Raw genomic sequence first — 253,960 nt, forward strand, 5'->3', positions numbered from 1 at the left:
TGAAACCTGATGGATCCGGCTGGATCCGGTTGGAGGTGGAGGGATCCGGTTGGAACCGGTTGGAACCGGTTGGAACCAGCTGGAACCAGTGGAAACTTGATTGATCTGGCTGGATCCGGATGGGACCGGTGGGAAGCAGATAGTTCCGGAATGAACCGGTTGGAACCAGATGGATCCAGTTGGAACCGGTTGGATCCAGCTGGAACCAGTTGAAACTTGATTGATCTGGCTGGATCCGGATGGGACCGGTTTGAACTGGATAGTTCCAGGAGGAACCGGTTGGAACCGGATGGATCCATTTGGAACCGGCTGGAACGGGTTGGATCCAGCTGGAACCAGTTGAAACCTGATTGATATGGCTGGATCTCGATGGATCCGGTTGGAAGTGGATGGATCTGGATGGAACCGGTTGGAACCGGATAGTCCCGGAAGGAACAGATTGGAGCCGGATGGATCCAGTTGGAACCGACTGGAACCGGTTGGATCCAGCTGGAACCAGTTGAAACCTGATTGCTCTGGCTGGATCTGGATGGATCCGGTTGGAAGCTGATTGATGCGGATGGAACAGGTTGGAACCAGATCGATCCAGATGGGACTGGTTGGAACCGGATAGTTCCGTAAGGATACGGATGGATTCAGTTCGAACAGGTTGGAACCGGTTGGATTCTGCTAGAACCAGTTGAAACCTGATGGATCCGGCTGGGTCCACAGGGAACCAGTTGGAACCGGACGGATCCGGTTCCAATCCGTTGGATCCGGTTGGAACCAGATGGGAAAGACTGGAACCGGATGGATCCGGTTGGAAGTGGTTGGGACTGGTTGGATCCAGGTGTATCTGTTTAGAACTGGTTGAATCCATTCGGATCTGACTGGATCCTTTTATGTCTGGCTGGATCCGGTTGTACTCGGCTGGATCTGCTTCTATCCACCTGCATTCGATTGGATCCACTTGGATCCATTAGGCCCGGTTGGATCTGGCTTGATCCGGTTGGGTCTAGTTCGACCTGGTTTGATCTGGTTATGCCCGGCTGGATCTGGTCATATCCAGCTTGGTCTGACTGGGTCCCGTTTGATCCTTGCCTTGCTTTGCTCCATTCAGGTCCTTTCGGCTCCATTCGGCTCGAATCGTGTGGATTCGGCTTGATTAGGCTCGATTCGGCTGGATTCGGCTCCATTCAGCTTGATTCGGCTCAGTTAGGCTCGATTCGACTCACGTTGGCTCTATTTGGCCTTATTCAGCCCTATTCCGCTCTATTTGGCTCTATTCGACTCTTCTACTCTGTTCGTATCTATTCCACTCCATTTCACTCCATTCCAAACAATTCCACTCTATTCTACACTATCCTACTCTATTCCTTTCTACCCTACCCTAACAAACTCTAATCGGTTCGATTCTATTTGACGCGGTTTGTCTTATTTCCTATGCATTTGGATTGATTCGGCTCGATTCGGCTCTATCGGACTCTATTCTACTCTACACTACTCTATTCTACCCTGCTCTACTCTCCTTACCCTATTCTGTTTTATTCTGTTCCGTTGTATTCTCTTCTCTTCTACCCTAATCGACCCTACTCTATTCAATTCGATTTGTCGCATTGCAACACTCTTTGACGCGATTCGATGTGACTAGGCTCGAATCGGCTCCAACGGGGTCCATTCGGTTCACATCGGTTTGATTTGGCTCAGTTCAGCTCCATTTGGCTCGATTTGGCTCTAATCAGCTCTATTCGACTCAACTTCTGTATTCGATGCCATTCGACTCCATTCAAAAACATTCAGCTCCACTCCAGCATTCTACTCCATTCTAATCTCTTCTACTCTATCCTATTGGAATCTGCTGTACCCTATCCTACTCTACTATAATCCATTCTAATAGATTTGATTCGATGCAACACGATTCAACACGAATTGCAGGGACTCGACGCCATTCAAAGTGATTCGACACCATACGATGAGATTGGGCACGATTTGTCTCCATTTGGTTCTATTCGTCTCTACTCGACTCGACTCTATTCTTTCTCTTTTGTTCTGTCCTCTTCTATTCTAGTCTACTCTACCCTACCTTAACCTACCCTACTCTAATCTATACAATTCGATTTGAGAGATTTTGACGCGATTCGGCACCATTCGGTTCAAATCAGCTCAATTGGGTCAGTTCAGCTCGATTCGGCTCGATTTGCTGGAATTTGGCTCGATTCGGCCCTATTCTGCCCTATTTGGCTCTAGTCAACTCTTTCCTACTCTATTCATCATTATTCGACTCCATTCGATTCCATTCTACTCCATTCTGGTCTACTCTATTCTTCCCTACCCTGCTCTAGTTCACTCGAATTGATTCTATTCGACGCCATTCAAAGCAATTTGTCTCGTTTCATCTCCATTTGGCTCTATTCGCCTCTATTCAACTCTATTCTGCTTTACTCTATTCTACTCGACTCTCTTCTATTGTATTCTTTCTGTTCAGTTCTATTTTACTCTATTCTATTTTTCTACCCTACTCTATTCCATTGGATTCGACTTGACACATTTCGACACGATTCGACGCGATTCAGCTCAAATACAATTCGATTTGATTCGATGCAATTCGACACGATTTGACGGGATGCGACACGATTCTCCGTGATACAATGCGATTAGGCGCAATTCGGCTCGATTTGTCTCCATTCATCTCGTTTCATCTTGATTCAGCTCAGTTCGGCTCCATTCGGCTCTAATCAGCTCTATTTGGCTCTTTTCGACTCTATTCAACTCCACTCTTCCCTATTCTACTCTCTGCTATGCTTTCTTTTGTGTTCTGTTCTATGCTATTCTATTCTACCCTCCCCTCCCCTACTCTGTCCAACTCTAATCTATTCGACTCTTTTCAATTGTATTCTCTTCTCTTCTATTCCTCTACTCTCTATTCCACCCTATGCTACCCTACCCTACCCTAATCTATTCTATTCCATTCTATTTGGCTCTACAGTACCCTACTCAATTCTACCCTGCCCTACCCTGTTCTGTTCCTTTCAGTTGTGTTCTATGCCGTTCTGGTCTATTCTGTTCCTTTCCAGTCTATCCTTCCCTACCCTACTCTAATCTATTCTATTCCATGTGATTTCATGCGATTCCACGAAATTTGATACAATTCGACTCTATTCTCTTTTATTCTATTCTATTCTCCCCATCCTAACCTACTGTACGCTAATCTATCCTTTTCTATTCTGCTCTGTTCTGTTCTATTCTAGTCTTCTATTCTCTCTATTCCAACCTACCCTACCCTAATCGATTCTATTCTATTCTGTTCTGTTCTACTCGATTCTACTCTGCACGACCCTACGCTACCGTAATCTAGACTATTCTATTCTGTTCTGTTGTATTGTATTCTATTCTACTCTTTCCTGTCCTAGTCTATTCTATCCTACACTACCCTGCTCTAATAGACTCTATTCAATGCGATTCGATATGATTTGACGATATTCGATGCAACTCGAGGCAATTCAACACAATTCAACTCTCTTCTCTTCTCTTCTTCTACTGTCTCTATTCCACCCTTCGCTCCCCTACCCTACGCTATCCCACATTACCCTACTCTTGTCTACTCATCTAGGCTACTAGCCTAGGGTAATAGTCTAGACTACTAGTCTAGTTTGCTCTAGTCTACTATAGTCCACCCTAGTCTACCCTACTCAAACTTACTCTACCTTATTCCGTTCAAATCTATTCCATTGGTTCCGATTCAAAGCCATTCAATGTGATTGGACGGCATTTCATGGGAATCGACGGGATTCGACAGGTATCGAAGCGATTCAACACGATTTGACACGATTAGAGGCAATCCGACAGGATTCAACGTCATTCGACAAGATTCGACGGGATTCCATGCCATTCGACTTGATTCGACCCAATTCGACGGCACTCGACTTTCTTTGAAGGGATTCAGTGCAACATGACACAGATTGACACGATTCAACAAATTGAATGAGATGCGATGGGATGTGACAGGAATCGACCCGACCAGACGCCAATCGAAGCCATTTGATGCGATTCAATGGAATTCAACGGGTTTGGAACCGACTTGAAGCGATTCGATGCCATTGATGCAATTTGACAGGAATCGAAGCATTTCGACGTGTTGTGATGGAACTCAATACGATTTGACACGATTCAACAGGATTCGACAAGAATCGACAGGGCTCAACGGGGTTTGAAGAGATTCGTCGTGATCTGACGGAATTCAATGCGATTCAAAGGGGTGTGACGGGATTCGACGCGATTGGATGGAATTCGATGGGATTCGATGCGATTTGTTGGAATTTGTTGGGATTCGATGGCATTCGACGAGATTCGTTCGAGCTGATTCGATCCGGTTGGAATCGGATGGAACCGGTTGGATTCGCTTGGAATAGGAGGGATCAGGTTGGATCTGGTTGGATCCAGATGGAACCGATAGCAACCGGTTGGAACTGGATGGAACGGGATGGATCCAGTTGGAACCGGATGGACCCAATTGGAACCTGTTGGATCTGGATGGAAGTGTTTGGAGACAGATGGAGAGGGTTGGAGCTGGATGGATCCGGTTGGAAGCGTATGGATCCGGATGGAACCGGTGGGAAGCAGATAGCTCCGGAATGAACCGGTTGGAACCAGATGGATCCAGTTGGAACCGGTTGGATCCAGCTGGAAGCAGTTGAAACCTGATGGATCCGGCTGGATCCGGTTGGAGGTGGAGGGATCCGGTTGGAACCGGTTGGAACCGGTTGGAACCAGCTGGAACCAGTGGAAACTTGATTGATCTGGCTGGATCCGGATGGGACCGGTGGGAAGCAGATAGTTCCGGAATGAACCGGTTGGAACCAGATGGATCCAGTTGGAACCGGTTGGATCCAGCTGGAACCAGTTGAAACTTGATTGATCTGGCTGGATCCGGATGGGACCGGTTTGAACTGGATAGTTCCAGGAGGAACCGGTTGGAACCGGATGGATCCATTTGGAACCGGCTGGAACGGGTTGGATCCAGCTGGAACCAGTTGAAACCTGATTGATATGGCTGGATCTCGATGGATCCGGTTGGAAGTGGATGGATCTGGATGGAACCGGTTGGAACCGGATAGTCCCGGAAGGAACAGATTGGAGCCGGATGGATCCAGTTGGAACCGACTGGAACCGGTTGGATCCAGCTGGAACCAGTTGAAACCTGATTGCTCTGGCTGGATCTGGATGGATCCGGTTGGAAGCTGATTGATGCGGATGGAACAGGTTGGAACCAGATCGATCCAGATGGGACTGGTTGGAACCGGATAGTTCCGTAAGGATACGGATGGATTCAGTTCGAACAGGTTGGAACCGGTTGGATTCTGCTAGAACCAGTTGAAACCTGATGGATCCGGCTGGGTCCACAGGGAACCAGTTGGAACCGGACGGATCCGGTTCCAATCCGTTGGATCCGGTTGGAACCAGATGGGAAAGACTGGAACCGGATGGATCCGGTTGGAAGTGGTTGGGACTGGTTGGATCCAGGTGTATCTGTTTAGAACTGGTTGAATCCATTCGGATCTGACTGGATCCTTTTATGTCTGGCTGGATCCGGTTGTACTCGGCTGGATCTGCTTCTATCCACCTGCATTCGATTGGATCCACTTGGATCCATTAGGCCCGGTTGGATCTGGCTTGATCCGGTTGGGTCTAGTTCGACCTGGTTTGATCTGGTTATGCCCGGCTGGATCTGGTCATATCCAGCTTGGTCTGACTGGGTCCCGTTTGATCCTTGCCTTGCTTTGCTCCATTCAGGTCCTTTCGGCTCCATTCGGCTCGAATCGTGTGGATTCGGCTTGATTAGGCTCGATTCGGCTGGATTCGGCTCCATTCAGCTTGATTCGGCTCAGTTAGGCTCGATTCGACTCACGTTGGCTCTATCTGGCCTTATTCAGCCCTATTCCGCTCTATTTGGCTCTATTCGACTCTTTTCTACTCTGTTCGTATCTATTCCACTCCATTTGACTCCATTCCAAACAATTCCACTCTATTCTACACTATCCTACTCTATTCCTTTCTACCCTACCCTAACAAACTCTAATCGGTTCGATTCTATTTGACGCGGTTTGTCTTATTTCCTATGCATTTGGATTGATTCGGCTCGATTCGGCTCTATCGGACTCTATTCTACTCTACACTACTCTATTCTACCCTGCTCTGCTCTCCTTACCCTATTCTGTTTTATTCTGTTCCGTTGTATTCTCTTCTCTTCTACCCTAATCGACCCTACTCTATTCAATTCGATTTGTCGCATTGCAACACTCTTCGACGCGATTCGATGTGACTAGGCTCGAATCGGCTCCAACGGGGTCCATTCGGGTCACATCGGTTTGATTTGGCTCAGTTCAGCTCCATTTGGCTCGATTTGGCTCTAATCAGCTCTATTCGACTCAACTTCTGTATTCGATGCCATTCGACTCCATTCAAAAACATTCAGCTCCACTCCAGCATTCTACTCCATTCTAATCTCTTCTACTCTATCCTATTGGAATCTGCTGTACCCTATCCTACTCTACTATAATCCATTCTAATAGATTTGATTCGATGCAACACGATTCAACACGAATTGCAGGGACTCGACGCCATTCAAAGTGATTCGACACCATACGATGAGATTGGGCACGATTTGTCTCCATTTGGTTCTATTCGTCTCTACTCGACTCGACTCTATTCTTTCTCTTTTGTTCTGTCCTCTTCTATTCTAGTCTACTCTACCCTACCTTAACCTACCCTACTCTAATCTATACAATTCGATTTGAGAGATTTTGACGCGATTCGGCACCATTCGGTTCAAATCAGCTCAATTGGGTCAGTTCAGCTCGATTCGGCTCGATTTGCTGGAATTTGGCTCGATTCGGCCCTATTCTGCCCTATTTGGCTCTAGTCAACTCTTTCCTACTCTATTCATCATTATTCGACTCCATTCGATTCCATTCTACTCCATTCTGGTCTACTCTATTCTTCCCTACCCTGCTCTAGTTCACTCGAATTGATTCTATTCGACGCCATTCAAAGCAATTTGTCTCGTTTCATCTCCATTTGGCTCTATTCGCCTCTATTCAACTCTATTCTGCTTTACTCTATTCTACTCGACTCTCTTCTATTGTATTCTTTCTGTTCAGTTCTATTTTACTCTATTCTATTTTTCTACCCTACTCTATTCCATTGGATTCGACTTGACACATTTCGACACGATTCGACGCGATTCAGCTCAAATACAATTCGATTTGATTCGATGCAATTCGACACGATTTGACGGGATGCGACACGATTCTCCGTGATACAATGCCATTAGGCGCAATTCGGCTCGATTTGTCTCCATTCATCTCGTTTCATCTTGATTCAGCTCAGTTCGGCTCCATTCGGCTCTAATCAGCTCTATTTGGCTCTTTTCGACTCTATTCAACTCCACTCTTCCCTATTCTACTCTCTGCTATGCTTTCTTTTGTGTTCTGTTCTATGCTATTCTATTCTACCCTCCCCTCCCCTACTCTGTCCAACTCTAATCTATTCGACTCTTTTCAATTGTATTCTCTTCTCTTCTATTCCTCTACTCTCTATTCCACCCTATGCTACCCTACCCTACCCTAATCTATTCTATTCCATTCTATTTGGCTCTACAGTACCCTACTCAATTCTACCCTGCCCTACCCTGTTCTGTTCCTTTCAGTTGTGTTCTATGCCGTTCTGGTCTATTCTGTTCCTTTCCAGTCTATCCTTCCCTACCCTACTCTAATCTATTCTATTCCATGTGATTTCATGCGATTCCACGAAATTTGATACAATTCGACTCTATTCTCTTTTATTCTATTCTATTCTCCCCATCCTAACCTACTGTACGCTAATCTATCCTTTTCTATTCTGCTCTGTTCTGTTCTATTCTAGTCTTCTATTCTCTCTATTCCAACCTACCCTACCCTAATCGATTCTATTCTATTCTGTTCTGTTCTACTCGATTCTACTCTGCACGACCCTACGCTACCGTAATCTAGACTATTCTATTCTGTTCTGTTGTATTGTATTCTATTCTACTCTTTCCTGTCCTAGTCTATTCTATCCTACACTACCCTGCTCTAATAGACTCTATTCAATGCGATTCGATATGATTTGACGATATTCGATGCAACTCGAGGCAATTCAACACAATTCAACTCTCTTCTCTTCTCTTCTTCTACTGTCTCTATTCCACCCTTCGCTCCCCTACCCTACGCTATCCCACATTACCCTACTCTTGTCTACTCATCTAGGCTACTAGCCTAGGGTAATAGTCTAGACTACTAGTCTAGTTTGCTCTAGTCTACTATAGTCCACCCTAGTCTACCCTACTCAAACTTACTCTACCTTATTCCGTTCAAATCTATTCCATTGGTTCCGATTCAAAGCCATTCAATGTGATTGGACGGCATTTCATGGGAATCGACGGGATTCGACAGGTATCGAAGCGATTCAACACGATTTGACACGATTAGAGGCAATCCGACAGGATTCAACGTCATTCGACAAGATTCGACGGGATTCCATGCCATTCGACTTGATTCGACCCAATTCGACGGCACTCGACTTTCTTTGAAGGGATTCAGTGCAACATGACACAGATTGACACGATTCAACAAATTGAATGAGATGCGATGGGATGTGACAGGAATCGACCCGACCAGACGCCAATCGAAGCCATTTGATGCGATTCAATGGAATTCAACGGGTTTGGAACCGACTTGAAGCGATTCGATGCCATTGATGCAATTTGACAGGAATCGAAGCATTTCGACGTGTTGTGATGGAACTCAATACGATTTGACACGATTCAACAGGATTCGACAAGAATCGACAGGGCTCAACGGGGTTTGAAGAGATTCGTCGTGATCTGACGGAATTCAATGCGATTCAAAGGGGTGTGACGGGATTCGACGCGATTGGATGGAATTCGATGGGATTCGATGCGATTTGTTGGAATTTGTTGGGATTCGATGGCATTCGACGAGATTCGTTCGAGCTGATTCGATCCGGTTGGAATCGGATGGAACCGGTTGGATTCGCTTGGAATAGGAGGGATCAGGTTGGATCTGGTTGGATCCAGATGGAACCGATAGCAACCGGTTGGAACTGGATGGAACGGGATGGATCCAGTTGGAACCGGATGGACCCAATTGGAACCTGTTGGATCTGGATGGAAGTGTTTGGAGACAGATGGATAGGGTTGGAGCTGGATGGATCCGGTTGGAAGCGTATGGATCCGGATGGAACCGGTGGGAAGCAGATAGCTCCGGAATGAACCGGTTGGAACCAGATGGATCCAGTTGGAACCGGTTGGATCCAGCTGGAAGCAGTTGAAACCTGATGGATCCGGCTGGATCCGGTTGGAGGTGGAGGGATCCGGTTGGAACCGGTTGGAACCGGTTGGAACCAGCTGGAACCAGTGGAAACTTGATTGATCTGGCTGGATCCGGATGGGACCGTGGGAAGCAGATAGTTCCGGAATGAACCGGTTGGAACCAGATGGATCCAGTTGGAACCGGTTGGATCCAGCTGGAAGCAGTTGAAACTTGATTGATCTGGCTGGATCCGGATGGGACCGGTTTGAACTGGATAGTTCCAGGAGGAACCGGTTGGAACCGGATGGATCCATTTGGAACCGGCTGGAACGGGTTGGATCCAGCTGGAACCAGTTGAAACCTGATTGATATGGCTGGATCTCGATGGATCCGGTTGGAAGTGGATGGATCTGGATGGAACCGGTTGGAACCGGATAGTCCCGGAAGGAACAGATTGGAGCCGGATGGATCCAGTTGGAACCGACTGGAACCGGTTGGATCCAGCTGGAACCAGTTGAAACCTGATTGCTCTGGCTGGATCTGGATGGATCCGGTTGGAAGCTGATTGATGCGGATGGAACAGGTTGGAACCAGATCGATCCAGATGGGACTGGTTGGAACCGGATAGTTCCGTAAGGATACGGATGGATTCAGTTCGAACAGGTTGGAACCGGTTGGATTCTGCTAGAACCAGTTGAAACCTGATGGATCCGGCTGGGTCCACAGGGAACCAGTTGGAACCGGACGGATCCGGTTCCAATCCGTTGGATCCGGTTGGAACCAGATGGGAAAGACTGGAACCGGATGGATCCGGTTGGAAGTGGTTGGGACTGGTTGGATCCAGGTGTATCTGTTTAGAACTGGTTGAATCCATTCGGATCTGACTGGATCCTTTTATGTCTGGCTGGATCCGGTTGTACTCGGCTGGATCTGCTTCTATCCACCTGCATTCGATTGGATCCACTTGGATCCATTAGGCCCGGTTGGATCTGGCTTGATCCGGTTGGGTCTAGTTCGACCTGGTTTGATCTGGTTATGCCCGGCTGGATCTGGTCATATCCAGCTTGGTCTGACTGGGTCCCGTTTGATCCTTGCCTTGCTTTGCTCCATTCAGGTCCTTTCGGCTCCATTCGGCTCGAATCGTGTGGATTCAGCTTGATTAGGCTCGATTCGGCTGGATTCGGCTCCATTCAGCTTGATTCGGCTCAGTTAGGCTCGATTCGACTCACGTTGGCTCTATCTGGCCTTATTCAGCCCTATTCCGCTCTATTTGGCTCTATTCGACTCTTTTCTACTCTGTTCGTATCTATTCCACTCCATTTGACTCCATTCCAAACAATTCCACTCTATTCTACACTATCCTACTCTATTCCTTTCTACCCTACCCTAACAAACTCTAATCGGTTCGATTCTATTTGACGCGGTTTGTCTTATTTCCTATGCATTTGGATTGATTCGGCTCGATTCGGCTCTATCGGACTCTATTCTACTCTACACTACTCTATTCTACCCTGCTCTACTCTCCTTACCCTATTCTGTTTTATTCTGTTCCGTTGTATTCTCTTCTCTTCTACCCTAATCGACCCTACTCTATTCAATTCGATTTGTCGCATTGCAACACTCTTCGACGCGATTCGATGTGACTAGGCTCGAATCGGCTCCAACGGGGTCCATTCGGGTCACATCGGTTTGATTTGGCTCAGTTCAGCTCCATTTGGCTCGATTTGGCTCTAATCAGCTCTATTCGACTCAACTTCTGTATTCGATGCCATTCGACTCCATTCAAAAACATTCAGCTCCACTCCAGCATTCTACTCCATTCTAATCTCTTCTACTCTATCCTATTGGAATCTGCTGTACCCTATCCTACTCTACTATAATCCATTCTAATAGATTTGATTCGATGCAACACGATTCAACACGAATTGCAGGGACTCGACGCCATTCAAAGTGATTCGACACCATACGATGAGATTGGGCACGATTTGTCTCCATTTGGTTCTATTCGTCTCTACTCACTCGACTCTATTCTTTCTCTTTTGTTCTGTCCTCTTCTATTCTAGTCTACTCTACCCTACCTTAACCTACCCTACTCTAATCTATACAATTCGATTTGAGAGATTTTGACGCGATTCGGCACCATTCGGTTCAAATCAGCTCAATTGGGTCAGTTCAGCTCGATTCGGCTCGATTTGCTGGAATTTGGCTCGATTCGGCCCTATTCTGCCCTATTTGGCTCTAGTCAACTCTTTCCTACTCTATTCATCATTATTCGACTCCATTCGATTCCATTCTACTCCATTCTGGTCTACTCTATTCTTCCCTACCCTGCTCTAGTTCACTCGAATTGATTCTATTCGACGCCATTCAAAGCAATTTGTCTCGTTTCATCTCCATTTGGCTCTATTCGCCTCTATTCAACTCTATTCTGCTTTACTCTATTCTACTCGACTCTCTTCTATTGTATTCTTTCTGTTCAGTTCTATTTTACTCTATTCTATTTTTCTACCCTACTCTATTCCATTGGATTCGACTTGACACATTTCGACACGATTCGACGCGATTCAGCTCAAATACAATTCGATTTGATTCGATGCAATTCGACACGATTTGACGGGATGCGACACGATTCTCCGTGATACAATGCCATTAGGCGCAATTCGGCTCGATTTGTCTCCATTCATCTCGTTTCATCTTGATTCAGCTCAGTTCGGCTCCATTCGGCTCTAATCAGCTCTATTTGGCTCTTTTCGACTCTATTCAACTCCACTCTTCCCTATTCTACTCTCTGCTATGCTTTCTTTTGTGTTCTGTTCTATGCTATTCTATTCTACCCTCCCCTCCCCTACTCTGTCCAACTCTAATCTATTCGACTCTTTTCAATTGTATTCTCTTCTCTTCTATTCCTCTACTCTCTATTCCACCCTATGCTACCCTACCCTACCCTAATCTATTCTATTCCATTCTATTTGGCTCTACAGTACCCTACTCAATTCTACCCTGCCCTACCCTGTTCTGTTCCTTTCAGTTGTGTTCTATGCCGTTCTGGTCCATTCTGTTCCTTTCCAGTCTATCCTTCCCTACCCTACTCTAATCTATTCTATTCCATGTGATTTCATGCGATTCCACGAAATTTGATACAATTCGACTCTATTCTCTTTTATTCTATTCTATTCTCCCCATCCTAACCTACTGTACGCTAATCTATCCTTTTCTATTCTGCTCTGTTCTGTTCTATTCTAGTCTTCTATTCTCTCTATTCCAACCTACCCTACCCTAATCGATTCTATTCTATTCTGTTCTGTTCTACTCGATTCTACTCTGCACGACCCTACGCTACCGTAATCTAGACTATTCTATTCTGTTCTGTTGTATTGTATTCTATTCTACTCTTTCCTGTCCTAGTCTATTCTATCCTACACTACCCTGCTCTAATAGACTCTATTCAATGCGATTCGATATGATTTGACGATATTCGATGCAACTCGAGGCAATTCAACACAATTCAACTCTCTTCTCTTCTCTTCTTCTACTGTCTCTATTCCACCCTTCGCTCCCCTACCCTACGCTATCCCACATTACCCTACTCTTGTCTACTCATCTAGGCTACTAGCCTAGGGTAATAGTCTAGACTACTAGTCTAGTTTGCTCTAGTCTACTATAGTCCACCCTAGTCTACCCTACTCAAACTTACTCTACCTTATTCCGTTCAAATCTATTCCATTGGTTCCGATTCAAAGCCATTCAATGTGATTGGACGGCATTTCATGGGAATCGACGGGATTCGACAGGTATCGAAGCGATTCAACACGATTTGACACGATTAGAGGCAATCCGACAGGATTCAACGTCATTCGACAAGATTCGACGGGATTCCATGCCATTCGACTTGATTCGACCCAATTCGACGGCACTCGACTTTCTTTGAAGGGATTCAGTGCAACATGACACAGATTGACACGATTCAACAAATTGAATGAGATGCGATGGGATGTGACAGGAATCGACCCGACCAGACGCCAATCGAAGCCATTTGATGCGATTCAATGGAATTCAACGGGTTTGGAACCGACTTGAAGCGATTCGATGCCATTGATGCAATTTGACAGGAATCGAAGCATTTCGACGTGTTGTGATGGAACTCAATACGATTTGACACGATTCAACAGGATTCGACAAGAATCGACAGGGCTCAACGGGGTTTGAAGAGATTCGTCGTGATCTGACGGAATTCAATGCGATTCAAAGGGGTGTGACGGGATTCGACGCGATTGGATGGAATTCGATGGGATTCGATGCGATTTGTTGGAATTTGTTGGGATTCGATGGCATTCGACGAGATTCGTTCGAGCTGATTCGATCCGGTTGGAATCGGATGGAACCGGTTGGATTCGCTTGGAATAGGAGGGATCAGGTTGGATCTGGTTGGATCCAGATGGAACCGATAGCAACCGGTTGGAACTGGATGGAACGGGATGGATCCAGTTGGAACCGGATGGACCCAATTGGAACCTGTTGGATCTGGATGGAAGTGTTTGGAGACAGATGGATAGGGTTGGAGCTGGATGGATCCGGTTGGAAGCGTATGGATCCGGATGGAACCGGTGGGAAGCAGATAGCTCCGGAATGAACCGGTTGGAACCAGATGGATCCAGTTGGAACCGATTGGATCCAGCTGGAACCAGTTGAAACTTGATTGATCTGGCTGGATCCGGATGGGACCGGTTTGAACTGGATAGTTCCAGGAGGAACCGGTTGGAACCGGATGGATCCATTTGGAACCGGCTGGAACGGGTTGGATCCAGCTGGAAGCAGTTGAAACCTGATTGATATGGCTGGATCTCGATGGATCCGGTTGGAAGCGGATGGATCTGGATGGAACCGGTTGGAACCGGATAGTCCCGGAAGGAACAGATTGGAGCCGGATGGATCCAGTTGGAACCGACTGGAACCGGTTGGATCCAGCTGGAACCAGTTGAAACCTGATTGCTCTGGCTGGATCTGGATGGATCCGGTTGGAAGCTGATTGATGCGGATGGAACAGGTTGGAACCAGATCGATCCAGATGGGACTGGTTGGAACCGGATAGTTCCGTAAGGATACGGATGGATTCAGTTCGAACAGGTTGGAACCGGTTGGATTCTGCTAGAACCAGTTGAAACCTGATGGATCCGGCTGGGTCCACAGGGAACCAGTTGGAACCGGACGGATCCGGTTCCAATCCGTTGGATCCGGTTGGAACCAGATGGGAAAGACTGGAACCGGATGGATCCGGTTGGAAGTGGTTGGGACTGGTTGGATCCAGGTGTATCTGTTTAGAACTGGTTGAATCCATTCGGATCTGACTGGATCCTTTTATGTCTGGCTGGATCCGGTTGTACTCGGCTGGATCTGCTTCTATCCACCTGCATTCGATTGGATCCACTTGGATCCATTAGGCCCGGTTGGATCTGGCTTGATCCGGTTGGGTCTAGTTCGACCTGGTTTGATCTGGTTATGCCCGGCTGGATCTGGTCATATCCAGCTTGGTCTGACTGGGTCCCGTTTGATCCTTGCCTTGCTTTGCTCCATTCAGGTCCTTTCGGCTCCATTCGGCTCGAATCGTGTGGATTCAGCTTGATTAGGCTCGATTCGGCTGGATTCGGCTCCATTCAGCTTGATTCGGCTCAGTTAGGCTCGATTCGACTCACGTTGGCTCTATTTGGCCTTATTCAGCCCTATTCCGCTCTATTTGGCTCTATTCGACTCTTTTCTACTCTGTTCGTATCTATTCCACTCCATTTGACTCCATTCCAAACAATTCCACTCTATTCTACACTATCCTACTCTATTCCTTTCTACCCTACCCTAACAAACTCTAATCGGTTCGATTCTATTTGACGCGGTTTGTCTTATTTCCTATGCATTTGGATTGATTCGGCTCGATTCGGCTCTATCGGACTCTATTCTACTCTACACTACTCTATTCTACCCTGCTCTACTCTCCTTACCCTATTCTGTTTTATTCTGTTCCGTTGTATTCTCTTCTCTTCTACCCTAATCGACCCTACTCTATTCAATTCGATTTGTCGCATTGCAACACTCTTCGACGCGATTCGATGTGACTAGGCTCGAATCGGCTCCAACGGGGTCCATTCGGGTCACATCGGTTTGATTTGGCTCAGTTCAGCTCCATTTGGCTCGATTTGGCTCTAATCAGCTCTATTCGACTCAACTTCTGTATTCGATGCCATTCGACTCCATTCAAAAACATTCAGCTCCACTCCAGCATTCTACTCCATTCTAATCTCTTCTACTCTATCCTATTGGAATCTGCTGTACCCTATCCTACTCTACTATAATCCATTCTAATAGATTTGATTCGATGCAACACGATTCAACACGAATTGCAGGGACTCGACGCCATTCAAAGTGATTCGACACCATACGATGAGATTGGGCACGATTTGTCTCCATTTGGTTCTATTCGTCTCTACTCGACTCGACTCTATTCTTTCTCTTTTGTTCTGTCCTCTTCTATTCTAGTCTACTCTACCCTACCTTAACCTACCCTACTCTAATCTATACAATTCGATTTGAGAGATTTTGACGCGATTCGGCACCATTCGGTTCAAATCAGCTCAATTGGGTCAGTTCAGCTCGATTCGGCTCGATTTGCTGGAATTTGGCTCGATTCGGCCCTATTCTGCCCTATTTGGCTCTAGTCAACTCTTTCCTACTCTATTCATCATTATTCGACTCCATTCGATTCCATTCTACTCCATTCTGGTCTACTCTATTCTACCCTACCCTACCCTGCTCTAGTTCACTCGAATTGATTCTATTCGACGCCATTCAAAGCAATTTGTCTCGTTTCATCTCCATTTGGCTCTATTCGCCTCTATTCAACTCTATTCTGCTTTACTCTATTCTACTCGACTCTCTTCTATTGTATTCTTTCTGTTCAGTTCTATTTTACTCTATTCTATTTTTCTACCCTACTCTATTCCATTGGATTCGACTTGACACATTTCGACACGATTCGACGCGATTCAGCTCAAATACAATTCGATTTGATTCGATGCAATTCGACACGATTTGACGGGATGCGACACGATTCTCCGTGATACAATGCCATTAGGTGCAATTCGGCTCGATTTGTCTCCATTCATCTCGTTTCGTCTTGATTTAGCTCAGTTCGGCTCCATTCGGCTCTAATCAGCTCTATTTGGCTCTTTTCGACTCTATTCAACTCCACTCTTCCCTATTCTACTCTCTGCTATGCTTTCTTTTGTGTTCTGTTCTATGCCATTCTATTCTACCCTCCCTTCCTCTACTCTGTCCAACTCTAATCTATTTGATTTGACTCTTTTCAATTGTATTCTCTTCTCTTCTTCTACTCTCTATTCCACCCTATGCTGCCCTACCCTACCCTAATCTATTCTATTCCATTCTATTTGACTCTACAGTACCCTACTCAATTCTACCCTGCCCTACCCTGTTCTGTTCCTTTCAGTTGTGTTCTATGCCGTTCTGGTCTATTCTGTTCCTTTCCAGTCTATCCTTCCCTACCCTACTCTAACCTATTCTATTCCATGTGATTTCATGCGATTCCACGAAATTTGATACAATTCGACTCTATTCTCTTTTATTCTATTCTATTCTCCCCATCCTAACCTAGTGTACGCTAATCTATCCTTTTCTATTCTGCTCTGTTCTGTTCTATTCTAGTCTTCTATTCTCTCTATTCCAACCTACCCTACCCTAATCGATTCTATTCTATTCTGTTCTGTTCTACTCGATTCTACTCTGCACGACCCTACGCTACCATAATCTATACTATTCTATTCTGTTCTGTTGTATTGTATTCTATTCTACTCTTTCCTCTCCTAGTCTATTCTATCCTACACTACCCTGCTCTAACTCTATTCAATGCGATTCGACATGATTTGATGATATTCGATGCAACTCGAGGCAATTCAACACAATTCAACTCTCTTCTCTTCTATTCTCTTCTTCTACTGTCTCTATTCCACCCTTCGCTCCCCTACCCTACGCTACCCCACATTTCCCTACTCTTGTCTACTCATCTAGGCTACTAGCCTAGGGTAATAGTCTAGACTACTAGTCTAGTTTGCTCTAGTCTACTATAGTCCACCCTAGTCTACCCTACTCAAACTTACTCTACCTTACTCCTTCAAATCTATTCCATTGGTTCCTATTCAAAGCCATTCAATGTGATTGGACGGCATTTCATGGGAATCGACGGGATTCGACAGGTATCGAAGCGATTCAACACGATTAGAGGCAATCCGACAGGATTCAACGTGATTCGACAAGATTCGATGGGATTCCATGCCATTCGACTTCATTCGACGCAATTCGACGGCACTCGACTTTCTTTGAAGGGATTCAGTGCAACATGACACAGATTGACACGATTCAACAAATTGAATGAGATGCGATGGGATGTGACAGGAATCGACCCGACCAGACGCCAATCGAAGCCATTTGATGCGATTCAATGGAATTCAACGGGTTTGGAACCGACTTGAAGCGATTCGATGCCATTGATGCAATTTGACAGGAATCGAAGCATTTCGACGTGTTGTGATGGAACTCAATACGATTTGACACGATTTAACAGGATTCGACAAGAATCGACAGGGTTCAACGGGGTTTGAAGAGATTCGTCGTGATTTGACGGAATTCAATGCGATTCAAAGGGGTGTGACGGCATTCGACGTGATTGAATGGAACTTGTTGGGATTCAATGGCATTCAACGAGATTCGTTCGAGCTGATTCGATCCGTCAAGTTATAAAAACTAAGAAACTCATTGCATCAGGTTATAGTCACCCCTAATACGGTTGCTATGAGTTGGAATCTACTTGATGGCAATGGGTTTTCTTTTGGATCATACTAAATGCAACATTTCAATTCGCATCTAACTTGACGCAGTTATTCTTTAACTGGATATACGGCAGTGAACAAAACAGATCCTCCCCCCCAAAAAATCCCTTCCTTGCGGAGTTTACATTCTATTCTGGGGTGTGGGGAGGAGAAACAGTAATAAATCATTACGAAGCATTTATGAACAAAATTATACTATGTCTTGAATTTGCTTCAAAATAATAGAGGGGATTGGTAGGAATATAGAACTAAAATTAGCTTTTGTTGTTAATCATTGAAGGTAGGCGACTGGTACATGGAAGTCCATTAAACTGTTCTCTACCTTGGTATGTGTTTGAAATTTATCACAATAAAAACTTTTTTAAAAAGGACACCATATCAGGTATGATTTGGTATAAAGGAGATGGAGTGCTGGGGGTGGCAGTGTGACAATTTTAAAGAATGGTCTGGGAAGACCTTCATGAGTTGACATTTCAACAATGACTTAGAGGGGGTGAGCCGTGCAGGTAATGAGCAAAGAGCGTTCCAGGCAGAGGAAACAATTGTAAAGGCCCTGGCTTAAATGCATGCCTGGAGCATCCTAGAAACAGCAAGGTGAGTGTGACGAAGCCAGGTCCAAGGGTTGAGCAGAAGGGGTCAGGTTACATTGTGCCTTGGAGATTATCTCAAGGACTTTGGCTTTTACTGAGTGATCAAGTAAGCCACTTGGAGATTTTGAGCATAAAAGAGACATGATCTGAATTAGATTTTAAGTAAGTTTACTCTGGCCAAAACGAAACCCCTCATTACCACCTCATCCCAAACCTCCTCCTGCTGCCATCTTCTCCATACCAGCCCATGACAACTCCATCCCTATCACTGCTCAGGCCAAGTACTTTGGAATCATGCTTGACTCTTCTTTCCTTCAGAATATATCAAGAACCCTAACATTTCTTATCACTCTGGTCCAAGCTACTAGCACCACCAGGATTATTAAACCTACTGCTGTCCAGTCGATTCCGACTCATAGGAACCCTGTACAACAGTTTAGAACTGTCCCATAGGGTTTCCAAGGCTGTAATCTTTTTTTTTAATTTTTATTGTGCTTTAAGCAAAAGTTTACAAATCAAGTCAGTCTCTCATACAAAAATGTATATACACCTTGCTATATACCCCTAGTTGCTCTCCCCCTAGACAGCACACACCTCCTCTCCACCCTGTAGTTCCGTGTCCATCCAGCCAGCTTCTGTCCCCCTCTGCCTTCTCATCTACCCTCCAGACAGGAGCTGCCCACATAGTCTCATGTGTCTACTTGAGCCAAGAAGCTTACTCCTCCTCATCAGTATCATTTTCTATACTATAGTCCAGTCCAATCCCTGTCTGAAGAGTTGGCTTTGGGGATGGTTCCTGTCTTAGGCTAACAAAAGGTCTGGGCACCATGACCTCCAGGGTCCTTCTAGTCTCAGACCATTAAGTCTGATCTTTTTGCGAAAACTTGAGGTCTACATCCCACTGCTCTCCTGCTCCTTCAGGGATTCTCTGTTGTGTTCCCTGTCAGGGCAGTCATTGGTTGTAGCTGGGCACCATCTAGTTCTGGTCTCAGGCTGATGCAGTCTCTGATTTATGTGGCCCTTTCTGTCTCTTGGGCTCATAATTACCTTGTGTCTTTGGTGTTCTTCATTCTCCTTTGCTCCAGGTGGGTTGAGACCAATTGATGCATCTTAGATGGCTACTTGCTAGCATTTAAGACCTCAGACGCCACTCACCAAAGTGGGATGCAGAATGTTTTCTTAATAGATTTTATTATGGCAATCGACCTAGATGTCTCCTGAGACCATGGTCCCCAAATCCCTGCCCCCGCCACGCTGGCCTTCGAGGCATTTGGTTTATTCAGGAAACTTCTTTGCTTTTGGTTTAGTCCAGTTGTGCTGACCTCTCCTGTATTGTGTGTTGTTTTTTAGGCTGTAATCTTTATGGAAGCAGACTGCTACGTTTTCCTCCGGCAGAGCCGCTAAGTGGGTTTTAACTGTCGACCTCCCGGTTAGCAGTAGGGTGCTTTAACCACTGCACCACCAGGGCTCCTTAGGATTATTATGCTTCCTAAATGATCTTCCTGCTTATGCCCTTACCCCCCACCCATCCTCGTATAGCCCTTCTCATGACAACCGGTCATCTATGGGAACAAATGGTGTGGGTTATCCACAACAGAGAAAACACATAATTGTCTTAGGAGTTTTAATAATTTCAGTTGCAGATATAATAAAACAGTCCATGAATGGTACTTAAAAGAATGCTATGAAAATTAGTCCAATTATAAAATATTTGTTTGTTCTTAAGACATATGAAATACTATATCCTTTTAACTAGTAGAACTGAAGTTTCTCTCAAATCTGACCCAATCCCCAAAAAGTGAAAAGTAATGCGCTCTAAAACACTGAGGTTATTTTTTTCTTTATTCTTCAAATTTTCTATACTTAGTATAAATTACTTTTAATGGAAAAAAGTATACTAATAGTTCTTTGAAACGACAGTCCCTAATCAAATGTGGACAGAAATTAAATGACATTTTCATTGCTTTACTACATACAGGTGTTTCATAAAGTTACTGTGTTCGTTTTTAAAATAACTTGGCTTATTTTTTTTATACTTATAGAAATGGTATTTTAAAGTTTTTTTTAGATTTTTAGGGACAAGCATCAATAGGGGAAGTTAAATTATAGATCAATGCTAAAATATTCCGAGGTTTATAAAAATATATAATATGTATATACAGTCATGCACCACATAAAATCCGTCCAGGCAACGTCTAACCGTGTGTATGTCCATGGTCCCATAAGGTTATAACAGAGTTCAGACAACCTGACTGGAGAACAGGATGTAGTGGACAAAACATCAAAAACAAAGATGAAATTCTCCAAGGTGTTATAGGATGGGCTCCACTGAAAGCTGCAAGGTTAATGAAAATGTGAGAGGGACCTATACCAGATATGGAGAAATTGCTAATGATGTGGGTTGAGGACCAAACACAAAAACGAATCCCTCACAGCACATTGACGATCACTGCTAAGGCACGAAGCTTGTTCAAAATTGTCATGGACTGAATTGTGTCCCCCAAAAGTATGTCAACTTGGCTAGGCTATGATGCCCAATATTGTGTGACTGTCCACCATTTTGTCATCTGATGTGGTTTTCTTGTGTGTCATAAATCCTACCTCTTTGACATTAATGAAGCAGGATTAGAGGCAGTTATGTTAATGAGGCAGGACTCAATCTATGAGATTGAAAAAGCCTTTCCCAGGAGCTAAGGCCCTGAATTTGGACTTCTAACCTATTAGACTGTGAGGGAATAAACTTCTGTTTGTTGAAGCCCTCCACTTGTGGTTATTTCTGTTATACAGCATTAGATAGCTAAGACAGAATTTGGTACGGAGAAAGTGGGGTGCTACTCTAACAGACACCTAAAATGTGGAAGCAGTTTTGAAACTGAATGGATAGTGGATTCAGAAGGAGGTGAGGAGCGCTATTACACTGGAGATGGTGCAGACAGAAACAGCAGCAGCAGAATTAGGAGACCAGCTCAAGATGGTGCTAGACTCGACTCATGGAGCCAGAGAGATGAGTGCCTTTGCACAGGAAGCTTCCTGGTGCAGTGGGGTGCCTCCGAGCACTTATTGCTAGAGCTACGCTTGCTGACCCATGGAGCAAGAAAGCTGGAACAAGAGAGCTGAGTGCCTTCCTGCCAAAGTTTACTGGTTGAGTGGGGTACCTCCAGACACATAATGGTGGAGCTAAAGAGCTTTCAGAAACCCTGGTGGCATAGTGGCTAAGTGCTATGGCTGCTAACCAAAGGGTCAGCAGTTCGAATCCTCCAGGTGCTCCTTGGAAACTCTATGGGGCAGTTCTACTCTGTCCTATAGGGTCACTATGGGTCGCAATCGACTCAATGGCAACGAGTTTGGTTTTTGGTTTGGTAAAGACCTTTGGAACACTTGCCCCAGAAGGGGAGATGTGGATGGTGAGGCTCGAGGGGCCAAGGAACCAGGAAGCAGAAGAGACAAAGAACACAGGAAGCAGAGCTGCCACGACCTCTGGGGTCTCAAAGGGTGGAGTCACCACTCAGATGAACTAGGAGAATGGGGCTGCCCAAAGCCAAGGGAGAAGAGTTGCCATTCCAGTGGGCCTAGAAGGTGGAGCTGAAGCCCAGAGTCTGGAGGTCAGGGCCAGTGTGTAAATGGTCTCGGAGAACAGAGGGTTATTTTCAAGCCTTGAGGGCTAAGGTAATGTATTCTCTGCTGACTTGCTTGGCGCCTGTCATGCTGTCTTTCCCTCCAATTTTTCCCGTTTGTAAATGGAAATGTCTAGCTTGTGCCTGTTCCACTATTGTACTTTGGAAGCAGATAACTTGTATTTTCGATTTTATAGAGAAATTTTTGGATTTTGGACTTGGAGTTGACTTATTAGTTCTGGTATGATATTGACGGGGTGAATGTGTTTTATATGTGGCAAGGACACGAATTTTGGGGGGCCAAAGGGTGGAATGTCATGGATTGAATTGTGCCCCTCAAAAATATGTGTCAACTTGCTAGCCCATGATTCCCAGTATTGTGCGATTGTCCAGCATTTTGTCATCTGATGTGATTTTCCTATGTGTCGTAAGTCCAACTCTACGATATTAATGAAGCAGGATTAGAGGCAGTTATGTTAATGAGGCAGGACTATGATTAGGTTGTGTCTTAAGTCAATTCCTTTTGAGATATAAAAAAGTGAAGCAAGTGGAGAGACAAGGGGACCTCATATCACCAAGGGAGTAGTGCCGGGAACAGAGTGTATCCTTTGGACCTGGAGTCCCTGCACAGAGAAGCTCCTAGATCAGAAGATTGATGATAAGGACCTTCTCTCACAGCCGATAGAGAGCCTTCCCCTGGAAATGGCACCCTGAATATAGACTTCTAGTCTCCTGAACTGTGACAGAATAAATTTCTCTTCATTAAAGCCATCGGCTGGTGGTATTTCTGTTATAGCAGGATACATAACTAAGACAGAGATGCTTAAAGAAAAAACAGGACCAGACTACAGTATCAAGCTCAGTGCTAACTCTGGGTGGTTCAAGAGCTTCAAACAATGTTTTGCACTGCATAACGTGAAAGTGAGTGGTGAGCCTGCAAGTGCTGATGCAAAGGCAGCAAAAGAATTTGTGGAAACCTTAGATAAACTACGTGTTTACACAACACCCGAATTGCATAACATCCTATTTCACAGAACATATTGTGGGTGTTAAACAATGCATGACTGTATATGTATTTACAGACTTTGAAAACTATCTACAATATATTATTAGTTATAAAAATCAAGCTGAGCGACAGCATATATAGTACGATCCCACTTGTATTACCAAAACAAACACAACAGAAAAATATTTGAAAAGATAGACCTTGTACTGTTAAGGAGTTATCTTGGGGGACTAGATAGTAGAGTTGTTGTAACGGGTACATATTCTTATTCAATAGAAGTATTAAACTGAAGTATAACATAAAATAAAAAGATTTATAAGTTGTAGTAGTAAAATGAATGCTCACAAAGTGAACCCATCAGTGAAACCACCACCCAAGTTAAGGGACAGAACTAACCAGAGTCCTGGATGATGCTGTTATGTCTCCTCCCAATCACGATCTCCTCCCTCCAGAAGGAACCACTATCCTAACTTCTGATAACAACTTCTGTTTTAGGAAAAAAAGTATTTAGGCATTAAAAAAAAAAAGTTTTCAGAGAATGAGGGGGATCTAAGACAGGGCGGTCCCGAGGTAAAAACCAAGCCATCATCTTTAAGACTGTGCTTCCCATACTGGCTCATGATACCCCTGGGTGCACTTTCCAGTACAGAGCTACAGGAGAAACATGGTCGTTCCTGTACCTGATAAGTAGTATATCACAAACACAGAAAGATTATGGAGTAGAATATGAAGCTTGCATGACTTTTTTTTTAAACAGGAGACTTCAGAGAAAGATGAGGATGGTAGCAGGAGTCTTAACTCTGAAGAGGTAGGTCTATCTGTTTTAAGGGATCAATAACTAGAAAAATCTGGCCAGTGAGAAGGATGGCTGGAGCCTGGAAGAAGTATTCATGCATCTATCTATTCAGCAAATATTCCCTGAACATCTGCCATGGTCTCAGCTTAGTCCCTCCATCTGCCTTTCAGGAACCCCCAGAACAGAAGCTGAGGAGTAATTCCACTCTCAAGAAAACCCCTCAATATTAAAGAATATGTTGAGTTCAGAGCTGTGGGATGAGGGTAAGGGTGACTGGAGAGAAATAACTAAGTACCCACTGCCTAGCACTTGCTAGGTGCTTTACCTAATGCATTTCATCAAACCCCGAAAAAACTAAGTATTTGGCTCATTTTATATGGGGAAATCAGGCTCAAAGAGATTAAGTATTTAAAGAATAGAGAAAGGGCAAGAATGAGAGCTACGATTCAGCCTTGGGTCTGCCTGGTTTCAAAACCCAAGCTCTGCCCACTACTTTACCAGCCTCCCAAGTATCCAGAATTCATCTGTACTATCCTTCCTCAGGAGTCCTGGTGGCAGAGTGGTTAAGAGCTCAGCTGCTAACCAAAAGGTCAGCAGTTCAAATCCACCAGATGTTCCTTGGAAACCCTACGGGGCAGTTCTACTCTGTCCTATACGGTCGCTGTGAGTAGGAATCAACTCGAAGGCGAAAAGGAGTTTGGGTGTTTTTTGATTCTTCCTTGATCTGGGGATGGTCTGATTTTCTAGTTTTTTAACTCCTCCTCTTACCCTTCAGCACTGCTAATGGAATTTAACACTGTAGCATACTGGCTCCTAACGAAACAAGGTCCCCCCAAAGAAGGAAGAAAAGAAGGAGCCTTGGAAACCAGGTATAGGTGTGGAAGACCTTATCTTAGGACACAAGTCTAGACTACAGCATAACCACCCAACCCTTGGGGAAAAAATTCCAGGCAGCAGAGTGTCAGTCCAAATCCCTCTCTGATTTCTTCTATATTCTCCTTCCTTAAGGGAGGAATGTGGGAAATAGAGAAAAGAAAGCAACATGAAAGCCAAGGCACCTTCCTTTGGGAAGAGGTGGTCCACGAATATGATTTTAGGGGATAAGAAGCTGAAAAAGGAAAACGGTTGGTAACCAGAGATTTAAATAACTTGAGGACTTAATCTGTTAACACAACACAAATTGGGTTGGCTCCCTGAGTAACAAGAATTTCTTTCTGGATACTATGTCTGCACACACACACAGATATATCACCACACACACGACTCAACGGCAGTGGGTGGGCACACTCACATACATATATTCTACATACCACACACATGCACAACACATATAGTTTTTGTGGAAACAGACACTATCTCTCAGACCACAGGAGTGAACGGATGACCCAAGCTGTTCCCTGCCCCGTGGAGCAAGCCAGACCGCACAGGAGAAGCAGGGGGCAGGGAGAGATAAAGCCTGGGGGAAAGGGACTGACTGCAATCCAGAGAGAAGCAGAGACCTGAAGAAATAAGGAACGATGTTGACAGAGGAAAGGAAAGAAAGGAGAAGTAGATGTGACTTAAACTTGAAGCCCTGGATCTAGGTGTTCATGAGACCTGTTACATGTTCCACAGCATGGTTTTAGTAATAATGCACTCTACCTTTTTGCAGGTTCATCATTTACAGTTTCAAAGATTCTATCATTTACAGTTCAGAGAGCTGTATGTAAAGAAACTTTAAAAAAGTCTATAAATTCACCCTCAAAAGCACATTAATATCTGAGCAACTAAGAAAACCAAATTTCCAAATTAACTCAAAGAATGGGTCTTTCTCAAAGAGGCTATTCAAATGAAAAGTATTTATTTATTTCTGGCCAGTTTATCTCTATTTGCACTTAAGAAATAGCAAAAACCTATAGTTTATCTGTGCCATGCTCAAAGAATAACCAGTAATTTCCATCTCTTTTTTAGGCTATTGTTGTTGTGTGCTGTCAAGTTGATTTTCAACTCACAGTACCCCACATAACACGGCAAAACTGCCCCAGAGGGTTTTCTAGGCCATAATCTTTACGGGAGCAGGTTGCCAGGTCTCTCTCAGAGCTTCTGGGTGGGTTCGAACCACCAACCTTTTGGTTAGCAGCCGTGCACTTAACTGCTGTACCACCAGGGCTCCTTTTTTAGGCTGTTGTTACCATTAAATAATATTCTTGGTATAAAAATTAAAAAAAAAAAAATCTGAAACTAACACAATCAATCACCACATTCTTAAAACATTAACACAAACATGGCCGATATACACAGTCAACAGCCACGGTGTCTCTCTGTGGCTTAACCATGACTGGCGGTAGGCACTGCAGCAAGAAAAGTTCTTAGCACACGATAAATCTTCCTTTTCAGTACAGGATAAACCTTTCAATTCACTGTACACATTTCCCAATATTAAAAAACAGTAATAACCTGGTTTCCTCGATTAAAACGAGGGAAAAAGAGGCAGTGTATACAAGGGAGCAAGAACTACGCAGTAACCATTTGGTGTGAGCCCAGTCTTCGAAGATCAATCCACAAGGCATAGAGACAAGTTATAAAGTCTTTACCTCTGTGAATGTATCAAGAAGATACATGGAACTTAAAAAAGGTATGTCCCTTTGTCTGTGTTTAATATAACCTAGTGATAATCAATACGGCAGTGACGTGCTCCTTCCAAATCACACTTAGCGATCACCGGCGTTCTGTGGGGACATTTTCAAATTCAATGAAATGGCCATCCTCGTTTGTGTCTTGACTTCAGGTGACTGGCTGAACGGCGAAGCTTTTTCCTCTCTTGTCGATGCAGTTTCTCAGCTTCCTGTTGCTTCTTCTGCTGTTCAGACTAAAGGAGAAAGTGAAATGAGGAGAAAGACAGAGAATGAAAATTCCAGTACTCCTTTCTTCTGTAGCCATCAGAGCGGCCACAGCACCACCCCCAGCCACAGCCTCGCCGCAGGGAGAGATGCTCCCAGGGGCAGGCGGTCTGGCCGATGGGACTGTCCACTGACAAATGCTGCCCTGGCAGCAACTGCAGGACAAAAGTCCATTTTCATCCTCTCTCAAACCAGACGTTCACTGTGCATGAAGGTGCCCCTGGATAAGAGAAGTGCCCTGGTGTGTAGTCAGAACTAGAAGTCTGAGACTGGTTTTTCAACCAACATACAAACACTACTGGGATATTTTAAAGGGGAATGGTTCCCTACAAAAGAGCCACCTTAAGAAGATGCTATTGCTTATGAATTGCCCAGAACTTCTCTTACAGAACTGTCTTTAGTTCATAAGCCAGAACCATGCATTTATTCATATCATCTAAAAAAACACAACAAAAAACACTTAGGTGTACTAAAAGTCTATTATCCAAGCTTGGTTATGCATTCACCAGAACTGGCTCCAAAGGATTTTTGACTGTTTCCAAAAAAATCAAATTCCCCTCAAAGGTCAGAAATGTGCTACCAGTAAACACTGAGCGACAAGGGATTGGCAGACAACTGAAAAAGTTCACAGACGGAAGCAGACTCAGGCTGACTGTGGTACACCCCTAACCCCATCAAGTAGTTTTATTAACATATTTTATGGTTTAAATAACTCAAACTCCAGAATGTAAAGCTCAAAAAATATTCTTAGCTGGCAGAGTTCCACAGAAAGTAGACTGAGAAAACACTGTCAGGGGTCTAAGTTCAAAAAGTTGAAGCACACGCCTTTCAGACACCTATGAAACCTGACTATAATCAGTATTTTCCACATACCTAACAACACTCATTTGTATTTTAGTCTTGAATAAAGTCTCTATCTTCACTTCTAGTTGGTTATTACTTAATATTTTAAAATTCAAGAGTTGGGAGGTGGGCAAGTAGTGAGATAGAAAAGCTATTTTTAATACCACAAAAGGATGAATTTCCCCTATTCTAGGAAACTCTTAATGAGCCCTGGTGGTGCAACAGTTAAGCGATCAGCTGAAAAGTGAAACGTCTGTGGTTCGAACCTAACAGCAGCTCTGCAGAAGAAAAGGCCCGGTGTTCTGTTCCCGTAATGATTTCAGCCTAGGAAAGCCTATGAAGCAGTTCTACTCTGTCCTATAGGGACACTATGAGGTGGAATTGACTCAACGGCACAGAACAACAACACAACAGGAAACTCTTAAACTAAGTTTCTGAATACTGAGGTTCCTTTCTAATTATTACCATTTCTTCCAGTGCCTTTTCAAAGCAGTCCTGCCCTGGATATTCTTCCAAAGTACACTCCAAATTCCCCTACCTCGCTCTATGTCTGAGGCTTCTACCCTAATCCAAGTTACTCTCCCTCCTCTGCTGGACCACTACAAGTGCTGCCTTCCTTCCTAATGGTCTCCTCACCTCCTCTCTTATCTTCCCTAAGTCCATTCTCCATACAATAGCCAGAATGATTTTTTTAAATAAAAATGTTACGATAGTCCTCTGCTTATCAAAACATTTCAGTAACTTCTCACTGTTCTTAGGATTAAGGCTACAAATTTTAACATGCCCTTCCGACAAGGTCCTACATGATTTAGCCCCTAACTTGCCTTTTCTGTCATATTTGACACCACTCTTACCCTTGCTCACTGTGTTTTAAACACACAGGCTCCTTTTCAGACCCTCAAACATGCCAGGCCTCCTCCCTCCTCAAGCAAGGACTCAGCCTATACAGTACTTTATACCTGGGACCCTCCCTGCCCCTTCACAGGGCTCTTACTCATCTTTAAGACCCAACCTATGTATCTCTTATCCTTTTCTAACTCCTCTGTCTAGAATAGGTCCCCTTGTCAAGCACTCTCACAGCCCTCTGTCCTCCTTTGGAACAATTACCTCAGTTATAATTATATACTTATATGTGTATAACTTTTATTCATGGACTCTCTCAATAGGCTGAGAATTATGGTGGCAACGACCATACTTTCCTTGTTCTGTGTAGTACCAGCATCTGGTACAGAGGCAGGCATTCAATACATATTTATTAATGGAAAACTTGAAGGAGACTGTACACACCCTAGCAGATCAAATATTGATATCAAGACCCCTGTAAAATTAACAAACACTGGCTTTTTAACATGTTAATAAGTATCCCTTAAGGAAGTATTTCTTGTTCATATAATTTTGGAAAATGACATGCTAAATAAAGACCAACAGGGTATGTCAGAGCTTTTGATTTAAGGTGCTTTATACATCTTCAACACAGGTATCAGCTCAAGGTGGTCTCCATATCTGTTTGATTGCAAAAGCATTTTCCCCAGAGGATCTATGTACCTCTCCTGGAACACTGCTTGGGAAGCTCTGCCAGGCCTTCTCAACAAAAGCAGGAGCTTAGAGAGGACACTGGTGAGAAGAAGCCATTGTTCTGCAGACCCCCATCCACAAAAAGGACTATCATTAGCCTTTCTCTAAATGGCTATATGCCATCATGTGACTGACTCATCATGGTTTATGGGCCAATTTAACTCATTTCCAAGTTTTCCTTTCCTCCTTCTTCATAATCCTGTGCCTGGCTACTTTACTACATTACTCAGCAATCCTGTCACAGAGAAGGGTGGAGGATAAACGTAAACCAGCACAATTTTAATCAGGGACCGTATTTAATGAAATTTCCAAATTAGATTTAGGTTTTGCCACTACTCAATTTTAAATAATATTAAAGCAGAGATATTTTCCCTCTTGAATTCTACTGACATTGTAGGGGAAAAAAAAAACATTGCCGTCAAGGCAATTCCAATTCATAGTGACCCTACAGGACAGAGTAAAACTGCCCCATAGGGTTTCTAAGAAGTGGCTGGTAGATTCGAACTGCCAAACTTTTGGTTAGGAGCTGAGCTCTTAACCACTGTGCCACCAGGGCTCCAGTGCTGGTATAAGGACAGACATACAGACCGATGGAATAGAATTGAGAACACACGAAAATCCTGGAAAAACTTATGATTTTACTCAAGTAGATCACACACCTAATATGAAAAGAGATTTCTGTAAACAACTACAGAAACAAGTCCCTAAAGAGTCTTAAATAAAGCTGAGATTTAATAATTAAGATTTTGTTAGTCAGGCGATAAAACACAAATCTAACTGATGCAGTCCCAAAAAGTTTCGACGCTGCTGCTTGAATCAGCTACTATGCCATTTTAAGCGTTTCTTTTTCTTTATATAGTTTATTTTTGTTGCTGCTTATACTTTAAGCATTTCTTAGTGTTTCTTTTGTTTTTAGCAAAAAATATAATTTCTGAGCCATCTTATTTTCATTTTACCATGAACTATAAACTGATTTTCAACTCGGGATCTTCAATTAAAAAAAAAAAAAGTGGGAAAAGTATTGTACTTTCTTAACCCTACAGCAAAGTAGACTCCTCATTCAAACGAGCAGAAAGAGGTCTCTTATCATTTAAGGCACTTGCTAAGTGGTGGCCTAGTGGTTAAGAGCTCCGGCTGCTAACCAAAGGGTCGGCAGTTTGAATCCACCAGGCGCTCCTTGGAAACTCTATGGGGCAGTTCTACTCTGTCCTATAGGGTCGCTATGAGTCGGAATCGACTCGACGGCACTGGGGTTAAGCTACTAAATCTATGATCCTTCCCGCGGCTGTGCTGGTTCCTGTCTCACACTCAGCATTTCCTGAGTTGCAGAGGGAATTGAGAAATGTTTTAATAACACAGGGAATTTATAAGAAAGTAGGGACGGATACATGAGTTACTCTGAATGCATATCTAGTTATTTAAATGATAAGTATAAGAGTGTAAATTTGTGCTAAACAGAGGCTGATTTAACAGAAAAGCTTCTAAGCACTTGGAATAAAAAAATTCTTATCATTTTGCAAGCTCCTTGATACAGTTAGGGAGAACTTTAGAAGAATCACAGGTGGATGGCCAAGGACTTGAAAAGACATTTCGCCAAAGAAGATATACAAATGGTCAATCCAAACCCCACCCACTGCTTTTGAGTTGATTCCGACTCATAGTGACCCTACAGAACAGAGCAGAACTGCCAGGGTTTCCAATGAGAGGCTGGTAGATTCGAACTGCTGAATTTTTGGTGAGCAGCCAAGCTCTAAACCAGTGTGCCACCAGGGCTCCAAAAATGGTCAATAAGCATATGAAACGATGCTCAACTTCACTGGTTATTAGAGAAATAAATGCATATCAAAACCACAATGAGACACCACTTCACATTCACTAGGATGCTGTCAAAAAGACAGACAATAACAGGTGTTGGAGAGGATGCGAAGAAACTGACATCCTTGCACGCTGTTGGTGGGAATGTAAGATGGTACAGCCACTTCAGAAAACATTCTGGCAGCTCTTCAAAAGGTTAAACAGTGTCGCCATACGACCCAGCAATTCCACTACTAGACATGTGTCCAAAAGACATGAAAATGTATGTCCATGCAAACACTTCCACACAAATTTTATAGCACCATTATTCATAAAAGCCATTTAAAAAAAAGGGAAACAACCCCCATGTTCGCCAACTGATGACTGATGAATGGATAAATAAATGGGATATCATTTGGCAACAAAAATGGATGAAGTACTGATACAACTACGTACGAGCCTGGAAATATGATAATTGAAAGAAGCCAGCCGCAAAAGACCAATACTACATTTATACGAAACGTCCAGAAGAGGCAAATCTATAAAGACAGAAAGTAGACTCGTGGTTGCCTGCAGCTGGGAGGGATGAAAGTACACTTTAACGGTGACCTAGACACCACGGATGGTGGCTCATCACCAACTTAAGGCACAGTGCCAACTCCTCGGTCACTAATGCCCTGCTTTTTTCAGGACACTGGTAACACTCCTGGCTCTGTGTCTGTCAAGCAACGTGCACTTCTCCACTCCGGAGGGGCTCTGCTTGCAGGGAAAATGCCAGGAGAGGGAGCAGCAGCTTCCTTCACAGGAGAGAAGCTTGGGAAGGCGGTTCCAAGGTGGAGGCACACAAAACACTACTGGAAGCTGATTTTTCTTTTGCGAAGAATAACATTTAAAAAAAAAAATCTTACCCTCTTTAATGTGAACGTCAATTGTTTGCTGCCAACAGTGGTGTCTGATATATTCAATGTCCCATTTTTTGCTTCAATTTTCAAACGGTCTTCAAGGGTTTTGCTGTAGAGAATTTAAGAGAATAATTTATTAGCATTATGCTTTGATTTACCGTATGAAACAAATTTTAATTAAGATGATCACATGAAGAAAAATCCTCTACACATATGGCCAACAGAAAATTTCACTCAATTAACACAATCAATGGAAAGAATCAGGGGCGCTCCAAAAGTCATTTTTCATACACAATATAACGATAAAGAACAATGACTGGTAAAAACTCACTCTTTTGATAATTTAAGTGGCAGTATCAAATATTTTAATGGTTGCTACCTATCTTACTAAAATCATATTTCTGAATTCAAAATGCAAGCAGCAGTATTTCTGATGTCTGTAATTTATTGTGATGGTCAGCGGCACTTATGTTTCTAAAGCTCTTTATATTTAAGCCACACACAGGTTAGGTATATGGGTACCTTAATGACCCACCCACTTCTCTAAGGAGCCCTGGTGGCACAATCGTTAAACGTTGAGGTTGGTGGCTTGAGCCCACCCACTGACTCCGTGGGAGAAAAGACCTGGCCATCTGCTCCTGTAAATATTACAGCCTAGAATACCCTGCGGGGCAGTTCTACTTTGTCACATTGGGTCGCTATGAGTCAGAATCGACTCGATGGCACCTAGTAATGACAATAATTTGCTTTCTACAAAGGGATGGATATAGATTAAATTTTCTGGGTCAAGTCACAAAGAAGAGCTCTGAGAACTTGTTCTTTCACTCAGTCTTAACTCACCAGGCTACAAGTCATCATCCCATAGCATGAACAACCTGAAAAATGAATCTGACTGACCACCCTGAGAGAAAACAAGAGCAGCGATACTGAGAGGAATCCTACCTGATTCCGCCCTATTCACTGCTATTTCTCCTCACAGTTCCACTTCTTTCTTCAATTGCTCTTTCTGACAAATGTTTTCCCAAGTTTAAATCTCATTTCATTTCTTGACCATCTTTTCCAAACTTTTCTAAGGTCTCTTTACACATAATCTGTGTCTGGTTTGCTGTGCTCTGCAATTCATTATCATCTGCATAATTAACACAACCTCCCCCTTCTAATAAAGTTGGTAAATTTGAACCCAGTACTAGTTATATAATACTTCACTGAACATTGCTGTGATATTTCATTATAAAATCTGGAAACTGGTCCTTTTTTGTTAACTTGGTTTAGAGAAAAAAACTGAAGTAAGCCTACAGGTATATACTTTCAATAAGTTTTAGCCGTTAGCTTCAACCCTTCTAGAAATGGCTAAAGCAACACACTCATATCACAATGATGAAACTGGGAAGGGAGAGGAGAGAGAACAAAAAGAGAAAGAATATAGTTCTCTCTCGTATTTTGTTACCTCCTGAAAAACCAGTAAATGCACTTCCCTCTGCTAGCTTTCTGGTACCAACTTAAACTGAACGGGCCTTTTTAAAGTTAATACTAAAAAACTTGACTGAATAAAAAGATAGATAAAGGCTGAGTTTGTGAAAGGGTCTTCTCTTTCCTGATATGATCTTTGTAAATAATTACGGGGAGAACATAGCTCTGAAGGGATCCATGAGACTAAGTGACGCTCCTTTGAAATTCTTAAGCTAATGTTTGACGTTCACACCATGAGAGATTTATCTCTAGTTTATAACTAGCAGTAATGTACTAAACATACCTTCTTTATATAATTTGAGGCATAAAGTGGTTAGCATAAAAGTGGTGCTCTTTTCTAAGCAATAATGTTATTAAGAAGCACTTTTAAAGTACTTTTCATCTTCAAAGTTTTTTACAGACTAACTAATTAATCCTTTCAACATCCCTGAGACAGAAGTATTTATCCTCTACAGATGGCAGAAAGGGAGGCAAGAAGTTAAATGACTTGCCCCAGGCTACAAAAGGATTCAAGCTTCAGACCAGAATTCCATTTTAAGAATTTCTGGTTTCCAGGCGTGTGTCAGACCAGACCTGATTTATCAAGTTTTGTTCAGGAAACGTTTCCAGTAAGTATTCTAAATGACAAGCTTCCACACGACCAACTGAATGAAATTAAAATTCAAGTTTTTTTTTTTTAAAAACTAGAATTCAGAGTAAAGCGTAAACTGACTCTACCAGGCATGTGAATTACGTTAGCATAAGCAAAATCTTCAACCTGTTCAGTTTTGTTCTTCGCTTTCGTAACTATAAACTCTGAGGTTCCAAAGTTAACAAGAATGCTGAATCAGTATGGAGCCACTGAGAGAAGGTGGTACCCAGAAAATACTAATTTGGGAAGAAAAAGGCTTTTCAAGTAAATTGGGGGAAATTACTACTCTTTTAAGAATGCCCTTATTTCCTCCATGATCAGGTATATAAATTCTGGTTTTCTCTCAACGGGGTGCACTTGTAAAAACTTGTTCTGTCTGGGCGGCCTGGAAGGACAAGCTGGGTTTAAGAATGAACCATGGCAGAAGATCAGACACAGACAAGGACTGTGTGTGGAGATTTCTGCATTAAAGCAAGTTCCACTTCCCTCCCTTTGAAAGTCAGTTCACACTCAATGTAGCTGCGAACCAGCAATTCTGAAGCCTGCTTCTTGAGTGTGATTTGGTCCGAGATGACTTAGAGAGTAGGCAAGCACAGCTGCGGTAACACCTGAAAATTCTCTATTGTAACACAAAGCAAAATCCAGAAAATCAAAGTACAAGTGCATTTAATACACGACTGTTCAGCTGCAGCAACCCAGCACTGTGAAACCCAGCACCTGCACCCTCCTTCCCCATTCCGCTTCTGCTCTTTCCCCATCCAGGCTGCAGGGCTGTAGCGACACATCTTTGGGTACTTTGTAATTGATTTTAAAGTTAAGAAATTTAGGACTCCCTGGGTGGTGCAAACTTAAGGCTAACACACTTGGCTGCTAACTCAAAGGTTGAAGGTTTGGGTCCACCTAGATCTAATTGGGTCAAGATGAACCAAAAAAACCCTTGAAAATGTGGAGTGATTGCTAACAAGAGAGATACAGACTTCAAAAGTTTAAAGTGAGTGAAATTAGTACAAAGAGGAGAAGGCTATTAGGGAAGAATGTAAATTATTAGTAGGGCGATTAAAAAAAAAACTGCAAGGGGAAAAATCAAGTCAGATATTTATTATATGCTGCAGGGAAGCTGAATGCTTTACTTCTTTGAGGTTTTAAAACACACACACACACACACACACGTTAAAAATTTAATTAAAAAATAATGCCCCTCAACTGAGGGTTTTTTTTTAACTGCTTTGTGTGGAAGGGGAAGCAGGAGAATGGAAGATGATACACACAGAGCCGTGTGCTTTACCACAGCATTTAGGAGTATTAGATGCTAAATTAAACTAAAAGTCACCTTCTCCAGGTCTACACCAAAAGGAGTAAGAAGAGAATGAAGAAACGGAATTCCAGATACATGAGAAGTTTTAGGTATTTAAAAAATTTAAGTACTTCATTTTAAATAACTAATTTTGCCCAATATTTACATATGCTGTAAATGTTACTAGAAATTCCACTTTGATGCTTTCGGTTCGCATATGCTGCTTCAAAGCCCCTCTCTCAGGAGAGGTAAATTCAAGCAACCACGAACTCTAATGCCTCATCAATCAGCTCCGCTAAGATTTAAAAAGATTCCTAACATCCATCGTTGCTGCAGCTGTGAGGAAGCAGGTACGCTGGTGAGAGTGCAAACTGCTAACGTCTTTTCCGAGGGCAACTGGGCAGTATCTATCGTCACCCTTCTGATCAAAGTTCATTACCAGGAATATATTCTAAAAAAAATACCGAGTACATATTTGTAATTGTGAAAAAGGTAAGAGAGAAACAAGAAACCACCTAAGCCTCCACAGTTAAGGGGACAGTTATGTAAATGGCACATCCATCTTATGCAACACTTACGCATTCATAAAGCGATCTGTTCCCGCCCAAAAAGGTTACAGCCTAGGAAACCCTACAGGCAGTTCTACTCTGTCCTATAGGGTCGCTGAAAGTTGGAATCAACTAGATGCCACACGACAACACCAAGAAAGATCCACAGGTACTCACAAAGAAAATTTCTAACACATACAGTTAAATGAAAAGGACAAGAAAAATAACAACGCGATTAAAATGATACACTCATGTTAAAGAAAGAAAGGCTAAAACTATGCATATGTGAGTGTGTACACATATGAGTGAATGAATTTTAAAAAGCTAGCAGGATGGCATACAAAATTACCTCAGGGAGGAAGTATGAGGGATAGGAGAGATTTTCACCTTTTATTCTATATCCTTGAGTATTACAATGATTATACACTTATGCATTACTTCAGTACATATTGAGTAATGAAATATTAAAATGGAATTTTAAATGGAATTAAATTGTTTTCAAAACTAGATTTTTTTAAATGCCTATATTTATATTAAAACAAGATTGCATTCCTTCAGTTTCTACTATCAGTGAGGAAAATTAGCTGACGAGCAAACATTCGCCATCATTAATTCACAAAGTGGACAATGTGGTAAAAAAAACTCACAGGGAGAGCTACTAAACTACCTGGTGAGGAAGATGAGCTCCTCAACGGCAGGGACTGTCTTCACAATCTTCGAATTTCCAGGGCCTATCACAGAAACCCTGGTGGCGTCGTGGTTAAGAGTCTGGCTGTTAACCAAAAGGTCAGCAGTTCAAGTCTACCAGGAGCTCCTTGGAAACCCAGTGGGGCAGTTCTACACTGTCCCATAGGGTCACTATGAGTCAGAGTCAACTTGACGGCAACGGGTTTGTTTTTTTGTTTTGTTTTGTTTGGTATCACAGGGTAGGCAGGCACTTCAAAGAATGTTTTGATCAACGGAACTGAAAAGGGCCACACAGCAGCTGGCATTTATTACCCAAGATGTAGAGACATCCTCATTTACTGAAATTTAAAAAGTATTCACTTGAAAGACTCTCTTCCTCCACCATTTACTTTCTGGCTCACAATCCACAGCTGTTTCAGACGACAGAAAGGCTGCTGTGCCGACTCCTACCTGAGACCATCAAGTACTACCTTCCTAGTCCTCCCACCTATAAAGTAACTATTTCCACCCATCCTGACTTGGGTCTGAAGATATATCTCTTGTCCTTTCTGAGGCTATCCCTTAACTTGTGCTCCTAGACACATTTGCTCCTGATTTCTTTCCAAATTTTGCTATGTCAGTTTACTTCACTTTCCCATTTCTTTACTATCCCCATTTATTTCCATAGTTAACTCCTCTCTGCCTGCTAACAAATTATATCTCTCAAGCCCAAAAAACCTTTTCCCATCAAATTACTGTCTTTGACTCCTTCCTCTCACTCTGTTCTTGAAGAATAATCTATACTTATTCTTCACAGTATTTTGTAATCTCCATTTATTCATCAATCCAGTGCAATCAAACATTTGGTCTGACTTCCAGAGAACTAGTCCCAATAAGACTATCTTCCTCATGGCATTTTTTCAACCTTCGTTCCATGGTCCTTTTGGCTCCATCTGACCTTCGTAACCATTCCCTTCTCTGTGAAACTCTCTCCAGGCTTTGGTCTCTCCCATTTTTCCTCCTTCCTCTTTGACAACTCCTTAGTATTTTTCCCTACCCATCTTTGCATTTGCCTCTCCTCTAAATCAGAATCCCTAGCCCTCAGAAATCAGTGTATTTGTGACCTCTCTAAAATTATATGTATTACTTTGTATGCATTTGTATTTTTCTTAAAGAGAGGTTTGTTCCTCAGGGTTCCATCTGTAATCCTCATATCATTCTACACATTTATGGGAAATCATTTTTATTCCAAGGTTTTAATTACACAATAAAGGCTGGTATCTCTCACACCAATGTCGCTGGCCGTACCCCCTCAAGAGTGTCAGAGCTACATTTCCATTTGTCTACTAAAGATTGTTACCCAGACATTTGGGCACTGCAAACTGAACGTGCTGAAAACCCAGCTCATGACTTTTAGCCTTAAACCTGTATTCTTTACCTCAGTGACAATGTTACTAGAAATTTCAACATCATCCTTGACTATTCCTTTCTCTTTTGACATGAAATTAGTAACCAAGCAATGTTGTAGTCTATGCCCATTTTTCTTACTCTTATGTAGTCTTCTGAATAATTTGGTTTTAAATATGTCTGCTCCTCTCTACCTCAGGCTTTCATCATTTCTGACTGGGACTATTGTAATAGTTTAGCTGATTTCTGGGTGTTAATTTCTCTCTGCATTCTCTCTCTAAAACTGAGATATTCCTTTGTTCATGCTGCTGCCTCTGCCTAGAATCCCATCTCTCCCCTGTGCTTTCAGTGCTCATATTTTCATCTTTCAAAAGATCAATTTCAATATGATCTTTTATAAATTCTTCCTTAAATCTCCAAAAAATAAATCCCTTCTTTCTCTGGCACTTTCACATAGCTCTTTAGAATTCATAGAGTATCAGCTAGAATGCGAACTCTAAAAGGATGTGAGCTGTGCCTTGCCTTTCCATCTCCGGCATCTAGAGCAGTATTCTGCTCACACTAGGCACGTGGTCACTGTGTGATGACTGGATAGATGAACAACTCACAAATAAAGTCAGCACCCTACAAGGCACTTACATACGTGCCAACAAACACAGGTATTTTTCTGGTCATATCACTATGCCAAGCAAAGAGGAGAACTCACTCAAGTATTGGGCTCCATTTTGCTTTTCTCTTTTCCCTTTATATACAGTGGGACCTGTCAGAATCAGAACTCAACAGGACTGCCTCGTTTTTCTGGGTCTCGCAAGATTTCCGCCTTTGACAGGGTGTAGTCACCACTTTAATATTGCTCATTTCAGTGGAAAATATTTTAGTTTTCCTTCTCTGACAAGTTTTTGCCTTACAAAGGTTCTGGATTTTGCAGGTTTTACTGTAGATAGTTTTAAAGCTGAGCAGGTCCAAGTGAACATTTAAACACAATATACTCAATTCTGATGCCATCCTTTTTTGATTGTCCTTTATTGATTGCCTATTGATTAACTAGCAGAATAAACAGTAGGAGTCACTTTAGGTCTCTGAAGGATAATGGTTCTATGCTTCATTGAATAATATTAAGCTACTGCAAGTTCAGGATTTGCCAAAATAACCCAGTCAAGACTGGAATTCAATAAGCATTTCGAGCCAAAATGCCAGCACATGGCAGAGGCTGTTCATACCAAAGGGTTATTACTTTAAGCAACAGGATTTTTCTTTTAAACTCGTAATAAGTATTATCACTTATACAATTCTTCTTCTTAAAATGCATGTTTACCTTAATTATTTTTAGCTTAGTAAAAATGTTTAACTAAAGGTTAACTTAGCTTTTGTTTATTCATGAAACAGTATATTTTTATCCTTTTGTTTTTTACATTAATTCTGCTACAGCCCACTGGCAGAAGGAAGAATGTGAGATTTGTTATGGCTCCCACCTCCTATTACCATGGTTACACTAAAGACAACTTCTCCCAGATTCTCCTGACCAATGTAGTCCTGAGGCAGAAAAGCTCTTTTTCAGCTGACCTTAAAGGATTACTTTCTGAGTTACCAGCTGTGTAGCCAAGGCATAGAAAATTCACACTTGCAACAAGAATTTACTAAGCACCTACTCTGTTCTACATACTAATCTAGGTGCTAAGGATAAAATCGTAACTAAAACAAGACAAAAACAGCAGATAGTCTAACAAATAAATTCACTTCACAGAATGCTAGAAACAAGAGGTCTTCCCTCTTAGAGTTCTGAGCACGACTCTAAATAAAACATTCATGAATAGTGGCTGTATAAAAAGTGAGACTGCACACACTGCTGGTGGGATTGTAAAATGGTGCAGCAGCTGCTTTGGAAAAAAGGTCGGCAGCTACTCAAAAGTTTAAATACAGTTACCATATAATCCAGCAATTTCACTCCTAGGTATATACCCAAAAGAAATAAAAACATATTTCCACACAAAAATGTATCCATGAATGTTCATAGCAACATTATACATAATGGCTACAAACCAGAAACAATCGAAATGCCCATCAACTGATGGATAAATAGAATGTGGTACATCCATAAGATGGGATATTGTCCAGCCATAAAAATGAACGAAGTACTAACACATGCTGCAACATGGATAAACCTTAACAACTTTACACTAACTGCAAGAAGCCAGTCGCAAAAGATCACATATTATGATTCCATTTATATGGAAGGTCCAGAATAGGCAATTCTACAGAGACAAAGCAGATCGGTGGTTGCGTAGGTCTGGGAGATGGGATAAATGAGGAGTGACTGCTAAACGGCTTCTTTTTGGGGTGATGAAATGTTCTCAAGTTGATTATTGTGATGGTTACACAATGACATAAATATACTAAAAACCACTGAATTGTACACTTTAAGCTGGTGAAGTATATGCTATGTAAATTACATCTCACTAAAGCTGTTATAAATAATGAGGTTGGTAGGTAATGAAAAGATCTTCAAAAGATATCAAGAACATTACTGGCTTCTTTATTCACCAACTTAAATTTTGTTAATCAGAACCAGAATTTTGAGATGCCTCTGGATTCTAAATTGAAGAAATCGTTCAACATTTGGTACTCCGCATGTTTGCTAGAAACTGGAAGAACAAAGTTAAGATGTACGTACATTCCAGAAACGTCCTGTTTATTAATTTCCTCCCCACTTTCTGTCCCCCTTCACTTCCAAATGGGCCTCTCCCTCTTGCCCTCATACACATGCATACACTTTGGTGGGAGATGCTGCTGGGGCATCTTTTTCTCAGCAAAGAAAACTCACCTTTAACACTGAAGGTGCAGCTATAAAGAGAGATGGGAGCATGAAGCCAAACACAAGCTGGGAGCCTGAGAAGAGCATGGTAGAGAAATGGTATTTTCCACGACCTAACACCTTAAAAAAAAAAAAAAATTTTTTTTAACACCTTATCTAGGAGCCCGAGTGGTGCAATGTTAAAGTGCTCGGCTGCTAACCGAAAGGTCAGTGGTTCAAGCCCACAAGTGGCTCCGCAGGAGAAAAGACCCAGATCTGCTCCTATAAAGATTACAGCCTAGGAAACACTATATGGCAGGTTCTACTCTGTCCTATAGGGTAGCTGTGACTTGGGATCGACCTAACGGCACACAATAACACCTTATGTGGAATTCCTGGTTGGTGCAGACAGTTAACATGCTCAGCTGCTTACAGAAAGGCCTAGCAGTTCGAGTCCATCCAGGGATGCCTCAGAAGAAAAGCCTGGAGATATATTTCTGAAAAATCAGTCACTGAAAACCCCATGGAGCACAGTTCCTCTTTGACACACATGGAGTTGCCCTGAGTTGGACTGACTCGATAGCAACTAGTCCTGGTCTTAACATTTTATCTACCCTGCCCAGGTCTCCCTTTCTTCAACCTGACTGCTCTCCTTGGCTCCCAAATCTTCAGGCTCTTCTTTCAAGACATCTAAGTCTTGTGACTATCTATTGTATTTCAAATCTTTTACATCAATACTTTGCCTAGAAATTCTTAAAGCAGAGACTTACATGATTTATAGTTTATACACAATTTGGACTTGAGTACCTAGACACATGACAACCAGAACTGTTTAAAAACACCACTCTTTTTGATCTCGCAATTTTCCTACAAAGGGCTTAAAATTTCGGACAAATTTTCCAAGTGAACGTTGCAATAATCAGGTAAATTGAGATGGGAATAATCAAAATTGACATCCTAACTTTTAAAAATCACTTTTGTTAAGAGGCAAAGAATTTTTTACCTTTTAATTACCACTGTCCAAAAGGGTTTCAAACCACTGATCTGTGGGGCACAGTATAAGATAAATATTGTCCGAGGTTAGGAAACCCAACGGGAAAATCCAAGGACAACAAAAAAAGAGTGTGGCTTTTGCAGTTTAAAAGCGTTCTAGTGTATATTTACCAAAGTTCCAAAAAGTTGTTTAAAAAAAAAAAATTCTAAAGACCAGTGTATTTCAATAGTGACACTGTCCCCTCTGGCCTTACTGGGATGCTTCCCTCAGGGTATCTCTGCACTGCTGCCCTCCCTACTCCTTCACTCCCTCCACCCAGGCCCCGCCACTCAAAGAAGTTAAAAATGTCATCTTTGGGGCAATGTGCCAAGTAGGAAGCTCAAGGTCTCTGACAACACGTCAACTCTTCACTGAAAGTAGTGTTACTTACTTCATCAGCTTCTGTTTTGTAGCAGAGTCTTTGAAGCTTCGGAATTCTTCTCCTGCTTTGATCTCATAAAACTGGGGCTTTAGTACTGTCTGCTGGTCCTCTTTGACGCGTTCCTGCCGCTTCATTTTTTCCTCCTGATGGAGAAGTCTGTGCTGTTTCCTGACCTCTTCAACCCAGTCCTTTTCATCATCTGAACTCTCAGAACTTTCTGCATCACTCGGTTTTCCCTCCGGTTCTTCCTCTTCCTGAAAATAAAAATAGTAAGCAGCAACCTTTCCCCCAACCCGATACTGGCTGATTATTTTCTTTCAAATAGCATTAGCCCACTGGAGTACATGATAGCTGCTAATTAGCACACATCTGACGAAATGCCTGGAATTAAATCAGGTATGTTCCTAAGCTAAACGGTAAACATTACACCACAAGCATATTCAAAAATTCTTCTAACTTACACAGAAACTTTATATTAAAGAAACAGTACTAATTCTAAATGATAAAGGGTATATTACTTGTTCATGAAGTTCTTGCTGCTTTAAAAGCCTTAGTTTCTTCTTCCTTTTTTCACTAATTTTTGAAACAAGTGGATTCAAAAGCCTGAATTCTTCACTCTCTTCGTCTACTTGGAAATCAGGGTTCTCGAACATAACTTTAAATCGATCATCAGTGAGAATATTAGGAAGGTTCTATAAGAAAAAGAAAAAATCATGTAAAATTTTAAGTTAACATCTCATGGATTGATAAGTTGTATAAGGAACACATGAAATTTCTTTAGAATAGACTCTAGAACTTTCTAGTGGCCCCTGGGATTTGTCTCCCATCAAAAACAAATTTTATTAATCCATTTTACACATGATCTATATTACTTGTTCATTATACATAATGGACTAAAAACAAGCCTTTTTTTTTTTTTTGGCTAACTTCACCTTTAATATGTAGAATTTTCTAACATTTTTAATGCAAAACACTTTTTAAAGAAAGAAATAATTTTTTGAAACACAACTTTTTAAGCATAGCTACTAAAATGAATTAGAATTAGTGAGTCTTTCAACTTCATATTGCAAATCCAGGAGAGAAGTATACATCCACAACACATCAACGATTAACGTGGTGGGGGTGGCGGTGGGGCAGGTGGTGTGAGTTCTTCAGAAGTACGGGGGATATTTCACGCCTTATAGTGCAGCCTCATCAGTTTTTCCCCCCTAGGCCATTTAATTGCTCTCAAACGATAGAGTCTAAGACTTTGCCGTTTTGACATAAAATAAAACTCTGACCATAAAGGCTCATTTGGGTAGCTAAGGACTGGTAATTAAATTCTTTTTTGTGTCATTTTGAAGAGGAAGTTTTCTAATTGTAAACTCGTATATTCACTTGTAATCTTTATGGAAGCAGACTGCCACATCTTTTTCCTGCAGAGCAGCCGGTGACTCTGAAATGCCAACCCTCTGGCTGGCAGCTGAGCACTTTAGCCATGGTGCCACAGGGCTCCTAGCTCTACTGAATGGACTGTATTCTGCTGCTGCTCCGCTATGGAGAGTAAATAAGGCTGTAGAAGCTGAGCTCTACACAGATGGGGAACTTAGGTGGCGTCTAATAAAAATCTGGTAAATCGTGTGATATTAAGGAACTTGGCTGCTGATTATTTTTATGAACCTAAAAACTGATCAATCTTTACCTAAAATTCTACGATACACTGAATTCGACAAATCTCTGATTAAATACAGCTTCCAAGATAGAGTGAAATCAAGGAAGAAACAAACATAGACAAGATCTAGAGTTCCTGATCCCAAGGGGTCAGCTCACAATCTTGTGAGAAAGGAAAAAAAAAAAAAAAACTGTAAGCAGGTATGCTACAAGGTGCCTTATGAAGAACACTAAAAAGACACAGAAGCAGTGCTACATATATAGAGAGAGCGAGAGAGAGAAAGAGACATAGGAAGCAATGCTGTATATAAAGCTATAGGAGCAGTACTATATATTGGGTTATGTGTATATATATGTAAAGACCTAGGAGCAGTACTACAGGGTATAAAGTAAAATATAATTCCAACAAGAAACATTTTAGGAGGGTTCATAATGGACATGGCGCCTGGGAGAAGGCTTGCAAGATGAAGAGGCTTCGATAGGTAGAAATATGAAAGAAACGAGCATTTCCAGCAGACTGAAAAGTAGTGGCCAGTCTGATGAAGTAAGAATAACGGTGTATTTGAAACCGTATGTTTTGACGAGGCCAAATAATAAAGGATTTTAAATACTCTGACCTTTATTCTGAAGGTAAGAAAGAATCACTAGTGAAGAAGAGGAAGAGGGGGACAAGGACAAGGACTGGATGATAAATACAAGTGTGCTGTAAGAATCTCAGATGAGAATAAAACTGTACTTTAAGAGCCCCCAACAGCATGGTGTATGACGGACTGCTGAGGGTGAGACAAGAGTCGCAAGAAAGAATGAAAAGGTGACTTTAGGAAACCGGGAAGAGAGAGGGCCTGAATTAGGGCAATGGGAAAGTAAGAGAGGGAGCAAATCCTTTTTAGGAAAGGATTATTGGGATAGGTTACGATCAATAGATCCAGTGATAGGGTGAGGTGGGAGGATTAAGAGTTAAAAACAGGGTTAGAAATTTCTCTAATGTTTCTATCTTAAGTGAGTAGAAAACTGGTGATGCTGGGAGTTAGGATTCATCATTGGAGGTCATCGGAGAAAGAGGTTTAAGGTAAAGGGCAAGAAATTATGCTCTAGTTACGACTGGTGAAGTTTGCGGTACGAGGAGAGCGTCTGTCTGGATTCTGGTGGATAATTAAGTAGGCATCTGGGAATAAGCTGCCAGATCTCAGGAGACAAGGTGGGCTACAATGTAAAGTTTGGAAATAGCTGTAAATATGGGATAGGTGATACTGTCAAAGATCAATGAACAGCTGTTTGCCTATTACACATTTCCAGATTATAAAAATAATAGAACTCAAAGGAAACTTTTTCCTTTTCATCTTACTATATTTATTAAAGCAATGATTACACTGAATAAACAACAGAGAAATATAAAAAGAATATGTCGCCAGTATTAAGGTTGGATTTTTTTTTTTTTAATTTAAAACTCAGCTGTAAATATATATCCCCCCAGGGATTTTTCCTAGTCTAACTGCTTATTTTCACAGCTGTCTTTAAAAAAAAGGCAAGATAAGATATCTTTAGTAATGTTCTAAAGTAGTTTACAAGCGTCTGGCTAGTGGTCTGCCCTATAAACATACACACACACAGATGCTAAACACTTATTAGGATTTGGAAGAAGTCTGTAGTGTTCTTACCCCTAGCCCTATCTCAAAGAAGCATCCTGAGTAGGGTGCTTCTTACTAGTATTTTGTCCTAACAGTAATATATAGAAGGAGTGCGTGGCACTTAGAACAATTCTTCCAACACTGTGATATCTATGAAACAAAGTTGGTGCAGACTTCTGAGTAAAGCATCTCCTAATCTCTCCTGAAACAACAAAAAGAGGATTTAGGGAAAAAAGACATCAACTCGTAAGGATGAGGAGGATGTGAAGGGAAACAAGAGTAATAAAATATTGAAAACAAAAAAAAAAGGGCACAAAGTCTATTGAAAATCTCATCCCCAACTCTGCAAAGCTGTGTCTTCTCTAGAGAAGGCAGAAGTTATGCCTGGATGGGGGGACACCAGCAAAGTGAGAACTAGGAGAAGAAATGAATACTTGCACATTCAATACTGAGATACCATCCAGCCCCACCCATACTCTTGACCCACAGTTCTCAATTCTCAGAATGCTGGCAGCAGCGCCTTTGTCCTCCTTGCAGGAGAATCAGACCAACCAAGAGAAGGACCTAAGAGATACTGATACTTGAAACTTCACCAAATAGAGTCCACCCAGATCACCACACAGTGATTTAAGAACGCTGCCCATATCTCAGAGCTTCCACTCAGCTTTTTAAATCCCTCATCCTCAAACATGAACGAATAACCAGGGCAGCAGGGAAATACTATTTAAAACTTTTTTTTCCTCCAAGAAAATGTCCCAGCACTGAAGAACCTGAGTTTCTAGATTGAAAGGGCCCAGCAAGTAGCCAGCATTGCCGGCCAGATTTCTAGATTGAAAATGGACCTACAACACTACAAAGACAAGACACCTGGTCAGCATCCTAAGTTATACAAGGAGAAGAGGGCAAGCATTGTTGAAACTACTCTTAATTTCTTACAAAGAAATAAAATATTCTGTTAATTTTGTTTGTTTCTAACGTTTTGAATTACAGTGTACTACAGAGATGTTAGTTTCCCTATTTTTTCATTCCCTAATACATTCATAATGAGGGTTTTAATGCTTTGGCAAACATTTTTAAAGGTACAGAACAACTGTAATTTTTCCTAATGGACAACTGAGACTGCTTTGCACGGTTTCAGCTTGCACAGACACTTTTATTGTACTGCACTGCCAAGCAAAGGAGGCCTGCCTATATTCTGAATCTTTTCTGGCTGCCCCAACTCCCAAAAAAACGATACCAAAGAAAAGGGGGAGGGGCTTTTCACATTTTTATAATCATAAGGACCTTATAAAAAAGGCATATACCACGCTGCACAAAATATCAAAATTAAATTTTAACTTAAGTGTCCTCCCCTCTATAATATTAAATCAAAGGATAAGAACTCATAAGCATAAAACATAGACAGGAATGCATACAACTGCAGCCTAAATTAGTTCTACTCTTCTACTGAAGTGTTAGCACATATAAATCCAAAAATCACTTCAATTTAGCTTGTAGTGTTTTGAAGCTGCAAAGTCACCTTCCCAATCATCCTTAGCATTGGCTAACAAGATCAATGTAAAAACTCCAATGGGAAAGTCAATGTAGCAGGAAGCACTTATATTTTGAACAATTTAATATATACATATGCATTATATACATTAATGTAAATTAAGCAGATGCAAAGCTGTAACATAGACATAAATTTAAATAATAAGTTTAAACACTGGTATATTATTCATATAATAAAAATGGAAATATAAAAGCCATCTATTTGTTTACTAAGGAAGGCTTCCAAAAGTTAAGATTTCCAGTGGTCTTTAAATAACATAATAAAAGAATGTAACAGACCAGGATGAGGGAATGAAGTGAGGATAAGGAAGCAGAGAGTAACACAAAGGAATAGTGAGTTTGAATGCACTTAGCAATCACAGTACAAAAAAATGCCCTTTGAGGGCTATCTGGCCCTATCTTTGCATTTTATAGATGGAAAAACTCTTGACTCAGTGAAGCAGAAGGAATCACTCAAGATGATACAACTAGCTATCAAAGATCATGACGATGGCACAGGATCAGGCTACATTTCATTCTGTTATACAGAAGGTTGCCAGGAGTCGGTGCTGACTTGACAGCAACTATACTCAGAGTCCTCAGGCTCTTGCCAAGAGATCTGATCTTTACAACTCGTTCTACTAAACAACTATGCTTGGTTATCTCCCCTCCTGATGCAAGCAAATGAAAAAGTAGGATTGGGGATGATAGAGGAAATCTCCATATACCTGGAAAGGTTAGAAAAATCTCTTTGTATCTTGACAATATCAGCTCAATGAACCACTAACCCTTATTTATTTTATGACTTATCTTCGGCTGCTTATACATTAGTTAAAAAAAAAAAAAAAAAGGTAAGTAGCATTTATATGTAAGCATGCATACTCCCAATAATGTCAAGTCTGAATAAAAATCAATCACTTCTGGAACTGTAAGCAAAAGGACAAAGAAAAACATTCTAGATATTTAACAATAAAAGATTAAATTTGAGTACATTCATAAGGTAGAATGTTGTGGCCATTAAAAATATTTACAAAGAATTTTTAACGAAATGGGAAACTAACGTTAATTTTTAGAACTCAGAAAAGTATTTTATGTATATAACATGAATTGTAATTTTCAGAGAAATAAGGCAGGAAGGAAATTCATTAAAATATTAATGGTGCTTTTCTCTGGATAGAAGAAATTATGGGTGTTTCCAAAGGTGCCATACTGAGCATATCTTTTTAAAATTTTTACTGTGCTTTAAGTGAAAGTTTACAAATCAAGTCAGTCTCTCACACAAAACCTTATATACACCTTGCTACATACTCCCAATTGCTCTCCCCCTAATGAGACAGCCTGCTCCCTCCCTCCACTCTCTCTTTTTGTATCCATTTCTCCAGCTTCTAACCCCCTCTACCCTCTCACTTCCCGTCCAGGGAGGAGATGCCAACATAGTCTCAAGTGTCCACCTGATCCAAGAAGCTCACTCCTCATTAGCATCCCTCTCCATTCCATTGTCCGGTCCAATCCATGTTGAAGAGTTGGCTTTAGGAATGGTTCCTGTCATGGGCCAACAGAAGGTCTGGGGGCCATGACCACTGGGGTCCTTCTAGTCTCATCTTTTTATGAGAATTTGGGGTCTGCATCCCACTGCTCTCCTGCTCCCTCAGGGGTTCTCTCTCTCTGTTGCGTTCCCTGAGAGAGCAGTCATTGGTTGTAGCCAGGCACCATCTACCTCTTCTGGTCTCAGGCTGATGTAGTCTCTGGTTTATGCAGCCCTTTCTGTCTCTTGGGCTCGTAATTACCTTGTGTCCTTGGTGTTCTTCATTCTCCTTTGATCCAGGTGGGCTAACACCAATTGATGCATCTTAGGTGGCCGCTTGCTAATGTTTAAGACCCCAAATGCCTCTCTCCAAGGTGGGATACAGAACGTTTTCTTAATAGATTTTATTATGCCAACTGACTTAGATGTCCCCTGAAACCATGGTCCCCAAACCCCTGCCCCTGCTACACTGGCCTTTGAAGCATTCAGTTTATTCTGGAAACTTCTTTGCTTTTCGTTTAGTCCAGGGCATATGATATCTTATAAGCAGGGGGAAAAGTTTAAAGTAGAAAGAAACTTAATAAAAAAGATTTGTTGCTTGTTATTGTTAGCTGCCTCTGAGTTGGCTCCTGACTCATGGTGATCCCTGACTCATGGCAACCCCGTGCATAAGAGAACAAGATGCTGCCCAATTCTGAGCTATCCCCATGATCAGTTGTGGATTGGAGCGTTGTGATCCATTGGGTTTACACTGGCTGATTTTTGGAAGCAAACCTTGCCAGGCCTTTCTTCCTAGTCTTAGTCTAGAAGCTCTGCTGCAACTTGGAACAGGTTTTAGCATCCCCACAGCACACAAAGCATCCATGGACGGACAGATGGTGGCTGTGCATGTGGTGCACTGGCTAGAAATCAAACCCAGGTTTCCACATGGAAGGTGAGAATTCTACCACTGAGCCACTATGGTCCTTCCCACATGGAAGGTGAGAATTCTACCACTGAGCCACTATGGTCCTTCCCACATGGAAGGTGTGAATTCTACCACTGAGCCACTATGGTCCTTCCCACATGGAAGGTGAGAATTCTACCACTGAGCCACTATGGTCCTTCAGGAAAAAGAGATTCAAGTTATTATTGAGAAAATGTAGAAACTATTTATCAACAGTTTCTTTTTTATAAAATCTTACCTTAACTTTCTTTTTCCATGTAGATTTCTGCTTCTCCTCCTCTTCCTCAATTAACTTTAGTGCCAGCTCTTTGTTAACTTTTGGCAATTTCTAGTACAGAGGGGAAAAAAAAGTGTACTAAGATATCTACGTCATAGTTTTAAAGATTAATAGTTCTGTAAGAAGTGTAACTGTACAACTAGAAGACATTGAACTCTTATTTTCAAATTTCACCACCCCAGAGTAGGCAATCCTGGGGATATAAGTCATGTTTTCAGGTGGGCCCGATGGTACAGAAACATCAGCTTGCTGTTGAAACACCTGCCCTCATCTCCATCTTCTTCCAGCACAGTGAGAAGCAAACTGGGAGAAGCTGTATCTGGCAGCTTACAGATGAGCAATGAAGGGCCTATGACCCACAACTGATTAGCAAGAGGCCAGCAGGCTGGTATGGTAGCCATGGCTAGAGTTGCGGGGAACGGCTAAAATGCTACCTGAGAATCAGCTGTACTACTTCCTGTTCCCCAGGTGGCAAATTTCCAAAGGGAATTCCAGATCTGAGTCTGACAATTTTGACAACACGGTAAACAGCTGGGGCAAAAATACTCTATCTTGTCTCCCCCTTCCAATACACACACACTCATCACTTTTTAAAAATGTTAGCAAACAAAGTAGAAAAAGGGTAAAAGATTAAGGCAACTTCAGGAACAGTCACTAATTTTTTGTGCTGAAATAGTGTATCTATAATAAAAAAATTTTCTTTACCAATTATAAATATTTCTATCATTTGGTGATTAAATATAGTCAATAGGGAGTACCAGAGAGAAAACTGGAAGGCAGGAAGAGGAAGTCAGGGCTTGCTCTCTCCTGTCTGATTCTTGCTTGTGTGGCTTTGTGACAGCACAGTTTTTCGCCCTGGCAGCTACAGGGAGCTCCAGCAGCAGCGGCTGGTTCTAGTTTGCAGCTGTGCAACCTTCCCAGGTATCGCCTCCTGAAGCCTCAAGGGCCCCAGCATCAGCTCCTCGGGGCCTTCCTCCTTCCTGTTCCCCAGGCCTGGAGTGCTATCTGCTTCTTGCAGTTATTACCTCACTTACTGATGCCTTAGTGTCTCTGCCTTTTCAGTTCTCCAGTACCTGGTTAACTTTACATTAAATTCTATTAAAATGACTTGTGTGGCTTCTGTTGCTTGACAGCTAATGACCTCTTCCCACGATTCAGATAGCCTAAGATACTGCCAAATGTCAGGAAGAAATGGGTATTAACGAAGCCTCAACTCTCGAAAAACTTTTTTGGAAACAACCAGATTTTCTTAGCAGAGCTGACAATATCATTCTACCTGGCATTATTTTCCACAACGGCATAGAGTTCATAATGATAATGAGTCAGAATCGACTCCACGGCAGTGGTTGGTTTTTTAGTGAAAGATGTAAATTAAGGACGGAAAACTAAGAAAAAGACGGCTGATTTCTTTGGTACAATACACAAAATAACAACTAAGTACTTTTCTCTGGGGAATTCAAAGACGGGTCCAGTATTTACCTTTAATTGAACTCTCTGTGCCCGTGTTTCTTCTATCTTCTGTCCAATTTTATCTTTCCTATATTCTTCATAAGCAAATGGATTCACCATCATTTTCACCTTTTCAAAAGGAAAATAAATAAAAGAACCCTATTCAGCAGCATGTTTCATCTACACCATGACTATTATGCCAAAGAACAGACAGAGCCCTTAAAAATCTTAAGTACTTATTATGAAAATGCAAGTAAGCGACCAAGAAACAGCTATCGATTGCTCAATAATCACCTATAATAACTGCAGTTCTGTATTTACCTTGTGATAGAGCCTTATATCCATGAAAAATCCATGCATATATGCCCGGAGAAAAGGTGATCCGATGAGATGTGTGAGCCCTACGAAAAGTTAATCAGAAGAAGGCAGGTTCTTACGAAATTTTTATTAAAATGTAACAGTTTTTCTTGAATAACAATTTGGTTATAGTAAGATTTCACTTCTGAGTAAAAGTTAAAAGATTAGAATTACCGATCTTCTTCATTAACTACAGGGAAAATTTTAAATCTACTTCAACCATCTCATCCTTACTTATTTTAAATGTAATATGAAGCATAAAAATTATTTTAAAAAGTCTCTATGAACTATCACAGACTAGTAAAGGAAGGCTCCTTATACTAACGGTTTTCAGATTTCTAGGTTTAACAAACCAGTTCAATTATAAAAATAATTTTTGGGATCAACAACAGGTTGCTAACTTTTCCGCTGTCAAGTAGGGACAGTGGTGGTCACATAAGGAGGCTCTCCTACCTCACAGCAATTACTTTATTAATTGCAGATATTTACAGAGGAAAATGTTATGAGAATATTCACCGTAAAGAGCGACCACAAAGTGGTTGCACAACACAATGAATGTAATCAATGTTAAAAAATTATCAAACTGCTGAACTGGCAAATTTTTGTTTTATATATATATATATATATATATAAATAAATAAAGTCACATATGATATACCCACATGAAAAAGAGCTCTAGTTGGTATAATACAAAGTGATTATAAGGAAAACATTACCCCGATTTCCAAATTTTAGAAACAGATATCCGCACAGACATGAAAACTAGATACCAGCCAAAATAACATGGTAGTACAAAATAGTATCCATTACAGAAGAAAATGAAAAGGCAAAATTAAATTTAGGATAATCTCATAAAATAAAATTCTTGGTGAGAAAAATACTTTCCCAGAATCTGTTAGCTTAATAAAGCTACAGGGTTTGGACTTCCACAGTGGAGCCCTAAGACAGAGATCTGAACCTTAATGAAATGCATCACTGAACAGCCACCTAAATTTATGTACCTGCATATGTGTGCTTATTATCTAATCTGTCCTCAGAGTATCTGGTCTGATTAACTACCAAATTATAAAATACACATATCAATGACAGCAACAATAATTTCTGCTTCCTCTTTTAAGCCTATAAAATTTATATTTATGTCAAAGAACTATTCCCATCCCAATTCATAAATGAAAGCCAAGCAGGAGGCTTTTCATATGAAGCCAATTTAATTCGAAACAATCTGACGGCAGCAGCATTTCTCAGTTAGCTCCACAGAACACTAGTCCCAAGAGATCTTCTAAGGGAAAAAAAAGGTTCTATGGTCAAGGAGATTTGGGAAATGTTTCATACTTCCCTCCCCCTCCTGAAGATTCACAATGTACGATGATATTAAAGGGTCTAAGAAGACCAAGAGTAGAGAAACTGATTTAACTTTGCTTAACCCAGCATTTGCCACTCTTAAAAAAAAAAAAAAAAAAAAAAATTTATCCTGTATTTGCCACTCTTAGGTGCTACAAATCTACTAAAAATAATAGTCAACATCCACACAGTAAGTTTAGACCCTGTGCTGAGTACTTTTCAAGCATTATCTGCTTAATTTCTAAAAACACTATGGGTAAGTACTATTATTGTTCCCATTTTACAGATGAGGAAATTGAGGCTTCATGAAGTAAATTGGCCAGATATTAAGTGGTAGAGGTGAGATATGAACCAATGTCAGATTACCTCCAGTGTCCATGATATTAGCCACTGCACTAACCATGCAGACGTAATTTTCCACAGAACACATTTTGTAAAATACCAAACTAGAAGGTCTGCTGAAGGCCATGGCTGGGAAGAGTATGAACTTGTAAGTATTCAATATCACTAATGCATCGGTATAAATAATCTTAGGAAATAAAGGAAGTTAATATTATATAGCCTTGCTTCTAATTTTAAGATAAATTATTTAAAAGGTTTTCTATATGATGTGGAAATCTGTTGAAAAATGATAATCAGTGGCTCATTTAATATCAAAATACACTAATAATGTATGGAAACACTTTCTAGCACAGATGTTATTGTGCTGAATATTTATTTCCATTGCTTTAAAAACGGGCAGTATGATGACATTTTAACAAAATACACCTCAATCTTTTTAACTGTCTTCCCCACCCAAAATAAACATATTAAAGAGACTGGAATAGTGCCCAAAATGAACTAAATACAACAGCTGAAAAAAGTCTATAAAATAACAATGACCTTTTTCCTCCAATTTAAGAATGTAGGTGAGTGTGACAGTCATACTGTAAAAACCAGACTGGAATTTTTTAAGTAGTCACTTCAGTAGAAAGATTCTATTTCATTCATAAATCATTTTTAAAAAGGCCAAATACAATTCTCTTTGTTTTAAGACATTAAAATTTAAAGAACTATTTGGTAGTAACTGGTGGAAAATAATTCTGGCCTGGATTAAGTAGGCTATAAGATACATTTAAAAATAAAATTGAAAGCCTATTAATCTATTTGTTACATGATTCTACAATCTTCTAACATTTAGCTGCTGTTTGTTGCAAAGACAACTAAGTTGCCTAGACTTGTGTAGAGTAAATCCTCTAACTTTCCCACTGTCGATAATTAGCTATACAGTCCTTTCCCAACAATAAAACGAGATTATCAAAATCACTCTCTTTATCATACAAGCTAGCGTTGTTGTTGTTGTTGTTAGGTGCCATCGAGTCGGTTCCGACTCATAGCAATCCTACGCACAACAGAACGAAACACTGCCCGGTCCTGCGCCATCCTTACAATCGTTGTCATGCTTGAGCTCATTGTTGCAGAAGATGCAGTCTTGCCATCCTTGCTTCCAAGGAGCATTCTGGTTGTACTCCTTCCTTCCAACCTGGGGGGCTCATCTTCCAGCACTATACCAGACAGTGTTCCGCTGCTATTCATAAGGTTTTCACTGGCTAATGCTCTTCCAAAGTAGACTGCCGGGTCCTTCTTTCTAGTCTGTCTTAGTCTGGAAGCTCAGCTGAAACCTGTCTTCCACGGGTGACTCTGCTGGTATCTGAACACTGGTGGCATAGCTTCCAGCATCACAGCAACACGCAAGCCCCCACAGTATGACAAACTGACAGACACATGGGGGAGAAGCTAGTATTAGGCAACTGAAATAAATGTGCTCTTCTGAGGGGTTAAGGAGCCCTCAATCTTTATAACTGTCTTCCTCACCCAAAATAAACATATTAAACTGTCTACCTCAACAAAATAAACATATTAACCAAGTGACACAGTGGTTAAGTATTGGCTGCTAAATAAAAGGTTGGTGGCTCAAACCCACCAGCCACTCTGTGGAAGAAAAATATGGCAGTTCTCTTCCATAAAGATTACAGCCTTAGAAACTCTACAGAGCAGTTCTACTCTGTCCTATAGGGTCACTATGAGTAGGAATCAACTCGACAGGGATGGATTTTTGGTTCTGGGTCTGAGGGATTAGCATGGCTGAGGTAAAATGCATGGCATCTGAGTTTAAGCCCCAATCCTCACTATCAATGAAACCCTTGGCAGGTACTTTCATCTTTCTCTGACTTAGTTTCCTTATACATGAAATGAAATCATAATAGTATGTACTTCATAGGGTTGTGAGGATTGAATGAGTTATGTGTAAAGCACTTAAAATATTGTCAGGCACACTGTAAGCACTACACATAAGCCTCTGCTATTCTAATAAAAGGCATTTCTTGGTTTATGACCTTTAAACCTAAAGTTACTATTAAGGTTCTATTACATTTGAGGATTCAATCTATGGGTTCTAAATTCTGGATTGGGTCTACTATAAAAAACCTAAAAGGGAGTCAGAAGGGACATGCTTGTGGTCTCTGAGATATCTTGAAAAAACACTGCTTTTTTGAAAAATATTTTTTCTACACCTAGCTCGTGTGCTAAAAAAATTACTCTTCATTTAAAATTCAAAAAAAGCTTTAGCAGACTGAATTTATCTGAACCTTTAAACAGAGATTATAAATTTGATGATACATTGTACGTATAATATCTGATTTAGCAAAAGAGAAGATGTGGAAAATCAGATAAACAGGGATAAACCACTTTTAATATTCAAAACCCCCAAAATAAAAAAAAAGAGTAGAAATACGTTACTTTTATTAACATTTTTATCATAATTTCTCTACCTAAATTTTCAAGGTCTTTCTTGGTGACAAATTTATAATCATCATAAACTGTGCTTTCTGGATTCTCTTCTAATTCTTCTGTCAAGTTGTCTAAGAAGGAACACCACCTGGGAGCAGGACCCAAAACCTGTTGGCATTTATTAGAAGACAGAAAATGTACATTCTCACCATGTCAGTTAAGAGTTAGCTATTTTACGACGACAGATTTCTTTAATATCATTTTTTAAATCTTTGTTTCTAGCAAAAGTATTGAAAAACTACAATATGCATAAGGAGTAAGTATATAAAGAAAGACAATAAACAACATAGGAAGCATTTAGTTTTATAAAGGAAAAACATCTCAGTCTGGGAAACAAAGATATTAATGAATGTTCTTACATTGGAACAATCAAAATACAAATAAACACATCAGGTAGCTAGGAGCTGGAACAGACTCGACGGCAACAGGTTTCGTTTTTGGATAATAATTAGCATCCATCCGTTCATCCATCATCTCTCCCATTCAAAAAAGTATGAAATGCTACAAAAGCACCTTTGGTACATAAGATTTTTTAAGTTTGCTACCATGACAAGCAAAAGTCTAAAATGAGAATTATTTTAAAGTTTTCCAACTACTTGATAATTACATTAAACTCTGCATGGCCCACTTCATTTAATTCATTAAAAATTAAAGTTCTAAAAAAAAAAAAATTAAAGTTCTATATATATAATTCTTCAGACCTAAACCTAAAATGGGTCACCAGGAACCACAAGTTACTCCCACTGAAAGGTTTGAGGAAGAAGACCGAATATTTTTAAGTCGCTAATAAAATATGGGAAACCTGGTGACGTAGTGGTTAAGAGCTACAGCTGCTAATCAATGGTAGGCAGTTCGAATCCGCCAGGCGCTCCTTGGAAACTCTACGGGGCGGTTGTACTCTGTCCTATACGGTCGCTATGAGTCGGAATCGACTCGACGGCAGTGGGTAATAAAATATGAATACCTAAGTTTGAAATCTACTTCTACAAAATATTGTGATTGCTTTTTACTTTTTGGTCATTGATATAAATTGTTTCCAACATGGTGTCACACTCATTGAGGTCAATGCTTATTCCAAAGCAAATAACACTCATTCAATGGAAAAGATATGCTATTGAAATTCTCCCTTTCAGAAGACAGAACGCTGGCTTCAGACAAAATGGAACTTCTAATGACCACCTTCCTGTTTCTTTTTGTAGTAGTTAATAGGAAAAAAAAAATTATAATGGAAATTATTAAATCTAGCTTAAACCTTTTGGAGAAGAAAAGGTAGAAGAAAGAATTCTAACAAAGAAAAGCGGTCCCTGTTAAGGCCCTATTCAGTGGTACATTTTAATACAGTGAAACAGATTAATCAGGAAAAAAAAAGATGATGTTAGGTATGGCCACACTAATTTAGCTATGTGGTTCTGCCTGACTGGAAAGGGTGATTTTCCCCCTCAACAAAGCTATAGTTGATGAAGATGAAAAACAACTCTTCTTGAACACAAGTCCAATAAAGTTTTACATCAGCATAATCTATGCAAATTTTCTTAACAAAAGAAAAGGTTTAATTTTAACCATAAACGAGTTTAAAACTACAGCAAACCTTCAAGAAATGCAAGGCTTTAAAAAAAAAAAAATTCAATGTAGAATATATTTTAAAGAAATTGCTACGGATTTAAGCCACCTTAGGACAGTAGCTTGAGATCAATATTTGCACTAAATGCTAGTATATATAAAGCACCATGCTAAACCAAAGATACCCATACCCAGAAAAAAAGGAAACTCCCTGAAGGGATTTAAAATCTAGCTAGAGCAGAAAGGTCGATGGACAGAGACGCACAAACACATGTGCACACACACATGTAAAGCAATGGAGTAAAGATACATGAGGGGTGGAAAGAGCAGGGGAAGTTGGGACACTGAATATATTTTAATACAGTAAGATGAGGGAAACACTTCCATTTGAAACGAACATTGAGCAAGCTTAAAAAAAACCACAGGGCATTTTCTGAGTGTGAGTGTTCAGACACTTGCAACGACAGGGATATGCATGTTTTCAATCTGTCATTAATCTGCAAGCAAAAAGCTCTATCATATAATAGTACACAACCTAAGACAGCAATCTTGTCTCTCTTTTTTGAGATAGGAAGAAAGTACATTATTATCGCTTTGCTAGCATATAAGAAGATTTGAGATACTGTCCTCTTCATTTGTTTGAAGACACATCAGTTGTTTTGTTAGCTGCTGGATTTCTGGTACCTGAAACACCTTCTGTCAAGTAGTAGCTGCTCGATAAGTATTTGATAACTATATCTGTTCATACATAAAGCACATATGAATACATCCATGAAGTTTATGTGCACAAGGTACTAAGGCTTTAAAGGATCCTGTTCGGAAAGAATTTTTCAAATTGTCTAATTTACCTTATTCAGATAAAAGCTCTCAAGTACTTCAGCATAAAATTATTAGATATAAGAACATTTTTTTTCGGTGAAAGTCAGATCTATTTTGCTTCCTAAGCAACAGGGCATTGGTTATCCGAAAGACCTCATGATAAAGTAGTTTCACATTCAATTCAATTAAAAGCACAGGCTTTAAAGCCTATAAAAAGATTATACTGTTTTTACTGGCTTTTTTGGGGAGGGGAAGGTAAGAGTACCAAAATAACAGACCAGCCCTGAATTTACTTTTCACATAGTCCTCTTCTACAATGTTCCATAACATTCCTCCTGATTAGCCATCTGGATTCTAATGGAATTGTTTTATACCGCCTCTCTGGTGGAAGGTTTGGCTGTGGTAAATAATCTCTGCAATCAGATTCATGGCCATTAAATTTTATGAGGAAATACTTCCATCAAAAACAAAATTCTATCTAGCGGGTTGACTTTATTAATCATGCTTCCCCAGTTCCTTTTCAGAGGAAAAAAAACAACCACCAGAACAACCATAACAAAGTTGAAATTACTGATTTACATTGGTATTTACTGCAGGTTTTACTCACATTAGAGCTTTCCTCAAAGGCCTACTATTACTATTACACTGCAAAATTAGTGGTTAACTGTACCAATAAGGAGGGATTAATCACGTGTGGAAATCACAGGTGGCACAAATGTTTAAGTGCTCAAATACTAGACTAAAGATTGGCAGTTCGAACCTCCCCAGCGATGCCTTCAAGGTAAAACCTGGCGATTGGCTTCTGAAACGTCATCACTTTGAAAACCCTGTGATGGTTAATGCTAGGTGTCAACTTGGCTAGGCTATGACTCTCAGTGGTTTGGCTAACACTATGTAACCATCTTCCATTTTGTGATCTGATGTGAGCAGCCGATCAGTTGAAAGGGGAGTTTCCTTGTGGATGGTGCCTGTCTCCACTACATAAAGAGATGTTCTGCCAAAGCTCTTTTTCAATTCTGTACTCTTCTCATTGCTTGACTCCCAGTTCCTGGGATGCTAGAAGCCTTCAACCTGCTGCCTGACCTGCAGGTTTTGGATCTGCTGGCCCCTGTAACTACGTGAACGAGCAGAAGCCTTCAGCTTGCCACCTGACCCATGGATTTGGGACTTGCCAGGCCCCACAACTGTGTAAGCCACGGCCTCATGATTGCGTGAGCCATTTCCTTGAACTAAATTTCTCTATATATCTATATATGCTTCCCTGGTTCTGCTCCTCTGGAGAATCCAAACCTGTGGAACAGTTCTACCCTGTTACATGGGGTTACCATGAGTCAGAATCGACTGGATGGTAACTAACAGTGACAACCATGTGCCACTCTTCTCTGATGTACCTGCAATGATTATAATATTTATTAATGTATAAAAAATCCTTGCTGTCTTCATCGCCGTAACATGTTAAACTTGATCCTTAAAAATACATTAAATCATTGCCTAAATACCAGGCTTTACAACTTGAGGAAAACATCCTCTTTAACCATTGCTGAATATTATCACTACACTAAAACCTTCCAAAGTTTCTGTATTGTTACCATATTGCTATATTCTGCACCTCAGTCAAAACTGATTATTGCTTGTTAATCTACATTTTTATGCACCTTAATAATTTTGTTTGTTTCAGAAATTGGTGGTTGTTTTGTTTTAAATTTCTATTAATAACCTTCGACTTTTAATTTATAAGAATTTCTTAAAGTCACAGGTAAGTAAAAGTAGAGATGTGAAACTGATTCGGCAAATTACTAGAAAGGATGCTGGGGTCTCTTAGCAACCTTAATAATAACCCTATCAACTAATCTAAACTGAAATACTTGGCCCCCCACAACACGGAAGAATTTGTATCAACATGCAATGAAAACACCCTCAACACCAATGCAGTCAAATACCTCCTTGTTCTAATCCATTCAGACAAAAGAACCAATTTTTAAGTACATAAAAATATATGCCATGTGCCCAAGATGATCACGTGTTCCTATGATTACAATCTGCCTGTAAGATGATAATTTTTATATGCTTAATTTTAAAACTCAAAATTCTCATATATTCTGGTGATGTACAAAAATGATTAGGGATAGAAGGGGGGGCGAATATTAAAATTCATAGGGAGTTGAACAAGAAGTGAATTCCATCCTCCACTGCACTTTTGAAAAGTCACTATGCCACATCCCACAGATGTGGTGAGGCCCCAAGCCTGAGGATGAGCAGGTGATCAAGGGTAACTTAACAGATCAAGGATGATTAAAACAACAACAAACTACTATTAATATTATTAGAAAGAACTAAAATGTATTAATTCAGTATAAAGTCATCATTTGTTTTCCATTTACTTACAATGAAACTGAGTATGACAAAAATAATTTCATTATTTTTCCTACTACTAACAGGAAGGATAAGAAAATGATAACATAGAACAGCAACTGAATTTGAAATTATCACCTTAGGTTTTCAACTAATGATTTAAAGATAATTTAAAAATATCTAGCAACTGAAAAAATTCTTAATTACTCCATTTGTTAGAACTTTATCAATAGAGAACAAATAACTTTGAACCAGGACTTCCATTAGCACAAATAGAAGTATGTATCCGTCATGGATTGAATTTTGTCCCCCCAAAAGATCTGTCAACTTGGCTACATCATGATTCCCTTGTATGACTGCCTACCATTTTGTCATCTGATGTGATTTCCCTATGTGTTGTAAATCCTATTACTATGATGTAGTAAAATGGATTAGTGGCAGTTATGCTGATGAGGTCTACAAGATTAGACAGCATCTTAAGCTAATCTCTTTTGAGATATAAAAGAGAGAAATGAGCAGACACATGGGAACCTTATACCACCAAGAAAGCAGGGCTGGGAGCAGAGCACGCCCTTTGGACCTGAAGTTCCTGTGCTGAGATGCTCCCAGATCAAGAGAATACATACAACAAGGACCCTCCTCCAGAGCCAGCAAAAAGAGAAAGCCTGCCCCTGGAGCTGGTACTCTGAAATCAGACTTTTAGCATCCTCGACTGTGAGACGCTAAACTTCTCTTTGTTAAAGCCATCCACTTGTGGTATTTCTAGCAGCACTAGATGCCTAAGACAATATCCAAACACATGCAGTTGATTTGTTAACGTATTCTTTTACAAAATCTTCAGAATAGTAAATAGTATAAAGTAGGATATACTTTTTGAAGGATAGCTGGAATGGAAAAGGGATTTAAGTACATCCTTTTTAAGTTCAGAGAATCAAACTAGAGCTATTAAATGTAAGGAGGTAAAGTTCAACTCAAATTTCATTCATCAAATATTTACTGAATGCCTATTATTTTCCAGGCACCGTACACTCTGTAAAAACAGGTAACAGAATAAAACTTAAACTGAAAAGGGTTGTTTCAAGTATAGTGATACTTGTGTGGAAGAACTAGATGATTCTTAATTTCTTCAACTTCATTTGGTCCTTCAAAAATTTAATTGAGCATTTATTAAAAGCTCGGTATTAAATATCAAATATAAGCCAAAAAAGTGTGGGAAACAATCAATACAATATAGTGTAGTTAGTGCCACAGCAGAGAAATTTTAAAATAATCCTGGGGGAGCCCTTTCTCTGCTAAGGCAGATCAAGATAGCTTTGAAGGAGGCATTTCAGCTAGCCTTTAAAAATCTCTACGAGGTTACGCTTTTATAATTATTAACAATTAATTATGGAGTCTGGGTGGCACAAATGATAAGTGCTCGACCACCAGCTGAGAGCTAGGCAGTTTGAACCCACGCCGAGGTACCTTAGAAGACAGGCCCGGCAATCTGCTTCCGAAAGGTCACACAGCCTTGAAAATCCTATGGAGCAGTTCTACCCTGCACACATGGGATCGCTATGAGTCGGAAACAACTCAATAGCAACTAATAACATAAATTAATTACCATACTAACAGTTAGAATTTAATGTGACGTTAAAAAATTTATTTCATTCATTATTAATTATGTGGAAGATCCTTGGTTAGTTTTTCCTTTTTGTGATCTTATATTATTACATATTACAATCCTAGAAACTCGGTTTAAGCATTACGTCACAGTGACACCATTCAACAATAAGAACTACATTTCCTGGCTGGCAACAATGGGATGCTTGAATATAAGATAATTTTACCACCTAACACCAACATGTTACCTAATTATTTTGTTAAAAAGGTAGATACAAATATCAATTTGGAACTAAAACAGTAATAAAAACAATAGCAAAAATAATAGCAGCAACCCACAGAAGAGGTAGAGGGCTTTATTCCTCATTAGGATTTAAACTCACATCTAACAAAAAATCTGTTATTCTTACTACAAAGCTAGAATTCTTTATTAGACACTTTGGGGCCAGAAATAGTTTGGAATTCAGAACGTTCTGTATTTTTAAAAAGGTAAACGTGTGTATATTGTGTATTTCGGGAAACCTTTGGTAGGATCTAGGTCAGTGGCCCATAATCAAACACGTTAATATGCCTGAAGCAAAATCCATACATAGTCACACCATTTGGGATAAGTAAAGACTAAAAAATAACCTCATGATTACACATCAGTTTTGAGTTCAAATGAATCACGTCAAGTCTTGCCACCAAAGAGTTATAAAAATTTTTCAGTTTTTTTTAATTTCAGGTTTGTAGAGCTGTAGTAAGTATTACTGAGCCCTGGTGGCAGAGTGGTTAAAACGTTCGGCTGCCAACCAAAAGGTCAGCAGTTAGAGCCCACCAGCTGCTCTGCAGGAGAAAGATGTAGCAGTCTGTGTCTGTAAAGATTATAGCCTCGGAAACCCTACGGGACAGTTCTACTCTGTCCTACAGGGTCGCTGTGAGTCAGAATTGACTCAAGGGCAGTGGATTATTATTAATGGCAATTTTTTCTAATTGCAAAGCCTGCATCTCCAGTGGGAGAATGGGGCTTTGCCAATTAAGATCAACTCTGCAATTCCTACATTCAAAAGAAAATTTCCTTTTCAAACTTTTCCTCCATTATTGGTTGAAAGGCACCACTAGCACCAGCATGTATTTTCAAACTCTGACAGCTGGAGCTGAATAATAAACGATCCTAAGCCTAAGACAGCAGAAACAACAGGGTGAGTCAGAGGGAGTGGTCGTGTATTTAAGCATGTAATTGCATTTTCAACATAATTAGCTGCCTAACTGCATACCGAAGTTTACATGCATTTGCGTGAGTAATTATGATTCATTTAAAAGTACTCTACATGTAATGTTTTGTTCTCTCGTTCCTAAAAATCAGATTAGCAAAACAGCAACTTGATGTCAACGTTTTAAAATATTTATTTTTAAAAAGGTTAAAACTGATTACCTGTCATGATTTCCCTTTTGATTTAGCTTTGGCAAAAGCAGTTTAAGCACTGAAATGAAATAATAAGGAAAGAATGTTAAGATTCCTTAGGTGGGGTCCAATACAGGAGATATAAATTTGGGGATCATCAACATGTTTGTTGTTGTTGTGTATGTGTCGGGTCAATTCCGACTCACACCGACCCTATAGGACAGAGTAGAATTGCCCCATATGGTTTCCAAGGAGTGGCTGGTGGATTCGAACTGCCAGCCTTTTTGGTTAGCAGTTGAGCTCTCAATCACTATGCCACCAGGGCTCCATCAACAAATACCCAAAACCCGTTGCCGTCGAGTCGATTCTGCCTCATAGGGACCCTATAGATAGATGGTATTTAAAGCCAGGACACCAGATAAAATAACCTAGGGAGTGACTGTAGATAGTAAAGAGAAGAGTACTGAGCTCTGGACATTCCAATGCTTAGGAACTAGAGAGAAGAGGAGAAACCAATAAAGGAGACAGGACCATAATGTTACCCAATGTTTATGTTTTGAATACCCCCAAACCTTTGTTGATATGTTGTTATGGATTCAATCATGTCCTCCAAAACTCTGTGTCTAGGCTACGATTTCCAATATTGTGTGATTGTCCACCATTCTGTCATCTGATGTGTTTTTCCTATGTGTTGTAAATCCTACCACTGTGATGTTACTGAGGCAGGATTAGAGGCAGTTATGTCAATGAGGGAGGACTCAATCTACAAGATAAGGTTTTGTTAAGTCAATCTCTTTTAAGATATAAAAGAGAGAGGCAAGCAGAGAGACAAAAGGGCCTCATACCACCAATAAAGAAGCACCAGGAGTACAGTGTGTCTTTTGGACCCAGAGCCCCTGGTCAGAGAAGCTCCTAGACCAGGGAAAGCCTGATGACAAGGATCTTCTCCCAGAACGAACAGAAAGAGAAAAACTTCCCCTAGAGCTGGTGTCCTGAATTTGGACTGCTGGTCTCCTGAACTGTGAGAGAATAAACTTCTCTTTGTTAAAGCTATTCACTTGTGGTATTTCTGTTATAGCAGCACTAAATGACTAATACAGATGTCAAAACAAGATTACGTGTTTGAAGGAGAAAAGTCTGCTAGTCAGATCACCTAAAATGGTACTGAAAGATACTACTCAAAAGTGACAGAAATCATTCATACAGCCTCCTGCCCTATAAGGAAGGCTCAAAATCCAGAGTCCTCCTAAATTACACTTATGAGAACCATTATTTCATAACAAATAACTTCTGCAGTTAGGTAATATTTCAGAGTCTCTAATGAAGAACATCCCTCATCTAATCTAGTAATTTTTTATTCATATGTAAAAATAAGACAAATGAAACTAGGTGCCATCTGAACATTTGTGGAACCTCTGGGCCAGTGGTTTCTAAACTGATTTTGCAACAGAATCACCTGGGGAGCTCTGTAAAAATATAAATTCCTAGACTCCTAAGCTCTACCTCATCTACCCTGGTGGTACAATGGTTAAGAGTTCTGGCTGCTAGCCAAAAGGTCAGGAGTTCAAATCCACCAAAATGCTCCTTGAAGACCCTACGGGGCAGTTCTATTCTGTCCTATAGGGTCGCTATGAGTTGGAACAGACTCGATGGCAATGGGTTTACCTCATCTTACTAAATCAGAATCTGTAGAACTGGGACTCAGGCATCAAAATAATCCTTAAATAATTATGTGGCCAATATGGCACCAAGAAGCAGTGCTACTATACAGCTACTGCCACATCACCATCACCATCAGTGATATCAGTACCACTAAAAAAAAAACCAAACCCATCGCCATCAAGTTGATTCCGACTCATAGCTACCCTATAGGACAGAGTAGGACTGCCCCACAGAGTTTCCAAGGAGCGCCTGATGGATTCCAACCGCCAACCTTGTGGTTTGCAGCCGTAGCTCTTAACCATTATTCCACCAAGGTTTCCTCAATATCACTAGGCATATCCAAATAAGAAGTTGCTTGAAAGGCCAAACTCAAGTTCACTCTGCCTACCTTCAATCCACAGCTTGTTTATTCATACTGACTCTCCAGTGTCACTAACCCACAGCCCTAATCCTACGAATCTCACTGCCCATGCTATCTTGTAATGTTATTTATCTTTCATATTCTACAAAGCATACAATAATGTTTTGATGACAGGAGTTGGGCTTTTTTTTTTTTTTGTCTTAAGGAGAAACACAACCTCCAACATTTGGCAAATGCTCAATATAGTAACGGAAATCTGTAATTTTAACAGTTTGATCTGACACTCTTTGCTTTTATGACTTTTATTATAATAAGTACTATATTTTTACACAAATAATGTGAGCCGCCTTCTTTTGCTGGCAAACAAATGCAGAAGGCGTGTGTTATTTGTATAATAATACGGTAAGACCTTCAAAGTAATGGTAAAACTTTATATTCATGACCGTTTAGCTACCAACAGTATGTGGAGATAAGAATGGGTAGATTCAGGAAATGGAAAAACTTTTGATTATGTGAAATGATGTTCAAAGACAGCCGATCCTGATATCTATGAAATAAGGAATAATTTTGTCAGAGATAGTCTCTCTTTTTGAAATGCTTAAGAAGATACAGGAAGACATTTTCATTAATGGAAAAGGATGATTTGATCATTTTAAGAACAGAACTCTTTAAAGTAACACCAAAAGTTCAACGTGTGGAGGCTAAAAAATTTTCCAGGAAAGTTAACTGAAATCATAGGATAAGAAGGTTATTTGTTTACAACTGGTGTTTTATGACAAGAAAAACAGAAATGGAATTGTTAAATAAGTTACCATGAAAATTCTCTGTAAAGACTTTCATAACCATTCTAGCACATAAAAACACCTCAATTTTTAAAGAGGTAAGTATAATTTTGAACATACCTATGCCTGCTTCAGAGCAACTAAGAAAAAGAACGTGATTTTAATACTGCAGGCTTGACCCAGTTTAATTTAGGCTGCAACCACCCCCAACTAGTTATTTTGAAAATTTTTAATTTATGAGAACATTTCAAAGGTAACATGTTGAATACCTATACACCTTTTACCAGTTGTTAACATTTTACCAAATTTGCATTACATCTCATTCTACGCTTTCACACATATATTTTTTTTCTGAATAATTCAAAAGTAAGTTGCTGACATCATGCATTTTACACCTATTTACTTCAACATGCATCTCTTAAGAAGAAGCACATTTTCCTACATTAACTACAATATCAAGGCATTTAACACTGATAACATATTACCTAATATACGAATATCCCTGATTGTTCTAAAAAGCTTCTATTTTTCTGATCCAGAATCCAGTCAAGGAGGTGGTACATTTCTGGAATGACAATAAGTACCTCTGAAAATGCATTCCTCTATAACAGCAATGACAACCCTGGAAAAAACTGTCACAATGAACTGTTTTTAGGACTCTGGATATTAACAAAAGGCTTGCAACACTCTGTGGCGTTAAAGCTTGCCCTAATACTGTGCCCTCTCCCCAGCTCTGCAGTAGTCTTGAAAATCAAGAGCCTTGCAACTACATTAGTTGTGAAAATCAGCAACTCAGCATACAGTGGAGGAAGATAAGGGGTTGGGGACTCTCCAAAAGCCCCAGTCTAAATAATTATCAGTATCTGATCTGTTTGGAAGCTTGCTTAAAAAAGAAAAAAAAACACCATTATCAGAGCTCATCTTTATTTGACCTCAGACCTCACACTGTACAAACAGCCCTATTCCCAGGGTATCTGTCCAAAACAATCAGTGGCAATTGTTTAAAATTATAGCTGGGTTACCAGTTGGGGCTAACAAGAAACTGACCAAAAAAACTTAAAAAGGAAAAGCTACCTATTATACAGCCACAGTAGTCAAAACAGCCTGGTATTGGTACAACAACAGACACATAGACCAATGGAACAGAATTGAGAACCCAGACATAGATCCATCCACGTATGAGCAGCTGATATTTGACAAAGGACCAGTGTCAATTAATTGGGGAAAAGAAAGCCTTTTTAACAAATGGTGCTGGCATAACTGGATATCCATTTGCAAAAAAATGAAACAGGACCCATACCTTACACCATGCACAAAAACTAACTCCAAGTGGATCAAAGACCTAAACATAAAGACTAAAACGATAAAGATCATGGAAGAAAAAATTGGGACAATCCTAGGAGCCCTAATACAAGGCATAAACAGAATACAAAAAATTACCAAAAATGATGAAGAGAAACCCGATAACTGGGAGCTCCTAAAAATCAAACACCTATGCTCATCTAAAGACTTCTCCAAAAGAGTAAAAAGACCACCTACAGACTGGGAAAGAATTTTCAGCTATGACATCTCCGACCAGCACCTGATCTCTAAAATCTACATGATTCTGTCAAAACTCAACCACAAAAAGACAAACAACCCAATCAAGAAGTGGGCAAAGGATATGAACACACATTTCACTAAAGAAGATATTCAGGCAGCCAACAGATACATGAGAAAATGCTCACGATCATTAGCCATTAGAGAAATGCAAATTAAAACTACAATGAGATTCCATCTCACACCAGCAAGGCTGGCATTAATCCAAAAAACACAAAATAATAAATGTTGGAGAGGCTGCGGAGAGATTGGAACTCTCATACACTGCTGGTGGGAATGTAAAATGGTACAACCACTTTGGAAATCTATCTGGCGTTATCTTAAACAGTTAGAAATAGAAGTACCATACAACCCAGAAATCCCACTCCTGGGAATATACCCTAGAGATACAAGAGCCTTCATACAAACAGATATATGCACACCCATGTTTATTGCAGCTCTGTTTACAATAGCAAAAAGTTGGAAGCAACCAAGGTGTCCATCAACGGATGAATGGGTAAATAAATTGTGGTATATTCACACAATGGAATACTACGCATCGATAAAGAACAGTGACGAATCTGTGAAACATTTCATAACATGGAGGAACCTGGAAGGCATTATGCTGAGTGAAATTAGTCAGAGGCAAAAGGACAAATATTGTATAAGACCACTGTTATAAGATATCGAGTAATAGTAAACCTGAGAAGAACACATACTTTTGTGGTTACGAGGGGGGGAGGGAGGGAGGGTGGGAGAGGGTTTTTTATTGATTAATCAGTAGATAAGAAATGCTTTAGGTGAAGGGAAAGACAACACTCAATACATGGAAGGTCAGCTCAATTGGACTGGACCAAAAGCAAAGAAGTTGCCGGGATAAAATGAATGCTTCAAAGGTCAGGGGAGCAAGGGCGGGGGTCTGGGGAACATGGTTTGAGGGGACTTCTAAGTCAATTGGCAAAATAATTCTATTATGAAATCATTCTGCATCCCACTTTGAAATGTGGCGTCTGGGGTCTTAAATGCTAACAAGCGGCCATCTAAGATGCAGCAATTGGTCTCAACCCACCTGGAGCAAAGGAAAATGAAGAACACCAAGGCCACACGACAACTAAGAGCCCAACAGACAGAAAGGGCCACATGAACCAGAGACCTACATCATCCTGAGACCAGAAGAACTAGTTGGTGCCTGGCCACAATCGATGACTGCCCTGACAGGGAGCACAGCAGAGGACCCCTGAGGGAGCAGGAGATCAGTGGGATACAGACCCCAAATTCTCATAAAAAGACCAAACTTAATGGTCTGACTGAGACTAGAGGAATCCCGGCAGCCATGGTCCCCAGACCTTCTGTTGGCACAGGACAGGAACCATCCCCGAAGACAACTCATCAGACATGAAAGGGACTGGTCAGCGGGTGGGAGAGAGACGGTGATGAAGAGTGAGCTAATTATATCAGGTGGACACTTGAGATTGTGTTGGTAACTCTTGTCTGGAGGGGGGATGGGAGGATAGAGAGAGAGAGAAGCCGGCAAAATTGTCACGAAAGGAGAGACTGAAAGGGCTGACTCAAGAAGGGGAGAGCAAGCGGGAATAGGGAGTGAGATGTATGTAAACTTATATGTGACAGACTGATTGGATTTGTAAACGTTCACTTGAAGCTTAATAAAAGTTAATAATAAAAAAAAAAAAGACCAGAAGTACTGGTCTGACAGAGATTAGAGAAACCCCGAGAGTATGGCCTCTGGATACCCTTTTACCTCAGTATTGAAGTCACTCCTGAGATTCACCCTCTAGCCAAAGATTAGAGAGCCCCATAAAACAAAACAAGACTACATAGGCACACCAGCCAAGGGGTAAGGAGGAGAAGACAGGAGGGGACAGGAAAGCTGGTAATAGGGAATCCAAGGTCGAGAAGGGGAGAGTGTTGCCGTGTTGTGGGGTTGGCAACCAATGTCACAAAACAATAAGTGTGTTAACTGTTTTATGAGAAACTAATTTGCTCTGTAAATCTTCATCTAAAGTACAATTTAAAAAAAGAGAGTGGTTATTTCCAATAAGCAGGCAACAAGTTTACTGATTATCATTATTAATGTTTTTTCAATAAACCAACAATTTAAAAAAAAAAAAAAAGGAAAAGCTAGAGAATGACATGTCCACAGGGGTCTTAGAAAAGCTCTCACATAGTTCTGAAAATTTAGAAGACCACACACAGAACCAGGACTGAGTGCATCCCCAGGAAATACCTGAGGAAACCCTAAGCTCTCACTTCTGGCTGACCTTGAGGCTCTACTCAGGCAAGACATGAAGGCTATGGAAGAGTTGCAAATTGCCTGCACTGAAAGCATGAACCAACACACACAACAGAGACACTAGGCAAAGGGTATGAGGGCAGTGATTCTAGACATTTAAGGAAATCTCTTTAATTATTAACACTTAGTGAACCAAGCAGAGACTTCAGTGGCCATATGTGACAAAGAAATCTGACTTTAAAGAATTAATCCAGAAGAGTCGCTAAGCAAATAAACAGCAACAACAACAAACCATGGGGTAGGGAAGGGAATCTGATTTTTTGAATTGCCACATTATTTAAAATATCCAGTTTTCAACAAAAAAAAACATGAGACATGCAAAGAAGCAGGGAAGTATGGCCCAGACACAGGGGGAAAAAGTAGTCAATCTGTCCCTAAAGAAGCCTAGACAATGAACTTGCTAAGCAAAGATTTTTAAATCAGCTATTATAAATATGTTTAAAGAATTAAAAAGAAACCATGTCCAAAGAACTAAAGGAGCATGTTGTCACATTATGGGAACTGCAAGCAATGTCACAAAACATCACGTATATAAATTTTTGAATAAGAAATTAACTTGAGCTGTAATCTTTTACCTAAAGCACAACAAAAAAATAAGTAAAAAGAACTAAAGGAAAGTATAAGAACAGTGTCTCATGAAATGCAGGATTTCAACAAAGACATAGAAATTATTTTTTAAAAGACCCAAATAGAAATCCTGGAGTTGAAAAGAGCAATAACTGACATGAAGAATTCACTAGAAGGGTTTAACAGTAGATTTCCACTGGCAGAAGAAGGGATCAGTGAACCTGAAGATGAATCAGTAACTATCATTAGATCGAGGAACCAAAAATGGAAAGAGCTTCACAGACCTGTGGGGTACCACACATAACAACACACACACAATGGGAGCTCCAAGAGAAAGGAAAGTGACAAAAGGGTAGAGAGACTATCTGGGGAAATAACGGTCAAAATTTCCCCAAATTTGGTGAAATACATTAACTGTGCATCCAGAAAAGCTCAATCGGACCTACACCTAGGCTCATCCTGTCAAACTGTCAAAACAGAGAGAGTATCTTGGAAACATCAAGAGAAAAGTGACTCATCAAATTCAAGGGATACTCAGTAAGATCATCCACTGACACCCCATCAGAAACCATGAGGGTCAGAGGTCAAGAGAATCACATAGTTAAAAGCGCTGAAAGAAAAAAAAAAAACTGTCTACCAAGAATTTTACATCCAGCAAAATGATCCTTCAAAAAATGAAAGAGAAACTCAAGACATTCCCAGATTAACAAAACCTGAGGAACTTCAACACTAGTAAATCTGCCCTACAAGAAATAGTAAAAGGAGTTCTTATGGCTGAAATGACCAGACACTAGACAGTATCTCGAATCCATATGAAGAAATACAAAGCACAAGTAAAGGTAACTACACAGGTAAATATAAAAGACAGTATGATTGTAATTTTTGCTTTTAACTCTTTCCTTTGCCTGTCTGATTTAAAAGACAACTGCATAATACAATAATTATAAATCTAAGTTAATCGGCATACAAGGTATAACGATATAATTTGAGACAATAACAACACAAAGGAGTTGGCTGGGTGCTAAGTTTTTGTATACTACTGAAATTAAGTTGATATTAATCTGAACTAAATTGTGAGAAGTTAAGATTCTAATGGCAATCCCCAGTGCAACCCCTAAGAAAATAACTCAAAAGCATACAGTAAATGAAACTGGGAGAACAAAAAAAGCTATCGGAGCTAATAAAAGAGTTCAACAAGGTTGCAGGATACAAGATCAATATACAAAAATGAGTTAGATTTCTATACACCAGCAAATAATCTGAAAATGAAATTAGGAAAACACTTCCAACAGCATCAAAAATAATAAAATACTTAGAAATAAATTTAACCAAAGAAATGTAAGATTTGTACACTGAAACCTATGAAACATTGTTGAAAGAAATTAAAGAAGACTTAAGTGAATAGAAAGACATTCCAGGTTCATGGATTGGAAGACTTAATATCACCAAAATGGCACTATTCCCCAAATTAATCTATAAATTCAATAAAATCTCTATTGAAATTCTAGCTGCCCTTTTATTTTCTTGTTAGAAAATTACAAGCTGAACCTAAAATTCATATGGAAATCCAAGGGACTCAGAATAAACAAAATCTAGAAGAAGAACAAAATTGGAGGACTCAGACCAATTGCAAAGAGCTACAAAGCTACAGTAATCAGGAGAGTATGGTACTGTCATAATGATAGACATAAATCAATAGAAAAGAGTTCAAAGTCCTGAAATAAGCTTTTACAATTATGATCAACTGATTTTCAACCAGGTGCCAAAACAATTCAGCGGGGAATGGACAGTCTTTAGAACACCTCGTGCTGGGGCAAGTGAATACCCACATGCAAAAGAATGAAGTTGTATCTCTCTACCTCACACCATATAAAAAATTAACTCAAAATGGATCTTATCAAAATTAAAAACTTTTGTGCTTCAAAGGACACCAACAAAAAAGTAAAAAGACAACCCACAGAACGAAAAAAAAATTTTTTCAAATCAAATATCTGATAAGAGTCTAATGGTCAAAATATATAAAGAACTCTTACAACTCAACAATAAAAAGATAAACTTATTTTTAAAATAGGCAAAGAATTTGAATAGACATTTCTCCAAAGAAGACAGAAAATACATAAATGGCCAATAAGCATATCCAAAGATACTCAACATCATTAGTCATTCCAAACAAACTCACTGTTGTTGATGTGGTTTCGACTCACAGCAAACCTACAGGACAGAGTAGAACTGCCCAATAGGGTTTCCAAGGCTGTAATCTTTATGGGAGTAGATTGCCACCTCTTTTTTATGCAGAGCAGCTGGTAGGTTTGAACCACCGACCTTTTGGTTAGCAGCAGTGCACTTAACAACTGCATGGCCAGTGCTCCTACAGTGCTGGAAGGAATGTAAAATACTGTGGAAAAGTTTCCTCAAAAGGTTAAACACAGAGTAATTGTATGACCCAGCAATGCCACTTCTAAATATACAACACCTAGAGAAACGAAAACATATGTCCACGCAAAAACTTATTCACAAATGTTCACAGCACCTGTGAGACAATAAATTTCTGTTCTTTAAAGCCAAAAAAAAGTTCATAGCAGCATTTAATAGCCAAAAGGTGGAAACAACCCAAATGAACATCAACTGATGAACAGATAAACAAGCTGCGACATACCCAAACAATGGAATATTATTTAGCAATAAAAAGGAACTAAGTAGTGATACATAATACATTATAAACCTTGAAAACATTACACTAAGTGAAATAAATCAGACACAATAAACCACCTATTGTTTGACTCTCCCCAAAATAAACCACCTATTGTTTGACTCTCCCAAAAGAGGCATTCCACAGAGACAGAAAGCAGATTAGTGGCTACCAGGGGCTCAGAGGATGGGGAATGGCTGGATTGCTAATGGGTACGGGGCTTCTTTTTGGTGTGATGAAATGTGGAATTTCATAGTGGCAATGATTATACAACTCTGTGAATATACTAAAAGCCCCTGAAGTATACACTTAAAAAGGGTGAACTTTATGATATGTGTGTTATATTTAATAAAGCTGTTATTTGAAGAAAAAAAAAAAACCCAATTAAGGATCACACATTACATGAGGTTATTATATCTCTTTGGTTTCCTTTAATCCAGAAGAGTCACCTTTTGCTACCTCTCAAGAAGGTGACATTTTCTAAGAGTTGAGGCCAGCTGATTCGTAGAATGCCCCACAATCTACGTCAGCTGATTGTTCTTCATAATTAGATTCAGTTAAAGCATTTCTGACAAGAAGAGCACAGGTGATGCTGTGCCAAGAGCACACTTAAAACTGTTTTCAAGAGAACCCCTAAGGGAGCGCTGTGGGATGCAGACCCCAAATTCTCGTAAAAAGACCAGACTTAAAGTCTGACTGAGACTAGAAGGACTCCGGTGGTCATGGCCCCCAGACCTTCTGCTGGTCCAGGACAGGAACCATTCCCAAAGCCAACTCTTCAGACAGGGATTGGACTGGACAATGGGTTGGAGAGGGATGCTGGTGAGGAGTCAGCTTCTTGGATCAGGTGGACATTCGAGACTATGTTGGCTTCCCCTCCCTGGAGGGGAGATGAGAGGGTAGAGGGGGTTAGAAGCTGACGAAATGGACACGAAAAGAGAGAGTGGAGGGAGGTAGTGGGTTTTCTCATTAGGGGGAGAGCAATTGGGAGTATGTAGCAAGGTGTAGGTAAGTTTTTGTGTGAGAGACTGATTCGATTTGTAAACTTTCACTTAAAGCACAATTAAAAAAAAAAAACTTCACATTAAGCTTTTGACTTTGCATGATTAATGTCTGTGAAGCCATGTGCTTATATTATTTTATTTTCATGTATTTTTATACTTTTATATTTTTTCAATATTATTTGGATTTTCTGGAAAAATGAGTTTCCAGGAAAGGAAGCCCAATATGAGTTTGTATGGGGACTGTCTCTCAGGAACCAATTAGGCTATCGATTCCTGACAAAGTTACCCTGGGCTATAGAAAAGGCCAGAGAAATGCAAGAAATACCTATCACACACATAAATAAATTAGAAAGATGGGCAGAATGGAAGATAGAGGAACACTTCAGTTCTCTTCAAAAGGAGCTGATAGGAAATTACCTTTTAGCAAACTCATCTCAAAGGACTACGCCTATATATATACTATCCTGCTTCCTTCACCAGATGAAAAGATACACAAAAGTCATACTACTCTTTCTCTTCTTTTTGATAATTTTTAACGTTATTTGAGGTGTCAGCAAGCACGTCTTTGAAGCTTCTGGGAAACCAAAGTAAAAATTTATTGAAAACCAAACTCGTATGTCCACTGGAGATTTATGAACCTTGAACTTAGCAACATGCAGAACATGCAAGCATCGTGAAAACCAGATACGTCTGCTAAATTTAGAATGGGGGAATAGAATTACTACTCTCCAGTGAACAACTGCAGTTTAAGTAAGCAAAAATTTTATTCAAAGCCATGAAATTCCTTCATTAAACAAATCTCTCAAAGTTCTTTAAGTATTCAAAATTGGTTTATATTTAACCCAAGTAATTCTAATTTGAAGTGAATGAAAAGCTTTATATTTCTGTCTGCTTTTCATGAAAAACTACCATTAAAGCATTAAATAGGATAAAAAAAAAAATCTATCTTAACACAGTCCTAAACCTTTTTTTCAAAGTTCACTGTTTAAAAAAAAAAAAGATGTTTCTTTAAGACCTCCCATTCATTCTTTCCTGAAGGGTCGGGCCTCGCACCTCTGCTACAGATCACCATTCGCTGTTTGTCATCATCTTACACCTAAAAATTCTAGCGCAGTTTCAGAGTTCATGTCCAGAGTTTACAGTAACAATGGCTCCAAGCAGTTAAAGTCCCCTACTTCCAATCTTTTCCTCTCCCAATTTCCTAACTGCACTAAAATGCTACCTACAACCTTGAGGACTATGTATGCACACACACGTACCCCATGGGTACTAACGGCACAAGGCCAATGTGTTTCGTATGAAAATATTTATCTTTTGATCACACACCTGGTAATGAGCACTCCCCAAGATCTCATTTTGTCATTTCATTCCTGCCAAGAGTCACACAGATGGTTCGGGCATGTTATCCTTGGTTACCACATCAGTAGTTTCCTGGTTCTAGCCTACTTCCTTGCAGGCAAAGGTCTTAATTAATAATTTTCAGCATATTCTTACTGCCTCCAGTTTCTAATGCTGAAGTCTGTGTAAAAAACCAAGAGTATCCAAATACTTAAAAATACCAAGGGATGGAAACTTGGCAGAAACAAAGGAAGAGCAAAACAGTTTTTTAATTACATACACACTTTTTCTCAGAGTTATACGCCTTAACAGTGTGCTATCCTAGGAAGGCCAAAGCTATTTTGCCCCCATTTAGCAGTTACTGATTATCTACAAGGTACCACAGACGGAACTAGGAAATCCTGAAGGACACATCTGAAATTCAAGCAAAGTAAGTTTTCCCACATGTGCCCCATATAAAGCCAACGGAGAGCATTACACCGGCACAGCAAAAGAAAAAGGTAAGAGACTCAAATCTGGATCCATAAATGGAAAAAAATAAGGCCAACCATAAAAAGTACTTAGAACTAACGTTCTATCATCCTAGGTAGAACGCCTACTTCAGAGTTTTAAGTATGCATACTTCCCTCTGAAATGGTAAATAGAATTTCCACAAACATGACAATATTAAGGATTTTACTGAAATACATGGTATCAGCCTGTGTGGGACTGTTGAAAGAAAGACATGTATATTAATACATAAATACAATTATGTGTATTAATCTTTTGTTAGTTAAGTCTTAGGGCAGATCCCAAAGACTTTATTTAAAATTTAACTGTTTTCAAGAAGAATTTGAAGAGCTTTACCGTAAAAACTGTACTCATAATGAAATCTTTAAACTTAGAATTAAAGGAAAGCCGTGCAATCTGGGTGGCAGTAGTGATGAGAAGTAAAAAAGCCAATTACTATTATTGCACCAAAGCTGTACCTTTGGGCTCCCTGGTAACCAAGGCGGAAGGAGATGCACAATAAGGTAGAAAGATATTATTGACTTGATAAAAGGAACTACACTGGTAAGTCTGGAAAGAGAAGCTCTCCTGGAATTAAACTCAAGAAACACGTCCTGGATCTTTCCTTAATGGACTCCAATGCTGAAAAATATTTCTTTAAAAGAGGTTCACAAAAGAACCCCATATGACAGTTAACACAAAAGAAACACCATGAAATTTTGTGAGGGCAAAAGTAACGTGGTTCAAGCAAGTAGCTTAATGACCTAATCTGATTCTGGAACAGTACAGAGCTACACCGTCCACTTTAGTAGCCACTAGCCCCATGTGGCTACTTAAATTTAAATTAAATTAAATTAAAAACTCAGTCCCTTAGGCCCACTAACCTCATTTTAAGTGCCCAAAAGCCACTTGGGGCTAGTGGTTACTGCATCCAGTGGGGCAGATACAGAACGCTTCATCATCACACAAAGTCCCGTGGACAACATAGGTTCAGAGAATAGAAATGGGTGGTAAATACCCACACACAGGAAAACTAGATAAATTATAATACAGCTATAAATGAAACACTACGCAGCTATAAAAACCAGTTTGACTTTTATGTGCTGACCAGAATGATAAATTGTTAAGCGACAACAAACCTTTCAGAACGGTAGGTATAATGAGATCCCAATTCTGTTAACATAAATGTGCGCGTATGTATGTATGTTGGGGACTGACTTGGTCTGCAAGGAATGTACAGTAACTTGCTAATAACGGTAACAGCAGAGGTGGCTATGGAGGGCTTTTCCCTTCTAGGTTATATATAGTTTACAATGTTTACTTTTTTTTTTTTAATTAGAGCATTTTTCTAAAGCAAAACAAATGACACCCTCAAAAGGATACAGGCATAAATACAGATACCAAGCAGCTAACAAGCCCCTCACGCTATTAGAATGAAACACCAATTGTTTCAAATAATCTTTATAAAAGAGGTGGAAACCCAGTCAATAATTCCTGATTGAGATCCTGCACTGGTAGCTGCGATGCTGACCGAGAAGAGATGCACGTATTTCAGACGCTTAAAGTGCAGATACAAAAGATGAGTTTTTTCCTCTAGAAAATTCAAGACCCTAACTCACAACCTTTGATCCTTTCCATGGAGATGAGTCAAAAAAAATAATAAAATAAAAGCGCCTTCCAAGGAAGCAGTTTAGCACAGTATTATCTGAAGTCCCAGAGTTTTACCTATACGAAGACAGTTCACTATTTCTGAAACTGAGCTTGGCATCGACTCTACCTTCTGTAGCTATTATTTCTGTGACTGAAGCTACTATTCATTCAGTTGCACGGCCCCCCTGTTAGTCACCTCTTCCAATGAATCACCAAGCTCTATGGAATACCTCTTAGATCTGTTTCCTCCCTCATCATGCCCACTGCCTTAGACAGTTGTTGTTGAGTGCTGTTGAACTGACTCCTACATGACAGAGCAGAACTGCCCCACAGGGTTTCCAAGGCTGTAATCTTTATGGCAGCAGATCACCAGGTCATTTCTCCTGTGGAGCCGCTGGTGGGTTCAAATCACCAATCTTTCAGTTAGTAAGCCAAGCACTTAACCATTACACCAGGAGCCCTCCATATTTTTCCTGGGTTATTACAATATGTCCTGTTCCCTCCTTCCAAAGCTACCTTACAGGCAGAATAACTGGACACACATATCTGAGCTCATTCCTCTGAAGAAAACTCTTCAAGGGTACACGGTTTTGTTTAAAATCAAATTCAAAACTTTTAACATCACATAAAAAGTTCAGATCTAGGTCCTGATACTGCTCCAATCTTATTTATTGCCCCTCCCTGCCCGTGTAAAACCTAAACTCCTCCCAAACAGACTGAACTAATTGATGGTCCGGTGTCTGCTTTCATTTACCTGAGTGTTGAATGAGTTCCTGATCCTACCACCCTTTTCCCACCTCTTCACTGACTAATTCATATGTGAGCTTCAAAGTTTGATTCAGACATCATTACCCTCTCTGACCCTCCCACCAACGGGAAGGTGACCTTTCTCTGTGCTTCTTTAATATTTTGTATACACAGTATCACCACCCCAGCCCCTTATCAACTGTACTATCTGTTCCTCGAACAGACTATAATAAGCTCCTAGGCAGCAAGGCCCATGTCTCTTAGAATACCTTTGACACCCGAGGCCTTATTTAGTACAGGCACAGGAAAGATGCCAACTAAGCGTTTGTGTAATGAATGACCCAAAATACTCGAGCTAAAAACTAAGGAATGTTTTTATATCACACATCAATGTTTTCTGTATCTCTGCTATTCCTGTGACCCAATAAATTGTGATGGGAAATAACAACTACGTGGTCAAGCGTATAATGACAAAGAATTAGGGTGGTATTTTCTTTAGTGACAAATACAAAAAATAACAATACAACCATTTGCAGATATGCAAGAAATAAAGATGGTCAGATCTAATCTTTCTTTCAATATAAGTCTCACTACAACTATTTAGACATTTTTTGTTTTCCCACCAAGAACGAGAGTCTATTCCTTAAGAGGGTAAATATATAATCTAAAGATCTGTGCCATATGAAGATGAAGTATTTGTTCCCATTTAACAATTTCTAACAACTACCTTGCAGAGCAATCTAAAGTGCCAGTAATACAAACCACCCACATTTACTCCCCCACCAAAAAAGCATGGGCCAGAAAGTTGATAATGTTGAAGCAAAGAGATGGGTATGAGGGGATTCATTATATTTCTAATTTTATATATATTTCCAAAATAAGTTTAAAAAAACAAAGCGTCAGTAATATTCATTCATTCTAAACAGTGGGTATTTATTGAGAGCCTACTAAGTGCCAGATACTGTTCTAGGCACCAGGGACACAGCGAAAAATAACGCAGACAAAATTCCTGCCCTGATGGAGCCTACACCCTAATAAATGGGCATCAGAAAATAAACAACTGGGATGTGGAACACTGAATCAGAGTTAAGTTGGTGCAAGTTCCTTATTATTTTTTGCACGGGCTGATGCTTTTAAAAAAATATAGCCCAAATTTCTTGCCTATTTGTATAATCTGTTTTCTATTTTTAAAGGAAAAAAAAAAAAAGTAATTTACATCATATTGATCAAAGAAACTCTCATGTGACTCAAGCCGTCAAGCACATTCAGAAACAAAAACCAATCCTTGGTTGTGGACACTAATATTCTATCATTGCCATACATGTAACCAAACCAACAGGACACTGAAATACTGGATTTACTTCTAACTCGATCTTGTCCAAGATGAAGATAGTAAAGAAATGAACTTGGTTTAGCAAGCACCAAGATGGAGATGATAGCCAGAAACAAGGCTTTTGGTCAATATTTGATTCAAGGTGAATAACCAGCATCTGAATGGGAAGCTGTCATTTATTTTCAGAAAAATGGGCATGCCAGAAAATAAATGACAGCTTCAGTTTAAGTAAAAACAAGTATCTGATACATTGTTACTATTAAAAAAATGTCATATGTGCATCAAATACTTTCATATGGAAATGATATGGATTTTTATCCAGTCAGAACTGAAATTGACTTTTGGAAATGTGCAGGATGCTCAGATAACTGCTTCCTGAGTGTCACAGATGAATGTTTTCTGTATCTCCGCCACTCTTGTGACCCAATAAACTGTGACGGGAAATGGAGAGGATTTCCTTTGAGAATATCACAGATACAACGTTACTGCCTTAAAGTGTTACGATTAAAATAGGAAGAGCACACTTCCGCTTTGTAAAGACACAAACAACTTGTCTGTATTAAAACAGAATATTATCCACCTGACATTTGTGCCTTACTTCCTAGTTCATATTCATGAATAAATAACTGAAAAAATTACAAGGAGAATGCCTTATTATGTGTAAGATAAAACTCAATTCGGACAGATCTGCTCAAAGTTTCACTTAGAAAGGAAACTTACTACGAAGAAACACGTCTGCATTGTACCCCCCTCCCTTTTTCCATTAGCAAAAGATAATGAAAATACCTGGAGTTTGGAATCTAACTCTTCCACTAACCTGCTGCGTTGTGCCTATTAAGTGCCTCGTTTATTTTTTTTTTTTCTCTATAAAAATTAGCTGTTTCCAAAGGAGAATGAAGAAAACCAAAGGCACGAGGAAAACGTCAGTCCAAAGGACTAGTGGACCACATGAACACAGCCTCTACCAGCCTGACCCCAGAAGAACTAGATGGTACCCATTTACCACCACCAGCTGCTCTGAAAGGAATCACAATAGAGGGTCTCCAACACAGCAGGAGAAAAATGTAGAACAAAATTCAAATTCACACAAAAAAGACCAGACTTACTAGTCTGACAGAGACTGGAAGAACCCCTGAGACTATGGCCCCCTAACACCCCGCTAACTCAAAGTGAAGCCACTCCCAAAGTCCACTTTTCAGCCAAAGGTTAGACAGGCTTATAAAACAAACAATAACCCAGGTGAGGAACGTGCTTCTTAGTTCAATCAAGTTTAAGAGACCAAATGAGCAACATTTGCACAAAAGCAAAGATGAGAAGACAGGAAAACAGGATGAGTGGACATGGGCAACCCGGGGTGGAAAGGAAAAAGGGGCAAGTGCTCACACAATGTGGGAATTGCAACTAATGTCACAAAAAAAATCTGTATATAAGTTTTTGAATGACAAACTAATTTGCACTGTAAACTGACACCTAAAGCACAATAAAAAATGATTTAAAAAATTAGCTCTTTCATCTTCTATAGGACATCTTATCCTTCTAGATCTTTCTTATATGCTTGGTTTTATCTTTAAGATGCCTTTTTTGGAGAATAAAATTAAGCACATGTCCCATCAGCATTATTATGTTTGGATCAAGACATCTAAAAAGTCTGCACCTTTTCCTGTCACTGCTTTCAAGTCTCTTGGATCACAGTGGGATCGCTGGCTCAAATGGCAGCTCTATTTTTAGCTTTTTGAGGAACTGCCAAATCATTTTTTACAGCAGCTGTACCATTTAGCATTCCCACTGGCAATGGATGAGGGTTCCAATCTCTCTGCATCCTCACCAACATTTGTTATTTTCCTTTTTTTAAATCTTAAAACCAAAAAACCAAACCCCTTGCCGTCGAGTTGATTCCGACTCATAGCGACCCTACAGGACAGAGTAGAACTGCCCCACAGGGTTTCCAAGGAGCGCCTGGTAGATTCGAACTGCCAGCCTTTTGGTTAGCAGCCATAGCACTTAACCACTACGCCACCAGGGTTTCCGTTTTTTTATCTTAGCCATCCTAAAAGAAGTGAAAGGGTATCTCGTTGTGGTTTCGGTTTGCATATCCCTAATGGCTAATACTGTCCTATAGGGTCGCTATGAGTCAGAATCGACCCGACAGCACTGGGTCTGGTTAATGGCTAATAGGAGTCCCTGGGCGGCACAGATGGTTAAGTGCTGGAATACTAACCTAAATAAAGGCTGGCAGTTCAAACTCACCCAGAGGAGCCTCGAAAGACAGGCCTGATAATCTGCTTTCGAAAGGCCACAGCCTTAAAAGCCCTATGAAGCAGTTCTACTCCATCTGCATACATGGGATCTCCATGGGTCGGAACTGATTCAACAGCAGCTAACGACGACGACGGCTAATGACGGTGGGTATCTTTTCATGAGCTTGTTGGCCATCTGTATGTCCTCTTTGGACTTGAAAGCAGCACCATGAACATACACACATGTGTACCAGTGTTGGCTGCAGCGCTAGTCACGATAGCCAAAAGGCAGAAACAACCCAAATGTCCATCTACAGATGAATGGACAAACAAAATGTGGTACATTCATACAGTGGAGTACTACTCTTCCATAAAGAAAAAAGAGGTCCTGATACATGCAACCACATGGATGAACCTTGAAAACATTATGCTGAGTGAAACAAGCCAATCACAAAAGGACAAATACAGTATGAGCTCACTAATATAAAACACTTAAAACAGGCAAATGTATACAGATCAGAGTTTAACAGTGATTATCAGGAGCGGTTGGCAAGGGGAAAAAGGGAAGTATCTGTCTACCTAGCATTAAGTTTTTGTTTATGGGGATGGAAAATACGGCAATGGATACTGGTGATAGTTATACAGCACGACTGATGTAATTGGTTTCACTGAATTGTACAAGTGACAAATAAGGAGCTCGCAAATGTTAACTACGTTTCCTACAACAATAAAGGAAAAAAGTATGCATCTTTGGAATTCAATTAAAACTGAACTTAAATAAAAATGAAATGTGGTTTTCATTCAATTCTGTCTTTTTCTTCTTTTCAGAAGCTCTGGCAGTTTGGTCCTTCACTCCCTCCCATATTCTGATAGCTCTTCGCACACTCTCAGTAAGGGAACACTTCTTCCTTACCCCAACATGCCACCATTTTCCTTACTGCACCCAAGGTGCCTTTCTTTCATGATCTTACTCTTTCCTTACATCCTAAAAACACGCCTTCTCTAGACGGTACATAACAAAATTCCTCAATTATTTTCTTAGCTTCCTCTTACCCTCCACTACTGTAAACTATTTCTCAACGAACACAGGTACCTTCACCACATTAAGAGCCCCAAGGGGAAGCCCCTCACTGCACCACCTCGTCCTCACCGCACCACCTCGTCCTCACTCACCCGGTTCACACATGGAACCACCACCAACACTCTGCTCAGCATTTCTTCCTTTGACTTACTGTTGAATAAACTCTCCAAATCTTTTTTAAAGCAGGTGGCATTGTTGCTAAGCCTTATCTCCCCTTATTCTGAACAACTGTTCTTAAAGAACTTCTACCTTATTCTCTGACCTGACTCAGTAGAGCACAGTGTAACCACAAAGGAATTGACCCTTATTCTACCTCATACAAATTACATTCTGGCATTTATGAACCATGCTCGCTGCTTTTTTGTTAAAATACTGGTAGCTGAAAAAGCCAAATGTAAAATTTAGAATCTGGTATGACAACAGATATAATTTAGTATTTCTGAAGTTTATATTTCATTGGTTTTAACCTCTTAAACAGAGATCAGGTTTTAAGGTCCAACAGATAAAAGTAAAGAGAGTATAATAAAAATTAACCTTGAAAATCCCTTAGGAATGTCCTTCAGTAAGTCCAAGCAGCACATTTTTCCTCTGGCATTGGAGCAGAACCAGACACAGTGGATAACCTGCATCTAGGGGCCATATCACATACACACAAAAAACCCCTTATCTGAAACTATTAGAACCGTGCTCAGCATGGCAACACTATGAGGGGGGCTGGGGATGAAGAACTTTTGAGGAAACAATAGATTCGAGCGGCCTGCCTCAAACACAATTCCTCATCTGAACCACAGAATACAAAAAATATATAACTGAGTGACTGTTCTCTCAATTCTTCCAAGGGTGATTCATAACCAGCACCATTCTAAATGTGCTGGAGAGAAGGTAATTCATTACATATAATGGATACACACACCCATCAGCGTTAAAGTCCATTCCAACTCATAGCCGCCCTAGATGATAGAGTAGAACTGTCCCACAAATTTTCTGAGGCTGTAATCTTTCTGGGAGCAGACTGCCACATCTTACTCTTTCCGAGTAGACCACCAACCTTTCGGTTAGTAGGCAAACGCTTAACCACTGCACCACCAGGACTCTTTACACATAATGGGGGATTTAGGGAATTAGTGCTGAATTCTCTCAAGTGAGAAAGGCTCTCTCATCTCAACCATCTCAATCTGGTTGAGGGCATATGACCACTGGTTAAAATTGTCCATTCGCTCTGTCTCTCAATAAAAATGTCGGCAGGAATGTCTCTAACTAGTGAGGTTATAGTTGCTTTTTCTGATATTTCTAAATTAAAAAAAAAAACAAAAAACTATGTATTACTTTCATAATCACACACAAAACCAAGTTTTCAATGAACTCCAAAAGTTTACAATAACATGAGAAAATATTTATTAAGTAGAAAAAAGCAAGATGTGGAACCATACCAATAATATTTCAGATTAAAATACTGAAAAAATGTAACAAAATGTTAATGTGTTTGTCTTTGGGCAGTGAAAGGGTATTTGAGTTTTCCTCTACTCTTCCTTATTTGCTAACTCTCCTATAAAGAGTGTGTTTTGCCGATATAATGGAGGAAAACGGACTTCACTTTTAAAAATCACATTTCTTATTTTAGCAACCAGATCTTATCAGTTTTGTTTCAATAATTAACAGGGAAAATGAATGGCATTCAACAGTTCTCTCTCAACCTGTATTTTATATGATCTCTAACAGTCTGAATAGTCCCCAATCATATTTTTAAAATCGTTTTCCTTACCCACACTTAGGACTTTGTCACCACCTTTTTAGTACATTTTTTCAACATCACATTCCTTCTAAAAGCCACAAAAAAGCCCACGGCCACATAATGCCACAATTTTTGCCCATGTATTATCTGCCACTGAACCCCTGGATTCTGCTCACTTTAAGGAAGTATAATAGTAAGAATCAGCTGAGCACCATCATGTGTCAGACGCTATGACAGGTGATTGAGCAAGTGCGTTTATTCCTCACAGCTGTCTCACACATCATTCCTCTGCTGTAGTTCAAGTAACTCATTCAAGGTCACAAAATTTCAAGTGGCAACGCTTGCATTCAAACTCAATTCCAAAATCTGAGTTCTCTCCAACAGGTAATATAAAAAGAAGAAATTACTTCTAGATCCTGTTCTGCCACCAACTTGTCAATTAACCTTGCACAAATAACTTGATTCCTCAGCTATAAATTAAGGGCATACTAGGTGACTTCAAAATTCACTTCCAGGTCTTAAATGCTAGCAAGTAGCCATCTTAGATGCATCAATTGGTCTCAACCCACCTGGACCAAACGAGAATGAAGAACACCAAGGACACAAGGTAATTACGAGCCCAAGAGACAGAAAGGGTCACATAAACCAGACACTACCTCGGCCTGAGACCAGAAGAACTAGATGGTACCCAGCTACAACCGATGACTGCCCTAACAGGGAACACAACAGAGAACCCCTGAGGGAGCAGGAGAGCAACGGGATGCAGACCCCAAGTTCTCATAAAAAGACCAGACTTAATGGTCTGACTGAGACGAGAAAGACCCTGGTGGTCATGGCCCCCAGACCTTCTGTTAGCCCAGGACAGGAACCATGCCCAAAGCCAACTCTTCAGACAGGGATTGGATTGGACAATGGAATAGAAAAAGATGCTGGTAAAGAATGAGCTTCTCAGATCAAGTAGGCACTTGAGACAATGTTGGCATCTCCAATCTGGAAGGGAGATGAGAGGGCAGAGGGGGTTAGAAGCTGGCAGAATGCACATGAAAAGAGAGCATGGAGGGAAGGAGCGGGCTATCTCATTAGGGGGAGAGCAATTAGGAGTATATAGCAAGGTGTATATAAGGTTTTGTGTGAGAGACTGACTTGATTTGTAAACTTTCACTTAAAGCACAATTAAAAAAAAAAAAATCCTTTCCAACCAATGACTGCCCTGACAAGGAACACAACAGTGAACCCCTGCGGGAGCAGGAGAACAGTGGGATGCAGACCCCAAATTCTCATAAAAAGACCAGACTTAATGGTCTGACTGAGATTAGAAGGACCCCAGAGGTCATGATCCCCAGATCTTCTGTTAGCTCAAGACAGGAACCATTCCCAAAGTCAACTCTTCAGACAGGGATTGGACTGAGCTATGGAATAGAAAATGATACTGGTGAAGACTGATCTTGGATCAAGTAGACAAATGAGACTATGTGGGCAGCTCCTGTCTGGAGGGGAGATGAGAGGGCAGAGTCAGTCAAAAACTGGCCAAATGGACACAAAAAGAGAGAGTGGAGGGAAGGAGTGTGCTATCTCATTAGGGGGAGAGCAACTAGAAGTATATAGCAAGGTGTATATAAATTTTGGTATGAGAGACTGACTTGATTTGTAAACTTTCTTTTAAAACATAACAAAAAAAATTTTTTTTTTAATTTCCTTCCAATAACACTCCATGCCTCAAAAGCTTCCCTCTCCTTTAACACACACTGAAAAATCCTTTAGTATGGGAAATATTTCAGCCACTACTTGTCCAGTTTATGTTCTATCTTGTACATTCCTTGTATGCTGGCAAATTCCCCAGAGGACAGTATTCTTTGCATCTGGCTCTATTTCCCCAAACCAAGAGAGAATATGTTGCTTCTAGTACTACAGAATAAGAATTTCTAACAAAATTATTTCTGTCACTGTATCTAATAGCCCTTTGCTTAAATAAATATTTTAGAGGAAAATGTGATCTATCACTTTTAGGATTCCACATGGAAACTAATATCGACAGGGCCATTTTAACACATGCTAGTGAGCCAGAGAGATCGCCTCATTTTTCTTTTTTCGTTTTCTTTATATTCATTTAAATAACATTTTATTGTGTTTTTCTTGAAAATTTACACAACAAATCAGGTTCCCATTTTACAATTTCTACATAAATTGTTCAGTGACGTTAGTTGCATTTTTCACAAGGTGTCAAACATTCTCTTTAACTGCTTTCTGGTTGTTCCATTTTTCATACTCTAGTTTCCCTGCTCCATTATCGTCTCAGCTTTAGAGTAATTGCTGACCTTTAGGTCTCATACAGACGGTTCTTTAGTGATCTCCAATTCTCTTGGACATCCAATTCGTAAGCAAAAACGAGCCTTCAGTGTTGGCTTTGACTCAAAATGGGTCAATGGGACTAATCGTGGTCCAAATTCAAACCCAAATCTTAGGAAAGAATATGCACAGCACTTCCAGCAACTCCAGCTGAAAAGCACAAGTACACACAGGAAGAGAAACAGAAGGCATTACTTTCAACCTTTAGAACAGGTAAGTCCATCCTACCATAGATGGAAAGCCAACTATTACACAGATTTTAAAAATGCTACAGCAAAAGCTAAATGCCCTTACTTTCACATTCTACCTTTGTATTTTTCTAGGAAAAAGTTTCTCTCTTAACAGAATCACTACTAAATCTTTTGGACAAGTCATTACTTTCAGAAATTCGTAGGCACTCCAGAACATAATCACTGCAACACACCAATATTCTCTAATGTAGCTGATTAGAATGTACTGTCAGAGCAAAGGAACTGACCCTTATCCTGCTGTATAAAAATTCTATTCTGGCACTTATCAACCTTGTTCTCTGCTCTTCTGTTACAATGCTGAAAAAGGCAAATGCAAAATTTAGAATCTGGTATAACAACAGCTGTAAAGCACTACAAACTAGCCGTTGTCAAAATATACAAGATTCCCTTAACTACAGTAATCATATTACTCCCATGTATTTGCTTATTCATCTTATTAACTGAGTGCTTACAGTGTGGTAGGCATTGTTTTAGGTGCAGGGAATTTAATAGTGGAAAAGACAATGCCCCTTCGTCCATGTTTTATATTACAGTGGGGAAAGATACACATGCATAAGTAGGAAAATAAATGCAGGGAAATCTTCATGCTTCAACGGAAAACATGGTCTAGTCTAGAGTAAAACCCGCTGAGTCAATTCCAACTCACTGCAACCCTATAGGACAGAGTGGAACTGCACCATAGGGTTTCCAAGGAATGGCTAGCAGATTCAAACTGCCAACCTTTTGGTTGGCAGCCACACTCTTAAGTACTGGGCAACCAGGGCTCCAGTAGTCTAGGGTAGAGATCAGCAAAATTTTTAAGGGCCAGATTACTATTTTAGGCTGTGGATCAGATGGTCTTTATCAAAACCACTCCACTCTGCCATTGTAGTGAGAATGCAGTTGTTGTTGTTAGTTGCCATCTCACTGATTCCAACTAAGTGACCCCACGTGTTACCGGGTAGTACTGCTTCGTAGGGTTCTCAAGGCTGTGACCTTTCAGTAGTAGTTTGCCAGGCCTGTCTTCTGAGGCACCTATGGGTGAGTTTGAACCACTAACCTTTTGGCTAGTAGGTAAGTGCTTAACCATTTGTGCCAGCTAGGGACTCCTAATGCAGTCATAGACAACACAGAAAGAAATGGGCCCAGCTATGTTCCAATAAACCTTTATTTATAAAAATAGATATTTAGTTAAGGTCTCACAAGTAATTTACCCTCAACTATTAACCTAAGCTATTAACCTAAAGGTTGGCGGTCTAAACTCATCCAGTGGCTCTGAGCAAGAAAGACGTGGCAATCTGCTTCCGTAAAGATTTCTGTTGTTGGGTGCCATCAAGTCAATTCCGACTCAGAGTAGAACTGCCCACTAGGGTTTTCTTGGCTGTAACCTTTATATAAGCAGATCGCCAGGTCTTTCTCCTGCGGAGAATGATTAGTCCAGTTGACCCATTTGGAGACTGGATGAGGAGGTACAATGTGGAGTGCTCTGGCCTAGATAACTGGGTGGACGATGGTGTCCTTATGAGATGGGAAAGCCTGGCAGGTTTGGGGTAGGGGTGAGGACCTAGGATCAAGAGTCCTGTTTAAATATGCCTATCAGAGAGCCCAGTGGAGAAGGGCAAGTACACTGGTAGATACATAATTCTGTCACTCAGAAATGGGGGGAAGACTGACAATACAAATGTGGAAGTCATCAGCATACAGGTATCACATAAAGCCATGGGACAGCTAGGATCCCTAGAGAGAAAAAAAAAAAATTTTTTTTTTTTTTTTAATAGAGAAGAGACAAGGACTAAACCCTAGAGTTCACTAACATTTAGAGGCCATGGGAAGAGAGCTGAGGGCCAAGCCTAAATGAAGGGGGCAGCAAAGAAGGCTGAGAAGGGCCAACTAGACAACAGGAGGAAATTCAGGAGAATGTGGTTCTAGAAGCTAGGCACAGTGCTTAAATGAGGCCTCTCAACTGTGTCAAATGCTGCTTAGAGATAACGTTAAGGTGATCTGTATATGAGACGCATATTAAAGGAAAAAGAAAGCCTGACTCTTCATATAACTAACTCCACAGGGGAAAGCAGTACCTTCTCTATAGGTCAATATTCTCTCTGCTGTTCATTTTGTTTCTAGAGATTGTAGGAAACCATTATCATTCACCATTTTGCCCCAGGTGGGTACTGGGATCACAAAATAAAGACCAAGTCTTTAAAATTAAAATGGGGAAGATGAGACAATACATAAAAAAGAGACTGATAAAAAGCTGCCTGATCCCTCGACTACCCTAAGCAGATTCTTCTGCTACTTCATCTCATTCCTTCCCTTCACAGCATTTACAGCAATTTCCAATTATATACTGGTTTATTTGTTATCACTGCCCCCCAAGATTCTAAGCCCACAAGGGCAGGTGTAAGATCTGTTTTACTCACGATATTCTTGGTACCTGGCACAGTGTCCTACTGAATATCTCGCTGGATAAATAAAAACACTTATTAGGTCTCCTACATTCACTTTTATAACACAGAGAGAGGCAAAATAACCGGCAAAAGAGCCAAGGAGTCATGCACTTTAAGAATTTTAGACACTGATTTTCCAGCTACTGGCAATCCTAATGGTAAACTAAAACAACATATTTACAAGCTGAATAGCTGATAAAATGTATTGTCTTCTTGAGAGGTGAAGGTAAGAGGTGGTTGTTGGGAAAGCATTATATAGTCATCTGTGTTCTTCAGCCCTCTGGAGAATTATGCCAAAACACAATCAGAGCAGTACAGTAATATTTGGAATAACCCAGAAAACCAAACCCATTGCCATTGAGTCTATTTTGCCTCATAGCGACCCTACAGGACAGAACAGAACTGGCCCCCAGGGTTTCCAAGGAGCAACTAACCAAAAAAACTAGTGCATTTGAAATGCCGACCTTTTGATTAGCAGTCGAACTCCTAACCACTATACCACCAGGATCTGGTTAAATATAAACCTTTATGTCTCACATTGGCATGTACTTTGGCCCTAAATGTACTTTCCAAATTTAAGATATGATTTTAAATTAAACAGTAAATCTGAAAATATTTAATTTACGTTTTTTGGTGATTTAGTGAAAATATTTAATACATTTTTATTTTAAAATGTAGTTTTTTTTTCCTCTAAGAAAATTTTCTAAAATAAAATAGCTAACTGCCAAGGTTCAAAATTGGATTCAGTGATATTGCATCTAATTTTCACAGCTGCTTAAATTTACTTACGTTTCCAAAAAAGCCCTGGTGGCGCAGGGATTAAGAGCTACGGCAAGCCATGGCTAACCAAAAAGGTCGGCAGTTTGAACCTACCAGTCGCTCCTTGGAAATTGGTTCCACTCTGTCCTACAGGGTCACTATGAGTCAGAACCAATATGACGGCACCTAACAACATGTTTCCAAAAACAAAAACCAAAATAATCACACGCCTTTAATTGAGATACCTTTATTCTTCTAAACCAAATGGCTTGCTAAACAAACACTGAATATATTTTTTCTCAAATTTACATACCCATACCATCAGGCACACCAGCAATCAACTATAAAGTAATGAGTTGTTTCAAGAGCTTACTGATACACAGGGGGCTTGAACCTCAGGAATATTTCCAACGGAAACAGTATTAAACACACTGGGTTTCGGGCTGGGTGCAACTGGTGACTTGGATTCTCTCTGGAGTCTACACAGTTGCCAAAGGTGTTAATTACAAGGAACTAACCTAAGATTAAATTACATTTCTAAAGAAAACCAAACTCAAAAAACTATCCCTGGCATCAGCCTCTGGAGCTGCAGTTTTATTAAACCCTAAAATTAAAAAACAAACTAAACAACAGAACTTTGAGAGGGAAGAAAAGAGAATATTAAGAAAATAGGGCAAGGTCTAGAGAAATCCTGTTACCAAGAGCCATTTGTTTATAAGGGACTTAGTTAGCTACAGGGATATACAGGGCAAAGAAGAGTGTAAAACAGGAATTCCATTTATCTATAAAGATTTCAAGTATTTAAGAAAGATGGCATCAGGTAAAAAGGGGCAAATTTTAATAAGCTAAAAGAACATTAAGCTGTCTTCATTTTTAGCACAGCCTCAAAGTGGGGGAACAAAAGAAGCATTCATACCTGATTTATGTTATTAAAAATCACCATCCAGACCTCCTAATTTTGGCAGAATTATGCATTAAACACACACTTCTATGACTCTACAGTGCCTCAAATGAGCCTTCAAGCCAAATGTTAGCTCCTTAAGTTTGATAAAATCTTATGGAAAATGGCAGACTTTCAGACCCCTGGGCTCTCTTTTTGCTTTGAAGGAGTATTACAAAGAAGCAGGTTCCAAGTAAAGACAAGTGGCGCTATAAAACATCACTCGCTGAAACACCAGCAGAGCAAAAAGGTAGGTCAGGAAGGAACACTTAAGTACAAGTTTCAGCACAATGCTTAGCTCAGCAAGAACAGCTTCTGTTCTCACTGTCCCCACATGCACAGCCATCTGGGAGCGGTCTCTGCAGATTTTCTTCCTCCGCTTTCTGTTAAATCTGAGTTACAAAGTTGAAACTAAAAAGGCATTACAAGCTAAGCTAAAATTTGTCAAAAAATAGTTTCTCACCACCTTGTCACCTGGCCCCTCTCATTCATGCTAATTAAAGTCCCCGCTGCTTGGAACAAAAAGCTCACCCTGAGAAACAGATTCAGAGAATGAGAAGTGAATAATGAAGTCTCTTACAGTTCTAAGATTATACAAATGTCACAAGCCAGGTGATGAAATATAATGGAGATAAATACAAATGTTTCAAGGTAATTTGAATTGGAGTCAATACTTCTAAGTGTTATGGGCTGAAATGCATCCCCAAAAAGCCACACTGAAGTCTTAATCCTCGTATCTGTGGATATAACCCTCCTTGGGGGCAGGGCTTTCTCTGTTACGTTAACGAGCCACATCTTCCTGGACTTCAGGAGTGCCATCTGGGTCTGCAGATCTGCCCCAGGAGACACTGGGATGTCATCCTAGAGTCTTTCCTCTTCCTTCCTTACTCCCTACGTTCAATTAATTACAAAGTCTACCATACAAACTTAAAAATCCTTCCAATTTTATCTGTTCTACCACCATCTTAGTATAGGCTGGTAAGACGGCTTCACTGGAGAAGTATGCAGAACCGCCCCCTCCCCACCTCAGCAATGAAGCTCTGCAGCCTGTATTCCCTCATCTACTGAGATGAGCTCCTGACGCAGCCTTCCACTCTTGGTATCTTGGAGTACTTTTCACCTTTCCATTAGTTAATTCTATATACTTTGTTTTCCCCTTTGAACAAGGAAGACTGTATTTGTTTATTATTAAATTTTCAAGTCAATCTGAAAGTCTGCTGTATACTCAGTGGTATCTGAGGTTGTACTTCAAAGCTAAGCACCTAGATGTGTTTTCGTGAATATTATTCATGTCATTTGGGGTAGGACACATTGAACATGGGGAAGGGATCCAAAATCCAAAGTACTGGCATCTTACAGACAGTTGTGGAAGATCAAAAGATAGTACTCGCTCCTACAAGGAAGAGGAAAAGAGACTCCTCCCACAACAGCAGGTAAAGGCACAGGGGCAAGGTGATTCATCCGGCCTCTTGGCAGTGTTTTCAAACCAGGCTGAAACTGGGGGAAGAAAGACTGTGATCCGGAACTAAGACAGGGCACCTCTTGCAGTCTTTTCAAGTCTTAGCTAAATCAACGAACACCTCTGAGACAAACCTTTTGACAATTCGAGGATAACAAACCTTCTGAAATTACTGCCGGCCAGATGACACTTCTGTCAAATTACCCCAGAACCTAAGAGAGCCACCACAACTAAAAAAGGAGGCCTGACACAGGAAACACAAACCACTGTCACTGCTCATGTAGACTGCTACACCGCTAGCTCTTGTTGCTTCCTGATTAGATTCTATCTACTCCTTTCTCCTTGTGGCCACCAAAGAAATCTTTCCAAAATACATATCTGATTATATCACTCCCCTGCTTAAAACTTTTCCAAGACTCTCCGCCCTGCATTCCCACACCTGGCTTACAAGGTCCCTTCACTTCAGCCTTATATCTTAACCCTCCATCTCTCTCCCTCTCCAATGCTCAGCCATACGGAATTACCTTCTCCCTGATCTTTGCACATACTATTCCCTCTACTTCCAAGGCCCTTCTCCCCCTTCATCTAGTACACATAATCATTCTTCAGGCCTCATCTCAGAAGTCACTTCCTCTGCGAAGTTTCCTCTAAGACTACCCTCCACACTTCCCACCATCGCGTTAAATGTCTCTCTTCCTCGTATCCTGTCAAAGTACCCCTCCTTACCTCCATTGTAGCCTTCATTACATCAAATTGAAATTGCCTAGCTTCTTGTTTTGGTCCCTAACTACAAACTCCTTGAGGACAGTGCAGTACCCTGTACACTGTTACACTGCCAGCACACAGCATTGTGCCTGACACACAGTTGATACAGTCAATGAATATTTATTAAACAAATGAATACAGAGAAAGATGGATAGATAAATTGATATGAATACAGAAGCAGCTATCTGTGAGAATCAGGGACAAATGACAACTTAGGAAAACTGAAAAGCTTGCTGTCACTACTAACCAGAGGAAATATTCTCAGAGTGCTTTCCGCAACATATCAGTGTGCTGGAAGCAGAAAAAGTCAACATCAACCAAAACACTATTTTGGAAACATACATACAGTTGAACTATGTCAGAGAGAACCACCATAAATATGAAGAAATTTCATAACTGGAGGTTTATAGTGGCTAAGGAGAGTATACTTCCCTAAAATCCTGATCCTCAACACTCCTTGCCTCCCGCTCTCTTCCCCCAAAACTCTCAGCTAAGGGAGCTGTTTGCTGAATTATAATCTAATGCAACTTTGAACTAAGTGCTTTCCTGATTAGGAGATCACATTTCCCTGTATTTCCTTCCTATTAAACTAACCAGACCCACTGCCATCAAGTCGATACCAACTCAATCCAATCCCATGGAGTTTCCTAGGCTGTAAATCTCTATGGAAGCAGACTGTCACATCTTTCTCCTGAGGAGCTGCTGGTGGTTTCGAACCACCATCCTTTCAGTTAGCAGTAGATCACTTTAACCACTGTGCCACAGGGCTCCTTATTATAAACTAAGAGGGGAAACTTTTGGCACTCAAAGAATTCTCAAAGGAAAAATAAAAAGGACAGCATTGTAAAATACATGCCATCACTGATCATGTCAGCCTAAGATTGTTTCTTTTATATGTAACTTGTTTTCAAAAGAAACAGTAAACAACTACAATGAGATGACTTGAATAGTATTAGCTTTTTATCTGAGACAGGTCTCTTGTGATCAATAATATCTGAAAGTTTACGACTGAAATTCCTGGAAACAAAACAAATGTAAATCTGAAGAATAAAGACTGATTTCTAATGACTATTTTAACGTTATTAAATAGTTTCCCATAAAGTGATGTTTACACGTAACTCTTAAGCATGATTTTACTGGTTCCAGGAAGCAAACCCAACCTATGAGTGAGTCCTCTGTGTTGAATTTACAAAGCCACATGCAGACACAAAGTCCCTCGAAATCATCTTTGCTTGTCCTATTTTAATCATGACTCCTATCTGTATTACTTACCGGAATGTAATAAATGCCCATCTTGGGGGTTTCATTGGCAGTAAAAAGCATTCCTGAAAATAAACACAATGAAAAAGGTAAACACACGGGGAAAAGAAAAGTGCCCTTTTCTGTACGTCTTACATTTTCAAATGGATGAGGTAAAAAGGGCTCAGTAAGAGAGTGCAGACTGGAAGGGCCCCAGGAGTCAGGTCCTGGGCTTCAGACCCTGGCTCTCCTAGATGAGTGGGATCTTAAGCACATCATCAAGCCATTAGAAATGCCAGCTTCCCTACCTGCAGAATGCTCAGGTTGCACTAGTTAAAATAAAGGACTAGGCTCCTACCATAAAATTCTCAGATCTCCATAAAGTTTGCCATTATTTCTAAGATGGAAAGTTTTAAGTTCACGTATGCAGATAAAATGTCGTTTCAGTGCCAAAGCATCCCAAGAATCTTGAGTTATTTACTTATTTATTATAATAAGGACGTTAAGAAGAAAAGCTTCCCTCTGTTAATCAGGCATCAAAAAACCAAGAAAAGCATTTTCTACAAAATGTCACAGCAAAGTAGCTCCTAGTTTGCTGTTTGAATGCCTTTTGTTTCACTATCAACAAAAAGCATCTCCAAGTGCTTTCAACGATGTATCACTGACCTGAAACCACAGAAAGTCAACATCACGATAATTTTTTTTTTTTTAAAAATACACACATAGTTAAACTGCTTCACAGAGTACCATCATAAATATGAAGAATTTTCATACCTGGAGACCTACAGTAGTTAAGGAGAGTCCACCTCCCTAAAATTCAACTTCACACTTGAATTGAAAATACAGTGACGTAAGGACAATGCTATGTATAGCTACACCAGAAAAGACCTAGATGGAATCCAACAGTCTTTACTACAGGAAAGTAATTCACTCACAAGGGAACTTTAACAGGCTGAACCGACCGGGAGGTTAATAATTCAGTATCCCGGGGATCAGCATAAGAAAGCAAAACTGAATTAAGGGCCAATTTTCTGGCGTTCAGTAAAGGTTCTCCATATAACCCATGTGGCAACTGTAGCCTATGAACCCATCATTCTTTCGTTACTAAACCACTTAGTACCAAGGTATTTACATGGGTCAGGTTTCCTGTCACATAACCTACTCTCCCCCAAAGTCTCTTGAAACAGACGACATGGCGATCGGCAACTGCCAAGACTAATTATAGTCTCTCCTCCAGACTGACACATTTTACATTAAATCAAAATCAGTAAACATTTGGGCAAGCCTTTATGATTCACTGAGCACTTTCACAGGTATTAACTTAGTAAACATTCAGTAGCCCTCTAAGCAAGAAATATCATCATACCTATTTCACAGATGAGAAAAATAAGAGTTCAAAGACAGTGTCACTGTCATAGAGCTAGTGAATCTTAAAGCTAAAATTCAAACTCGAGCTCGTTTTGAAATACTTTTACAGATCAAATTACATTATTTAAAAAATGTATTTGTAAAATGTAATATAGGCTAATCCTTAGAGGAAAGACATTAAGATTATCAGATCACATAATCATAATTAAACACAATCCAACGTTAAGGACAATGATTTCATCCTGCATTTTCAAAAATATTTTTTGCTGCCCTTCCTCTGTAATACAAAAGATTTTAAAACTGAATATTTTTAACTCCATTATAGAAATGAAACGCTGAGACTAACTGAGACAATTAACACCCAATCAGAAAGCAAGAATTCAATTGTATCTCAGCAGAAACCATCTTGCACATATCTCAAAGGTGTGAGATAGCCCTGAACAGGGAACCAATAGTTCACCAAAAACAAACACCATAAAAACATTTAAAAGCACTTAGTCAAGTCTAGAAAAGTAAGAATTTATCTCCAACAGGATTTCGAACCTGTTCCTTCTGGTTGGAACCCCTGCTTAGAATCTGCATTTCTTCCAAGTTCCTAGATGGAGACGCTAATGCTCCTGGTTAAGGACCAATTCTGAGAACCACTAGCGGAGCAGTGGCTCTCAAAATTCATTATACAGAAGAATCACCTTGGGATCTTATTAAAATGTGGATTCTGATTCAGTATATCTGGGGTGGAAAAGCAAAGTTTCAGCAGGGGTTCCAAACGAGCAGGAGAATGAGCCACTGTGGAGCCAGATCTCTAAGTTAGAGCAAAACAAAAATCACAGCTTGTAACCCAGTGCCAAACCATATCAATACTAGAGGACATAACAGAATTGCCCCATAGGGTTTCCAGGGAGTGGCTGGTGGATTTGAACTGCTGACCTTTTGGTTAGCAGCTGTATCACTTAATCACTGCACCACCAGGGCTCTATAAAAATCTTTTAACTTCAGCACTTTTTCTGGTCCCAGAAACAACATATTCCCTGAGGCCACGATGGAAGGAAGCTATTTCCTACTGATTATGCCTCATCCTAAATTTTTACTAATAATAGTACTGCCAAAGTGTCCCAGATGTCTTTAGACTTAACCAAAGAAAAAGTTTAGGGGACAGAAGACACATATTTTAACCAAAATTATGGTCCCGGACAAAGACATCTTGTAAGCCGATCTTCACTGGCTCATCTAAATGAACATTCCACAAGGAAATACAACTACACCTATCAAATAAACCACAGAAAAGGCCCTAATCTGATTACATGAAAGAATTCAAAATGGACTCTGCTAGATTGTTTTATACAGTGGGGTAGGATCTAACTTGGCCATATGTTACCTCATGATACAAGCTGATCTACTACCAAAGTATTCAGTCATGAATAAGAAAAATACACAACCTCACAAAGCCAAGAATATTAGGAATCTCTAACAAGTAGAAACAGAAAATGAAATAACTGAAAGACTTAGTTCAGAAAATTAAGATGACCATAGGCAAGAGAAGAAAGCACACATTTATGGTGTGTGAAGAAGCGCCAGGCACTTTACAATTACTGATAAGAAAGCAGTCTCAGAAAGTTAGACAATTTGCTCAAGGTCGCTATATAGCTAAGAAAATGGAATAGTTGATATTCTACTGATCTAGCCAACTCCAAAGCCCAGCGTGGGACTCTAAAGCTCCAATAACAACTAAGGTAAAATTAAAGTACTTCTTACATGGCCAAATAGTAAACTACTAAAAAGGGTCAATACAAACAAGATATAGCAGCATGAAAGGAGCCCTGGTGGCGCGGTGGGTAAGTGCTTGGCTGTTAACCAACAGGTTGGCGGTTCGAACCCACCAGCCGCTCTGCAGGAGAAAGATGTGACGGTTTGCTTCCATAAAGATTACAGCCTTAGAGGAATCCCAGAGACAATGCTCCCCAGAACTTCTGATGCCACAGGACAGGAACCATCCCCGAAGACAACTCATCAGGCATGAAAAGGACTGCTCAGTGGGGAGGGGGAGAGATGCTGATGAAGAGTGAGCTAATTAAATCAGGTGGACACTGGAGAGTGTGTTGACAACTCTTGACTGGAGGGGGGATGGGAAGATTGGGAGAGAGGGAAGATGGCAAAATTGGCACGAAACGAGAGACTGAAAGGGCTGACTCAATAGGGGGAGAGCAAGTGGGAGAAGGGAGTAAGATGTATGTAAACCTACATGTGACAGACTGATTGGAATGGTAAATATTCACTTGAAGCTTAATAAAAATTAATTTAAAAAAGAAAAAAAAAGGACATTAGAAAACTAGTGAAATCTAAAAAAAAAAAAAGATTACAGCCTTGAAAACCCTATGATGCAGTTCTATTCTGTCCTATAGGGTCACTATGAGTTGGACTCAACGGTCGGCAGTGGGTTTTTTTGGTTTGTAAGTCTTAATCAATGAACACCTCTGAGACAACGGGTCTGGTTTTGGGGTTACCCAAAAAACCCAGTGCCGTCGAGTTGATTCCGACTCATAGCGACCCAATAGGACAGAGCAGAACTGCCCCCATAGAGTTTCCAAGGAGCACATGGCGGATTCGAACTGCTGACCTTTTGGTTAGCAGCCGTAGCACTTAACCACGCCACCAGGGTTTCCTTTGGGGTTACAGCAACATGAAAAATATTTTCAATATGATGCCAAACGGAAAAGAAAAAGATAATTATATACATAGTATGAGTACTGAGTACTACAATTTAAAACAAATGAACACAGAATACAGAGAAATGAATATGATCATAGTACTTGTGAAAAGGTTATGGAAATACATATGTTTTTTTCCTTTAAACGTCCTTTAATGTTCTTGTTTATTATTTCAACAATAAAAATGTCATTTTAAAAGAGAAGGAAAAGATAATCAGCACCTAAAGTCAAAAAAACATACTTCAAATATGAACTAGCACTGTACAATCAAACCAGTGAAAGAGAATTTGATAAAACAACAGTACCCTCCCCAAAACATGCACATATATTCACCTGTATCTGCTCAGGGAGCTAAAGCACTCACGAAACACAGGCTAAAATCGGAAACACTGCTCTAAAGCAGTACTACTCCAAGTGTGGCCCCAGGGCCAGTATTTAGACTATTACCTGTCCATAAGATAAGTACAGAAATGCAAAGTAAGTGCTATGGATTGAACCGTAACCCCCAAATACATGTGTTGTAAATCCTAGCCTCTATGCCTATGATTATAACCTCATTGGGAATGGGTTATCTTTGTTATGTTAATGAGGCAAGATTAGTGCAGGGTGTATCCTGAGTCAATCTCTTGAGATTTAAAAGAGACTAAACAAGCAAGCTAAGAAGCAGAGAAGGGGGAAGAGAGATGCCAAGCCACAGGAAGGCTGCCCAGGATCCAACAGAGAAGGCCTTCCCCTAGGGCCGGCACCCTGAATTCAGACTTCTAGCCTCCTAAACTGTGAGAAAATAAATTTCTGTTCGTGAAAGCCACCCACCTGTGGTATTTCTGTTACAGCAGCACTAGATAACTAAGATAGTAAGTACCTAGAAACTTGGATAGCAACGAAACCACCAATCCTAATTCCACAAGTCTGAGATGGGGCGCACTCAGACATATGCATGCTTAAATCCTTTTCAAGACCCTATTTTTTATTATTTTCTGCTTGGGATTTTTTTTTTTTTATATACCATTTGTTTCCATTAACGGAAGCATGCTGAGTCATGGAGTGTGTTTTTAAATGTTTAGTTGGTAATATGGATTTTGAGAAATATTATTTGGGAATACATGTTCCCATAAAACCCCAGGGGGGTCCTCAGGTGCCAGGATTAGTGGGTGCCCATCTGTTCCACCAGTCATGGGTGGCAGGATGTACTGTCACATACACACACAAAATATCCACTGGGGCTCCCTAACTACCACAAGGAAACCATAAATATACTTACAAGGCTTATCTATCTGTACAAAGGCCGAAAGAGACAAAATTTCTACCCAATAACACTTCCTGGATGCACTAACTCCCATTTAAGGCTGATATCCCGGCTATTTTGCTTTCAATGAACATTTCTTTCACAAGTCCCTACTGGAGGACAGCAAATACTTTTAGCAGGAAAAGTAGAGTCCCCAGAAACCTGAGATATGGGATACCATATGCCCCGTAGGTCATGAAAGGGTTAACAAGCTCCCCACATGAATTCAATGGACACCGAAGTCTTATAACCATGTTATTTCTGTAAGTGCCATACCCTACAAGGAGCAGTTGCTCAATGTATGTATGCTGAGTAAATGACTGAATGAACAAGAGGAAGACCATAAAATGAGCCAGAAAGATAGAACCACTTCTCAATAATCTGAGCAGTCTTAGTATCAGAAAAACATCACAAAACAATAATCATGATTAGGCTTTAACTACTCCAAAATGAGTAACTGAGAAGATTCAAAAGAGGAGAATGTTTTAACTTTTCTCAAATATGATTAACCTCATAATGATTAAGCAGAAAATACAAAGAGTGGCATTAAAGGAAAAGGTGTGGTATAGCAAGGGAAAGACAGTAAAGCATATGAATCAACTATGCTCAGATCCAAACCACAAAGAAGCTGGCTTGTCTTACTGTTATTGCTATCTTAGGAAATAATTTATTTTAGCTAGGTTTTGTATGTTTAATACCCTCTTATGAGTTTTTTTGACAATAACAATCACTCCTCTTTCCAAAACATCATTGTTAAAAATTTTACTTTCCAGAAAAACATCCTTTATAATGAAGAGATATGGGGGTCACCATCTTAACAAAAGTGATCTAACTTATCATCACTGATACTGGAATGACTGATGTGTTGGGATCTGACATGAAGGACCCAGTATTCCTATGAATCATTCTTGCCCAAAATGCATAGCCTAACTTTAATCAAGCCTTTTCGATTTCACTTCTATTTTAGAAAAACTACTGGGGCTGGAGGAGCAAGTTCAATAGCACTATAAGAAACAATCACTTGAATCCAGAATGAGGCACATTATTCAAGACTATTGGCCTGATCTTAAAAAAGCTGATGTCATGGAGAAAGGAAAAAAAAAAAAGTAGGGGGAGTACTCTAGGTTAAAAGAAACTAAAAAGGTATTAACGATTAAATGCAACAAATAACCTTGATAATATTCTGGTTCCAAAGAGAAGACTTTAAAAAGGCATTATAGGGACAATTGAAAAAATTTAAAAAATTGACTGGATATGAGATAATTTTACTAGCAAATTATTACTAATTTTATTAGGTGCAATAATAGTACCAATTAAGAGTTGTCATCAAGTCAGTTCTGACTCATGGCAATCTCATGTGTGTCAGAGTAGAACTGTGCCCCATAATATTTTCAATGGCTAATTTTTCGGAAGCAAATCACCAGGCCTTTCTTCCAAGGATCCTCCAACCTTTCAGTTAGCAGCTGAGTGTGTTAACCACTTGCGCCAACCAGGGACTCCATGATAATGGTACTTTATAAAAAGAATGTCTTTATTCTTGTGAGACAAATGCTGAATTAGATAGAGGTGAGGTTTCTGTGGCTCATTTTCAAGTAATTCCACTAAACCTCCCCTCCCCCCTCACAAAACCAAACCCCTTGCCGTCAATTCTGACTCACAGCAACCCTATAGGACAGAGTAGAACTGCCCCATAGGGTTTCCAAGGAGCAGCTGGTAGATTCAAACTGCTGACCTTTCTAGTTAGCAGCCAAGCACATATCCACTGCACCACCAGGACCCCCATATATATACTGGAGTCTTTGTGATATGCAGTGGTAAACAAAGAGCTTGGCTGCTAACCAAAAGGTCCGCAGTTTGAATCTACCAGACACTCCCTGGAAATCCTATGGGGCATCTACTCTGTCCTATGGGTTGCTATGAGTCGGAATTGACTATACGGCAATGAGTTTGGGTTTTTGGTTTGGTGTACATATACATAAAATATTAACAAATGTTGACTCTAGGTAGAGAATTTAAAAAATCACACTACTATTCTTTCAACATTCCTGCATGTTTGAAATTTTTCTTAATAAAATTTTGGGGGTTATAACATTAACACACAAAAATCACTTGTATTTCTATACATCAGCAGTGAACAAGCCGAAAAGGCAATTAAGAAAACAATTACATTTACAATAACATCTAAAAGAGTAAAACACCTAGGAGTAAATTTAACCAGGGAAGTGAACGACTTGTACAATGAAAAGTATAAAACATCGCTGAATGAAATTAAAGGAGACCCAAATAAATGGAAAGAAATAGTGTTCATTGATTGGAAGGCTTAATATTGCTAAGATGTCAATACTACCCAAAAAAAAAAAAAAACTATTATAAGATCTTGAGAAATAGTAAACCTGAGAAGAACACATACTTTTGTGGTTACGAGGGGGGGAGGGAGGGAGAGTGGGAGAGGGTTTTTTATTGATTAATCAGTAGATAAGAACTGCTTTAGGTGAAGAGAAAGACAACACTCAATACATGGAAGGTCAGCTCAATTGGACTGGACCAAAAGCAAAGAAGTTTCCGGGATAAAATGAATGCTTCAAAGCTCAGCGGAGCAAGCGCGGGTGTCTGGGGAACATGGTTTGAGGGGACTTCTAAATCAATTGGCAAAATAATTCTATTATGAAATCATTCTGCATCCCACTTTGAAATGTGGCGTCTGCGGTCTTAAATGCTAACAAGCGGCCATCTAAGATGCAGCAATTGGTCTCAACCCACCTGGAGCAAAGGAAAATGAAGAACACCAAGGCCACACGACAACTAAGAGCCCAAGAGACAGAAAGGGCCACATGAACCAGAGACCTACATCATCCTGAGACCAGAAGAACTAGTTGGTGCCCGGCCACAATCGATGACTGCCCTGACAGGGAGCACAGCAGAGGACCCCTGAGGGAGCAGGAGATCAGTGGGATGCAGACCCCAAATTCTCATAAAAGGACCAAACTTAATGGTCTGACTGAGACTGGAGGAATCCCGGCGGCCATGCTTCCCAGACCTTCTGTTGACACAGGACAGGAACCATCCCCGAAGACAACTCATCAGAAATGAAAGGGACTGGTCAGTGGGTGGGAGAGAGACACTGATGAAGAGTGAGCTAATTATATCAGGTGGACACTTGAGATTGTGTTGGCAACTCTTGTCTGGAGGGGGCATGGGAGGATAGAGAGAGAGGGAAGCAGGCAAAATTGTCAAGAAAGGAGAGACTGAAAGGGCTGACTCAAGAGGGGGAGAGTAAGCGGGTGTAGGGAGTGAGATGTATGTAAACTTATATGTGACAGACTGATTGGATTTGTAAACGTTCACTTGAAGCTTAATAAAAGTTATTAAAAAAAAAAAGGCAGTCTACAAATTCAATGCAATCCCTATCAAAATTTCAACAGCGTTTTTTTTTTTTTTTCCCAGAAATGGAAAAGCCAATCCTCATAATTTATATGGAATTGCAAGGGGCCCTAAATAGTCAAAATAATCTTGAAGAAGAACAAAACTGGAGGACTCACACTTCCCAATTTCAAAACATACTATAAAGCCACAATAATCAAAACAGTACAGTACTGGTATAAGGACAAACATATAGACCAATGGAATACAACTGAGGGTTCAGAAATAAACCCATACATCTATGGTCAACTCATTTTTGACAAAGGTGCTAAGTCCATTCAAGGAGGAAAGAATAGTCTCTTCAACAAATGGTGCTGTAACAGCTGGAGAGTCATATGCAAAAGAATGAAGTTGGAGCCCTATCTAACACCATATACAAAAAGTAACTCAAAATGAATCAACAACCTAAATATAAGAACTAAAACCATAAACCTTTTAGACAAAAACAAAAGGGTAAAGCTTTCAGACCAAGAGCACAAGCAGCAAAAGAAAAATGAGATAATTTGAATTTATATCAAAATTAAACACTAAAGCATCACAGGACTTTATCAAGAAAGTAAAGAGACAACCTATAGAATGGGAGAAAATATTTGGTAATCGTATATCCAGTAAGGGTTTAATGTACAGAATATATAAAGAATGACTACATCTCAACAACAAATAGACAAACAATCCAATTAAACACTAGGCAGAGGACTTAAACAGACATTTCTCCAAAAAAGATATACAAATGGCCAACAAGCTCATGAAATGATGCTCAACATCACTAGTTATTACGGAAATGCAAATCAAAACCACAAGAGGATACTACTTCATACCCAACAGGGTGGGTATTATTAACAAAAAGGAAAATAATAGGTGTTGCTGAGGATGTGGAGAAACTGCAAGCCTCGTGCACTGGTGGTGGGAATGTAAAATGATACAGGTGCTGTGGAAAACAGCGTGGCAGTTCCTAAGAAAATTACACACAGAATTGCCATATGACTCAGCAATTCCACTCCGGGTATATACCCAAAAGACCAGAAAGCAAGAATACAGATATTTTTACACCAACTTTCACTGCAGCACTATTCACAACAGCCAAAAGGTGGGAACAGACTAAAGATGCATCAACAGATGAATGGATAAACAAAATGTGGGACATACGTACAATGGAATATTACGCAGCCATGAAGAGAAATGAAGTCCTAATACATGCTGCAACATGAAAGAACCTTGAAAACATTATGCTAACTGCAATAAGTCAGTCACAAGCAGACAAATGTATGATCCCACTTACATGAAATATCTAGAATAGGTAAGTATATATAGACCAAAGTCTACACCAGGGGTAGAAGGGAGGAAAACAAGAGCTCAGTGCTTAGGGAACTCTGATCTCCTGTCAAGATTGATGAAAAAATTTAGAAATGGATAAGAGTGATGGTTGGACAACATGATGAATATAATTAACATGACTAAACTGCATGTGTGAAGAATGCTGAAATAGCAAATGTTTTGTTACATATTAAAAAAGTGAAGTTCTGATACCTGCTGTGACATGAAGAACCTTGAAAATATGCTAAATGGAAGAATTCAGGCAAAAAAGATCCAATATTAAATAATCCCACTTATAGGAAATATTAATAAAAGGCAAATGCATAAAGACAAAAATCAGTGGCTACCAGGGGCTGGGGAAGAGGGAATGGGGAGTTGTTGCTTAACAGGTACTGAGTTTCTGTTTGGGGTAAGGAACCAGTTTTGGGCACAGTGGTGATAAGTACACAACATGGTGAATCTAATGAATGTCACTTAATTGTGCACTCAGAAGTGGTTAAAATGGCCCAGAACAACTAAATGGTGCTCGGCTACCACCACCGATCACTCTGACAGGGATCAAAACAGAGGGTCCCTGACAGAGCGGGACAAAAATGGAGAACAAAATTCAAATTCACAAAGAAAGATCAGACTTATTGGTCTTACACAGGCTGGAAGAACCCCCAAAACTATGGCCCCAAACACCCTGCTAACTCAGAACTGAAGCCACTCCCGAAGTCTACCTTTCAGCCAAAGATTAGACAGGCCTATAAAACCAATGGAGCCCCGGGGGCGCAGTGGTTAAGAGCCTGACTGCTAACCAAAAGGTTGGCAGTTCGAATTCAACAGTCACTCTTGGAAACCCTGTGGGGCAGTTCGACTCTGCCCTATAGGGTCGCTATGAGTCGGAGCTGACTTGATGGCACCTAACAACAACAACAACAACAAAAGAAATAATAATACACATAAGGAATGTGCTTCTTAGTTCAATCAAGTATATAAGACCAAATGGGCAACGCGTGCCCAAAAACAAAGACAGGAGGGTAGGAAAGGAGAGGAAACCTGGAAGAATGGACACAGGAACGTGGGGTGCAAAAGGAAAGGGGAAGAGTGCTGGCACACTGTGGGGACGGCAACCAAAGTCAAAAAACAGTTTGTGTATAAATTTAATGAGAAACCAATTCGCGCTGTAAACTTTCACCTAAAACACAATAAAAAATTTTTTAAACAGGTAAAATGACAAAATTTTTGTTACACGTATTTTACCACAAAAAAATTTTCTTACTTTTAAAAAACTCAAAGCACTCTCAAAATTCAACAATAAGAAAATAAGCAACTTAATAACAACGGGTAAAGGATTTGAACAAACACTTTGATAAAGAAGAAATATAGATAGTAAGTACTAAAAAAGATACTCAACATCATTAGTCATTAGAGAAAGGCAAATTAAAACTACAAATTAAAAAAAAAAATACGAGAAACTTCTACCCATATTTTAGAATGGCTAAATTTTAAAAAATAAACTGACAATACCAAGTGAGGGAGAAGGCGTGGAGCAACTGGGACTCTGAGATATCGCTGGTGCGAAAGCAAAATGGAATAGCTACTTTTGAAAACATTTTCAGAGTTTCTTACGATGTTAAACATATACTTACCATAAGACCATATTACTAGAGTAATTAAAAACTTAGGTTCACACCAAAATATGTACGGAAATGTTTATGGCAGCTTTATTCTTTAACTCCAAAAATCAGAAACAACCTAAAGGTCACTTATCTAGCGAATGGATGAACAAACTGAAGTGCAAGTCAAACAGCAGACTACTGCTCAGCAATAAAAAGAAATGAGCTATTTATATATACAACAACCGGCATGAATCTCAAATGCATTCTGCTTAGCGTAAGAAGGCCGACTCAAAATTACGTACAAGTACTGATGCATGCAACAACATGGATGAAATTTGAAAACATTATGCTAAGTAAAAGAACCCTGTCACAAAATGCCACATATTGTATGAGTCCATTTATGTGAAATGTCCAGAATAGGCAAATCCTACAGACAGAAAGTAGATTACTGGTTGCATAGGGTTGGGAAGGTTGGTGGAAAATGGAGAATGAATTCTAATGTGCATGGGGTTTCTTTTTGGGGTGATGAAAATGCTCTAAAATTAGACAGTGGTGATGTTGTACAACTCTGTGAATATACTACAAGCTATTGAAGTGTACACTTAAAACAGACGAATTTTATGGTATGTCAAACATATCTCAATAAAACTGTCAAAACTGGAGGGGGGAAGGGAGGAGACTGGGGATAAAGTGACCTTTCCTTTCTACGAAATTAGTTAACAGACCAGAAGTCATCCATCTTTTTCTATAAATAGCCAAGTAGTAAATATTTTAGGCTTTGTGGGCCAAATGGTTACTGTGGCAACTGCTCAACTCTGCTGCAGTCTGGCAGAAGCAGCCACAGGCATGGCATAAATGAATGAGTGTGACTGTGTTTGCACAAAACGTTCTTTATGATGAAAGACATTAAAATTTGGATTTTGTATTATTTCCACATGTAATAAAACAGTATTCTTCTTTGGATTTTTTTTTCAAGCGTTTAAAAATTTAAAACTTTCTTAGCTCACAGGCCAAACAAAAACAGGTGGTGGGCTGGATTTGGTCCACAGATTGCAGTTTGCCAACCCCTGGTATAGACGATTTTATAAATGCTATCGTTAAGAAGGTCTTTTTTCCAAATTGTTAAACGCTTTTTCTTAAAATTAACTTATTATCAAAATTGGAATACTATAAATGCTCACACAATTAAAATATTATAAACATAATGATCTTTATTAAATAAATGTCCTGGATATTTTCCCCAGAAATAAAGACTTTGAATTTTCATTATGAAGCTTGCATTATTTTTATCATGAGAAAATAAAATCATTTTCGGTCTTAAGACTGAAGAGAAAAAAACATAGTTGGGTTTCCAGAGATCCTAAATGAATGATCAGCACCCTTTCAACTCCATTTTATGCCTCAGACTCAGCAGTGACCTAGGACAAGAGCCCTTCCCCTCTAATATATATGTAAGCCTCACTCTCCTCAGTCCTTGTAATTCCAACAACCTTCATCACTGATGGAATTTTAAGAATGGGTTTCTTTACAGCTTGAGAAAGCTTAAGCATTTTCAGAAAGAGGATCCCTTGCCAAGCAGTCTCACACTTCGTGGATTTAACAGATGTTTACGTCCACTAAAGATGGGAGGCAGAGGATCCACAAGAGTTGACCTTGAAAGGTCAGAAATGTAAAGCTGACCACAAATAGAGTTCAACGTTTAGCCCTGCTCAGGGAATGGAGAACGAGTGCACAGGCACAGCAGCCTGGAATACACGCAGCCAGGCGAGTTAACAGACTGGCACTTGCTTCAGCAGGTGCCTCGTTGGGCCTCTGCATTCTTGGTTACAGTGGAAAAATCCAGGCAGCTTACTAGGCTCAATAATCCCCACTCCACTTGAGCCAAGCACAAGCACTAGTAATACCTTGTACCTCACCACTGTCCAAAACTCTTTAAAGATCTCAAAGTCTAGCCAATACCAACCAAAAGAAATATCTTTTGAGAGCCACATAAGTGAGTTTAAACGTTTAGTAGCTACATTAAAAGGAGTGAAAAAGGTAAAATATTAATATATTTTACTTCACCCAATACGTCCAAATATTATCATTTCAACGTGTAATCAGTATAAAAAATTATTAATGAACTATTTTACTTTTTTTTGGTACAATGTCTTTGAAATCTGGCGTACATTTTATACTTGCAGCATATCTTAATTCAAACTAGTCACATTTCAGGTTCTTAATGGCCACATGTGGCTAGTGGCTACTAAACTAGAGAGTACGCTCTAGAATTTCTCTCACCACTATCTGCCATCCTCCAAACTCATTCCTTCAATCCGGCTAAATCTGCTTTTCCTCCTTGTTCTAACCTCAAATCCACCTGGTTTTACTCACCTTATCATTTAACTCAGACCCCATTTTAGACCATTCCAATGCCTTCTACTAGGAGCCTAGCATCCTTGTTGGCAATTTATTCCTCAACTCACCATAATTTGACTTCACCTCCAGCATTATAATAAAATCCTCTCAACTACCACCAATGAAATGCTAATTACAAAGGCCCACGGATTCTCATCTTTTTCAGGAAAACCAAAAACCCACCACTGTCAAGTCAATTTCGACTCCTTGCGACCCTATAGGACAGAGCAGCACTGCCCCATAGGGTTTCCAAGGAGCAGCTAGTGCATCTGGACTGCCTACCTTTTCGTTAGCAGTCAAGCTCTTAACCGCTATGCCACCAGGGCTGTGCCACTGACAACACAGGGCTATAAAAAAATTAAATGAAAAATGTATATAATGGCACCCATCACCTAGACTGGCAACACAGTAGCATCCAATAACATCTCGGTTCTATCCTTCCTGCCTCAGCTTCTGTAATACTTAATATTTGCTGATCGATGGCGACTGAACCTCTCCTCTCTTAGCTTGTTACACTTCAAAAACTATTGGCTCTTTCCCTGTCATCATGTCACTGTTAAATTTCTCAGGTGGCTCCTCATTCTCCCTCTAAACAAACTCTCATGTCCTGCCCTTTCTTGTCTCACTCCACACGTCCTCCATCGGTAATCTCACTCATTTCCACTTCTGAGATAACCTCTATTTGCATGTCTCAAAAATTTACACTGTAGATCTGCTTATCTTGAGCTCATATTTTCTACCATACTGGACTGTGGATTAGTGCAGGGCTTACTACATAAGAATCACTTGGGAAGTCTGTTAAAAATAGCAATTTCTGGGCCCTACCCCTAATAGTCTGAGTCAGTACCTCTGGGACTAGGCTAAAGGATTTATACTTTTTTAAAATTTCCCCAGGTAATTCTGATGGACTGCCAGGTTTGAGATCCTCTGCCAGGTCCTGCTACATCACTGTCCCATCACCCCCTAACATGCAAAACGTTCAAAAAAACAAAACGATCTTTCTTTCCACACTTGCTGTCTTATACTGCCTATTTTAGGCCATAGTATTATTCTATTCCTAATCATTTTGGTTCAAAACCAATCTACCCTTTACATTATGGCTGAATTACCTTTCTAAAGCACAGCCCGAGAAGGTCCTCTCTGATTATAAATAAAGCTGAACCAATTCAGCAGGTCATTCAAGTGCCCCCACAACCTATTTACCCTCACACTTAATTTCCACTTCAGCTCTCCCACAGCCACCAGAGAGAGTTCCAGTCACATGAGGGTCCTCACCTTTTCCAAACAAGCCCTATGCAGCCTATCCTTTTAGCTCTTCCTTTTATACTGTTCTCTCCTATAGATCACCTCATCCTTCAACTCCATCTAACCAAGTCTCATTCACCATTCAAAACGTGATGCAGATAAAAACCTTCTCTATAATCTTTTTAGTTGCTCTGGTTGAAATCACTCTAACATGTTGACAAAGTGCGTCTGTACCTACACAACGGAACCATCCATGCTGTGCCTTGTCTCCCTCTATCAAGGTTATCTGGGTACCGCAGTCCCCAGAGTACTTCCTTGACAGTGGGAACTGCTCTCATTTTTCTCATATACCCCAAAATCTTCATAGATTTGCTTTGAAGGTACTGTTAAATCTCAGAATCTGTCACATAATTTGCTGAACAGTGTACAACAGAGAACACACCAAAGCCCATGGCTTCATAAGCCATTGTATATTATTAGACAACTTCAGCCTTCTCCAATCCCTGACCTCAATTTCTGCAATTAGCACACACTATTACTAATCATATAAAAGAGCTAAAAACTAAAATAGCATTTCACCTGCCACCTACCAATACGTTGTTAATAGTTTCTACTAATAGCTAGGCTGGCTGAGATCTGAGTCATGAAGAGTGCCATTTACTGAGTCATCCATACCACTTCCTGCTCTTGATTTTTCCCAGTAAATACAATATTCAGTAAGTGTCCTGACCAAGCCAAACCCTGTCTTAAAAAATAAAATGAGTTTAAAATCCAATGAAGTATAGCCTATCATTGAAGACCATTTACTACATAACGCATACCTGAGTTGGGATAGAGGCAGACATCACTAATGTCATGTTCTGGCTCCAAGGAAGTAAATATTTTCCCCTACAGAGTAAGCAAAAAAAGGAATCACTGAAATAAATTAAAGGAAGACAACTTTTGGCACTGTCACACAGAGAAAATAAACTGAATGCATAACCTAATCACTACCACTATGTAAAAAAATAAAATCACACAACTGAAATAACAGGATTGAAGTTTAAAAGGATCTTAGAGAATTCATCTTATCAATGTATCAAATGCTCTTATTGTAGAGGTGGGGAAACTGAGGCCCAGAGAGGAGAGGGGACTTGTCCAAATACATAAACACAAAGATTTAACAAAATGCCTTCACAGTGGAAATGGATAAAACTTAAAGTTGTGCATCAACTTTTTAAAAGAAAAATCCTCATAATCTAGAAAACAGACCCTACTTAAACTGTACTCAAAACCACCAAAGAAGGAGACATGGCCAATATGGTAAAGTGAGGACAGTATCTGCTGTTCCAGTATTACAAGGTTTTGAGGAAAATCAAGTAAGATAATGGATATAAATAACTTACACAGCAAAATCCTATGAATATAGTAGGTTTTAATATTATTTAGTTAAAGCTAAAAATCTTTATCTTCAGTGTGGGGGAAATATACTAAGTTTAAAAAAATTAAGAGAGGGAAAGCAAAAGAAAAAAAGACAGAAGAAGATGGGTGTGGGGAAAGGTAAAGGAAAAGATAAACAAGGAAAGCAAGGCAAGCCAAACCAAGTAATGTGGGTGTTGGCAAGAGGAAGTTATTTAGTCATAAGAAACAAAATGCCAAAATAAAATTTACTGTAGCAATTATAGCACGATGATTTCAAGAGCTGATAATGAAAATTACTACTCCCTTCTGCATTTATAAGTCATTATTAGAAGACTGGCACCAGGCTGTGACTCTTGTTCTGTTGTTGTTAGTTGCCACTGAAATCAATTCAGGCTCATGGGGACTCCATGGGTACAGAGTAGAACTGCTCCACAGAGTCTCTGAGGCTGTGGCCTTTCACCTAAGTCAAGCATTTAATTGTCTGCACCACTCAAGGACCCAGGCTGTGGTCACCTGTGGCAAAAGGAGAAGTGTAAAGCATGGTGAAGATGGTTATTTCAGGCTCAATTAAAAACAGCAGTAACATCCTAATTCAAGACAAATGGTGAAATTCACACATCTAGCTCTTTCCTCCCAAATCTCCAACGAAATACGGAGAAAAGAAGGGGGAAAAAAATGGAGAGAAAAGGAGGTATAATAACATGGAACAAAAGCAAAAAGGTGCCACAGTTAAATAATATAGCGACATCATGAAAAACTATACAACAGTTAAAAGAGCCTCAGTGGCGCAATGGTTAAGCACTCAGCTGCTAACCGAAGGGTTGGTAGTTCAAAACCACCAGCCGCTCCGCAGAAGAAAAAACCTGGCCATCTGCTCCCATAAAGATTACAGCCTAAGAAACCCTATGCAGCAGTCCTACTGTCATATAAGATCGCTATGAATCGGAACTGGTTCCACGGCATACAATAACAACAACGTGCAACAGTTAAAGGGTCTGGAAGAAACATCTAATGTAACAGCCATTATTACATTTAGGGAGTCACTATTACCTAAGAAGGACAGAAGTACGGTCGAGTATAATTTCTACTTTATCAGTATTTTATGAATTTTTAAACAACAAAAATTTATGGTATTAACAATAAATACTGTTTTAAAGTAAATTAGTTTGGATTGCAGAGAAAATTCTGGTCCAAAACAGCACAGAAGGAGAATAAATTTTCCTAGAAAATTTTCAAATCCAAAGCCAACAGATGCAAACAGCAAAGGAGGTTCTGGGAAATCATCAGGGTAATTTTTCCAAGGATTTAGAAAAGCTGGAAACACATTCTTTTCTCCTTAATATAAATTAGAGTCACAAGGCACTATGAGAGAGACCAAACATACCTTGAGGGTAGCTCTGAATCTCTGCCAACAGACTCAGAGGGACAAAGAGAGTAAGCTCAGGAGGTCAATACTCTGGGAGTAAACAAAATGAAATAAAAGGAAAGTAATGGTACAAGAAGCCAGGGATTCTGACAGGTTGGATTGTAATGGGATTCTCTATAGCACCTGTTAACGCCCACAGAAAAGACAGACACTTGCCCTCTGGCAACTAATGCTAAAGCTGGTGGGTCTTCCATTCCCTGTATCTCAAAAACAAACAGAAAAACCAGTGATACATTGTTCAGACTAAGATGCTAAATTCCAATTAACTAAATGCAAAGAACTCTTAAAAGCAACTGCTACACAGAATGTATTTTTCCCATTTATTTGATGAAGTAACCTCTTACTATTCTCTCAAATACTTAAGTTTTAAAATGTAAAATGAAAAGAAGGTAGGTTAAAACCAGCAAGACAGATTTATAGTTACTCTTCAATGCTTGGAGTTGAGGGAAGAGAGTATTAGATATTCTTAAGAAAATACTTTCAAGAAATTATTGTAAAGGTGTGATCTCTTTAAAATTCACTTGTTTGAAATAGAGAAAGGGGATGAAATTAGCAGGCATCATGATACTGATATGACAAGATAATCTGTAACTCATAAAAACGTTCCTAAAATTGTGAAAGAGCCTCAAGATCTAGGGGGATTTCTCATAGATCGACTTTTTAAAACAGTTTATTCTCTACCTGAGTATCTACATAAACATGCAAGTTCTTGCAAAACAGAAAAATTTAATAGAAAGAGAGCAATCATGACTGCTTTATCTGAGTATAGATGTTACCTATCCTGCAGTAACTGATTTCCCACTAAATTCCCAAATGGATACTCAGTATCTTCATCTCAAGAACCCACATAACTAAAATAAGGCAATGGAAAGAAAATATTAGGAAAACAAGCAAATAAGAAAGTATTTTCAACAAAAAGTACTTACTGAGTTCTTATTCCACATTTTGATAATTCGAGAATCTGCAGATAAAATTAAATCTAATGACTCCTGGAAATGAACTGACTTAATGGGCAGACCATACTGGTGATCCTTAACTAGCAATGGCTTATCAGATCGAAGATCATATAATAAAACCTAAAAGATAAAAAAAGAAAAAGTTGTTTCTGCTTAAACAAACTAAATATTTTATCTCAAAAAGAAACATTTAAAACTTCTAATGACTGCTATTTATTTGTTTCACTATCTGTTTATGAACACAATGAACGCCCTTACTCAGGGTGCTAAGATTCTAAAGTCAGTCATAATTTGTTTCATTCATTAATTCAACAAACATACACTGAGGACATACTACGTACCAGCACTGTCCTAGTAACACAAACAGAAGTGAAAGGCATAATGAAGATACCCGTTGCTGTCGAGTTGAATGAAGACAGTTTTGGTATATTCAAGAAGAATGGTGTGGTTGAGGCTTTGCCTATTGTGGAGGGCGTCTCTTCCGACCCTGTCATTAGAGGCAACAGGGTCTGAGGAAGCAAGGTCTTAGTCCCAGGTGACAGATCCCCTCTTGACTCAGGATGATGGGGGAAATAAATCTACTGGAGGCAGTCTTAGACCCCCCTCTGGAGGTAGGAAAAACTTACAAGTGTGTAACCTCTTCCTTGATACCTGTTAACGAAGATGGGACTTAGGGGGAGCCAAAAACCCATAAACCCATTGCTACTGAGTCAATTTTGACTCATAGCAACCCTATAGGACTGAGTAGAACTGCCCCACAGAGTTTCCACGGAGGGGCTGGTGGATTCAAATAGCAGACCTTTTGGTTAGCAGCCAAACTCTTAACCACTGCACCTCCAGGCCTTCCATTACTCATAGAAACAGACATTCAAATCAGCCTTCCTTCAGACAACTATCATTTCTTAAATACGTCTAGGAGTTAGAGAATTCTAAGTTTTCTGCTTGCTATCAATACTAAGTTCATTCCATTCTGTTACACTAGTGTGCAGAAGGATAGATGACAGATGCATGCGAGCGTGGATGCGTGCGTGGGTGGATGACTGATTTGCTGTTAAAATAATTAAATAGAATAATATATGTGACAACAGCATAAGACAAAGCACACAGTCAATATCCAGTAGGCATGGGATTTTAACATAAATCTTATTCAATCATACTCAAATATATATTACTCTTTGAAAAGTTGTAAAGAAGAACTTAGCCACTTGTTTTCAATCTTTCCAAATTGGTATTTCCAATTATGGCCCAACTCTTATGAGTCTTTACATATGTAATGCAATTTCTACCGGGTAAGTCGCTTAAAGTCAGCATGAAGTTAAATGCTTAGGAGATAGAATTACACAGAATTTTTCACTTAATCCAAAAGAATCAACAAGTTCTTTTCCATAAAATAAAAATAAACTTTTTATTTCATCAATATTCATGCTTTTTAAATGCTGGAATTTTTTTTTTTTTACTGCCATTGGAAGCTTTGTCGCTTTGTTGAAGACTGTGAACCTTGAGTAGAAAGGAAGACCTGTGGGCCGCAGGAACTAATCTATCTCAATCACACACAGAGATATTTGCCTGTTCTGGCCACAGTCCTCCCATAGGTAGGCGGGGATTAGAAAGAAACGGTAAACTTCAAGACAGCAAGTGCCTTCTTACACTCTCTTTTCTCAAGGGGTTTGCCTGCTGGGCAGGGTCTCCTGCTGGCCTGTATTAGACCATCTTTTCAGAGATTTACAGAAAAAAAGAAAAAATAATCAAAATTAATAAACAATTAAATGTAGACAAAGAAAAATGAGAAAAAGAATGAACCATATTAATTCTCTGCAACTATTCCATTCCTACTCCTCAGACGAGCATTTTCTAAGGTGGATTCTACTAACAAGGTGCCCTGATTGATGGCACAATGGTTAAAGCACTCTGCGCTAACCAAAAGGTCGGCAGTTCAAATCCACCAGCCTCTCCGTGGGTGAAAGATGTGGCAGTCTGCTTCCATAAAGATTAATAGCTTTGGAAACCCTATAGGCAGTTCTACTCTGTCCTACGGGGTCGCTATGAGTTGGAATTGACTCGCCCACGGTGGGTTTGGTTTTGGTTTTTGGTTTATTCTGCCATTCACTGCATGGCATGTAGTTACTGGTGCTATATGAAAAAAGGTTCCTTGGGCAAGTAAATCCTGGAAATACATTTTAAACAAATTTCTTGACTACAGGAATTCTCAGAGCCTTCAATACGTATTTCAGTGCACTGTGAATCTCTAAGAGAGATTCACAAACTTTTTTGACCAAAGAACTCTGTTCCACATACACTCAAAGATGTTGTTCCTAACCACTGCCAAGGGAACTGAGGCCTACCTGACTGCAGCTACAGCTCTACAGCCTCTCTGACCAACCACCAAGGCCAGAATCCAAACTTCTCAAGGTGCTAGAAGAAGCTGACGTACTGGCATGCCCCCCAACTCCGGCCTAAACAATAATACTTCATTTTTCAGCTTGCCTGGTTCATAGACGTATGGATGTTTCCCACCTTACATAGAATCCTAATTTCCAACTCAAGGAAGCTTACCTGCCCTGTGGATGTTCCAACTGCCATGGTCAAGGCGCCATTGAATTTCAAAGCTGAGATTGTTGGTAATCTGTTTATCCTGAAAGGCAGAATACTTGTGTTCTATGTATACAAGACCAAAACTCCCTCTGAGTAACAAGCTCATTATTAATTTTCATTTCAAGTCTCACAAAGAAAATCACATTTCCAGCCTTCTATTTATAAGGTAACTGCCCCCAAACTTTCATAATAAAAAATAAGCTTAACATACAAGCGTGATCTACCTTTTAAAATCTGTAAATTATCTTCTTGAAAAAATATAAGAAATAGTCTTAAGTAGCAACAGACAAACGAACAAAAAAAAGTTACTGGGAAACATAAAACCAATTGAAGAGTATGACAATATCCTCCTACTCAGCCAGAATAAGGTATTCACAGAAATTTTTTTTTTTTTTTTTTTACAAAGAAGAAACAATTTTACATTTGGGCATGATCACATCCATTTCCACTTTAAAGTTAGTCATGTCAAGCTTAACTAAACGACTAGGCCCCAGTGGAGACCCTAGAGCCTCCATAAGGATCAAAGACAGAATGAATAGTTATGGCTACAACTCTGGAATATGTTTCTCATTCCCAGTCAGGACTATCAGTGCTGAGAGCAACGATCTGTGGTGGAAAGAGTGGTAGATGAAAAGTCAGAAGAGACAACAGCTCTGATTTCAACATGTACTGTCTACAGGTCCTTGGACCAGAACTTCCAGTCCAGGTTGTTGACTATTAGTATCATCAAGTCTCTTATGCCACCTAAAGTCTCAGCCAGTAACTACACTGATACATCTGTTCGGAATCCTGTGGCTCATGTCCACATCATTTTTGCTCATGTACTCTTCAAAATGAACTTTAGAATTGTATTTCAATATAGGTTATTTTTCTCTACTTATTCAAACTTTGGTTTTTAACAAAATGTTGTCACTTTCTTCAGATAGGTACTTATTAAGTTTATCCTTCAGCTATTTTATAATTTTTATTGTTAGAAATGAAAGCTTTTTTTCATTATAATTTTTCTAACTGGATATTGCTGATAAATGCCAAGGTCACTGATTTGTATACATTTATTTTGTAACCAAACTCCCACACTAGTTCTTAGAATTTTTCAGTTGATTCTACTGGGCTTCTCTGGCACAAAATCATATCATCTGCAAATAATGATAACCTGTCCTTCCCTTTCCAGTATTAACACTTGTTTCTTCTCTTTTTATATTGGCCCCATCTTCCAGAACTTCGTTAAATAACAGAGGTGACAGCTTATGTTTGTGCAGAGAAAAAAAGTAAGCATAATAAATAAATAAAGTCAGCTGAGACTAAAGCAGCAAGAAAAACTATTGCTAACATTTTGGTGCACTTCCAGATTTTTTTCCTGTGATTATAGATATGTGTTCAGTTTTTTCCTTATAAAAATTTGATAAAACTCTACAGGCAACTGTATAATTTGCTTGCCACTTCATAGTGTATTATGAACATCCCTCCCTGGTAATAAACACGCTTGTGACCATAATTCTTCAAGACCATACAGTATATATGCAACTGCTATGCACCTTATCTATACTTAGTGCCATGATTAGTTTCCAAGGACCAGGTCATTATGCGAACTCAGTGTTATGTGAAAATGGAGGAGGACCGCATCGGATCACGAAACGGAGGACTACTACATCGTTACATAACTGCCAGGTTACATCATTACATAACTGCCAAACAACTGAGAATCATGGCCCAGCCAAGTTGACACACAGCCTTAACCATCAAAGCCAGCATTACTCTCATCTCGTACCCCAGTGTTCATTACTGTCCAGCATACATTGTTAATGTGCAAAACAGCTGCATAGCAGGTTTTTTACTACTGTTGTAAATGTGAAATGTTGGGTAACAAGACAATCAATACGTGAGGAGAAAGAGTAGTACATCTGCCATCAATGGATATTTTCTCATCTATGATATAGATAGTATATGCACCAAAGGTTTGCTGTGAGAATTAAATAAATTAACATCTGTAAAGAACTTAGAAAAGTACCTGGCAAATAAAAAGTGCTATCTGTTAACTTGGAAACCCTGGTGGCGTAGTGGTTAAGTGCTACGGCTGCTAGCCGAAAGGCTGGCAGTTCAAATGCACCAGGCGCTCCTTGGAAACTCTATGGGGCAGTTCTACTCTGTCCTATAGGGTCGCTATGAGTCGGACCTGACTCGACGGCAACGGGTTTGGTCTTTGGTTTTTTTCGTCTGTTAACTATTATTTCTACCAAGTTTTATTTAACCAATATCCTCTTGCTAAATATCTAGATTCCTTCTATCACTTTAGTATTACTAATAACACAATGTTGGATGCCTTGGGCTAAGGAGAGTGGGAGGATATGAACTCTATCTATGCTAGTAGAAGTTTAAAATGATGTAAATTTTCCATGAACAATTCAGCAGTGTGTATCACAAACCTTAAAAACATGAACTCTTTAACCCAGGAGTTCAATTTCTATAAATTTTCTCTCAGGAAATAATCATAGACCCGTAAACAGGCACACAGTAATAAAAAACTGTAAATGTTCTTCATAAACAAAAGCAGTCTGGTTACTCATAGTTATAGCTACCTGTGTGTATGTAGTGATTTTTTTACTTCCCTTTTTGCATTTTTGAAACTACTTAGCATTTTTAAATAATAAATATAAATCCTTTTTATAAAATAACACAATTATTTTTAAAAATAAATCAAAAGGGCCAATATTTAACTGACATCAGAAAATGTCACCACCAAGGAACAAAGAGGCCACTAAAATGTTTGTGAATCAACCTTCCATTTTTAAAATATACATACAAAATAAATACCCCCATGGTTCTAAAGATCACAGTCAAAATTATTTTCTGACATCTCTTCCTTACATTTTCTACAATTTTACTGCTATCATGGTCATTAAATTTATGGTAGAAATAGTCTTAGACATACTAAAAATAACTCCTGGTGGCATGTTTTCTCAAATGACTTTCAAGATGACACAATTAATGACAGAACCTGTGCTAGAACCCAAGTCTCTTTATTTCAATTCAAAGACAAGTAAATGTTTAAGAATGAGAAAACAACAACTTCTCTGCTTCCTAAATATCTTTCACTTGATTATCTACTTCCTAAAAATAAGCAGGTACCTGATTCGTTTTCTTTTCATGCCCATATGAAATAACTGATGTGCACTTTCCATTGGTTTATTCCATTAACAAATGCAGAATAAGTAAATTTTCCAATTTAAATGATTAGTAAAGTTTGTTCATTAACATTATTTTAATAACACTCAATATCAATAGTCAGAAAGAAAATAACTTCCTGTGCTCACTTTCATCATTACAATTAAAAATGAAAAAAAAAATTCATTCATTCATTATTCACCACATAATGAAAAATGTACACAGGCACAGAACCATCTAATTTGGTGATTCTTAACTTTTTTCTACGTCAAGGATACTTGACATACGCTGATTTTTTAAAAGAAAGAACTACAGACCCTGTCCCCCAGAAAAATGCAAATCACTGAAATTTTTCGATAATTGAGAAGGTTCACAGTCTTTCTGTAGCTACCCACCAAACACCCAGTATCCCATACGGTAACATAAATATCTCATCCACTGAAATGATTATATGCTAGTAAAATCACATGACTATGCCTATTAATATCCCAGAGACAAGGCATCCTTGAGTTGATCACAGCAAATAATCCCACATCAGGACTTTGACCAAGCAAATGATGTACCTGTATACGCGTTAATATGAACATACAAAAATATACGAAAGACTATACACCAAGCTGTGAGAAAACAACCATCTCCGGTGAGGAGGGAAAGGTCAGGGAACTGGTATTGTTTACTTAATTCAATCTTATACTTTGTTTTACAGTTTTTCCCCCAGGTGTGCATTACTTGTCTAATCATTTTAAATCCAGGAATTAGGAAAATAGGAACAAGAAAATATTGAAAACGTTTGCTTCTTGTCACCTGTAATTTAAAGCACATCTTCTTTTTGCTAGTTGGGGTGGAGGTGGATTCCTGGTTCTATCACCAGATTCGATAGAATTGGAAATATAAATTCCAGCAGCGTGTTTGTTTTAACAAAATTCCACTGCAGCTACAGAGATGTTCTGTGTAGTAATTTACAAAGTGATTTCAGCTGGCTTATCTACTTAAAAATCCAGGAAAGGATTAAGTAAAACAATTCCCAAAATATAACTTCGGATACAGAACTTAAGGTCTTTGTCCTTCAGCAATTTATTTTATTGCATACATTATTTAGTATATTGATAACTTTTGCTTAACTGGGAAGCTGATGAACATTTACACGGCATTTTATTAAATAAACATTTAACTTCCACTTACTCTGAATCTGCTGTGACGCTACTCAATGCACAGTCTAGGAGGCCAACTCTATTTCGAGCTCTTGGGTCCCAGCACTCCACTCGACCCTAAACAAACAAAAATCAATCATTTTAACAGCACCTATTTTTTTTTTTTTTAATTAGAAAAGCTGTAGAGAAATACAAATTTAAAAACACTTGTTAACAGTGATCATCTCAAGGGGAATAAAAATTTAACTTTTTACCTTATACCCCCCTCCCCCCATGGCCATCGAGTCAATTCCAATTCACAGGGATGCTACAGGACAGAGTAGAGGGTTTCCAAGCAGCAGTTGATGGATTCTAACTGCTGACCTTTTTGGTTACCAGCCGAGCTCTTAGCCACTGTGCCACCAGGGCTCCTCCTATACCCTTTTATCTCAAAACCCATTGCCGTCAAGTCGATTCAACTCATAGTGACCCTGACCCTTTTAGTACTGTTTAAATGTTTTACCATGAGCTGAACTACTTCATAATAATTTTTTAAAACTCTATTTAAAGAAAAAGATCCAAAAGGTATATCTGATCCTTGATTATATCCTGGATTGAGTGGAAAACAGCTATGAAGGACATTTTTGGTATAACCAGGAAAATTGAAATATGGTAAATATTATAGTATCAATATTAAATATTTAATATATAAAATCATATCGATACTGTCTCAAGGACGATAATGGTATCATGACTGTATAGGAGAAATATATTCTGAAGCACAGTAGCTCCCTCTATTTGCGGTTTCACTTTGCGCTGTCTCAGTCACCCATGGTCAACCATGGTTTGAAAATGTTAAATGAGTACGTAACATGATGAAATCTCACACCATCCCACTCCATCATTCACATAGCTTTTACTAAAATAAATTGTTATAATTGGTCTTTGTTATTATTTTTGTTAATCTCTTACTGTGCCTAATTTATAAACTGAACTTTATCATAGGTATGTAGGTACAGGACAAATCATAATATATACAGGGTTTGGTACTACCCACGATTTCAGGCATCCACGGGACGTCTGGAAACGTATCTCCTGCGGGTAAGGGCGTAAGGGGTGGACTACTGTATTTAAGGCTAAAATGTCATAACGTTTGTAATTTATTTTCTGATGGTTCATATATATATGAGACAAATATATATATATTTGTTTTCTAGAGAAAGCAAAAGTGTAAAAGGTATGTAAGTGATTACTAAACTACCTTTTCAACTTCTCTGGAAGTATGAATAAAAAAAACTAAGGAAAATTAACTTTAAAAGGATGGAAAAAAAAGAACTGTAAACTACAGAGAAAGGAAGCAACTGCATGCAATACATCCATTTAACGGAACAATACACAGCTATTAAAAAGAATCATGTAGATACACATATACACTAGAAATACACCCGCAACCTGTAAAGGTAAAAAAATACACATATATATTAAAAAAGTATGATCCCATTTGTTTTAAAAAAAAAAATTGTACAAGCAGAAAAACTTCTGAAAGGCCAGAGAGCAAACTCCTAACAGCATTTATCGAAGGACACTGTTCGGGAGTAGGGGAGGACTGAACTACTCTTCTCACTTTGCACTCTCCTGTATTTTTGGATTTTGTGATGATAAAATAAGCACACACAAAGGAAAAAATTAGACAATATATTAGCTGTCTTAAAAGTAAGACCTCAAATATACTTAGAAGTTTGATACCATTAATATTTCAATAGTATTACAAACGTGCCTGTCACAAAGACGAATAGAGGAAGAGAAATAAATCATGCAACAGGTAACTCCAAATGTTCCAGTGTAAATCTCTCTTCTCAAAGTAATTTAATTGACTTTATCGCTGTAAAAAAAAGTCACATTTCAATAACAAAATGGTATACCGATAAATTCCAGAATAAATACAAAATATTCTATCTGAACCATACTGGCTTTCTATGACCAAAATTTTAATATTTTTATTGCTAAAGCCTCCACTCTGATGTACTTCAAAAAGCACAAAACGCAAGCACTTACTATTTGATTTTGACAATAACATCAGCTGTCAAAAAAGACACCAAAATCCAACATTATCGTTGTTGTTAGATGCCGTGCAGTCAGTTCTGACTCACAGCTACCTTATGTACAAAAGAATGGAATACTGCCGGGTCCTACAGCATCCTCATATCATAATTAATGTAAAAATTAATTCTTTTTAAGTCTAGTCTGACTACACATATCAATTTTCAAGGTTCCAATATCAAGACATTTCAGAAACCCCAGCCTAAGGGCAGCACTATCTAAACATTTGTACAAACACAGTGCTAGTCTTAGAACAGTTGATGGAAGAGTTCTAATATTTAACTTCTAACACCTAAGTTCTCTTACAGAGCATGTTTCTTGATATCTAGCCTAGATTACTCTGAAAGGGCTCTTTTTAAAAACTGTTTTCTCAAGGCGGGGCTCTGGTGCCACAGTGGTTCAGAGCTTAGCTTAAAAGCTGGGCTGCTAACCAAAAGGTCGGCAGTTCAAATCCACCAGCCAGCCTCTCCTTGGAAACCCTATGGGGCAGTTCTACTCTGTCCTATAGGGTTGCTAGGAGTTGGAGCTGACTCAGCGCCAATGGATTCTTTTTGGTTTTTTCCTGATGAAAACTATTTTAAAACTTTTCCGTGGTAATCTCAATGAGTTACCAAGAGAATGCTTCATTGGCCTGATTTAGGCATAACAGTATTATAACACACTCGACATACTGTTACATGCTTTGTGTGTCCCATTTCACATCATAATCTCTAATATCTCTAAAATAATTTGAGTAAAGGAACCTAAATTATGTCCATATGAGAATGTTTTAATAACCTACAAAAAATAAGTTCAGCATTATATATACCAAAGCACTGGGATGCTCATTACGCGCTATTATGTTAAAAATAAAGATGGCAAACCACCGTACGATATAATTTCATTTCGCAAAAACCTTTTAAATATATAATACGTACACATATATATAAGAAGCCCTGGTGGCAAAATGGTTAAGCCCTTGGGGCTAACCAAAAGGTCAGCAGTTTGAATCCACCCGTGGTGCCTCAGGAGGAAGATGTAGCAGTCTGCTTCTGTAAAGACTGTTGTTGTTGTTAGGTTCCATTGAGTAGGTTCTGACTCATAACGACCCCATGTACAACAGAACAAAAAACGGTCATCAAAATCATTGCTATACTTTAGTCCATTGTTACAGCCACTGTGTCAATCCACCTCACTGACAGTCTCTACTGACCCTCCACTTTATCAAGCATGATGTCCTTCTCCAGGGACTGGTCTCTCCTGATGACATGTCCAAAGTACATGAGACAAAGTCTCGTCATCCTCGCTTCCAAGGAGCATTCTGGTTGTACTTCCTTCAAGACAGATTTGTTCTTTATCCTGGTGGGCCGTGGTATAGTCAATGTTCTTCACCAACACCATAATTCAAAGGCATCAATTCTTCTTCAGTCTTCCTCATTCACTGTCCAGCTTTCACATGCATATGAGGTAACTGAAAATACCAAGGCTTGGGTCAGGCACACCTTAGTCCTCAAAGTGACACCTTTGTTTTTTTAACATTTTAAAGAGGTCTTTTGCAACAGATTTGCCTAATGCAATAATACATCATTTGAATTTTTGACTGCTGCTTACAAGGGCATTGATTATGGATCCAAGTAAAATGAAATCCTTGACAACTTCAACAGTTTCTGTTTATCATGATGGTGCTTACTGGTCCAGTTGTGTGGATTTTTTTTTTTTTTTATGTTGAGGTGTAATCCATATTGAAGGCTGTGGTCTTTAATCTTCATCCGTAAATGTTTCAAGTCCTCCTCATTCCAACAAGCAAGGTTTTATCACCTGCATTATCGCAGGTTGTTAATGAGTCTTTCTCCAACCCCTATGCCCCGTTCTTCTTCACAGTCTGGCTTCTCAGACTATTTGCCCGGCATACAAACTAAGTAAGTATGGTGAAAGGATACAACCCTGACACACACCTTTCCTGATATTAAACCATACAGTACCCCCTTGTTCTGTTCAAACCACTACCTCTTGGTCTATGCACAGGTTCTGCATGAGCACAATTAAGTGTTCTGGAATGCCCATTCTTCACGATGTTATCCATAATTTGTTATGATCCACATAGTCAAATGCCTTAGCAGAGTCAATAAATCACAGGTAAATATCTTTCTGGTATTCTCTGCTTTCAGCCAAGATCATGTGACATCAGCAATGACATCCCTTGTTTCTCTTCTGAATCCGGCTTGAACTGCTGGCAGTTCACTGTCAATGTACTGCTCCAACCGTTTTTGAATTATTGTCAGCAAAATTTTACTTGTGTGTAATGTTAATGATATTGTTCGATAATTTCTGCATGCTGCTGGAACACTTGCTGGAACAAATATGAATCCCTTCCTGTTGGTTAGCCAGGATAGATAAGTGAGCACTTCCACCATTGCATCTGTTCACTGAAATATCTCTATTGGTATTCCATCAATTCCTGGAGCCTTGTTTTTCACCAATGTCTTCAGTGAAGCTTGGACTTCTTCCTTCAGTACCATCAGTTCTTGATCATATGCTACCTCCTGAAATGGCTGAACACTGACCAGCTCTTTTTGGTACAATGACTCTGTGTATTCCTTCCATCTTCGTCTGATGCTTCCTGTGCTGTTCAATATTTTGCCCATAGAATCCTTCAATATAGCCAAGTAGAGGCTTGAATTTTTACTTCAATTCTTTTAGCCTGAGAAATGATTAGCATCTTCTTCCCCCATAAAAATTAAAAAAAAAAAAATTACAGCCTAGGAAACCCTGTGGGGCAGCTCTACTCCGTCCTATAGGGTTGCTGAGTCAGAATCGACTCCATGGCACACCACTACCACCACCACAACATGTACATATGTACTGCGCATATTTGCATATACATAGAAGAAAACCCCAAAAGGACACAGTCCAAACCATAAGTTACCTCTGGGATACAGGCTTTGGTGACTAGAAGGTATGAGATAACATTTCTTTATTATACACTTTTGACATATTTGCTTTTTTAAAATCAGGAGTATTTATCAGGAAAAATTTTTGACAAGTATGAAGGACTCTGCTTCAAAGGTATTATGGTATAATTCAGTATTTATTGAATGCTACTGCATAAGTCCTATATACATCCTATATAGTAACATTCAATAAATACTAAATTATACCATAGGATGTAGGCGCTCTGGTGGCACAGTGGTTAAGAGCTCGGCTGTTAACCAAAAAGTCAGCAGTTCGAATCCACCAGCCACTCCTTGGAAACCCTATGAGGCACTTCTACTCTGTCCTATAGAGTTGCTGTGAGTCAGAATCGACTCGACAGCAACGGATTCAGGGTTTGGTTTTGTTTTTTTTTGTATATAGGATGTAAAATATCAATATCCTATACACCTTTATAGTGTATTAAGTTTTCATATAGGTTGGTTTCCTGTGATTCTCACCAACACCTCTTAAGTTGGTGAGGTAAGTATTATCATCTCCGTTTCATGGGTGGGGAAACTAATTCTCGGGGACAGTACTTAATTCACAGTCATAAAACTATCTAATAAGTAGCAGAGAGTTTGGTCTCCATGGTATATCGCCTTCTATTAAAAACAAGAGTGACTATCCACAGCACTCCCCTGGAGTTGGCGACGCAGCAGTGATGGCAGGCTGTGCTCAGCTACTTATTCCTTTTCACCTAGTGTGTGGTGATCAGTGTAAATGCATGCCAAATCAGACGCCCAATGGAGCACAGTCTACATTGGTGGAAGAGCTGTGTATCTGCAGGAAAAGATGAATGTTCAAATACAAAAAGCAAACCAATGGCTGTTGTCTCATCAGTGCCCTACTCTGAGGAACCAAGCAACTATGACTAAAAGCCCCATTCATTATCAAACGCAAAACAAATATTTTAAAAACTAAAATCAACATATGCTTACCTCCACCGTACCAGTGGCAAACAAGCCATGTACAGAATTTATGTCGCAAACATTATTCTCCCTAAAACAGTAAAGCAATGATAGAAAGTAGTTAACATTCACTTTAGAGGAGAGATTAATAAGCGTTCTAAGTGACCAGCCAATTCAAATTCTGTGCAGAAGGAAGATGTGTAGATTCTCTCACTCATTTGCAAACGAAAAATGCCAAGGCATCAAAGGGTTAAGTGTTTGGCTCACAGTCACCAGAGTTTCTGGTCCTCAGGGTTATACTCTATACTTATTACTTGATGGAACAAGGAATGACTTCCCTGTGAAGCACTACTAATGAGAATAAAGCCTGATTTCATTTTCTCAATTTGTTTTCTTCCAAGACAAGGTAGCATTCTTGAAAGAACATGGACTATAACCATGAGAATCCTAAGACCTGACAAGCTTGAGGTGCGTATGTTGGTCTAAGGTCAATTACTTAGTTGCGTATACTGATTCCTCTCTTATAAAATGGTTATTTCACCTACTTCATTGGGTTGTTGTGAGAATTAAATATAAAGAACTGTCAAATACTCAGCACAGTGCCCAGGGAACAGAGGACACTTGAAAAACAGTAGCTATTATTATGAACAGGAGACTATGTAGCTAAAGAACAGATAACTTTTTATTATTCCATAACGGATCCTGAAATTACTATACTTTTCTTTAACGAAAACAGCATTTCAAGTCAATGTGAAAAAAAAATCCTCAAAAGCTTACTTGGAAACTTTTAAAAAGTCATAAAACTAATAAGTAACTTAATGGTGCTACTTCTATGTCGCCCAGAATTCTGCTTACACAGACTGTTCCAGGTTATCTGATAACAAGGTGAGATCTAGCTCCATCTCCTGGTCAAAAACATGGCAACGTTATTAAAAACACTCACGCAGCATCAGTTTGTAGAGGATTCAGGTACCGTCCTTGCTCTAGATTTAGTCTATAAACTTCCGAGCTATGAAGTAATAAAGAAAGTTAAAAATCTGGCAAACTACAATGCACTTTTCTTAAAGTAAATATAAATAAAGCACCAATTCATTCATAAAGCATTAATTCTCTTTGCAAAAGTGATACAAATATAGATTCTAAACCTAACAAAAAGAATCCTTATTCATGAATTTATGAATGCATTCATAGATAAAAGTGACTTAAACCAACCACATGCCAAGGAAATACGAAGTCATGAAGTAGAATATTACAAGTAACATGGAGAATATGCACTATAACAGCAAGTAGAAAAAAAAAAAAACATACATGATCCAAAAGTACATATAATAAATCTACGGCAACTTTTTATGTATGTATATAAGACTAGAAATACAGGAAAATACTAATAAAGGTATTATTAGTATAATATTTCTCTGGGTGGTATAAATATGGTTTTTTTCTTCTCTATGCTTTTTTGTGTTTTCTCAATTTTCTAAAATGAGCACGTTATTTCTAGAATCAAAAAGGAGAACAATTAAGAATAGAAAGTTTTAAAATACCATGCAATAGGGAAATGAAACTGGCTTCATCAACAATACTGCCCCCAATTAAGTTACCTAGGAGTCCTGGTGATGCAGTGGTTAAGCACTCGGCTGCTAATCAAACAGTCAGCAGTTCAAATCCACCAGCTACTCAATGGGAGAAAGATGTGGCAGTCTGCTTCTGTAAAGATTTATAGCTTTGGAAACCCTATGGGGCAGTTCTACTCCATCCTGTACAGTCACTAAGAGTTGGAATCAACTCGACAACAACGGGGTTGGTTATCTATGCCTCTATCCCCAGATTCAGCACACCAGGCTAACAGAAGTCAAGGACTTAACTCCTAAACAAGCCAGTCACTTCAGAACTATACTCTTTCAGCAAGCTAAAGGCAGGGATCATAGCTTATTGTTCTTCAGACCCCTCCCCCCATTTTTTTTTTTTAACCAGAGTCCATAAGCTCATAAGGCATTAATCACAAACTGATTCAGATATAAACACATCACTGATGTTAAAACAAATTTAAAGCAGGCACTACTAGCATTTGGAGATAAACAGAAAACTGGGGGAAAAAATTAAAACAATACTGTGTCTAAAAACTTGGGGCAACTGGGCTATATTAAACAGGCTTGCATATTTCCCACCAGTATTTCCTGCTTTAAGTACTGGGACATGAACTACCATAGATAACATTAAAAGAAAATCTTTTATTAAGTGAAACATCAGGTATTAAACAGTACATTATAATAAAAAAAAACCCACTATCAAGTCAATTTCGACCAGAGCAACCCCATAGGGTTTCTGAGGCTATAAACCTCTACAGAAGCAGACTGTCACATCTTTCTTCTACAGGGCCGCTGGTGGTTTCGAACCCCTGACCTTTTGGTTAGCCGTCGATTGCTTTAACCACTGCACCACCCAGGATCCTTACATTATAAGAATACCACTTATAAATAATACATATCAATATGAAAGCAGTAAGTTTGTTCTCTGTGTTTGTTTTTTTTTGTTTGTTTGCCCCTGATTTCTAAGGTTTTTTTTTTTTACAATAGTGTATATCATTTTTGAATTTTTTTTCAAAAAGCAAGTTATTTAAATAGATAAAATACAGAAGAAATTTTAGAAACAGAAATTGTTTTCGGAGGTAGAAAGAAGAAAACAATGAGTGATTAAATCCAATACCTTGCACCAACGAAGTACAAGTCACAGGATGGATAGTGGTAAGAGAAATCTCTCCCGAACTTTGGTATTCTGGTTTTGTAGTAAAAACCTTGTTGTGAGTGAAATTCAATGTATCTATCATTATGTAAGAAGACAATCTGAAAAAGAAAGAAGAGAATCGGTTTGCTTAGGTTTCCAGGTAAAGTGTTTACCTTAACATTACCATTAAATCTGAACAAACCAAAAAAAAAAAAAAATCTTGATCTCTCTCTCTCCCCCCCTAAACACATACACACACACACTATCTACCTTCCCATTGGATTCTTAGTGCCATCTTGCATCGTGGACAGGTTTTCTGCAAGCCTAAATTTCGAAATGAAAATCTTAAAATACATGTCCTTCATTTATCTGGCACCAGCATTTTGTAAAGTGGAGCACTGCATAATAACTTCAATGAGTAATTTCTAATTCACTTAGGTACATTTTACTAACCCCACAATGACCACATAGGGTTTGATAAGTTCCTTGTATAAACTTAACTCCAATGTATTACAAAGGCATCTTAAAAATCTCCAGATGGTATTTAAAAGCAAATTTAACAAAATTTTGAGGAAATGTACTATAAAATCACATGGTCCAAAACAAATGAAAAAAGGCTACCAGACACAAAAAGATAAACTGTACCCCATAGTTTCCAGAACTGAAAACAACATATAAAGCCGTAACAATACATATTTAGCCAACTAGGAAAATTCAATTTGTTTTTAAGATGACATTTAACATTAATAAAAAATTTTACTTTAAAATTGAGTAAGGACTTTAATGAGAATCTTGTACCTACTGAAAATGACCATAAAATCTGAAAGTAATAGTACCAAGAAAAGAGAGATCTATTTAGCTGTGTCTTGAACGGTTTTAGAATATGCCATCATCATTTACAGAGTTAAGAAAATTAAACATATAACATTACGATTTTACTTTACACATTTTAATAAGAATATGAAAGCAACCTGGCAGGTAAGTCTATTTTTAATGTAATAATCAGAACCACAAATCTAGAATACAAAATGGTTTAAAAAAAATGGCTGCTACCGACTCTTAAAACTACAGATAAGGCTTCACATACAACATGAAAACCTAATACCAATATCAGGCTATCTAAAGGGTATCTCGATGCTGTTGTTTTAGAGAATACTGAGTATCATACATGGAACCAACTAAAAATATATTAGCAGAAAATGTTTGGTTATATTTTACTATACCACCATCTTTAATTTAACAATGGGAGCATTACAAAAATACAATCCCGTTTATTCATTTCTTGACTACTGCAGAAACAAATCAATGCTATCAAATGTACCTTGGAATAGTCATCAGATAAAATTTCAAAGGTGACAACTGAAAAACAAGAAATAGTGAGAAAAATGCAATTATCGACAAAAAGTTTTTAATGAAAATGCAAACTTCATACTAAGGATTCTAATTCAACACATAAATTATTCACAAATACTGCTTTTTTCTCTTTTGTCCCTAAATAACAAGAATTCAATTTCCATATTATACTGTCCCCAAAACACCAGGTCAAAAATTAAAGGCTTTACTATTTCTCGGTACAGATCAACTAGCTTCTCTGCAGAACAAAAGCCAATTACAAAACAGGTAAATTCACAAAATGTAATGACTTTTAAATTCTTCTGTCTTCCTAAGGTATTTAAAATAAAATAATTTTTAAGACTTTCAAATATAAATTAAAAAACTATTTAAAAAAGAGGTAACGGTAATTTTTAATCCAATTATACTATACCTGCTAAAAAAGACAAAGAGCTAAAACAGTTGTCATTAGCAGTCCACAGGGTTTCCATTGTTTTCAAAAAGCAAAGGGTAAAACAGGAGATGTTTATTATCTTACAGAACTCATATTCTACTAGCTTCTTTTCCCTCAATCCCAAACACTAGACCAAATGATAAAAATAATTTAAATTTCCCATTGTAGCTTGCCATCGGTGTTTGAGAGGATCCTAAAAATGACCCTTAATGACCTTCACCCTTCTATAATCACCTCCTCTGAGAATGTGAGTAAAACCTACGGACATGATGAGATACCACTCCCATGATTATATTACATTATGACAAAAGAGAGATTAGCAGAGTAGGCTTAACCTAGTCACATGAACCCTTTAAAGGCAGGGTTTTCTAGGGCTGGCTGCAAAAGGGGAAGTCAGAGAGATTTGAAGCAGAAGGACCCAATCAGCTATTAGCTGCTGGCTGGAAGATGGAGGGAGCCATGTGACAAAGAATGCTGGGGGCCTCTAGAAGCTGAGAGTGACCATCAGCAGACAGCCAGCAAGGAAACAGGGACTCCAATTCTATAGCCAAAAGGAACCGAATTCTGCCCAACAACCTGAACAAATCTGGAAGCAGATTCTTTTCCAGAGCCTTCAGGTAAGGATCCAGCCCACGTGACACCCTGAGCATAGGGCCCATGTGGAATTATGACCTATAGGGTTGTGAACTAATAAATGATATTTCTCTAAGCCACAAAGTTTGTGGTAATTTTTTACACAGCAATAGGCAACTAATACACCATCCATTCCCATTTTAAATGCAGAAAAGCAGCCAAATTAAAAAAGCTATTTTCATGATGGAAAAATTTAGAAACAGTGGTGATGGCTGAACAACATGATGAACGTAACTGATGTCATTGAATTGGACATGGAAAAAATGTTGAAACAGCAAATGTTTTGTTACATATATATTTACCATAATTTTTAAGCAAAAAGCTATTTTCATGAACTCAAATCTAACCTCTTACTCACCTTCTGAATCTAAACACCTTTCAAACTTCAAGGATAACTGGTAGGTGTCGTAACATCGAACCCGAGGTTTATATGTTCCTATAAAAAAAATAATTTGCTGTAAAAACATAAAAAACACGCTTTTCATTGACAATATCCTGCATATATGTGGAATACACTTTTTCTTCAGAGCTAGGCAGGATTGATTATAGCTGTATCAAAAGAAAAAGATTTAAAAGCAGTGCCTTCCAAATACCCCACAGAGAAAACGAACAGTGGATATAAGCAAGCAAGTCATAGAAAATGAAATGTAAATACTTACTCGCTAGTAATCTAACAAAAGAATATTAAAACAAATTTTTTGTCTATCTAAATGATGAAGATTAAAGCGATGCTTAAAATTTGCTGTTGGTAAACCCACTGCTGTCAAGTGGATTCCAACTCATAGCAACCGTATAGGACAACGTAGAACTGCCCCACAGGGTTTTTCCAAGGAGTGGCTGGTAAATTCAAACTGCCGACCTTTTGGTTAGCAGCCAAACGCTTAACCACTGTGCCACCTGGGCCCAGGTGTTGGAAGGGTGCTGAAAAATGGGCATTCTCATACACCGTTGGTTAGTATAAATTGATACAGTGTCTTTGGAGAACAATCTGGCAATATTTATAAGATATATAACGTTTATACATCTTGACTCTGTATTTTAACTAATAACAAATTTATCTCAAGGAAATACACCCACCAATTATACTAGACATGACTGTTTGCTACAGCACTGTTTATAAATGGTCGAAAAACTGAATGCAAATAAAATGTCCAGTAATAGGGAAATGATTAAAATAAACAACGGAAAACCCACACAATGGAACATTACATGGTCCACAAAGAGGATGAGGCAGACTTACTACCGACATGAAAAGCTGCCCAAAATGTATTACAAAGTAACAGAGAATACAGAGAGAGCATGAGTGAGCAAGAGAATACCGCAAAATGGTGCAGATATTATCCTACTTTTGTAAAACTAAACAATAATGTTAGTATTTTGTCTGGAAAAGAGTTTGAGGAGTAGTGTTTGGGGTCTTAAAAGCTTGTGAGAGGCCATCTAAGATATGACTATTGGTCTCTACACATCTGGAGCAAAAGACAAAGAAGGAATCCAAAGGCTCAAAGAAGAAACTAGTCTACAGGACTAACGGTCTACACAAACCACAGCCTCACCGACCTTGAGACCAGAACAACTAGATGCCCTGATACCACCACTGGCCATTCCGACCAGGGACACAATAGGTGGTCCCAGGCAGAATGGAGGAAAAATGTAGAACAAAATTCAAATTCCTAAAAAAGGGCAGACTTACTGGACTGGGAGAGACCAGACGAACTCCCCAGACTACTGCCCTAGGATACACTCTAATGTTGGAACTCAAACCATTCCCGGAGGTCACCTATAGCCAAAAGACGGAGTGGCTCGTAAAATAAAAGATATCACCAGTAAGTACCGTGCCCCTCTAAACAATCATCTAAATGAGACCTAAGGGTCAACAGTTACCCTAGACCAAAGATGAGAAGGTAAGGGGGACAAAGAAGCTAGATTGATGGAAACACAGCAACCAGAACAGGAACAGTAAGAATGCTGACACACTGTGAAAAGTGCAGCCAATGTTGCTGAATAATAAATACGTACAGAAATTGTTAAATGAGAACCTAATATGCTATGTAAATTTTCTCCAAAACCACAATAAAATATTAAGAAAAAGAAAAGAGTTGGTGGGAAAAGCACTAACTTCACCATGATTGTTTCTCTCTGTGAAGTGTAATTTCATGGACATTCCGATTCCATGCCGTGTATTTCTTAATATTTGTTTTTTATTTAAGTTTCTCATGTTTGCAATCAGGAAAAGAAATAGGTTAATTTTTAAAACCAATAAAGATATTAAAAAACAGAAAAGAATCCTGTTTACTGGGACGAATCAAAGCCCAAGAGCTCATTCAAAAAGGGAAGTTAAAAAATAAAATAAAACAAAAAATGGTAAATATACTAAGAGCCCTCTGTTGTATGATGTTAATTTTAGTATATTTACACATGCATCTGTGTTTCTCTTTGTGTATGCTATATAAAGATTTGAAAAGCTGTCAATAATACACAGAACCTTCACTTCCTTTTTTTATGTTTGTTTTTGGGTCTTTTTTCTGCATTTCTGTAATGTTAAAAAGGCTGACATGTATTACTCTGACCATCAGAAAAAAAATTTTTTGACAAAAAACATAAATAGAAAAAAAAGTAGCCCTTCCATTTTGTTTGCTCTTTTACCCACAAGTACCAATAAAGACTAACAACGCCCTAAGAACAGATTTGAATCTGGCAAGATCATAATCCTAATGCTTCCAAAGCCAGGGTTCAGTAACACCTCAATACTTAGCACATCCCCTTGGCTCACTTCCCTGGATAGTCCATTTCGCCAACTAGACTAAAATTCCTTCCGGGGCTGGCTCATATCTAATTCAACTTTTATTTTAGCTACAGGGCCTAAAAAACACTGAAGGTAACAGAGGTAGGGACAGAGATCAAAAAAGAAGAACCTCTATTGAATTAAACAAACAGGTGACACGTTCAAGTCCACATCTCTTACCAATACCAGAAAAAGGACTCTCTAGAAAAGGTGACTCTGTGTATTCCTTCCATCTTCTTTTGATGCCTCCTGCGTCGTCTAATATTTTTTCCATAGAATCCTTCACTATTGCAACTCCAGGCTTGGATTTTTTCTTCAGTTCTTTCAGCTTGAGGAATGCCAAGCGTGTTCTTCCCTTTTGCTTTTCCACTTCCAGCTCTTTGCACGTGTCATTATAATACTGTCTTCTTGAGCCGCCCTCTGCAATCTTCTGTTCAGTTCTTTTACTTCATCAATTCTTCCTTTTGCTTTAGCTGCTCAACATTTGACAGCAAATTTCAGAGTCTCCTCTGACATCCATCTTGGTCTCTTCTTTCTTTCCTGTCTTTTCAATGACCTCTTGCTTTCTTCATGTATGATGTCCTTGATGTCATTCCACAACTCGTCGATGTTCAACCATTTCAAGAGGTGGCACATGATCAGAAATCGATGGTACTGAAGGAAGAAGTCCAAGCTGCTCTGAAGGCACTGGTGAAAAATAAGGCTCCAGGAATTGATGGAATATCAGTTGAGGACGTTTCAACAAACAGATGCAGCACTGGAGGTGCTCGCTCATCTATGCCAAGAAATATGGAAGACAGCTTCCTGGCCAACTGACTGGAAGAGATCCATATTTATGCCTATTTCCAAGAAAAGTGATCCAACCGAATGTGGAAATTATGGAACAACATCATTAATATCACACACAAGCAAAATTTTGCTGAAGATCATTCAAAAACGGCTGCAGCAGTATATCGACAGGGAACTGCCAGAAATTCAGGCCAGTTTCAGAAGAGAATGTGGAAACCAGGGATATCATTGCTCATGTCAGATGGATCCTGGCTGAAAGCAGAGAATACCAAGGATGTTTACCTGAGTTTTACTGACTATGCAAAGGCATTCGACTGTGTGGATCATAACAAACTACGGATAATATTGCGAAGAATGGGAATTCCAGAACACTTAACTGTGCTCATGAGGAACCTTTACATTGATCAAGAGGCAGTTGTTCAGACAGAACAAGGGGTTACTGATTGGTTTAAAGTCAGGAAAGGTGTGCGTCAGGGTCGTATTCTTTCACCATACCTATTTAATCTGTATGCTGAACAACTACTAGGAGATGCTGGACTATATGAAGAAGAACAGGGCATCAGGATTGGAGAAAGACTCATTAACAACCTGCATTACGCAGATGACACAACCTTGCTTGCTGAAAGTGAAGAGGACTTGAAGCACTTACTAATGAAGATCAAAGATCACAGTCTTCAGTATGGATCACACCTCAACAAAAAGAAAACAAAAACCCTCACAACTGGACCAATGAGCAACATCATGATAAATGGAGAAAAGATTGAAGTTGTCAAGGATTTCATTTTACTTGGATCCAGAATCAACAGCCATGGAAGCAGCAGTCAAGAAATCAAAAGACACACTGCATTGGGCAAATCTGCTGCAAAGGACCTCTTCAAAGTGTTGAAGAGCAAAGATGTCACCCTGAAGACTAAGGTGTGCCTGACCCAAGCCACGGTATTTTCAATCACATCATATGCATGTGAAAGCTGGACAATGAATAAGGAAGGCTGAAGAGTTGACGCCTTTGAATTGTGGTGTTGGTGAAGAATATTGACTATACCATGGACTGCCAAAAGAACAAACAAATCTGTCTTGGAAGACGTACATCCAGAACACTCCTTAAAGGCAAGGATGGTGAGACTGCGTCTTACATACTTTGGACATGTTGTCAGGAGAGATCAGTCCCTCAAGAAGCACATCATGCTTGGCAAAGTGCAGGGTCAGTGGAAAAGAGGAAGACCCTTAACAAGGTGGGCTGACACAGTGGCTACAACAATGAGCTCAAGCATAACAACAACTGTGAGGATGGCTCAGGACCGGGCAGCATTTCGTTCTATTGTGCATACAGTCTCTGAGTTGGAACCAACTCGAAGGCACCTAACAACAACAACAACAACAGAAAAGGTGAACCAGAGGGACTCTGGGCTTGAGCACTGTGTTGTCCAATACAGCAGCCACAAGTCATGTGTGCTCTTTAAGTTAAAACAAGAAATTTAGTTCCTCATACTAGCCACATTTCATGTATTATTTAATATTCTTTTAAAGAGAAAAATAAAAAAGGTTCTGATTGAGATGGAAAGCAATTAATTTTGCCTGGGAGTAGAGGATGATGTCATAATTAAAAGTGCAATTTTAGCAGACATTTACCTTCTTATTTAATCTGTACTTTTGTTCTATTAAGTACTAGATCTGGGAGCTTAGCAAACCACTTAATATCTCTGGATCAATAAGGTGAAGAAAACAAATTAAATTCCTAAGTTCCGTCCAGTCCTCAAGAGGTCTTTACTGCATTTGCATATCTTCGATTTCCTCAATTCTTTCTACCAGTTTCTGAATATAAAACTGCAGGCTAAGAGATATGGACAGCATTAATACTGAGACATCCTAATACAGAACAAAAGGGAGTGGCTTGAGTATGTAGACAACATTCTATCTAATATGAAAGGGGCTGGAAAAGAGGTGGAGATGGGGGCTATTAAACCAGAGAAAACATGTATGGATAGCACACAGGACATGCACAGCGAAATCACAGACAAAAAGGTTGGATGATATTGTTCTAAATTTTAACACATAAAAAGTTTCTGTATTTCATGGCTTTTTGATAGTGATAATGAAAATAATGTAAAATCCTAGTGACAGAAAAAATATTAGCACATGATATTTAAAATCATTACGTTAAAAGTGATCTTTCCTGCAACTTTAATTCGTTGCTGAGGGGAGCATAAAATGGTACGATCACTTTGAGAAAAGGTCTGGCAGTTGCTTATAAAACTAAACACACACCTACCCTGTGGCCCAGCAATTCCACTCGTAGTATTTACCAAAGACAAATGAAAGCATGTGTGCATAAAACATGAAAGCAGATGTCCACCAAAAAAAGACTTGTACAAGACTGTTCACGATACTTTATTAATAACAACCAAAAAATAAAACTAGCCCACCTATCCATCAGCTGGAGAATGAATAAGCAACCTGTGGTATAGTCATAGAATACTATTTGGTAACAAAAAAGAACAAACTACTGATACCTGGAACAACATAAATGAGTTTCAAAAACAAAGAAGTCTTACACAAAGACAATACATAGTACATGACTGTATTGATATAAAGTTGTAAAACAGGCTCAACTTGTCTGGGGTGGAAAAAAATCAGAGCACTGGTGGCTTCTGTATGGGTGTGAGCGGGGACTGATTGAGCAAGCAGCATGAGGGGATTTTCTAGGGTAACGGGGACGTTCTGTATCTTGATAGAAGTTTGGGTTACAGGTGTATACATTTGTCAATACTCATCAAATAGTACGTTTAATATCTATGCATTTCATGATAAGTAAACTTTAATTAAAAAACCAAAGGCCGTAAATAAACATTAAACTCTAGTAAATGATATACATGCTGAGATATTTACAGAAGTATACTGATACCTACAACTAGCTTTGACATGCATCAAAAAACGAAATTGAATGATGGGTAGATAGAGAGATGGACAGGCAAATACATGATAAAGCAAATACAGCAAAATATTTATTGTGGAATCCAGGCAGTAGATAGATGGGTGTTTACTATATAACTTTTCAGTATTTCTCTACGTTCGAAATATTTTATAATAAAATGTTAGGGTAAAAAAAAAAAAAGTGCCCTTTCCCACCATAGCATGTCCTGCTATAAAATGTATATATATAATACCAAAAAGATTACTTACCAGTTGCTAAAATATACTGCCCATCTTTTGACACCTTAATAGTGGTACAAACAGTAGGCATCTCAAAATCCTGAATAAGTTCAATTCTCCTACGAACATCTACAAAGAAATATAACAAACAAAACATGTGTCTAGTCTGTATCATATGAGATCAAAGTGTGCAAAGCAGTCACAGCAACTACAAACAGGTAAAACAAAAATTCCCAATGCTTCCAAGTTTGGGAAAAGGACATCAATACAGGCTGACCCATTAAAGAGCAGTTTCTTCCTTAGCTCATACATTATTTCTATAAGCTACATACTTTATTTTCACTTTTCAAAAAAAAAAAGTATCATCATTAATTGAAAAGAAAACTGTCCACAGTAGTATATCGAGTATCCAGTTTGAAGACATGAATAAAGGGGGAGCTGAAATAAACATTAAACCGCTATCGTCACCCAATTATGGCTAGGAAAAAGCTTATAATTTTTTTCTCCTAAATACTAACAGGTTTAAACGGCCAAAATTTTAAGATTATATAAGAAACTGCTACCAAGTTGACTTTTGCCTTTACTGGCACCACTATGTGTACCATACTGGAGGAAGACTTAGTGGAATCTCTATAATCAAAAAACTAATCTTCACAAAAACCAGTTCCTTCCTCCAACAGATCGTCACCATGTGGATTCTTTCAAGTTAATACCATAACAACATACCTCCTGCAAAGACAGTTTGTCACCCCAGGGCACATTCACCACCTCGTTTATTAAACCCAGTTATGAGATGTGACCCACTCAATTCGCGAGACACATATGAGTTTTGAGCTGGGTTAGAAGAAATATTAATTGAACATTTTTTTTCCCCTTAAATAATCTGAATTAGTGTGCCTGGTTACACACTAGGATGCTGGGACTGTTAGATCAAATCAGAATCAGTAAACATTAGTAAATCAGCAACTTTTGCTTTCCCTCAATTTAAAATTTTAATTTTCCAAATTTAGTATTATATAAAGCCTACTTTTCCAACATGCTTGACCTGGGGAATTCTTCATATCCAGAAACCCCTTCAATATCTTAGGTACATAACTTTTAGAAAATAAATAAATAAAACGCATGGGAAAATACAACATCTTTCATATATGACAAGCTATAATGGAGAAAATTAATGGAAATTTGTCTACTAAGATGATTTGTTAAAAATTTTTATTTTCTATTCCTACTTTCCCTGCTGCCATAACTTAAAAAACCAAAACCTTCTGCAATGATCTTTTATTCATGTTCACATTCCTGTACATAAAACCACTATGTCCAAAAAGAAAATGCTCATCGTCTCTCGACAGCAGTGGGTAGTGGGTGGGCATTGTCTCTATATCTCAAAAACTGACAAATGGGTTTAACTAATGGAATAAGATTTTACACTAAACAACAGAGCAATTATGGAACTGTTAAGAGACACGGTCCCTCTTGTGACCCTTGTTTCTACACATCTTGCTGGGTATGGCAAGGCTGCAGGGCCCTTGGCACTCTTTAATCTGAGTCATTCCTCAGGGTTATCTATGCAGCTGGTAACCTCAAAAAATGAGGACGCATTCCCCCTACGGATAAAGAGCACTGGCTTACTGCTTGCAATCAAAGCAGTGCACCTCCCAAGCTAAATGCTTCTCCACTACAATGCTAATCCACTGCATGGGCAGCGTCCATCTGGGCCATACTACGTTGCCTCTCTGGGACTTAAGAACAAGGCAAACTCACACAAATATGCTGATGTTCATGCTATTTGCCGTGTTGCGAGTAATAAAGTCCCTTGTCCTGGCCCATGAGCCTGTATCTTCCGCTATCATCCATGAAACAGTATCAGAATAATTCAAACCCCACACCCACCAGGAACATATCATCAACAACAAAAGGTTTCTTAAGAAGGAAAAAGGCAAAATAAAAGTTTATTTTTCACTACATTAATCCAATGCATTTTCATAAGCCTTCACTTAATCTGATAACAATAAATGAGGGAAAGTATTATATAACAGATCACTGATGCAGCTACAGTGAGAAAAAATAATGTATACTCACCAACATCTTTCTTCTGCAGTGCTCTCTTCTTCCTGTCAGAAAGCCACTGAAAGAAAATGGAGACTTTCTTTGAAAACAAATTTACCTAAATTGCTCTTCTGCTTGCAAAAATAATACATGCTTGTATTAAAAACATCAAACCTTACAGGGAAGTTTAACAAAGAAAGCAGAAATATTCTGTAACCCTAATCCTAAACCAAAACCAAACCCAGTGCCGTCAAGTTGATTCCGACTCATACAGGACAGAGTAGAACTGCCCCATAGAGTTTCCAAGGAGTGCCTGGCGGATTTGAACTGCCGACCCTTTGGCTAGCAGCCATAGCACTTAACCACTACGCCACCTACTGTTAATAAATCCTGGGTTTTTGTGGGGTTTTTCTGGTATATACTTATATATATTAGATAATAAGTTTTTAGAATTACTGTGTTTTACACAACAGAAAACTTAATTCATCTAATTAACCTAAGGGAAAGCTGCTATCCTCAAATGTTATGGATTCTAACTAATACAAGGACTAGTTTCATCATTTTAAGCGAAATTTTAAAAAGCAAAATATTAAGCAGAGACCATTTCTTATAGAAATATGTTTTTAAAAAGAACACAACTAAATAAATAACTGACCAAATAACTGATACATGATAATAAAGAAATGATACTTTTTAGGTCATTCACTGATACCAGATTTTGTTCTGTAATTAGTCTTTTTAGCTAGCTGCATAATTCTACTGCATGAACAGGTGCCAATTACGAAGCACTGAACAATTATGATCACCCTAAAGCTGTGGTTCTCAACCAGGGGTGATTTTGCCCCCCAGAAAACATTTAGCAATTTCTGAAGACATATTTAGTTGTCACAACTGGGAGAGTAGGCTACTGGCATCTAGTGGGTGCCAAACAAAAACCAAACCTGTTGCCATCGAGTCAACTCAGACTCACAGCAACCCTATAGGTCAGCGTAGAATTGCCCTGTTGGGCTTCCAAGGACCTTTTGCTTAGCAGCCATAGCTCTTAATCACTATGTTTCCCACCTAGTGGGTAGAGGTCAGGAATACTAACAAACATCCCACAATACACAAGACAGCCCCCAAACAAAGAATTTTCCAGCCCCAAATGTCGATAGTGCTAAAGTTAACAAACCCTGCTCTAAAGGAATTGAAAAAAATGTAAGAAAATTACAAGACGTCATTTCTAAAAGCACAAACCCAATTTATAGCTCTAATGACATATATGAAGGAGCCCTATTAACTGAAAGTCAGCTGTTCAAAACCACTGACCACTCCAAGGGAGAAAGATGTGGCAGTCTGCTTCCATAGAGATTTACAACCTTGGAAACTCTGTGGGGTTGATTATGAGTCAGAATCAACTCGACGGCAGTGGGTTTTGGTTGGTCACACCATTCGAGACCCTGAGTATGATGCCTGTGACAGAGTCTACATTTGAAGAGGTTTCTCATTTTTTGCAGATTCCATATTTACAAATTCGCCTGTTTGGTAAAATGTATTTGTAATCCCAAAATCATACACTTGCAGCACTTTTGTGGTCATTCGTGGATATACACAGAAAGACAAAAATTTGAATTACTTATCATATGTGTTCCTGGCTGAGGTCTTGTTTCAGCTCCTATACTGTAAACACGTATCCTTTTCATTGTCTATTTAGTGCTATGTTTTTTCACATTTTCTGTACCTTTGTTAATTTCATGCTTTAAAGTGGCCCCCAAGCATAGTGCTATATTTATGTTTTCCAAGGGCAGGATTCAGATGAACAGTAAACCAGAAAACCAAAGCAGTTGCCATCCAGTCATTTTTGACTCATGATGACCCTCTGGATTGCAGAGTAAAACCATACTCCACAGGGTTTTCATGGCTGTGACCATTCATAAGCAGATTATAGGCCTTTCTTCCAAGGACTCTCTGGATGGATTCCAACTATCAACTTTCAGCTAGTAGCTCAGCATTCAACCATTTGAGCCACCATACCAAAAAGTGGCATATTTTAAAACAACATTCTAACATGTACCAAAACAAACAAACAAACCCGTTGTGGTAGAGTCAATTCCAACTCATAGTCACCCTATAGGACAGAGTAGAACTGCCCCCATAGAGTTTCCCAGGAGAGTCTGGTGGATTCGAACTGCCGACCTTTTGGTTAGCAGCCCTGACACTTAACCACTACGCCACCAGGGTTTCCCTAACATGTACAGAGACTCAAAATGGACATGCCCTCCCTCAAAAAAGTAGTTTCCTTTTACTGGAAGTGCTGGGGCAGAGGTTTGATGACTATTTGTAAGAAATAAAAAACAAGCTTCAGATCCTAGATGTGTGACCCTGGTTAAGTCACCCTTTCCTTCTCTGGATCTCAACAAGGATTAGTACTTACTGATTTTCCAAGCCCTTTCCAGTTCTACTTGATTCTATGGAATCAAGTTGGGTTCAGCAAGTCCCACCGTAAATTCTCTACACCATAAATTCTACAGGTGCATTTCTCTTGTTCACTGTTGTATCCCTACTATCTGGCATATAGTAGGAATTCAACAAATATCTGATAAGCGGGCATTAAAATGGTGAGGATGCTGACAGAAATGTCCGTCAACCAAACTATCCACGTTTTTCTTCTCGATGTGACAGCGGCTGTTAACATGCAGAGAAGCCCAACGGGACGCATCCTTTGTTTTACAGAACTTTGTAAGAGTCCAAGCAAAGCCGATCGACCCTGACCACCTCTCAGTCCAGTTTCTGGCGCGGTGACCGTAAGGTCCTCGTTTTCCCCTGCAGATCAGCACACCCGGGTAACATCACTCGCCTCTGGGCTTCCCCGAATCAGCGGCCGGTCAGGGCCCAGATAAAACAGAGGCGAGAGACCCGGCTGAGGAGAGAAGCGACTGCCCTGCGGGTAGAACCCCGGAAGAGTTCGACTGGGCCGGGGGGCCTGATGTGACTCACCTCAGGAAGGGACTTGCCGCAGCTGAGACTGTAAATCTTCACTTCGTTCAGGCTAGAGACCTGCATTGCGGCGCCGAGATGCGGCCACCCCTGGCCGTGTTCGGGCCGCTCTTCCCTAGGTGGACTCAGAGAAAACCACAGAGCCTCCACGGTACGGCCCCGCAGCGTGCGGCAGCTGGCGTTGTCTGATGACGCACTTCCGGGCGCCAGAAAGCGCACGTGTTCCGGGAAGAGAGTTGAATTGGTGAAGGGAAGTAACCCGGAGGAGACTGAGGTTTGGGAGAGGCGGCAGGGTCTGGTGGCTGCAGTGACACAGAAAGTGACAAAATCCTGAGCGGCAGAAATCGATCTTAAGGTCGCTGCCGAGTCTGAAATGGTGGACGGACGTGTGGCTGTGCTGCCAGGAGTAACGAGAGGCTTTGTGATCTCGGTCACTGAACCGAGCCGGCGAAGGTGGCCGGCGTGCGGGCAGATTCAGAGTAGCAGTGTATTATTTTCTCCTGCACTGATTATTAGAAATAAATGCCCTTTTAAAAATGGTGTATTAGACGAGTTATTTTCTTCTGGCCCTGTTCGACATTGATCCACTAATGAGGGAAATAAAATAGAAAGCAAACTAAAATTTTGGTTAATAAAAAGGAGGGGATGAATATCAGGAAAGAAGTGGATTTGAACCTGACGTTCTTGCGGATGAGTATGTGACAGTAAGGACAGACACAGCCCCTCAGCATCGTTTTCAGAAAGTCATCATAGCCTTTCGTTGTAGAATTCCAGTATGTGGAGAACCTTGCCTGCGTCTGAGGACTTGAGAATTCTGTGCAGCAATACCTGTCTTGTTGAAATTGGATACCAACTTACCTATTAAGCGATGTTTTATTCTTCCAAATCACAGATTGGAGAAAACAGCCAAATAAGAAGCTAGTGTCCCAACATGTACTGGTGGTCCTACTATCATATGTTGCCTGGTTAATTCAGCTCTCACTTTAGGCCACAGTGGGATTGCTTCAAATAACTTCATATGTAAAGCCTCAAATCAAAAGGAATTTCTAGGGTCATTTTATTTAAAAAAGAAAGAAAGACTTCCCTGGCCTCCAAATCCCAGTTTCTTATTGCCTATTCAATTATCACCACATGGTGTTTTGTCAGCCCTCAGACTTAGCATGTTCACAACTGAAGTCCTTAACTGAGCTGCTCTCAATATTCACCTGTGTTCTTTATCTTGGTTAATAGCATCACTGTCTTCACAGTCATCCAGGCTAGGAGCCTCAGAAGGAGCTTCAAACCATTTGTATTTCTGGCCCCCACATTCAGTCTCTAAACCTCCTCATTTCTAATTACTAAATATTTCTTACTAACTCTTGCTGTTCCTCTTGTCTAAATTCAGATGTTCATTCATTTTTAGGTTATCACATTTTTAGATTATCTCCCTACTTTCCTTCTTTGCTTTAATATATACATCCTTTTACTGCCATGGAAGTCATCTTTCTAAAACAGAAGTATGATCGTTTCACTCCCTTTCCCAGAAAATTTTAGAGACTTTCAAATCCTGGTTAACAAATACCAATACCATGTTTTATCTAAATTGGGCTGAGAGTTCTTCATGGACTGTGTTATTTGTGTTTATATTCGCTACCCTTCCCATGGAGTTCCTGGGTGGCACAAATGTTTAAGTTCTTGCCTATTGGCTGAAAGGCTGGCAGTTCGAACCCACCAGAGGTGCCTGGGAAAACATGCCTAGCGATCTGCTTCCTAAAGATCACAGCCTTGAAAACCCTATAGAGCAATTCACTCAGGACACAAGGGGTCTCCATAAGTCAAAATTGACAGCAACTAACAACAAGAAAAATAAACCCTTCTTCCCATTCACCCCAACCCCAGTACCCAGAACACTGCCTGGCCTATGTTAAGCATTGCAAAATATTTACATTTAGCAATGTAAATAAATACAATTCATGAACTCTGTTTTCAGATTCAAAGTTCTCCCTGAACTAATTTTCAAATTTTCTGCATTGGGTATCTTAAAATTATAGTTGAGAAAAACAAATAAGAAATATCATAGGGAAAGCAGCATAATATAGTGCTGAAAATCACAGAGTTTGGACCCAGGCTGTCAGGGTTCAAATCCTACCACTTTTTAAAAAATATAATTATAATCTTTTTTTATTGTAAATACATAGGTAACAAAACCTTTGTTATTTCTACAATCTTCACATTTACAGTTCAGTGACATTAATTATGTTCATCAATTGTTCAACCACCACCATTAAATGTTCTGGTGGGACCATTTTTTTTTTAATTGTACTTTAGATGAAGGTTTACAGAGCAAATTAGCTTCTCATTAAACACTTCATATACATATTGTTTTGTGACATTGGTTGGCAACCCCATGACGTGTCAACGCTCTCCCCTTCTCAACCTTAGGTTCCCCATTACCAGCTCTCCTGTCCCCTCCTGCCTTCTTGTCCTTGTCCCTGGGCTGGTGTGCCCATTCAGTCTTGTTTTGTTTTATGGACCTGTCTAATCTTTGGCTGAAGGGTGAACATCAGGAATGACTTCATTACTGCTGACTGCCATTTTTAACTGAATGAACTTAGGTAAGTTATTTAACCTTTCTGTGCCTCAGTTTCTTCATCTCTAAAATGGGGATGACAATAGTATCCACTTCATAAAATTATTACAAGCATTAAATACATTCACATTTGTGAAGTGTTTGGAACTCAGTCCAGGGAACAAAGTACCATATAAGTGTTTGTAAATTAAAACAAAATAAATGCTATATAGTAAATAAATATATATTTTTTATATTTATATTTAGTGTTTCCTTTTTTAACAGATTTATTGAGATATGGAAACCCTGGTGGCGTAGTGGTTAAGTGGTATGGCTGCTAACCAAAGCGTCAGCAGTTTGAATCTGCCAGGCGCTCCTTGGAAACTCTATGGGGCAGTTCTACTCTGTCCTATAGGGTCGCTATGGGTTGGAATTGACTCGACAGCAGTGGGTTTGGGTTTGGGTTTTATTGAGACATAATTTATTATCATAAAGTTACCCATCTAAAGTGTACAATTCAATGGTTTTTAGTATCTTCACAGAATTGTGCAACCATTGCTACAATCAGTTTTAAAACATATGTATCGCCTCAAAAAGAAATCCAGACCCCATTAGCAGTCACTTCACCCCCTGCCCCCAGGCCTAGACAACCATTAACTTCTGTTAAGGGTTTCTTATACTTTTTAGCTCTATTTTCACAACTGCTTGCTTTATGTATAGTGTTGTCATTGTTGCTGAGTGCCAGTATTAAACATCATTGTCTTAGGCTGGGTTCTCTAGAGGAGCACACCCAATGAAGCATATATATATAAATACATATACCAAACCCACTGCCATCAAGTCAATTCCGACTCATAGTGACCCTATGGGACGGTGGAGAACAGCCCCATAGGGTTTCCAAGGCTGTACATCTTTATGAAAGCAGACTGCCAAATCTTTCTCCCAGAGAGTAGCTGGTATGTTCAAAGCGCCCACCTTTCGGTTAGCCCCTGAGTGCTTTAACCACTGCACTACCAGGGATCCTTATAAATATATAGAGATTTATTTCACGCAGTTGTGGAGGCTGGCAAGCCAAGTCACAAATCAGTGCGTTTGGCGCCAAGCTGGAAGCTTCTCCTGACTCACGTGGTCACAGGGGCTGATGACTCAAAATCTGCAGGTCAGACCACAGGCTGCTGGCGCATGTCCAAAGAACCAGAGATCAGAGGATGACAAGTTGAATGCAGGACCCAGAAAAGGCGAGCTTTCCCAGAACATCCATATATATTTGATGCAGGCCACATCCCTAAGGAAACTCCCCTGTCAACTGATTAGCTGCTCACATCAGATCATAAAATGGAGGATGATTACATAACATCTGCCAAACCAATAAGAAATATGGCCTAGCCACGTTGACATGTAACCTTAACCATCAACAATTTTCGAGAGTAATCTAGAGTACCCAGATCTGTATACAAGTAACTAAGACGGATTGTTCTGAGCAACAGTCTATATTAGGTCATGGTGGGGGCAAAGACTGCTGAGCTTAGCAATTTTGTTTTTATTACAACTATCCTTAAAGTCTTAGTCTAAATCTGCCTTCTTCCTGAGACTTCCTTTGAGGAAATATGCAGTACCGCCATCTTCCTTGGGGAGGCAATGTGCCACAGTAGAAAGATCATGGGCTTCATGATGGTAATAAAACAGGCCTTTTAAAGAAGTCATAAGAATAGAAAATGCTTATTTCCCAAAATACACAGGATTAGTTTAAAGAAATCTTGAATAATTTTATACATTACTTTCATTACTCTCTTGCTTGCAAGAATACATCATAAAAGTTTATTAATTGTAAAACACTTAGAAAGAATTCTGAGTATCGGTCACTTATTAAGGGCCATGTAAGTGTTTTTTTTATGTAAGTGTTAGATATACAGATATATCCTATTCCTGACTTTAAGGGTGCTAGACTATTTTTGCTTTATTTCAGTCAATCCTGTTTCCCACTATCTCTAGATTTGCTTTCTGTTTAATTAGAATGGATTTCACTATTATATTGATCTTGACTCTAGAATGCCCTCTCAATCTCACTATATCCAAATACCACCAGCTCCTCAAAATTCACCTTTTGACTATTTTACTCATTCTCCTGTGCTTCCACTGTACTATACAAATACCTTTATGGTATTACATAGTTCGTTTTTTTTTTTCTAACCAATAGATTTTTATCATCAAATTACACAGTAATTTAAAACATCCTCTGAGCACAATAGTAATGAACTTGAGTGTAGTGGTCTTTTCTGACCCAAGCCATGGTATTTTCAATCACCTCATACGCTTGTGAAAATTGAATAATGAAAAAGAAAGACAGAAAAACTAACGCGTTCAAACTGTAGCATTGGCAAAGAATATTGACTATGCTGTGGACTGCCAAAAGAACAAACACATCAGTCTTAGAAGAAATATAACCAGACATGTTCCTTGGCAGTAACTGTGGAGAGACTGAGTCACTTACTTTGGACAGGTCATCAGGAAAGACCAATTGCTAGAAAAGGACATTATGTTTGGTAAAGTAGAGGCTCAGTGAAAATGAGGGAAACCCCCAATGAGATGAATTGACACGCTGTATTCACAATGGACTCAAACATACCAACGATTATGAAGATGGCACAGGACCTGGCAACGCTTCATTCTTTTATACGTAAGGTCACCATGACTCTAAGCTGACTCAATGGCCACTAACAAAGGCACAAGCGGCAGTTTATTCAGACACTATAATGTCCTTTAGTCACCACACCACCTCAAGGCCAATTAAAATAGCCTTTTTTTAGAACCCATAAAACTTCCTTTGTTAAACTTGGAATGAGCTCCATTTAACATGTTCTTCACTTCGTTATTTTCTTTATCCCTTTATTTCTTTATTAATTTTGAGGCAAATCTATGGCAACTATCTTTGCGGATTGTAATTTACTTGTCTGACACTCTCCCCCTTCCCCCAGAGAGGACTAGGCCTTATTCATGATCTATGTTCCCTGGACCTGACCCAGTGCCTACTATATAGTACCAAAAACCAAACCAAATCTATTGGTGTCCAGTTGATTCTGACTCATAGCGACCCTGTAGGACAGAGTAGAACTGCCCCATAGGGTTTTTACAAGGCCGTAAATCTTTACGGAGGCAGGCTGCCACATCTTTACCCTCAGAGCAGCTGCCGGATTCAAACTGTCAACCTTTCAGTTAGCAGTTGAGTGCTTAACCACTGTGCCACCAGGGCTCCTTGTATATAGTACACTGTCAGTTAATATTTCCTGATAAAGATGAATCAATGAGTTAATCATTCCTCATCGTGGTCCAAAATCATAATTCTTTGTTCTGTACATTTTGGCCATAGGTAATATTTGAAACAATGTAGCTCTGTACCTAACGATTCCTTACTGTTTCAAATATGTCCATTTATACATCCATCTCTCCAACAAAAATGTGGCAGTCTTAGAGTCAGGAACCATGTGCAAGGGAACAAGATGTTTTCCGTGAGATAGAACCAGGCATTCTTGTTCCTCAGTCCCAGGATAGCTCCCTCCTCAGTCACTGGCCTAAGGGCTCCACCCACTTTGCTCTAGGTGGTTGAGCACCAAGCTACAAAGCAGGTACAATTTCTTCAGTGTTTCTGATATCATAGCTAACACAAGCATTCAGTCCATAGGCGGTATAACATAGGAGCTAATTAGCTGTTCGAACCCACCAGCTGCTCTGCAGTAGAAAGACGTAGCAGTCTGCTTCCGTAAAGATTTACAACCTTGGAAAACCTGTGGGGCAGTTCTACTCTGTCCTGTACGGTCCCTGTGAGTCAGAATTGACTTGACAACAGTGGGTTATTGGTTTAAGAACATAGACTCCAGAGCCACACTCATTGAGTCAATTCCATCTCATAGCAACCCTATAGGAGAGAGTAGATCTGCCCCATAGGGTTTCCGAGGCTGTAATCTTTATGGAAGCAGACTGCAACATCTTTCTCCCTCGGAGTAAATGGTAGGTTCTAACAGCCAACCTTTCAGCCAGCAGCCTAGTGCTCAACCATTATGCCACCAGCCTGCGTCCAAATCCTGGCTCGTCCACTTGCTACCTGCATATAGCCTTAAGCAAGTTAACCTAACCTCTGACTGCCTCAGTTTCTCATCTATAAAGTGAGGGTGATAATATAACCTACCTCAGAGGGTTGCTGTGAAGATAAAATAAGTCAATACCATAACCGTAACACCCTGAAATCAGGATGCATTTTATACATCATAGCTTAATTGACGGTGTTTTTCTCTCTAGTGGTACATGAAGTAATGGTGTATCTTACGGTTAGTGGGCTTTTATATTCAATAAAATGCAGTAGATATAAAGCACTTAGAATGTTACTGTTGCTGTTAGGTGCCATGGAGTTGGTTCTGACTCACAGAGACCCTACATACAACAGAGTGAAACACTGCCTGGTCGTGCACCATCCTCACAATCATTGCTGTGTTGGAGTCTATTTTTTGCAGCCACTGTGTCAATCCATTTCGCTGACAGTCTTCCTCTTTTTTTGCTGACCCTCTACTTTATCAAGTGAGATGTCCTTCTCTAGCAACTAATTGGTCCCTTCTGATAAAGTGTTTCCAAAGCACATGAGACAAAGTCTTGCCATCCTCTCTCCTAAGGAGCATTCTGGCTATACTTCTGGCAGTCCACAGCATATTCAATCTTCTTTGCAACGCCATAATTAAAAAACATCAACTCTTCTTCGGTCTTCTTTATTCAGTGTCCATCTTTCACATGCATATGAGGCGATTGAAAATACCATGGCTTGAGTTAGGCACACCTTAGTCCTCAAAGTGACATCTTGACTTTTGAACACTTTAAAGAAGTCTTTTGCAGCAGATTTGCCCAAAGCACTATGTCATTTGATTTCTTGACTGCTGCTTCCATGGGTGTTGAACGAGGATCCAAGTAAAATGAAATCCTCGACAACTTCAATCTTTTCTCCATTTATCATGATGTTACTTATTGGTCCAGTTGTGAGGATTTTTCTTTTTATGTTGAGGTGTAATCCATACTGAAGACTGTAGTCTTTGATCTTCCTCAGTAAGTGCTTCAAGTCCTCTTCACTTTCAGCAAGCAAGGTTGTGTCATTTGCATAATGCACGTTGTTAACGAGTCTTCCACCAATCCTGATGCCATGTTCATCTTCATATAGTCCATCTTCTCAGATTGTTTGCTCAGCATACAGATTGAATAAGTACCGTGAAAAGATACAAGGCTGATGCGCACGTTTCCTATTTTAACCACTCAGTATCTCCTTATTCTGTTCGAACGACTGCCTCTTGGTCTATGCACCGGTTCCACATGAGCACAATTAAGTGTTCTGGAATTCCCATTCTTCGCAATGTTATCTATAATTTGTTATGATCCACAGAGTCGAATACCTTTGTACAGTCGATAAAACACAATTAAACATCTTTCTGGTATTCTCTGCTTTCAGCCAAGATCCATCTGACATCTGCAGTGATATTCCTCATTTTCTGTCCTCTTGAATTTCTGGCAGCTCCCTGTCAATGTACTGCTGCAAATGTTTTTGAATTATCTTCAGCAAAATTTTAATTGAATATGATACTAGTGATAAAAAAATACTGGTGATATTGTTCGATAATTCCTGCATTCTGTTGGATCACCTCTTTTTGGAATGGACACAAATACAGGTCTCTCCCAGTCAGTTGGCCAAGTAGTTGTCTTCCAAATTTTTTGGCATAGACAAATGAGTACTTCCAGCATTGCACCCATTTATTGAAATATCTCAGTTGGTATTCTTTCAATTCCTGAATCAATAAAATGCAGTACCTATAATCACTTGGAAACCCTGATGGCTAGTGGTTAAGAGCTACGCCTGCTAACCAAAAGTTCGGCAGTTTGAATCCACCAGGTACTCCTTGGAAACTCTATGGGGCAATTCTACTCTGTCCTATAGGGTTGCTGTAAGTTGGAATTGACTCGATGGCAATGGGTTTGGTGTCTTTTTTTTTTTTTTTTTATAAAGCACTTACAATAGTGCCTTACATAGCAAGCATTATGTAAATATTAGTTATTATTATTTACTTCCAGGAACCAAAACATTAAAAACTATTTAAGGAAAAAAAAATAGTTCTGATAGGTCTCAAATAGCCTTAAATGTTCTGGTAATTGTTGCCATCCCAGAAACCTTCAAGTAACATTCAAAATTTCTCTCCCTATTCTTTACCTCCTCAGCCAATCAATCTTCAAATTATTTTGATTCCATCTCTCAAGTGTCTTATTAGTTCTCTGTCCCCACGGCCACAAGGAGTTCCAACACTCATCCTTTCCCACCTGGCCCATTGCACTCCTTTTTACTGGCCTCCCTGCCTCAAATCTGTCTTTCCCAAAACACAAGGTGATCTTCTAAGAGGCGTGTATGATTATGTCACATTTCAACCCAAAACCGTTCAACTCTCCCAAAGCTGAAGAGAAAGGAAACTGAACGCCTTTGCTGGCTCTAGGCCCTTCAGCACCTGGCCCCTTCATGCTTTCCTAGCCTCAGTACCTGAAGCTGCCGTCTCTTTCCCCACCCCCCAGCCTCCTGCCGCTCATTCCCTACACTCTCCAAAAATACTGAAGTTCTTGTAGCTTGGGGACATAAGAGAGCCTCTCTCACCTCCTTCATGCTTTTGCACCTGCTCTTCTGGGTGCTTACTACACCCTCCCTCTGCCTACCTTGTAGTGACCTCTTGTGTGCAGAGTAGAACTGATCCAGAGGGTTTTCAAGGCTATGACCTTTCAGAAGTAGACCTCCAGGCCTTTATTCCTAGGTTCCTTTGGCTGGCTTCTAACCACCAAACTTTCGGGTTAGTAGTAGAGCGCTTAACCAATAGCACCATCGAGGGACTTCATGAGTTGGACTCAGCTAGATGGCAACTGTATTTTTGTTCTGTTTTGTTTTCTGCCTACATCAGTAACTCCCATCCATTCTTCTTCACTTCCAGGAGGATGTGGGTATCATTTATGTTCTCCTGGCACACTGTACATAAACTCACTGCAGTGTTTTTAAACTGGGGCTCATAGATACATTCACAAAATAACTTCTTTTTTAATTTTAATAATAATCCTTTGAAACACTGATATTAGCATATCTAGATTATCTGGTTGGCTCTCTTCTGAGAAGTACTACCACTTGACTTCAGGGTCAAGTTTACATGAAAGTTTACAGTTCACAGGTGCTGAGTGCCATTACTTGTATTATCTCAGCTTTTATTATTAAGAAGGAGAGAGGAATGGTTTGAAGTAATATGATGGTAACAAGTGTAAGCTACGTGAAAGTCAAATGATGTCATGGCCCTCCATGTGAACAAAGGTTTTGGGGTTGATCAAAACAGGAAAGTGACAGGAGGAATTAAATCAGCACAGGTAAGTTGATAACATAGGAATGTTATTGTTGGGTGCTGCCAGGTCTATTCGATTCATAGCAACCCCACTAACAGAATGGAAATGCCCCATTGGGTTTTCTTGGCTGTAATCTTAATGGAAGCAGATCGCCAGGCCTTTCTCCCATGGAGCCACCGGGTGGGTTTGAACTACCAACCTTTTGGTTAGCAGCCAAGGGCTAAACCATTATGCCACCAGGGCTCCTTAATGTAGAGAAAGAGGATACAAAAGGACTATATATTCAGCTAGCAAAGCAGCAACTGATTTTCAGCAAAACAATATCAATCATCATATTAAATTAATCTGAATTATATTGGTTTTAAAGCTTTTCTTGAAAATAACGTATTAATTTGTTTTGGTTTCACGTAATAATTGCGTGTACCTACGCTTCTGTATTATTGTTTCATCTTTTATAAAATGTATAATAGATAAAAGCATGAGAAATTTATAGGTAGATTTGTATTTGTACATATTTATGTAACACACTAAAAAGACTTATGTCCTAGATGCAATGTGGTATCCTGGGTTGGATCCTGGAACAGAAAAATGACATTAGTGGAAAAACTCGTGAAATCTGAATAAAATCAGTAGTTTAGTTAATAGTACTGTGCCAGTGGCAATAACTAAGTTTTGATAAGTATGCCATGGTTATACAAGATGTTAGCAATAAGGGAAGCTGAGTGAACTGTATATGGTAACTGTCCATACTGTACTTAGCACTTTTTCGGTACACATAAAACTATTTCAAAAAAGAAGTTAAAAAATTATTAAGGTGACATTGAGAGCCTGCAATTTCTCATCCCCTTAGAAGGGGTTGAAGATTACTCAGGGTTGAAGAACACCATTTTATATCGTAACTTTTTAAAATACTTATCCACATCTCCGGAAACCCTGGTGGCGTAGTGGTTAAGAGCTATAGCTGCTAACCAAAAGGTCAGCAGTTCGAATCCACCAGGCACTCCTTGGAAACTCTGTGGGGCAGTTCTACTCTTCCCTCTAGGGTGACTATGACTTGGAATCGACTGGACAGCAGCGGGTTTTGTTTTAATTCGTATCCCCATAATTTCAAGACTACAAGGTTTACCATCAGATCCCAGATGCCTCAAAAGTATCTCACCTCTTGTAGAGGCTCAGTAAGTATTGGTTGCAAGAATTAATAATAACCAAAGTTTATTGCGTGCACAGTAGGTATTCTAAGTGAAATGTTTTACCTGAGTTATAACATTTAATCTTTACCAAAACCTTATGAGGGAGGTAGTGGTCATTTTCCAATTTTTAGATAAGAAGATAAGGGGGCAGGGAAACTATAGAGTACTGGAACTAGAACAACCAGAACGCAATTAAAGAGACTGTTCACACATTGTGAAAAATGTAACTAATGTCACTGAACAATTTGTGTGGAAATTGACAAATGGGAACCTAATTTGCTGTATAAATTTTCACCAAAAACAGGGTAAGATATTATTAAAAAAAAAAAAAAAAAAAAGGTTATATCTGCTTTATCTAAATATAGATCCTAAACCTGCCTAGATTTTAACATTGCCTCTGCTCCCTTGTGGTCCCAGCCACCATAGTTTCCTGCCTGACAAGAGTGAAAACAAAGATGAGAAGATAAGGGCTCAGGGAAACTATTGAGTACTGGAACTAGAACAACCAGAACGCAATTAAAGAGAATGTTGACACATTGTGAAAACTGTAACTAATGTCACTGAACAATTTGTGTGGAAATTGACATATGGAAACCTAATTTGCTGTATAAACTTTCACCAAAAACACAGTAAATATTATAAAAAAAAGAGAAAAAGTCCTATCTGCTTTATCTAAATACAGACCCTAAACCTGCCTAGGTTTTAATGTTGCCTCTGCTCCTTTCTGGTCCCAGCCACCACAGTTTCGTACCTGACAAGAGCTTCCTAATGGATCTCCAATTTTCACTCCTACCCTGCTGGAGTTAGTTCACCCCTGAGCAGTCAGAACAATCTTTTCAAAATAGTGCCTCAGATGATATCACTCCCTTGCTTGAAATTCATCGCACTCGCTTTTAAATTTAAATCTCTCATGGTTACCAACAAAACCCTACACAACCTGGCTTCAGTTGCTTGAGCCACAGTTTTCTTTCTTTCCCTAGCCTCAGGGCCTTAGCACTTGCTGTTCTCTATGCCTGAAATGTTCTGAACCCAGATTTTCCATGGCTGCATCACCCAGATCTCAGCTGAAATCTCATCTCCTCAGAGATGCCTTCTCTGACCCACAGCAGCCACTCCCCTAACCCAGCAGCCTCTATCACATCGAAGTGTTTTATTGTCTATTTGTCTTCATTGCGCTTCTTATGTGAAATCACTTTGCTCATTGACGCTCCTATGTTTTTGTACTCTGATTCTTCCATGCTGCACGATAAAGTAAACTTCTTGAGAACTGGGACCTCATTCCACTTACTGCTTTATTCGCAACACTGAGAATAGACCAAATATAAATAATTGTTGGATGAATGAGGAAGGTGCTATTCTAAGTGGTCACCAAATACTATGATTCTGTCCTTCTGACTCCTGTTGATCTTTGGTCTCCTTCTTGCCTCTCAGATTCCTACATGGTCCATATGCTGTATCTGAGTTTACCTGGAGCACTGAAATACCCAGTGACTACCCAAGCCCTTCCCAAACAAGGATACCAAGCCTATCTATCTCCCTCTGGCTCTGAATCATCACTTGGGTTTGTCCATAGCCTGTGGAGGAATGTTCCATGCCTTATAAATTATCACACACAAAGAGCCTATTTTCAAACAAGGTCATGTTCACAGGTATCAGGAGTTAAGACATCAGCATATCTTTCTGGGAAACACAATTCAATCCATGACAGGGGCCATTTTAGAATTCTGCCTACCACAACTTTTGTAGTCATTGTTCCTTCTTCCCCCTTCCCCCTTCTCTTCATCGGCCATGAGTTATTTTTTCCACCAAAAGAAAATCCTTCCTTGTAATAGATTTCTGGTATGTAGCAAGGATGTGAGAAATTAAATTCAGTTGAACACACATTTATTCAGCTGCTACTATGTGTAAAAAAAACAAAAATTAAAAAAACCACTGCCATCAAATCGGTTCCAACTCATAGCGACCCCATGTGCAATAGAATGAAACACTGTCTGGTCCTGTGCCATCCTCACAATCATTGCTAGGTTTGAGCCCATTGTTTCAGCCACTGTGTCAATCCACCTTCTTGAGCATCTTCTTCTTTTTCACTGAACCTCCATTTTACCAAGCATGATGTCCTTCTCCAGGGACTGATTCCTCCTGATAATATGTCCAAAGTATATGAGACGCAGTCTCGCCATCCTTGCTTCTAAGAGCATTCTGACCCTAAAGCAGAGTAGAACTGCCCCATAGGGCAGCTCTGCAGTGAGACAAAGCAGAGAGGTCTTAGACTAGTGCCTTGAACTTGAAGAACCTCACTAGGACCTGGGCCCCAAATACACCACAGTAAACACCCCACACATAACCTAAGACGGGGGATGCCACCTCATTGCACACTTCCTCCTTCAACCATGTACCTACAGCTCATACAGCAACACCACCAAATATGAATGTGCATGTCTTTTCAGTCTACTTGGGGGATGCATTTTGGAGTGTTTCATCTATAAACCAAAAACAAACTGAATCCGTTACCATCTAATCAATTCTGAATCATAGCAACCCTATATGACAGAGTTGTACTGCCCCATAGGGTTTGCAAGGAGCAGCTGGTGGATTTGAACTACTGCTGACCTTTTTAGCAGCCGAGCTCTTAACCACTGTGCCTCCAGGGCTCCGTTTCATCTATACAATTCTTTAAATAAGAACACTGTCAGCTATTTACTGAGCATAAGCACAGGTAAATTAGAATATAAATTGACTGCAGTGCCACTCCTGTGCTTGAATGCTTACCACAGCCTCAACCTTTGTGATGGAATCGCTGAACAACATTGTAACCACAAGCAAATTTATTCGATCAGTGCTTAGCAATGTCCCGTCACCATGGGTCTCACACATAGTAATCTGTGTATATCATATTTCAGAACTGGGTAGCTGGACTAGTGAATGTTCCGCCTTCTAAGAGCATTCAAAACATTGTCGTAACAAAAGACAAAAGCTGTACTTTGGAAGAAAGAAACTCACTTCATGGATGACTTGGCTGGGGCCTCCAGAGCTCCAGGGCTGCCTTCTCCATAGAAACTGAGACAATAGCAAGTGTGGGATGTCACTAAGTGCAAAAGGCGTGTGCAGTAGCCGAGGATGTGTACTGTAGCACAGGACCCCATGCTCAGAAAGTTCCCACACTTGGTTTAATGCTCTGCTGTCATCATCTTGAAAGTCTTGATTATTTTTGAACAAAGGACACCTCATTTTGATTTTGCACTGGATCCCACAAATTCTGTAGTGGGTCCTGTGTACAGGGCATTATGGGCACACTAAGGAGGGACCCATACCTCATTTGGGGGGTGGGGTGGGGAAGGCTTTTTGAAGAGGGAGGTACACAGAATATCAGGAAATGCAGCTGAAGAGGTAGGAGAGGACTTCATCCTGGAGATAATGGGCTTGGATTGGAGCCAGAGCACCAGGTCAGATCTGCAACAGCAGTCTCTTTGAGGTTATGCAGGAGTTAGATTTGGGGGGTCCAGCCTAGGGCAGAAAAACTAATTAAGCAGTGATTGCAATTATCTAAGCGAGTAATGAGGAAGGCTTGGATTAGCAGAGTAGTCCTAGGGCTAAGGAGTTCCTGGTGGTACAAACGGCTGATGTGCTTGACTGCTAATCAAAAGTTTGAGTCCACCCAGAGGCACCTTGGCAGAAAGGCGTGGTGATATATTTCTGAAGAAAGACAGCCACTGAAAACTCCACGGAGTGCAGTTCTCCTATGACACACATGGGGTCACCATGAGTTGAAGCTGATTCTACAGCAACTGGTATTTTTGGGTTTTCGGTAGGGATGAAAAGTTGAGGGAGTCACGAGGTGGTACAAACAGTTAGCGTGCTTGACTGCCAAACAAAAAGTTGGAGGTTCAAGTGCACCCAGAGGCACTTTGGAAGAAAAGTCTGGCAATCTACTACAGAAAAAAATCAGCCATTGAAAACCCTGTGGAGCATAGTTCTACTCTGACACACAAGGGGTCACCATGAGTCAGAGTTGACTGGATGGCAATTGGTTTTTTAAAGAGGTCAGATGGAGCCATTAGATATTTAGAAAGAAATATCAGCAGGGCTTAATGGTTTGTAATTGAAGCTAAGGAACAGTTGAGAGCGTCTCCCACTTTTCATGCTCACACCCGACAGTACGAGACGGTATACAACTGAGATAGAAATCCATCAGCAAGAGCAAGTTTTGGTGGAGGATGGGGAAATGGGAAAGATAAATAAATAATTCCAGATGAGACTTATTGTTAAAGTGTCCATTCTTAACCAAATTAGTCTATAGATTCAACATAATCCCAATCAAGATCCCAGCAGGTTTTTTTTGTTTTGTTTTGGCAAGTATAGAAATTCACAAGCTGATTCTAAAATGTGTATTGTTGTTAGGTGCCATCGTGTCAGTTACAAGTCATAGCCACCCCGCATACAACAGAACAAAACACTGCCTGGTCACTCAAAAAGAAAGAAGACCAGACTTGCTGGCCTGACAGAGACTGGAGAAACCCTGAGAGTATGGCTTCTGGACACCCTTTCAGCTCAGTAATGAGGTCACTCCTGAAGTTCACCCTTCAGCCAAAGATTGAATGGGCCCATGGAAAAAACAAGACTAAAGGGGCACACCAATCCTGAGCCAGGGACTGGAAGGCAGGAGGGAACAGGAAAGCTGGTAATAGGGAGGCCAGGTTTGAGAAGGGAGAGTGTTGACATGTCTTGGGGTTGTTAACCAATATCATAGAACACTGTGTGTACTAACCATTTAATGAGAAACTAGCTTATTCTATAAACCTCCATCTAAAGTACAAATAAAAAAACAAAATACACTGTCTGGTCCTGCACCATCCTCACAATCATTGCTATGTTTGAGCCCATTGTTGCAGCCACTGTGTCAATCCATCTTGTTGAAGGTCTTCCGCTTTTTCTCTGACCTTCTACTTTACCACCTTCTCCATGGACTGGTCCCTCCTGATAACGTGTCCAAAGTATGTGAGTCAAAGTCTTGCTATCCTCACTCCTAAGGAACATTCTGGCTGTACTTCTTCCAAGACACATTTGTCCATGATATATTCAATATTCTTCACCAACACCATAATTCAAAGGCATCAATTCTTCTTCAGTCTTCTTTATTCATTGTCCAGCTTTCACATGTGTACGAGGCAATTAAAAATCATGGCTTGGCCAATGAAAACCTTATGGATAGCAGTGCAACATTGTCTCATATGGTGCCAGAAGATGAGCCCCTTAGGTTGGAAGGCACTCAAAATATGACTGGGAAAGAACTGCCTCCTCAAGCTAGAGGTGACCTTAATGATGTGGATGGAGTAAAGCCTGTGGGCCCTTCATCTGCTGATGTGGCATGAATCAAAATGATAAATAGCTGCAAATATCCATTAATAATTGGAACTTGGAATATTTGAAGTATAAATCTAGGGAAATTGGAAGCCATCAAAAATGAAACAGAATGCATAAATATTGATATTCTAGGCATTAGTGAGCTGGAATGGACTGTTATTGGCCATCTAAAATATGTATAGAAATGCAAAAAACAAAAAACATTGCTATGGAGTCGATTCCAATCACAGCAACCCTATAGGACAGAGTAGAACTCCCCATATGGTTTCCAAGGAGTGGTTGGTAGATCTGAACTGCCAGCCTTTTGGTTTGCTGCTGAGTTCTTAACCAATGTGCTACCACAGCTCCATAGAAATGCAGAAGACTTAAAATAACTGTATTGGTTTCTTAGGGTTGCTGTAACAAAATGCCACAAATTGGGTAGCATGTACCAAATCCCAAATCCATTCCATCGAGTCAATTTCCACTCATTGCGACCCTATAAGACAGAGTAGAACTGCCCCATAGCATTCCCAAGGATCTGCTGGTGAATTTGAACTGCCGACCTCTTGGTTAGCAGCCATAGCTTTATCTCAGAGTTCTGGAGGTTAGCTATCCAAATCAGGGTATCAACTGTGTCGATTCTTTCTGAGGCTCTGAGAGAAACTGTTTTCAGGCCTTTCTCCTAGCTTCTTGTAGCTCCAGGCTTGTAGCTGCACTGTCTGTCACATAGAGTCCTTCCTTTGTCTCCCTGCCTCTGTGTCTCTTCTCCTCTTTATAAGGACATAGGTCATACAAAATTAAAACCTACCCTACTTTAGTATGACCTCATGTTGCTACCTGATTTCAAAATGTCGTATAAAGCTACAGTAATCCAAACAGTGTGCTTTTGGCGTAGGCAACAAACAGAACATGGACGAGGACAGAGAGCCCAGTAATAGGCCCCCATTTATGTAAAATTTATGTAGTCACCTTATTTTCATCAAAGGCACCAAACAACCCAGTGAAGAAAGGAAATTCTTTTCAACAGGTGGTTCTGGGATAACTGAATATCCACATGAGAAAATATTGACCATGAATCCTACCTGACGCCAATAAAACAATGTTAATTCACAACGGATCATAGGCCTAACATCAAAGTTAAGATTATATAGCTTTTAGAAGAAAATATAGGAGACGGTTTGTGATTTAAGAGATAGACAAAGATTTTTTAGACAGATCAGCAACAGTAATAATCATTTAAAAAACTGATAAATTAGGCTTCATCAAAATTAAAAACTTATCATCAAAAGGCACAGGCAAGAAAACAAATAGGCAAGATACAGACTAGGAGACAATACTCACAAAGCATACATCTGACAAAGGACTGGTATTCAGGATATATAAAGAACTCCTACAACTCAATAATGAAAAAACAAATGACCTAATTAAAATACATATATTAATATACTAATAACTGATAAGCCCATGATAATGTGCTTTACATCATTAGTCATCAAAGAAATGCAAATTATAACCACAATGGGCTATCACTATGGATATACCTGAACAGCCTAACTCAAAAATTTCTGACAATAGTAAATCTTGGCAAGGATGTGGAGCAATAGGAACTCTCATGCATTGCTGGCAGGTGTGTGAATTAGCACAATCACTTTGGAAAAGTATTTGGAGTTACATAAGTTGAACATATGTACACCCTATGATTCAGCAATTCCACTCCTGGATACATACTCATCAGAATGTGTAAAACATGAATTTTCACAGCAGCCTTATTCATAACAGTCGAAAACTTGACACAGAAACCCATCAAAGCTCACGTGGCGCATCAGACAATGGAATACTGCACACCAATAAGTAAACTATCATTACACCCAAGAACATGGACTCTCACAGCAGAATGTCGAGTGAAAGAGTAGATACTGTGTGTGATTCTATCTGTAACAGGCAAAGCAAGTGGATGGTGTTAGAGGATAGTAGCGACTCTATAGGACAGCGTAGAACTACCCCATGGAGTTTCCAAGGAGCACCTAGTGGATTTGAACTGCCGACTTTTTGGTTAGCAGCTGTAGCACTTAACCACTACTCCACCAGGGTTTCCCTTAGAAGGGGATGGAGAGAATAATGATCACTAGAGGGCAAAGCGGGCTCTGGTGCATCATTAATGCCCCCTTTCTTGACCTGGTTGATGGCTCCGTGGGAGTTCACACTTGTGAGTCCTCAAGCTGTATACCTGTAATTTGTTCTCTTTCCTGTGCACATGGTGTACTTCAATTATTTAACGTTATAACAAAAAGTTAAAGTCTTCAGATAATGCAGTGAGAGTAGATAAATTTTCCTGAGAAAGTGTATGTCTACCTCATCTGAGGCTTCTTAATTTGGAGTTCGTGACACTAGGGGAGCCCACAAACCCCTTAATAGTTGTATGAAAAAAATCATATGCATGTATAATGTCCTTTTTTTTTTTTTTTTGGAAAAAGAGATCATAAGAGAATCAAACGGATCAGTGACTCTAAAAGAAAGGTTCTGAGCCTCTCTGCTGTAAAGTAAGAGAGCAGCCAGCAAAGAATGGAGTCTTGGGGACAACAAAATGTAAAGGGAGGCCTGACAAAGAACAGTCCAGAAAGGAGCCAGAGACGGAACGATCTCAGAGACAGAGAACAAGGAGAGTACGGAGTCATGGAGTCACAAGGAGTGGTTCTAGAGGAGGGTGTTAAACAAGGTTGAATGCGCAAGAAGGACTAATGTAAATGAGCACTGAACCTGTTCGTTGGGCTTAAAAATTGAGTATTGTTTTTGGTGCAATGGCAGAGGTGGAAGCCAGATTGCAGTGGATTGAGGAGTGAATGGCTTCTGCCTGCACCCACTTCCCCTAAGTCAAGCAGTTTCCTACCATCAGGACTTTGCATTTTCTGTTCCCATGGTCCCAAATGCTTTCCCTCCACTCCTCACACATCTGGCACATTCTAAACCTTCAGGCCTTGTTACGCCTTCAGAGAGAACCATCCTGTCTACCTTTCTTAAAGTGGGTTTTCCCAGTGGTTCTCTTATCTTCTTCCTGGGATTTTTTTTCCACGATCTGTAATTTTCTTGTTTTTAGTTGCCTGTTCACTCGCGTAGTACCTGCCTTCCACACCAGAACGAAAGCTTCACTGGCGACAGCCTTGTCCGTCTGCCATGCTCAACATTGTTACCCCTGACAATAAGCAGAGTGGCAAGCACACATAGATCCTCCACTGTTGGCTCAATGAATGTGGGCATGGCTGTATGGAAGGGAAGGCAGTGCCTGAAGGCCTCACTCCAGAGAGAAGTTTAGGAGAGAAGGGAAGGTGAACGATTGGAAGGTTGCTCCAGGGAACTCAGGGCCCAAGGTGGATTGTTTAAGGATGTGTTATGGATTAAATTATGTACCCTAAAAATATGTGTTGGAATCCTAACCCCTCAGCCTGTGGGTGTAATCCTGTTTGGAAATAAGTTTTTATTTGTTACGTTAGATCATAGTAAGGAGGGTGGGCTCTAAATCTAATCACTTCTGAATTATAAGAAGAGCAGATTAGAGACATAAACTCACACATAGAGGAAGGCAGATAACATGTGGGAATCATCTAGAAGCCAAAGAACCAAGGAATGTCTACGGCTACCTACCTACAGGGAAGGAATCAGCATGACGGAGATCCTGATTTGGATTTTTAGCCTCCAGAACTGTGAGAAAATAAATTTCTGTTCTTTAAAGCCATCCACTTGCGGTATTTGTGTTATAGCAGCACCAGGTAACCAAGACAGGATATAAGACCATCAAACTTGCTGCAAGCTGAGAGGAAGGATTAGTAGGGTGACGGCTTGAAGATAAGTGAAAGAAAGAGTGGATGGGAGAAGTTGGGGAGGATTCTGTCCCAAGCACAGGTGGTAGTGTTGGCCTTTAATAGGTGCAACCTGTCAACATCCCCAGAGACAAGAGGAAAGAGGTTAAAAGTAGGGGTCAAGGGTATACTGAGTGATAAATTCGTAGATCAGCAGAATTAGAAGGGATATGGTACCTGAGAGTATCAGTTTTCTTGAAGTAGGAGGCAAGATCATCTACAGAATGAAAACTGCAAAGCCTAGGAAAGGAACTGCAGAAGAACAATGACATAAACCAGCTAAATCATTTTGGCAATTCATGTGTTTTCTACAAGGCGTTGGTGGTTCAGTGGTAGAATTCTCACCTTCCATGCAGGAGACCCAGCTGTGATTTCCGGCCAGTGTACCTCATGCACGGTGACCGCCTGTCTGTCAATGGAGGCTTGTGTGCTGCTGTGATGCTAACTTGGTTTTAGGGGAGTTTCTAGACTATGATGGAGTAGGAAGAAAGACCTGGTGATCTACTTCTGAAAATCAGCCAGTAAAAATTCTGTGGATCACAATGATCTGCGGCCGATCACGGGATGGTGCAGGACTGGGAAGTGTTCTGTTCACTTGTGCTAGGGGTTGCCATGCACCAGGGGCCGACTTGATGGCAGCTAACAACCATAACAACTATTTATTTACCTATTTACTGTCTCTTCCACTAGCATGTATGTTCACTGAGAGCGGGGACCTGGCTTGTCCCACAAATGACTGAGTCCCCAGAGCCTTGAATGGTCCTGGCACAGGGTAGGTTTTCAATCTGTACTTGTTTAATGCATGAATGGCCCAGTGACTGAAGGAGAGAGACAACTGGGGAAAGGTCTGCCAGGCCAAGGTCGGCCGAGGTTGGAGGTCACATATCAAGGGCAGTACTGGTCAGTGCTGTTGTGTGGCCCTTTCCAGTACTACTTAGCTGCCCGGATGTAGATGGGGAACACACATGATAAGTTTGATGTAAAAAAAAAAAAAAATAGGTTTGATGAAACAAAGTGGGCAGGAATGAGTGATCAGTGGACAGGAAAGAACATGGAGGAATCAAAGATGCTGAGGAGAGGGACATTCGGACTGTCAGCTTTGGGTTCAGACCTGGTGGGAAAGGAAAGGAGAGCAGGAGATGACAGAGCAGGAGAAAGCAGACGCATGAGTTCGAGTTACAGGACAGGTGTTGTGGAGTTGGGCACAAGGGAGTGGGCAGGACAGCAGGTTTTGGTAAAAGAGTGGGATATTGTTATTTAAGATTTCAGAGGTGGAGCATTTTCAGCTGATGGCAAGGAGCAGGGTGTGGCCACAAGAGTGGGCAGCTGAAAGGCAAAAAACAGGAAGGTCATAGGAGCGGAGGAGGTCAAGGAGCTCCATTTTATCCCAGGAGGTGGGATGTTGTCCATATGGACACTGAAATCATCCCAGATGACAGCAGGTCTTGGGGTGGAGAAAAATATTGTACCAACACCAGACACCTAAGTCTTCACTAAGCAAGGGGGGAGTGACCAGACGGTAACATTTCATTTATTTGTTGTTCATTCAATTAGGAAATACTCATTGTTTATTGGGTCCACCAGGGTGCATCAAACAGACAAGTCTCTTTCCCTGATGGACCTTATCAACTCCCCAGGACCTATCAACTCATACGCATGTCTCTGCAGAGGGTGGTTGGCTGGATGCAGGAGCAGAAGACAGCAGCGGCTTCTACACCCCCATGAGGCACTGTGGTCTGGCAGCAGCACTAGAGAGCACGGGGAATAGTGGCTTCTCGCTGGTGTCCGCAGGGAAGGTCATCACAAGAGACAGGAAGGCTGAAGATGTAGAAGAGGTGGTTTACCCTGGAAGATGGCCCAGACAGCCCCGAGCAGAGGCGGATTCACCAGTAAGCAAGGTATGAGATGGCTTACATTAAACAAGCTACGCACGGGCTTACTCGTGTTTATTTACCAATCGATGGTGAAAAATTTCACATGGGTTTCACCACATCTTTGAGGAGACGGGTGATGGGAAAGTGAAGTAGGGTGGGATGGACTGATTTAAAAAATGAGGATCCCCTAGGGCTTCTCTCAACTACGGACACAATTGACCCAGAGTGAATTCCTACCAGAACCCACAAGTAGCCTTTAATCTCATTGACTGTTTTCTACTAACATCTCAAACATACAAAAATTCCATTTAATACATTGGTATATGTGAACTGCTTCACTCTGACAAAAGAGTCATAAACTGCTTCCATAAAGTGGTAGAGTTACAGAACACTGGTGCAATTATTCCAAGGTTTTTATGTATGTTGAGAACCGTCATTCCTTTATAGCATTCTTATTCAAAGTTCTTTCTTATCGTAATACTAGTTTCCCAATAGGATACACCTTAAGAATAATAGCGTGCTAAAAAAAAAAATGTTGTGCAAGTTCATTACATTATATTGCTTCTGTCTATCATATCAGTGTGTCATTTCTCAAATAAATCCACAGGGAGAAAGAGGTCATCACATTAGCATAAATTTTCATAGGTGACTGTAGCAGTTTTAAAAGGAATCTTTAAAGCCTCTTTAAGAAAATTATGGGGCAGGAGCCTGACTTGGCACCCTACGGAACCACCTACACTGTTCTCCCAAGGTGCTGGGGCAAAGGGGGTGTGGACTCTCCCAGCTGGCAGGTGGCGCTCAGTGGAGTGAAATGACAAGGACCAGCCACAACTTCCACCACTTGTCCAGGAGCTCTGGGAATGAGAATGTGTACACCTACCTTCGCCCACGACCTCCTCCCACTGGCTGCTGGCTAAGGGCAGGTCTCCTTCAATCAGGCTGATGACCATAGTTTTCTGGGAACCCACTCTGTGAGACATGTGCCAACACAAGTGACAGAGATGATTCAGAAGCATGAACAAGATACCTTCGGTCATCATCAAAGCTGGGCTACAATCTGAGGGCACAGGGATGGCTGGGAAAGTCCGGCAGGGTGACAGAAAGCTGAGTGGATGGGCTCAAGTCACATGCACAGTACAGACCTTCCTCTCTAAAAATGTTGCTACCCAGTGAATGAAGTGGAGGTTAAATATTTGGAGAGTTTGGTTATGCTCTCGGCTGCTAACTGAAAGATTGTTTGTTCGAACCTACCAGCTGCTCCATGGGAGAAAGATGTGGCGGTCAGCTTCCGTAAAGATTTCAGCCTTGGAAACCCTATGGGGAAGCTCTACCCTGTCCTATGAGTCAGAATCGACTTGATGGCAATGGGTTTAAAGTTATTAAAGGTCAGCCCTGGTGGTGCAGTGATTAACTGCTTGGCTGCTAACCCAAGGGTCAGCAGTTCCAACCCCTGAGTGGATCCACTGGAAAAAAGACCTGGTAATGTGCTCCTGTAAAGATTACAGCCATAGGAAACCCTATGGGGCTGTTTTACTCTGTCATATAGGGTTGCTGTGAGTCAGAATCAACTCGTTGGCACACAACAACAGCAAAAGCTATCAGGCATAGTGTGGTTTTCTGAATCTTGGCTTCAGCAACGTTTATTAGCTATTTATAAATTAAGGGTGTATTATTCATGGCAATGGAGTCCCTGGTTGGCAAACAATTGAATACTCAGCTGCTAAGTGAGAGATTGGAGGTTCGAGTGCACTCAGGAACACCTCAGAAGAAAGGCCTGGTGGGCTACTTCAAAAGAAATCAGCCATTGAAAACCCTAATGGAGCACAGTTTTACTCTGACACACGTGGGGCGGCATGAGTCAGCGTCAACTTGACACAAACTGGTTTAACTGGTTCTTTTCATGGCAATTAATGATATATATTTATCAAATAATTAAATACGTGGTTAATGGATTTATCAAATTATTAAATATAATAATGCTTATCAAAATAGTTATGAGAATTCACTTATTAAGCAAACACTAACTGGCAACCCACTTTGTGCCAAGCACTGTGCTGGGCCTTGGAGATACAAAGATGAGGAAGATGTGACTCACGGCCTCTAGGAGCTCACAGTCCAGAGGTGGAGACCGACAAGTAACCCAGGATTACAGCCTAATGTACTAACGACTGTGATAGAGGGTGGGAGGTTCCGGGGCACGGGGGCCCAAATAAAGAACTGGAAAGGTTTACACAGACAGTGATGCGTGAGCTGAATTTCATTTTTTGTTTTGGGGGTGTTTTTTCAGGTTACTTTTTTCAGTAGAATGTATTTGCAACTACTTCTCTTTTTTCAAAACAGCTTTATTGATATATAATTCACATATCATACAATTCACCAACTCATACTGTACACTTCAATGCTTTTTAGTATATTTAGTTTTGCAGCCATCACCACGCTCAGGTGTAGAACATTGTCTTTACTCCAAGTAAGAACTCCATACACATTAGCAGTCACTCACCATTTCCTCCTAAACCCTAGATACTTGTTGCTGTTGTTAGTTGCTACCAAGTTGGCTCCAACTCATAGAGACTTTATGTATAATAAAAATGAAACTTTGCCTGTTCTGCGCCATCTTCATGATCATTGATACGTTTTATTGCACTGTTGAAGCTATTCAGTGAATCCATCTCATCGAGAGTTGCCCTCGTTTTCACTGATCTAGCAATTGGTCTTTTCTGATGATGTATCTAAAGTAAGTGAGCCAAAGTCCTGCCACGCTTACTTTTAAGGAGCATTCTGGTTGTATTTCTTCTAAGACTGATTGGTTCATTCTTCTGGCAATCGTAAGTATATTCAATATTCTTTGCCGATACCATAATTCAAAAGCATTAATTCTCTGTCTTCTTAGTCAACCACTCATCTATCTTCTGCCTCTATAGTTTACCTATTCTGCATATTTCGTAAAAAGGGAATCATACAATATGTGATCTTTTGTGTCTAGCTTCTTTCACTTAGCATGTTTTCAAGACTCATATATGTTGAGGCAGGGACTATGTATCAGTACTTCATTCCTTTTTATGGCCAAATGAATACATGTAGTCACTGTATGAATTTACTGCATTTTCTTTATTCATTCATCAGTTGATGGACATTTGGGTTGGCTTCATTTTTTGGCTATTATGAATAAAAAATGCTGCTATTAACATTCATGTGCAAGTTTTTGTGTGGACCTGTGTTTTCATTTCTTGGTATATACCTAGGAGTGGAATTGTTTGGAAACCCTGGTGGCGTAGTGGTTAAGTGCTGCGGCTGCTAACCAAAGCGTCAGTAGTTCGAATCTGCCAGGCGCTCCTTGGAAACTCTATGGGGCAGTTCTACTCTATCCTATAGGGTCGCTATGAGTCGGAATCTACTCGACGGCGCTGCGTTTGGTTTTTGGTTTTTATGGTAACTCTATGTTTAACATTTTGAGTAATTACCGAACTATTTCCACAGCAGCTATACCATTTTACATTCCTACCAGGGAATGCATGAAGGTTCCACTTTCTTCACACCCTCACCAACATCTGTTATTGTCTGTGTTTTTTATCGCGCATCCTAGTGAGCGTGAAGTGGTATGCCATTGTGATGTTGAGCTGCATTTCCCTAATGTCTAATGATGTTACACATCTTTTTATGTGCTTACTGGCAATCCATAGATCTTCTTGGAGAAATGTTTATTCAGAGCCTTTGCCCGCAGTCCTAGGCTGGGTTCTCTAGAGAAGCAAAACCAGTGAAGCATATATGTATATCTTAGTCATCTAGTGCCACTATAACAGAAATACAAGTGGATGGCTTTAACATAGAGAAATTTATTTTCTCACAGTCTAGTAGGCTACAAGTCCAAATTCAGGGTGTCAGCTTCAGGCAAAGGCTTTCTCTGTCTGTTGGCCTTCTCATCAATCTTCCCCTGACTAGGAACTTCTCCACACAGAGACCTCAGCTCCAAAGGACACGCTCTGCTCCCAGCTCTGGTTTCTTGGTAGTATGAGGTTCCCCACTCTCTGCTCATTTTCCTTTCCTTTATATATCTTGAGAGAGAAAAGGTGCTGCAGGCCACACATACAAATATTCCATTTTATATGTTGGTATATGTGAATTGCTTCACTCTGATCAAAGAGTCATAAGCTGCTTCTATATAGTAGTAGAGTTACAGAACACTGGTGCAATTATTCCAAGGTTTTTATGTATGTTGAGAACTATTGTTCCTTTATAGCATTCTTATTCAAAGTTCTTTCTTATCATAATACTCACTTCCCAATTGAATACACCTTAAGAATAATAGCGTGCTTAAAAAAAAAAAATGTTGTGTAAGTTCATTACATTATATTGCATTTATCAGTGTGTCACTCCCCACGTGTGTCAGAGTAGAACTCTGCTCTGTAGGGTTTTCAATGACTGATTTTTTTGAAGTAGCTCACCAGGCCTGTCTTCTGAGGCATTCTGAGTGCCCTTGAACCTCCAATCTCTCACTTAGCAGCAGAGTATTTAATTGTTTGCCACCCAGGGACTCCATTGCCATGAAAAAAAAAAAAATTAATACACCCTTAATTTATAAATAGCTAATAAACATTGCTGAAACCCAGATTCGGAAAACCACACTATACCTAATAACTTTTGCTGTTGTTGTGTGCCAACAAGTCGATTCTGACTCGCAGCAACCCTATATGACAGAGTAAAACTGCCCCATAGGGTTTCCTATGGCTGTAGTCTTTACAGAAGCAGATTACCAGGCCTTCTCTCCAGTGGAGCCGCTCAGGGGTTGGAACTGCTGACCCTTGCCAAGCAGTTAATCACTGCACCACCAGGGCTGACCTTTAATAACTTTAAACTCATTGCCATCAAGTCGATTCTGACTCATAGCTACCCTATAGGACAGGGTGGAACTTTCCCATAGGGTTTCCAAGGCTGAAATCTTTATAGAAGCTATAATGTGACCTGGGTAAGGGTGTTACAATCCCACCCTAATCCTCTTTAACATAAAATTACAATCACAAAATGGAAAACAACCTCACAATACTGGGAATCATGGCCTAACCAAGTTGACACACATTTTGGGGGGCGACAATTCAATTCATGACATTCCACCCTTTAACCCCCCAAAAATCACATCCCTTGCAACATGTAAAACATATTCACGCCATCATATCATGGTAAAAGTTTTAACTCCAAGTCCAAAATCCAAAAATTCCTCTTCATCCATGAAATCGAGAATACAAGTTACCTGCCTTCAAAGGTACAATGGCAGAGCAGGCACAAGTTAGACATTTTCATTACAAATGGGAGAAACTAGAGGAAAAGAAGGGATAACAGGCACTAAGCAAGTCAGCAGAACACATTACATTAGCCCTCAAGGCTTTGAAAATAATCCTCTGTTCTCTGAGACAATTTACCCAACGGCCCTACCCTTCAGACTCTAGGTATTGGCCACACTCTCCAGGTTCTGAGTGAAGGTCCTTTTGCCCTGGGCTTCAGCTCCACCTTCTAGGCCCACTGGGACAGCAACTCAGCTTTAGGCGCATCATTCTCCTAGTCCATCTGAGTGGTGACTCCACCCTTAGAAACACCAGAGCCCATGACTCCACCTTTTGCAACCCCAGAGGTCCTGGCCAAACCTTTTGAGACTGAGACAGCTTGACTTCTTGTGTTCCTTGTCTCTTCAGCTTCTGCTTCCTAGTTTCTTGGCCTCTTGGCTCATCGAGCCTTACGCCCACATGTGCCTTGCTGGGGCACGTGTTCCAAACTTCTGTAGCTCCACCAATAAGCGCCTGGAGGAACCCCACTCTGCCAGGACACCTGTGCACAGGCAGTCAGCTCTCTCGCTCTGTGGGCTGGCTCCAGTGCTGTCTTGCACTGGTCTCCTGGTTCTGCTGCTGCTGGTTCTCTGCCACTGCCATTTCTTTGCTGCTGCAAGTTTTCTGCAGGTGCCAGTTCTCTGCTGCTGCTGGTCTTCTTCTGTTGCCTCTCCTATATGAATTCACAGTTTCAAAACCACTTCCACATTTTAGGTATCTCTTAGAGCAGCACCCTACTCTCGGTACCAAATCCAGTCTTAGTATCTAGTTCTGCTATAACAGAAATACCACAAGTGGATGGCTTTAACAGAGAGAAATTTATTTTCTAACAGTCTAGTAGGCAAAAGCCCAAATTCAGGGTGCCAGCTTTCTCTCTCTTTGGCCTTCTCATCAATCTTCCCCTGGACTAGGAGCTTCTCTGCCTAGGGACCCCGAGTTCAAAGGACACACCCTGCTTCTAGCACTGCTTTCTTGGTGGTATGAGGTCCTCCACTCTCTGCTCACTTTTCTTTCCTTTATATCTCTTGAGAAATAAAAGGTGCTACAGGCCACACCCCAGGGAAACTCCCTTTACACTGGATCAGGGATGTGACCTGGGTAAGGGTGTTACAATCCCACCCTCGCCCTCTTTAACACAAAATTACAATCACAAAATGGAGGACAACCACACAATACTGGAAATTATGGCCTAATCAAGTTGAAACATATTTTGGGGAGGCACAATTCAATCCATGACATATATATACATAGAGAAAGGGAGGGAGAGAGATTTCAAGGGAATGTCTCACATCGTTGTGGAGGCTAGCAAATTCCAAGTCCATGGTTCAGGTGTTATGCTAGAGGTTTCTCCTGAATCACAGAGCTGCAGGGGCTGACAAACCCAAGATTGGCAGGTCAGACAGTAGGCTGCTGTCTCATGGACTGTGGAGGCTGAAGAATCCAAGATCAACAGGCCACATGGCAGGCTGCTGGCTCAAATCCCAAGAACCAGAGGTCAGATGATGATGAACCGGATGCAGGATCCAGAGCAAGCAAAAGCCAGCATGCTTTGCCAGAACAACTATATATATTGGATGCAGGCCACACTCCCAAGAAAACTCCCCTTACAACTGATTGGCTGATCAGATCAGAGCACATCAGGGAGGTAATTACATCACATCACAAAATGGAGGATAACTCCATCATTACATAACTGCGAAACAACATAATTATGTAACTGTCAAAGCGCAGAGAATCATGGCCCAGTCAAGCTGACACACAGCTTTAACCATCACAGCCATTTTTAAATTGAGTTGCATTTTTATTATGGAATTATAAGAGTTCTTTGTAAATTCTTGATGCAAGTCCCTTATCAGATATATGATTTACAAATATTTTCTCTCATCCAGTAGATTGTCTTTTCACTTTCTCGGCATCCTTTGAAACACCAAAAGTTTTTAATTTTACGAAGTTCAACCTGTCTATTTTTTCCTTTGTCATTTGTGCTTTTGATGTCATATCTAAGAAAACTCTTCCTAACCCAAGATAGTGAAGATTTACTACTATGATTTCTTCTAAGAGTTTTATAGTTTTATCTCTTAAATTTAGGTCTATGATCCATTTTGAGTTAATTTTTATATGTGTTGTGAGATATGGTTTTAAATCCTTTCTTTTACATGTGGTTATCCAGTTGTCCAAGCACCATTTGTTGAAAAGACTGAAAATTAATTGACTGTAAATAAGAGGGTTTATTTCTGAACTCTCAGCTCTATTCCATTGGACTATATGTCCATCCTTAGGCTAATACTACACCGTCTTGTTTACTGTATCTTTGTAGTAAGTTTTGAAATCAGGAAGAATGACTTCTCCAATTGTTCTTTTTCAAGGTTGTTTCGTCTGTTAAGGATCTCTTGCATTTCCATATGAATTTTAGGATCAGTTTGTCAACCTTCAAAAACAGTTAGTTGGAATTTCAATAGGGATTGCATTGAATCTGTAGATCAACTTAGGGATTATTGCCTTCTTAGCAATATTGTATTTCAATCCATGAACTCAGGATGTCTTTCCATTTATTTAGGTCTTCTTTAATGCCTTTCAACAATATTTTGTAGTTTCCAGTGTATACGTCTTGCATTTTTTTTTTTTTGTTAAATTTATTCCTAAGTTTCTGATTCTTTCTGATGCTATTATAGTGGGGCTTGTTTTCTTAATATCTTTTTCAGATTGGTCATTGCTGGTGTATAGAAATACAATTACATTTTGTATATTGACCTTGTACCCTACAAATTTGCTGAACTTGTTTATCAGCTCTAGTATTTTTTTTAGGTGAATTCCTTAAGATTTCGCTATATTTTCTGTATAGAAGGTTATTTCATCTGTAGAGAAAGTTTTCCAATCTCTGGATGCCCTTTATTTCGTTTTCTTGGCTAATTGCCCTGACTTTAGAACCTCAAGTACAATGTTAATAGAAGTGGCAAAAGAAGACACGTTTGTCTTGTTCCTGGTCTTAGGCGGAAGGCCTTCAGTCTTTCACCATTAAGTGTTATGTCAGGGGTAATTTTTTTGTAGATGCACTTTGAGGGAAGTTCCTTTCCATTTCTAATTTGTTGAGCATTTTTTATCATGAAAGAGTATTGAATTTGTCAAATGCATTTTCTGCATCCCTTGAGATGAGGGTGTGGTGGTTGTTTTTTGTTTTTCTTTTATTAATGTGGCATATTATATTTGTGGATTTTTTTCTATATTAGACCAATCTTTCATTACTGGAATAAATCCCACCTAGTCATATTGTATAATCCTTTTTATCTGTTGCTAGATTCAGTTTGCTAGTATTTGTTGAGAATTTTTGCATCTATATTCACAAGCGATATTGGTCTGTAGTTTTCTTTTCTTGTGATGTTTTTGTATAGTTTTAGTATCAGAGGATATGACCTCATAGAATTGAGCTATGTTTAAGGATGAATGGCTGTTGTATAAATGGAGACTGGGATGACAGACATACGGTGACCAATTCTCCCAGTTTCCCCAGAGCTGAGGAGGTTCCTGGGACACAGGACTTTCCATGCTAAAACTGGGAGAATACTAGGCAAACTAGGGTGGGTTGGTCACACCAGAGAAGGGAATGTGTTCCAGGCAGATGGAACAAGATAAGCAAAAGCATGGAGGCTCCAAACATTGATGTGATTCTGAATGGCCAAAGGGAAAATTTCTGCAAGGAAGTGACAAGAATTCTGATAAACTTTGAAGGTTTGAATTTCACTCTGAAAACTATGGGAAGCCAGTAAAGTATTTGAGGCAAGATGAGTAATGACATAATTAGCTTTATTCTTTAAAAAAAAAAAAAATCACTTTGGAAACTTCAAGAAAGCTGGAAGAAAGGGGTTAGACCTTCCAGAAAAGGAGAAAAAAAATTCTTGTATTCATCAATACTTACTGAACACCTACTACATACCTAGCTCTGAGCTAACCCTTGAAAATTATTGTTGTTGTTAGTTGCCAGTGAGTCGATTCTGACTCATGGCGACCCCATGTGTACAGAGTAGAATTTATACTCTGTATGTTTTTTTTTTTTATGGTTTTCAAGGTTGTGACCTTTTGAAGCAGATCACTGAGCCTGTCTTCTGAGGCACCTCTGGGTGGGTTCGAACCACCAAACTATTGACTAGCAGTCAAGTGTTTACCCATTTGCGCTACCCAAGGACTCCTAACCCTTGAGAATACAGTGGTGGAAATATGAATGAGGTCCCTGACCCCAAGTACTTTATATTCTAGTCAGAAGGATTAACAATATTCATTCATTCAAAAATATTTGTTGAACACCTACAATGTGCCAGGTACTGTTTCAAGGACTAAAAATAGAGTAGTGAACAAAAGATAAAAATCCCTGTTCTCTAACGATAAATTTGTGATGCATCTCACAACACGGATGAATCTGGCAGGTATTATGCTGAGTGAAATAAGTCAATCACAAAAGGACAAATATTGTATGAGACCACTACTATAAAAGTTCATGAAAAGGTTTATACACAAAAAGAAACAATCTTTGATGGTTATGAGGCGGGGAGTGAGAACGGAAAAACTCTAAACAGACAATAGATAAGGGTAGCTTTGGTGAAGGGTAAGACAGCACACAATACTGGGAAAGCCAGCACAACTTGCCCAAGGCATGGTCATGGATGCTCCATAGACACATCCAAACTCCCTGAGGGGCCGAATTACTGGGCTGAGGGCTATGGGGACCACGGTCTAGGGAGTATCTAGTTCAATTGGCATAACAGTTTATGAAGAAAATGTTTGTCATGGATTGAATTGTGTCCCCCAGAAATATGTGTCAACTTGGTTAGGCCATAATTCCCAGTATTATGTGGTTGTCCTCCATTTTGTGATTTTCCTGTGTGTTATAAATCATAACCTCTGCCTGTGGTTAAAGAGGATTAGGGTGGGATGTAACACCCTTACTCAGGTCACATCCCTGATCCAATGTAAAGGGGGTTTCCCTGGCACGTGGCCTGCACCACCTTTTATCTTACAAGAGATAAAAAGAAAAAGGGAAGCAGCCAGAGACAGGGTGGTTGGAGGGGGGCTCATACCACCAAGAAAGCAGTGCAGGAAGTAGAACGCATCTTTTGGACCTGGGATTTCTCTGTGGAGAAGCTCCTAGTTCAGGGGAAGATTGATGACAAGGACCTTCCTCCAGAGCCGACAGAGACAGAAAGCCTTCCCCTGGAACTTATGCCCTGAATCTGGACTTCTAGCCTGCTAGACTTTTAGAAAATAAATTTATCTTTGTTAAAGGCATCCACCTGTGGTATTTTTGTTATAGCAGGACTAGATGACTAAGACAATGTTCTACATTCTTCTTTGGTGAGTAGTGTCTGGGGTCTTAAAAGATTGTGAGCGGCCATCTAAAATACTCCACTGGTCCTACCCCACCTAGAGCAAGGGAAAATGAAGAAAACCAAAGACACAAGGGAAAGATTTGTCCAAAGGACTAATGGACCACAACTACTATAGCATCCACCAGACTGAGTCCAGCACAACTAGAGGGTGCCCAGCTGCCAACACTGACTGCACTGACAGGGATCACAATAGAGGGTCCCAGACAGAGCTGGAGAAAAATGTAGAACAAAATTCTAACTCACAAGAAAAGACCAGACTAACTGGCCTGACAGAGACTATAGAAACCCCGAGAGTATGGCCCCCATACACTCTTTTAGCTCAGTAATGAAGCCACTCCTGAGGATCACCCTTCAGTCAAAGACTGAACAGGCCCATAAAACGAAAGGAGACTAGAGGGGCAAAACAGTTGAGGGGCAAGGACTAGAGGGCAGGAGAGGACACAAAAGATGGTAATAGGGAACCCAAGGTTGAGAACGGAGAGTGTCGACACGTCCTGGGGTTGGTAACCTATGTCACAACACAACATGTACACTAATTGTTTAATGAGAAGCTAGTGTGTTCTGTAAATCTTCACCTAAAAAAAAAATCCCTGTTTGCCTAGAGTTTAAATTCCAGTGGGGAAAGGTGAATAAAACAAAAAATCAGTAATTAAAATACATAGTTTATTACCAAAAAAACCAAACCCATTGTCATCGAGTCAATTCTAACTCATAGAGACCCTATAGAGCACAGTAATACTGCCTCATAAAGTTTCCAAGGAGTGGCTGGTAGATTCAGACTGCTGACCTTTGGTTAGCAGCCGAGCTCTTAACTTCCATGCCACCAGGGCTCTACATAATTCATTAAACAAAAACAAAACACTAGTGCCTTTTTTTTTTTTTTCCTACATAATTCATTAGAAGATATTAAATACTATGGAGAAAAACATTGATTAAGTAGGGAATGGGGCTGTCTTAGTCATCTAGAGCTGCCATAAGAGAAATATCACAAATGGATGGCTTTAACAAAGAAATTTATTTTCTCACAGTCTAGTAGGTTACAAATCCAAATTTAGGGTGTCGGCTCCAGGGGAAGGCTTTCTCTCTCTCTATTGGCTTTGGAAGAAGGTCCTTGTCCTCTATCTTCCCATGGTCGAGGAGCTTCTTAGGTACAGGGACCCCAGGCCCAAAGGACACTCTGTGCTTCTGGTGCTGGTTTCTGGGTGGTATAAGGTCCCCAACTCTCTGCCTGCTTCCCTTTCCTTTTATCTCTTAGGAGATAAAAGGTGGTGCAGGCCACATCCCAGGGAAACCCCCTTTACATTGGATCAGGGAGGTGACTTGAGTAAGGGTGATGTTACAATCCCACCCTAATCCTCTTAACATAAAATTACAATCACAAAATGGAGGAAAACCAGAGCATACTGGGAATCATGGCCTAACCAAGTTGATACATACATTTTTGGGGGGACATAATTCAGGGTCAGAGGATGCTAAAGGATTGTGATATTTAAGAGTGGTCCAAGAAGACCTCATTGAGAAAACCACATTTGAACAAAGACATGAAGAAGTAAAAGGAGCAATCTATCAAGCCACCAATCTTGAAACAAACTATCAAGATTGTTTCTGGTAGAAGGAATAGCAAGTCAAAGGCCCAGAGGTCAGAAGATGATTGTCATAGTCAAGGACCAGCAAGGAGGCCAATGTCTCTGGAATAGAGTCACAAAGAAAAAAAAAACCCATTGCCGTTGAGTCAATTACAACTTATGGCGACCCTACAGGACAGAGTAGAATTGCCCCATAAGGTTTCCAAGAGCAGCTGATGAATTTGCACTGCCAACGTTTTGGTTAGCAGCCATAGCTAGGGCGAAAATACAGTTGTCATCGAATCAACTCTGACTCATGGTGACCCCATGTGTGTCAGAGTAGAACTGTCCTCCACAGGGTTTTCAATGATGATTTTTCAGAAGGAAATCGCCAGGTCGTCCTTCTAAGGGGGCTCTGGGTGGACTTGACCAGCTTACCTTTCTGTAAGCAGTCGAGCACTTAACCGTTTACACTACACAGGGACTCCCAGAGTAGGGGGATGGATACATATCATAAAGGGTCTTGTCAGCCATGTAAGGACTTAGAATTTTATTCTTAGGTGGAAAGCCGTTGGAGGGTTTCAGCAGAGGAATTACATTTTCAGATCTCTGTTTTAACACCATCATTCTGACTGTTGAAAATGCAACTGCAGAAGGGCAAGAATGAAAGCAGGGTCCATTTAGGAGGCTACTGCAGTAAACCAGGTGAGAGATGACGTTGGAGTAGACCAGGTGGTGCCAGTTGGTAGAGGCAGTAAGAAGCAATTGGATTCTGGATGTGCTTTAAGGGATTTGCTGGAGGTTTGGATATACAGTTTGAGAAAAAGAGAGAGGAGTGAGAGACGACTCCAAAGCTTGAGGTCTGAACAACTAAAAGGATTGTTTTGCCAGTTATTGAGATAAGAAAATCTGTGGGCTGTGAACATTTTGAGTGTGAGATGTCTATTAGACGTCTGAGCTGAGAGGTAGAATAGGAAGGTGGGGAAATGAATGGAGCGTTTGAGGAGCACTCTCCTAAGTGAGAGGTCTAGGTTGGATAAATACATCTGAGAGTTAACTGCATGGAGAAGTTACTGAAAGCCATGACACTTGGTGATCTCATTTTGAGAGTAAATGCAGATGAAAAAAGGGAAAGGTTCAAAGAAAGCATCTTGAAGAGACTCCAAGGAAATGGAGGAGTGGCCAGTGAGGTAGGAAGAGAACTATGGGAATGGTGACCTAGAAGCCAAGTACAACCGGATTTCAAGGAGTAAGAACTGACCATTGGACTTAGCAAACCCAAAAACCCACTGCCGTCGAGTCAATTTTGACCCATAGTGACCCTATAGGACAGAGTAGAACCGCCCCACAGAGTTTCCAAGGAGCGCCTGGTGGATTCGAACTGCTGACCCTTTGGTTAGCAGCTGATGGGGGTGATTACTGATCTTGAAGGCAGTAGTTTTTGTGAAGGGGTGGGGGGTGAAATCTGACTGGAGTGGGTTAAAGCGGGAAGGGAGGAGAATTAGAGACAAGGAGAAGAGGCTCACAAGGGGTTTTGCTGTAAAAGAGCACATATTTGGGGTAGTAGTTGGAGGGGGTTGAGATCAAGAGAGGTTTTTGTTTTTAAAATGCAAGGAATAATGTCGTGATTGTATGCTAACGAAAATGATTCAGTAAAGATAGAACACTGATGATGCATGCAGGAGAGAGAAGGACCAAAATGATCCTTGAAGAAAAGAGGATGGGATCCAAGGCACATGTGGATGAATTGGCCTGAGAAAGGAGCATGGGCTTAGTTCCTCTGTGGTAAAACAGGAAAGGTAGAGGATGTGGACACAGATGCTAGCGGATGGGTAGATACGGTGATGATGACTTGTGGAAGTTTTTGTTTTCTTAAAGAAGAAGGAAGCAAAGTCTTCTGATGAGGGTGGAGATGGAAGAGGAGGAACTAGATGTAAAAGGAGAGAAGACAGAGTTTGAAATAGCTCTTTAGGAGAGTGGGAGAAAGAATGGATCGGAGAAATACAGCCCAGTTAGTGGACTATATTAGCTCAACATAGGTTCCTGGTCTGAAATTTAAAGTAAGGCTAATCAGTATAGTCTTATATTTTCCCTTCACCCACACAGGGCTGCATGATGCTGGCAAGGAGTAGGTGGAGAGTTGGATTTTATCAGGGTTGTTTTTTTGTCAGTCAAGTAAAACAAAGCAAGAATGAGCAAGAGAGTTGAGAGGTTAGGCAAGGGAGTGATTATGAACGATGGACCATGGAATTTAAGGAGAGAAGAGAGGACAAGAAGGGGGTTAACATGCAATGAAAAGGGAGTAGGATCAAAAAGGTAACACACTTGGCTGCTAATCTAAAGGTTGGAGGTTCTAGTCTACCCAGAGGCATCTTGGCAGAAAGGCCTGGCAATCTACTTCTCAAAACCTTACGGAGCACAATCCTACCGTGACACACATGGGGTCACCATGAGTCGGAATCAACTGGACAACAACTGAGTTTGGGGTAGAAAGGTACTCTTACTAGGGAAATAAGCTGGAAAAAATGGCAGTAGTGGTATGGTGGGAAAAATGAAAAATAAAATTTTCTGCCAAACCAGAAAACCATCTCCATAAATGTAGAAAGGAAAAAAAAAAGTTTCATTATTAAGTAAGTATTAAACCAGACTGCAATCCACATCACAGGTGATCAGCTAACGAGATTATGTCATCCTTTCATATAGCCAAGCAGATACAATCTATTACATACATGTTTTTAGGACAAAGGATGACTTGTCTTTCTCCAAGAGGGATTGACAGCTCCATTTGCTATTCACTTTTTCATAGGTCATATTTATTTCTCCTAGTAATTGAAGTAGCCATCTGTCTTTATTCATTTCTCTATCTGAAGAAAAAATAAAGCCTGTCATATCTCTACGACAAGCAATGACAGGAAGACGTAGGCTCTATCTTCCTTGATGTTTACATTTCAAAGAGATGACTCCTAGGCCCTTAAGAAAAACATTTCTGGATTGTAATGTTAGCAAGAGACTTATTTAGTTTTTAAGAAGATTTACATACACATCAAAGGGACAGAGACAGGATTGACAAATTCAAATTTTATCAAGCAAATGTTCTAAGAAAAGGGAGAGGAAAGGTTTCTTTTTATTTTAGCCACATAGAAAATTCACTTTTTTCTATTATTGTTATTATTTACCCTTACAGTTGTCATAGCACGGAGTGCATGAAATTGATAGCATTTTGATAATGACAAAGTCTAGGCTATGACAAAGGAGTCCGGTGGCTCAGCAGTTAAGAGCTTGGCTGCTAACCTAAATGTTGGCTGTTTAAACCCATCCAGAGGAACCTTGAGAGAAAGGCCTGGCAATCTACTCCCATAAACAGTACAGCCTAGAAAACCCTGTGGAGCAGTTCTACTCTGTCCTATGAGTTCAAACCAACTCAATGGCATCTAACAAGAGGCTATGGTGTATAAAAGGGCTTTAAAAAAATTGAGCTGCCTGGTACACCTGAAAAGGCTGGTTCAGGCTTGGGCTCAACTCCATTTTGTTATTTTCTGTTTTTACCCTTGCAAGCATCAAACCCTTAGACAGACTTAAAAAATGATTTCCCCTGCAACTGTCAAACCCTTAAACAGATATAAATACATAACAAATGAATTTTTTTTTCTGTGGTTAAACTAAAGACTTGGAAAGAATGTTTTTAAGGAAGGGTCTTAACCCAAAACCCTTTTCAGAAATTCCCTCAGCAGCCTTTAGGAAATGTTTTAAGATGATTACCTCATGACTACTCTGTAAACCCCCCCTTGTGGTTGTTGTTAGGTGCCCTCGAGTCCGTTCCGACTCATAGTGACCCTATGTACTAGAGAATGAAACACTGCCTGGTCCTGCACTGGTCTCATAATTGTTGTTATGCTTGAGCCCATTGTTGCAGCCGCCGTGTCAATCCACCTCATCGAGGGTCTTCCTCTTTTTTGCTGTCTACTTTACCAAGCGTGATGTCCTTCTCTAGGGACTGGTCCTTCCTGATAACATGTCCAAACTATGTAAGATGAAGCCTCATCATCCTTGCTGCTAAGGAGCATTCTGGCTATACTTCTTCCAAGACAGATTTGTTCATTCTTTTGGCAGTCCATGGTATATTCGCTATTCTTCACCAACACCATAATTCAAAAGCATCAATTCTTCTTTAGTCCTCTTTATTCATTGCCCAGCTTTTGCATGCATATGAGGCAATTGAAAATAGCTTGACTGGGGTCAGGCGCACCTTAGTCTTTCAAGTGACATCTTTGCTTTTTAACACTGGAAAGGGGTCTTTTGTAGCAGATTTGCCCAATGCGACGTGTTGATTTCTTGACTGCTGCTTCCATGGGCGTTTATTGTTGTTACATGCCATTGAGTCAATTCTGACTCACAGTGATCCAAGTAAAATGAAATCATGACAACTTCAATCTTTTCTCCATTTGTCAGGACGTTGCTTATTGGTCCAGTTCTGAGCATTTTTTTTTTATGTTAAGTTGTAATCCATATTGAAGGCTGTAGTCTTAGCAATCAAGGTTGTGTCATCGGCGTAATGCAGATTGTTAATGTCTTCCTCCAATTCTGCTGCCCCGTTCTTCTTCATATAGTCCAGCTTCTCTGCTTATTTGCTCAGCACACAGACCGAACAAATATGGTGAAAGGATACAACCTTGACACACATCTTTCCTGATTTTAAACCACATAGTATCCCCTTCTTCTAGTCAAACGACTGCCTCTTGGTCTATGTACAGGTTCTATGTGAGCACAATTAAGTGTTCTGGAATTCCCATTCTTTGCAATGTTATCCATAATGTGTTATGATCCACACAGTCGAATGCCTTTGCAGAGTCAATAAAACACAGTAAACATCTTTCTGGTATTCTCTGTTTTCAGCCAGGATCCATCTGACATCAGCAACGATATCCCTGGTTCATGTCCTCTTTTGAATCCGGCTTGAATTTCTGGCAGTTCCCTGTTGATGTACTGCTGCAACAGCTTTTGAATGATCTTCAGGGAAATTCTGCTTGTGTGTAATATTTAAAGTAACCAAACCCAAATAGCCCACGTTCGTGTCCAACCAATCACTGTAAAGCCCCTCTCCTCTTCCAGTTGCTGATCCTCCAGCTTCCCTGATCTTACAACTTCCAATCAGAGTATTGCAACTTGAGTTACAACATTGTATGCCTCTGGGACTGTTGCTGTCTGAAGCACTGGCTTTCACTTTGTGAGCTCTAATGTGTCCCTAGCTCGAGCTGTGTTTACTTTCAATAATTCTCTCTTGATTTTGTATGTGTTGTTCCTCCATGACAATGGTAAGAGTGAAGGCTGATGGAAAAGAAGCCAAGATCCCTGGAAGAAAATAATTCAAGGAAATAAGAAACTAGGGTGTGGCAAGAATCATTCCAGGGTACAGTCTATAGTGACATTAAGTATTAAGACATGAGTAGAGATGGACAGAGTGATAGTGAGCAAGGAGCTTAAAACTTTGAGGAATCAATTCTAAGGCAACTGGTTTGGTTTTGTTTTTACAATGCATTTGGAAACTCTGGTGGTGTAGTGGTTAAGTGCTATGACTGCTTACCAAAAGGTCAGCAGTTCGGATCTACCAGGCACTCCTTGGAAACCCTATGGGGCAGTTCTACTCTGTCCTATAGGGTCACTATTTGTTGGAATCAACTCACTGGCAATGGTTTTTTTCTTTTTTTTGCATATACTAGGAGAGGAAAAAAAAAACCCAACTTGTTAAATGAGTGAATGAACAGAGAAATCTTCTCTTTAACTTCGGCAAATAAATCTGAGAATTCCCTGGCCTTATTCTCTGCAACAAAAAGGTGACAACCGTGATGATGGCTGTCCTTAAATCACAGGGCCTTTTGGCTAAATGAGAAAACATGGTTCAAGTTACCATGGGTCCTTGAAGAAAGATGTTGGACACTTTCAAAATGTTATTATAATGTGCCACACTCAAACATCTAAGAACATCTAAGAAAAGAGAGGGAGAAACAAGGGGAACATTTACTGAACACAACTAGTTGCCAGGCAGTGTCCTTAGGTGCTTCATATGCTCTTCTTTGTCATAATGGGCATAACTGGCTCCATTCTTTCAGATGGGGAGACCCGAGGCTCAGCAAGGTTAAGAAACGTATCCAACTATCTTGTTCCAGAGCCTAATCTGTTCCTTGGACACCATATTGAGTACATTTACATTTTTCTCTACTGTAGAGCTCCCCTTCTAGAAAAAAAAAAAGTCCTGGATTCTTCTAGTCAAAACCTAGAAAGATCTACCTGAGCCAACTGTAGGTGCAATGATATTTCTGTGCTAATTTGGAAAGAGAATCCTATTGATGGCTGTCTCTATGAGGTAATCCCCCACGTGTCTGTCAGTGTGTCATACTGTGGGGGCTTGTGTGTTGCTGTGATGCTGGAAGCTATGCCACCAGTATTCAGATACCAGCAGGATCACCCATGGAGGACAGGTTTCAGCTGAGCTTCCAGACTAAGACAGACTAGGAGGAAGGACCCGGCAGTCTACTTCTGAAAAGCATTAGCCAGTGAAAGCCTTATGAATAGCAGTGGAACATTGTCTGATATAGTGCTGGATGATGAGCTCTCCAGGTTGGAAGGCACTCAAAAGATGACTGGCCTCCTCAAAGTAGATTCAACCTTAATGCATGGATGGAGTAAAGCTTTCGGGATCTTTCATTTGCTGATGTGGCACGACTCAAAATGAGAAGAAACAGCTGCAAACATCCATTCATAATCTGTATGAAGTATGAATTAGGAAAATTGGAAAACGTCGAAAATGAAATGGAATGCATAAACATCGATATCCTAGGCATCAGTGAACTGAAATGGACTAGTACCGGCCATTTAGAATTGGACAATCATATAGTCTACTATGCTGGCAATGACAACTTGAAGAGGAATGGTGTTGCGTTCATCGTCAAAAAGAACGTTTCAAGATCTATCCTGAAGTACAATGCTGTCAGTGATAGGGTAATATCCATACGCCTGCAAGGAAGACGAGTTAATATGACTATTATTCAAATTTATGCACCAACCACTGGGGCCAAAGATGAAGAAATAGAAGATTTTTATCAGCTGCTGCAGTCTGAAATTGATCGAACATGCAATTAAGATGCATTGATAATTACTGGCGATTGGAATGCCAAAGTTGGAAACAAAGAAGAAGGATCAGTAGTTGGAAAATATGGCCTTGGTGATAGAAACAATGCCGGAGATCAAATGATAGAATTTTGCAAGACCAACGACTTCTTCATTGCAAATACCTTCTTTCACCAACATAGACCTGGCCAGATGGAACACACAGAAATCAAATTGACTACATCCGTGGAAAGAGACGATGGAAAATCTCAATATCATCAGTCAGAACAAGGCCAGGGGCCAACGGTGGAGCAGACCATCAATTGCTCATATGCAAGTTCAAGCTGAAACTGAAGAAAATCAGAGCAAGTCCATGAGAGCCAAAATATAACCTTAAGTACATCCCACCTGAATTTAGAGTATCTGAAGAATAGATTTGATGCGTTGAACACTAGTGACCAAAGACCAGACGAGTTGTGGAATGACATCAAGGACATCATCCATGAAGAAAGCAAGAGGTCACTGAAAAGACAGGAAAGAAAGAAAAGACCAGGATGGATGTCAGAGGAGACTCTGAACTTGCTCTTGAGCTTCAAGCAGCTAAAGCAAAAGGAAGAATTTGTGAAGTAAAAGAACTGAACAGAAGATTTCAAAGGGCGGCTGGAGAAGACAAAGTAAAGTATTATAATGACATGCATGTGCAAAGAGCTGGAAACGGAAAACCAAAACGGAAGAACACGTTTGGCGTTTCTCAAGCTGAAAGAACTGAAGAAAAAATTCAAGCCTCGAGTTGCAATAGTGAAGGATTCTGTGGGGAAAATATTAAATGACACAGGAGGCATCAAAAGAAGATGGAATGAATACACAGAGTCATTATACCAAAAAGAATTATTCGATGTTCAACCATTTCAAGAGGTAGCATGTGATCAGGAACCGACGATACTGAAGGAAGAAGTCCAAGCTGCTCTGAAGGCACTGGTGAAAAACAAGGTTTCAGGAATTTGCGGAATATCAGTTGAGATGTTTCAACAAACAGATGCAGCGCTGGAGGTGCTTATTCGTCTATGCCAAGAAATATGGAAGACAGTTTCCTGGCCAATTGACTGGAAGAGATCCATATTTATGCCTATTCCCAAGAAAAGTGATCCAACCAAATGTGTAAATTATTAATATTACACACAAGCAAAATTTTGCTGAAGATCATTCAAAAACGGCTACAGCAGTATATCGACAGGGAACTACCAGAAATTCAGGCTGGTTTCAGGAGAGGACGTGGAACCAGGGATATCATTGCTGATGTCAGATGGATCCTGGCTGAAAGCAGAGAATACCAGAAGGATGTTTACCTGTGTTTTATTGACTACCCAAAGGCATTTGACTGTGTGGATCATAACAAACTACGGATAACATTGCAAAGAATGGGAATTCCAGAACACTTAACTGTGCTCATGAGGAACCTTTACATAGATCAAGAGGCAGTTGTTCAAACAGAACAAGGGGATACTGATTGGTTTAAAGTCAGGAAAGGTGTGTGTCAGGGTCGTATTCTTTCACCATACCTATTTAATCTGTATGCTGAACAAATAACACAAGAATCTGGACTATATGAAGCAGAACAGGGCATCAGGATTGGAGGAAGACTCATTAACAACCTGGGTTATGCAGATGACACAACCTTGCTTGCTGAAAGTGAAGAGGACTTGAAGCACTTAGTAATGAAGATCAAAGACTACAGCCTTCAGTATGGACTGCACCTCAACATAAAGAAAACAAAAATCCTCACAACTGGACCAATGAGCAACATCATGATAAATGGAGAAAACATTGAAGTTGTCAAGAATTTCATTTTACTTGGATGCAAAATCAACAGCCATGGAAGCAGCAGTCAAGAAATCAAAAGACGCATCGCATTGGGCAAATCTGCTGCAAAGGACCTCTTCAAAGTGTTAAAGAGCAAAGATGTCACCTTGAAGACTAAGGAGCGCCTGACCCAAGCCATGGTATTTTCAATCACACCATATGCATGTGAAAGTTGGACAATGAATAAGGAAGACCGAAGAAGAGTTGATGCCTTTGAATTGTGGTGTTGGCGAAGAATATTGAGTATACCATGGACTGCCAAAAGAACAAACAAATCTGTCTTGGAAGAAGTGCGGCCAGAATGCTCCTTAGAAGCAAGGACGCGAGACTGTGTCTTACATACTTTGGATACGTCAGGAGGGATCAGCCCCTAGAGAAGGACATCATGCTTGGCAGAGTACAGGGTCAGGGGAAAAGGGGAAAACCCTCAACAAGGTGGACTGACACAGTGGCTGCAACAATGAGCTCAAGCATAACAACGATTTTAAGGATGGCGCAGGACTGGGCAGTGTTTTGTTCTGTTGTGCATCGGGTCGCTGTGAGTTGGAACCGACTCGACAGCACCTAACAGCAACAACATGAGGTAATAGTTAAAGAGATCCAAAAAGTGTACCATCTGGGAGCGGCTGAAGAACAACAGACCAACTAGGTCAGCCTTGTCCTTCTGGTTCCCAAACCTGATGGGACTGTTCGATGTTGCACATACTTCGGCTGGTTCCGTGTGCCACCAATGCCAACTGCAGAAACATTTCTGGAATATCTAGCCAAAGCCAAACTCTTAGTAAGCTAGAAATGATTCAAGGCCAATGGTATTTCCTCCCTAGTCTCTATTCCCTGGAAAAGATGGTACTCTCAATTACCTAGGTTGTTTGAGAATTGTGAACCTGAAGCATTTTTCATAACCTGGAGAGTATTTTAAAAGCAGTGGTTGAAACACATAAACTTGCAGTCATTTAGCTGCAGATATGCAGATTTCAAAGGCTGGAAGAGCGTGCAGGTTTCAAAGACTGGGAGTGCGTGCATGAGGGAAGCACTGAAAACAGGTTGTTCAAAGCTGTTGCAGGCTGATACACAGAAGGGAAATGATTTTTCTGTAGAGAAAGAATGCCATTTTATATTCTCCAAATATGCCAAGAGAGCAGGCTCCACAACTTTCGGTTGATTTCACCCCATTTCTCTGTATTAAAGACTGATCTCACTTTATAGGGAACCCTGAGAGAAAAATACAAGTCAGTTCAAAACTGGTAAGTTCTTATGTGGTTCTCTTTGAGAATTACAAATCAAAAACCCCTTGGGCAAGATAGTGCTTCTCTCTCTCTCTCTCAGGTTGTCTAAAAAGATGTCTTTATTTGGCTTCGAAATCAAATGTATCTGACTCAAGGTCTGAGGTATCTGAACTATGGTAAAATTGCTGATGACACTGGATTACCCTTTACTGGTAAGACATATTTGATAATTTTTTATTGTTGAAAAGCAACCAACAGCAAGTTGCAAAACTTTGTATGTAATATGTGTTATCAATTATGCAAAAAATTATATGCATATGTATTAATACGCATTAAAAAGTCACAAAGAGAGCCTGAATGTTAACAGGGTTATTTTCAGATCATGGGAATTACAGGTAATTTTTTCTTTCATCTTTATACTTCTCTGTGTTTCCCTAATTAAGCTACCCTGGCCATAGACATCAGCTACTATCAATTCAAATATTTAAGAAGAAACGTTAGATGAGAAAGACCAGAAAGATTTCAGACTTTGAGTAGGAAGATTTTCAGGAGTACAAGAAACACTGTTGTTCCTTATTGTTTTCTTAATCAGATTTCCAGGAGTTATTTGTGTTTAATTCCCCCCCCCCCCCCCCCCACTCATGACATTAGCCAGAGGAAACCATGTTTCTAGAAAGAATGGTGACATAAACCCAGTCAGGGGCAATTCTAAATGTGTTGCCCATTGTCTAAGAAGCCAGGTCAACGGTTCTGAAGTTGGAAGGCTGGAGAAAAGTTGACTGAAATTGAAAGCATGTTATGACCCAGCTCTGCAGGGTTGCTGGGAGCAAGTAGGAAGGACAACAGGGCTAGGAACCAGAGGCCTGGTTTCTACTCCTAGCTCTGCCACTAACCAGTTGGGTGACACCGGGCACTTTATGCCAACTACATATCCCTACCCTTATTTGTAAAATGAGGTCTACAGGGGCTCTACCATTCTGTTACCTCTGGTTGAATAAAACAGAATCACTGGATAAAGTCCAAGACTGGAGACCACTCCAGCTTCAGTGTCTGACCAGGCCACTGCTTTCCTGGAATAGCTACTTAACCTCCATGTCCACATGGTTTCCTCATCCCTTGGTTTCAGGTATACTCCCTCAGGAAGATGTCGCAAGGACTGACTAACGCAGATCAGTGTCCCAACAATAATGATGCAGACAGAGTGCAGGTGTTGGGAGTTCCAAGCCCTCACTTCCAAATCCACAATAGAATCGCAGTGTGATCACGCTGTGACCTTAAAGCCACCTTTCTGTCCCTCATTATGGGATTCTCATCCCAGCACATCCGGTTATAATTTAAGTCTTGGATGATGTTGAGTTCTTTTCCCAGAGATCTGGAAGTATTTTCAAAAAGATTAATAGGTAGTATGACTAGTTTTATACAGGTAGGCAAAGTCCATTCTCAAGGAAGCAACGAATACCTTCTTTGACCGCCCCCCCTCAGAAGAACAATTTTGAGATTTTTACCTTTCCCAGAAACGACTGAAAATATTGCCTATGGAGAAGGATGCACTAAAGTTACCTCCTTTACTGCAAAGAAAAATGAATCGAGATTTAAATATATATATATATATTCACATGTTAATTCTTTTACTCAATTTTTATTTCAAACAGCATGGATCACGTAACGATACGAGTGCAGTACGCTTTAAATCCCCCTAGCGATTGCGCTTTTCCAGCCCTGATTAGAAACGTCACCTATGAAAAACAAAACAAAACAAAAACATAAGGCAATCTCGACCGGCTGGGAAGTAAGGACAGATCCGGCAGCCCAGCGTTTCCTTGGCAACGGGGCAAGCGCATCGCCACAGGAAAAGATTTGTTACTCTACCCCAGTGTGTGTTCCAAAACGTATGGGGGAACCTGTTGCGTTGTTCTCCTCAGTTCAGCCCTCCTCTTCTGCACCGGACTGGGAAACATCCCGGAGCAGCTGACCCCCCTCCCCGCCCCCCGAAACCCCGTCCACTGCCACAGCTGGCTAAGAGTGTGTATGGGGAGGAGGAGGGGGACATGGAGAAGGAGGCACAGGTGGTGGCGGGGTGGTCCCACGTGCGGAATCCTTTTCCTCTTTCTGCCTCTTGTAGTCTTCACGTGTTCCGCTCTGCTAAACGGTGGGGCCGTGGTATGCTCCCCAGAGTTCCCGCAGAGCCCAGCCTACCTGTAGGGGCGCGGGCAATCTTTGGAAAAGCTTAAGCGAAAGCGTCCCTCCTTCCCGCTGCGCTCCGTGAGGTGCCCCCAGGTCCGAGGCGGCGCGGTCACTGCGGCTCCCGGCCCCTTGGCGAGTCCGCCCCGGGCTGCGGCGGCGCGGGGCGAGGGCGGGAGGCGCGCGGCACCCGCACGCCCGGTATGCAAATACCCGGCCGGGGCCGTCCACCGCCTCCCCGCGCTCGGGGATAAAATGACGGGGCGGGGCGCCGCCGCCGCAGAAGCCGCTGGCCCGGGAGCCGACCGCGCGCTCCGGCCCAGCGCCTCTCGCCGCCCGCGCCGTCCGCGGAGGCAGCGCGCGCACAGCGCCCGCCGGCGCCGCTCAGCCTGTGTCCCGCCCGCCATGGCCCGCGCCGGGTCGGCTCCGGGTAAGGACGGGCAGCGAATCGGAGACTTGGGGCCGGGAGGGGGTGGGCGCGCACCGGGACCTCGAGGGAGGTGGCTTGCATCTCCTTGCGGGCCGCCTTCTCCTGGCGTCGAGAGGCACCTGCCTCGCCCGCACTTTCTGAACGGGAACCTGGGAGCCCGTCGCGCATCAGACCCAGCGCCTCAGCTGCGCTCTACCTGAGACCGGGCAGATGGCATTTCCCCAGGTTCTGAGAAGGGACAGTTTGTCCCAGGCCATCAGCAGTGGAGACCGAAAAAAACTGCGTTTGGTATGCACAGGATTAGAAGGAATTTAGAGTCTTTTGGATTAGAGTAAGATTGGTAGTCCAAAAAAAGTAAATAAAAGTTCCCTATTAAGAGCCCTGGTGGCGCAGTGATTAAAGCGCTCGGCCATTAACCTAAAGGTAGGGAGTTGAAATCCACCAGCCTCTCCAAAGGAGAAAGATGTGGCAGTCGGCTTCCGTAAAGATTTACAGCCTTAGAAACCCAGTGGGGGCATTTCTACTCTGTCCTATAGGGTCGCTATGATTTGGAATCGACTAGATGGCAGTGGGTTTCTAGTAAGAGATTATTGTATTGGTTTTTTCCCCCTAGCCATCCAGAGACACTTTCGGGAGGCAATGGGAGGGAGAGAAGCATAGAGGCTGAGAAGAGAAAGGTGTGAGTGTGTACACGTTTGAATGAGCAGAACTCATAGCCTGTACAGGCCAGAGACGCTGGACAGAAAATTCTTGCCAAGCCCAGCTACTTACCCAGCTCTGCAAATTGGATATATCTATGCTGTGGAGGAAACCCTGGTGGCGTAGTGGTTAGGTACTATGGCTGCTAACCAAGAGGTCAGCAGTTCGAATCCACCAGGCACTCCTTGGAAACTCTGTGGGGCAGTTCTGCGCTGTCCTATAGGGTCACTATGAGTCGAAATCGACTCAAGCGCAGTGGCAGTGGGTGGGAGTGCTGTGGAAAAAAGACTTTAGTAGCCCTTTTTTCTCCTTTCCCTTATTGAAACAAAGATGAGTCCTTCTGAAATCAACTCCATTTTTTAAAGCTAGAACCAGTCTCAGGGTGGGTGAATTAAGGCCTGGAGTTTGCTCTGCAGCCTGTGGTGCAAATTCCTGCCTGGTCTCTTTTCTTCCTTCACACCTGTCCACAATTCCAGGAGATGCAATATGGAAGGAAGAAAAATACTGTCCAAGAAGGTGTCCAAGTCCATCTTATTATTCTCTATTTTATATCAGGTATAGGATTTTCCTGGAATGGGGAGAACAGGAATCCTGCTTCTCTTCCCCGCCTTCCCTCTTTCTTAAAACCAGTCAGAACCACCCTAAGGATGGAGGACCTTAGCTTGTCTTCAGAACTGAGATAAGCACCTGGCAGAGAGGCAAATAGGTACCCTCGGGCTATAGAGCCTGAACTGGGAGGTCAAGGGGCAAAGAATGGGAAAAGCCACAGATCCTAGATAGGATTAATTTCAGAGGGAAGGGAGTGACTGTTTTACACACCTCTCCTCATGTTTCTGTTTGTGTATATTTGTGTTGGTTCTGGTCAGTCACTGGATTAAAGAAGACAGGAAGCATGTCGGAGTTCTGGCTGATTTCTGCCCCTGGCGACAAGGAAAATTTACAAGCTCTGGAGAGGATGAACACTGTAACTTCCAAGTCTAACCTGTCTTACAATACCAAATTTGCTATTCCTGACTTCAAGGTAAAATTCATGGGAGGAGGAAGGAGGTGGTGGGTGGGAGGAGTGGGTGTTGTCTGGGAAAACAAGGAGAAGATATAAGGGCAAAGGCTGTACCACTGAGGACCAGCCTGGGGTTCAGAATGAATCGGGGGAGTTGATGGTCTGAATGGGACTTGACCACATAGCTCAAAATTAACCAGTGGACTTGGAGCCACAGTGAAGAATGAATAGGAGGAAAAGGCTATGGGTAGCAGTGTCTAATGCTTCAAAAAGTGGGGAGAGCATTTATACACTTGCTGTCCTTAGGTTCTTCCTATTTTGTCTTCAACATCTAAGAAGACCAACAATCTAGTTAAGCCGTGCTGGCTTGGAGGGCTTCAGCCTTGAGTATCCTCTTAACCCAGGAGGCACAGGAGGAAACCCAGGATCCTTCTGGGTTTGCAGAGGAGAAAGAAGGGGATTTAGTAATAGCTAGGAGGGTGGCAGAAAGAGGTTTGAGTAATGATGGAGAGTCTGAGGGCTCTTGTAGTGGAGAACAAAGTTAAAATAAAACTAACTCCAAAGAGGAGCAAAATATGTGTACAATCTTCAAAAAGAGTGGTAACACTGTGTTCCGAGCCCATAATTTGCTGACTTTAAAGCCTGCCCCTGTGCAGGGCAGACATAATGAAGGTTAGTGAGTTCAGCATCATCCTCTTACCATTTACTATGTGTGGGAGACTATGCAAGAATCTGAAGGATACAAAGATGCTGGAAGAAAAGGCCTGACTTCTGTCAGATTTGCTTAAAACCCAGTCAAGTTGTTTGAAAAGAAGGAAATTTATTTATTAAAGACATCCAAACCAAAAAAAAAAAAAAAAAACCTACCAAACCCATTGCTATTTAGTTGATTCCAACTCATAGTGACCCTACAGGACAGAGTATAACTGCCCCATAGAGTTTCCAAGGACTGGCTGGTGGATTCGAACTGCTGACCTTTTGGCTAGCAGGTGAGCTCTTGACTACTGCGCTGCCAGGGCTTCTAGAGACATCCAGTCCTCATAATTTCCTAGTGATATTTTTTTTCTTCTAAATTTTATTTTATTGTTGTTGAGAATATACACAGCAAAACATACATTCTTGGAGCTGGGCAACCATTCTCACCCTCCTTTTCTGAGTTGTTCCTCCCTCATTAACATAAACTCACTGCCCCCTAAGATCCTTATCTAATTTTTCCAGTTGCTGTTGTCAATTTGACCTCCCATATGGATCATTCTTAAAAGAACATAATGCTCAGGACAGACCTTTTTTTACTAGTTAGGCTACCTGTTCAGTCTTAAGATGACTTCAGGTATGTTTTTGGTTTAATGTTTAAAGATTATCTCAGGGCAATAGTTTCAGGGTCCTTAGGGTTTTGAAGAGTTTCCATCTAAAGTTTAAAGATTATTTCAATGCAATAGTTTAAGGGATTCATCCACCCTCCATGGCCCTAGAAAGTCTAGAGTCCATGAGAGTTTGTCCTAATGATATTTTAATGTCTGGGTGGTGGTTGATCATATGATAGCAAACTTTTTCCTTCGATTCTGTGAATAGACTTTTATATTCGATTTTTGACATTGTAATAATTTCCACATATCAAGGAACAGACCATTTATAAATAATTTGAAAATAAAAGGACCTCGATAATGATGAAGCAGAAGGAAAAACTGCCTCCCCTCCCTGGCAAGATCATTGTCAATACAGCAAAGAAGACCTGAGGAAAGGGTTGGTGGGAGAATCTTGAAGAAGGAAAGCTTTTAGTAATGATAACTTCTCAAACCTTTCTCTGATGTGTCTCTTCCTTAACTATAAGGATTAGTCATGTGAATAGCTGACCACCATTCAAAGAGGAAAATGAGCAGAGGTCAGACCATAGCATAAGTCACTCCTTCCTATGGCAAACCTATGATAGTTTCTCCTGTTGGCAAGAGAACACTTCAGAGTCCATCAGGTTTTTCCCAGTTTCCAGTCTAGCCATTGACTCAAGATGAAAGTTACAGAATTCCCTGCACTATTTTTGAAATGGCAAACCACACTTAACCTGCCATAAAGTGTGTGTGCTTAAAACTTATTTGTGATCTTTCTAGGTGGGGACCTTGGATTCCCTTGTTGGTCTCTCTGATGAGTTGGGGAAACTCGATATCTTTGCTGAAAGGTAAAATATTTTGTATTTACTACATACAAGTGCAAATTTGGCATTGTTGTCACAGGACACAGTGTTCTTGCTTTGGCTGAACCCATGCTTGTCTAAACTCAGTCCTAGAAGTCAGCTGAAAGAGCCTGGGGAGGTCTGCTTGATGATACCAGGTCAACAGGGGCAGTTGATGAATAGGGGGAGTTTTGTTTGCTGGAGGCAGCATTTTTTTTTTTAATTGTTTTTTAGGTGAAAGTCTACAGCTCAAGTTAATTTCTTATACAAAAATTTGTACACATATTATTATGTGACCCTAGTTGCTATCCCTATAATGTGACAGCACACTCCCCCTTTCCACCCCTCATTTCCCATGTCCATTCAATCAGCTTCTATCCTTTACTGCCTTCTCATCTCGCCTCTGGACAGGAAGTGCCCATTTAGTCACATGTACCTACTTAAAGTAGGAGGCACACTCTTTACGAGTATTACTTTGTTTTATAGTCCAGCCTAATCTTTGTCTGAAGAGTCAGCATCGGGAATGGTTTTAGTTCCGGGTTAACAGAGTCCGAGGGCCATGCCTTCTGGGGTTCTTCTAGTCTCAGTCAGACCATTAAGTCAGGTCTTCTTATATGAATTTGAGTTCTGCACCCTACTTTTCTCCTGCTCCGTCAGGGACTCGGTTTTTTTCCCTGTCAGGGCGGTCATTGGTGATAGCCGGGCATCATCTAGTTCTGGTCTCAGGCTGATGGGAGTCTCTGGTTTATGTGGCCCTTTTGTCTCTTGGGTTAATATTTTCCTTGTGTCTTTGGTGTTCTTCATTCTCCTTTGCTCCAGGTAGGCTGGGACCAATTGATGCATCTTAGATGGCCACTCACAAGCTTTTAATACCCCAGACGCCACATACCAAAGTGGGATGCAGAGTATTTTCTTAATACACTTTGTTATGCCAGCTGACCTAGATGTCCCCTGAAACCATGGTCCCCAGACCCCCACCCTATTACTCTGTCCCTTGAAGTGTTTGGTTGCATTCAGTAAATGTGTTAGTTTTTTATTTAGTCAAGTTGTGCTGACTTCCTGTATTGTGTGTTGTCCTTCCCTTCAACTAAGATAATTCTTGTCTACTTATCTAGTTAGTGAATACGCCTCTCCCTCCCTCCCCACCCCGTAACCATCAAAGAATGTCTTCTGTGTTTAAACCTTTTCTTGAGTTCTCATAATAGTGGTCTCATATGATATTTGTCCTTTTGCGACTTGACTAATTTCACTTACCCTAATATGGATGCAGCATTTTTTTTAGGGACCTGCCTTGAAAAGGAAGAAGGCCATAATGTAAGGTGCAGAAAAACTTAAAAAAAAAAAATCAGTATAGTTTTTTTTCCAAAAAACTTTCGAAGTTTTTCTTTTTAGTGACATTTGCATGTACTAAAAAGTTCAAACAATACTAAAAGATATACAGTGAAAATTAAGTTTTCCTCTCCTCTTTCCTTGTCCCCTAATTCTGCTCTTTTAAGGCAATATTATCATCAGTTTTTAGGTGAGTCTTCCAGAGATAGCCTATACAAAACAAAAAAAACAAACAAAAAACAACCAAACGAGTTGCCATCGAATCTACTCCAACTCATGGTGACCCCATGTGTTACAGAGTAAACTATGAATATGTTCTTAAAAATCGTTTTATACAAATGGTAGTATACTGTCTGCACCTTGCTTTTTTTCGTTTAATAATGTATCTTAGAGATGGTTTCATGTCAGTCCATGTCTGAGTTATCTAGTGCTGCTATAACAGAAATACCACAAGTGGATGGCTTTAACAAACAGAAATTTATTCTTTCACAGTTTAGGAGGGTAGAAGTCCGAATTCTGGGCACCAGCTTCAGGGGAAGGCTTTCTTTCTGTCAGCTCTGGTGGAAGGTCATTGTCATCAGTCTTCCCCTGGTCTAGGAGCTTCTCCATACAGGAACCCTCTCCTCCCAGCACTTCTTTCTTGGTAGTATGAGGTCCCCCTCCTCTCTGCTTATTTCTGTCTTTTGTATCTCAAAAGAGATTATCTCAAGATGCAGCCTGCTCCTGTAGATTGTGTCTTGCCTCATTAACATAACTACCTCTAATCCTGCCTCATTAAACATCAGAGAGGTAGGATTTACAACACATAGGAAAGTCACATCAGATTGCAAGATGGTGGCCAACTGCGTGGTACTGGGAATCATGGCCTAGCCAAGTTGACACACATTTTAGGGGGACACAGTTCAATCCATAACAGTCTAAAACTGCACATTCATTTTACTGGTCACGCTACCTTGGATAGATGTATCATAATTTATTTGAATTTACCTGTTGATAGCTATTTATGTTGCTCTAGTTTTTGCTAGTACCAGCAATGCTTTAGTTGTCATTAGTTGCTGTCAGTCAATTCCGACTCATGGTGGCCCCAGGTGTTGTAATGACTCTTTTTCATACTTCTTTGTGCACATGTAGAGGTAAGATAATTAAAAGTGAAGTTGCTGGGCCAAGGAGTATATACATTTAAATTTTTACTGATATGCCCAAATTACCCTTCAAAGTTGTTCTCATTTATACTACCATCGAAAACGTGAAACTTTTTTTAAAGAGTCTTAAAATCACACTTATTTTTTAAAAAAATTACTACAAATCTGGTGATAATCACTGGAAAGCATTTATATATCATAAAAAAACTTGAAAAAGAAAGTACAAATATTTATACCACCCAGAGATAACCACTGTTGCGGTTTTGCGGTATGTCCCTGTATTTTTTTCTGCACTAAGTATTGTTTATGCGTATATATATATATTAATAAAAACGAGATCACATTACACAGTTTTGTAACTTGCTTTGGCCTTTATATCTTGAACTTTTTATGGAGCCCTGGTGGCTGTACTTGTTAACCAAAGGGTTTGCAATTTGAATCTACCAGCTGTTCCCTGGAAGCTCTATGGGGCAATTCTTCCTATAGGGTTGCTACGAGTTGGAATCAACTCAGTGGCAACAGGTTTTGGTTAACTATCCCACTGCATATGGATTTGCCACAATTTATCTACGAGGTAGTTTTTAAATATAATAATGTTTTGGTATAGATGGAAGTCTATTGTTTACCAAGTGTTTTCATTTGATTATCACCTCCTGAACTCCAGCACCCTGACTTAGACCCAGGGATTCTGACTGTTGACCCTGCTGACTCCTTACGGGGTTTCAAATTTTCAGGGCTGGTGGACATGCTTTTTTCTTTTCAGTGGAATATGGCTGCTACTGTTCTTTCTAAACGAATGTTTATGGCAACTGTATAATTAGGAGCCCTGTGAATATACTTTGAGGATTTCTAATCTGCAGATTGGTGCCATGGGCTAGAAATTAGGTTTTCTGTGTTTTAATTGCTGTTCACCTGTCGATTGTCTAAGCTTGTTAGTAACGTTTTACTGTATATGGGATGCTGGACACACTACATAAGGCAGTCCTTTTGAAACTCACATTCTTTGAGAAAGAAAGTTAACCTCTGGCTTCCAAGTCTGTAAAATGGGATAATAGGACCATCTCTCTGCTTTCACCACTACCTGTCAGTTTGTTGTACTGTGGTGGCTTGTGTGTTGCTATGATGCTGGTGAAGCTATGCCACCAGTATTTCAAATATCAGGAGGGTCACCCGTGGTGGACAGGTATCAGCAGAGCTTCCAGACTAAGACAGACTAGGAAGAAAAGCCTGGCAATCTACTTCTGAATATCAGCCAATAAAAACCCTATGGATCACAACAAGATATTATCTGTTATAGTGCTGGAAAATGAGCACCCTAAGTTGGAAGGCACTCAAAATACACAGTGACCTCAACAATGGATTCAAACATACCAACATTGTGAAGATGGCACAGGACCAAACAATATTTTGTTATGTTGTACATGGGGTCACCATGAGTCAGAGCTGACAACTAATGAGGATTCTGCTTTCATGGGAGAAGGAAAGGAAGTAAAATAATGTTAAACCAGGTATTAGCAAATCTAGGACATGTCCCGTGATAAATTAACACCTGAGAGATGGTGCCAGCATCTACAGCAGTTTGGGGGTGAAGTTGTAGGTAGGCTGCTCACCACCAAGAAGCAGGGCCTGACGGATACCACCCCATTTCCCCTGGGCTGGCGATAGTCTTGCATTTTTCAGGCAGTCCTGACAAACCACAGCATGAGGTTGTTCAGTCAGGTGCAGTGATGTTGGCTTAAGAATGAGTTGTTCTGATGGCCTCCTACAGAAATGACAGCTATTCAGCCTTTTATTTTTCTAGAACTTGTCTTTGCCATCAGCTGTTGTCTGCTCTAGGGCAAGTCCTCTAACCTCTTCCTTATTCACCAGAATATCCCTCTAGCTTTGTCATCTTCTACTCCTGGGTTATTACTGTTTCCACTTTGATTTCTTCTGTTTGTTTCCGTAAACATTGATGTTTTATTCTGCCTGGTACTTATTTGCCCCACAAGTTGCTTGAGATGGTACTGTAGCATATGTTTAAGAAATAATATCAAAACGTGTGAGCAAACAAGGTGATGGCTGTCCTTATGAAACGGATAGGGGCTATATGAATTAAAGTGTTTTAAAAAACACAAGGACAAGGTGTCATAAGAATGAAAATCACTGTGCATTGTTTATTTTATTTTGTTTTTGTGGGTATATTTTCTCAAATCCCTTCCTATCGGGGGAAGGAAAAATGCTGTGATCTGAGCCCCTCAAAATTCTTATTTCTAGCATTTATCTAGTCCAGGGGTTCATATGACCCTGTTCAGGGAGTGTAATGCTGGAGCTTGGTGTAAAATAGTGGAATATACGAGTAAAGCATGGAGACCCTCTTCAATTCTTTGAAATGTTCTTCCTGATTCTTTGAAAAGTACCCAAGTGTTATTGGATAAATAAAGGCTAGCTGGGTTTGTAACCCAGGCAGCGTAAACCTGTCAGCACTGCTTCTGGCCAGGAGAACAGAGAAGGGACAAGCTTTTTCAAGGTGTATTGTTTCCATATCCTTTTATTATTTATTTACTGAGAGCACTGGAGTGTTTTTCCATGTGGCTGGGAGAGAACTTTTGCTTACTGGGCCTTTCCTTTTGATTTATTTCCGTTTATTAACCTACTCCTTATTTACATTGTAATTTGTGAACATTTGAGAAACCAAACAATTTTCTCTAAAAAAAAAGTAAATAAAAAAGCCCCCCCCGCCCCCACTGTCTTAAAGAAGTGTTTGAGTCCCTCACAGTATCTTAGCTTGTTTTGGGGTGCTGGTTGAAATATTACATTTCACAGGCACCTGGGCGTTCAGATGTACCTCGTGGGTTTCTCTGGTAATTGTTGGCTGTCACTAGCCCCTGACAGCATTGTCAGTTTTGTAGAATAGCTGATGGCTTCATTACCCACGTGGTTCCATGAAGTTGACTGAAGGTTGGCTGATCAAACATGGCATACCTGAGTGTGGATGTGTGTTCAGAGAGTGAATCAGTTCTTCTAAGGACATTCTAGAGAGAAACAAACAAACAAAAAATTACCCAAATGTAAAAATATCAGGTTGAGGTTATCTTCATGATACATTCATTGAACAAATGTCAGCTGAATGCCTAATATGCGATGTAGTAGAGTCGTCAAAGCTGCGTGGTGGTTCTACTGGGTGCCTTCCTCAGCCTTCTGCTCTCTCTCTGTAATGACTATTTCAAACCTTCTCTACCTTCCATTCTCCCATCCACCCCCGTTAACGCCTTTCTCACCCTGCACAGTTCCCCTAGACTCTTCCTCGACCTCCTCCCGAGCCCGTTCTTTTCCGATCTACCTATTTACCCTCTTACGGTGCAGATATCACCTCTCCTTCTTAGCACTGGAAACCCTGGTGGCTTAGTGGTTATGTGCTATGGCTGCTAACCAAAAGGTCGGCAGTTCAGTCCACCGGGACTCCTTGGAAACCCTATGGGGCAGTTCTATTCTGTCCTGTAGGGTCACTGTAAGTCTGAATCGAAGCAGCGGCAACGGCTTTGGTTTTTTCTTAGCGGCTACCACAGGTGACTTTAACAATTGCTCGTGGGATTATTCAGTTAGTATCTGTTTTCCCAGCTAGACTGTGAGCCCCACAAGGCCAGTCTTTTGCCACAGTTAGATCCCCAGCCCTGTAACATAATTGACTACATGAAAGAATGAAGGAAAGGAAAAATTCAGGAACATTAGTGCTGGACAGGCCCTTAGAGATCTAATCTAACCCCTTCATGTTCCAAATGAGGAAACAGGCCCAGAGAGAAGCTTCTAGAAAAAACTGGGTGGGCAGAGCATGGGTAAGACCCTGGATCCACCCACTCGCCCATCAATGTCTGTCTGGCTGCCTGTCCATCCGTCTGCCTCCCCTGCCTCTAACTGGATCCCATTTCCTTCAACAGGATTTAGCGGCTGGGCTTTACATTATGCTTCAAGTTCGGGAGGGTCATTGACAGAACTAACCAGAAAATGGCTTTATTTCCTCTTCCCTTCTATCCTTCCAGTCTCATCATCTGTCATTGTTGTTTCTTATGATATCACTTAATAGTATTTTTAATACAGTCACATTTAGAAAATCAAACAGTATAAAAAGGTACAAAAAGAAAATAGAAAAATTCTACTTTAACTCCAATCCCTGTCCCCATAGGTAACCATTAGGATTGTCTGTGTTTCCTTCCATGGTAAAAAGAAAACACAAATATGTACATTTCATAATCCAGCCCAAAGGCTTACCAATCTTAAAAACCTTATTTTGAGGTACATACTATTTTTTTTTTTTTTACTAAGCACAGACAGCTCTTTTGTTTGTTCTATTCCGAGCATCTAAGGCAGCAGCTGGCACACCATTGGTGCAAAGATTCTACTGATAATTTATTTAGGATTACACTGAAATTAAGGACAGTTAACAACACCTTATACTGCCCTGGGTGGCACAGACAGTTAAGCTCTCAACTACTTGCTGTTCAAAGTCACCCAGAGGTACCTTGGAAGAAAGTCCTGGCAATCTGCTTCTGAAAGGTCACATCCTGGAAAACTCTAAGGAGCATAGTTCTATGCTGCAACATATGGGGTTGCCATTAGTTGGAATTGACTGGATGACACCTGAAAAAAAAAATTCTTATAATTTTTAGTGTTTCCATAAGTGTGGTTCATTTTTCTATTGACTCAATTCTTTTTCCTTGGTCCTCTCATAGAACTGTTAACATTTTATTCAATAAAGGTCCTGCATAGTATGTTATTGGATTATTTTGCTGAGTGTTTTCTATTTTATTGCCATTATAAATGAGATCTTTTCTCCATTGTATTTTTTTATATGCTTATTGTTTGTAAATAGGAAAAGTACTGATTTTCCATGTATTAATTTTGTGGCCCACTAACTTACTGAATTTCCTTAGTTTTCTCTAATGGTTTTTCAGCTGATTTTCTTAGATTTTCTAGACACATGGTAATATTTGCAAATAATAATAATTTCGTCTCCTTTGCTTACGTTTCTTTTTCTTGTTTAATTGCATAGGCTAATATTCCATACAAATGTTTGTTAGTTATGGTAGTGGACATCTTAGTGTTGTTCCTGACTTTAATTTGAATATTTCTAGTGTCTCACTATCAAATATCATTTTGACAATTTTAAATATATGTTATCATGGGGTGGTTCTACGCTGACCTATGGGGTCACTATGAGTTGGCATCAACTTGATAGCAATTGGTTTGGTTTGGTTTAAGGAAGTATCTGTCTCTTTCTATTTTTATTTGGAATGAGTACTGAATTTTTTTAATTCCTTTTTATGCATGTAATGAGATGGGTTTTTTTTTTCCCGTTTGAACCTAATATGGTGTACTTATTGATAGATACCATAATTATTGAATAATCCTTGCAACCCAATCAGAAAGTTGAAGTCTATTTGCTAATTATTTATTTAAGATTTTCTATCAGTATTTATAAAGTCAGGAAAGATGTGCATCAGGGTTGTATTCTTTCACCATACCTATTCGATCTCTATGCTGAGCAAATAATCCGAGCAGCTGGACTTTATGAAGAAAAATGGGGCATCAAGATTGGAGGGAGACTTATTAACAATCTGCATCACACAGATGACACAACCTTGCTTCCTGAAAGAGAAGAGGACTTCAGGCACTTACTAATGAAGATTAAAGACTACAGCCTAAAGTATGGCTTACATCTCAACATAATGAAAACAGAAATCCTCACAATCCAAGCAACATTATGATAAACGGAGAAAACATTGAAATTGTCAAGGATTTCATTTTACTTGGATCCACAATCAACACCTGTGGAAGAAGCGATCAGGAAATCAAATGACATATTGCATTGGGCAAATCTCCTGCAAAAGACCTCTTTAAAGTGCTGAAAAGCAAAGATGTCACCTTGAAGACTAAGTGCATGTGACCCAAGCCATGTGTTTTCAGTTGCATGCGAAAGCTGGACAATGAATAAAGAAGACTGAAGAATTGATGCCTTTGAATTATGGTGTTGGTGAAGAATATTGAACATACCATGGACTGCCACAAGAACAAACAAATCTGTCTTGGAAGAAGTGCAGCCAGAATGCTCCTTAGAAGCAAGGATGGTGAGACTATGTGTCACATACTTTGGACATGTTATCAGGGGGGATCAATCCCTGGAGAAGGACATCATGCTTAGTAGAGAGTCAGAGAAAAAGAGGAAGACCCTTAATGAGATAGATTGACACAGTGGCTGCAACAATGGGCTCAAGCATAACAAGGATTGTGAGGATGACAGAGGACCAGGCAGTGTTTTGTTCTGTTGTACATGGGGTTGCTATGAATCAGAACTGACTCGATGGCTCCTAATGACCACAAAATCAGTATTTATGACTAAGATGATAATACCAACTTCCCCAAATCAAATCAAACCTGTTGCCATCAAGTCAATTCTGACTCACAGCAACCCTACAGGACAGGGTAGAACTGCCCAATAGTTTCCAAGGAGTCGCTGGTGGATTCAAACTGATGAGCTTTTGGTTAGCAGTCAAGCTCTTAACTACCGCACCACAAGGGCTCCAGTACTAACATGGCTAACATACGATAGTTAGCACCTATTAAGTGCTTGCTCTGACAGGCATAGAGACACTTAGTGATGAAGCTAAGATCAGATGTTAGGGAGTCTGGCTCCTGAGTCCCCATTCTTAACCACAATATTAAGATTGGTCTATGGCTTTCCATTTTTGTGCTACCAGTTTTAGTGTAAGAATGATGATGGCATTGTAAAATGAATTTGGAAACTTTCCTTCTTTTTCTATCCTCTGTGCTCTGTCCAGTATAATATCCACTAGCCACATGGAGCTACTGAACACTTGAATGTGGCTAGTCTGAATTAAGATGTGCTGTAATGTAAGACGCCTATTGCATTTTGAAAACTTTGTCCAAAAATGAGAGTTAAATATCTCATTAATAATTTTTTTTTTTGTTTTGGGTACATGTTGCAATGATAGTATTTTGGATATATTGGGTTCAATAAAATACATTGTTAAAATTAATTTCACTTGTTTCTTTTTACTTTTTTTAATGCGTCCACTAGAAAATCTAAATTACATATGTGGCTCTCATTATATATTTCTAATAGGCAGGGCTGGGTTAGAACTGTAGACCAAACCAAACCGAACCAAATCTGTTGCCATTGAGCCAATTCTGACTCTAAGAGACCATATAGGACAGAGTAGAGCTCCAGGGAGCAGCTGGTGGATTTGAACTGCCAACGTCTTGGTTAGCAGCCGAACTCTTAACCACTGCATCACCAGGGCTCCAGAACTCTAGACAGTGCTTCTCAAAATTGAACATGAAAGTGAATCATCTGGGGATCTTGATAAAATGCAGATTCTGACTCATTGGGTCTGTGCTGCAGCCTGAGATTCTGCATTCCCTACAAGCTCCCCCGTGGTGCTGATGCTGCTGGTCTGCAGACCACGCTTGGCATACCAAGGCTGAACATTATGAAATCAGTGGCTCTCAAACTCCAGTGTGCTTCAGAATCACCTGGAGGGTTTGCTAAAAGACGGGTTACTGGAATCTACCCTCAGAGCTGGGGTGGGGGGCCTGAGAAGCTACAGTTCTGACAAGCTCCCGGTGATGCTGCTGCTGCTCCTGTACCATGCTTTGTGAACTGCTTCTATAAATGGTAATGGAATGGTCTGCTTCTTATAGGCTTAAAATATATCTTTATGAAGCTCTGGGTCTGGTACATTTTTACTAGTCCTTTGATAATATCCACACATTTTTCCAGTATTATTGGTCTGTTGGTTTTCTCTTTGGAGGAGGAGGGATATCGATTTTGGTAAATTGAATTTCTCTAGGAAATAATCCATTTCATGAACTTTTCCAAGCTGTTTGCATAGTGTCTACCAGCTTACATTCTTTTGAGTTTTATAATTATCTCTGTATTTGCTCATTTTTTTTCATATTTGTGTTACCTTTGATTAGGCTATTCAGTGGTTTATCTATTTTACTCTTTAAGAGAAGTGGGTTTTGTTTTAATTTTATTTATTTATTTTTTAATTTGTGCTTTAGGTGAAAATTTACAGAGGAATTTAGTTTCTCATTCAACAATTTATATACAAATTGTTTTGTGGCATTGGTTGCAATCCCCAATCCCCAACACTGTCTCCTCCCACACCCCAATTCCCTGTTTCCATCTGTTCATTTTTCCTATTTTTCCTGTTGCTTTGGGGAGGTGTTGCCCTTTTGGTCTTGTATATATGATTGAACATTCTGCATGTGTTATTGTTTGTTTTAGAGACCTGTCTAATCTTTGTTTAAAGGGTGAACTTTGGGAATGGCTTCAGTTCTGAGTTAAAGTGGTTCCCTGGGGGCCATATTCTCGGGGGGTTCTTCCAGTCTCTGTCAGACCTGTAAGTCTGTCTTCTTTCGTGTGTGTGAATTTGAATTTTGTCCTATATTTTTCTCCTGCTTTGTCTGGGACTTTCTACTGGGATCCCTGTCAGAGAAGTTGTTGGTGGTAGCTGGGCACCATCTGGTTCTTCTGGACTCAGGCTGGTGGAGGCTGTAGTGTTTGTGGCCCCTTAGTCCTTTGGACTAGTATTTCCCTTGTGTCTTTGATTTTATTCATTTTCCCTTGCTCCAGATGGGATGGGACCAGTAGATATATCTTAGATGGCCACTCGCAAGGTTTTAAGACCCCAGATGCTACTCACCAAAGTTGGATGTAGAACATTTTCTTTATGAACTCTCTTATTCCAGTTGACCTAGATGACCCTCACAGCCATGGTCCACAGCCCTCAGCCCCAGTAACTCAGTCCCTCAGCGTGTTTGAATGTGTCTATGAAGCTTAAGAGAAGTGGTTTTTATCTCCAGTTTATCAATTTATACTTTTTCTGATTTCTTATTCCTTAATTTTTGTGCTTAATTTTATTTTTCCTGCTTCATTTGGGTTTTCTTTTTTTTAAACAAAATATAGTGAGTTGCATCCTTATTTCATTTATTTTCTTCTGTAATGGTTAAGATAATGGACTTTTCTCTGAGAATTGTATAACTTAAGCTTAGATATGTGGTATTTTCATAATTTTTTTAAAAGACTTTCTTCAATTTTGTCCCCCTTTTTTTGGGAGGCTGGAATCTTTTTGTTTCTGTTTTGGTCTTTATTTTTTGATTCTTTTGCCGTGTGGTTAGAGAATGAAGTAGGGGCTATTTCTGTCTTTGAAGATTTGAGGTTTTCTTTGTGACCTAATACATTGTTGATTTTTCTGTGTTGTGTGTCTACCCAGAATGAGTACTTTGATTTCATTGTATAGAATTGATACATGTTTATGGAACCAACATTACCATATACCTTTACTTTTATGCTTTATGCACTTTGGTGCTTTTATTGGATCCATAGATATCTACAACTCCATTGAAATTGACCCCTTTACCGTTCTCTAGTGCCTCCATTTGCAGTGTTTTCTGCCTTGAGTTCTACTCTATTTCCGATGTTGATATCACTTCCTGATTTGGTAACTGCTATTTATCAATCACCCACTGCACGTCAGACACCGTGTTAGGTGCTTTACAGTTCCTCATGGAATCTTTTCCACAGCCCTGTGAAGTAGGTTAATATCCACATTTCATAGAATATTAAGGTTCAGAGTTAAGTTACTTGTGTAAGATCGCATAGCTGATTAGCGTCAGGCCTTAACTTCCGACTACTTGATTCTCTGCCCTTTCTGTCAAAGGGTCATTGGCAGAGGACAGCTTCTCCCTTCCTCGCCTGCCTTTATCTTTAGTTCAGGCCCTGCTGGGATAACCTCTGTATTTGTCCTAGGTGACCCAGTATCTAACATGGTGTCCCCCTCCTTTCCTCCAGTTGCCAGCAGCTCTCACCAAACCGGAAGTGCAGCCTGCAGAGAAGGAAGGAATGTCAGCCTGCTGCTTTTTATACTGTATGCATTAGGTCAAGACCAGCCTGAGGCAATTTTGTGAAACTCACAAAATATATCCTTGGAGGTTAACTTTAGCATAAGGCTGTTCCATCTTGGACAATGGTTAAGTCCCATCTGGGACTCATGGCCCCATTATTTGCCACGTCTCCACTCAATCATTTTCACTTAACATACTGTGTTGGTGCTTTTCATACCTTCAGTAAATGGCAGCCATTTAGACTTTATTTTCGAGAACTTAAGGGGTAATTTTAATTGGTTCTTTTCAGACCTTTTTTGCATTGGCTTTGGCACAGTGGTTAAGAGCTATGGGCTACTAACCGAAAAAGGTCAGCAGTTCGAATCCCCTAGCTACTCCTTGGAAGCCCTGTGGAGCAGTTCTTTCTACTCTGTCCTAGGGGGTCACTATGAGTTGGAATGAACTTGATGGCAACGGGTTTGGTTTGGTTTTATGACTAAGTTAATGATACCATTTTCAACAAACACCTGACATTTATACATTCTTCTTCCTCACGAGCTCTTTTCCATCTCAATTAAAGGCTCCTTGGACCCAAGCACCTGACGCTCAAACAAATAGCCTGGGCACTACTTTCCTGTCTAGCCTCTTACGGATTCCACCTCCATAACCTATCCCATATCCATCTGCATCTCAGCATGTGCGGTGCTACAACCTAATGGAAACCACCTTAATCTCTTTTCTATATTATTGCAACAGACTCTAACCAATCTCATCACCACCCAACAGCCAAAGTTATCCTTTTTAAAACAGGATGTCACTGGACTCTTTTGCTTGAAACCCTCCCATGGCTTTCCAGAGCCCTTAAAATAAAATCCAAACTCTTGACCCTGGCTTCCAGATCCCTCTAGAATCAGGCCCCAGGCTTCCTCTTTTAGGCCCCACTGGTCCACTCACCTCCTTCCACACTGGCTCTAGCCTACCTGTATTTTGCACAAACTGTTTCCTTAGCCTGGAATGCCTCCCCACCCCTGAATCCCACCCTTGAGTGTTGGGTTCTTCTTTTTTTTTTAAATAATATTTTATTAAGTTTTTGATGAAAGTTTACACAGCAAGTTAGATTCGCGTTTGACAATTTCCACACAAATCGTTTGGTGACGTTAGTCACAGCGTGCCAACATTCTCTTTAATTGTGTTCGGTTTATTCCCTTTCCAGCACACTTACTACTCACTTACTGTCTTATCTGACAGTTGCATTTATGACAATAGTAAAAAAATCTACTATCCAACTATTTTGCCCATTCATGACATACGTCTGGGAGTAACGATTGCTGAGATGCAAGGTGAGAGAACACTGGCTGTGATGGTTAAGGTTATGTGTCAGTTTGGCTGGGCCATGAATCTCAGTGGTTTGGCAGTGGTGTAATGATGTAATTTGGCAGTTATGTAATGATGTAATTTGGCAGTTGTACTACTATGTCAATAAGTGAGGAGCGGGTATACTCTAGTTTCCCTGCCCCCTTATCTTCTCATCTTTGATTCTGAGTAATTGCTGACCTTTTGGTCTTATACTGATAGTTTTTATGTTGGGCACCAATCTTACAGGTAATATCCTTTATTTTGTGAGCCTCTCTGCTATTTCCCTAAAACGTGATCTTGGGATAGGTTTAAAGAGTGCCTCAGGGCGAAAATCTCAGGGATTGTTCTGTTCTTTACTGTTTGTCTTTTTTTTTTTTTTAATAAGAATTTGAGTTCTGCTCCATATTTTTCTCCCATTCCATCCAGGACCAACTATCATGACCCTGAGGAGAACAATCGATGGTGGTAGCCAGGTACCATCTAGTTCTGGTCTCAGGGTAAATGAGATTGTGGCTCGGGTAGACCTGTTTCTTCTCCACACTTTTGGCTACTTTCTTACTGTTATGCTCCTGGTGAGTAGAGACCCATAGTTGTGTCTTAGATGGCTGCTTGCAAGTTTTTAAGATCCCAGATGCTATTCACTTTACTAGGATGCAGATCACAATTTTTGTGAACTATATTATGCCAATCAGGAAACCCTGATAGTGTAGTGGTTAAGAGTTGGGCTGCTAACCAAAAGGTTGCCAGTTCAAATCCACCAGGCACTCCTTGGAAACCCTATGGGGCAGTTCTCTGACCTACAGAGTCACTGAGTCGGAACTGACTCTACAGCAATAGATTTGGTGGTTTTTTAGGGTTTTTTTTTTTGTTATTATGCCAAATGACTGAATTGTCCCAAGACTATTGTCCTAGGCCTTCAAACCCAGGGAACCAATGTTGGAAGGTGGTTGTATATGAGGAGAATACATATTTGTATCTTCAGTGAATATATAGAACTGCCCCCACAGGGTTTCCAAGGAGCATGTGGTGGATTTGAACTGCCAACCTTTTGGTTAACAACCATAGCTCTTAACCACTGCGCCACTAGGGCTCCTATAGATATTTCTATCTGCTCATACCTGTACAGCAATTTGCCTGTACCCATCCATATGTGCTCGAATGCTTGTTTTTACTTTGGGCTGTACTCACTATGGACACCTTCGGTTCCACTTTTTCCAGCACCAAAAATAGGTAGTCTCTATAAAGACTACTTTCCCCACCTCATTCCACTCCGCTCCCCCAGTAACCACCAATGAACATTGGTCTGTCTGCATTTATTTATTCTTGTCTTTTTATAAAAGAGGCATCATACAATATTTGTCCTTATGTGCTTGACTTATTTCACTTAGCATTATGCCCTCCAGGTCCATCCGTTTTATAATATGTTTCCCAGACCCGTCATTGTTCTTTATGGCTGTGTAGCATTCCATTGGATGTATGAACCACAATTTGCGTATCCATTCATCCATTGATGGACACCTTGGTTGCTTCCACTTATTTGCTATTGTGAATAAGGCAGCAGTGAACTTAGATGTGTTTATGTCTGTTCGTGTCATCATTTTTAGGTCTCTAGAGTACATACCATGGAAAATCTGGTGGTGTAGAGGTTAAGAGTTACGGCTGCTAAACAAAAGTTTGCCAGTTCAAATCTACCAGGTGCGCCTTGGAAACCCTATGGGGCAGTTCTGCTCTGTCCTGTAGAGTCGGTATGAGTCAGAATTGACTTGATGGCAAAGGGTTTTGGTAGGGTATGTACCAGACCCCTGGTGGCACAGCGGTTAAAGCACTTGGCTGCTAACCAAAAGGTCGGTGGTTCGAACTCACCAGCCGCTCCATGGGAGAAACATTTGGCAGTCTGCTTCTGTAAAGATTTGCAGTCTTGGAAACTCTATGGGGCAGTTCTACTCTGTCCTATAGGGTCACTATGAGTCAGAATCAATTCAAAGGCAGAGGGTTTAATTTTTTTGTTTTGATTTAGGGTGTATACCTAGGAGTGGGATTGCTGGATGATAGGGTAGTTCTATTTCCGTTTTTTTGAGAAAGCCATGCTGACTGTTCCTTGTCATCTGGATCTCAGTTTAAATGCCACCTCCAGCCTGCTCCCTCTAGGCCACTCGGTTTGAGTTCTGAACATTCCACAGGCCAGCTGTTTAATCCTTTCCTTGTTTTTGTCTGTCTCTTCCTGTAAAATATATGCCCCAGGGAAGCAGGAATCTTACAAAGTTATTAGATCACCGCTTCATTTTAGGTAAGGAGGTTGGGCAGTGGGGTCAGTTAGTTCTCCACTTCTCCACTTCGAGACTCACAGGCTGCAGTCAAGGTGTTGGCAGGGCTTTGTTCCTTTTCCGAGGCTCTGACAGAAAATCTGCTTCCAGGCTCATTCAAGTTATTTGATGGAATTCAACTCCATGCAGTTGTAGGACTGCTGTCCCCATTTCCTTGCTGGCTGTTGGATGGGATTGGGAGGAGTTGTTCTCAGCTTCTGGAGGGTGCCTTTATTCCCTGGCTCCTGAAGCCCTGGTGGCTCAGTGGTTAAGAGCTCGGCTGCTAAGCAAAAGGTCAGCAGTTCAAACCCATCAGCTGTGACTTGGAAACTCTTTGGGCCAATTCTACTCTGTCCCATAGGGTCACTATGAGTCAGAGTTGAATCAACTCGATGGCAATGGGTTTGTTTGTTTGCTTTTTTTTTTTTTTTTTTGCCCCCTTCAAAGCCAGCAAGGGCCCAGTCCTTATCAAACTTTGATTTCTACCTCGTCTGTCTTGTCAAGGAATCTTATTTGTATCCCTAGCTGCTAGAAGAGTGCTTGGCTCATAGTAGGTACTGAGTAAATATTTACTGAATCCATGTCCATCACCTCCCAGCAGAGGGCCTCCAATTTTAGCATCCATAAAATCTCTTGGGCAATTTTTAATTTTTATTTTTTAAAAACGCAGGTCCTTGAGCACCGGCCCCAGGGATTCTGATCTAGTTGGTTTGGGGTGAGGCCTAGGAACCTGCATTTTAAATTAGGGCTCCAGGTGCTTCCGAGGCAGGTGGTCTTTAGCTTTGAGAAATGCTGTTATGGTTCAACAAACACTTTATATAACCATTATCCCATTTAATCCCAAAGTACTTCTAAAAAGTCAGTCCCAAAGCCAGAGAGACTATGTGGATGTTCAAAAGTTTTTAATAAGGTCACCCCCCGCCCTGCCAAACAGGTACATTCACATTCATCAAAAATAAACACCACGTAAAAGGATATACAAAGTAATGTCTCCCTCCTGCTCCTCCCACTCAACTTCCTTCCTCAGTACCCCCTTAGGAAACCACTTCTTTAGTTTCTTAAATACATTTCTGGTGGTTCTTTATGCAAACACAAAAGCATTCCAGCACATATTTCTATTTCTGCCCTTAAAAAAAAAAAAAAAAAGTAGCATGCTACATATGCTATTTTGCATTTGCTTTTTTTCCCACCTAACAATATATCCTGGGAAGTTTTTCCCACCAGTAACTAGAGAGGTCTCTGCCTGTCTCACTTGCTTTTTAAGTTACCTAGCATTCCTCCAAGGAGCCCCGGTGGTGAAGTGTTAAGCGTTTCAGAGTTGGAATCAACTCTCTATGACAAATGGTTTGGTTATTTGGTACCATAGCTTATGAACCAGTCCCTTGTAGTTTTTTTTTTTTTTTATAGTTGGGTGGAAACCCTGGTGGCGTAGTGGTTAAGAGCTATGGCTACTAACCAAAAGGTTGGCAGTTCGAATCCACCAGGCGCTCTTTGGAAACCCTATGGACAGTTCTACTCTGTCCTGTAGGGTCACTATGAGTTGGAATCAACTCGTTGGCAGCAGGTTTGGTTTTATAGTTGGACACTTGGGTTACTTACTTTTTGAGTGAGGGGGCTGTTAACAGTACAGCAGCATGTAATCTAGCACACACATCATTACTTTGTATGTATAAATGTGCAGGTTTATCCACAAGATAATTTCTCAGCAAATTTCTGCGTCCAAGGGTCAAATGCCTTTGTAATTTTGACAGATGTCTAAACATTGCTCCTTGTGGTTGAACATTTTGCACTTTTAACAGCAGTCAAGGTAGCCATTTCCCCATAACCTTTCTAACAGACCGTATTATCAGATATATTTTGGTTTTCATAGATGAGTTGTTTTTAATAGCTTTATCAAGACATAAATGATGTACAAAAATGGCAAATTTTTGTTTTTTTCTTCCCAAATGTGTTTTTTTAAAGATTATTTTCAACAACAATAACAAAATAAATTATCTTTAAAAAATATACACAGCAAAACTACACTAAATCACCAGTTTCTGTGTGCACAGTGCAGTTACATTGATTACATTCTTCAAGTTGCGCAACCATTCTCACCCTCCTTTTCTGAATTTTTCCTTCCCAATTAACGTAAAGTCACTGCCCACTAAGGTTCCTATCTAATCTTTGGAGTTGCTGTTGTCGGTTTGATCCCATATCGATAGATCTTAGAAGAGCCCAGTGCTCAAGACAGACATTCTTTACTAGTTAAGCTAAACTATTGTTTGGTGTTAAGATGACTTCAGGGGATATTTTTGGTTTAAGACTTGAAGATTATCTTATGGTAATAGTTTCATTGGTTATTCCAGCCTCCATGGCTCCAGAAACTGGATTCAACGAGAATGTTAAGTTTTGTTCCTCATTTTCTCCCTTTTGATCAGAATTCTTCTATAGAACCTTTGATCGAAAGGTTCAGTAATGGTAGCCAGGCATCATCCAGTTCTCCTGGTCACGTGACAAAGGAGGCAATTGTTCATGGAGGCAGTTAGCTACACATCCATTTCCTCCTCTTATTCCTCACTCTCCTATGTTGCTACAGGTGAGTAGAGACCAATTATTGGGCCTTGGATGGCTGCTTGTAAGCTTTAAAGACTCCAAACATTATGTAATGAACTAGGGGGTAGAACAAAAGCACTAAACAAGTTATTAAGCCACTGAACTGGGATGTTGCATGAATCCATGACCCTAAACCTCCAAACCAAGGGACCAAGCTCCATGAGGTGTTTGGTTGTATATAAGCAGCATCGACAGCTATTCTTTTTTTTTTTTTTTTGTCATTGTTGTAAATACATCTGTCATACAACTTTTGCCAGTTCAATTTTTTACAAGTGTACAACTTATTGACAGCACTTACAATGACCGACTATGCAACCCTACCTTTAATCAAGGCAATTTTTCCACCACAATTAATCCCCCGTTTCCCCCTTCCACACACCCCTGGTAGTGTTTTGATTTACATCTCTCTGATGGCTAATGATGTTGAGCGTCTCTCCATGTGTCTGGTGGCCATTTGAATATCCTCGTTGGTAAAATCTCTACTCAAGTCCTTTGCCTGTTTTATGATTGGGTTATTTGTATTTTTGTTAAGTTGTTGACGTTTTGTATATATTTTGGTTACTAGATTCTTATTGGATATATAGTTTCCGAAGATATTCTCCCAGTGTGTAACTTGTCTTTTCACCTTTTTTGGTAAAGTCTTTTGATGAACAAAAGTTAAAGATGGCAAATTTTTGAAGCGTACCATTTGATGAAGTTTGACATTTATACGTCTGCCAAATCATCAACGGTCAAGATAATGTTTCCTTGTGTCCTGCACCCCTCGGCACTGATCTGATTCCTGTCACTACAGAATTGTTTGCATTTTTAAGGATTTTTATAGAAATGGAATAATATGCTATATAATCTTTTTATCTGATTTTTTTCATTCATTTTTCATTTTGAGATTCATCCATGTTGCGTTTGTATTTTAATAGTTAATTTTTACTGCTGAATAGTGTTCTGTTTTATGCATACACCACAATTTATTTATCTATTCACTGTTAGGGGACATTTGGGTTGTTCCCAATTTTTGGCTGTTAAAAATAAAGCTATTATGAACATTCATGTACAAGTCTTTGTACTGACAGATGTTTTCATGTCTTTCGGGTAAATACCTGTCCTTTGGGGCAGCTAGAGGAACCCTGATGGTGCAAATGATTGAGCACTTGGCTGCTAATTGAAACTTTGGAAGTTGTAACTCACTTGCCCAGCGGTTCTGCAGGAGAAAGACCTAACAATCGGTTCCCATAAAGATGTATAAATAAATAAATAAACCAAACCTATTGCCTTGGAGTCGATTCCGACTCATAGCAACCCTATAGGACTGAGTAGAACTGCCCCGTAGGGTTTCCAAGATTGTAATCTTCATGGAAGCAGACTGCCACCTCTTTATGCCAAAGAGAGGCTGGTGAGTTCAAACTGGGGACCTTTTGGTTAGCAGCTGAGTGCTTAACCACTGCATCACCAGGGCTCCTTTCCATAAAGATTACAGCCTAGGAAAGCCTATGGGGCAGTTCTACTCTATCACATGGGGTACTATGAGTTGAAATCAACTCTACAGCACCTAATAACAACAGGTCAGCTAGGGTCCTGGGTACCCAGAGTGTGGTATGTGCAACCTCTGGGGCCCTCAAATCATGAACGCCTTATTCTATGGCAATGAGCATGCCTTGTAAGAGAAGCAAATCAGGAACGTTGAAAGTGCAAAGTCCCATGGACTTGGTACTGCAGCTGCATTGAGTGCTTACTGTTTGTAGACAGATGCCTTGGCTGTCTAGTGCTGCTTTAACAGAAATACAACTGGATGGCATTAACAAACAGAAATTTCTTCTCTCACAGTTAAGGAGGTTAGAAGTCCCAATTCAGGGTGCTGGCTCTAGGGGAAGGCTTTCTGTCTCTGTCAGCTCTGGAAGAAAGTCCTGTCTCTTGGACCTTTTGTGCCTGGGTGATCTTTATGTGGCTTGGCATCTTTCTTCCCCCATTGCTGCTGCTTTCATCTCTTTTATATCTCAAAAGAAATTGGATCAAGACACACCCTACACTAATCCAGTGTCTTAACATGACAAAGACAACCTTTTTCCAGATGGGGTAGTAACCACAGGCATAGAGGTTAGGATTTACAACACGTATTCTTGGGTAACACAATTCAATCCATGACAAGAGGGGAACTGAGAGGTCCATGGTCTTGGGGATGAGTTGGATGAGTAAAGACATGGTCCCCATGCTGGGCGATCAGTGCTGTGAAGCAGGAATGGCGGGTAGTGTGGCAGCTCTGGGGAGTGTCTGACCAACGTCCTGGTTCACATCTTAAAGAATCTGCTTAGCAAGCCAGCATTTGCAGAGCATCTGTGTATTTTTCAGGAGCCACTCTATTTTTATAGGAGCTGGTGCTGGTACAATGAATAAAGCTTCAGACATTACTTATTTATTGAGGTACCCACGTGAGGAAACCAGCACTCTTAACCCAGCATGGTAACTGCTTTGGTGGAGGTATGTTTCGAATGTAAGCACCATGAGAGTAGGAATTATTTTCTGTTCACCATTATATGCCCATGACATCATCTGGCATGTATCTGGTACTCAGTAAGTTTGTTGAATGCAAGAAGTGGCACATATCGAGTGGGGGTATATTGTATTTGTTAGGGTGGCTTGCTTAGAAGAGGTGGCGCTTGGGCTGAGCTATAAGGATGAATAGCATCCAGGTGACTCAAGATATTCCTGTTTGCTCAGGAAGGCTGGCACAGAAAGGGAAGGTTGGGAGAGTGGGGAAAAATGAGGCCAGACAGGCAGGGGGGTAAACTCTGCTAAGGAGCTTGGACATCCCTATTTGAATCATGGCAGTTACAAGCCATGATATGATGTGTGTTTTTAGGAAGGTTGCTTTGGCCGCGGCAGGAGGGATGAGCGGGAGGGGATTAGAGCAGGAGAGGAAGGGAAAGCAGTGAAGGCAACCCTGAGAAGGATGGCCGTGGCCTGTCTAGGGTTGTGACCCAGGGCAGGGCTTGGACAATTTTTTGTAGCTATAAAATACAGTAGTGATTGGAAAGAAGAACAGTGGAACCAGGGAACTTTGGAGAAAGTGGTGACACTCAACACAAGGGCTGCTTACTACATTTTGTTGGGGCCAAGCCAATCCTTGGCCTTCTCCTTCAGGCTCCGTCAAAGCCAAGGGGAAGGTCAGGACTTTTTTTTTTTTAATCGAGATATAAATCACATACTGTAATACTCAACCTCTTAGCGTGTACAATCCATTGATCTCCAGTTTATTCGCAAAGTTGAAAGACTGTCACCACCATCTAGTTCTGAAACATTTTCATCGCCCCCAAAAGGAAACCCTGTGCCCATTACCATAGGGGCAGTGGTGGTTCCGTGGTAGAATTCTCACCTTCCACGTGAGAGACCTGGGTTCAATTCCTGGCCAGTGCACCTCATGTGCAGCCACCAACCCGTCTGTCTGTGGAGGCTTGTGTGTTGCTGTGATGCTGAACCGGTTTCAGCAGAAGCTTCCAGGCTAAAGTGGGCTAGGAAGACGATCCTGGTGATCTCCTTCTGAAAATCAGCCGGTGCAAACAATGGACCGCAGTGATCCAGTCCTCAGCTGATCATGCGACTTGTGCAGGACCAGGCAGTTTCATTCCATTGTGCGCGAGGTTGCCATGAGTCAGGGACTGACTTGAGGGGAGCTAACAACAACAACAACACACCCATTAGCAGTCACACCTTCTCTGTCCTCCCCCCCACCTCCCAGCCCCCAAAAACTACTAATCCACTTATTGTCTGTTCTGGACATTTCGTGTATATGGGGGGAAAAAAAGAAGCCTGTTGCCGACAAATCTGTTTTGCACAGAACTTTACCTCTGGTCACTAATAATAGCCATTGCCATAGAGTTGATTCCGACTCATAATGACCTTGTAGGACAGAGTAGAACTGCTCCATAGGGTTTCCAAGGAGCGGCTGGTAGATTTGAATTGCTGACCTTTTGGTTAGCAGCCAAGTTCTTAACCACTACTCCACCAGAGTTCCTGGACACAGAAGGCCAGGATATTTGGCCATCTCCCTGCAGATTTGCCAGGAACAGTGAGTCACAGAGCATTAGAAGGTGATCCGATGTAAGTGTGAGGCCCCCTAGCAGGTGGGGATGGAGCGACTCTACCCTGAGGATCAGAGGGGTGTCCCTGAACCCCAGCGGCCTCTGCAGAGCCGACAAAATGTTTGCCTGGACAGCCTACCTCTTCTTTCTTTTTAAAAAACTCTAAGAGGAAACAGACAGGAATTTAAAAGGGGAGAGGTTTTACAAATAGTACTATGCTATTAGAAGTCAATTTATTACTTCAAAAAATGCAGTTGAGGCAGAAAACATTGCACTGGGCAGGGAGGCCTTGTCTTTGTCTTGGTTCTGCCGCAAAGTACTAGGTGACCTCAGGAAGTCCCTGTCCCTCCTTGATCTCTAAATGTTGTTTCAGCTGTGACCCTGTGCAACCTATTTTTTTATGGTGATAAAACACATACTTCATTCTTTTAGAATGAAACCCAATGAATGTCTTTGCATAAATCTTGATATAAAGTTTGTCAGCATTTTTGATTATCTCCAGAAGTTGGATTCCCAGAAGTGGAATTACTGGTTCAGTGGATATAGACATATTTCAAGCTGTTTGTAGATATTGCCAAATTGTTTTCCAATGAGTTTGCAAGAAAGTACCATTTCCTCATGCCGTTACCTGTTCACGTCTTAAAAAAAAAATTACCTGACAAAATGAAAATGGTGCGCAGTTGTTTTCATGTGTGTTTCTTTGGTTACCAGTGAGAGTAAATGTATTTTCAAGTGCCTGTCAGCCATTCGTAGTTCTAGTTTTTATGATGTGCCTGTTCTTGGCCTTGGCCCATTCATCTCATGGGCCTGGCTGAGGGTGCCCAACACCAGGGCCACGTCCCTTTCCCGTCCTGTGACCCCTGCAGCTCCATGTGAATGGAGTCACTTCAGTTGGGCAACGTGGCCTCGCTGCTTGGTGGGCTGGCTTTGGCAAACTCTATAGAACTTAAACGTGTGTTGTTCTTTTCCAACCTAGATGCCCAGTTATTCCCAAAAGACTGCGGGACCCCAGAGCTTTTTGTTAGCGCTTCTCTGAGAGCTGAGTTCAGCACTAGGAGCCTTGCTTGCCCATCTCCCCGGAAGGGCAGACCTTTTCTCTGAGGGTATGTTACTGGGTGGAAACCCCAGGTTTTTGCTCGGCATGACTGGTATTGGCCAATAAATGAGAGACCCAATTGGGAGAACAGGAAAGTTACCTTTATTTCGTTGTATGAGAAAAAGGAGTCAGTCAGAGCTGCTGCTGCCAAGACTGCTTGCCAAGCGCAGGCAGGCAAGTTACTTTTAAAGCGACTTCGTACAAGTCACGTCAGCAACAGGCTTAATCATACTATGCAGGCGCAATGGGGTTTACATATAACCTCCAAGCAGAAGCAAAATTCAGATGCAAAGCTGGGGCCGGGGAGGGGACAGAAAAGGAAACAATTTTTCAATACAACACTGTAGGGGAGGAAGCCAGGTAAAGAATACAGCACTGTGGGGGCTCTGTCTCAGGTATATTTGGCTTTTTGAGGGGGCCCAGGCCTACTCTGCTGGGCAGGCCACAAAGTGGGCGAATCAAGCTGTGTAATATCCAACATGGCCACAGAGAATTCTGTTTTGACTGACAAAAGTCATTGTGCTGAATGGCTCTGCAGATAGTATGTGGAGGTCAGTTGTCATGCAAGTCAATTCTGACTCGTGGCACCCCGACGTGTGTCAGAGCTTAACTGTGCTCCACAGGGTGTTTCAACGGCTGACTTTCTGGAACAATTTAGCAATATGTACAGTCTGGCCTTTCTTCTGAGGTGCCTCTGAGTGAACTTGAACCTCCAAGCTTTTGGTAACTCTACTACCCAGGGACTCCAGTATGCAGAGGAGAATCCCAAAATGTTTGGATCAATTGCAGCCTCATTTGAATAAGATCAGTCCTTTATTTAGGGTTCCAGTTTGGAGAAAACAAACAAACAAAAAAAAAACCTGTTGCCGTTGAGTCGATTCCTACTCATAGTGACCCTGTAGGACACAGTAGAGCTACCCAGTAGGGTTTCCAAGAAGTACCTGGTGGATTCAAACTGCTTATGTTTTGGTTAGCAGCCATAGCTCTTAACCACTACGCCACCAGGGTTTCCTCCAGTTTGGAGAAGCAAGGCTAAAATTCAAAGCATGCTGTCCCTGCAGACAGAGTCCACCAGGGCTCCAAACCTCCCAGAAGCTTCACTGAATCTTTGTTGTTGTTTTTAAGGAAAGCCATTGAATTGCTCTCTAGTCCCATTTTTCTGGTGACTTAGCTGCAGGGCACGTTGATACTCATTGTGCCTTGGCCAGGAGGAAACAGAGACAAAGGAGCCTGGCGAGACATCCAGGGGCTCCATGAGTCGCCCCAGGTTTTTGTGTGCAAGCCTTCAGGGCCTCACTTCTTCAGTTTCTAGGGTTTACGTGTGGCTGCAGGAGGGAGGCCAGGCCTAGTGGGACTCCTCCAATTTAGAAACACTAAGGATTGCTAGGCCCTGTGGCGGCAGAGCTTGGAATTTTAATTATGCAGTAAAAGACATGCCAGGCTGTTCGTACAGCAACCGGTGTAATAGTCAAAGACTTGCTTTAGAGGCAGGGCTATTGGGAGGGTGGAGGTCAAGGATTAGTACTAGCTGACTGTCTCCTGCCAACTTAGTGACCTTTCTCTGTCTCTCTGAGCCTCAATTTCCTTAGTTCTTGGGGACTTAGCCCTACCTTGTTTGTTTTGAGGATTCTAGATATATCTGACCCTGAAAACCCATTGCTGTTGAGTCAATTACAACTCATAGATGACCCTATAGGACAGAATAAAACAGCAAGGAGCAGCTGGTGGATTCAAACTGCCGACTTTTTGGTTAGTATCCGAGCTCTTAACCATAACGCCACCAGGACTCTGCATATCTGACCCTCCCAGTGCAGTCAAGTCGATTCCAACTCATAGCGACCCTATAGGACAGAGTAGAACTGCCCCATAGAGTTTCCAAGGAGTGCCTGGCAGATTGGAACTGCTGACCCTTTGGTTAGCAGCCATAGCACTTAACCACTGTGCCACCAGGTTTTCCATCTGACCCTAGCCATAGTATTTTCAGTCGCCTCATATTCATGGGAAAGCTGGACAATGAATAAGGAAGATCAAAGAAGAATTGACGCCTTTAAATTATTGTGTTGGCAAAGAATATTGAATATATCATGGATTACCAGAGAAATGAACAAATCTGTCTTGGAAGAAGTATGGCCAGAATGCTCATTAGAAGGGAGAATGGCGAGACTTTGTCTCGTGTACTTTGGACATGTTATCAGGAGGGACCAGTCCCAGGAGAATGACATCATGCTTGGTGAAGTAGAGGGTCAGCAAAAAAGAGGAAGACCTCAGTGAGATGAATTGACACAGTAGCTGCAACAATGGGCTCAAACATAGCAATGATTGATTGCGAGGATGGCTTAGAACCAGGCAGAGTTTCTTTCTGTTTTTAATAGGATGGCTGACACCTAACAATGACGGATGTATCTGTGCAAAGTACCTTTCTGAGGATTCAAAGAAAGAGCTCCATAAATGCAAACTATTTAAAACCCTAAGGACCCTGAAACTATTGCCCTGAGATAATCTTTAAATCTTAAACCAAAAGTATCCCCTGAAGGTCTAGGGACCATGGTTTCAGGGGACATCTAAGCCAATTGGCATAATAAAATCTATTAAGAAAACATACTGCATCCCACTTTGGAGAGTGGCGTCTGGGGTCTTAAATGCTTGCAAGCAGCCGTCCAAGATGCATCATTTGGTCTCAACCTACCTGGAGCAAAGGAGAATGAAGAATACAAAAGACACCAGGTAAATATGAGCCCAGGAGACAGCAGGGGCCACATAAACCGGAGACTACATCAGGCTGAGACTAGAAGAACTAGATGGTGCCTGGCTACCACATGACTGCCCTGACAGGGAACACAACAGAGAATCCCTGATGAAGCAGAACAGTGGGATGCAGACCTCAAATTCTCATAAAAAGACCAGACTTAATGGTCTGACTGAGACTAGAGGGACCCCAGAGGTCATTGTCCCTGGACCCTCCATAGCCCAAGACTAGAACCATTCCCAAAGCCAACTCTTCAGACAGGGGTTGAACTGGACTATAGGATAGAAAACGATACTGGTAAGGAGTGAGCTTCTTGACTCAAGTAGATACATGAGACTTTGTGGGCAGCTCCTGTCTGAAGGTGAGATGAGAAGGCAGAGGGGCACAGGACCTGGTTGAATAGACACGGGGAATGCAGGGTGGGGAGGAGGAGTGTGCTGTCTCATTAGGGGGAGAACAGCTAGGATTATGTAGCAAGGCATGTGTAAGTTTTTGTATGAGAGACTGACTTGATTTGTGAACTTTCACTTAAAGCACAATTTGAAAAAATTCCCTGAAGTCATCTTAACACCAATCAATAGTAAAGAATGTCAGCCTTGAGCATTATGCTCTTTTAAGAATTATCTATATGGGATCAAATTGACAACAGCAACTGGAAAGATTAGGTAGGAACCCTAGGAGAGCAGTGAGTTTATGTGAATGGTGGAGGAACAATTCAGAAAAGGAGGATGAGAATGGTTGTTATCAATGTCCCTAAATTTTATGTATAGAAATTGTTGAATTGGTATATCTTTTGCTGTATATATTCTCAGCAACAACAACAAAATAAATAAAATTTAGGGAGAAAAAAAAAGAACTGAGGAAAAAAAAATCCTAAGGAAACTCCAGTAGGCCACTTCCTTGTTTGCCCTTTCCTCACAGGTATCTAGGTAATTTCTGAAAACCAAACCAACCCTATTCTGCTTTTGCCTGAATTATCCAGAAAACCCAGGGGGAAGGGGAAACCCTCTCTTTTAAGTTGCATACACTTGCCCTGAGGAACCTTATATCCACCCTACTGTCATAAGTGTTTCACTGCTAACCGAAAGTTGGGCAATTCAAATCCACCTGCCACTCCTTGGAAACCCTATGAGGCAGTTCTAGTCTGTCCTATAGGGTTGCTATCAGTCAGAATTGATGTGTCAGCAATGGGTTTCGTTTTTGGGGTCATGAGGAGAACTGGACCTGTAGGACACCTAGCCCTTCTTCCCATAAAGCAAGGGGGTGGGGTGGTGGGTGGCATATCTCTCACCTGGGGTAGAGGGCCTTCCCAGTGCTGTCAAATCAATTCTGACTCGTGGCGACCCCATGTGTCACAGAGTAGAACTGCTGCATAGGGTTTTCTTGGCTATAATCTTTACAGAATCAGATCAGCAGGCCTGTCTTCCTCAGAGCCACTAGTTGGGTTCAAACTGCCAACCTTTATTATTATTATTTGTTGTTGTTGTGCTTTAGGCGGAGGTTTACAGAGCAAAGAGCAAACAGGTTTCTCATTAAACAACTAATACACGTATTGTTTTGTGACATTCGTTGCCAACCCCATGACATGTCCACACTCTCCCCTTCCCTACCTTGGGTTCCCCATTACCAGCTTATAGGTTTCCTCTTGCCTTCTCTCCTTTCCCCTGGGCTGGTGTGCCCATTTAGTCTCTTCTGGTTTTATGGGCCTGTCTAGTCTTTGGATGAAGGGTGAACCTCAGGAGTGACTTCATTACTGAGCTAAAAGAGTTCCGGGGGCCATACTCTCAGGGTTTCTCCAGTCTCTGTCAGGCCAGTAAGTCTGGTCTTTTTGTGTGTGTGTGTGAATTAGAATTTTGTTCTACATTTTTCTCTAGCTCTGTCCGAGACCCTCTTTTGTGATCCCTGTCAGGGCAGTTGGTGGTGGTAGCCGGGCGAATCCTCCTACTTTATTCTTCTTCAATAGTGCTTTACTTATCCAGGGCTTCTTTCCATTTAAAGTTAATGATTAGTTTTTCCATCTCTTTAAAGAACGCTGGAAACCCTGGTGGCATAGTGGTTAAGTGCTGCAGCTGCTAACCAAAAGGTCAGCAGTTCAAATCCACCAGGTGCTCCTTGGAAACTCTATGGGGCAGTTCTACTCTGACCTATAAGGTCGTCGACTCAACGGCAACGGGTTTGGTTTTGGGTTAAAGAATGCTGTTGGTATTTAGATTGGGATTGCATTGTATTTGTCAATTGCTTTGGATAGAATTGACATTTTCACCGTGTTGGGTCTACCCACCCATGAGCATGGTATGTTTTTCTGTTTCTGTAGGTCTCTTTTGGTTTCTTGCAGTAGTGTTTTGTAGTTTTCTTTGTTTAGGTCTTTTACATCCCTGGTTAGATTTATTCCTAAGTATTTTATTTTTTTTAGGGACTATTATAAATGGTATTGTTTTCCAGATTTTCTTTTCATCATTCTCTTTATTGGTGTATAGAAATCCAACTGATTTTTGTATGTTTGCCTTGTATCCTGTTACTCTGCTGAATCTTTCTACTAGTTCCCATAGTTTTCACATGGAATCTTTTGGATTTTCTATGTATGGTATCATATTATCTGCAAATAGGGACAATTTTACTTCTTCCTTACCAATTTGGATGCCCTTTATTTGTTTTTCCTGCCTTATTGCTCTAGCTGGGCCTTCCAGCACAATGTTAAATAGGAGTGGTGATAAAGGGCATCCTTGTCTTGTTCCTGTTCTCAAGGGGAATAATTTCAGCCTCTCTGCATAAAGAATGGTATTGGCTGTTGGTTTTGCATAGATGCCCTTTATTTTGTTGAGGAATGTCCCTTTTTACAGACAGGGTAAATTGTTTCTGCCACCCAGGGACTGTATACTTGGTCCACAGAAGTGCTCAAAAAATGTCTGTAGAATGAACAAACAGATGAAGCCTTGCTATGCACAATTTGCTATAGAGAATTCTGTGGAGACACTGTGTAAAAATGTCATTTATGAAGACTGTTCCGCTGTACTCGAGCCCTGGGGTAGGTGCTAGGGACTCAGGTGAGTGAAGAGATCAGTCCTGCCCTTCAGATTCACCTAGTCCTGTGCAGCCTTCCTGGAGAGCCAGGAGGCGTGGAGTCAGCCTGTCCTGCAGCCCCTCCGAAAGCCAGAGGCTTCAGCTTCCTGTGGAACCAGAAATCAGCAGGACTATGAGGTGCTCCTATAGTGTTTGTGGAAAGAAAGAAAGGAGCATTTTTATAACACTCCTGGCCACAGGCAGATCTACAAAGCTGCCTGGGGCAGCACCTTTTGTCCTGACCTCTCTCCCTCAGGTCCTGAGGGTCCTGCTGCCTGCCCAGGTCCAGAAGGCCTCCTCACCTTCTCCGTTCTGCACCTGCCTTACCTCATACCTAGGCATGCCCCGCCCCCGCCCAACTCTTCCCATAGCCATTTTACTCATTTACTCCCTTTGGAGGTCTCACAAATGGTTACCAATGTAACACCAGTTAAATTGAAAGAAATATTAATGGACTGTCCCAGGAGCATGCTTTCATTTTATTCGTTCATTTACAAATTGCTTTGCTTATTTGTAATACCACTATTGGCTTTTTGTTACTAATACATGCTGGTTATTTTTTTTTTAAATCCAAATTCTACCTCTGCAATTCCACTCCTCAAAGGACACCACTTCAACAATTTAGTACCAATCTTCTCAGACTTTTCTGTGCCTATACAAGCATGCATTTGTATGTTCTTGGGTTTTTTTTTTTTTCACAAAAACAGAATCATAGGTACTATAGATACTCACTTCTTCCCCTTTACTCTGTGGTGGACAAGGAGCCCCAGTGGTGCCATGGTTAAGCACTTGGCTGCTAACTGAAAGGTCTGCAGTACAAACCCAGCAGTGTCTCCATGGCAGAAGAGACCTGGTGATCTGCTCCCAAAAAGATTAGAGCCTAAGGAAACACTATGGGGCAGTTCTGCTCTGTCACGTGGGCTCACTATGAGTTGGAATCGACTCAGTGGCACCTAACACCAACTATGATGGATACCCTTTCATGGCAATAGATAAGGGATCTGTCTCATTCTTTTTTAGAGACTTCTTGGTGATCAGATGTTGATAAACACTGAAGTGGCTCCCTGTCTTTTCATAGTTAAAAGCTATGCTTCGGCAAGCATCCTTCTATGTATAGTCTTTCTGCATGCAGGTGAGTATAGCAGAAGGACAAATTTTTAGAAGTGGAATTGCTGGGTCAAAATACCTAGTGTGAAAAAACATTCAGTAGATAGGCTATCAAAGATATTCTATCGAAGTGGAATTGCTGGGTCAAAATGTCTAGCATGAAGAAACATTTGATAGGTAGTCTAAAAACTCTACTTAGGTTGTACCAGTCGACACCCTGTATCAACAGTGCACTGGTGTACCTGTTTCTCCAGGTACTTGCCAATGCTGTAAATTATGAATCTTTGTAGTATGCCAATCTGATAAGTGAAAAATGATATTTCGGAGCAAGTGAGATTGAGTTTTTTTCCTAATGCTTATGGGCCATTTGTTTTTGCTCTTCTGTGAACCTACAGATTTGCAGGACCCCTCACTTTAATGCTGCAAATATTTGAATTTAGGGGAAATTCTAGCATCTAACCCTTGCTCTGACTCTATCTTAAACTTCATGAAGAGATTGGCATGCTTGGTTGGTAATTTATTTATTTTATTTTCTACTAGCTGAAGTAGAAAACGCTGGTGATGTAGTGGTTAAGTGCTATGGCTGCTAAGCAAAGGGTCAGCAGTTCAAATCCACCAGGCGCTCCTTGGAAACTCTATGGGGCCGTTCTACCCTGTCCTATAGGGTCGCTATGAGTCAGAATCAATTCGACAGCACTGGGTTTGTTTTTTTTTTTGTTTGTTTACTAGCAAAAGTAATATATGTTTTAGCTAATTCAAACAACATAAAAATACATAAAAAGTGCAAGTTTCCATTATTATACCTTCAGAGATACCCAGTGTTAAGAGTTTGGTCTTTTCTTTCAGGATTTTTTTCTAGATACACACACAGTGGTTAAGAGATACGATGTACTATGGCTGCTAACCGAAAGGTCAACAGTTCACATCTACCAGCCACTCCTTGGAAACCCTACGGAACAGTTCTGCTCTGTCCTATAAGGTCGCTATGAGTCAGAATTGATTCGATGGCAGTGGGTTTTATACTGGCATATAATATTTTAAAGTGGGATTATAGGCTTTACATCCTTAAATTTTTTTAAACTTTGTTTTAGACGTAAGTTTAAACTTCCAGAAAAGTTGCAAGAATGTTAAAGAAGTTCCCACATACCCTTCACCTTGTTGTTGTTAGGTACTGTCGAGTCAGTTCCAACTCATAGCAACCCTGTGTACAACAGAACGAAACAGTGGCAGGTCCTACACCATTTCACAATCATTGCTATGTTTGAGCCCATTGTTGCAGCCACTGTGTCAATCCATCTCATTGAGGGTCTCCTCCTTTTTTGCTGACCCTCTACTTTACCAAGCATGTCATTCTCCAGGCGACTGGTCTTTCCTAATAACATGCCCCAAATTCACCTACTTTTTCCTAAATGTTAACTTTTACTACACTTTCTTTATCCTGTTTTTCTCTGAATTCTTTAACAGTAAGTTGCAGACATGATGTCCCTTTACCTATACATACTTTAGAGTATATTTCCCCAAAACAAGGGCATTCTCTTATATAACCTTAGTACAGTGGTCAAAATCAGGAAAAAAATTCTGTTGCTTATTCTACAGACTTTACTTGGGTATTGTTCATTGTCTCACTAGTGTCCTTTCTAGCAAAAGAAAATCTCATATTCTCAGATCGCTCTTCTGTTGAACACTGAGATGGCTTTCTGTCTTTTGCAATTGTCGTGTCTCTTTAAACCAGTCGTGTCAAGTCAACTCTAGCTCATGGTGACTCCGTGTGTGTCAGGGTAGAACTATGCTCTACAGGGTTTTCAGTGGCTGGTTTGTTAGAAGTAGATCACCAGACTTTTCTTCCGAGATACTGCTAGATGGACTTGAACCTCCAACCTTTAGTTAGTGCTGCTAACTAAAGCCTCAGTTAATCTGAAACAGCTATTCAGACTTTCTTTGACTTTCATGACACTCAATGTTTTGGAGTACAGGTGAGCTATTTCATAAAATTATTCTTAATTTGAATTTATTGGTGTTTCCTCATGATTGGATGAAGGCCATGAGCTTTTGATGGGAATAACACAGAAGTGATGTTGTGTTTTTGGTGCATTCTATCACGAAGCACACATTGTCGACTTTTTTCTCATTCTTGGTGCCGTCACCTTTGGTTGCTTTACTAAGGTGGTATCAGCTTCAAGATATATTGTTTTAAATGAGGTAAAATTTACATACAGTGAAATGAACACATCTTAAGTGAACAGATTGAGTTTTGACAACTGTATACATCAGTGTAACCAGCACCCTAACCACGGTCTTTATGTGCTGTTTTGTAATTTTCTTTTTTTACTAAAAATGTGATTTGTACATTTTCCTTTATGGATTTGTATACATTTTGGTGAATTATTTTAAGAAAAAGTGCCAGAATTTAGTTTCGACCAGTGTCATGGATTGAATTGTGTCCCCCCAAAATATGTGTCAACTTGGTTAGGCCTTGATTCCCAGTATTGTGTGTTTGTCCTCCATTTTGTGATGGTAACTTTATGTTAAAGAGGATTAGGGTGGAATTGTAACATCCTGACACAGGTCACATCCATGATCCAATGTAAATGTAAAGACAGTTTCCCTGAGGTGTCCCTGCACCACCTTTTATCTCTCAAGAGATAAAAAGAAAAGGGAAGTGAGCGAAGAGGGGGGACCTCATACCACCAAGAAAGTGGTGCCAGGAGCAGAGCCCATACTTTGGACCTGAAGTTCCTGCACTGAGATGCTCCCAGACCAAAGGAAGACTGATGACAAGAACATTCCTCCAGAGCCAACACAGGGAGAAAGCTTTCCCCTGGAGCCAGCACCCTGAATGCAGACTGAATGCCTACTGAACTGTGAGAGAATAAACTTCTCTTTGTTAAAGCCACCCACTTGTGGTATTTCTGTTATACCAGCATTAGACGACTAAGACAACTAGCAATGAAGATCATGGACCTTGGAGTCAAGCAGTCTTGGGATCAGTTCCTGCCTTGACTCATGTTAGCTGTGTAGAGTGACCTTTAGCTCTCAAGTCTTAATTTTTTTTTATTGTACTTTGGATGAAGATGTACAGAACAAACTAGCTTCTCATTAAACGTACACATATTGTTTTATGACATTGGTTAACAACCCCATGACATGTCAACACTGTCCCTTCTTGACCTTGTTCCCTGTTACCAGCTTTCCTGTCCCTTCCTGCCTTCTAGTCCTTGCCTCTGGACTGGTGTGCCCCTTTAGTCTCTTTTTGTTTTATGGACCTGTCTAATCTTTGGGTGAAGGGTAAACCTCAGGAGTGACTTCATTACTGAGCTAACAGGGAGTCCGGGGGCCATACTCTCAGGGTTTCTCCAGTATCTGTCAGGCCAGTAAGTCTCATCTTTTTTTGTGAGTTAGAATTTTGTTCTACATTTTTCTCCAGCTCTGTCCGAGACCCTCTATTGTGACCCTGTCAGAGCAATCCGTGGTGGTAGCCGGGCACCATCTAGTTGTGCTGGACTTAGTCTGGTGGAGGCTGTGGTAGTTGTGGCCCATTAGTCCTCTGGACTAATCTTTCTCTTGTGTCTTTGGTTTTCTTCATTCTTTCTTGCTCCCGAAGGGGTGAGACCAGTGGAGTATCTTAGATGGCCCCTGTTGTAGTAATGCCAAAGAAAGTTTTATTTGGCATATATTCAAAAAGGCAAAAGTGGGAAGCTAACAAGCATGCTGCTAGAACCATGTCTACCTGAGTCCAAGCAGATATTACAGAATGCACAAGAATGGAAAAATGGACAAGCATGCTGTTACAGTCATGCCTGCTCGAGTCCAAGGAATGTTATAGAATAGGCAAGAATGGGAAAGTGGACAAGCATGCTGTCACAGTCATGTCTGTCCAAGTCCAAGGAACTATTACAGAATGACCGGTGTATATTAACATTACAAAATGGGCAAAACCATCAAAAGCTTCACCCTTTCACAAATTGGCTAGAAATTGTAATCCTACATTTTGAATTGTCTTTCTCAAAAATCATTGGTACCGGTTTCAGTAAGGACAGTCAAGAGGGTCTTCATTGGTCCAACAGATTGTCTATGCACTAAATGCTAATAGAAGAAGATAAGAGCGGAAAGTCTTTTGTGTTTTGGTTGATTGGCTTATGTCAAATGTTCTCTAAAAGATATTTTCTAGGATTATCCTAGCTATTATCTTTATACCTCAGGGCCCAGTTGATGTGTCCTGTGAGTCCTTATGAGCCCAACTCCAGCTGGGTCACATTCTCTCTGCTCAAGGACAGGGAATAATGAGTCCAATATTATTTCCTAAGTCATTCCCACTTATTGATCAGAGAGTGGAGATGACACATCAATAATCAATAACTGGACTTAGTTGAGCTCCCAGATGATGGCCATCACAGGCTCTTTAAACTCATGGTGCTGGTTTTCCACTCAGTAGCATCTGGTTCTTCACCAGGATCTTAACAGTGATGCTGTCATCAATTGCATTGCCTTAGCAAGCAGAATCCATGGGCATCAACATTTCAGCCCAAGGCTTTTCTTTTGCCTTTTTAAGTGTGTAAGACAATAGAAAAACAATAGAAGATAAGTTTTATTATGCCGAATACTATCAGGGTGTGGACTAAGAATATTACTATTCCTTGCAGTAGTGACCTAGACCATATACTTATTCCTGATGGTAACCAACCAAATAAATTGGATGTTTGTGTTACCAGGTGGCTTGCTGTCTAATTCTTTGCATACCTTGTTCTACTTCTCCTGTGTTATGTATCCAAATGCAACAAGAGGTATTTGCTACAGCACAGACTACACTTTCTCAGGATAATAAAAATCTAAGGCTATTTTTAGAGGTCAGCTTGGTTTATGAGGTCAGAGATCACTATTCAATTTCCAACCCACTAGTAACTTTGTCTGCTATTTGTCCCATGGTGATCAATAAATTTCTTAAAGATCTTCTCCAATTCAAATATACCATAACTAGGAATTAAAGCTCTTAGAAATGACCAACCCCACCCTGAGTGTTGGACCAGTGGACTTTCTTCTGACTCTTGTTTTACAATGGGTAACAAATTAACACTACCTTTCCAGTATTTACTAGCAACATTACTGTGAACATTGAAACATCTTAATTCTCAAAGTGTGTTGTCCATGCATTTACCAGGAATCTGAACAAGAGATTGCCCACATAAACTCACTGTCAGTTGGAAAGGGATCATTTAAAATTAGTATAGTTGGATCCACCACACACAAAGTTTGTCTACAGAAGACGGAAGGTATAGAAAAATTGACATGTAACGACCAGATTTTCACTGCAGAATACATGATTAACAAGGTGATATAGGATGGACCTCCTCTGTTGGAGATCTTCAGTTAATCTGTTTAAACATACTAAGTGTTCTTCTTCAGGGCAAGTTGCCCCTCCTTGGTCTACCTATTAAGTCACGGCTCACTTTCTCAGAAGCTGAAATGTTACAAAACTGTTTTTATGAGAGAAGAACTTCTAATTCAAGAGTTACAATATCTAAACCCATTAGTTAAATAATTTAGAAGAAAGGAAAATAGTTTCTTATATCCAGAAAGCAGGCACTTAGAACATCAGCCATGTTCCCGGATAAAACCCGTATTATTCCTTTACTCAGTCTTATGTAGTTAATTTTTGTTCCACTTGATTCTGCATTAGCTGCAGTCTGTAAACCCATCAGCTTGTACACAAGATTTCTGGAAGTTTTACTCAGTCTAGACTCAGTCCGTCTTTTTGTCGAAATATTTTGGTCAAACATTTTCAGCAAACCAGCAAAGTAAAAACTTATTTGCAGATGACAAAACCTAATATGGCATGATTAGTTTATAAAAATAATACTCTTATAGTGAAAGACTTGATAGAAATTAATTACAAGCATAATGTAAAAGTCAAAATCAATTAAAAAAACTTTAGATAAAAATAGTTCTAGATATGATCATTAACTGTATTTTTAAGTCAGGATATACCAAGATTATCAAGTCTCTAAATACTAGAATGGTTTAAAAAAAAAAACAACAAAAAAAACCTTCGTAGGTAAATAACATGAACTCCCCGGTTAAACCATTGGCTTTGATAAAGTTTGATAAAGTTGAAACCAAGTTAGCAATTAAGAAATAATGGTAAAATTATGACACAATAGCATGTGTTTGCTATCTAATATTAGGCAAAAACACAAGAGGAAGTATTAACATATAAATTTTAACCCAAAGGGAATCAGATATTTCTGTTGATTTTGACAACATAAAATAAAACTTTTTAGCACTTTTCCTTTATAAAAGTTTTTGCGGCTTTCCATGAAGTTTCTGAGTTTTCAGGAGTTTATTATAGTTCACTGTGAAACAAATGCCTATTTAGCCAAAGATCTTGAAGCAAAAAACCGTAGCATTTTTTTTTTTTTTTCTTCTAAAAGCCCTGCCGGTTGGTTTTTGACTCAGGAATCTTATTCTAGTGAGAGGCCAAAACTTTGTTTCAGATTATACAAATAAATCAACATTTTGACTCAGAAATCAAAGAAAATTTTGTTATTTTGACAGTGAGAAACATAATTCTTTGTTTTATATGCTATTTAGCAGTAAAGCTCCTAAAAATCTCATAAATTAAACCACTAAACTCTAGTCAGACTGATAAAAGTTTTGACCATATCAAAAAAAATTTTTTAAATAAACCTTTTAAACATTGTCTCTGTTGCATACCTTTTATAGTGTATCCCTTTAAAATGGCAAAAATGAACACACATTGGCAGATTTAAGTACATATATTCTCTCTCTTGTGGCATAAAATGCAAAAGTATATAAACTTAATGACATATATGTTATTTACTCAATTTAATTTCAGTAAGTTACTTAAAAGGTCTTGGGAATTATTTTAAGCCTGTATACCATAAAACATAACTGTTGAAATAAAGTTTGTTTAAATATTCTAAGTTTTTGTTCAGCTTTTACTACTTCTCATATTTTCCTCAATCTAATTTTAGTCCTTAAAGATTTTATCAACTGGCTTGGGAAATCATAAAGTCTCTGCTCAGTTGACCAATTCATTGATATGGATATAACTTTAAGTGCCTGGCTAAGGTTGGAAACATGTTCCCAGGCCATTTCAGGTGTGTCTCATTGTGATTTCTATTTTTTTTGGCTTCTTAAAGTTACAATAGAGAGAACTTGTTTACAGTTCTTTTATGATTGGGACCAACCCAATTTCTAACTATAGTAAGCTTCCTGGAGCTATATGGCCTTGGAGACTGAGGACAGGGGAAGCCTGATGTTGCCCCACCCTCCCTATTTTTTAACTCATGGTTTAAGACAAGATTAGGTCATTCCAATTCATTTACATATGTTTAAAGTCACCTATATATTTTGAAAGGTTTCACTTTTAAGATTGACATAGTATAGAACATAAAGATTTTAGTGTACTCTTCAAATAGACCAATTTATATGAAAGTTTCTCCAAATAGCTAACAAAAATCTAAATCCTAAGACAGACACAAGACATAGTTTTTCTAGATGAGAAAAGAACTGAGGTTTTAAGACAGCCTTACAAAACCAACAATTGTCAGCCATAACCTCCAACCTGATACAAGACAGAAGCTCAGACACAATGCTTTAGACCAGAAGTGAGCTCTCAGGACAAAACGAGACAGAAAAACCACATAAACTCAATGAAACAACACCACACAAAACTAGAATATGGGGATCCTAGTTTCTTAAAGTGTATACAACAATTTCTGGTAAGATTGACTCAATTCCACAGAAAAAACAGGTTCTAGATAAAACTTATTAACTTGGCAGATCCTCAGATGGGGGGTATTAGAGCTTTTGACAAAGCCTGAGCATCAAACCTAAGTTCTCCAAAGAGAAAAAGACAACACAAATGAAAGCTCATTTTCCCAAAGTGGTCGCTGAAATTTCATATTACTTGTAGTATACTCAGTTTATAGTGTTTTTAAATAGGAACCCCAAACCAGTGTCTTGGTAAACCAACCCCAGTGCTGTTGAGTCGATTCCGACTCACAGAGTAGAACTGCCATGTAGAGTTCCCAAGGAGCGCCTGGTGGATTTGAACTGCCAACCCCGGTAAAAAAAAAAAAAAAAATCCAGGGTCATTTACCGAAGATGTTAAGCTCTAAGGTTCAAGCTTTTGGTTTCCTTCTTTTTGAACTTAATTCCTTCTGACGGCTGGAGAACTAGTCTCTTATTTTAGACCTTAAATATACTAGTTCCTCCAATTGAAGGTAAAGTAGCTACTGATGATTTTAATTTTAAAATCATGATTCTTTATTGAGAAACTGTATCATAAAAACAGGTATGGAGCTGTCACTTCTCCCTTCAAATTACATAACACAACTGTCACCTCCCCCTGAGAATTTGGCACAACAGGTCAGGAGCTGCCACCACCCCCCCACCCACCCCCCCCAAACTAGGCAAAACAGAAAATTATTTTCCAGGTTTTTTCTGAGCCATGAAAAGAAACCTAATGAGGAACGCCGCAGGTTTTGGACAGTGTTTCGCTTAGACCAATGTGTACCTTCGTTGTGCGAGAGCTTGCTTGTGGGTAGCAGGCAGCCTAATGCTCTAGCCTGTCTTGGGACCACCTTATTGTGTCACGGGAGATTAATGCTTGCGATGAGTGCCAGTGATTGTCGTAATGGTTTTATTGGTCGATCCATGCCTGAATTTTTGTGGCTTACAGTGGCTCAGAGCTCTTTGAAAATAGAATTACCTTTTTAATGTTTCAAATACCCAAATCCAGACCTAAACTGCAATTCACCAAGAGTTACTAGATATCGTCCTTAACCAAACGATCAAGCAAAAATCTAAGATTCTCTTTAATCAAACAACTGGTTTTTCAAACAAATAGGCCAAACAAAACTTAAGAAAACATGAGAAAGAGAACAAAAAAGAATAAGCAAAGGCTCATTTTCCAAGAGCACTCTCACCCTGTTGGTGTCCAAGTGACATGGAGTGGGAACACGTGGGTCCAGAAGATAGGACCTCTTTAGCTGGCCTCTGCTCCGCAGTCCAGGTCTTCTTGAGTTTGACTGGATTCATAGCTTCAGAAATCCTGCTGATGACACCATTAACTGTTGTAGGGGAAAAAAATCACCAAGTTTAGTAAAGCAAGAGAAAGTTTTATTTGTCACATATTCAAAAAAAGGCAAAAATGGGAAGTGAACAAGCATGCTGGTAGAGCCATGTCTACCTGAGTCCAAGGAAATATTGCAGAATAAGCAAGAATAGGAAAATGGACAACCATGTTGCCACAGCCATGCCTGTCCAAGTCCAGCGAATATTACAGAATAGACAAGAATTGGAAAATGGACAAGCATGCTGTCACAGCCATGTCTGTCTGAGTCCAAGAAACATTACAGAATGACCAGTATATATTAACATTACAAAATGGGCAAAACCACTGAAAGCTTCACCTTTTCACAGATTGGCTAGAAACTGTGATCCTTCTTAACAATCATTGGTACAGGTTTCAGTAAGGACAGTCAAGAGGGTTTTCATTGGTCAAACAAATTTTCTATTCACTAAATGCTAATAGAAAAAGATAAGAATGGAGAGTCTTTTGTGTTCTGGTTGATTGGCTTATGTGAAAGGTTCCCTAAAAGATATCTTCTAGGATTATCCGAGCTATTGTCTTTGTACCTCAGGGCTCAGTTGATATGTCCTTGTGAGCCCAGCTTCAGTAGGCTCACATTCTCTGTCCTTCAAGGACAGGGAATGATGACTCCAATATTATTTCCCAAATCACCACTCACAGGCTTTTAAGACCCCAGACGCTACTCACCAAAGTAGAATGTAAAACTTTTCTTCATAGACTATGTTATGCCAATTGAGCTAGATGTTCCGTGAGACCATGGTCCCACAGCCCTCAGCCCAGTAATTTGGTCCCTCAGAGAGTTTGGATGTGTCTGTGGAGCTTCCGGAAACCCTGGTGGTATAGTGGTTAAGTGCTATGGCTTCTTACCAAAGGGTCGGCAGTTCGAATCCACCAGGCGCTCCTCGGAAACTCTGTGGGGCAGTTCTACTCTGTCCTATAGGGTCACTATGAGTCGGAATTGACTCGATGGCACTTGCGTTTTTTTTTGTATGGAGCTTCCATGACCTTACCTTGTATAAGTTGTGATGGCTTTGCCAGTACTGTGTACTGTCTTACCCTTCTTAAAAGTTCAAAGTCTTAATTTTTTTATCTTCAAAATGGGGATGTTTCCTAGCTCAAAACATTGTCTGAAGAATTGAATCCCCAACACACCTAACAGCCCATTCAAATCAATAAGAAAAAGATGAACAAGAGAGTAAAAAACAAAACAAACAAAAACAACAACCAGGCAAAGGATAAAAACCAAAAAACCAAACCCGTTGCCATCAAGTCAATTCCGATTCATAGCGACACTATAGGACTGAGTAGAACTGCCCCATAAGGCAAAGGATAGGAACATGAATTTATGGAAGTAGAGAATAGGTATTTGTAGAGCCAGTAGCGATACGAAAAGATATCCAGCTTCACTGGTGATCAAAGAAATCCAAATTCAAACAAGAATGAGATATAATTTTTCAGTTGTCAGATTGGAAGAGATTAAAAGATTCGTAACACCTAATGTTGATGAAGATTTAGGGTAACAAGCACTCATACATTGTTGATGAAAGTGTAAATTGGCTCAGTATATTTGAAGAGTAGTTTGGCCTTAATTATGAAAATTGAAGATGTTTGTACCCTTTATTACAGTAGTTACTTTTTTAGCAATTCATCCTACATGTATACCTGTACCAGTGGGCAAAATATATTTATAACTATACTCATCTTGACATTTTTAGTATCAAAGTAGACACAACCTAAAGGTCCAATAGTAGCGAATTAGTTATGATGCAATGATTAAAAGGAACGAGGAAGTTCTATTCTTAGGTGAAAAGATTTCACAATAGGGTGTAAGGTGAAAAGGGAAAATTTAAAATAGCCTATAGACTCTTAGGTTCCTTCCAATGAGAAAAAATTGGGAGATTCAACTGTACCACAATGTGTTGTTGTTGACTCTAGTTAATGATCACGTTTAGGTCGGAGCTTGGTATTTTCCACCTTCGGTTGGATCATCTTTTTTGGGAATAGTCATATATATGGATATCTTCCAGTCAGTTGGCCAGGTAGCTGTCTTCCAAATTTCTTGGCATAGACGAGTGAGCACTTCCAGTGCTGCATCCATTTGTTGAAACATCTCAACTGATATTCTGTCAATTCCTGGGGCCTTTTTTTTTTTTTTTGCCAGTGCCTTCAGTGAGCTTGGACCTCTTCCTTCAGTACCATCAACTCCTAATCATATGCTACCTCCTGAAATGGTTGACATCTACCAATTATTTTTGGTATAGTGACTCTGTGTTTTCCTTCCATCTTCTTTTGATGCTTCCTGCGTCGTTTAGTATTTTCCTCATAGAATCCTTCAGTATTGAAACTTGAGGCCTGAATTTTTTCTTCAATTCTTTCAGCTTGAGAAATGCTGAGTGTGTTCCTCCCTTTTGGTTTTTTATCTCCAGGTCTTTGTACATGTCATTATAATACTTTACTTTGTCTTCTCTAGCTGCCCCTTGGAAGCAGCAGTCAAGAAATCAAAAGATGCATTGCATTAGGCAAATCTGCTGCAAAAGACCTCTTTAAAGTGTTAAAAAGCCAAGATATCACCTTGAAGACTAAGGTGCACCTGACCCAGACCATGGTGTTTTCAGTCACCTCATATGCGTGCAAAAGCTGGACAATGAATAAGGAAGACCGAAGAAGAATTGATGCCTTTGAATTGTGGTGTTGGTGAAGAATATTGAGTAAAACATGTATTGCCAAAAAAACGAACAAATCTGTCTTGGAAGAAGTAAACCAGAATGTTACTTAGAAGCAAGGTTGGTGAGACTATGTCTCGCATACTTTGGACATGTTATCAGGAGGGATCCATCCCTGGAGAAGAATGTCATGCTTGGTAAAGTAGGGCCAGCGAAAAAGAGGAAGACCCCCAACAAGATGGATTGACAGAGCGGCAGCAACAGTGGGCTCAAGCATAACAACAATTGTGAGAATGGCACAGGACCGGGCGGTATTTCATTCCATTGCACATAGTGTCGCTATGAGTCGGTAACGACTTGACGACACCTAACAACAACAGGTCGGAGCTATTTTTTGTGACGCGGAACAAACGTTTTTTCCAGCACCTAAATTCTCTTAGGCCATGTTATTCTGAGGTGTTCAGTGGTGGTGTACATGCCTTAGGGCCAGTATGCAGCCACACTAATTATAGTTGAAGACCTCATAGAGGCTAGAGTCGGGGGCAGCAAAGAGTCGTTGACAAAATGCTGAGGAGTTCTGTTTTTAAATCTATTAAGGAGGAAGCTCATGTGTTATATTAGGTATTATAGGGGTGCCAGGGTTTATTTATTCATTCAGCAAACACTTCCTGAACAGCTCTTGTGGATAAAAGGGCTAGAGTTACCACTGCCCACACATAAGCAAATAATTATGAAAAGTTATAATGAAGGATATAGTAATATGAGACAACAGCCTGGACACTTCACTATAATAATGATAACAGTAGAACCATTGATAGCTTTAGACTGGAAGCTCCATGAGAGCAGGGACTTTTTTTTGTTGTTAGCATCTAGAACAGTGTTTGGCACATAGTAGTTGCTTAATATATGAAATTTGCTAAATGAATGAATGAATAAACTAATGAATGTATCTAATCAGGGTCTCAGCAGAGAACAGAAGACTCCAATTAGGATAATTTGAGGAGAGTCTGTTTATAAAGAGTCACAATGTTTGTGTATGGGGTGTAGGGGAATCACAAGGGGTAGGGCAGACATACAGGGCTGGTGGTGCAGGAGTTGTCACACTGCCTAGGCTGGAAGGAATGAGAAGAGGGAGAGGTTACTGGAACCAGGAGGGAACCAGACTTCCCCCTGTTCCTCCTGTCTCCTGCTAAATCCACCCAAAGCCAGAGGGCCAGAAGCTGCCCAGTGCAGTCCATACAGGCCTGCCTCCCAGGGTTGAGAGCCCATCTGGAGCCGCCAGCTGAAGATGTCTTCCTCACACTTCCAGGGACCTGGTACTTTACTCCCACTATACTTTTTATACTAACCTCTACAAATCACCCTATGCACTAAATAAGCTTATTATCCCCATTTTGCAGCTGAGGAAACTGAGATTGAGGTGAGTTATGTGAATTGTCCAAGGTTATAACTAGTAAGAGGCAGAACCAGTATTCTGAGGAAGTACCGACATTTGTGAAAATTTAAACCCAAGACAGTCCATAGTGACTGTAAAGACAGCAGTGTGGTCTGGTGGCCAAGAGCCTAGGCTTTGGAGTTCACAAACTGGACAGTTGAGGTTTGAATTACTTCTCTGAGCCTCAGTTTCCCCATCTGTAAAATGAAGTAATACCTACCTTTCAGGAATTTTTGTGAGGAACAAATGAGACAATAATTATAGAATGTTTGGCACTTGGAGGACTCTTCTAAGTGGTAGCTGCTACCAAAAGATGCTGTCAACTCAAACCATGGAAATGTTAAATGCGTTTTGGAAATGTGCCAAAATGCTAAGTATGTATTTCCTCCTGAATGGGGGAATACAGTTGTTCATTTTTTTGTTAACTACTTTATACTTGTATTTTTCAGTTCTTGACCATGAGCACCTATTACTTTGACAGTCGGGAAAACAAGTTGTTCCCCTCCCTTCTCCCTGTCTCCTTGCTTTTATCCTCTCAAGTGTTCTCTCCTGCCTGTACCGGGCCATAGTCCCCGGTGCTCCATACTCTGAGTGGCCAGCATAGCCAGTGCTAGGTGCCGGCAACATGGAAGACCATGTACTACGTTGGAATTAAGTGACCGAAGTCCACCCTTCCTGTAAACACTACCTCCGTCCTCAGGGGGCCTGGGAGAAGAACGTGGAGAGATGGCCTGAAGCAAAGATTTGGGTCATCTTTTATACTTTCATACTTTGTCCCTAGGTTGGTATGTTTTCCAGTTGGAATTCTAATTGATTACTGTCCTAGAACAGGTAATTCTTTGCTACCACATGTTCGGTGCCTGTTTAGTTATGTTAATAGTATTAATAGTAACCCTGCAAAATGAATATGATCCTCATTTTATGGGTAGGAAACCTGATGCTGAAAGAGATGAAGTCCATTTAGTTGAGTTCATACATTTGGTCATTGGCAGAGCCATGCAAGATTTGAAACCTTCTGCCACAAATCCCATACTTTACTTCCCTTTTCCAGGCTCCTGAAGCCTCCAGTGTGTTTGGGGGGATCTTTTTATTTCCTGAGTATAATAGCAATACTGGATTATAATAGAAAACATGTAAAATTGGAAGAGTATTTTTATGTTGTTGGCATAGTTTTGTATCTTGTTTTTTTCCAGATTCCATTATAATACATGTCTTGTTCCATGGTATTAGAAGTTCTTTGTAAACTTCATCTTTAGTAGCTGCTTTATAATCCCTCAGCTGGGCATACTCTCATTTACTTAGACAGTTCCCTATTGTTGGACCTTCTGGTTGTGTCCAGTTTTTACTGTTAACAACAGTGTTGTGAAGATACGTCTTTTTATTTAGAAAGGCTTTTCTGTTTGTACGAGTTCCTTAAAATAGTTTCCCAGAAGTGGAATTACTGGTTCAAAGGCTGTTAACATTTTAAGTTCCTTCAGACGTATTGCCACGATATTCCCCCAAAGTGTTGTAGGGGTTCATTTGTCTGTCAGCAGCATATGAGAGGATCTTAGGGCATTTTTCTACTCTAACCAGCTGTTTCTTTTCTTTTATCAAAGCCTCATAAAGAAAATGGCTCAGAGCGTGGTAGAAGTCATGGAAGATGCAAAGGGAAAGGTTCAGGAGAACCTCCTGGCCAACGGAGGTAGGTCAACAAAGTCTCCTTTTTGTGAGTGCTTGTTCAGCTCATTTTAGACCATCTGTAGCCATAGCTGTGGCCTCGTAGCAATCACTGGAACACTGCAGACGTTCATGAGGCTTTAAATTGACAAGTCCCACAGAGGCCGCACACCCTGTTTGTAGCTCAAGATCACCAAGTTGTTGCGAAATAGTCCTCCTGTGTTGTTTCTAAGACATCTGACTTTTTAATGGCACTCTGGTGGCACAGTGGTTAAGAGCTTGGCTGCTAACCAAAGGTTCATATCCACCAGGCGCTCCTTGGAAGCCCCATGGGACAGTTCTCCTCTGTCCTATAGGGTTGCTATGAGTTAGATTCAACTCCATGGTGATTTTTTTTTTTTGCTGAACTCCCCAATGAAATTTGACATGAAAGTGGGTTCAGTGGAATCTAAGCCAGGCTCTTGCTGTTTGGCCCACCCATCTCTATCAGACTCCCCTTTTTTCCATGTGGAAAATTCCATCCCCCATACGGTAGAAGAAATGCTGGGATGGATTTATTCCTTTCTCCAAATGAAAGTGGAAAAAATGTGTTCATATGCAGAGGAATACTTCCAACGAGTCTTAATTTGTTGTCCAGTACATAGAAGACCGAGGGCTAGATGGAAAATGCATTTTGTAGCCACATTCACACTGGAATTTCCACTTACTCGATGTTGATAACTCTTTTGACTCCAATGGTGTTTTGACTCATTCGTTGTGTATATATACAATATGAATAAACTTGAAAACTGTGCACAACAAAAACTTTGTTGAGACTTGGAGATTTCAGAATTAGGTGTTAGGGATAATTAAACTTGCGTGACTGTATGCGTGCATATGTATCGAAAATGGAAGTACCTATTACATATTTAACATTTATACCATTAGGTCCATAGATACTTGTATTTTTTCTGTCTGGAAAACATTAAAAGGCTTTTTCATTTGCTTGTTGAAACTGACAGATGGGACTATTTGCCCTCCCAAATCTGAATGTTACTTTGTCTATCAGTGTGATTTAATGACCCCACTTTATTATATTGCAGGTTTGAAGGAAAAAATGAAATGCTTAAAGAGTAGGTCATATGTTGTGTGCCCCATGTTTGTGCTCAGCATGGTGCCCGCTTGCTCCTGGGAAGGGGGATCTTGGTTTGGTTTTAGGGGTACAGTGACCAGGTTACGATGGATTTCTCAAGTGAGAACCTCGTAGCTGGGTCACAATATCTGTATGACTCCATCTTCCCTCCCCCGTATTTCTTGTGTCTCCCTGCCTCTTCCCCGAGTGGCTCCGTGTGCCATCTGGGAACTGGGAAGGCTTGTCTCTGCAGAGTTCAGGCTGAGCATTGGCTTCCTTTGGCTTGCAGTGTGCCTCTCGTCTTCACAACTGTCCACCACGTCTCCCCACCTGCTCTTTGGGGCTGATGGTTTTATGGACACAGGCAGCTTAAATGCCAGGGCTTGGCTTTTGTGTGGTGTTTCTGAGCTTCACTCATACTGGGAGACTTCTTTTGTGCCTTCTGGGGGAATGTCTGTGCTCAAACAGGCCGTTCCTTGCTTAAGCTTTTGAAAAGATACTTGCTCTGTGTTTTCTCCAACCTGCTCAAGCTGGTGGAAGGAAAGACAGGAAATCATTTGAGAGTGAATACAAATCTTTTCTTTTTTTTTTTTTTTATTGTGCTTTAAGTGAAAGTTTACAAATCAAGTCAGTCTCTCATACAAAACCTTATATATACCTTGCCGTATATTCCTAGTTGCTCTCCCCTTAATGAGACAGCACACTCCTTCTGTCCACTTTGTGTTTCCGTGTCCATTCAGCCAGCTTCTGTCCCCCTCCGTCTTCACATCTCCCCTCCAGATACGAGCTGCGCAGATAGTCTCATGTGTCTGCTTGATCCAAGAAGCTCACTCCTCACCAGTATCATTTTCTATCTTATAGTCCAGTCCAATCCCTGTCTTAAGAGTGGGCTTTGGGAATGGTTCCTGTCTTGGACAAACAGAAGGTCTGGGGACCATGAATACAAGTCTTTACAGATTTGAAGTTATCAAAATGCCTTCTCAAATTCGATCTGTGCATCATGCTGAGATTTTTTGCTGATGCTGATATAAAATTATTTTTGTTAAATTATCGGCTGATCTTATTTCCCAGCAGGTGACTCTTAGGGCCCCAGAGTGAAGATCTGGCTTAAGGTAGAGAGCTACTTTTCTATATAAAAACCTGGTCTTCAGGGCATGAGGAGCCAAGCTTACATTTAATTGTGATCAAAATGCTTACCAGTATCAATTGCTGTCGAGTCACCTCCAACTTATGACAACCCCATGTGTGTCAAAGTAGAACTGTGCTCCGTAGTATTTTTAATGGCTGATTTTTTGGAAGAAGATCACCAGGCCTTTCTTCTGAGGCACCTCTGGGTGAACTTGAACCTCCAACCTTCGGTTAGCAGTCGAGCACATTAACCATGTGCACCACACTGGAACTCCGATCAGAATGCTTACATGCTACTAAAAATTATTATTGCTTACGAAGGGGACAGAAGCTGGCTAACTGGACATGGGAATACAGGGTGGAGAGAAGGAGTGTGCTGTGTCTCATTAGGGGGAGAGCGACAAGGAATACATAGCAAGGTGTATGTAAATTTTTGTATCAGAGACTGATTCGATTTGTGAACTTTCACTTAAAGCACATTGAAAATAAAAAAAAATAAAAACCCTTAACGGACACAGAGCTTCTGTTAAGGGTGATGAAAAAAATTTGCAAATGGAGAGTGGTTTATGGAGAACATAATTAATGTCACTGAATTGTACGTGTAAAAAATGTTGAAATGGTAAATGGTTTGTTATGTATATATTTTTTTTACCACAATAAAAAAGAAAGAACAAAAAAGAATTATTGTTGCTTAAAATTACATGCTAGTCCTGCAGAGTGTCCTTCCTCTCTCCAGATGGTACTGACTCTAAGAGATGGCTGCCTTTCTTCTCTGGAGGAGGAAGTTCAGCTTTCTTTGGTCATGTGTTTCGTTACCTCTAATCCTCCTGTGAACTGGGCTCCCATGACGTCCAAGACTAGTTTTTCCACAGCATGTTCTGTAAACCAACCCTGCACAGTGGTCATGGGTACTAAGTTTTTGATTTTGGGAAGATATTTGCTCTGGGTTTTCCCCAGCTTGCTCAGACTGGTGGAATTAAAGTCAGTAAATCATGCTGGCCTATGCACGGTGTTCCCTGTGCACTCATAGTGCAAGTTTGTGTAAGTAAAGGCTCTGAAAAGTACTGCAGTAAAGAGACTTTTTAGAAACTTTGTTTTACTCAGGCTTTCCCAGTGTTATTTGAATGGGGGAATTCTTTTATTTTATAGAGGTGAGGTTTTTGTCAGATCTCCACCGCAGGACACGCAGGAATTTAAGGCCAGGAGACGAGGTTTTGGAGCCCATCAGGCCTGTGTGCTTATCCTGGTCTATTGGCTAAATGCACTTTGTGACCTGGACAAGTCACTTCTCTTGGGCTAGATTTTCTCATCTGTGAGTGGAGTTAATAACGATTCCTCTATAGGTGCTTAGCTTTGCTGGGAACCTTTTGTTTTTGTTTGCTCTTCAGCCTTTAGCTGAGCTTTGAGCATGGAAGAACACAGATATATTTGATTACAGCCAAAGCTAAGCAAGCATGCAGTTCTTGGCCTGGGCGTTAGCATGTACACAAAAGACATAAACACCTCAAGGCCCGCCCAGGCATCTAGATACTCTTGCTTCAGCCAGTCCGGTTGCAGGTCATCTGCCTGCCAGGAGGCCTTGTTTGGTTCTCAGACGAGTCCACTGTTGCTCAAGAGGCCTTGCCGTGGGTGCAGCACTGTCTGCAGTGTGCTTCGATTTAGTACAAGCCTGTCTGCATCGTGGCCTGACTTGACACTGTGCCCTCCGAGGATTTCAGGCCGGGGGATCAGAGGAGAGGCTGGTTCTGTCCTGTGCAAGCAGAGAAAGGTGTCAGGAGGGCTGTAGGGGCTGCAGGTTTCTAAGGCAGAGGATGGTCTTCAACCATGTGCTTGCCAAAGGCAACGTGCATGGACAGGGAAGGCTGCCCTTGGATGCATCAGTAGGGACAAAGGTCAGGCCCTGGAGGTGGAGGTGATGCTGAAGACATGGAAGAAGAGGAATCAGAGGAGGCTGTCACAGCAACGGGCCCAGAGGTTTTGTTTGGTGTCTAGGAGAGGTCTGCACCATGTTCTTATCTAACATCCTTCATTCATTTATTCATCGAACACTTCCGAGCATCGGCAAGTACCTGGGTCCATGCTGGATGCTGAGGACTCAGAGATGATTGAGATACAGTCTTTGCAAGACCTTAAAGAGCTCACCGCCTAGTGGGGAAACAGACTCACAGTGTGATATATACTGTGATGGAAATATAGACAGAGTGCTTGGGAGTCCAGGGGGAATCGTCCCAAAGAGATGAGCTAAATCTTAAAGGAATTACAGGACTTCTTCAAGTGGAAAGGGTGAGTCCATTCTCTTGGTCTGAATGCCATGAATGCTTGGTCTGATTTGTCTTTTCTAATAACACAGTTATTAGGAAGATTAATGTCTGAGCACATTTATGGAGCACTTGCTGTGTGCCAGTCACTTTGATTGGCTTTGGGGATACAGACAGTTGAGTCATAGACCTTGCCCTCACATAGCCTGAAAAGAGAAGTAACGGTGATGGCACAGCGTGGTTAATTTAATGGTGGAGGCCAGTGTCCGTGAGCTCAGGCCAGCCAAGGGGAGGAGCGGACAGGGTGGGCTTTTTGAAGGAGTTAGGCCATGTCTTGAGTGTTGAAAGACAAAAGCAGCAGTACGAGAGAGAGACTGAGGAGCTGAGAGTGACTTAGCTTGGTGGGGCACTGGAGTTGACCGAGATGAGGTGGAATGTATCCTAAAATACGCATCTTCCTAACATCTGGTTCCTGACATCTCCTGGAAGCTTGTTTCCTGGCCTACGATGGCGGTGACGATTCCTCCCTTTCAGCATCTGAGCAGAATAGGAGGTAACGTTTGCCCACTCCTGGCACACGGTCTGGTTCAGTCAGTGGGTCTATTACATTCCTGCCATAGGATAAAGCCCAAGCTCCTCTGCAGGCAGTCCATGGCCCTTCACGACCCTTTCTTGTCTGTTCAGCCACCACCACGCTCCCTGCTGTCCTCCAGCCATAGTAGGTCGCTTCCCTCCCAGGCCTGAATCCTTTCTGCAAAATCATTTCCCCGTCATAGCTTGGCTTTCAAGGGCACCCTTCTCAACAGGCAGATACGTTAATCCTAATGCAAATGCTGTAAGTGTATGAAACCAATTCTCCCAAGGACTCTCCTAAGTCCGGGTAACCTAGAAGGTATCTGAATACGGTTCTGGTGAAGGAGAAGACCAACGAGCAAGCTTCCTTTTTCCTCCTACGGGATAGCTGTGCCCTAGTTGTGGGTATACCAGGGAAAGGAAATATGGTTCCTACTACGTGCTAGGCAGGGTGGTAGGTGCTTTATATGCATCGTCTCCTTTTGTAACGAGGGTTACGTAATTTATTCTTTGCCACAGTTTGCTCATCTGTAAAATGGGGATAATAATAGTACTTAATAGGGATGAGTGTAGCCCTAGTGGCACAGTGGTTAAGAGCTGCAGTGAGGTACGGCTGCTAGCCAAAAAGGTCCACAGTTCGAATCCACCAGCCACTCCCTGGAAGCTTTATGAGGCAGTTCTACCCTGTCCTACAGGGTTGCTATGAGTCGGAATCAACTCGATGGCCATGGGTTTTATATGTTGATAACTCTGCCACTAGGTCAGATCCCTTTTCTGAACCCCATTTTGTTTCCAAAAGCTTGTTGGGGACTTGTTTACCCACCTGAAGCTTAACGTTGTCCCAGATTGAACTCAATTCTTCTCCCTGCTGCCCCGATCCCATGCTGCCACCTTCTGTGGCTGCTTGGCTGAGTGACTGTCCCCTTCCTCCACCCAGTCACTCATCCTAGAAGTCTGGGTGTCACCCCACCCTCCTTCATGGTCCTCCATCCTGCCGACTCTGGCCTCCTCTCTCTCCACCCATGGCTTTGGGCCCTCTGAGCTTAATCATCTTCTCCTGAACCTGAACAGAAGCCCCCCAGCTGGCTTCTGTCCTCAAAGCCATCCTTAACACCAGCCCACAGAGAAGTGTCCCCGACATGCTCCACCTTGGGCTGGCTGCTCCGCCTCTTGGAGACTTGGCTTTCAGACCTCTTTGGTGACACTTTTCAGGCCCACTTTCAGAGTTGGAGGTGATCTGTGTCCAATTCCTGCACCCACCAGGGCTCAGTAAGTGGAATCTATTAGCATTACGACTACAGGGTAAAGCCCACACTTCTCTGAGTCCTATGGGATGCTTTGTGACCCTGCCCTTGGCTTTTGTTTTCCACCTCTGTTCATACTTCCTGTTACCTCCAGCTTTGCCCAGTGATTCAGTGCCCAGGACACGTGTTCACCATCCTCCTTGCCTGACGCCTGGCACCCTGCTTCCACCAGTTCACATGCAAACTCCTATGCACCTTCAAGCCTCTGCACAGATACTGTGTCCCCAGTGGAGCCTTTTTTGCCCTCCTGGAATTTAGTTAGGTGTTAACTCCCATCCTCCCACAGCAGCCTGACATTCTTCTGTTATACAGCTCACTGCAGTGTGTTCTTCACCTGATTGTCTCCCAATAAACAGGGAGCTCCTTGAAATCAAGGGTGTGGTGTGTCTGGTCTGATCGCTGTACCCCAGCGCGGTAGAGAGCAGATGTTCAGTAAAGGTGGTTGAAAGTCGAATGAGCAATGAGTCCCTTCATACGCAGAAGAGTAGACTGGGACGGACAGGTGTGTATATAACCTGGGCTGAGAAAGCCAATGCAGAAGGCCCATCTTGCTAGGGTTGGAGGAATTCCAGGGATCGTGATGGCACTGAAACATATGCTGAGTTTCCTGCCTTATCACCAGTTAACTAGTTGCCATCGAGTCAATTTTGACTCATGGCAACCCTGTGTGTGTCAGGGTAGAACCGTGCTCCATAGGGTTTTCTTCTTTTATCTTCCTGTGTTTTAGGTGAAAGTTTACAGCACAAATTAGTTTTCCAGTCAAAAATTTATGCACAAATTGTTTTGTGACTTTGGTTGCAACCTCCGCAATGTGTTGGCACGCTCCCCCTTTCCCTTTCCACCCTGGGTTCTCTTTGTCCGTTAGTTCTTCTAGTTTCCCTGTCCCCACCTGCCTTCTCTTCGTTGCTTTTGGGCAGGTGTTGCCAATTTGGTCATGTCCATATAGTTTTCAATGGCTGATTTTTTGGAAGTAGATCGCCACCACAAGAGGTGACTTATTAAAAAAAGGTAGCATACCAGGGCACCATGAGCGGCTGACCTACCATTTACATTCTTTGGCTATTCGTAGAATTAATCTAAAGAGAGCAGGCCCCCCTCCAGGTGTGCATTCTCCCCTCTCCCCTTTCTCAGGTAAGAAAACTGAGGTTCAGAGAGGTGCTGTTACTAATATGCCCAAGGTCCAGGAACTCTGCAGCAGCCCGAGTGGCATTTAGTCTCATATGTATCTGACCCCCAACTCCAGGGCTCTGTCCCCCACCCCACAGCTGGTTAGATCTAGCCAGAAACACCCAGAGGCAACTTTTTGTTGTGGTTGTTTGTTTTTTTTTTTGTATGAATATAAGGGTTTATTTTTCTTTCTTTTTTTTTTAAAAAAAATCTGTTTGATTTATTTTTTATTGTTGAGAATATACACAGCAGAAATACGCCAATTCAAGTTTCCACCTGTACAGTTCAGTGACTTTGATTACGTTCGTGGTGTTGTGCGACCATTCTCACCCTCCTTTTCCGAGTTGTTCCTCCCCCATTAACATTAACCACTGCCCCCTAAGGCTTCTATCTAGTCTTTCCAGTTACTGTTGTCAGTTTGATGCCATATAGATAGATCTTGAGCATACTGCTCCAGGCAGAGATTCTATACTAGTTAAGCTAAACTATCCTTTGGTGTTGAGATGACTTCAGGGGATATTTTTGGTTTAAGACTTAAAGATTATTTTGGGACAGTAGTTTCAGAGGTCATTTCAGCCTCCAGAAAGACTGGATTCCATGAGAATTTGAAATTTTGTTCCACATTTTCTCCCTTTTGATCAGGATTCTCCTATTGAATCTTTGATCAAAAGGTTCGATGAAGGTAGCTGGGCACCATCCAGTTTTTCTGATCTCATAGCAAAGGAGATAATAGTTCATGGAGGCAATTAGCCACACATCCATTTCCTCCTCCTATTCCTGGCCCTCCTTCCTCTGTCATTCCAGGCAGATAGAGACCAATTCTTGTGCCTTGGAGGGCTGCTTGCAAGTTTTTAAGACCGCAGGCACTATGCAACAAACTAGGACGTAGAACAGAAGCACTAAACACGTTATTAGGCCAATGAACTGGGATGTCCCATGAAACCATGACCCTAAAACTCCAAAACAAGGAACCAAACCCGTTGAGGTGTTTGGCTGTACAGAAGCAGCCTCAGCAGCTACTTTTCTTTTTTTGTCATTGTTGTAGATATATCTATCATACAGTTTTTGCCAGTTCAACTTTTTACAGCTGTACAACTTATTGACAGCAATTACATTGACTGACTGTGTAACCCTACCCTTAATCAATGCAATATTTCCATCACCATAAACGGAAATTCAGCACTCCATAAGCAGTAACCTTTTCCACCTCCCTCCCTCCCTCCCAACTCTGGCAACCACTAATAAACTTTGGTCTCTATACATGTGCTTGTTCCTGCTTTTTTGTATAAGTGAAGTGTTCTGTTTTGTTTTTGAGAAAGTAAAGGAAAAAAGGAATTAATTGTGAAAACACCGATATTTATTCTATTAACTTAAAAGATTTTTTTCAGTACGTATGCAGCTTTGTTGCATTTCATTTTTAAATTTTATTTTATTATTGTTTTTGTTGAGAATATACACTGCAGACTATACACCAATTCAACAGTTTCTACATGTACAATTCAGTGACATTGATTACATTCTTCGAGTTGTGCAACCATTCTCACCTTTTTTTTCCAAATTGTTCCTACCCCGTGAGTTTCCTATCTAACTTCTGAGTTAACTTATAGACATTTATACAAAGAACATACACAAAAATGCACATCCAAACCAGATGGTAAAAATCGTGTTCACACACTCCATTTCTTTGGCCAGTATTTAAAATGCCTTCTCTAAAATAGACAGTGTTATTTTGAGATTGCCTTCTGTCTAGAGCTTGGGCTCAGGAAGCTTGTCCAGAGCCAGGTGGCTCCCATGATGTGCCTGGGAAGTCCACGAAGGGCTGTAGAGTTCATCTGGGCTTAACTGTGTTTACATACTAACCTGTAGTGCATAATTTCAGGTGAAATTGTATAGTACAGATTAGTAAGTAAACACTAGTAAGCCTGTGTATACCTTGCTTATTGGGTAATCCGTCCCTGAGCACAACCTATTTGTACCACCTAGAGACCTTTTGGAAACGAGCTACGGGTGCTAACCAAAAGGTCGGCAGTTTGAATCCACCAGGCACTCCTTGGAAACCCTATGGAGCAGTTCTACTCTGTCCTGTAAGGTTGCTATGAGTATAGGGTCACTATGAGTCGAAATTGACTCGATGGCAATGGGTTTGGCTTTTAGGGGCCTTTTTCTCTTATTGTCATCATCGATGTTGTTAGCTGTCATCAAGTCGGCCCCCGACTCATGGTGACCCCGTGTGTTACAGAATAGAACTATTCCATAGGGTTTTCTTGGCTGTAATCTTTACGGAAGCAGTTTGCCAAGCATTTCTTCCCGTGGAGCTGCTGTGTGGGTTTGAACCACCAGCCTGTAGGTTAGCAGCCATTGGCACTCTGCTTGTGCCTTCCAGGCTCTCATTTCACTAGGGTGGTACATTTGTTACAGCTGATAAATCAATATTGATATATTTGTTATTAATGGAAATCCACATTAGCGTTCACTGTTTTGTGCAGTCCTATGGGTTTTGACAAATGCATAAATGACTATTTGTCTTTACAGCATCACACAATAATTTCCTTGCTCTGAAAATATCCTGTGACGATAATATTTTTCAGAGCATTTTTAGGGTGCCGCTGACAGTTTTGCCTGACAATCAGATGGTTTGCGCAGAACTCTCAGCTCCATTGGGGAATGTTTGCTTTCTCAGAGCTCTAGAGTCTGTCCACCAGTTTTTCTTTGTTTCCTTGGTGAAAACTGTGACTTTTGGCTTGCAATTGGTCTAACAAGCCTTAAAGAGTCCTGATTATTTGTTGAAATGTGTTTTTGTTCTTTTAGTTGACTTAACATCCTTTGTGACCCACTTTGAATGGGACATGGCCAAATACCCTGCAAAGCAGCCGCTGGTGACCGTGGTGGACACACTAGCAAAGGTAAGAGAAGGACCGTCTCTTTGTGCTCCAGTAAACCTCTGTGGCCTGGGGCAGCTGCCCATCTGCCTTAGTTTCCTAGTGCTGCTGTGTGAGAAATACCACAGTAGGTGGCTTTGGTGAACAAAAATTTATTTTCTCACAATTTAGGAGGCTAGAAGTCTGAATTCAGGGCATCACTATAGGGGAAAGCTCTCTCTGTTTGCTCTACTGGGGAGGGAGTGCCGGGAGGACTTTGTCCAGCTTTTCCATTAGTATCTAGTCAAAAATGGTTGGCTTAAATTGGTTTCAACCTACCTGGAGCAAAGGCGAATGAAGAACACGAAGGACACAAAGTAATTATGAGCCCAAGAGACAGAAAGGGCCACATAGGAGCAAAGGCGAATGAAGAACACGAAGGACACAAAGTAATTATGAGCCCAAGAGACAGAAAGGGCCACATAAATCAGATACTACGTGAACCTGAGACCAGAAAAACTAGATGGTGCCTGAACACAACTGATGACTGCCCTGATGGAACAAAACAGAGAACCCCTAAAGGAGCGGGAGAGCAGTGGGATGCAGACCTTAAATTCTCATAAAAAGACCAGACTTAATGGCCTGACTAAGACTAGAAGGACCCCAGAGGCCGTGGTCCCCAGACCTTCTGTTAGCCCAAGACAGGAACCATTCCCAAAGCCAACCCTTCAGACAGGGATTGGACTGGACTATAAGATAGAAGATGATACTAGTGAGGAGTGGGCTTCTTGGATCAAGTAGACACGTGAAACTATGTGGGCATCTCCTGTCTGGAGGGTAGATGAGAAGACAGAAGGGGACAGAAGCTGGCTGAATGGACACAGGAATACAGGGTGGAGAGGAGTGTGCTGTCTCATTAGGGAGAGAGCAACTAGGAGTACATAGCAAGGTGTATATAAATTTTTGTATGAGAGACTGACTTGATTTGTAAACTTTCACTTAAAGCACAATAGAAATAAAAAAAAAACTAATTGGCTTAAGACACACCCTACACGGATGGCCTCATTAACATAACAAAGAAAACTCTATTCCCAAATGGGATTACATGGTCAGGTATAGGAGTTAGGATTTACAACCCATATTTTAGGCGGGACACAATTCAATCCATAACACCATCTTAGATGGATCTACATGGCTTTTGGATTCTGATAGAGCAAGAGGCTTGGGGTCCGTCCCACCTCCCAACTCTGCTCCAGCCAGACCTACAGGTGATTTCTGAGGTGTGACCCCCTTCCATGCCCAGGGGAAGGTCAAAGACCTTAGTTGGGAACCTCCCCTGCAGTCTTGGGGTTACGGTGCAGCCCTGGAAACAGTACAGCCAAACAGAACCTGCCCTCCCATACACCCCTCCTTTCCCTGCGTCGTCTGGAGGGGTGGGTGCTGGCTGTGCACCACAGGTGTTCTGAATCCTAGAGCCAAGTCACTAAACTCTGCTCTGCCTCTCTTTTTTTTAAAACTGTTCTGAGGAGGGAGCTCAGCCCCACCCCTCACCTACACACTGGAACACCGACTCTCCCCATCAGGCGATTATTTACATGACAAAAACTGTTTTCCTTTAGTGTTGAGTTTGGCAGGGAGCCTCTTTGGGCACTTTTTAACCCTTTGGTGACCCAATTATTTTCTACTTTGAATTTTTTGTTGACACCAAGTGTTTTCATTAATGGAAGCATGCTGAATCATTATGTCTGAATTTTTGGTAGATTGTATTTTTTTTTTTTTCTTGCCCTCTCCCACAAGCCTACCCAAGTGCTTAGAAGTACACATGAAGTACCATAATTATTCCCCAGAGTGCCCAACAGGGTCTTTTGGTACATAAGTGTAACAAATAAAAATTTTCAGAATTTCTATTTTTCCTACAAAAAATTCAGACACCTCATACAGTACCCTATAAAAACAGTTATTTGCAGTACACGCCAGTTCCTTTGGTCAATGGTATAGCAGCATCCCAATAAACCCTGTGGGGCAGTTCTACTCTGTGCTATAGGGTCACTATGAGTTGAAATCGACTCAATGGCTTTACCGGAGAGAACAGCCTCGGTTTTTGTCTTCAGTGTATGAAGAATTCAAACACTCAGACAAATAGTGCCAAGTGAGCAGAGGTTTATTAGCTAGCAGAGGGTTAGTAGCAAAAGTACACTTGACTAGGGAGCGCCAAGTGGGCTACTCAGATATAGAGTCTGAGAGCCCTGATAGTCGTTTTCCTAGGGTTTTATACTCTCTTTCTCTTATCTCTCTCTGTTAATGTTTAACAGCCAAGTCAGGGACCCTATCAACTTAAGGACCTTATCAAGTTAGGGACCCCTATAGGGGCCATTTCCTGGGCTTAACGTTTAACTACGTAGGGACCATCTTATTGAGGAATGTCACCACCCCCCCGTCTCTTCTTCTTCCCTAGTGTAAGCTCTCTCCCTCCCCCTTACAATGGCAGTGGGTTTGGTTGGTTTTATATGTACCACTGGGCATGAAGGGTTAAAAGTGTAGCAGTTGCAGACCCCTAACTCCTAGGAGACATTTATGCTCCTGCTCATCA

The 253,960-nt window shown here is 40.5% G+C and overlaps 1 protein-coding gene across 4 annotated transcripts; it reads right to left on the reverse strand.

Annotated features, from left to right (window-relative positions):
• Positions 1-20,631: 20,631 nt before the first annotated feature.
• Positions 20,632-144,473, reverse strand: LOC104847416 (nucleolar protein 10-like). 4 transcript variants are annotated; one of them, XM_064295030.1, is made up of 23 exons: positions 144,282-144,472; positions 141,339-141,384; positions 139,290-139,388; positions 132,897-132,974; positions 131,441-131,478; positions 130,102-130,238; positions 128,342-128,407; positions 127,429-127,489; positions 121,491-121,576; positions 117,108-117,186; positions 115,181-115,205; positions 114,896-115,041; positions 114,525-114,674; positions 111,593-111,659; positions 95,467-95,519; positions 55,952-56,078; positions 51,765-51,844; positions 51,474-51,572; positions 49,956-50,045; positions 42,957-43,130; positions 42,448-42,692; positions 32,223-32,325; positions 20,632-27,071 (listed from the first exon to the last, which is right to left on the reverse strand). In XM_064295030.1, exons 1-23 carry the CDS (start codon positions 144,345-144,347, stop codon positions 26,952-26,954), a joined length of 2,235 nt encoding a protein of 744 aa, XP_064151100.1. In that variant the 5' UTR covers positions 144,348-144,472; the 3' UTR covers positions 20,632-26,951. The 4 variants fall into 4 exon arrangements, 3 of the variants coding, with proteins under 3 accessions (XP_064151100.1, XP_064151101.1, XP_064151102.1); XR_010323550.1 differs by lacking the exon at positions 20,632-27,071 and adding an exon at positions 41,054-41,164 and having other exon boundaries at positions 32,222-32,325; XM_064295031.1 differs by lacking the exons at positions 114,896-115,041; positions 115,181-115,205.
• Positions 144,474-253,960: the final 109,487 nt, after the last annotated feature.

Source organism: Loxodonta africana, chromosome 12 (assembly GCF_030014295.1).
Source record: "Loxodonta africana isolate mLoxAfr1 chromosome 12, mLoxAfr1.hap2, whole genome shotgun sequence".
Taxonomy (NCBI): domain Eukaryota; kingdom Metazoa; phylum Chordata; class Mammalia; order Proboscidea; family Elephantidae; genus Loxodonta; species Loxodonta africana.

What these genes read in the sequence shown, in the direction of transcription:
- LOC104847416 (XM_064295030.1), bottom strand. Translation starts at nt 144,347, where the DNA reads ATGCAGGTCTCTAGCCTGAACGAAGTGAAGATTTACAGTCTCAGCTGC. An exon ending in CTGCCTCTATCCCAACTCAG is followed by an intron (nt 95,520 to 111,592) that starts GTATGCGTTATG and finishes GTTTATTTTCAG; the next exon opens with GAATGCTTTTTACTGCCAAT. An exon ending in CACAGAGAGTTCAATTAAAG is followed by an intron (nt 50,046 to 51,473) that starts GTAAATACTGGA and finishes CCTCTGTACTAG; the next exon opens with AAATTGCCAAAAGTTAACAA.